The sequence below is a fragment of the Manis javanica genome, chromosome 8 (genome assembly GCF_040802235.1).
Source record: "Manis javanica isolate MJ-LG chromosome 8, MJ_LKY, whole genome shotgun sequence".
NCBI lineage: Eukaryota > Metazoa > Chordata > Mammalia > Pholidota > Manidae > Manis > Manis javanica.
Window position 1 is genome coordinate 118,760,023 of NC_133163.1, and position 288,358 is coordinate 119,048,380.

General features: G+C 44.0%; 2 protein-coding genes and 3 long non-coding RNA genes across 7 annotated transcripts in view; 2 read left to right on the top strand and 3 right to left on the bottom strand.

Moving 5' to 3' along the window:
- Positions 1-16,525: 16,525 nt before the first annotated feature.
- Positions 16,526-23,658, top strand: LOC140843199 (uncharacterized). Its single transcript, XR_012120773.1, has 2 exons — positions 16,526-17,010; positions 23,375-23,658. It is a non-coding gene; the product is annotated as an uncharacterized lncRNA (long non-coding RNA).
- Positions 17,742-63,490, bottom strand: LOC108397780 (uncharacterized). The gene is made up of 6 exons (XR_012120772.1): positions 63,150-63,490; positions 57,909-58,072; positions 52,249-52,480; positions 37,745-37,841; positions 20,795-20,986; positions 17,742-18,551 (listed from the first exon to the last, which is right to left on the bottom strand). It is a non-coding gene; the product is annotated as an uncharacterized lncRNA (long non-coding RNA).
- Positions 63,491-136,732: 73,242 nt separating this feature from the next.
- UACA (uveal autoantigen with coiled-coil domains and ankyrin repeats) lies at positions 136,733-233,477 on the bottom strand. 3 transcript variants are annotated; one of them, XM_073212095.1, is made up of 17 exons: positions 233,175-233,476; positions 178,688-178,821; positions 175,538-175,626; positions 172,393-172,457; positions 171,556-171,613; positions 166,487-166,557; positions 166,277-166,383; positions 163,945-164,126; positions 162,774-162,811; positions 159,948-160,016; positions 158,785-158,892; positions 158,218-158,250; positions 157,599-157,697; positions 144,611-147,346; positions 142,730-142,882; positions 140,805-140,870; positions 136,733-138,383 (listed from the first exon to the last, which is right to left on the bottom strand). In XM_073212095.1, the coding sequence occupies exons 1-17, from the start codon at positions 233,253-233,255 to the stop codon at positions 138,312-138,314; spliced, it is 4,161 nt and encodes a 1,386-aa protein (XP_073068196.1). In that variant the 5' UTR covers positions 233,256-233,476; the 3' UTR covers positions 136,733-138,311. The 3 variants fall into 3 exon arrangements, with proteins under 3 accessions (XP_073068196.1, XP_073068198.1, XP_073068197.1); XM_073212097.1 differs by lacking the exon at positions 233,175-233,476 and adding an exon at positions 181,008-181,073; XM_073212096.1 differs by lacking the exon at positions 140,805-140,870 and having other exon boundaries at positions 233,175-233,477.
- LOC140843200 (uncharacterized) lies at positions 181,042-206,820 on the top strand. Its single transcript, XR_012120774.1, has 2 exons — positions 181,042-181,324; positions 186,594-206,820. It is a non-coding gene; the product is annotated as an uncharacterized lncRNA (long non-coding RNA).
- Positions 233,478-280,333: 46,856 nt separating the features above from the next.
- LARP6 (La ribonucleoprotein 6, translational regulator) overlaps positions 280,334-288,358 on the bottom strand; it is an 18,116-nt gene continuing 10,091 nt past the window's right edge. Inside the window, exons 2-3 of the mRNA XM_037010228.2 lie at positions 286,394-286,613; positions 280,334-281,894 (exon numbers count right to left, since the gene is read on the bottom strand). Of these exons, the coding sequence (XP_036866123.2) occupies positions 280,824-281,894; positions 286,394-286,613 (1,291 nt within the window). The 3' untranslated portion in view covers positions 280,334-280,823. The remainder of the gene's footprint in view (positions 281,895-286,393; positions 286,614-288,358) is intronic.

A 288,358-nucleotide genomic window follows, 5' to 3' on the forward strand; every position in this document is an offset into this window, starting at 1 on the left:
TTGACACCAGCCATGAATCCATCTGGGAAATCCAAATGTGCGACAGCCAACCTTGGGGAGATTGTTTTTAATCATGGTGGCTTTGTTAGGGGCCACAGTGCCAGTGCAGGGGCTTTGACTCATGTCACGCTATCCCCCAGGACTTCATGCAAGATTTCCCATGAGCTCGCAGCCAGAAATCTTATCCTTTCAATGCCTCCACCTGACCTGGGATACAGACACAGTCAGTACCAGGCTCAAGACATTGCTTCCCCTCCTCACCCAGGGATCGGGTGCTGGTCAGGAAACGCTCTACTGCCTGGGCACCTGTGCCAACCACTCCAGGCCCTGATCTTTCTCTCTGATCCCCTGGAACTGGGATCTATAGGCCTGAGGGTCGGGCTGAGCATAGGAGAGATCTGAGGTGGGAATCAGGTGAATGAATTTGGAGAGTCACCCTTTCCACTTACAGTGGGGCCCCTGATGGTTTACTTAACCTCTCGAAGCCTTAACCTCTTAAAGGGGGTCGCCATCCTCCTGTACAGGGATGTGTGGGCTAAACAAGGTAAGGTCCAGACAGTCTGAAGCACAGCAGTGACTGGCCCCCCGGCAGAGCTCAGTACACTTTGGCTACAATTATTAGCTGTTATAAAGCACTTGGCATGGAGGAACTCTCCACAAATAAGCACCATTCAAGTGTAAATAATTATTAATTATTATGATGATTAATCATCATTATTGTTGATGATGAACGTGAGAACTGCTACCCAAACACCATCGCCCCCACTCAATCTGTCTGCAGATAGTTATCACTCCTCGGCCATGAAGAAACATCCCAGAACCCGGAAAGTCTGCTGGTCCCAAACAGGCAGGGAGCCCTGTCCTCACCCCGCCCACTGAGCAGCCCTGCCCGGCAGGCCTCACCCAGGAAGACGCCATTCGCCCAAACACACCCCAGCTCACTACTGGGACTGTTTATCGTCTGTGTGTTTGGATCCCCTGCCTCTGGGTCATTAAATATTTTGGATCTCACCTAAACAAGAGCACCTCTTGGTGGTTCCTTGAGTCCTGCCTTACAAGTCACAAGACAGACTTAGTTGTAGAGAGTGACCTGAGGAAATCCTGACCCAGCTCCTGGGACTCTGCCTCCTGCATGAGGGCAGACAGGGAAGGAGAGGCTCTTCTGAGCACGTGAGCCTCCCCGTGACCCTGGAAAATGAGCCACAGCAAGGCCCACAGGGTCCCCAGGGCCTGGGTCAGCACACCCGTGGTGGGTGGATGGGTGGGTGGGTGGATGGGTGGATGGGTGGGTGGATGGGTGGATGGGTGGGTGGATGGGTGGGTGGGTGGATGGGTGGGTGGGTGGATGGATGGATGGATGGATGGATGGGTGGATGGGTGGGTGGATGGGTGGATGGATGGATGGGTGGATGGATGGTTGGGTGGATGGGTGGATGGGTGGGTGGATGGATGGGTGGGTGGATGGGTGGATGGGTGGGTGGATGGGTGGATGGGTGGGTGGATGGGTGGGTGGGTGGATGGGTGGGTGGATGGATGGATGGATGGATGGATGGGAGGATGGGTGGGTGGGTGGATGGATGGATGGATGGATGGATGGGTGGATGGGTGGGTGGATGGGTGGATGGATGGATGGGTGGATGGATGGTTGGGTGGATGGGTGGATGGGTGGGTGGATGGATGGGTGGGTGGATGGGTGGATGGGTGGGTGGATGGGTGGATGGGTGGGTGGATGGGTGGGTGGGTGGATGGGTGGGTGGATGGATGGATGGATGGATGGATGGGTGGATGGGTGGGTTGATGGGTGGATGGATGGATGGGTGCGTGGATGTGTGCATGTATGGATGGGTGGATGGATGGGTGGGTTGATGGGTGGATGGATGGATGGGTGGGTGCATGGGTGGATGGGTGGGTGGATGGATGGGTGGGTGGATGGGTGGATGGGTGGGTGGATGGGTGGATGGGTGGGTGGATGGGTGGATGGGTGGGTGAGTGGGAGGATCGATGGGTAGATGGGTGGATGGGTGGATGGGTGGATGGGTGGATGGGTGGATGGATGGATGGATGGGAGTATATTAGTCATGCCTTTTTATTTTCAGTACTTCTGATGCTTTGACATCAGGGGCTTTGCTGACTCTGGAGAGAATACACCTCCCAGGGCTAGTCATTCCTAGAGATAATTAACTTGCCTGTGAGCAGAACTTGCATATGCAGACTAACCAATCCAGAGCCCAATACCCCTCCCAAGTGCCTCCCTGATTGAACTCTCACCCCGGGCCACGGCTCCCTTTCCCTAATCACCCCGGGGCCCAGTACCTCACAACTACGGACCATCCCTCTATCCTGGGAGCTGCTGAAACCATTCAGACCAGCTGACCCTGAACCTGCTTACCTGCCCCACCTGTCCTTTCCTCAGAAACCACTATTGTCCTTCACACAGACAAAGCTCTTGTCCACAATTCCCCTCCCTCCTTCCGCCAAATGACTGATGGCAGCGCCTCCCAGCGTGGCCCTGTGTGGTACGGGTGCCCCCTTCCTGGGAACCATGAGGAGGTTCCCGGCTCGTCCCAAGACACACTCTCTTTTCTACGGCAATCATCTCCTGACCTGTGGGCCTTGTCACGCCAGAATAATAAGGAAGGAAGGAAGGAAGGAATTAACCTAGGTCTCAAGTCTGGGTAGGGATGACCTGACCAGCAACTTCACTGCTCTGAATGGAGCAGCTTCCTCCCAGCAGATTCCGGCTGTGTCTGGGAGGACGTCCCTTCAGTGCCATAGGCCAGCAGCTAGCATGGTGCATTCTCAGCACCTCTGGGGGCAGGCAGGCTTGGCCTTGCTCTTCTCTGGCTGTGAGACCTTGGGCAACTGCCTTAACCTCTCTTGCCTTATTTCTTCAGTGATTGCATATGTATACTTACCTTCTAAGTTCTTTGACGCTCGAATGAGATGGTGCATGCAGTGTACAGTATTCAGCTCAGAGCATGCATCCTATAAATAATGGATATTATTCCTTGGCTATTCTGCAGTCCTATGCTCTGAGCGCCATCTGGTAGAAAGGCTGTGCTATTTGGTCTAAATATCTTCCTCACCCAGATGCTCCTATTTGGGCCTCTTGGCCTTGGCCTCCCAGAAAGCTGTCTTGACCTTCCTGCCAGGCCCTGTCCCAGAGCTGGGGGCTCAGCACGCAGAAGGCTTGTTGCTCTGTGTGAAGGACCAGAAGGGGCCCTCACAGTCCCCTCGTCTAGAGCCACACTGACCCCCTTCCTGCTAAGATGTTGCTTGGCCTGCCCTGCTGATTTTAACGGGAGGAGAGGATGGACGTACACTGGAATAGCATTTCCATGTCTCCATCTCCCCTGTACACCACCGCTCAGTAAAAATAGCTAATTTTAAAATGGCTGCTCTTATGATGGACGAGATTAATGGATCTTGAAGAGCAGCCAGTGTGCCAACTGCTTCTGCGGCCATGATGAAAGCTAATAATGTAGAAAATTCTGCCAATTCCTTTAATTCATGAATATTTAAGCCTGTGAAAAATCTGTCAGATTATATCATTTTTTTCTGGTGATTTTCTGCCTAAGTACATTCGTGGCGGCCTGCCAGTTGCCCAAGGAACTTCAGTGGGAGCAAAACCATTTTTGTTGTTGTCGCCATGGGCTACCGGCTTCTCGCTGGATTTATCCCCCATCCCAGGATAGAGTCAGGTTCACTAGAGACGGGCAGAGGCAATCCCCTGGGGTTTTACCTCAGCAGGCAGAGATTCTTTCCCAGTGTGAAGGCTGGCAGGGGCCTTGGAGAGCAGAGCCCATGGTTCTCAAATTGTGTTCCAAGGTACCCAAGGGTTCCTCTAGGGTCCCAGGGGTCACTGGGTGGGGGTTGGGCAGGAAATGCTGGGTGGATGGGGCTGTAGGGTACAGTCCTCACTTCCACCAAGCAGTTCTGCTTTGTGCATCGAAGCTCCATGCACACTTTCCTTGAAAAGAAGTGTTGCCCCAAATTTTAAAAAACGACAAAGGGGTGAGTATGGAAACCAGGGCTTTAGCCTTTTAGCCTGCCTCTCTCAAAGAACAGGCAGAGGAATGAAGCCTTCACAAGGGAAAGCAGTTCGTCCACGTCACAGAGAACATTAGAGGCAGCACCTGAACCGCAGCCAGGGTCCCCAGCTCCAAGCCAAGCACTCTCTTCTCTCCAGCACATTTGGGCCAACCTCTTGCCTGCCCAGCCCAGCCTGTCTGGGGGAAGCAGAAAGTGAGGCTCAGATGGCCACTGCTCCCCAGCCACTGTGGACGGAACTCTCTGAAGCTGAGATGTTTCCCTGCACAGACAAGAGAGAGACAGTGAGCGTGTTTAGTGACTTGGGAAGGAGGGGCGGCCAAGTTCAGAGATGATTATCATTTGAGGGCTTGGCTGGAGGAAGGCATGAGCTGCTTTTAATAGGAACTCCAGTTCCTCGTTTTATTCTCCTAGGGTTATTCTCAAGTCAGCTGGCAAGAGAGCCAGGTGCAGGTGGTGGGTCTGGTTCAGCACTTGCCCCCACTGGTCACGTCCTCACTGGGGCGGCCAGCCGGCCTCACACACTCTGCCAGGAGCTCAGGTCAGCCCCCGTCTCGCCAGGGCCAGACCCTGTCCAAAATCAACACGTCTTTTGTGCTTCTCCTTTAGACACTGTGTAATTACAGCAAACATGTATTGGCGGCGAGCAGCAGTGGTGAGGCAGTTGCTGAAGGATCTCAAATGCGCTTGGCATTCAGTCCTGGAGAGCAACGCGAGGAACCGCAGCTCCAGTCGGCTCGCGCTGGCCGAGAAAACAAGAGATCTGCAGAAGTCATGAGTGGTGTGTTGGCACAGCCTCCTCGGCATGCCGTTCATCAGCTATTTCCTTGATAGTGGGTTGCGTTTTACCACCGAGCCAACCGACTGACTCATGAGTCAGTTACTTAAAAATAAATAAATACTCGAGCTGACTGTGCCCACTGAGCAAAACCCATCAGGCTGCCGACAAAATGGAAAATGGGCCCCTGCCGCTTCCTGGGGGTTTCATTTTTCCTCTTTTTGTCTTCTTGTTTGAAAACTATGAAAACAAAACCTCACGGCTCCCCCCTCAAGCTGCTGTCCTCCCACAGGCCACCAGAGGAGACAGGCTTGGGGACCAGCCTCCAGGCAACACGGCCCCTCGGCAGGTTTGGGCATCCATCAGCTGGTGGGACCACGTACCCCGGGTGCCCAGCTCCGTGTGGGGCCCTGTGGAGGGGGTAGCCACGAGCTGACATTAGGTGACCATACGACATGGCCGGGAGCCCATCTTGTGTGGCTTGCTTCATCCTCGCAATAGCTTTATGAGGAAATTAGCCCTGTCCTCGATTTATAGATGAGGAAATAAAGACTTCTCAGTTAGAGATTCATACTCAGGTCCCAGGCTTAGTAAGGTGGGGTTCAAACCCAGATTTATCTGATTCCAATAATCTTCTCTTTCCCAGATGCATCATTCCATGAATATCTAACATGCTGCTTGCACCAAGGGAGGGACGTGGGCTTACAGGGTGATTAGCACTGATGAGGTCCTTGCCCACACAAGGCTGACATTTAAGCTTGGGAAGCAAAGCCAAGAATGAATTAGGTGATTGATCGTTTCACTGCAATTGTGGTAACACCCTCAAGGAGAAGTACAGGGCGGTTGTGGCATGGGACAGACGGCCTGGCCTGGCCTGAAGGGCCTGAGCGATGAGTAGAAATTAAGTGGGCAAAGCATTCCTAGCAGAGGGAATGGCAGGAGCAAAGAGCCCGAGGCCAGGAGGACGGTGCGCTGGGGAGGTCAGGAAGCCCCAAACACGCTGAGCTAGGAGGCCCAGGGTGAAAATGTGGCAGGGGCCTTGAAGGCCAAGAAAATAACTGGGGGCTTTATCCTAACAAAAAGGAGCAGCCGTTGATGGGATTTAAGCAGTGCATAATCAGATCTGGGTTTTTTCAAGGACCTCCTTGGTTACTTCATGAGCAGCGGACCTGAGGGGCGGAAGCAGGTGTGAGAGTCACCGAGAGATAGAGGTATGGGCTTTGCGTCCAGCCGAGGGCACAGGCTGCTCCTCTCCCATCACCTCTCCTTGCCTCAAGGATATTCCTAAGATCTATCAGCTAATGAAGGTTGTCCAGACTGGGGACTAATTTAATAGATGGGGCAGTAATGCTCAAAAGGGCAGAATGATTAGCTGCAAAGGAATGGCCCTTGGTTCTCAGTCCTGGGCTTCTGCTCATGAGTACCTCTGCTGGTGGGGGAAGAGCCCAGCTCCAGCTGAGGCCAGGGTTGGGGCAACTGCAAAAGCGGAGCCCCTTTCTTCTTCCCCCATCCCCCATTTCCACACTGCTGTTCTGTAAGTCACTCATCTGAGCATCCCCATGTGTCCCTCCTAACCAGATTTCATCACTACTGAAGGGGCACTCACCGTCATGCACCCCTCCCACCCTTCCACCCCCCCCCCCACTCCACCCCAGCCACCTTTGCACTTGCAAGTCCCTCCCAAGAAGTACCTCTTCTGGTCCCACTTTATCCACCTCATGATGTGTTGTTAGGTGGAGGTCCAGGGTCTGATCAGAGCTTGGGGAGCCCCCCCACAGCTCCCACCGCAGTCCCACTCCCCCTCGCCCCTTACTCCTTCCCAAGCACCAGTGAGTCAACGCCAGATGGAGCTGCCCCGAGTTCCGTGGGGCAGAGCTACTCCCCATCCTCTCACGGCCGCTGGGCCAGACCCTGGGTTCCAGCTGGCCAGGGCACTAGGTCTGGGTGCAAGTGCCCTCTCTTGCCCTCTGTCTAGCTCCCCTTCAACTGCTCCCACCCCTCCTTACAGGACAGAGCAAGACTCAGACCTGGGCCCTGGTTGGGGTTAAGGTGCAGAGATTCCCAGAGCACCCGAGCTTCCAACATGTTGCTTTGGCCATTCTGCTCCTCTGCCATGAAGAGCCCTCAGGGAACTCGTGGGGAAGGGTGGCGTCCAGAGATCCCTGTGGCATTTGACATGTCACAGTCTTGCCAGAATGTCTAACCCCCTTTCTGCTGATGAGGAATGGAGGTCCAGAGGGGCCAAGTAACTCCCTTGCAGCTGAGTGACAATAAACAGATGAAGCCAAGCCTGTTCCTTTTATTGCTTCATGGATCGGTGACGGGGAGGGAGAGAGGAACCCTGCAGGGCTCCGTCCGTCCCCATCGGCCAGCCCGTGGGCCTCATGCACACCAGCACTGCAGAGGCCTGGCACGTGGAGATGAGCCTCTGCCTGACACCACCTCCTACCAGCCAGATCGGGGCGGGGTCTGGAGAGGCACAGAGGCCCCGTGACAGCCCCTGCCAAGCCCTCAGCGCTGCGCCTCGCAGCCTGCCCAGGCTCCTCCGGCCCCAGTGCCTCTGGGAGCATTAGCTGGAGGAGATGATCAGCAATTAGGATGCAGCTACTCTGGCTCCCCTGGAAGGGTTTTGGGCATCTTTCCTGTCAGCTCCAAACAGGAGCATCCCTGGCCCTCCGCCCTGCTCCTCGGTCACCACCCCCACCCCCCACCCTGTACCTCACTGTCCAGAGCAGATCTCTCCCCACGTCCTGATTCAAAGGGCAAATTTATTTATCAGAGCATGGTGGGAGGGATGACAGTGGGATCAATGCACCAGCGGGCCCTCACAGGGCAGCCACCTTGCTCACCAAACGCACATTATGAAAACTTACTGCCCAGAAAACATGCTGAACTCCATTAATTCATAAATATTTAGTGCCCCCCCCCACCACCACCACAGACCAGTGGGGATTCCTGAGAGGCGGTTGATTGCCTCCAGGACAGAGGGGGCCAGCTCTCCTCAGGCCGGAGGCCTCTGCCTTCCCTTCCTCCCTGGGCCACCCCCCAACCCCCTCACACACACGTCACCAGCCCGCACTCGCCCAGGTGCTGAGCAGGTGGTTTCACTTCCGGCTCCACTGGCTGAGGAAGCCCCTCACTGCTCCCCGAGGTGTGTCTCCCTGAAGAGGCTGTGCTCAAGGTGGCTCCCAGGCCTGCCCAGTCAGCCCCCAGGCCTCGTCAGGAGGGAGAAGGAAGCTGGAGGAGGGGACAGAGTAGAGCTGGAGAGAAACCCAGGCCCACAGCCCACAGGCTGTCAACCCCAGGCCGAGGAAAGGAGAGAAACTGAGAGGAGGGCTAAGAAGCCGGCCCCAGGGAGAGGGCAGTGCATGAAGGAGTCCCAGTCCTGGCCCTGGGGCTCCCCCAGTGTGATGCAGGATTTTACCCCGGCCTTAGGGAGGCGCCAGTCAAGGAACAGACCCCGGAAGAGCCTGATGGAGGCAGTGGGGCAGCTCTGCCAGGCTTGGGGGAGAAGGCAGCTCAGCTGCCTGTCCCCTCCTGCTTGGGGAGACGGGCACCAAAGGAGGTACTGTGCACACGGACTCAGTCCTCCTCCTGTGCCCCCGTGGCCCCTCAGCTCCTCCCTGGGCAGGGTCTCTGTGGTGGCGAGTGTCTGTTTGTCACCCCCTTCGGTCCTATCCCCAGGAGGCTGGCCTCTGGGACTGTATCCTCCCCACCCCTTGCCAGCTGGTCTCTGCTGGGGTTCAGCCATGAGGAGACCAGCAGGAACTGAGAAGGCAGGAGGAGGCAGGTGGGGGTGTCACGGGCACTCATACCCAGAGCCTCCTCCCCCGTTCTCACCAGGCCCCCATACACGGTTCCCCATGTCCCTTCAGGCCGGGAGTGGTAACCACTTCCATCCCGGCTACTCTCTGGATGCCTCGGCTCCCCACATCCCTTCCCTCCATTCTGCCTACCACCCCCCTCTTGGGAGAATCCCCTACACTCGGCGCCCTCGCTTCAATCACTGGAGCAAATCCCTTTCCTGCCAGGCTCCCCCCTCCCCCACTTTCTCTTCCTCTTGGCACCTCAGAGACCAGGAAGAGCTACCATGCCCAGAGGGGCTGGTGTGGGACGGAGGACAGAGGGCGGCCTTCAGGGTCAGGCAGGTGCAGCCCCGAGCCTGGCTGTGCCGCGTAGCAGCCACGGGAACTTGGGTCAGTCCCTTAAATTCGCCAAGCTTTGGTCTCCTCATCTGTAAGCTGGGGAAAATGGGAGCAGCGGCTTCCTTGGGAGTTAAAATAAAATGAGACTCTCTGTACACTTGGAGCCCTACAGCTGGTGGGGAGTGGGCCAGGCTGCCACCCACCGGGGGCTCCCCAGCACCCTCCTGAATCCCCTGGGGCCCCACAGGCTGAACTCTCCACAGGCAGCTGCGGGGGTCTCAGGAGCCCACCCCCTGTGCCTCAGACCTCAAAGCCACAAAGAAAGAAATGACTGTCGTGGTTCCTGCTGACAGCCTCAGACCACAGGGAGATGGCTGACTCACCCCCAGCCCCAGATACAGAGATTGCCCCTGAGCCTACCCCGAGGGGACTCCCCACCCGAGCCCTGGTTGCTCACAGGATGAGAGAAGGTGACTGCGGAAAGCGTCTGTCTGTCTGCCCAGCTAGGAGCCTTTCTCCTCACTCCCGCGGTGCACTGTCCCCTGGCAGTCTGAGAATAAGACAAACAGCTGCCATGCTGATATTTCCTTGTGCCGGGAACAGTGAGTGGGCAAGCCGTACAGATATGAAGGGCCTGGTTCTCAGTGCTGCGTCCCGATACTGGACAGAGGGTGAAAGATTACCCCATCCAGCTCCAGGCTCCAGCACCAGTGCTCTGAACTCAGCAGTGACCCCATATCAATGCCCATCAGCCCTACTAAGGGCCCCTGAACCAGCCTCAGTGTCCAGGAAAGCCATCCCAGGCTATCTCTACTGTTTCTTAATGGTAAAAATAATCTAATTGCCATAGAACCAATTGCCAATTTTTCTTATACCGGGTGTTCATTCATTCAAAATATATTTGCCAAGTGCCTACTTTGTACTAGGCACGGTAATGAAAGTAAAATAAGAGTAGAAGCAAGCAGAAACTTGACCAAGCACACCATGTAGGTCTTGCACAAGAGTTCTATCTTCTTCCTAAGAACAATGGCCAGGCCGTTAAAGTGTTTTTCGCGGGGATAGGGATGTGTGGATCAAATCTGAACTTCGAAAGGATCCTCTGGTTGCGGCATGAAGAACACATGAGCGGAGCTAGAATGGGCATGGGGGCCGTTGTGGGACAGCAGTCAGATGGAATACGGTGACCACGTGGACTAGTAAGTGACGGAGATGGGAGAGGAGATGGAGATGGAGGTGGAGGCAGAGGAGCATGGATGGAGTGGAGCGATACTCAAGAAGGAAAACCGACAGGGCTCGGTAAGGGATTTAATATGACGGTGTGGGAAGAAGGGCCAAGGACAACTCTAGGGTTTCTCACTTGTGCAAGGGGGGTGGATGGTGTCGCCGTTTGGTGAGATGAGGAACCTTGGGCTTAAGACCAGCTTCAGGGCCCAGGGGTGGAGGGTGGAAGGTCAACATGTTAAGTTTGAGATGACGTTGAAATTTTCTTGAGAAGATAACAAGCAGACAGCAAGCTGCATGAGCATAGAGCTCTAAAGAAAGACGAGTCCGGTGGAAGTTGAGGGGATAGTTCAAGCCAAGAGGGTGGATGAGATCTGCTGAGAAAAGCGTTTAGTGAGGAGAAGGGAGGCCCATGCCTGGAGAAACTCCAAAATGTAAGTCCAGGTAGAGGAGGGGAAAATTGCCAAGGAGCGGGGGAGTTCTGACCTAGCAAGCTGGAAGGGAATCAGACCCTTCCCTGCTGAAGCCAAGGGACATGTAGTAAGAACGGAAGAGTGACCTTACACGCCAGGCCAAGGGAGATGAAGACTGAGAAGTGTCCACTGGCTAGAGCACCACAGAGGTCATCGGTGCCTCACTTAGCAAGAACTATTTTGGAAAGACTGGTTGGGCTGGAAACCATTTTGTCAAAACTTTGCTCATCATCTCCTCCCTCTGCGGCCTCACACTCGGCCCAGGGCACATTGTGGGGAGCAGCAGAGCCGCTCACCTGATCCTGTGGCTCCCTGCCTTCCAGGTACTGGACAGACTCCTGCTAGTTGATGAGTCAGCGCGTGACTAGCTCTGGCCAATGAGTCATGAGCGGAACTAATGGAAATTACATACAGGCTGAGCAGGTGTGAGACACCCCAGGGTTCTATTTTCCTTCTGGCGTGGGACTGACCGGGTTTACTGTAGTGGCTGCTCTCTCAGCCTGAGGTGTGAGTCGCCGTGAGGAGAGCCCGCCACCATCTTTCTTTGACATTGCCCTGGTATTCTGTCCCAGGGTCCCACATCGGCTCAATATTCTGTCAGAAGACACCCCTTTAATAGGTGCACAAAATCAACCAATAAATAAGTTTTACTCATTGATTGAGGTCTGACCTCACAGCTGAGAAGGGCTCTTGGCACACGGGCAAGCCGCAGCCCTCCAGCTGGGAGTCCTGCCTCCAGTAGGGCACAGCAGAGATGGTCTAGGCCTAAGAGGATGAGGACGTGCCCCAGGGAGGAACTGTTCCTAAGAGAAAGGAGATGAAAGCAAGAGGCGGTAAGAAGAAAGATCATTGACAAAACTAAACTGGAGCCTCCACACTGAAATGTGCTTTCTTTGGCCAAGAAAGGATTTGTTCTCTCAGAAGGCAGGGAAGTTTTAAGAATATAGGCTTTGTTGTCAGGCAAATCTGAGTCAAATTACATCTTCTATTTATTTGCTCTATGATGTCAGGCAAGATATGAATGCTCTGTCTATCTAATCTCATCTCCAAGCCCCACCACTTTCCTCCTCAAAACCCTCCCCTTGTTCCACAGCTCCTAAGTGAAGCTGGAAACAGATGACCTGCTCCTGTCATTCCCAGCAGTGAGGACTGTGCAGGCATTATCAATTGATCATAGCTTTCTTTCCTAAAAGACCAGATGCAGCCTCAGAATCCTTCTTAACACAGTGCTCCAAGCAGCCAGTTATCACAGTTGGCTTCCAGGATAAAATGTTCTTGCTATCTGTAGCCTTATAAATGCCTTTAAATATCATAATTTAAGCCCTATCTACTCTTCTTGCATCACCTCCCAGCAGTTTACTGTACTCATTTTATATTTCAGTCATATTGAGTTGCTCAAGTTGCCCAAATCCTTCCGCCACCCTTTGTCTTTTCACATGTTGTTCTCTCCATCCCTTCCCGCTTGTCACTCCACTCCCAACTTTGTCCACCTGGAGATAGTTCTCAAGTTCCAGCTCAAGGGCCCTCCACATGCCATTGCACCCTTATGCATATTTTTGGTAAAGCACCACAAGGATGGCCTCTGTCCACTGGCATGACAGCAACCCCAGCAGACCAAGGCTCCTTGAGGGCAGAACCATGCCTTGTCATATTTAGATGCATCCCATCTCTCTCTCTAGCACTGTCTGCTGGCCCCCAAGGGCACCCAGTACGGATGGGAAGAATGAAAGAAGGATACAAACAGAGGGGAAAGGGAACGACTCTAGGGCCCACACTTCTCATCTATAAAATGGGCTAAGTGCCTCTCTGTCTTGGTAAGTGTGAAAATGAGGTAACATGCAAAGCACAGTGCCCAGAACACAGCAGATATTTGTGGATGAAATTAAGGCATGAAGGAAGAAGTGAATGGTGTTCACAAAAAGCATAAATTGGAGAGGAGGGAATCTGGAGGTAGAAGGAGAGAGAACAAATTCTTAATGAGCACTGATCATGTACTAGGCACTGTCCTAGGCCCTGGGCATACTATGCAGTGAAAAAACAAAAAAAGGCAGATCGCTGCATTCATGAACTTACAATCTAGAGGGGAGACCGAGCACCCTCTTAACCTCAGCACGGGACAAGGGCGCTGCCATTCTAAGACCTCACTGACTTCCCATGGCCTTCAGGATCAAGGTCAATCTCCTTGCTGGGCATCTGTGTAGTTTGGACACATGGATTATGCTGCGCAGCTAACAGACCCCAACTTCATGGCTTCCACAGATATATCTGTGGTTCTGGGGACACTCAAGGCACGATTTCATCTATCTTTGGCCCAGTGTTTTGGGCTTTATAATATCACTGCCCATGTCCCTTCTGCTTGAGTTGCTGAGGTTCAAACCCCTGTCCTTCTCCGGAATGCCCGCTGGGCCACCTCTGAACGGTGGCACATGTCCCCGCCCCTGTGGAGAGGACACCGGTGCCTGCTCCTGTCCTTGGCCAGCTGGCGGCCGCTGATGGCTCCTGCAGTTCTGATGCGATGAGCTCAGCTGGGCTGCGGGGTGTGGGAAGAGAGGAGGGACGCAAGGTGCTCGCTGAGTTCCCGGCAGGTCTCATCCTATCTGCCCGAAACATGGGCAGGACAGTTCTTGCTGCCTTGGGAGGGGAGAAGGTTGTCTCTTTCTGCTTCTGCAGAGGATAATAAAAACCCTAACCAGTTGGATTTTTCACCTCTCCCTGAAGATGGTTCCCACGTAAGGGCAGCAATAGGCTCGGCCTGTGAGCAGAGAGAGGAAAGAAGCTGGTCTTGAGGTCGGATGCTCCCTGCCAGGGCCACGACCTGTCAGCTGAAGGGGAAGTAGGCCACGGAGTTCAAAACAGAGAAAGAGGAAGAAACAAAGCCAAGTCATCTCCCTGCAGCACATTAGAGGGTGAATCAGCTTCTCCTCATTCCTCGGCCTCTCCGTGGTAGTGGTAGGGCTGGGGGTAGTAAGCCACATGGTGCCCCGGTGTGGTCATGGTCAAGGTCGCTGGACACTTGATTCAGCCCCCTCCCCTGCCTGTGTGGATGACTTCCGCACCCTCTCACGCCTACCCCACCCCACCCCGGCATTCCCTTCCCTGGTTTTTGCTTCTTTCTCCCAAGTTCAGGTCAAAGCACAGTCAGCCCCAGCACCCATCCAGCCCCAAACGAGAGTACAGGGCACAGTCCTTAACCACATCTTGCAAAGTGATTCACCCCGTCTGTGGAAAGACTGATGCAATTGTGGGTGAGGAGTCATTTCTGCTGATGAGGAAACCGCAGCAACCCAGAGGGGGTGGGAAGCCGATCCATCAGGGCCATCAGGACCCACCCTGAGAGAGGGCACAGCGGAGAGCCCTCAGGCTTCCCAGAGCAACCCAGTGACAGCACAGCCAAAGGCCCGAGAACAGAGCCCAGTACACCCTGTCCACCCGCTGGGAGGCCTCAGGGCTGGGGCCAGGAGGAAGGCAGGGCTATGGGCAAGCGTGGGCCCAGCTCAAAGGCACTGCTCTTCTGGGAGCCTCAGGCCATCCACCTTTCTTCCTGCACATCACGGAGGTGGATGTGTGAGCTCGTGGGGGAAAGCTGGGCAACCGTGAGCAGGAATAGCCTCTTCTGAGTGCTGGTTCTCTTTTGGAGCGCCTGCACCAAAGATGGGAGTGACCTCGCAGCTCCCCACACTGCACTGGAAGTATCTGTGTCTGCTTCTGAGGGATAAGCTCCCAAGGCCAGGGCAGGTACCCAGGAAATATCCTGAACTGCACCTGAAATGCCAGGGAGCCAGCAGCCATATGCCCTGACCTAGCTCATCTGGCACACCTACATTGCACACTTGATCTACGACCCATTTCCAAGGGCCACAAAGCCAGGTCAGCCACCTGCTAGTGACCCTGAGCTCGTTCCCCTGCCTATGAGTGATCATGCCAGGTGCCAGGGAACTCCCCCTTTCTGCCTCCTCAGAGCTTTGCACTACCTCCCAGGACACAGCAAGGGACCACGTGGTGCCTCATGAGCCCTCGTACTGGGTTCTTCTCCTGTGTTTCTGTCATGTCTCCACCTTCAACATAAGCCACTCTACACAGGGGCTGGACTGGCCTAGAGACAATAGTCCTGTCCAATGGCCATGTGTCAGTTCTTGGGATCCTGACATACTCCTTGACAAGGGAAGCATTATTACCCCATTCCACTGAAGAAGAAACTGAGCCTTAGGAGCCATTACAAGCCGCAACAACACTAAGAAGAAGCTTCAATAGGGATCCAACCTCTCTTCAAACTCCCTGACCAGAATTCTCCCCAAACCCCAGCCACCTAATCCAGCTTCCTCTGTGGGGTCTCCTGGTGAGGGTCAAAGGGGAGACTTCCAGGAGGTACCGAGCAGAATGTAAATACGAGAATTAACAGTTCACCTTCAAGATCAATAGGTCACAGACCCACAGCTCCAAGAGCCACATAAAACGCGCGCCAGGCATTACGCTCACTGTCCCTCTAGCTGACAGACTGGCGGCCCCTGGAGCCCCATGAAAGGCACAGCTCAGTGATCCACGTGCAAGCCTGACCCCTGGTGACCTTAACCTTGAACTGCATGGCCTGCCAAATAGGAAGTCACGAGGCTTGACACTCACAGCCCAGTCACAGACCAGGCCAAGTTCTGAACCGAGCAGAGCTCATGGATTGGGGCGGGCCTCCCAGCCCTCCAATCGGGTGACTCTGCACCCCGACGCAACTCTGCACGACCGTAATAACTATACTATACTGTTCGCATGGGGTGTGCTCATGCATCAGGAATCCCACAGTTACCTGGAAGGCAAATAAGAGTCTTAGCTCCTACATACAGGTAAATTGAGGCCAGAGCAGTGAAAGAAACTCCCAGATCCAATCAGGGATGACAGATCCTATACTTGAACCCAGATTTTCTGACTTAAAAGGCCATCCCCTCCAGCTTTCCTAAAATCTCCACCCTCTGGGTCACTAAAGGCAAGAAAGCAATGGGGAGGCATGGCCTCTAGGACGCCCTATTCAAAACAAGTGGATTTATTTAAAATAAAATAAATGCATGCATTTAAAATAAACGTACTTGAATTTATTTAAAATTAAATAGCTGTAGTAACTTTCTACCATCTTCCAATAGCCCATAAGCACAGGACAATTGATCTGCTCAAGTCTAGAGTGGATGGACTAGATCAGGGCTGCCAGATGTAGCAAATAAAAATACAGGATGTGCAGTTACATTTGAATTTCAGATAAACAGTGAATGTTCTCTTTGGGATGTATTTATACTAAAAAATAATTTGTTGTTGATCTGAAATTCGAATTTTAACTAAGTGTCATCTATTTGATCTGGCACTCCTGACTCAATGCCATTTGGGAATGGGAGAGAGTGGCAGCTAGTTTGGGGGGGGGGGGTGGTCCCAGGAACAAGTCCTTGGAGTCCTGTTAACTAGAAGAGCAAGATGAAGCAGGGGACCCAGACAGGAAAGGGGGAGCCACTGCAGGCTCTGAGCAGGTGGGGGGTGATGTGGTGATGTGCTTCTTAAGGATAATTCTGACAAACGCGGAGAATAAGCTGAAGGGAGAAGCAGCTGCTTAGGAGGGTGGGCAAGGGGCAGCTGCGAGAACACGGCGGTTCGCCAGCGGTTGCGTGGCAGAGGTGGTGGGCAGTGGTGCTGGGAATGTGTTCTGGGTGTGGACGTGGCTGGAACTGCACGCTTGTTCTTCCCCGTCTGCCCCCTCAAAAGGTCACCCTCGGTTTCCACCCCAGGCCGGCTTCCGGTCTTTCCCTCCCCCTCCGTGTGTCCTCCTCAGCCCCCTGTCACCTGACTGGGCTGTCCTTGCTCTGCTCTGGCAGCCGGTCCACGGAGGTCACTTGGTTTTTTATCTCCCACCCCAAGCCTCCATCCCCCAGAAGGCACAGCCAAGTGGTGGGAGGGCAGCTTTCCCGAGAGAAGAGCGCCCTTGCTCACGGGGCTGAGCAGCAGAGCAGGAAGGGCCCCTGCCTGCAGAAGGGGCCTTTCCCCCTGGTCCCCGAGCAGAGGCCTGCAGGCCGCCCAAGAGGCTGTGGTTCACCCCTTGACTCCGAGTGGGCAAACAGCCGTTTCAGCCCCAGTTAGCAATCCAGAGCACAGCTGAACGCAGGCACCCTTGCTGACTGCCTTGCTGGCATTGGCTCGTCTAAGGAGGACGAAGACAACAGCACTCCAAGTCCTCCAGACACAGGGCCTAGCGACCCGACCCGCGGCCCGGAAACGCTCCCGGACCCCCACCTCGGGGCTCTTGCTGCATCCTGGGCTAACTTCCCCTGAGCTGCATCTCGGAAGGAGAAGGAAAAAGCTGATCTTCCTGCTCCAGGTCAGTGGTTTTCACTTGTTCCCGGCCGAGGCCACCAAGCAGGGGGGTGAGGAGGAGAGAGGAGCCTGGGCAACGCCGGGAGCCCATCCCCCACCTTGGCCGCACAGACTCCATTTATCCATATTTTATAAATGGGTGCTCCTTGCCAAATTCTTTTTATTTAGAGGTTTGCTTAGATACTCACCTATGTACAATCTGAACCCTTATATACATTTGAAGTGGGTGGGCCTGTGTGGTAACTCTGTTCTCTGGTATAAAGACCCCCCGAGTTCACCTTTCCCAGCCCATCATCGGACCCTTGCTCCATAAGCTTTTATTCCCCTTTTGTCATCCTCCTTGTGACTTTAATTCCTGGGGCCGAAAGACCCTCTCTCCGAAGTCCTCTTTATCAGAACCCCCACAGCAGCCACTTAACACGACGTTGGCTGTGGCTGACGTGGCTCCTTCCGCAGAGGAGACCGCCGAGATCAGAGCAGCAGACCTGGCCGGCTATGGGGACTCTGCCTCGGATGCCGGCCCTCGCTGAGTTCCCACGGCATCTCCAACCCCAGCAGCTTGCCGGGATCTCTGTCCGAGGCATGGGAGTTCCGGGCTGTGGCTGGTCTGACTTCTGCTACAAGAGTCTGCCTCAGAGCTGGGAGCTCCCTGGGCGCCATGCTCCAGTCAGTGTGCCCAGACGGCCCTGCAGGAAGAAGAATGAGGTTTCTGGGGTCTCAGCCCTGGAGACCAGTCCCGGGTGGACTCCTCCCGCAAGCATCCAGATGCCGGCCGCCTGGCACCTGTTACGTGGCAGGAGGGAGATGTCTGACCACGTGCGGAGACAGCTTCTGGCCGAGGGCGATGCGCAGTCAATGCTGTCGCTCACCCCCAGCATGCTAAGAGGTGCAGAGCTCAGCTCGCAGCGGTCCGTAGAGAACCCATACCCCGTGATTCAACCCCCAGGGACCCAAGAACCACCTAGGCCAGTGGTTCTCACCCTTCACTAGGCATCAGCATCAAAAATACAGATGCTCAAATGGCACCCACAGAAGTGTAGCTGACCCAGGGTGAGGTCTGGGCCTCCTAATTCTTTGACAACTGCCCCGGTGATTTTCTGAGTGGCCAAAGTTGAGGACCACCATCATCACCAGGTCCAACCCCTCCCTTTCACAGAGGAAGAAATCGAGGCCCAGGGGGAGGAGCTGGTGACACTTAGGATGAGGACCAGGGTCACTGGTCTGGAATCAGGGGTCTTTGTACACCCAAACTGGTGTACCCCAAAATATTCAGCCAGGGTTGTGAGAGGTGCAAAGAGGAAGGAACAACACATACTCTGCTTTCTGGCCTTGGAAGGAGACACTGGCCTTCCCTCCCGCTCTTGAGCCAAGTCTTGCCTCTTGGATTCTTCGCCATGAGTCAATGGAAGGCGATTCTGAGTAGGCCAACAGTTGTTCAGCCTGTTAGCAGTTTTGAACACCAATTGTACGCAGACACTCTTGTTAAATGCTTTGCTGGCATTGTCTCATCTAGAAGATCTGCTGTTTCTAGCCAGAACTGAGCCACTTTCCCCAAGAGAAAAATGCAAATTGGTATTCATTAACAGAGGAATGGCTAAGGAAAATGTGGTTACATATATAATGGAATATTATTAAGCCATAACCAAGAAAGAAATCCTGTCATTTGCAACAACATGGGTAGACTTTGAGGGCATTACACTAAATGCAATGAGTCAGGCAGAAAAAGACAAATACTGTATGATCTCACACACATGTGGAATCTAAAAACATCAAACACAGAAACTGAGAATACAGATGGTTGCCAGGGGCTGCAGGGTGGGGTACACAGGGAAAGGGTCAAAGGGTACAAACTTTCAGTTACAAAATGAATATGTTCCAGGGCTGTAATGTACAGCCTGGTGACAATAATTAACAATACTGTGTTGTGTATTTGAAAGTTGCTAAGAGAGTGGATCTTATATGTTCTCACCATAACAACAAAATGGTAACTATGTGAGGTGAAGGAGGTATTAACTAACCTGACTGTGGCAAACATTTCACAATCTATATTTGGATCAAGTCATCACATTGTACACCCTAAGTTTGCACAATATTATATGTCAATTATATCTCAATAAAACTGGAAAAATGGAAGCTGGGCTTTACCCTACTTTAGTAGCCATGCCCTGCTTAGTGGAATCCAAAAGTTCTTGCTTGCAGTTTCTAACAGCCAAGGATCTTCATCCTTGCTCAAGACAGGCAACTCCTGGTCCAACCCCAAGCCCAGCCATGCCTGACCAGAGCTCTGGAAGGTGCACAGCACAGACCTGTGAGTCAGGACCCCTGAGCTCTAGTCCCAGATCTACCGTCAAATGCCTGTGGGTCAGGTCATTTCCCTTCTCTGGGCCTCAGTTTCACCACCCATTAAATGGGAGGGTTGGACTCCTTCAGAGATATTCAAATTTGTTTTGTGCAGGACAACACTTTCTTCACAAAACACTGCATGCAGAACACACAGATGACCGTGGACCTGGCAGAAGCAACAGGCAGCCCTCAGAGCTGGGCATGTGCAGCCCTCCCGGCCCGCTGAGGATGCCCCCTGGAGCTGGCCAGAGCTTTACTCCATTTGGTCTATAAGGTGCCCCTGGGTTCTGTCACCCCGGGATCTGATGGGAGGAGCAGGGAGTCGGGGAGCGCCGGCAGTAAGGTGAGAGACAACTCAGAAAAGAGCAGAATATCTGTGCAGCAGGGTCCAGCACTCCTTTTTCCCAGAATAATTGGGGAAAGAAATTTCTTATCCATGTGTCATGACTCGAGTGGCTGAGGAGGCAGCATGGGAAGGAGGTGACAATGCAGACCAGCGGCACCAGGGTAAGGCAGGTCGGCAGGGTCATTGGGCAGGTGGCGTCTGGCAGCCCCTTGGTGCACTCCAGATTTCCCCTTGTCTGCGGTGTGTGGGCCAGGGGGCCCCACCCGTGGATCTCATGAACATTCCCGTCTGTTTCTGAATCTGTGGAATGCACTCATCAGGGCTGTTGGAGGGACCATAGAAATCCTGCAAAGGGCTCAGAGCAAGGCCTAGCACCTCGCCAGCAGCTCCTCCTTGTTAGCTGTGGTTTTCCGTGTTGTTATTTTGTTCCCTTGTGGTCTGCATGCTTCTTTGATTGGGTGGGGGCAGGGGAGAGTCATCTAACTCTCGGAGCTGGTGGAAACCTCATCTTAGAGATAAAGAAAGAAAGTGAGGCCCAGAGACAGAAAAGGCCCTGACCAAGTTCACGTGGTGAGTCAGAACCAAGCTGGGGCTCCGAGCAAGGCCTCCGGGGGAGCAGCCCCAGCCCCGCAGGCAGAGCACACGGCCTGTCTCCCCCTGCTGCTCTGCCTGCTCCAGCCTGCATGGACTCGCCTTTCCAAACACCCCCACCCAACCAGCCCACGGTGAGACCACTGACCCCTGGGGTGGCCTCAGGTTCCTGAGGCCGGTTCAGCCTCTCATCCCTGGCAGCCAGGGCCTGTGACTGCACTGACTGCCCCCTGGAGAAGGGGGAGCCTGGTGTTTGCCCACATGAGTCAGGTTTCCAGAGCAGAAGCCTCGGGCAGAGCCACATCGCACGGCCTCAGCCTGGTCTCACTCCCCACAAACCACTTCCTGCCCCATTCCTGGCACAGCCAGCCTGAGCCTCCAGACAGCTGCATGGCCCCGGCCTCTGCCGTCCCACAGGTCCCAGCGCACCCCCAGCGCGCTGCACATCCACCCCCGACCCACAGGTGGAGGCGAATCTGCCTGTCCAGTGTCCAATCTACCTGGGTACCTGAGGCAGTGGAAAACCCCTCCAGGAAAATCCAGTCCCTGTGGCTCAGGAGCCCTCTGTCACTGCCCGCGCCTGTAACTTTGATTGTCCCCAAGTCATCCGTGTCTGCCTGCAGCTGTGGGAAGAACAGAGCTGCCAGGCTGGCAGCCCCCTGCCCATTCACCGGGGCTGAGGTCCACTCTGTTCACCTTTCTGCAGAGAGAGAAAGAAAGAGAACTGGCTTTGGAGTAAGCCAGAGCTGAGCTGGAACCCCAGCTTCACTGCTGCCTTTCTATGGCTTGATTAAGTGACTTAACCTTCCTTACCCTGAGTTTTCCCACCTGTAAAATGGGGAGCATAATATGGCCCCTTCCTGATGTCTTGGGAGAAGTAACCCAGCTAATATGAAAGCCTACCCTGTGCCCGGCCATAGTAGATGCTCAGGAAATACTAGGGTCCTAGTCCTCCACCGCCCAGCTGTCAGTCACCTTGTCACTGACTGATACACTTAGACTCTGAGTGAGCAAACAAATAATGGGCCCTTATCCCCTCACACCCAGAAAGCTGGGGAGAGGCTGGGGTGACAGGGCTGGAGCCCATGCCCTCTGGGAGAGATGAGGGAACCTCATTCCTCCCTTCTTCCCAAACCAGTAAAGCAAAATACCAGTGTGATTCAGTTTTTGAAGACACAGAATAAACACGGCTGCAGAAGAGATTAGGTCTTTGTTTCCCTCAGCTTAAAGACAGTTGGAAAAGCAGCATTGAAAATGCTGAAAACCAGAATCAGCCAACAGAAAATTCGTGGCAGCTTAATTTCCTTATCTAATTGCAGAGTGGAATCCTGTACAGGAAGCATAAGATTAAAGGGAGATGAATTTCCTATTTCACCAGGCTAGAGGGAATTCACAGGAGCCCCATGCCTTTGGGGAGGAGAGAGGCCAGAGTCAGCGAGGAAAAGCAAGGTTTGTCCTGGGGGTGACATGGAGGCGGGACAGGCCACGGGGCCCCTGAGAGCTGAGGGGAAGCTTTACCTACTGCCAGGGTCAGTCCAGATGCACTTCTCCTTCTCACAAGCCTTTTGTGTGCACTTTCTGTCGTTCCTTCCTTCTAATAAATCATCTTTGTTTTGTGGTTACTAAGCACCAGTGCTTCCCTTAGACTCATCCAGTTAATCCTTGAAACAAACCCGTGAGTAGCTGCTACTATTATCCTCATGTCATGGATGAGAAAAGTGGAGCACAGAGAAGACAAGTGGTAGAGCCGGAAAGTAGCAGAGCCAGGATTTGAATCTACGCTCTCTGAAAGCCATCTGCCCTTCATTCTTTCCTCTCCAAATATAAGGTTTGCTAAAATGGACCATGGCTGTGCCATGCAGTGTCGGCTGGGTTATTCCCGGCCCCTGCTGCAGGGGCCCCTCTCAAGCAAGCCCCGCCCCGACCACATCCCTCACTTACACATGCCCCTTGAGGTTCTTCCCAAACTAGAAATATCTTGGGCAAGCTTTGAAAGTTGTCCGTGAGCCCAGTGTGGTGACCCTGGGCAACAGCTGCTGCAGGTGGAAAGAGAGCCAGACCCCGTGGAGAGACCCGCCCGCGCTCTCACAGGGAAGCCTGGCCAGGGTGGGCCGTACGCTGGGCTCTGCGGGGAGGGCTGGGCAGAACAGCCCCAGGCCAGCCAGACCTCCCTCGGCAGGCTGCTGCCGCTGCCTCCGAGGCCTGTGGGTGGAACATGGACCCAGCAAAGGCAGGCCTCACAGAAGGAAAGGCTATGGCTTGCCGGCCCACACCGCAATGTGGCAAAGACAGGAAAGGCCTGATAAGACTCCCAGCTGGGGCAGGGATGTGTGACTGGCTTCTGGGGGGACCAGCATCCAGACCTCTCTCAGGGACGACAAACAGACTTCAGCTGACAGGTCAATGACAATCAGTTGGTCGTGGCTGCCTAGAGATTCAATAAGGATGCCAAAGTCACTTCCTGGCTTCTGTGACTGATTAGCAATATCTGCTATGAGTGCAGCATCAGAAAACGGCAGCATGATTGCATCCCAGAAAGCTCCATCGATGACATGGCATTTAGCACCCTCCCCAACAGGACCATGGCTTCATCTCCACTCCTTTCCCATCCTTCTCACCTCTAGCCACTCCCAGGTGGTTACGGTTCTCTGACCATATCCTTGAAGACAATACATTGCTATCTGTTTCAGACAGTCCTTGTACAGCATGTTCCAACTGCCTGCGAAGCCCCTCCATCCTCACCTGCCTAATGAACTCATTTTCCCCCTTCAAAACTCTGTCCTGCCTTCACTACCTCTGATCCCCACCCTGACAGAGCTAATCACTTTCTCTGCATTATGTGCTAAAATGATCCCACTTTGCAGACCAGGGCCCAACACTGGGTGATGTTAGGAACTTGCCCCAGGTTCCCCAGCTGGGCCACAATGGCACTGAGATCACAGCCCAGATTTTAATCCCTATGCCATGCTCTCTCTGTATGTATCATACCCTGGTGTAGTTTCGTATTTACAAGTCCGTCTCCCTTTCTAAACAGTTACTTCTTAGACGGCACAGACCGCCTCTCTCTCTCTCTCTCTCGTGCCCTCAGCAGCTAGCCCTGGGCCAGCACACAGGAGGCACTCCTGGCTCAACTGGATTCGACAGAGTGGTGGAGAACGTGTCCTGCCCCCTGACGCCATCGTGCTCCTCCCAGGACTCCCCTCAGCCCTGCCTGCCCGATCTGGGCAGCGAATGTGGGACGTGCCTCAGCAGGGCGGGTCCGCTGTGGCTCCCAGGCTGCACAGACGTGAATCTTTTCCATGTGGATGGTTTGTCACCCCAGAGAGATAGTCTCATACAGAGAAGCACAAAGTATACATCTCTTTTCTTTTACTTTCTTTTGTTATATTTTATTTTATTTTATTTTCTCCATTGCTTTTGCGTCTTACTTATTGAGTGCCTCCATTGTATCAAGCATGGGCTGGGTTCAAGGAGAACATGTGCCCCTCCTAAAGCAGTGTCCTCAAACTGGGCTCTCAAACTGTGGACAAGCCACTGGTTTAAAACATGGATTCCCTGACTCCCCTAACCCTCCAGATTCCAATTCCAGAAGGGCTGAAGCTCTGTACTGCCCAGCTTTAATGAGACATTTCTGATTCAAATCCATCAACAGTCAGCACATGATAGAAATTCCCCAGTTGGCATCCTCGCCATCAGCAATGCTGGCGGCTCAGTGATTAACCAAAGGCCTGGTTGTATGGAGAAGGGGGTGCCCTGGGTGCTCTGGACCTCCTGCTGTGCACAGGGGCCTGGGGATCCTAATCCCAGCTCTTCCTTCTTCAAACCTCACTTAAACATCTCTTCCCAGGGCAGTTCTCTCTGATTCCTCAGGCTGGGTTCACTGCACCTTCACGTCTCCATCCACAGACATGTCCCACTGTGATGGCCTGGTCATTTGTCTCACACCAACCCTGAACTGTGAGCTCCTTGAGGGGAGAAGCCTCTAGTTAACTGAGACACTCTCTCTTGGCCACAGGCATGTTTGCTGAATTAAATAAAACATTTTAACCTGTCCAGTACAGCCAGGCTTGAAAGCACAGGAGGTGCCTATCTGTCTGGGTTCCAGGTCCAGGGGTCAGAGAGGAGGAGGGGAAGCAGCTGATACCAACTCTCCAGTGGGAGAGGACGGGGAAGCCTGGCAGAGCCCTTCAGGCGGGACAGGTGGATGTGAGCACGGATGAGCTATGGTCTAAAATACAGCCCCAAATTCTGCCCCAGAGACTCCTCAACTGCCCAGGCTAAAAGGGACCCCCAAGAAGTCAGCCCCGTGAGCCCCTGTCATGGCCTTCTCCCTGTGAGCCCCAGGTGCTGGCTGTCTCCTCCACCCAGAGCCTGTTCAGCTGTTGCTTGGCTTCTCTGGCCTGTTACTGAGAGCCGACACCAGCTGGTGATTCAGTGAGCAGGCACGTCCAGCACCACCACCCGAACTCCAAGGAGAAAGGCAATGCTGCAGGCCTTGGAGCCAGACAGATCTGGTTTCCCTGAGGCCGCTCCACTATCTGTGCGCCTTTAGATGTGAGACATACCTCTCTGGGCCTCACTTCTCTCCCTGATAACACAGAGGTTCCCACACCTACACCTCCCAGACTGTGGGGAGAAATACATGACAGAGCAACTCTTGAGGGCCGAGGACTTCTTCCCTGCCTCACTGTGACTGTGCCCCACCTCTTGTCCTGGGGCCTTCCCAATACTGCACACCTGTCTGAATGCCTTCTTTCAGCACAAGCTTCCTTCGTTAGGTCGGCCTGCCACTGCCATGCTCTGGTCAGAGCAGACTTCCTGTCCACGCTGCTGAGATGACTCATATTCCGTCAAGGCTCAGATACGTCTCTTCCAAGTTGTGGGAAGCCCCAGGAAGTTCTGAGATCCATGGGCATACACTGGGCATCATGACCCCTCTGTAACCTGGTCACATTCCCAGGGACACCCCCTCCCAACGGGCTTCAGGAGAAAGGCACCCTCTCTTCAGCATTCCCAGGGGAAGCACACAACCTTTATGCCAGGGAGCTCCCCAGGGCAGCTGGCACTCCAGGGTGGGACAGACCTTGCTGACACACACACATCTGATGAGCGGGCACAGCAAAGGCCCTCTCATGAGTGGTGGCCAAAGGGGACCCTGTCCCTCCACCAGCAAGGAAAGTGACAGACCCCTTTACTTCACAGAGCTGTGGTGGGCAGACAATACATCAAAGTGAGATCACAGAATGTAGAGGACTGTGGCTCCGGAAAGGATTCACAGAGAGGAGCCATGCACTGGGCTGAGGCAGCAGACATCATTGACTCATGGCCCCTCACGCCGCTCCTAAGAGAAAGACGCTGCTGCAAGCCCTGTTTTACACATGGGCACCCTGAGGGGTAGACCATGTGAGCTACCTGAACCTGGCATGCAAGATCAGGGGACATGCAAGATCAAGACCTGCCAGGTTCAACTCCAAAGCCTTCTTCCCCCAAAGCTCAAGCAAAGGGACAAGGTTCTTTTGGGGTGGATGCCATCTTCCAGCTTCCCCATCAGCAAGCTCCACCCCACCTGCCCCTGAATAGGTCTCACCCAGATCCAAGTGAGGAGAGTCTGAGTCCCCAAGCTAGCAGGCCAGGACCTGACCGGTCACCCCGAGGCTGTCAGCAACTGCCGCTCCTGCAGGAAGCTACATAACTCACAGCCCAGGCCTTAGCGGCACAGGGACTGAGGTTTGAGCCTCCAGCTGTGTGACTTGAAGTAAGTCACTTCACCTCTCTGAACATCAATTTCCCCACCTGTGAAATTGGGAAAGGAATCCTTTAGTTCACAGGATCATTGTACAAATTATATGAAATGACATTATATGAAGTATCTGGCACATACTGCTCAGTCAACGCTGGTTTTCCCATGAGTTCTCCACAAGATAACACTCCTCCCATCAAACACACCATCGCCCACCATCAGCTGTCTGTTGTCTTCCATAACCTTATCTCTCACCAGGAAGAGAGAGAATTATCTCTGGGCAGCAGAGAGGAAATAGCTAGGTAGGACCCGGCTGCCTATGTACATTAGTTTAAACTTTTATGAAATGAGGAAATTCTCTCTCCCACTTCCAAGTTCCTGGGATAAATGAAGCCAGGAGGAAAATACTCACTCCTCCTCTCAGGGGGGCCCATGGGCAGGAAAAGCAGGTAGTCTCTGATGCCCAGTGGTCCCAGGCTTGCCAGAGAAGAGGGGACCCTTTTTCCTCTAATGCCGGGGGTAAGAGGTGGAAATCGCTCTTATTTTCCTACAAGGGGGCTCACACCAAAATGTACTTCTAGACTCTAGGAACATCCAGGATTTGAAAAGCCAAATGTACAGAGCAATTCCATCATGAGACAGGGAGGCTCCAGCTCCCAATTCAAGGGAGAGGCCCCAAGAGCATGCATATAAATGCTTGGAGATCCTCCAGATGTCAGAGGCACTCACAGCCTCCTTGAAATATCCTTCTGATTATTCCATCAGGCCAAACGTCTTGATAATGTGCACCAGTGATCTTGAATCTCGTAGGCCCTGCCTGTACAGATGTGGCTTCCAAGATCAAACAAAACAGCCTTTTACAGAAACTTGCAAGAAATTATTCCTTGTCTGGGGGCGGCAGATGACTAGAGGCATCCACCTGAGAGGATAGCCAGGTGCTGCATTTCAGGCCCTCTTTGCCAAGATCCCTCTCATCCCCTGGACAGGCCCGAGTCAGCATGACCACGAGGTGTCCAGGGTGGGGAATATGGGCAGGGAAGACAAAGGGCCATGTCAGCTGCTGGTACGTCAAGAGCTCCAGGCTCCCGGACACATCCCAGAGCCACCAAACCCCTTCCAAGGGAGTGGTTGGGCCTGGCTCTGGAGCCACACTGGTTTCGGATCCCAGTACTGCCACTGGCTGTGAGACCTTGAGCATGGCAGTGAACTTCACAAAGCCTCAGTTTTGTTCTGGGGAAAGGAGGACAGTAAAACTCCCCCACTAGCTGTAGAATGGATTACACAGTGTGGCAGGGCCTGAGGTGCTCTTGGAGATGGATACCTGACGTCCATTTACCATAGCCCTTCTGGGCAAGGAGAAGGGGTTCTTTACCTCTACTTCCTGCTTCTCTTCTGACTCCCCCAAGACCACAGCGGGGGGTATCAACGTCCCCTCCGGGGGCTTCTTTGCCATGGCTGCCTTATCCTCAATATCCACTTGACCTGGATGCCACCTGGGTCCTCTGTCAACCCCTGGCTTCGACCCATATTCAGAGAGCACTGGAGATGCCCCAGCACAAGGCTCAGACCCGCGGGCAGAGACCGAAGCGAGCTTGATGGGAAGTTAGAGCCCAACGGGAGCAGACACAGGTCATCAGGGACAAAGACACCTTGCAACCCGGCTCCCGTCCCAGCTGTGCTCCCAAGCTGCTGAGTGACTTGGGCAAACCCCTCTCCACGCTGGGTCTGAAGACACCCCACACCCACCATGGGCCCAAGAGGCCAAGGCCAGGATAGCACAGCTCCCCCTGCTCCGCTTTATGTACTGAACTCCAGCAGTATTTTCACTTGAGGAAAACCAGCTCTTGCAAACCATTCCACCAAACATCCTGGGCATCTGCCCAGACCCCGGGCCCAGTAAGGAAGAGGTGGTCAATTAAGTCACTAAATGAATAAAAGGAAAGAGAGGACTGCTAAGGGGGGAAGAATGAGCCCCGACAGAGGGCAGAACAGAAGGAAAAAGAAGAAAAACTGGTAAGCCAGAAGCAGGTGAAGGGCAGGCCAGGAAGAGGAAAAGGGATTAAAAGAGGGGGTATGGGCTCCGGGGTACCCCTGCACCAGCCTGGGCATGACCTGGAGGCCAGGAGGGGCATCTTTCCCTGGTCTGGCAGCTCCGCGTCTTCTGCTCTGAATATCTGATGGCCCCGCAGGAAGGACCCCGCTTCCCTGTCGGGAGAGGGGAGTAGGGGAAGCAGAGCCAGTAATGAGCGCCCCCCCGGGTCTTCTCATGCACTAGCCATGCCTGCATCCGGGGACCAGCTGGGGCCTCCCTCCTCGACTCTACCTGCTCCACCCAAGTGCTGCTTGTTTATTCCAAGTGAAGCCCACAGCACAGGAGCCTCGGGCTTTGCATGGCTAATGGCCTGGGCTGGGGGGCTCCATCCCACCCGTGATCCTGCCAGACCCTCAGCCTACTACTCAGTCCACCCAGCATTTTTCTCCTGGCAGAAAAGCCTCTGGAGAGGTCTCAGTACTCAACTGTCACAGGCACTGGCACCTGCCCTCTCCGTGGTCTGGGAAACAGGCAGACCCATGCCACAGATAAGGACAGTAAGGTCCCGGGAGGGCAGCTTGCCAAGTCCACGTAGCTGCTTGGGTAGAAACAGCACTGGAGCCTGAGTCTTCTGATCCCAGAACCAGGGCTCTTTCCAACAAAAATGACCCCTTCATACCAGATAGTCTTTCTGTCATTCGTTTGCATCACAAGGTGAAAAAGGACAGCCAGAACAGATGGCCTGAGACAGTGATTCTCAGAGGGCCGATCAAAGGCCAGAAGGGGCCACTGGACCCCAAGTCATCAGCAAGGAGCCCTCACTCATTCCTCTCCCAACGCGGCCCCCAGGGCTTCACAGGGCGCCCCGGGGACGCTGCTGTGCTCTTTGCTGAGAAGACGTCAGAGGGGTGGACGCTGGGTTTCCTGACCTTGAGGAGCTGGCAGGGTCAAGGAGGGGGTAGAGTGATGTCACTTTCGGCAGGAAGGTTCCCTGACCCGCCAGCCCAGGCCAGGACTTAGGGGAACACTCTCCTGGTACCCTGTGCTTTTCCTTGGCATGAGTCGCAGGCCTCACTGTGTGTTGGTGGGATTATGCATTTGAAGTCTCTGTCCCTTTTCTAGAGTATGCTGGCACCAGGTTGGCTTGGCCCAGAACCGAGTCTGGCACATGGAGATGCCCATAAATACTTGTTCAGTGAATGAGTACATGGACGGTTGGATGGACAAATGGCTGTTGAAGAAGTCAGTAAAGCGGGAGGTCAGAGGATAGAGAAAGAGGAATATAAACTCAAAAGCCCAAGGGAGAGAGTAAAAGAGAAAGCTTCCGTGTACACGTAGGTGGGGGAAATTAGAAAACCAGTTGCTGGGGAACCTATTAGAGAGACAAGCCCAGGGCCACAGGGAGAGAACAGTCAGGAGACCAGGGTCAGTGTCCACCATGTCCCCAGTTTGCTGGGAGCCTTGCTCAGGGTCCTGAGCCATCTGAGCCTCAGTCATTTCTGCCACAAACTGGGGAGATGGGGTTGACTCTGTCTACCTTACAGCCCTTTTGATTCCTAAAACCCCACAACTAGGCCCAGCCAGCAGCTCTCAAGGCTCCCTCTCTCAGACCAAAAGCCCCAGCTCCCCCTGCCCTCAAGCCCTGAACCCCTGGCGGGCCTGACCTTGAAGTGTCCCACTGGCTGCAGAACCCTGCATGACTTCCCCTGAATTACCCCAAGCCCTCTTGGGGCCTCTGGGGCCAGCTGTGCCTTGCTCACAGCCACAAGGCCCGCCTCTGCTGAAGCTTGGCTCTGCAACTTCGGGCAAGTCACTGGGAGCCTCAGGTTCCCACGTGTGCCATGGAAAAGGAGCTGTGCACCCCCCCCCCCGCACCCTCCCACCCCAGAGTTACTGGGAACTCTAGTAGAATTGGGTTTGTGCAAGAACTTAGTGTCGGTGAAGTAAAGGGATTCGTCTTTTGGCCATCCTCTCCTCTCAAGCTCTCTCTCACTCCCATAAATGCTCTATGTCCTGGGGTCCCCTCCTCTTAAATAATCCTAGTGTCAGTGACAGCAGCGTAAGTGTTAATTCCTTCCCTGGGGGTGAAATCCTCTGAAAGCCAAATACAGAAGAGGTGGGAGAGGAGGGGTGGGGGTGGGGTTTCCTGCCAGTGATGGAAGGAGCAGGCCCGCCCAGGAGCCACCCATTCAGCCCGCTCCTCAGCAAGGGCCTGTGTCCAAACCCCGCACACGACCTACAGGAGTCATCCCCAAATGCCAGCACCTGAACCATGGTGGGGCTGCCCTGGGTGGCCAAAGAGGCAGAGCTACAAAGCTAGAATGTTCCACAGGGTACCTCTCATCCACCCCTCACCACACAGACAGGGTCTCAAGAGGGCTATGTGCTGCCCAGTAGCAACCCGTGAGTCAATCTCAGGTCCCTGACTCCTTTAACTGCACACCCTGCCGCCCAAGACACTTACCTGCTGCTCCCAGGCCATGTGATGAGGGATATGACTGCGACGGTGGTGAGCAGCCCAGCTGGGTTCACCTCAGCTGGAGCATCTGAGGGGCTGGGGGATGCAGAGCTGACTAGGCACCCCCCACCCTGGGAAGGGTTCCAGGTATCCCAGGCCTCCATTAGAAGGGCTCGGATTTGGAACCCAAATTTAAGGTTGGCTGTTATCTGGTAGCAAAAGAATTCCTGGCAAAAAGTGAACACCCTCATCCCTAACATCCCTAACAAAGTGCCAGCCCCTTTGCTTTCCAGCTCCAAGCTTCCCCCCAAACCCAGAATAACCCTCTAGTTTGGCCCCGGATGCCAAAACCTGTTGCTGATGACCACAGCTTTGCATCACCAGGCTCCGACATTCCCACATTCTGGGACCGTCTGGACAGCAAGATGAGCAGTGGGCACAGACCAGAGGTGACTGAATGACCCAGGCAGTCGAGTCCCCGAGGAGACCGCTTTGTTCCCAGTCTTCTGCAGCCCTGCGGGACTTCCCCAGACCTGCCGTCTGAGGCCAAGAGCAGTCCTCCTCTCATCCATTACCTCTGTTTGTGCAGACCCACACAAAGTGAGTAATTCTGAAAGGCAGAGTCAGCCCAGGGATACATAAGTAATTCAGGCGCTCCCTTGGGGATGTTAATGGGGAAAGCAATCTGAATAAAGAATCCACAGGTGTGGCTGACTAATACTACCCTGGTGGGGATGGGGGTAAGAAGAGGTAGGAAGGATTGCTTTTTACGCATCTTGCTAACCCCAAACAGAGGGAGAACTCTCAGACAGTTGACCAACCCATGACACCAGACCTGAAGGCAGTTACAGAGAAGAGCCAGGGGGCTGTCGGGGAGTTCCCTCCCAGCTCCCTCCCACCCCCACCGGCAGAAAGGACTTGCACAATCCATCATGCATTGGGAGGTTAAGCACATAACACAGCCCCCAGAGTCAGAAGGACTTTCCAGGCCAGGTGGCCCCTTGGGGTATGCAAATGCATGCAGATTGACCTGTGAGTGGGCATTCAGCCCTCGGTGGTCACCTGCTGAGGGACTTCTGTGGAACAGAGCTGTGCTGGCAGCCAGAGCCCATAGTAGCATCTAATGGTCTCCTGCTGGCAGTTCCCAGGGGGCCTTGAAGGAACTCCAGAGACTGCCGCGGGACTGGCCTACTGGACCCTGCCTTGGTAGGTGAGTGGTTTCACCTCAGCCGACAGAGAAATGCTAGGGAGAAGGGAGAGGCTGTGTGGAGCAAGGTCAGCCGGCAGAGCGCAGGCAGTTGCCCATGGCAGACTCCACGCCTGTGGGTTTTAGCAAAAGGGGAATTTGCAATAGGAAGCAAATTACAGAAAGAGGGCCAAAAACAAATCATCCCCAGTGTCCGCAAGGTAGCAGCCCTAGATCCCTAACAGAGGCCATGCAGAGCAGCAGGTCCTGGGTAGAGGGCTGGCATTCCCGCTGTGCCCAAGTGTCGGCTGCCATCATCCCCTCGGTCCGGCCAGGCACCTGTGCTGGGCATTGCAGGGCCCATCCATGCCTCGGGCAGGGTCTCTCTTCCAGCAGGCATTGTTGGAGGCACATGTACAACCTGGCCTTCAGATGCCAAGGACAGCACTCTCGATGTTGGTTATCCTCTGCTCTTTGTGCAGACAGCATGAAGCTGGGTATCAATCCTGCCAGGCTCTGAGTGGATTTCAGTGGAGGGACAGGGGTTTGATATTTAATCAGCATGTGATGTGAGTCGGGCACAGTAAACAAGGTGTCTCAGCTACTCACAGTGGCCTTAGGAGGTAGGAATGAGGAACTGAGATTCAGAAAGGATAAGTGACCTGCTGAAGCCTCACAGATAGGAATTAGAATGACCTACAAGCCAGTGGAGAGCAAGGGGACATGGGTGGGCGGAGGTTAGAGTGGGTGCCAGGGGTAGCATGCACTTCCAGCTGCCTGCCCCCGGACTCGTTCTTGCCCCTCCCACTCACAGCCTGCATGCTCTTACCCCCACCCCCACCACCAACACACAGACACAGGTTTCTAGTGCCGGGCATACCTAGGCCCAGCAGGCCCTTGGAAGAGGAGGGGAAGGGACCTCATCCTTCACAAGCGCCTCCCCAGCTCCTCCCTCCCTTCCCCTGCCCGCTGCAGCATCTGCTTCCCCAGCATCAGCATCAAAGATTCATCAAAGCTGAGGCCCAGCAAAGCGTGTGCTCCACATCTCTAAATGTGCACCTTCCCAATGAAAAATTCAGTGGAAAACGCAGGGAGTTCAAGTGCAGTGGGGGGTGTGGGGGAACAGGTTCAGGAAGGAAGGTAAAGAAAAGAGAGCTGACTCTGATTCTACTGAGTTTACCCACATTTATTGAGCATCTGCCTTACTGATCCAGGCACAGAGGCAGGGCCAAGGAATACAGTCACACAGGCTGTGCACTGCACAACTCCAGGGACTCCATCCCCAGAGACAGCAGAGGTGGTTCTGCAGAGGAAGCAAGCTGGCTCCTGTCCAAATGGTGTGGGAGTCAGAGGCCCAGGGACCCACGTCTGCTCCCAAACTCATACATTAGTTATCTAGCATCCTTGAGTCTTAGATTTCCTGTGTCCAAACTAGGTGGGGAGGGTGTTTACAATTCTCCCCCTTCTCATTTCCTCTTGTCCCAAGGGAAATGTGCACTTTGTGAACTGTTGTGGAAGAGAGAGAGAAAGCAGATACCTGGTCCTATAGAAAAGCCCCAAGAATGGGTTCAGGAATAGAGAGGAGAAAGGGACATTTCCAACAGGGGAGATAAGGGGAGGTTTCCTGGAGGAGGTGATGTTTGATCTAGGTTGTAAAGGATGAGAAGGAGCTGTAGGGCAAGCCAGTGGGGTGAGTGAGGAGCTGCTGCAGGGCCGGGGTGTAGAACAGGGGGACACAGGCCCGGAGGGAGGGATGACCAGCTTGGGTGGGAAAGGGAATGTCTGGTTTGGTCTGGGAGGAGCCAGGTTGGGAGTGGAAAGGGGGTGGGACATGGACTCGGTCTGCAGTAAGATGGGAAAAGGTGCCAGGGCAGCTGCAGGGCAGTTCGTGGGTGGCCACAGGTGTGCTGAGGAGTCAGGAGCCTGTGACCTCTGCCCCTCACTGGTCTGGTCACTTTAGAAGAGTCATGGCTCCGCTCAAGCCTCCGTTTCCTCATCCGTAAAATGAGGATATCAGGTGAAGTGATCTACAAGTCCCTCTTGGGGCTCACTTGGTGTGTGCTCTAGTACTAAGAGGTTGGTCCTGTTGCCCATGGGGCGTCGCAGGAAGCGTAGATTGACAAGACCTGCCCCGGACTTCCCCATTCCCCAGAGGGCACCCCCATCCCTACCCCAGGTGTCCATTGCAAAACAGTCTCCCAATACTGTGCTCCAGGGACAGGGAGCCTCGGGGCACGCACGCGGGCTCTCTGGAATGAAGCAGCACCTCCCTCCTTGCTGGAGAAATGACTCAGCACGACTCCCACCCCACCTTGCCGACCAGTGGGCAGCACCCACACCTGGAGTGACCCCTGGGCGAGCAAACAGCCCTCACAGCCCTGGTGTCACCAGCTCAGACGCGGGAGCCTCCAGGGTGAACAGCCCACACCACACCCTGCATGCCCGCATCTCCAGTCAGCTCTGCCCTGAAGGGGTGGCAGCTGCTACCTCCTGGTCAGGCCTGATGGCCCTCTGCAGACACCCGCGCAGCAGCCATGAATCAGCAGGTCCCTGCATGACTGGCACCTGGGCAGGACTTGTGGGCCTCCTGCTGCTGCGACAAGACTTCTCCTTGGTGGGAAATATGGTGCCTTCTCAGGCCAGCTCTGGGGGTCACAGCTCCCCTCCTTGCTAGCGGATGATCTTGAACTTGAAAGCCTTCCTCTGCTTTCTAAGTCTCAGCTTGCTTCCTTCTGTAAAGTAGGAAAATTAACACCTCTCTTCTAGGGCTCTTATGAAGGTTACACGTGACCATGTTTTTCAGGAGCCCTACCCAGGGGCCTTAAAGTCGTGCCATGATAAGCGTTCACCATTATGTTGGAACTTGCCTGTGGGGCACCCTCAGACCAAGCTGAGGGTCTGCAGCAGACCAAGAGGTCGTCGGAGGTGAATCATTCCAGGCGTGGCTGGTGGCCCTAAGTCACAATGCTTGGCACTTGGCTCCTCAGCACCTCTTCCTGCCGGGCCAGCCCACTGCCACTTGCAGGCACAGCCGGGAGACTTGAGCGACCCCTGGGGCTGCCCCTCTGCTCTCCTGGCAGCAGGAGAATGGCGCCACAGCTGGGCCCCCACAGCACTATGAAGGGTTTTCCTGGGCACAGCAGCAGGTGGCCCTCTGCCAGACCTCACAAAGATGAAGAGGTACAACTGCAATACCTGGCAGGCTCCTGCAAGCTTGGAGCCTCCCAGATTGAAAGGGGTCAAGTTCCTGCAGTGGGTCTATATTAGGTGAGTTAGAAAAAAAAGAAACAAGACAAATACTGATTTTTTTTTCAAACAAAATAAAGCATGATGAAAGTGTGCGTGTGTGTGTGTTGGCTGGGGAGTTGGTGTGGGAAAAAGAAAAAAGCCTATTTTCCACAAGCAGCATTGCAGGGCTGAAGTGAAGTGGTGAACGGGGAAACCATGGTTCCCAGAACCACTGCTATATACTTTGTCTAAAAAGTAAGGTTGACAGAACAAAGTCCGGCTGCAACAAGGGAGCGGCAAGCTGAGAGGGGATAGCTGCTTGCAGGCTCTTTGGTAAGCAAGTGGACCAGGTCACTGATTTCAATTTCATCTGTGTTCAGCTGTGTCAATTCCTCCCTGGCTCTTCCTCATTCATTCAGTATATGCAGAGGTTTGGGTCCTTGGCTCACTCTTTCTGCCCAGCAATCCTTTCCCCGTGCTGTGATTTCTCTCATGTGACTTAGAGGGAGAATTCAGGTCTCTCCAAAGTTGTTTGATGTATGAAATGGTAATGAAGAGTCCTCTTCTGTTCCATGGGTATGTTTTCTTCTAGGTTGGGTGCTTTCTTCTTTTGGCTACAGCACAGTTGTGCTGTATATTCTGCTTTCATTTAAATAGCTCTGGACTTCCTGTTTGCACTGATATCATGACGGGCCTTCTAGACTCTTTTGGCCACATTTGAGACCAGTTTGTTTGGGCTTTAAACTTCTACCTGAGGCCTGGAGAAAGCACTTTGTCCACTTCCCTTCAGCCTGAGGAAGGGGGGGTCCATGTGTGGTAGGAGGAGCTCAGCCTACGCATCAGCACCTTTGGGTAGTCATGGCCTCAGGTTGCGTGTTTGCCTACTTCTCAGTTTTCCAGCCGGACTTTGGGGCCTTAGAGGCACAGCAACAGTACAGCTTTGTCTTAGAGTGGCCCCAAAATCCAGCAGAGAGAGTGGAATCCTAAAGTCTATGGTCCCAGTGGCCCCACATCTAAACAAGACATACCCAGACTTTTCTGTGAAAGTAAGTCTTGGATAGAAATGAATGCATACTTTCATGGGCCGCTTCCCTGGCACTCTGCCTTTTGCACAAGGGTGAAAATTAAGTATCCTTCTCCACCACCATCCCAGCAACCATAGGTCTCCATGGTCTCTCAGCTCAGAATCGGAACAGAGATACTGGTCCTAGTCAATATGCAGAAGTACGTGGGGCGACGAGAGGTGGGGATGGGGGCTTGCCTACGACTTTCCTGGCTCGCCCACCCTGGCTCACTGCCTGGCTGCACAAGCCCAGCTGCACACGGGGGAGGCGGCCTTTTCTAAATGCATCCTCTCCCCACACCATCATCTCAGAGCAAACAGTTTTCACAGCACGGCCCTGCTCCCTGAGAGATGCTCACCACTCCTGGGGAACCAACAAAAGCCCCTGCCAGGCAGGGTGCCAGGGGCCCAGCCACGGGGCTTCCCAAGGCTCCGCAGCTACTCACGGTCCCCTCCAAAGCCCTCCGAGCTCCAGGATCGCACCCTCTAGTCCTGTCTTAAGGTCACTTCTCTCTACAGGTGTGAGGTGCTCTGAATTCATTACCTTCAATCTTCTTAACAGCCTTGCAAAACAAGAGTTTTGGTACCCATTTCACTGACTAAAAAATTGAAGTTAGGAGGCTTGTTTTCAGCCACACAGTAAGAGGCACAGTGAAGTTCAAATGCAGTTGAGCTGCATCTTGGAAGCCTTACCTCCTCCATGGGGATTCTGAACCCTGTGGGGCAGAGGTGGGGCTTTCCCCTCTCAGAGTCTGCACAGTGGACAGTGTGAGGCCCACTTACATACCTGCTCTGCTCTGAGACAGTCAGGGTCGTGCATATCCCTGCTTTTCCTTAGGGGAAGATCTTTGTCATGAGGCCCTTTGGGTCTTCATGCAAATAGACGTCCAATGGCCTGGGGCCGCAGCTCGGGCAGGGTGACCCTCCTCTTGTGGCCCTGCCCCAGACAGATGGGGACTCACTGGGCAGCAGGGCACTTTTCCATCGGTGCCCTGTAGGGGATTCCTGTCCCCTGGGCTCCTACAATCGCCTTACACGCCTACTCGCTGTGCTAATGCTACAAAAACTGCAAGTAAATGATGCGTCCCTGGAGCCCACACAGCACGGCTGTAGAGAACACACGCACACACACACACACACACACATTCACACACGCACACTGAGAAAAGCTGAACAATACAAGGGGTATCAATTCGCAGTTTGTGCTCAGAGCCGCGTGCATGATACGGGGAAAGAGAAATAGAGGAAAGAGAGAACTCTTAGTTGGAATGGTACTAATCAGAGAAGGCTTCAAGGAGGAGGTTAAGTTAGGATTGAGCATGAGAAGTCGTCGGGAGAAGTGGGTGAGCCAGAGTGCAGTGCTCTGAAGACGCCCGATGCTGTACCTTCTGGTTAGAGGACAGGAAGAGCGAGTGATGCTGGTCAAGGGAGGCCAGGCTCACATGTAGTGCCTCAGCTCCACTTATCCACACGTCCTGCTTCTCCTCACCCCTGCCCCATGCAGCCACAGAATAGTGGGCATGTGGGGCGACTGCTTCGGGACTCCCCATCTCAGGGAATTCCAAGACCCTGCCCGGGCAAAGAGAACAGTCCCCACCAAGCTGGGCCGGCTGGCCTCTCCCCAGTAGACTAATAAGGACCTGGGACACTCAGGGTGGTTAGGGGATGGGGGCACAGAGCAAAAGCTGACTAGCTGGAGGCCTCAGGGGCCCAGGAGCAGCCTGGTTCCTGCCCTTCTCAAGGTGATTCACCTTTGATTTCTGGAAAGCCCCAGAAGTCTTCTAGTGAAGTTTCTTATTTTGCTGGAATCCACTTAGACTGGTTTCTGCTGCTTGAAGTACAAATAACCTAGGAGATAGAGAAGGGAAGGTGAGCGATTTTCTCACTAAGCACGCATGTGCTAGGAAGATAAAACATGTCGTCTTTCTACATCTTCCCAATAAACATCTGGGGCTTTGGTAGTTTTATTCCCATCTTACAGATGCAGGAGGCAGAGGCGAGGCTTCTGCGGCCATGCATGACATGCCAGGTGTGCCCGCCAGGAAGGCACGGAGCCGATGATGACCTCCCCTGGTCTGTCCGGCTGTAAAAGCTCTTCTCTTCTCTTCCCACCCTTCCACCCCTTCTCGGTCTCCCCACATCCCGTCACCCTAGGCCTGATGTTGATACCATCTTGGGGTAAAACCCATTTCTCTTTGAAGAAACCAGTATAGTTTTTTCCTAGTTATTAGTTTTGGGGTAAGATGTACATAATAAAATCAGTCGCTGTTGACATTTAGCACATTCACAGAATTACGTGGCCATCTCCACTCTCTGTCCAGCCACCCAGAACATTCTCATCACCCCAGAAGGAAGCCCTGTACCCATTAAGCAGCCAATCACCATCTCCCCTCCCCACCCCCAACCCCCAGCAACCGCTGATCTACTTTCTGCCTCTGTGGATTTGCTGACTCTGGACATTTCAATTTCAAATAAATATAATCATACAATATGTGGCCTTCTGTGACTGGTTTCTTTCACTTAGGATTGTGTTTTTGGGGGGTCTATCCATATTGCAGCATGTTTCTGTATTTCATTCCCTTTTTGTGGCTGAGTAATATTTCATTGTGTGCACAGACCACATTTTGTGTATCCATGCATCCATTGGCAGACATCTGGGTTGTTTCAGCCTTTTGGCTATTGTGAATAATGCTGCTAGACCATTCATGTGTAGGCTTCTGTTTGAACACCTATTCTCAATTCTTTGGGGTATATAGCAGGAGAGAATTCTGGAACATATAGTAATTCTATGTTTAACTTAATGAGAAAACAATGTCATTTTATGTCTTTCTTCTCTTGAAAATTCCCACAGCTTTCTCCCAATATCAAGACACTATGGCAAAGGACAAAGAGAAACAATGCCCAGAGACAAGAAAGAAATCCCTTATACATTTGCAAAAGCAAATAAACAACTGTTTTTATGACTGGCAGAAGGGTTTCCCTGGACAGGCACAATAGTGATCACTTTATACAACTTTCTCGAGTGCCCGGAACAGTTGAGCAAACTGTCTTCCCCTCACCAGCCTGGGTACCTGGGAGAGGCTGGGGGGTGCCTCTGGCCAGGGACACGCCTACAGCAATAATAACCTGGCTCTCACCACCCCAGCAGCACATGAAGGGAAAAGAGCTTGGGTAATTGCAAATTTGCATTTCAATTCCCAAATACAAATTAAACCCAAAGTTGTCATCAAAGAAAAGATGATGAGGATCAAAGTGATTCCACACTCCCAGGAAAGGAGATTAAAGAAAGTGAATTGAACACAATTTTAAGGAGATTTTAAAAGGTGTTAATGCAGGCTAATGCAGTTAATGAAAGTTAAAAAAAAATAAGTGGCTGCTCAATTAGCATTTTCAGCTAGAAGGAGAGCTTTTTGCACCTTCCCTCATATCAAAGCCTGGATTCTTCGTCTTTTGAAAAGACAACCTTGAATATTTTAAAAGGAAGAGGAGATTAAAAATAGATTTATGATCATTTCTTCATCCATAATAGTAACTATTTCTCAACTCCCCAAAGTCAGCTTCATAACATATGATATATTTGTTTGCCCCCAAGCAACCTGTGAACCAACATGGTGGGTGTTGGGGGTGAGCTTTGTAAAACCAAAGATCAAGATCAAGGGTCTTTCTGCCAGATGCTCCTCCTCCCCATTATGGCGGAAAGGAAAGGGACCCCGGGTGGACCCAGAAAGTCCTGGATTTGGGTCTTTTGCCCAGTTTCCACTGCCAAATTTTAATATATATGCAATAAACAAGAAACAAACAATCAGCCCCCTGGCATTGCTGGTGGCCAAGCCTCTGCATGGCGATTGCCAGGAGAAAGCAAGGCAAGGCGGGGTGGCATCTGGGCAGTTCCCCCCAAGACAGATGCAGTTTGAGGACATCAAAGGCACAGTATGCACTGGGTGGGCAGTTTATCTGGGAGGCAGAGGCGGGGGCATGGGGGCCTGGTCTACCGGGAGTACCAGGTACTTAGGGATGGGAGCAGGTGCCGCTAACAAGGGCAGTGGGCCCGGCAGGTGCAGCCCTGGGTCAGGGAGGGCGCAGGAGACAGGGGCTGTGTCACACACACAGTGGGTCAGGGGGGTGCCAGGGCAGTGTCCTGCATACAGGGGCAATGGGCAGGTGGGAGGCTGAGATTCCAGAAGGCAGCACAGAGGAGGTGAGACAGCAGGTGTTGGGGCCCCAGGCAGGATGCCAGTCCCTGCAGGGGAGACCCCAGGAGCTGAGCAGGCCCTGGTCTCAGACGAACTCAAGAACCAAACAAGTTGACAGGGCACCAAAGAGTGCCACAGAATCCTTCTCTCCCTCATCTTCGCCCTCTCTCCATCACTTCCTCATCATAGTAGCTAGCACTTACTGGACATGTCTTATGTGCCACGCAGTATTTTAAGCACATTAGAAACATCTCATTTAATCCTCTCAGCAACCCAGTGAAGCTGGCATTGTTATCGTTCCCATTTTACATAGGAAAAGCTGAGGCTCAGAGAGATGCAGTAACTAACCCTCAGTCACCCAGCAAGGAGCTGGGGGTGTATTCCAAGCCACTGCATGTCAGCACTCCAAGTCCCAGGCACAAGGTCAGGGCAGACCCGAGTTACCATTTAAGGCGCCACCCCACCCTTCCAGCCTCAGGCAGGGGGCTTCTGGCCCTGGAGCCTGGAGCAAGCAAGTGAAGTCCCTTGTGGAGACTGGGGAGTCAGTGCCGGGGGGAGGAGGTCTTCTGAATTATCAAAGCCTCTTCAGCCTCCTTCACTCTGCGCACAGCTGTCCCATGCAGGACCCCCCCGGGGGTGGGGAGGGTCCAAGGAGGGATAAGAGATCTGTGGGCAGGAAAGCATACGAAGACCTTTGGGACATTTTAGCAGATCTACTCAATCCATGCTTATTGGCCTGTAACCTCAGATGATTCCATGTTCATTCATTCATTCAACAAACAGTCATCCAATGTCAATAAAACACGGTTCCTATCCTCAAAAGCTCTCAGTCAAGTAGGGGAGAGGAGACTGAAGCAGGGAAGGACAACATTTACAAACAATGGGAGAGGTGAGGTGGTGGAGGCTGTGCACACTTGCTCGGGCCACAGCACTGAGAAAGAGCACCAAACCCAACCAGGAAGGGGCATCCCAGGAAGGCTTCCAGAAGGAGGTGTTGCTGGGATAATGTTCACAGAAGGACTTACCATGGGACCCCCTAGCACCGCGAACAGGGTACGGATCTAAAGAGCTGCAGGTGCACTTTCCAGGTCCTTAAATGTGAGAACTTTCAAGGCCCAGGCCTGTCCACTGGGACCCAGTAAGGCAAGCACAATAATTCCACCCCGTATTGTGCCACAGTCAGGCCTCCCCTGGCCTGAGAGTTGGGCACACCAGTACCCACCTTCACGGCTTACAACCAGGAAACCTGGGTGATCCCTTACATATTAGGAAAGGGGGAGACTCAGAAATTGAGCAAATGATCTTAGGTAGAAACATTCCAGAAGTTTGGTTGAATTCCTTGGCTGAATCCACAGTGGTGATGGCCTTGGTCTGTCCTTACGAACAGCCAGCCCCTAAGGGCAGGCAGGTGGCGCTCAGTGCTGGTGACAACCTGGATGAGCTCTGGGACTTAGCTGGGGCAGTGGTTCTCAAGGCCTAATCCTGAGAATTATTAGCAATGCAAATTCCCCGTCCTCACGGAGACCTGCTGAACCAGAAACCCTGTGGGTGCGGCTGGCGGTCGGGGTTTTAGCTGGGCCCTTGGCTCTGCTGCCAGCTCAAGTTTGAGAAGTACGGAGCTGCAGAAAGGTGCACTCTGGCTGGGCCTTATGTCTTCTGGGGTGGGAGTCCAGGAGCCCACAAAGGGCACAGAAGACCTTGGGGCGAGGAGGACCCAGACATCCTCCTGTCAGGAGTCAAGAATGGTGGTGGTGATGATGTTGGTGGTAAAGGTGAAGTTGGAGATAGCAAGACGCTTCCGCTAACCACTGATGAAGCACTTATTATTTGCACTGCCCATTCATTCCTTACCTATGAGCTTAGCACTGTTGCGCTCATTCTATAGATGAGCAAACTAAGGCATGAAGAGATTATGTTTCTTGCCCAAGTTCACACAGCTAGCCAGGTGCACAGCTGGGATTTTCACACAAGTCTACTTCGCTCCACCGTCCATACTGTCATCAGATACCAAGTCATCCAGTCGTCTGCAGAGCAGAAACCATTGCCCAGTGCAACACTGTTGGTACTTCCCAAGTATCCACAGTGTGTAAGGTTCTAAGGGCTGGAGCCAGATGACAAGAAAATTCTCCTCTCCTCCTCTCCGAGGAACTTACTGCACAAGCAGAAGCAGCCTTGAGACAACTGACCCTTGTCATTTGCAGATTTACTATTCTTGAGTCTGGTTGTTTGCTAGCAACCCTCCAACCCGAAGTCTATAACCAGTTGCAGTTTGGCTGAGTCACACATTTCAATCCCAGGCCCCACAAGGCCAGTGGGGGCAAGAGAGCCCTGAGTGTGTGTGAGCAAGGGCCTGGTTTGGGGCCCTTCTCAGCTGCCATTCCCCCTTCTCTTCTGATCAGGTGCAAGGACTACTGGAAAGCGCACGACAGTTTCCTTCCTTCAGAAAATGACGCAGGAAAAAGCCCGCAGCTAGTGCCATGGCGATATTCATGACTCTGGGGCTTTGCACAGATCTCAGGACGCATCCCTCCCGTAGACAGGGTCTGCTGCATTCTACTAGTCTGTGCTTATGACAGTAACATGTTTGGGTTTATGTTTTTCTCCAACTGCCACCAGGCACGGAAAGCTGCCATGAATCACTGACTCCTCCCCCACTTCCACACCTGCCCCAAGTTCTCCAAGTCTTCCCTGATTCCTCTCCAGTGGATGTCACATGCCACACTGTCATCCTGGCACCCAGGCCTCCCACCGGAGACTGCCAGCCACTTGAGGGCAAGCCTGGTCCCAGTTGTCTTTGTTTGCCAGCATTTAGCACAGTGCCTGGCATCAGGTGCCATGGGAAAGTGTTTGTTGCATGGATACCTGAAATAATTAATTACTTAGTAACTTGCCTGATGAATTCATTTTACCACAGGTTCATGGAGGTGTACAGGTAAATATTATTCCCTTTTGACTTCTAAGGAACCTGAAGGTCAGAGAGGGTAAGTCACACAGTCACTGGAGCCCTAACTTCTAAGCCAGAGTTGTTAGGCAAAGCATCTAGTCTGATACCTGGAATAAGGTATAAACTCAACACACTGTATAATCTCCCCACCTCCACTCCTTTGTGTAGTTTGGCTACAGAGCTGAGGCTAATTTTCTCTTCATCAGTTACCCATACACTGGAGGAATTTGAGTTAAGAACCTGCCTTTTAGGGCATCCAGCCCACCTGCAAAGAGAAGTCAGCATGCAGTCCCTGTATTATCCAGTCTGTGCCTCTGGTGTCAATGAATGACAGGGGCCCAAAGACAAATCTGTGAAGGAATGAGTGTGTGCCTGTACACCTCCAGGGGAAGGAGACTCCATGCCATTTTTGGATAATGCCAGAGTTGAGGAGACTTCTCCCCAACTTATTGTGCCTGTGCCCTCCCCTCACAGGTCCCAGGAAGTCTCTGAGACCTCGGAGAACCAGCTCAGCTCCTCTGCCCACATCGCTACCCCCAGTTTGAAGACAACTGCTTTCACTGCGACCGTATTCTTACAGAATGCATTGTTCTTTCTGTGGTTGTTTTCAGTTAGACTCTGGCTTGAAATGCTTAGGATGGTGGAGGAAAGACATGTTTATGTTCTTTATTTGTCTCCCACGTTGGACTCGGAACCCTTACTTTATGTCAAGGCCATGTCTCTCCTTTCAGTTTCAGGCTCCCTGGGGTCAAGGTCTCTGCCTTCCCCTTAATGAAGTCCATATAGCATCCAGGTCTCCATGGGGCCCAGCACGGAACTGGCACCAGGCCCAGGGTACATGCAGGGGAGCGGAGGCACATACATCCCTGCGTAGGGGGTGGAGGGATGGGCAGGCCGCCTCGCTCTGTACCATCCAGGCTTTGCAAATCGCCCAAATAACTCTTTCCAGGAGCCACGTCTTTGCTGGGGCAAGGGAGGTTTAAATTGGTAGCTTCCAAACATAACAAGCTCAAGACCAGACAAAGGCTGCTGAACAGCCCCCGTGGGAACCAGCGGTTTTATGAGCCCGTCATATTTACTATTATCCAATGAGTCATCGGCGACATGTTTTCATTTTGAGGCTGCTGGACGAATAGGCTCTCATTGGAGCCACTCTGAATCCATTATTTATGCCCACTCTTTGTCCTCTCAATTGCACCTCTGCAGACAAGAACCTCGGTCTACATCCTCCGGCAGCATTTGCTGGACTAATGCACAGCCTGCGTTGCAAGCACAGCCTCGGGCGTTTAAAAATAGCTAACTGGGCAAACACTCTGATTATGACATTTCTAGCTGATATTTCCCTTGCCTTTCATTAGGGGGAAAGCTAGCATTAAGTGAAACCACAAGTCCAACGCACAGAGACCAAGAATGCTGTGTTTATGACTTCTGCTCAGACCTGCCTCCCAAGAAGCTTGTGTTGGTATTGTAGCAACTGGGAGCAACAATTTGAATCTGTCTGTTGTGCCGAAAGATCACTTTGCTAAGGCCATCGGAGGAAGAACAATTAGTAAATTGTCCTCAAGTTTGCACCTAGATTGTGAGAAAGAACCAGTGGCGAGGTTTCAGAACTGGCTTATCCATTTCACGCCACAGGAAAGAAAATATAAGGCTTGTGAAATTTAAAGTGACTCATTGAATCCAAATTTGCCTGATGTTATTGGCCACTAATGACCCGTAATCTTGGCTAAACAAGGAAATGGTTTCCTTTCTGCAATGATGGGTCAACGGGAGGACAATTCCCTCGGTGGCTACAGGCTCTGCTGCTGCTCAGAGGGCTGTGTCGTCAAGACTGGGCAAGAGTCTGCACCTCCTGGGAGGCAAATCTGGAAACACCTTGTGTGGTCGCCTGTGCAGCCCTGGGCGGGTCTCCGGGGATGGGCAGACTGGTAACCAGAGAAGTCAGGAGGCAGGACAGTGGACGTCCAAGTGGAAGCACAGTCTAGGTTCAGCTGGACTTTCCCTGGAGCTGAATCTGGAGCAGAGCCACGGAAAGACTTTACATGGTTGGCACTCACCTGGACCAGTAGAACAGCAGCATGGCAGCCCCTCACAAGTGTCTTTTCATCAGTAGCTCCCGTTTCTGAAACCCATGGCCCACCATGTATGTTCTGGCTACAGTCCCTCTGAGCTGGCTCTCCAGCACTGCCTTCAGCTCTGCGAGCTCTGAACATCTTTCCAGTAAACTCCCTTGTGCTGACATTAGTCAGAGTGGTCTCTGTTGCTTGCCGCCAAAGTACCCTAGCCAGTAAGAGCCAGAAAATGAAAATAGGAGAGGAACAAATGCCAAGACCAAAGACCCAGTGGTCAAGGGGAGGGTTGAATCAGAGAGAGAGAGAGAGAGACGGGTGGACCCAGGGCTCAGGGCATGCAAAGTCAGAGGACGCACTCAAGAACAATACATGCCTCGGGGCCCAGAACCATTCTCCCAGGCAGTGATATGTTGCCAGCATCTAAGCCCCATGTGAGGCGCCCTAATGTTGAATCTTCATGCTGTCAGATGTAATATGACAGCTCAGGTCTTAGTCCACCAAGTGTTTATTCTAATTTTGACAACAGTAGGACGTTCTTAGAAAGGTAAATACACTTTCTGCTTAGAATGATTCGAGTGTCATTGTAAGAAAGCAGGGCACTGGATTAGCATTATGTATTTCTCCATTGAACAAACATTGATTGAGCTCCTGTACCCTGCAAATGTCTGCTCTGGACAGTGGGGAGCCCAAGGTGACTAAGACACAGGCCCTGCTCATGAGCTGGAGGACAGGCAGTGTGCACACAGCACTACGCAGCAGTACAGGAGGGCCAGGACGCTGGGGGACAGGCAGTTCAGAAGCAGAGAAGTCCTCTGAGCAGAGAGAAGCAGGGCAGAGGACAGGGAGGGGCTGGCACTGGAGCTGCTCCTCCAAGGAGAGGGGCTGTCTCACTGACAGCAATTCCAGATGCAAGGAGGGGAATGGCAAGGGGGTCTGACTTGGCTGGTGCACCAGGCAGGATGGGGAAGGTAGGCTGATGGCAGATCGTGGAAGGCCAGACAGGGAAGTCCGGATTTTACCTCTACTGGAGCCAATAAAGATGTGGAGCCAGAGAGGGACTTGATCAAAGCAGCAACCTGCAGATAATCTCCTGGCAACAATCTGCAGAGCCAGTGGGAGATGAGAGAGACTGAGCATAGTTCCAACTGCTTGGAGGCTACTGCAACCGTCCAAGCAGCACTCTTCACCTGAAACCAACAGTAGGAATACAAAGGAAGACAGAGGTCAAAGCTCCTGAAAGTGGAAGGGTTGAGAGACCGAGTGCTGGTAAGTAGGTGGGTGTGGAGGGAGAGCATAAGCCAAGGGGACCTCCAGAGTTCGGGCCAAGATAGCTGCTCAGTTTTATTCAAGTAACACACATTTTCTGAGCACCTGCTTTGTGCACAGCATGGGTTAGCGGTGGAGAGACAGAGGGGTAGGGAGGAGGTGTTTCTGTGGTAAAAGAAAAGACGGTAAGGCCTAAGTTCTGGAGAGTCCAGGAAGCCTGCTAATGAGCTGGGGCTGTTGCCTTAACCCAGGGCTTATCAAAGTGTGCTCCATGCATCCAAATCTCCTATTTAGCATCACCAAGGGGGCATTGGGCCTCTCAACTCCTCCACTGCCAATTTACTTTGAGGTAAGAGAAGGAATTATAACCCAGTGGAAAATATGTGACCATTACTAGACATGGCTACTCCTTAAGCTCCATGGTATACACCCAACCCCAAGCCAAGGCCATCACTGGGGTGTTCCTGGTATGGCCTCCCGGCTGCCTCAGACTCCTATCCCAGGATTAAATTCATCCCAAGACAGCTGACAATGCCAGTCTATATTTGTTTCAGAGTGAAATGTGCACACCACAGGGGTATATCCCAGATAAGACACTCATAAGAGTGCAGGGTACAATAAGAAGAAAACAAATCCTACCATTTGCAACAACATGGATGGAGCTAGAGGGTATTATGCTCAGTGAAATAAGCCAGGTGGAGAAAGACAAGTACCAACTGATTTCACTCATCTGTGGAGCATAAGAACAAAGAAAAAACTGAAGGAGCAAAACAGCAGCAGACTCACAGAACCCAAGAATGGACTAACAGTTACCAAAGAGAAAGGGACTGGGGAGGATGGGTGGGAAGGGAGGGATAAGGGTGGGGAAAAAGAAAGAGGGCATTACGATTAGCATGTATAATGAGCCGGGGGCATGGGGAGGGCTGTGCAACACAGAGAAGATAAGTAGTGATTCTACAGTATCTTACTATGCTGATGGACAGAGACTGTAATGGGGTGTGTGGGGGGGACTTGGTGATGGGGGCAGTCTAGTAACCATAATGTTCCTCATGCAATTGTAGATCAATGGCACCAAAATTTTTTTAAAAATGTAAAAAAAAAGAGTACAGGGTACATTGTCCCAAACTGTGCCCACCTAACATCTCTCCCAGGAGGCAAGCAACCCAATCAAGGCTGAGCCGTGCCAACCAGGGTCACCCAGTTCGCCAATGCCAGAATGAAGGGCCAAAGCTAGGTTTGCATGTCCTCCTGCTTTGGTACAGGTTTCACTTCCCGTCTCCTGAGAACAACAGCTCAGACAAGAACACACACACGCGCGCGCGCGCGTGTGCGCACTCCATTTACAGAAACAATAATTTACAGGTAGGGAACACTGTCTCCGTCTCCAAATTTAGAGGGGAGCAGTTTTCTTTGACTCTGTGGGGAAACAGTTCTGTCCGTTGGGTTCAAAACAGAACATTTAATACCAGCTTGAAGCATCCTGTGATCAAGGCCCAGGAGAAGGCTCAGTGCCCTTGTCCTGGCCTTTCCGCAGTCACTGCCAAACTCGGCCCCAGGAAGCACAACTACTTCTAGTCTCTAATGTGGTCACTCTCCAGCTTAGAAGAGTTTCCATTCAGTCCCCACTGGCCACCTTGTGACTGAAAAGTTGAAGATACTGAGACTCAGAAAATGTGAATAATTAGCAAAAGGTCAAACATAGAAAGTAGAGCTGGGATTTGAACTCAGGTCCTCCCGCTCTCCCAACCACTGGCCTTCCCTGTGAGGCAGTGATTGCACATGGTGAGCTGTTTGACACTGAAGATGACCTTCACTTGGGAGAGATGTGTCTGATGTGGGATGTTCAGTTAGTAAGAAGATGAAACAGATGGAAATATTGTGCTTGCACTTGGGACTTGGTTTCTAAGTCTTTGAGATTCAATATGCGGTGAACCCTGGGTCTTGGAGCTGCTGGACTTGACTCCCTTGACCTTGTCTGACTGGCCCAATGAAATGGGCCACTGTATCCAGGCATGAGCACCGACACCACTGTGCTGACTGGGGTCAGAGACTCATATGAGCTCTCTCAACTCAAGCATATTTCCCTTCACTTCTATTGAGGGAAATTAAGAACCGAGATCTGGAGTAGAAATGTGATCCCCCTTCAAAAAATTGTGAGAAAGGCAGTGATTTTTGTTCTTATTTTTCTGATTATAATGAAGGTGAGAGCAGAGGAGTCTGTGTAAAAGAAAGGTCAGTTGAGTGGTAGGATGGCTTATTTTGTTTCCAAGCTGTAAACTCCCTAGGGCCCAGATGGCCAAGTGACTTGTCCAAGGTCACACAACTTATGGGACTGACATCCTGCCACCTGACACTCAGACATGACCCTGGCCTTCTTTCCACTGCCTGCATCATCACCTTGAAGACCACATTTGCGCACACACCCTCACACACACAGCACCCCAGAACTTGTCATGGCAGCAGTCAGAGCATCACAGGTGGGAGCCCTTGACAGGTTGTCAGCAGACTAATGAATTCTGTAATGGTGGCTCAGTCATTCCAGGGCTAAGGTGAGCTCCCAGGACTTGAAGAAGATTGAGCTAAAACCATGTGCTCACACACAAGCTTGCCCTTGACAAGCTGTGAGCACTGCCCTTTGCCCTGAGAACATTTGCACGGTGAGGAACCTGTGAGATGGAAGGCAGGGGCTACCTGGGGCAGTGGGCCGGAGGCAAACACAGTAAGCTCCGAGTACCCACTGTGTGCAGGGCTCAGTCCTGTGCACGGTGGCAGGAAACAAAGTTAGAAATATGGTGCCTGGACTCAAGAAGCTCCTGCTTTGGTTGGCAGATACTGCCCCTACTTTGGGGAAACTCCCAGGGAAGAGTGTTCCCTACCCTTTGGAATCTCCCAACGTCATTGAAGACGAATACTCTGCTGAAGCTCCCGGTGGGTGGGGAAGAGATGGACTGCGTCCTCGGGAAAGGCCAAGCCAACTGCCAGACAGAGGGAAGGGAGAAATGCAGTGCTTGCCCCAGGGGCCCTCCAGACTGCTGGGGACGACCAAGCTCCTGCTACCATCAGGGAAGGAAGTGGCCCTTGGCCTCCTGGGGAGACACCCCAGGGAATTGGATTCCAGAAAGTGGTGCCCACAGATGTGTACATCTTCCTGACAGCACCTTGCCTTCAATAATCCTTATACATGTTTTATTTTGATGATTTTCTAAAAATCCCTACCCCAGCTCAGAACATCACCTGTTGCCTTTAAATCTCCACCTGCACCTGACACCTGATTTAGCCCAGCCCCAAGAAGACTCCATCTACTGGTCCACAGAGAAGCCAGGGCAGGATGCTGACAGACTCTTCACAACTCTCTCATTCTGAGCCAGTGACCCTGGTGGGTGGCCAGTCCAAGAGAGGATAAGCACCATCAGTTTCCCAAAGGCAGTGAGGAGATGGCTGCCCAGACCTATTCTTGGGAGGCACAGAGCAGAGAGGGGAGAAGAACGGGGACAAAGGAAACCCACCTCCGTTTCTTCCCATCTCTCCTCTCACGTGTCTGCGGCTTCCTAGGCTCTACCAGCTTTAGACTTAAGTGATAACCACAGAGTTTTCCGGATGTGAGTCCCACCTATTTACCTGCCTGCGGCCCCAGTCCCAAGCCCTTCACTCTCTGTAGGCCCAGGGGCCTGTTGCCCCCCATGACACCAGAATTTTCTGTTCGTCCAGCCCCCAGTTCCCCCCAGCTCCTTGGCTGCTACTGTCCCAGGCAGGTAGACCTCTTTCCAGCCTCCCTGAACTCGTTGCTTCTGGTGACCACAGCATGTTCCCAGGGACCACGTTCAGTTTTTCAGCCCACTTTCCTTGGGAACCGAGAACAAGGACCTCAAGGTGGCTCAAAGGACCCTTAGACAAACACACTCACCGGCTAATGTCGATTCTGAACTGAGTACTCACTGAGAGAGTCGTAGACTTTGACTATCTCCTGCCTCAAGTTCAAGTCCCAGCCTTCTGGGGACCTGGTAACTTTCTTCCAGCCCCAAGGACATATTGGAACTGTCCTCTTTTGTTTCAAAGTCTCGCTTCTAGAATAGATAGAGCCGCTCCTAAGTTCCAGCATTTCTGAGAGTTGGTTTCTAGAGACCCTGAATGAACTATGACCACACTACTTTATTTACTTTATTAGGACTGCCTTGAAAAAAAATCAATAAACAATTTAATAAGTCAGACAATGTAGTCTAATCATCATTAGTTCAAGTTTACTGTGGGAAGAAAGTCATTCTGACCTGTTGAATAAGCCACATTCTGGAATAGTTTTAAATAAATGCAGATTTGTAAAGTATGCGAAAATCCTGGCCATCGCTGCTTCCACAGTAAGGCGGCAGTGTCTTCCTGGGCCAGCTCCCACCAAAAACACACAGTTTCATGGTGCCCTCTGCACCCAAATGCACACCAACTGCTGATGTGAACAAAGATTTCTGAACAGTGGAAGCAGATTAAAAGGTCCCTGAGATTTCAGAAAAGAGGAATAGCAAAACAGACTGAAGTTGGAGTCAAAGGACATGATTTCAAGCCATCCCCTACTGACTGTGCAACTCCAAGGAAGTCATTTCATCCCTCAGCGTCTTCACCCACAAAAAGAGGGAAATGGTATGCAACTTGTGGATCATACCATGGACCACAGAAAGACCCAGCCAACGGGATACCAGGTTGAGCACAGCCACGTCCTCCCCCAGCCAAAGTCCCTGTGATCACTGAAAGGATACCTTCTGAAGAAGGAGGGGTGGGGGAGCTGGGGCGGAAGAGGGGGAGGGAGATTTGGGGGGAGGAGGGGAGGAGGGGGCAGGCCTATGTGAACCAGGACTGAAAACTGGAAGGAAGGGAGGGAGAGAGGGAGAAAAGAAGGGAGGTAGGATGAGTGATGCTAGTAGACCAGAAATTTTGAGGAATTGCTGGCAGATGGAAAGCAGAAGGGACTGAGGTGACAGAGAAAGCAACACAGAGAAAAATCACCATCCAAGACGTGAGGAGCCCATGAGAGACACATGGAGACCCTCCGGCGCAAATGTGAACAGGCAGCCCAAGCCACTGGGCAGCCGAAGAAACGATGTGGAAGAGAGGCCCTAAGCCCGCGGGAAAAATCAGCACCCAGGGGACAGCACCGACAGGGGAAACGGAAGACACATTCAGAATAACAATATTCTCAGAAAGAGTCAAGATGCTCACACACATACACAGAATAATAAGTTGTGGTGAAAAGCGACAGTTCTTGGACATTCAAACCGTGATTATAAAAGTAAGAATCATAATACTGGACTAAATAAAGGCATGAACACATCAAATTTCCAATTATCAAGTCGGGAGCTCAAGAAGTTTCCCCGGACACCAAGGGAGAGGTCAGAGACAGTGAAGGGAGAGCAGTGCCCGCAGGAAATGGGAGTTGGGTCAGTGCAGGTGGCATCCAAAAGGCACTGAGGCACAGGCAGCTGGTGTGTTGGAAAGGATTCTTCCTTCATCACGCCGACACCAGTCATGAAGGAATCAAGCCCTTTCCGGTGTGATTTATGCAAGAGTAGGCTTCAGCCTAGTCCAAGTCAAAAAAAAAATTACACATTCAGAATCAATAAGGTCTGAAATAGCCGTGTATGAGAGCACAGAGCTCTCCAGAGTGTGCTGGACAGGAGGGTCTCTCTCGCGATCATAGACCCAAACTCTCTTTGCACAGATGAAGAAACTGAGGCCCGGAGGGGCAGAGCTGGCCTCTTCCTGGCTCCCTCCAAACCCTCCCGGCCTCAGGGTACCTTTCAGAAGGCCCGCCGGTTCCATGTGCCAGGCTGTGCACATCCGCATCCGTAGCTCCGGTGTCTGCCCTGCCACAGCCCCTCCTTCCTCTGGGCTGCGGGCCTCAGGCGGTGGTCTGGTCCAGGCAGCTGCCCTGGGGAGGAGACTGGTGCCCAAGAGCTGCCTCCAGATTGGTCTGAGCAGCAGAGGGAAGGGAAGCCCACTGCTCCCATTTCTGCTACGTGTCAGCTCCTGCACGGGCCCCAGACAGGGATTTTGTCGGGTGGCATTCTGGATCCAGCTTGTTCCTACCACCCCCTGCCACTGCCCCCCCATTTTTTTCATTAAGTATACTTTTCCTTCAGCTTTTGGTCCAGTTGTCTGTTTGCCCACCCTTACTCTATGGATTCTTCCAGAGGAAGGAAGGCAAAATTTATAAAGTCCCTCCTATGTGCCAGACCCTCTGTGGGCCATTTGACAGATTCGACTGCCTTTAACTCTTACAGCCGTTCTTTCATTCTTTTGCGTTTTGACAGATGGGAGCACTGAGTTCAGAGAGGTTAAGTAACTGGTGGAAGACCACACATCCAGTGAATGGAGAAGTGAGGACTAAGTTCAGGCCTCTGTGACTCCTCAATCCTTCAGTCCCCAGGCCACCTTCCAGCGAACCTAAAGAGTCTCCTAAGGCTTCTGGGAAAGGGCATTCTAATTAGGGCAGCAAAGCATACAAGTTTGGGCCTCAGATGATCTAACTCCAGGTAGTGGGTACGGGGTCTTATGGGACCTTGCCACAAGATGCCAAGCCACGTGATCAGGGAAGCTGCATGCAGGAAACAGACACGGAACTCATTCCTAAAGGCAGGCAGGCTGAATTTGAGGAGCCAGGGAGAAGGAAGGAAGACATTCCAGGCAGAGTCGGCAAGATATTAAATAGCTTTAAGAAATAAAAGACAGTAACTCTATCTGCATTTAAAGGGGGTCAGGGGTGTAGAATAATTTACATCAGGGAAAGATTACATCGTGGCCTGGATCCCTTTACTGACAGAGTCTGGTGGGGGCAGAGAGCCACGTGGGAAAATCGATCACAGTGAAGGGGAAATGATATGTCAGGGCCTTTGCTGGTTCCCGCTTGTGTTTTTGATTTACAGAAATAGGTCCCAGCCCAAGTTGTGGGTAAAGGGCTAAAAACTGCTTTTCTAAAAAAGACAAGGAATCCTGACTCTTGGTGTGTATGTGGTGGGTGGGGGCAGCCCAAGGGAGCCGGGTGAAAGGGCAGAGAAAGCAATGGGAGGGAGAAGTGTGAGAGCCCCAGGAGAGGAGGAGCCTGGGGGTCTGGGGAAGAGGACAGTGGGTGAGAATTTCCCCGGGAAGGAGTGGCCCAGGACCTTCAGAGCAGCCGTGAGTGACATTCCACTGAAGTTCACTCTGCTGTGCTGTGACACAAATATGCAGCCCATGACCCACGCAGACCTGCAGTATTTTTATTTAAATAGCAAAGGGTGACTCCATGCAAAGGGAGGGCTTGGTGACAGCTCAATGGCTGACAGAGAGGTTACAAAAGTGAGCGAATAGCGGAGACAGTCTGTGAATGAGGCTGATGGCTTTCATTCACCAGCAAATGCCTAATACCTCATCAAGCCACGCTGGCTATTTTCCCCTAGTTTCACTTAGTAGTTCTGTGACACCATTCCTGTGGCCTGGCAGCTATTACCATCCCTTTTTAATAGCAGCTGCCGGTCACACAGAGTACGAGCTGTGCACCAGTCCTGTTCTGAGCACGTCACAAGCATTAAGCCAGCTACTCCTCATCGCCACCCAAAGATACCGGTTACTGTGCTTATCTCCACTTGCAGATGAAGAAACTGAGGCACAGAGAGGTTAGATTACCTGCCACAGCCACACGATAAGGGGCTGTCTGGCTGGGAGTCTCACTTTTGGGCATCAGTGCACTGCCTCCCTCTATCGCGTGCACCAGCCACTGCCTCTCTCCTTGAGGCTACATGGAAGCACTAACTGCCTGGGGAATAACAGTGGAAAACCTACAAACCTCATGATTCCGTAAAGATGGAAATTTGTCCTAAATCAATCCAAGGGAGAAAATCAGCATCAGTGAGTGAAATAAACAAGGAAATACACTCCTGCTCAACAGAAGAAAGACTTGCTAGCACACTGAGCCGTTCACGTGAATTCACAGTCTCACGCGGTAGTGAGCGCCCTGTATCAGAGGGACGTACGCAGAGACTCCCCAACAGCTTGGCAGAGATGCACACAGCTCTGGGAGATTTTAAGTTTCTGTCCAACTTGAGATTCTATGAATCCAGGAAATTTTCTTGATCTAGAAGAAACCACTCAAAAGAATCAGACTCCAGGCATTGAAAGAATCCATGGACTTCGAGTTACCCTAAGTCAGTGTTACTGGCCGTTCCGGGCATCTTCCTCCATCCTTGTCCACTAGGTTAACTCCAGCTCATCCTTCAGGGCCCAACCTGCATAACATCTCCTCTAGGAAGCCTTCCCTCCTCACTGCATTCCTACTAGGCACAGAGGTCAACCAGGCCCTCCCCACTCTGATGGGTATTGATCACATCGTTCTGAGTACAGGTCAGTGTACCCCTAGGTTGTGCAAGGGCAGAAAGCAAGCCATGTTTATGTCTGAATCCCCAGCTCTCAGCATGGAGAAGGCAGGCTGTGGGATCAATTCAGTTCAGTGAATACGTCTCTACTACCAGTCTATTATGTTCCACTCTGATTATCTGTGTTTACAGACAAGCCGTCCCCCCTAGCATCATCTCCCTTCTCCCTTGAACACAAGCTCCTCATTCTCTCTCCTGCTGTCTGACCTTTGCACATTCTGTAAATGTTTCATGAATGAACAATGTCAAGGGCACCCAACTGGCTTAGTTCTCCAGGGTTTACACAAGCTGATATGACCTCATCCTGAGGTGGCCAGATTTCCAACAACTGAGTTCTTTGGCAAGTCACAGACACAGCCAAAGAGCGATGCCTGAGTCATCGGCCGCCTGTGGCCAGGCCTGGGTGCAGGCTCCCCGAGATGAGGCTCTTGCTGGGAGGGCTGAGGCACACAGGCATCTGGGGCTGCCTTCACTGCAGAGGGCAGCTTCACCCAAGATCTCACCTCAACCCCTGGAGGACCTCATCCAGTGACTGAGGTAGTGAAATGTGCAGAAGAATTAGAGCCGCTGAGACCGCTCTCCTTAGAAAGGCCTGCTCCCAAGGCTGGCCCATGGCTGACATCCAGGAACTTGGATTTTGGGGAAGGTTCACACCGTTCCATGGTAAGAGCAGCTCACTGGACTGAAACTGTCCAAACAATATGATTTATGCTGATCACGTGCTTCCCTCCTGGGAGTCTAGAATTTGGGTCCGAGGCAGGCAGAGGGTGCCTCTGTGCCAGCCCTCCCCCATCCCCATCTCCCAGAAAAATCCCTGGGTGCTGAGTCTCTAATGAGCCTCCCTGGGTGGCAGCATTTCACACACGTGGTTACAATTTATTGCTGGAGGAATTAAGTGCATTCTGGGTGACTCCACCAGGAAGGGCCTCTTGGAAGCTTGGTCCTGGACCCCTCTGGGCTTCTCCCATATGCCTTTCCCTGTGAATTCTGCTTCGCATCCTTTCACTGTAATGACTGTAAGTACTACTGTGGGCTAAGCCAGGGAGTCCTCCTAGCGAGCATTGAACCCATGGGCCTCCAGCACAGGATATAAAAGGCCATTTTGGCCTCAGAGCTCTGTGGGGGTCAGGAGATGTGCATTTGGGATCCCCTGCCCCCGCCTCACAGGCGGGCCTCTCCCGCTGCCCACTGCTGCTTTTTGCCCTTGCCTTCCATGGCTGTTGATACAAAGGGCACCCACTATTTAACAGCCTGAGTGCTGAACGCCGTCTCAGTTTGTGTCCTTGGGAACCCAGCCTTTGACAGATGCACATGCAGCATTTCATATGGCAAATCATAGGCATTTTGTTGTATGTGAATTTCATCATCGTAACAACCCTATCAGTTTTTACGGAGAAGGAAAGGGGAGCTAAGAGAAGTTAAGTGGCTTGCCCAAGGACCCACAGCAAGCACGTTTTAGAGCTCGATTGGACCTGGTCAGGGTGTTTCTAAAGTCTGTGGCCTCCCTCATGAACCAGGCTGCCTTTCACCTGTGGCTCTGAAGGCCTAGGATTTTTGCAGGCCTAAGGATGAGTGATTGGACATCCCCTAGCTAGGCATCTGGGGACCAGATCTAGGCAGCCCTGAGTGGAGAGGGTTCCAGTACCACGAAGGGAGGCAGAATGTTTTCTCTCTCCCTGAAGGATTCTGAGGAAAGGATGAGTAAATGGAACTCCTAAAGAAGGGTACTTGTAAGGCTCACACACCCCTGCACACACACCTTCATGCTCACATGCATGCTCACCTGCACACACATTGGCACTCTCTGTCTGGGACCCTGACCTCCCGGGCCTCACACCCTAGTTCTGGAGTCTGTGCAAAGGCCTGCCCCTCTGTGCAGAGGACAGGAGTTATCTGGGGTCTCATTAACCAGCGCTGCAGACACACAGACTCACCCAAGGAGTGATGGTGCTGAGAGGAACTTGGCTCAGCAGCAGAAGGGCTGCCACGCCACAGAGGCAGCCAGGCCAGCTGTCAGCTCCAAAATGGGGCTTCTGGAAGACGTGACAGACGGAGTCCCAGGGAGCTCGTGAACCCCATCTGTCCACAGGCGGGTGGGGAGAGAGATGCCCTCCCCCAGTAAGTATGGGTCACAAAGCTACTGTTAAAAAGGCCTCCTGCGGCCATGGTGGTCAAACTCTGCTCCACAGATGCTGCAGGTTCTGCAGAAGCTCTCTGAGGGCTGCAGGGTGTGCGGGGAGGCTGGGTGGGTGGCTCCCTCCTCCCCTTCATGCCCACCGCACCCAGTGAGCTCCACGTCCATGCACTCTGTATTGCTGACAGGCCAGCGGGGCGGCCTCGCCCATGACACCCAGTGGAGATGGCTCAGCTTCCCCCTGTCCCGGATCCTCTTGTCACCCATCCCAGGAAGCCAGGAGCTCTTCCCAGTTCTGGGGGATTCCCAGAGCTTTCCCCATGCAAAGGGTGGCTTCTCTGCTATGGGCTCCTGCCTCCAGGGCTCTGTCTCCATTCCAGTTAGTCAATGGGAACACCTGGAGTAGCCCTTTTCCCCTGTTCCACAAAAGTAAATAAGCAAACACACATGCCCAATCAGTCATCCACACAACAAAATATACTGAAGAGCTGGGGGGTCCTGAAAAGAGACCACATCTCATGCCTCACTGCCAGCAGCTTAAAAAAGCCCTCTGCTCTTTCCCGTTCCTTGGGGTCCATTCTGACCCCCTGACCCCTTAGCCCTCACCCACCCACATGGTGCTTCCCTCCTGACCTCCAGGGACCCTCACACTCCCTTCCCTTGCCCCTCCCTTCTCCCCACTCTCCCCTGCTCCCCCCAAGAGCAGCAGAGCTGTTTGTGATGGCTGTGCCTGAAGGAACCACCCAGGAGTTCTCCTTCCGGCCCAATCACTTTATCAATGTATTTGCCTCTGTGTACACATAAAAAAAAAAATGTCCGTGTGCCTAGGAATTTTACGTAAGATTTCATGTAAAGTTTGAAAGTCTCTTCTTGTAGCTGGCATAGGCAAAGCAGATCATAGATGTTTTCTTACCCAGTTCTAGAGATGAGGATCCAGAAGCTCAGAGAGGTCAAGTGCCTCTCCCTATGTTACACAGGTAATCTGTTGGTGGAGAAGCCAGGGCTGCCACCATACTGCTGGCATTGTAGTCTGAAATAGTGCCAGTGAGCCACTCCATCCTCTTCCCCTCACGACCCCTAAAAGAGAGTCAATCATTTATCTGGAACAGTTTGTTCTCTCAGAAATACCAGACATTTCTATCATGTCCAGCCTTTGACAACTAGGAGAAAGCAGAAACACCACACTGTTTATTGACATTCTTGTCCAGCCTCTAGGATTCCTTGGGGCTAAGCTGTGCACTGACCGAGTTAGAGACAAACAACACTGCTCTGAACCTAGAGTTTCAGATCAAGAATGGAGGCCTGAGGCCAGGGAAACCCACAGCTCCCAGCTGCTAGAGCTGAGCGGGTCCTCCAGAACCTCAAGCCCAGCTCTGTGCATTTTAGTGTTAAGGAAACTGAAGCCCAGTTGTAGCAACATAGTCTGGACTTGAGCTGAGAATTCCAGGAATTTGCAACCTCCTGTGTGTCCTGGCTTGCTCTGGTACTTTCTGGCCCTTTGCTCTCAGCACGTAGGTTGCAGAAGTATTGCCATATATGGGGTAATAAGGAAGGTTACCTTGCTCTCCAAACCTGGTAGAGATGCCTGATTGTCTGAAGCCTAAACAAGTCCCATCCAGTTCTCCCACAGCCTCCACAACCCCTAGCCAAGGCTTCCCTCTCAGGGAGGACTTTACAAGCATCCCTGATTGCCAATATTAATCTGGAGGTGACAGACAGAGGAAGATGCCCACATCAGTTTAACTTCAGTCTAAATTCCTATACAAAATGGGGATAATCAATAAACATAGCTGGGATCTGTCCATTCTTGAGGCTGGAATAAGATCGAACAGACTTTGACTCCAGTCTTTATCTGAGCATTAATCTGTGCACGCATGTGAGGACACTGCCTGAGGCTAGGAAAGGAGCATGTAAAGCCCCACCAGAGTTCACACAGAGCCTCGGATGGTCTATAATCCCAACTTCCAGAGTGGAAAGGCCTCCTGATACACAGGGCATCAGGGAAAATCTCAGAAAGGTATTGACTTAGAAGTGAGGCCAAATTAGCCCTAGTCCAAAGGCTGCCCTGCCAAGCTTATGAATATGTTTTAAAGGTATCAAAATGATTTGAAGTAAGTTAACTCTGATCCCAGGACAAAGTCCAACAATAAAAGAATGTGACAAAATCCAGCACCCAACAATATAAAATCCAAAATGTCCAGCATGCAGTCAGGAATTCCTAGGCACATCTGCTCTCTCCATTTCTATTTAACATACTAATGAAGGTTCTGACTAGGGAAATTAGGCAAGAAAAAGAAATAAAAGGCATCCATATTGGGAAGGAAGAAGTGAAATTATCTCCATTTGCAGATGACATATTATATATAGGAAGCCCTAAAGAATCTACAAAAAATACTATTAGAATGAATAAACGATCTTAGCAAAGTGGCAGGATATAACATCACTACACAAAAATCATAGAAATACACTAGCAAAGAACTCTCATAAAATGAAATTAAGAAAAAATTCGATTTGCAATATCATAAAAAAGAATAAAATACTTGGGAATAAATTTCATCAAGAAATACAAGACTTTCGACATTGAAAACTGTAAAACATTTTGAAAGAAATTAAAAAAGATTAATTAGAAAGACATCTTGTGTTCAAGGATTGGAAGACAATGTTGTTAATACGGCAATAGTCCTCAAATTAATCTGCAGATTTAATGAAATTCCTACAAAGTTCCAACTGCCCTTTTTGCAGAAATGGGCAAGCTGATCCTAAAATAAGTTCTGGGGAATCTAACATACCGCATGGTGACTATAGTCAGAATACCATATTGTGTATTTGAAAGTTGCTAAGATGTTAGATCTCAAATTTTCTCACCACACACACAAAATGGTAATTTTGTGAGATTGTGTTAATAATTTCACATGTATTGAATCATCCTTTCATACACTTTAAACTTACATAATGTTATATGTCAGTTATGTATCAATAAAGCTGGAAACTTTTTAACTTTTAAAAAACATATTACAAAACTACAGTAATCCGGACAGTTTTGTACTGGCATAAGGATGGATGTATAGATCAATGGAACAGAATTGAGAGCCCCAAAATAAACCCATACATCCATGATCAATTTGTTTTTAACAAGGATGCCAAGATGATTAGGTGAAGAAAGAATAGTCATTTCTATGTGTGGTACTAGAACACCCAGATACTCACATGTAAAAGAATGAATTTGTACCTTTACACCATGAAAACCAACTCAAACTGGATCAAAGATCTAAATGTAAGAGCTAAAACTGTAACTCCACAGGTGTAAACCTTGTGATCTTGAATTAGGCAGTAGTTTGTGAAGTGTGACACCCTAAAGCACAGGCAACAAGAGAAAACAGTCCAAAAAATGGGCTACGAATATGAATAAATATTTCTCTAGGGAAGATATACAAATGACCAATAAACAAATGGAAAGATACTTAACACCATGAGTCATTAGGGAAGTGTAAATTAAAACCACAGTGAGCTCTCCCCTTATGCCCACTAGGACAGCCCTATCAAAAAGACAGACAAGTGCTGATAAGGATTTGGAGAAACTGGAACCCTTGGCATTGCTGGTGAGAATCTGAACTGGTTCAGCCACTGTGAGAACTAGTTTGACACTTCCTCAAATACTGAGTTCTCCCATATTTACTGTTCCTTCACAAGCAGGGTGCTGGTTCCGCCACTGATCAGCTGTGTGACTTAGGGCATAAGCAGGGTGCTTATGAAAGAATAATCTTGGGATCAGCACCTGGGGATGAGATTGGGATAAAGAAGAACTGGGCAGAGGAAACCAGGAGGCCGTGAAGCCTGATGCGGGACCAGTGACAGCCCATGGCCAGCCCCCAGTCTCTGAGGGGGCTGTCCTGCATGGGACCGAAAGAGCAGATCTGTATGCTCCCGCACGGGTCAGTCATCAAACGCGTCATGCCCTTGAAGGGCGTGACCTTAGGCAAGGCAACCCTCTGTGGGTAAGGCAGAGAGACCAGCAGCTAAAGTAGGTCTGCCGTCCACCCTCCCAGCAGCTGAGGAAGGCCTTGCTTGACAGGAGTGTGGGTGGTGCCTCGGCATGTCCGCTCTGCTGGAAATGGAGGAAATCTGTTGTTCATGGCACAGAAGCACATGAGGCCCAGGGGAAGGGTGTGGAATTTGGGAGGTAGGAGAGGAGTGGGGGCTGGGCAAGGTACAAGAAGTAAGGGAACAAGACAATAGCAAGTGACAGATGCCTGGAGACAGGCCACATGGACGCAGTGCCAGGGGAAAAGGGAAGAGAGGCCTAGTGGGCCTTTGCAGAGAGCTGAAAGGCATGCATTCACCCTGGTTAGCTGTCGCAGGGCTGGGGAGAGTTACGTTTGGGGGCTGGAGCCCCCAGGGTCACAGCGTCATGCCTTTAGCGACCCTCATGCTGCAGTGAGGCACCCAGGGGCTCTGGCTGGCAGTGGAGTGGGTTTATCCATCCAGGAAAGCCCTGAGCTGCTTTGGAGTAAAGAACTCCTAGGCGTTACATGTCTAAAGGCAGTCCGGGTGCGGAGTGAACATGCTTCCCGAGCGCTGCAGAAGCACGGTCTCCCAGGGCCTGCAGGCAGAGCAAGGGGCAGCCCAGAGCACACCACGTGGGAACGCACAGGCTCTGGCAGCAGCCTGGTTCCGCCCCTGATTAGCTGTGTGACTTAGGGCAAGTCCTTTGACCTACCTGGCCTTAGCCTCCTCAGCTGTTAAATGGGAGGAAGAACCTAGATAATCCAGATGTAGTAAGAGCTCATCTACAGGATTCCACCAGCCCGGAAGGAAAGCACTTGGGTCAGGGAAGGTTCTGAGCTTTGTGCTTCCCTCCTCCCAAAAGGTCCCAAAGGCAATGCAGGGCTGGCTGGGACACTCCCCACCTCTGAGCTCCCCACACCCTGCTGTTCCCCCTCTCTCAGCCTCTAGCTGCAAATTGGTTCACATGATGAACACACACTGCCCGAATCACTCATTGGGCGGCTTGAGAAAAAGCAATTAAATGCTTTCTTAATTGTAGGATGGCAAGAGGTTAATGAGTTACTATAAAACCGGTCCATGCCATCTGGTGGCTGTCACCAAAGCCTGCACGCAGGGAGTGATCCCAATTTGTAAGACAGAACGACAGCCTCGCTCCAAGTCAGGAGAAAGGGTGGGGGTTCGAGATGCTGAGGCTGGGGACCTAGAGCTCTAGCACCCAGTGCCTACCCACCAGTCTCAGGACGCCCCAGGGCCGCAAGAGAGGTTCAAAAGCAACTTGGAGGAAAATCAGACAGGGAGCCAAAATCACTTTCAGTTCCAACGCGGTTTTTCTGTGGGATTCAGCTCTAGTGAGGGATGGCCCTGACAGCCACTTTGCTCAGCACAAGCCAGGAGGAGACGCCGGAAAAGCGACAGACTGCGAGAGAAGCCAGCCAAGGCGGCAGGAGGGACAGACAGGCAGAGACAGCAAAGAGTGCGAAGACAAGGAGAAGCAAAGCAGCCTGGATAGACAGAGAGACGAGAGAGGAGGCGACCGGCAATGCCCGGGGCTGAAAAATGTCTCTGACATAGTCAGCCTGTGATTGTGAGAAGAGATGAAGGGCAGATAATTTTCTAGGATTAAAGGCAGGACAGAATCTTTGATTGAATTCTGCTTTGTACTGAGAAAATGCATCTTCTCCAATATTCTGCAGTGCCCAGGAGTCCAGGGAAATGGCCTATCTCCCTCGGTGGATATGAAGAGGAGCCATTCAGCAGAGCCAGCCTCTGCTCTTCCCCAACCACCACACACACACACACACACACACACACAAACACAAGCACACACACACTCACATACGCGCATATATACACCGCCCAGCACGGCCACCTCCCATCAGCTAGGAGCCAGTGTTCCTCACGTCCAGGACGCCATGGGTTTCAGGCAATCTTTGTCCTCAGCTCTAGTCCCAGGTGTCAGAGCCCAGCCCTGTGCCTGGCAGAGGTAGGTCTGGTTTTGTGGTGCAAAGAGAAGGAACCCAGAAGGCCCATGTATTTCAAGGGCTACACAAGCCTTTTGAATTTGGTTTCCGTGAGGCTAAACTCACACTGCCAGACCTCTCTGTCATCTTCTAAGAACTGGCTGGGAAACACAAAGGCCACCCCTCACCTGTTCTTTTTGGTCGGACTTTTCTTTCAGGATGGGACCTTCAGACACTCACTTCTCAGGATCGGGAGGTTTCCCCTCGCACCGCAGGTTCTAACTGGCTGCAGCAGCAATACAGCCACCAGCTTGTGGGACAGGGAGGGGCCTCCTGTTCTCGGTGCCGCCCACTTCATCAGCGCTGCTCCCCAGCTTCGAGGACCACGGCAGCTCACTCCTGCCGGGCAAGGCCTCAGCTTAAACAGACACACATACACACTCTGGGCTAAAGGAGACAAACACCCAGGATCTACAGTATCTCCATTTGTCACATGATCTTGAGTCCTTGATCTTCCTTCTCTCCCCTTCTCCAGGGCCATCTGGCTGACGTGCTTTCCAGAAACTGCATGGGCAGAACTAGCGAGACAAGGGGATGCTCCACTCATCCACCCATCTTACTAGAGATTGAGGATGCCCCTACATCTCTAGGGCAAGTTAGGGAAGGGATTGGGGGTGTTCTAGGTAAAATTAGAGTTTGTAATCTTCATTTACGCTCTGTGCCCAACTAGCACAAAAGTGGACCATAATTGTCTCTTTCATTTCCAGTACTGAATCAGAATTCCAAGGCTGTATCCAGCAGATTCTCTGGCTCTCCTACCACCTCTAAGGCTCCCAGCAGAGGCACGCCAAGGCTCTGAGAAGCTTCCTGCCACTGGGGTGGGCGGCAGCAAGGCCCAGCAGCTGCATGGCCGCAGCGCCAGTGGGTGACCCCCAGGAGCCAGCAGGGCATCCTCAGTGGCACCCTCACAAGCCTGGTTCTGTGGCGTGAGTGTGCCTGTGGTTTGTTCCTGTGCCTTTGGAACATCTGAGTGTTTCTGTCCCTGCTGATTCTGTGAGCCACCCGATAGCTTTCCTGCTTCAAAGGTAAAAGAATGAGTAGGTGCATACAAGAGAGAGAGACAGAAACAGAGAAAAGACGAGAACACTCTAGCCCTTGGAATTAAGTCGTCGAATCATGGGCACTGGCCTCTTTCCCTCTTCTCTTTCCTCTGGACTGAGCCTTCTGCCTCCCACCCGCCTCCTGGAGGCCCCATGACTTTAGACCCACAGGTTTACCCCATGGCTTTAAACCTTACTTCTTAGGAAGGAACAAATACTCAGTCCCTGCTCATTATTAGCCCCCCTCCATCCGCCTGTTCCTCCACCTCTGTGACACAGATAGACTTATTTGCACATGTACACACACCACACACACTTCTGCTCATGTTCCACTCTACATTGTCCAAAAGCCATTTGTAGAAGTTGACACGTCCCTCCTCCGGCTCCTAGCCTGCCTGTGTGCTGTCTGTCTCCCCTGAGACTGTGCCTCCCCTGCAGCTGTCCTGCATAGGCACCTGGAAAAAGGGACAGAAATCCAGCCCACGCCCTCATTTACGTCCTGTCCAGGGGGCACATTTTTCTAAACCACTCAAAGAACCAAGACGTTAGTGACTCCCTGGTAAGACATTTAACCGTAGACCACTCACCCATCAACGGAAGGGTGATGCCCACCAGGGAGTCATGTGCTATTTCACAGGGGACATCCCATGTCTCCAGTCACAGAGCGCACAGTGACGAAGGGCACCTCTCAGCTCCTTGGAGCTGTTTCCACTCCTCCTCTGGTCCAGAGGCCCTGCAGATCCCCATCCTGGCAGCCTCCGCCCCACCTTGCTCACCCCCAGTTCCCCTCACTCTGTCTCCTCCAATCCCCAGAGAAGTGGTGCTCTGTCCAGTGGCTACCCACTCGGCCCAGCCTGAAGCTGCCCTGCTCAGTGACACAGGGACAGTCCCTCTAACCTGGGATTGAGCCCTCTGCGGCCCGAGGCTCTGCCAGTCTGCTCGTATTCACTCCACATTTGCTCTTGCTGAGTCCATGAATCCCCAGCAAGCCCCCCACACCCTTTCCAGGAGCTCAACTTTCTAGTTACATGAGCTCAGCTAAGTTAATTAACCTCTCTGAGCTTGAATCCTCCTCTGAAAAACAGATATGATCATAAACCCATCTCAGGGAGTTGTCCTGAGAAGCAAGTGAAAGGATGTGTATGAAGTGCCTGACACATGTATCCAGTCCATCTTTTGCATGTCTGGCATCCCTGATCAGCTCTCGCTGCCCACCCCTCGCTGCCCACCCTCCCTCCAAGCTTCTATTTATTGGGTGCATGAAATGCAAACTTCACGCATCTGACTTCATGGCATCCTAGCTCCAGCCAAGCTTGCCAACCTCAGTACACATGGCATGGGGAGAAAGAGTATGTTTAACTTGACATCTGCTGCAGAGGCCTCCTTCCCATAAGAGGAACCTGGCATAATCTGCAGGGTTTGAGTTGGAGTTATGATCAAAGGGAGAAAGGAGAGAGTTTTATGACAAGGAACTCATTCCACGGGAGAATGAGAAGCAGGTATAGCCTCCCCCGCCCCCCACACTGCCCATGACCCCAACACTATGGGGGAGTGCAGAGGACCCCAACCTGTACCGAACCAAGCCCAGAGGAAGCATTTTGTCACCTGTCAAGCACTGCATCAACGTTAGTAGTCATCATAACTTAATTCCTCCCAGCTCCTCAAAATGCAGCCCCTCGGGGAGCACTGGGCTGGCGCACTCTGCCGGCCTTGGAGAAATCTGCTTCTCTAGAATATGAGCACGCCAGCAAAGGAGCTTCCAGATGTGAGACCCTCAGCACGCTCTCCCCCTGCTGCGAGGCCTCCCAGAGGATCTAGCTCTGGGCAGGATTTGGATCCCAGCACTCCTGAGATTTGGGGCCAGCTAACTCTTCACCGGTGTTTGTGCAGGGTGTTCGGTGTATTCCGTGCCCACAGCTCACCAGATGGCTACAGTAGCACCACTCCCTGGGGTAACAGTGTCTCCAGACTTACCAATGTCCCCTGGAAAGCAAAATCACCCCCTCTTGAGAACTATTGGTCTGGACCTGCCAAAGCTGCTCGCCACGGCTCACCAGGCCCCCCGTGGCCAGCCACCCACTGCTCTCAGCCTCTGCTCCTTGCTCACAGAAAATAGTCTACAGAGCCCAAGTGCCCGCCGTGCCCAGAGCCCCCCTGAGTTAAGTGGCTAGAGGGCCTCTGGCCCTGCAACTCTGGCCAGCAGCAAACGGACAGGATCTCCATCCTGGACTAGACCTGTGGGGCACCACGTGCTGGGTCAGGTCACTGCACCTGCACAGCGGCTCGCTGCCCCTGACCAGGTTTGCGTTGGGTTTGGGGATCAGGGTAGGATGTGGTGGAAACAGGATACAAGAAGAAAGCAAAGAAAGACCCTAATGCAGCCCCGACCACGGGGCCGGAGGGAGGCCCCAGCTTCCCGGAACCGACTTGAGGACCGGGTCTCTCTACTGGCCCTACAGCTCCACATTTTCTGCTATGATGATATGCTACCTTTAAAGTCATTTTTAAAACATTTATTTAAAATCATTTATCCACTGATAAATGCTAAGTATTGAAAGATGTATTTCCAAACTGTTATTTTTATTTCTGGCATGAAGTGGATGTGTTATTTTTCAAGGAAGTATCTGTGTTAACATGATGGGGCCATTTGGGGCCAGATGGAGCCATTTCTATTTTATTAAAGTTCAAGTGGACATAGGTAATTTAAAAAATGAACTAAAAACAAATGGGAATTAGCAGCTGTTTTTTTTAATACACCACTTTTTCAGAGAAAATAAGAACTCAGCCTCCTCCCATTGTCCCTTCTGTCATTCCCACTGAATTAACCTTTCTATAATTACAGTAATGCAAGCATACATATGAATAATACATATTTGACAGAGTCACATACATTATAACCAAAATACAGTTATGCTGTATCTTTCTGCAAACTTGTTTTTATATCATTTAAGACTGAATTTTTGTTGGCGACCCCTTTCCTAGTGGGCACCCCAGGAACCTCACTGCCTGGTTCAAACAGCAGTTCTGACTTCTCACAGTTGTGTTGTCTTGTGGAAGTTAATAACCTCTCTGTGCCTCTTCTGTAACATATGGTTACAATATCATTTAATTCATAAAGTGTTGACATTAAATGGGGTCACCTACATAATGCACTCAGAACAGTGCCTACCCCAGGCAAATGCTCAGAAAAAAAATGTTAGCTCTTTGTTGTTTAATAGTTGAATAGAACTCCATTACATAGATATACCATACTCTGTGGTGGAAATTTTAACTTTTGCAAATTTTTGTTCTGATAAGCCACAGCACAATGAATGCCCTTGCAGGTCTTGACTCCTTCATGCTATGATTTTTGGAGGTTAGATTCCTAGAGGAGAAGTTGATGGATTACTCAATAAGCACATTCTAAACTTACATACCTATGACAAATTACCTTCAAAGAGGTCATAGGGATTTACATGCATGTGTGTTCATTTCTTTCAGTTCTCACTAATTCTGAAGATTATCAATCTGTTTAATTGGGCAGACAAAAATAAAAACAATGCCACACTGTCATTTTCATTTAAATTGTAGTTATTCGTGAGGCTGAATACTTTAAATTTTTTTCCTCTTTAATGGATCATTTGTATAGTGTGTATGTGTGTGTGTGTGTGTGTGTGTGTGTGTGTATGAATTGCCCGCTTGTCCATTTTTGTTGTTTCTCATTGATTTAGAAGATTACTTTCTATAGTATGGATATTGAGTTTTCCTGCTAGAATGTGTAACAAATACTTTCTCCCAGGCTGTCATTTATGTATTTGTTTGGTTTCTTTAAGGTACCTTTCACAATACAGTTACTTCGTTTGTTTGTGTTAAACTTCTAGGTGGTCCAGTTTGCCTAATTTTTCTCTTTTGGCTTCTGAGTTTGATGCCAGACTTAGGAAGCCCTTCCCTACCTGGGAAGAGAGAGAGAGAGAAAGGACATGCCCTCTATCTGGCCTTGGTATAGACAGATAGGCTTACATATAATCTTACATACATATAGTCCTACATTGTCTTTTAATTTGTATTTTATTTAATGCACAAATCTTGGCTCTGTCTGGAATTTGGTATTGCCTGTGGCGTGAGGTAGGTACCTGATTTTATCCTCTTGTATATGGATAGCAATTCATGCCCTGGCTTGAAGTGTCTTTAACCTCCCAGTGGCTCACCTGAAGGACTAAGAATCCCTGGGTTTGGGTCAGTCTAACCAAGGAAGAGCAGCCTGGTAAGGGAGCTGTCTTCCCTCCCCTCATCCGGCGCTGCTTTTCCATTGATTGTCAGTCGTATCCGGTGACAGCAGGTCAGTTAGGCAGTTCTACTCAGAGATGAGGACAAGGCGAACAGGCTGCCGAGGGGCCCTGAGCACTACATCACTTGAACACAGCACTACAGGAAAGGTCAGGGCCTGAGCTACAGTCACCGTGGGACCACAGTAACTCACGTGCCCAGAGAAACCATTTCCCTGGAAGATGCATTGCAGGCAGCATGGAGACTCAGGTGACCCTTTTCTCATCTGGCCCCAGCTTTCTGCGGATTTACACAGGCTGGCTTCTCACCAAAGAAGGAAATCTAATTACTGGTGGAATAACTTACAGGTAAAGGGACCTCTGGTGTGCATCCAACCTGGCTGTAAATCCTCCAAGCCAGATGCCAAGGAAAGTGAACCGGTGCTCAGACCAGGATGCCCTGAGCTTGGCAGGCAGGCATCCTGCCTAGCCCTGGCACGGGCAGGACACAGGGGTCTTCAGAGGGACCCTGGACATTCGGGGCCCGTAAGAGGGAAAGAACGTCGGACTGGGCATCAGACTGCCTGGGTCTTCGTTCTCCTACCAGCCACACGTGTGACGCTGGCCTATTGCTTAACATCTTTCCTCAAATTCCCTCTCCAAAAACATTGGTTAACTTATATTGAGCCCCAGGGACCATGCTGTGCTATGTATTTTAAATACAAATCTCCCATTTTCACAACAATGAGTATTCCCATTTTATATATGTTGAGACAAAATCAAAGAGCTTAAGGAAATTTGTTCAGTGACACTGCCAGAAAGTGGCCGAACTAAAATTCAGACGTCCAGCCGAGCCCAAACCCTGTGAGCCTCTCCCAGCATCTGCGTTTCCAGCACGGGGTGTGGAAGCCATAGGGTGTGCATGGAGGACGCTCTTTGGGGCTTCCTGCCTGAGGCCACTGGGGATGATCCCAGGGCTTTTTTCTCCCCTTTGGCCTGGGTCCTGGTGACACACACACTGTCGGCGGTTGCCAGTCTACACAGCTGCCTGGCCCTCTGCTGGCAAATGCTTGTGTCACGCCAGAAGCTGCCCCTATAGCTGTGGGTGAAAGAAGAAGGAAGCGGACCTACCAAATATTGGCAGGGCCAGGGCGAGAGGTACACCATGTCTACATACAAAAAAGTTACCAAACGTGATGTCCTATGCTCTAGCTTGTCAAAAATGTCTTCATAACAAGAAAATATACAAAATTTTAATAAAGTTGTGACTTTTTTATGACTGAAGGTGGAGGGCTGGAAGTAAGATCTCTTCTGGAAGTGGTATCACTGGAAATGAGAACAACAGAAGCCAGCGGGGAGATCACCGGATGTGAGATCAGCTGGAAAGTGACATCATGGTGGGTGGCTCACGGGATGTGAGCCGGTGTATATAAGCTGTGCTGTGAAATAAATCTGCGTCACTTGCCTGCCATCAGGGGCCAGGGAACCTCCTGTTGTCCCAACTTTGGTTTCTTTGTCTTTCTTGCTATCTGCGTGTTCTTCTTAATCTCTTCGTCCACTCGTCTCAGGTTCAGCTGGTTTGCGGAGCTGGCCTCTGCAACTGAAGGTCTTCCATCAAAGACAACTGACTTAGCAATTACTATACGGGTCTGAGTGTTCCATTACTGGGCTGGTGATATTTGCATGAGGATTAAAATACAATAGCTATAACTCATGTATTATTTTATTTCATTAAACTTCCTGCTTCCTCAGCAAAATCTCCATGTATGTTCATCTTTACCAAATTTTTTTCTATTGACAATCATCAACTAATGATTAAAAAATAAAATGTAATTGCATTTAAAGGGAATAACTCATAAATGTACTTCCAGTTTTATAATACCTTAAAATATATATAGTCATTGGAAAAGTTAAAAGTATATTTCAATATGAGCTTAGCAAAAGTTATTTCTCCTCTAAAATATTAAAAATTACTACAAAGATTAAAAGGCAAAATATAAATCATAATTAATACAAAATATTTTAATCAGAGGTACTTAAAGCTGAAAGTTTTAAGTACAATTTCTTTAAAAATTTGGATACTACTTTTATAAAAATAAAACAACTTGCAACTCTGTGATTCAGTGTCCATCTAGCTGCCAATATAAAGAATCCATGTCTTCACACATACTGTCTTAAGCTGTATACAAACTTAAGAGTAATATGAATTGTTTACTATTGTAAAATATGCTTCCCCATCCATAGGCAAGCCTTGTGAATACTATGTTATGCTTATCTTCAGAACCAGAAATTGGAACATGAAAAGCAGCAAGACAATGAATGTTTGGCACTGCTGAGAAATAATGATTTGTTATTCAAGAATCTATTGCATTCAAGCTGAGAGGAAGGGTTTGACAAGTTAATTAATCTGCCTTTTCTCTTACCCAAGCACTTCCGCTGCTCGGATCTTCCCTGCTCTCTGAAGTGGTGTCTGCCTCTGACATTCAGACATGCACAGCACACACCCTTCATGGTATTCGATCAACACCCTTAAGTTCCAGGACATAAGACAAGAGACGTGCCCAAGAGTTTCCCTAGGTCCTCATGGCAATTGCGATGAGAGCTGCTCTGTAGGGTTACAGATTGTGCTGGGCCAGCCCTGAGCTCCAGATCCCAAGTATCGGAGGTGAGTGTGTGTGTGTGTGTGTGTGTGTGTGTGTGTGTGTGTGTGTGTGTGAGATAGTCAGGGTCCCAAAGTGCAAGCCTCGGAGCAGAGGCTCCTCTATTCAGAGGCTCATGGTGGTGCAGGAAAACAGAGGGTCTGGAGGAGCTGAGGCCCTGGAGGCCACCCCAGGAGGGTATAGTCATACTATATACTGTATGGCTCTAATTTATTACAGCAAAAAGATACAAAGCAGAGTCCGCAAGAGAACGTCACACAGGGCAAAGTCCAGAGGAAGCCAGGCACAAGCTTCCCAGAGTCCTCGTCCAGAGGAGTCACACAGGACACGCTCCGTTCCCCCAGCAATGAGTTGTGACAACACGTGTGAAATACTGTCAACCAGGGAAGCTCATTAGAGACTCTACGCACATGGTTTTTTATTGGATGTGGGGGATGCTGGTCATGTAGGCACTTTCTGCCCGCCACATACCAAAATTCCAGACTTCCAGGGGGAAAGCAGGTGTTCAGCACACATCACATTGTTTGGACAGTCTGGGCACAGTGAGCCACTCTTATCAGAGAACAGGGGGAATCTTCCCAAAAGCCAAGTTTGAGGATGCCAGCCTAGGGCCAACCTTGCAGGCAGGTCTTTCTAAGGAGAGCTGTCTTGGTCGTATGGTACCTCTTTTCTCCATTGGAAGTAACTGGGGTGTGAGAGGTGGAGAAAGGGGAGTCCTTTTCCTTATTCCACCCAACTTTAAATTTCATTTAAGGTGAAAACTGGGACCAGCCAGAACAGGAGTTGGTGACCAGTCTCCCGCCTCAGGCAGATTAATCCATGTGGTCACGTGCAGTCTGAAGGCATCCGTTGCACACAGGCACCATAACTCAATGCCCAGTATCCTAGAAGATATTCTGAGTGTGACAGCATTTTTATAAAGCTCATATTCAAGCCTAAATATACTGTTCAGGAATGTCATAGGTGGTTAAAATATTTTTAAATACAAAGGAATTCAGGACAATTTTTATCTGCGTAGAGGAAGAGAGGGAGGCAGGGACTGGATTCAGGCACCTACAGTTTGTAGTAATGTTTCCAAGATGGGCTTACAGGGTCATTTTTAAACTATATTTACATAGTTATTTAGATTATATATATATATAATACTATCATAACTTCACATAAAGTAAGTTATGAATACATTTATTATTTTACATGTTCCAAAATATACAATTTTAGTTGTTTAACATTTACTATCTGGGCAACAGTAAGGTACACTTGCGGACGATGGACACATGGGAGATGGGGTTCTCAGTGCTGGTTACCCTCAAAATTAAAAAATGTAATAATTTAATTGACATGGAAACCCATGGTCATCTTATCCCAACTGGTGTCAAGCTTAACATTACTTTATTATTGGCTGGTCCTAAACTCTGTTTTTCTCACTGAGGGTCTCATTTTTATGAATCAGTTTGATTTTGTGAATCAGTTCAATTTTCATTATTGTTTATTTCAATTTTTAGGTGAATAACATTGTTTATATTTATTTTTACAGTTATATTCTATTCGTGATGAGTGACTGTAGGGAAGTAAACAGCTTTCCTTCTTCCCTGGTCTGATAATTAAATTGACATTAAGACAGGTGAACAGCAGAAAAACAAATCTAATTTCGTATGTCCAGGAGCCCCACAGAGACACGAGGGCTCCCCAGAAGTCAGGTAATGGAGGCTTATGTGTCATCCTGAGCAATGGGGAAGGTGGTAGGGCTCCAGGCTTCAAAGGGGAGGAAGACAACTACAGGAAGCTGGGAAGAGAATAGCTCTCTTTCTGGTACAGACCCTGAATCTAAATTCTCTCAGGCAGTTGAGGAGGTAAACAGCTCTTCCCACGAGTGTTGAGCCTTGATTGTTTTCAGCCTTGAAATGACCCATATACCAAACGGGCACATGCTGGGGTGGCCGGCCCTGAACCCCATCATGATGCTGGTTTTCTGTTTATGGAGACAGATGAAATGTTGGAATTACCCTGCCTTTTAAAAATGCTTCCTAGACGGTAAGCTACAGCCAAGCCCAGCACTTCCAAGGGCTGTGTACAGACCCAGGGGCTGCATACAAACCTGTAGGCCTCTACTGGCACCACTCCAGTTGGCGCCACGGCTTTATTGTACTACATGTGTTTTCCTAAGGCAGGGAAACTGGTATCAATTTTAAAATAATAAACCAATAGCATAAGCAGCATGTAATAGGGTCTGTCCCACTTCTGCGTTGTGTGTCAGGACTTGCCGAGGAAGGCCCTACTGAGAGCATCCATCCTATGTGCCTGTGGAAAGAAGGTACTGTTTTCCCACATCTGAACTGACTGTGCGGGACATCAGAGGTGGTGGGTGTGGAAGGGCCACACTAGGACACCACCAAGGGGCAAAGTCCCAATGAACTGTGACCCAGGAGGGGATGCAGACTGCAGTCTTCTAATGATAAAAGATTGTTATTGTTTCCCTTGCCCGCACCACCCACAAAGCCAACAGGCCGAAGAACTGGGTAATGGGAGGCATTAAATAAACAATAAGGTATGCCACTGCTGGGGACCAGGCCATCGGGGGGGTGGCAGGTGCCCACTATAGCTACACCCAAGTCATGAGACCCAAAGGGATGACCGACCACCAGGAAGGCCAGAATCTGGACATTTAGTTCTGAGGCAGAAGTGTATGATTAGAGCCAGCTTAGTATCCAAGCAGATTATAAATGTATTTAGGAAGAATGGAAAAGGGAAGCAATAAGAGGCTGGTTCATTGATTCAACAGACCCTCACTGAATCCTGTCCAGACATCCCACCCAGCACCAAGCACAGGTATATGTGAGTGAGCTTAACCTTCAAGGAGCTTACCTAGACGGAGGGGGACAGGCGTATGACAGTTAGCAACGTGGCACCATGTGAGGGCTGCGCTCTGTAACCTCTGCAACCATACCATGCTCCGGGGGGGAAGGCCCCAGATAAGGGGTAATTCACCCTGCAGGAGGCTGGCTCTGGGAAGGCTCATTAGTCTTAATGACTCTTATTGCCTAGAACAGAGCAGATGCTCAACAGACATTTGCTGAAGTGTTGAATGGATAATAATAATAGGATGAATAATGGTCTCCAGAGATATCCATCCATGTCTAATCCCTGGAATCTGTGAATGTCACCTTACATGGCAAAAGTGACTTTGCAGATGTGATGAAGTTCAGCATTTTGACATGGGGAGATTATCCTGGATTGCCCAGATGTGCCCTAAGTGCAATCACAAGCATCCTTATAAAAGGGGGATCTGACAGGCGGACAGAACAGGAGAAAGCAATGTGACCACAGAGGCAGAGGAATGACGTGGCTGCAAGCCAAGGAGTGTCAGCAGACAGCAGCAGCTGGAAGGGACAAGGGAACAGACCCTTCCCTGGAGCCTCCCAAGGAAGCACAGTCCTACTGACACCTTGATTTGGGTCCATTAAACTTAGTTCAGATTTCTGGCCTCCAGAACTACAAAAGGACAAGTTTCTGCTGTTTTAAGCCACCAAGTTTGTGGTTATTTGTTACAGCAGCCACAGGTAACTAATACAACCACTAGTCTAAGAAGAAATTACAGGGCGCCAGAGAAGCTGTCAGGGCAACACCAAACGCTCCAGAGAGAGAGGGTCTTGGAGCTGAGGCATCCGAGGACACAGACTGCTGGAGAAAGATGAGTCTAGCTTGGCTGTGCAGGATGGATTGAACACAGACCAGAGGCAGGGACTCTGCCAAGAGGCTCCTGAGGCAGCTCGGACATGCACAGGGCATGAGAGCCCGGGCCTCAGGGGGTTAGCAGCAGGAATGAGCGAGGGGCTGGTGCAAAAGGCATTTCAAAGGCAAAATTGATGGAGCTCAGTGAAAGATAGATTGAATATAGCAGATGAAGGAGAAATTTCTTCCAGCTGTTCGAGCTGAGAGCGGCAGAGAGGGAGACATTGGAGTAAAGCGGAGACATTTCTAAATGTTTCTAACAATAGCCAGTTAGTCTCGAAACTATCCCAGTGCCATGATTTGAGCTGCTCTGAGAGTCAAAGGAACAGCTAATGGGTCACCGCTTTCCGTGGCTGGCCACCGGTGGCTGACAGAAAGCGCTGTGCCAGGGCATCCTTGTTACAGAGCATGGAAGCATTCATTCCAGCCGCCTCCTCATCTCCCCCCACCCGGATGCCACCCAAGGCCTAGATTTTCAGAGTGGGGATGAGCAGAGGAAGATGGGGTAGAAGATAAGAAGGAAAGGGGAGAAGTGGGGGGTAGAAGGAAGAAGGGGTGGAGAAAACAAGAGCAGGGGCAAGCACACCATGGACCCTCCAGGGGCACCGAGCAGGGTCCAAAAGAGCCCAGGAGTACCAGATCGAAGCCCCACAACTCCATCAATGGGGCTCCATTTCTTGCTGCTGCTAATGCCATCCCTGCGGACACCGGGGGTAAACAACCTTCTCACCAGAAATGCAAGTGGATTCATACCTGTTGGGCAGGCTGCAGGGCATGGAAAAGTCAGTGGACTGAGCAAGACCTAGACTTGAGAACATCTGTTCGAAAATGTATTCTCAAGGCAAAAAGTAGACAGAGTGGGGAGCAGGCTCCCAAAAAAGACAGTAATCAACCCAACAGGCACATCTCAGATCTTGGCTGTGGCTTGGGAGAGTGTGAACAATAGCAGAGCTCTGCCCCGGGCACGCAGTCCCCAGGCCCACCTGTGGCTGCCCAGCCCCCGCTGGGGAGCTCCGGTGATGGGGCAACTAGGTGTGCTGAGCAATTCTCTATCTGAGGAGGCCACAGCTCAGAAGCGCCCCTCTGTACGGAAGCCACTGTACGTGGCTTTGTACGACTCATTGTTCACCTTGGCTTGGGGGATGGGGAGACAGAAAAAAATGAGAAAAGATTCCTGCATTTACTTACTATATACTGAGCATCTCCTGTGTTTCAGGCACCTGGTAGATGCTTAGGACACTCAGTGAATGAGACAGGCCTGTACACTGTCCCCATGATGTGTATAAATATTACCAAAAACAGTCTTCTACAAAAGCCTGAGCAGAGACTGGAATCAGAACCAAATCTCTGTGTTTTCCAAAAGGATTGAACTGGTGAACATCCAAATGTTCTCTGGACCAAACCAAAATTTTGTTCCATCTCTTTGGGGCCTCAAACAACCCGCTGAACAGAAATTCACATAGCCTGTCTCTTCAGACAAAGTCCCCAGAGAACTGTGCTGTGCTTACTGAGACATCCATGGAATGGGACCACCTCCCAGCAGTATTACCTTTTCGGTTGCCCAAGTCCATTCATGCATTCATTTGCTCATTTGACAATGACTGATTGGGTGCCCAGCATGTGCCGGGAGTGGGCAAAGGGCTGGCCGTCCAGCAGGGCCACAGCCCTGACCAGCTCTTCTTCCCAGTCTCCCTCGGCCGGTGGGCAGGGCAGGAATGACAGCCCTGATCAGAAAGGCAGAAAGCTGAGGATCAGCCACGGAAGGAACTGGCCCCCAAGTCCAGAGCTGGCAAGTGGCAGAGCTTGAATTAAAGCCCAAGGCCCCTGGATCCTTTTCTCACACCTTTCCCTACCCCTCTGCCCGGCTCGGTCCCTGAGAACCTTCCACATGCAGGGCCGTGGCAGGCCTTCGGCATCTACCCGGTGCACTCTCTCCCGTTACCTCACCTGAGTTCCTTGGCTATGCCGTATGGGTTTTCACCACCATTTTACAGACAACAAAATGGAAGCACAAGAAATGTTAGAATTTGTCCCAAGTTACACAGCTGGTAGGTTGCCAAATTGAGGCACGAGCCCAGATCTCGTGACGTCAGCGTCCTCTTTCCTCTTAATACGGTATTGCTTCTCTTTGTTCCTGTTATCTTGCCCCCAACCCACCCAAACATCACACACACACCCCGACCAAAAAGAAATCATAATTAAGCTAAATTAAAAACAGAAATGTCTTTTCTCCTCTCCAGTATCTGGCAGCCGGCAGCAGCCAAGCCTCCTGGGAACACTTAGTGATTTCCAGGGGAAATCTGACCACCTAACGTCCAAAGATACTGCAGTGTTTTCAGTTAGGGAGCAGAGCGCTCTGGCTTCGGAGGCGAGGTGACAACGGAGAGGAGAGGGGGTTTGACCTCGCGCACAAACCCCTGTGCCTGGCTAATATGTCAATAGCCTCTTAAACAGAACGTTATGTGTCTGGGATTTTTCTGTCAGACTCATCCTTTTTGGGTAGGGTTTAGGATTTTTTTTTTTTAATCTAAAGTTGATTGCCTCTCTCATTATCAAAGCCACCATCCATCTGTTTTCACTTTCGCAAGGGCTACAGCGAGGAGTAGAGCTGGCAACGTGTTTCTACTTGAGGTTTTAGGATTCCCCTCCTCCAGCCTTGTTGAGGGCTGTTCAAGTTTTAATGTTGTCACTGCAATATGATCTTCCAGTAGTGGGTGGCCTGGCTGCGCCATTTGAAACTAATTTACAGCTTCATCTGGGACTATCGTCACTTTAGATTAATTAACCAAAAAGCACCAAAAATTATATGATGGGGGAGGAGGCTAGGAATGAGATAGGGGACAGTTTTAGTCAGTAGGGAAGGACACCTCAAGCTTTGCTAGATACTGCCCTTGGGTACAAAGGGCACTCTTGCCTTCCCACCTACATTTTGAAACTAAGAAACACACAAACACCATAAAAAATTCAGTATGTTGTTTTCTGAAAGGTTTCTTTGGGAAGATAAGAACTCTATGTTGGCTTCCACGAAGCCAAGCCAAAGCTGGAAAAAGGGTGGGTAGACCCGGCACTGGCACATGGGAACTTCTGCAGCCCACAGATGCTAGGGATGAATGCTAGGCATGGCATGATGAGGGGTGCAGGGCAAGGAGGGGGCGGTCACCTCACCCCCATTAGGAAGCAGTTTCTTCCCAGACTGCTGAGGATCATGTGTGCCTCTCACATGCGAGAAGTATGTATTAACCACTTATTAGGTGGCAAGTACTGGAGGGGAAGGAAGAGCAGGCGTCATCAAAAAGACAACAGACATTTGTCCCACCCTTGGCAGCCTCATACATTCTCACTTAGGGAGGTCGAAAGACTTGCCCTTCACCACGCAGCTGTGAAGCGACAACCAGAATCCAAACCAAGGTCTGCCATTAAAACCTATAACGGGGATCATAAACACAAAAACAAGGACAACAGAGTCAGTAAGTCTTTGGGTGCCTCCACACAAATAGGACAGGGCACTTTATTTTTCTGCAGCAAAGTGTTCTAACCCCTACTCTCTTGAGACTCAAGCTAGTGATGTGGCCAAAACAGGTAGAGCCCTTTGACCAGCTCTGGGGAGTTCTGTGCCCTCAGCACAGCATCAATCTACTGGTGACAAAACCATGCACATCATCTCTGGGCTCAACTTGACTTTCTAAAGCTGAAACACGCAGTGTTTGGGCAGCAACAGATTATAATCTACTTGCTCTTACATGCCAGCAAGTATCTGAAAGTAGTTTGAGAGCCATTAACCAGTGCTTGCAAAATGTCTGGCTCATACTACATACTCAAAAAACACTGGCTATGATTGTTATTCCCCAAATCCTCTCTCTCCCACTTCCAACTCAGAGTTGGAAGAGACCTCAGATACGAAGGTTGTCCCTTGATCCAACCAAAACCATGGATATCTGTTATAGAATTATGTAATCTATAGTAGCTGCTTGAATATCTCAGTGACAGGGTGCTCACTACCTCCAGAGATAGCCTCCTGTTATTTGAGGGTTCTGTTTATAGAAAGTTCATCTTGATGTTGAGATGAAATTTCACTTGCTTCCATTTCAACCAATGGGTTCCTGATTCTGACTAGAGCCTCCCAGAATACCTTTAAATCCTTTCCTCAAACTTCAATAGGCACAGGGGATCCATTAAGGCACATTCTGTTTCTACAGATCTAGGACAGGGCCCAAGGTTCTGCATTTCTCACAAGCCCCCTCGTGATGCCTGCATGGCTGGTCCAAGCAGCACACTTTGAGGACTGAAGTTCTAGATCGGGAGTAGGGTCAGATCCAGCCTGCCACCTGTTTCTGTAAACAACATGTTATTGGAATATATCCATGCCATCTGTTTACGTGTTGCCTACGGCTCCCTCCATGCTACAGCAGAGTTGAGTAGTTGTGACAGAAACCAGAAGTCTACAATGCCTAAAATAGTTGGCTCTTTCCATAAAGAGCTTGCTGAACTCTGCTCTGGATAACTACCCTTCATATTCTGAAGGGCGCTCCCTGCCCTGCACCCAGGTCCTCTGAGCCATCTCATCTCAGGAGTTGCCACCTTTCCCGTCAGGTTGAGTCTCAAGTCCCCTGAGCATCCCAGTGTCTGACCCAGAACATGGTAAGGTTTGCCAGAAGCCCTCTTAAAGGAGGGGTATCTCCCCAGGTACTCAGCCGCAGGAATAGATGGATACCACTCATTCCTTATCCTGAGGTTTTAGTCTCTGTGTAGGAGGGTCAGCCCTTGAGCCTTCTGCCCTGAGCCTCTGTCTAGGCATCTTCATGTCCCCCCCTCCCACCCCATCTCCTCCCACACTCCCCACTGCCCACAGACTCTCCTTGGGCTTTCTGCTTAATAATTGATGCCAGTTGCTGCACACATTAGGATTCTGCTCCCGGGACACTGTGGAGCATACCTCCCCTACCTGGGACTGCGAGAGGCAGCTCTGCTCAGCTCTACCCTGTGAGTGAGCATCCCAGAGCCAGGGGGCAGGGACCCCGGCCTGGGAGTTGCCAGGGGCCTGTTTACTACCCTAAGACCACTCCTTCCGTGGCCCTAAGGCCCTTGCTCACCGGAGCACATCTCTAGTGACTGGGATGGCTCAGAGAGCTCTCCTTCAGCTCAGTAAGAAAGCCTTAAAGACTTGTCTCTTCTCTTAGGCAAAGCAAGAACCTCCTAAGTGGGGTAATTCAGGACGGAAGGAAGCTCCTGATATACTTCAGACCTGCTTTTAAAGAATGTCTTTCCTTCTCTCAGCATTGTCCAGCTGAACTTTCTGTGATGATGTAAGCATAGCTGTGCAGGCCAGTATGGTAGCCCATAGCCACATGTAGCTATTGAGCATTTGAAATGTGACTACTATAACTGAGGAGCTATATTTTTTATTTTAATTAATTTAAATACCCACACATGGCTAGTGGCTACTGTATTGGACAATATAAAGTCTAGCTCATGCATGAAATTCATGGATCGAATTCGTTAGAATTTGATCCTTTCAAAGTTTGGGGGGCCTAGTCAAAAATTTCCTCAGGGAGGATTCACATTTGGGGCTCTTCTAAGTCACTGGTTCCTCAGTACGAATCCAGGCACTGAGAAGAGGGATGGATTTGGGGGGCCAGAGAAGGAAAACTGGAGGAAGAGAATGGGCAAGATCAGGCCAGGTAAAGATGAAAAGGAAAACAGAAAACAAATGCAAAAAAACATCAATTTTGTCAACCTGGGACACAGACAGGCCCTTGGAGGGACCCGTCAGTGTGGAGGAAAGTCCTACCAGTTTTCTACTGGCAAATCAGACATTTGGGACATGGAAGGAAGGGAGGAAGAAGAGACGGTGGAAAGAGAACGATTCATCCTTGTCCTGACCTTGGAATTATAAACTAGTTTAAAAATCAGAATCACGGCTGGTCCTGACCTCTCAGGCCGCCTGCTCTCTCTTTGAGAGTAAACTTCAGCCTTATTAATTAAACTGTCTTCTAGCCCTTTCAAAAAAATAAAAAAAGAATCACAATAGCTGAAACAACTGAGTACAACGAGGTGCTGAATGATGGCAGCACTCCTGTATGAAACGGAAATTCCAAGAGTGGGGAGCTAGGTGGGGGCTGGAGAAATCCCGGAGGAAGTGAGAGTCAGAGTGGGACGGGCAATGGGCAGATTTAGTTTGGGCTAAAGGAATAGCAGAGGCACTTGGGGCAGGAGGATGGCTTGAGCAGATGTGCAAAGGCAGGTGCGTGGAGGCAGCCTAGCTCGGCGCTGGCTGGCCCCACGCACCTGGTCAGGGTGCCCGGCCAGCCGGAAAGCAGGAACTAAGGTGGGACGGCCGCCGGGGAGCCAGGCGCAAGGACCTGGACAGCTCAAAGGCAGGAGTTCGGGCTTCAGGAGTTTTCCTGATGTCTGAGAAAAGATGAGAAGAGATGCAGAGGCTGCCTGCAAAGCCACGGAGGCAATGTCAGGGGTCACGGGTCAGGAGGAGCTGGTGGCTGAGCACGGCAGGCAAGAGCACCATTCACGTGGGACGCCAGCTCGTCTAACAGGCAAACGGCCTGGCTGGAACTTTCTCAGCGGCACTGTGGCTGAGACAAGTCCCCGTCCTTCCCCTGCTTCCTTCCCCTGGTGGAAGACCCCTGCCTGCTCCCTGCCTGTGTCCTTCTCCGATGTCCCCCACTCTCCCCCCCGACCCCCACCCCCGGTAAATCTTTTGCACATCTAATTCTAACATGGGGTCAGCTTTTTGTAGGACCTGAAATAATATAGTAAGGGATAGAGAATTCTATTCTCTCCTAGGAATTATATGCTCCCCGAAGCCGAGACATCTCCCTAACCAGAACCCCGACAAGGTCTCTGGAGTGTGGGAAGTCCTCAGGGCACGTTTACAGCATGAATATGCATAGGCCACAGGGAAGGGGTCAGGGGCCCAGGAGCAGGGTCCCTGGAAAGGCAGGTTCCACCCTTGGCCTAGGCAAATCCAGATCAGGGTGGGGCCCATCCCACTGTAACCCCCCTTCTGGTGATGACCCCCAGAGTTCTGAGTAGTGTGAATGGTCCCAAGCAGTGTCCCCTGGAGAAAGTGAGCCAAATGTGCTCACATCTGACACCCACCTGCTGCACTTTTCTCAAATATGGCCACCAAATGTTTCAAACTTTTGATCCTGAAGTGATAACAGAACTGTGAGGAATGGAGAGGAAGGGAGGGAAACCGCAGAGGGTCCAAGTCCCTGGTGACGGTTTCCAGGGCCAGGGAAAGAACAGCGGAGCAGAGAGGGCCTCTGTCACGCCAGGCCCCGCCCGGCCCCGGCTGCGTCGGAGAGGCAAGGCCATCAGAGGGGACGCTTCCACAACCCCCACTTGCTCACGGGACTCCGCCACTCTTCTGGCTAAACCTGGGCGCCTCAGCCCCGGCGTCAGTGCCACGGGGGGCTGACGTACCTTTGTTGGGGTGAAGCTGCCCTGGGAGTTCTAGGGTGCTGAACAGCCTCCCTGGTCTCTACCTACCAGAGGCCAGTAGCTGCCCCACCCCCAGGCGTGACAGTCAAACACATCTCCAGGTATTGTCCCTTAAAGATCAAAATTACCCTGGCTGAGGACTAATTTAAATCATCAGCAGAAACCCCATTTGGGACAGAAGAAAATAAATTCAAGTCCTGTGGACTGTTCCTGTCCCATCGATCTCCTACAGAAAGTGCTGTTTCCGGTCTTCTCAGTTCTCCGCTGACCTGGACCTCCCAAGATGGCTCTTTCTTGACTTGGTCCTGGGACCCCAAGGACCCTCTCTGCCCCTGATACCAGGACTTTCTGTATGTCCAGCTCCATCTGATCAAATCCCGTTGGCCAAGCAGCCCAGCCAAGCCCAGCAGACAACCGCAATGATGCTGTCTGGCCATAGAGCGTTCAGATGGTCTTATTTATGTATGCCGGTGGTTTGCGGTGTGGATCACTAACGTAGCTCCGCTTCCCCTCACTGCATTTAGAGGGAACTGATCCAAGCAGGCATTACATTTGCTGCCCACTGCCGAACATCTCTTGATTTATTTATTCATTCAACAAATAGCTATTGAGTTCCTTCTAGATGGCAGGCACTTGTGTTAGGGGCTAGGGATATTATCGTGAATCAGACAGACACAGCCCTGCCCTTCCCAGCAAGGGGAGGGGCCCGCTCTGTCAGACTGCCAGGTTGGATCCTGGCTCCACCATTTACCAGCCACATGACTGTGGCAGTCCCGGCCTCTCCAAGGCTCAATTCCTCATCTGCAAGGCAGAGATAATGATGGCTCCCACCCCAAAAGGAGCTGAGAATTAGATGGTGGAAGGCCTAAAAAAAATATGCTTAGCACAGTGCCTGGCATATGTTAAGGTAAGAAAGAGCTTACCCTGTTGTGCAAATTGTCATTATTATTATTCAAGGCACTATATTCACAACATTATAGTCTGGTGGGTGAGACAGACAAATTTAACATGTGATTATATAAAGCATGGTAAGTGACCTGAGAGACAGATGCACAGGATTCCTTTGGGTGCAGGGATGGGAGAGTAAGGTTCAAGGATACTTCTGCCAGGAAGAAGTGCTGCCTAAAATAAGACCTGAAGCTTAAGTAGAAATTAGCCAGAAAAAAAATGAAGTTGCAGGGAGCATTGCAGGGAGCATTGCAGGCAGAGGGAAAAGCACATGTTAAGGCTCGGAGGACAGAGCATAGGGGTGGTGGAGGACCTGAGAGTGTTTTGCAGCTGAAGCAGGGATGCTGGAGAGGTAGGCGGGGGCCACACCAGTCAGTCCTGGAACCTGTATCGAGTCATTCAGCTCGACCCTAGAGCAATGGGAAGCCACTGAGGGTCTCAGTAAAGGATTTCAGTGATCAGATTTGATTTAGAAAGCTCACTCTGGCTGGAGAGAGGAGAAGCGATAGGAGGGGCAAAGCTGAAGGAGAGGCGACAGCGGTCTTGACTAAGGAATAACTGCAAGAACAGGAAGACGTCGATGGGCTCCAAGGCCACAGAGCAACAGACGTTGTCATTTGTACAGCTCCAAGCACGTGGCAGATGACCCGTAAATATCTGAAGAACAAGTGAATGGGGTATATCATCAGGTCTTTGGGGGATCCTTTAGAGCCTCAGAAGAGCTTCCAGAAAATTCCCGTAACATGCAGCCAGGGGCAGCTTCAGGAAGCTAGTTAGAAACAGAACAGAGAATGCCTTCTTCCCTACAGAGTCCTCACCCATTGGCAGCCAGGGCCAGTGCCGCCTGTGCCGATGGACAGAGACAGAGAGGGAGTGAGTGTCGGGGCAATCAAAGAACAACAGAACATGCTGGGGCTCGAGGGGCTGCTGTCTGCAGAGAGGCTAAAGAAATGAGGTCCAGTGCCTCACAAGCCATGAGCTGAGAAGGACCAGATCAAAGGCTCCACAGCCGTACTGCAGGCACCCGGGGCTGGCCGATGACAAATGAGCTCATGCGCGTAAGGCGCCTGCTGGGTAAGATGTTCCACACGTGTTTGGGGTTTCCAAGATGGATGGAGCACAAGAGAGCTCCCCAGGATGCAGGACACCAACTGGGAGCTTAAAACAGGTAGTCTGGGGCAACTACCAGGAAGAGAAAACTTTTTTAAATATTAATTTTTAATTAGACAACTAATTCTCATAAAAAATTAAAGCATTGCAGCTAAGTCTGAAATGCCTGTGCACCAACATCAGTTCTAACGCCTTCCTCCCCTCTCCCCAGGGCAGCCACTCCTCACGTTCCCCAGTAAGCTTCCCGGACTTTTTCTATTTCTTTCTGCATGTGTCCGAAGTGCACAGTGTTTTTTTGTGGGGAGTTTTTTTTTGCTCGCTTATCGTTGTGGCTGCGAAAAGCTGTGTCCTACATCTACAGTTCACTTTTCTCATTCACAGCATGGCTGGAGACCTGCCCATGCCCATGTGTGTCCACAGGGACCCGCCTCACCTTTCCTATCTGTAGTACAGTATACATGATTTTTATCATACATAATGTACATAAAACTATGGTAAATTTGGTTAATCCCCCCTAGTGGACACATTATACAATGGGTAGAAAATCCCAAATACCTTACCCCTTTAAGGATACTATGAGCTGAAAACATAGAAGTGTCTTCAAGAAGCTCAGGATAAGGTCCAGAACAGTAGAGTCAGAAGGGGTCTTGAAACATAGGGGGAACTGGGGCAAGTCTCCAACCTCAACAGTAAGGACCACGTTTGGGGAACAGCTCAAATGGATGACTGAAAAGAGTTGCAGTGGGTGAGAAGCCAGGCAGGGAAATTGCTTCCAGCCCTGTTCATGCTTGGCTTAACCACACACAGCTGTAGTGGTAAAAAAGGGACTCTAGGCCTTCCCTTGGGGAGGGAATTGCAATCCTGCCCTGGGGCCCAACCTGACTTCTGAGTTCAAGCTGAGAGATCGCCTTTTCACACGGCAGAAGGGAGGGTGGAGGTGGATAGGAGGAATCAATCATTTTTGTAAATGTCTTCATCAGGCCACGGCTGACCTGCGTCCTCACCCATAAGCGTGCATCCCACTCGCTTCTTGGAAAGAGAGGGTGCTTGTTTGCTGCGGCTTCTATATTGGGTCCCTTCATATCACACCTTGAGTTAGGATGACTCAGCCCAGACTAGATTCTATAAGACATATCAGGTCAGGAAACAAACCAACACAAGGCCAAGGCTGCCAGGGTGGGGCTGAGGGGCTCCTGACTGACCCTGTTGAGGCTGGGCGAGTGGGTGCCACACTCCCACCCCCGACAATGCCTGAAGCACCGCACGGTAGTTCCACCGCTTGCTCAAGGAAGTGAGGAAGCTTCCTTCTTCCTCTTTTTCAAAACTCAGCTACCTTCCAACCCACTAGCCTGACAGTCACCTGGTGGGAGTAAGTCACGCAACACCCAGCACTCCCACGTGGATAAGCTAGTTACTGCAGGGGCAAGGTGAGACCCACAGAGAGAGACCCAGGGAGATGCCTTGTCTGGGCTGCCGTTTCGTCTCCAGGTCAAGTCCTGGCTTTGATCCTTAAAGGAGCTTGCAGGCCAGTGACCGACCCTCTCAGGAGCACACTTTCTCCACTGCATAATTAGGAACCCAACAATGTCCTGCCTTCCTCCTAAGGCTGTGGCCAGCTCAGCACGAGCTCTGCGTGTGCTCTCGAATGGGCATGGTGCAGGGGCTCATAAGGTAACTCTATACTGAACTTCAGTTTTTCTTATCTATAAAATGGAATGATAACAGCCCCTACCGTGTAGATTGTTGCAAAGATTCATATAGATTGTGCAGGAAGCACCCAAGAAGAGGGAGGTGCTATTAATCACAATTGAAATAATTATTATTTATAATGAAGATTATGACCCTTAGAGTCTGTGATAGGTCCCTAGTGTCTCAATGAGAGCTTAAGACTCCAGCAGACCGAAGCTCAGTTGACCCTAACAAAGATTCCAGGTTCCTGGCTCAGCTTTTCCGGTACAAGGTACATCACCGCAGCATGCGCCCTTCCCACCACCACTGCTAAGCCTCCAGCCACCAATTTTGTCTCAGTCCTCCCAAAGTCCCCTGACCTTCTGTGACCTGGGTGCTACATGACCAAGCTCAGCCTCACTCATCACCTCCACCCTGGTCCTCAGCACACATTAGGCAGGGAGTGTGAGTGACAGACTGTCACCATCCCACAGGTCACCCCTCAGGTCAGTGCCCAACATTAGTTATAGCAGTGGGGGTGCCGGTCCAAGGTGGCTCAGGGGCTTGCATTGAGGGTTCCAAAGAAACCTCCGGATGGTGGGCGGAGCAAAAGGGGGGAGCTTTAGCCGCCTCTCCTTTGGATGTTTTTAAATCTGTTGGTCGGGAGCCAGCACCCACTGCACCATATTCCCCATTGCCTCTCTGTGAAGCCTCATACCATACCGGGTGTCTGGACTTCGTGTTGCCCCCACTAACACCTGGCGTCAGAGGCTTTTCTACCTCCCTTAGCTAGACAGGCAGGAATCACCAGAAAAACTCAGAAAAGGCACCTCCTGCTAAAACAACTGGCCTCAGCTCAGTAGTGTGAGGAGGAGGGTTGTGATCAAGTCACCCCCAGAATTTCAGAAGATTGGAGCTCAAAGGCCAAACCCCAGGCCCGTCCCTTCTTTTAACAGATGAGGAAGTTGACCCGCAAGACAGGGCAATGCGCCCAAGTCACAAGCTAGCAAGGGACCGCGAGCCACTTGGCCTGCTCTCGCAAGCAAAATAAACACCTGGTTCCCTGAGTCACGCGTTTCAGCAAAACATGGCAATAAACCGTTCGCAGTTGTTTCCTAAGTGATAGTCCGGGCGGCTGTGGCCTTTGAGAATCATCTGGGCAGACTGTGTGCAACTGGGGCTTGACTCAGGAGGTCTTGTCGGGCGACTGGGGCGGAGGGGGGACCCTGCCACAAGCCGGGGAAAGGGGGGAGACGCCCCTGCCGGTGTTCGCGGGGTCCCCGCGCTCCCACGCCGCAGGCGCCGGGCTGACTTTGCCCGCGGAGGCGCCCGCGTCTCCGCTCAGGCCGAGAAAGCGCGCCCGCTCAGGTCCTCGCCGCTCTTGAAATTCTGGGCATTGCCTTTGAAGTCGGGTAGCCCCTCTCATCCGGCGCCCTTTTCTCTTAATTCGGACCACAGCGCGGCGGCCTCGAGCGGCAGAGAGCGCCCCACCCCCGGGCCCTGCGGCCCGCGCCGCGCCTTTGCTGGGTGCGCAGCGCCACCTTCGGACCGACCCCGGGTCCCTGTCCGCCGAACCGGTTGCCGAGGACCCCGACGGCAGCAGGTCCAAGGAGCACAGGGCTCCAGGCCAGCCTGGACAAATTCAAGCTGCGCCACCTGTGAGCGCCACTCCATCCACAGATGGAGGACCCCCCACCCCCATCCCCACACCCCCCGTCTCCTGATCCGCCGTGAGGACCGCAAGCAATTGATGTTAAGATCTTTGGCAGTGCCTTACCCCCACCGCCAGCCTCTCCACACGTCCTCTGGTGCCCAGGTGGCCCCACACCTCCCCCTTCGGAGCCGTGTCTGTCGGACTCCCAGCCCGTCCCCCAAGCCTCACCTCCACAACCTTGAATGCCATCTCCCCGGGTCAGGACTCCCAAGGCGACAGTCAGACAACGCGACCCACAAGAAAGGCAGTCTGTGAGCGGAATGACCGAGCCCAGGTCTGGGAGTGTGGAGGCTGCCCTCCGGTGAGCCCAGCCACCAGTCCTGCGGCCTGGATGACTCCCTCATCCCTCTCGGGGCGTTTCCTCGACCTTAAGGAAGGAGAGGGTCTGCGTAAATCTGACACTGCTTGATTAAAGTGCTCTTTCCAAAATGAATACATAGTGAAAGGGGTTCATCTCGCAGCCCCCGCCCACTGCCTGCTCCATCCTGGCCTGAATTAGTAAAGAGCCACCAACACGAACTCCTCCCCCAGAGTACAGACAGGGAGGGGGCAGAACCCACCTGAGAGCCCGCAGAGACCGCCTCTTCTCTCCGTCCCTGCAGCCCTCACCCCACTCGTTCCTCCCTGCCTGTCCACCCACTGCTTGAGCAAAGCCCACCACCACCAAGTAGCTGCCAGAATGGCTGCCTGAACACCTTCTGACCAGGCCGCTCCCCTGCTTAACATCACCCTCATACTCTGTGCCTTCCCACTGTAGACTTGGGAGTCCCGTACACGATCCTGGTTGTGATTCCATGTACACATCCCTGCACTTCACTTCCAGGCCCCCTTGGCCAAGGAGGCCCCCCTCCCTCCCCACACCTGCAGACTCACTACCAGGGGGCTAACTTCTGCTCTGGTGCCGCTGGTTCTCCCCAGCCTGGTCTTGCTTCTGTGCTTCCGAGCCCCCCGTGTTTACTTCTGTCGCCAACCCTAACCACATTACATTAAAACGTATTTCAATTTTCTTGTTGCTCCAACTGGGTGTCTGTCTTCCCCTCTAAACTGTGAACTCCTCAAGGGCTGTCTTATTCATCTCCAAATAACCCAGCTGGCTCCTGGGCTCTCCCAGCCCACTTAGCTCTGGCTTAGATAAGCTTCCTGGAGAACGTGGCAAATCGCCTGTCCAATAGCCATTGTCCAAGTCTCCCTTAAGAAGAGAAGCTGGACCTTGTTCAGGGAGGCGATATACCCAGCGAAATACTCTGCTTCCCGGATCCTCTTGCCGCTAAGTATGACCAGACCTGCGTCTGGCAGTCACCGGATGGGGGCTTCTGGGAAAGCTTTTCAAAAGAGGACAGATTCATGCACTGGGACTTTTTTCCCCCTCTTTTACCTTTCCTGGAACATGGGCAAAATGCCCACAGGAGGAGCAGCCATCATGCAACCATGCGGACAGAAGGCACACATGGAGTTAGAGCAGCAAGATAGAAGGAGCCTGGGCCTCCCGTGACAACCATAAGACACTGCACCAAGTCCTTGTTTAAACTACTCTTTGAAGGTTTTCTCTTATTGGCAGTCAAATGCAGCCATAGCTGATACAAACACCACTTACTCGCCCAGGGCAAGTTCAAAGTCCTCCCCTACCCGATGTCTACCAGTTCCCAGGGGGCTCACATTCTCATGGTCACCACTGATATTAAGCAGCTACTCATTTTTCTTTCATCCTGGAGCCTGAAGTGACAAATCACCAGCCTTCCATTTTCACAACTTCACAGTGGGAAGCAGGCTAGCCGAAAACGTTTTACAGTACACGCAGAGATGCTACGTGACAACATCTCACATTTATTCAGACTACGGGAGAAGTAAGCTGCATTCTTAGAAGAACTTCCATCACTCCACCTCCTGGGGGGATATCTTCTGACCACATCTGTCCATGCTGTCCCCAGCCTCACAGCCTCTTGTCTCCCGCTCCTCTCTCCCTCCCCTCTGATCTCTCCCCAGCCCTCAAAGGAGCCCAAAACCAAATTCTTCCCATGTTCTCACCTACAGCAACTTAACCATCGCGTCTGTGGCTCGGACTTCAATGACCACCCTATCCTTCAGTCCCAGTGGCTTACCAAGCTATTATTCCGAAGCTATCATTCCTCTCTAAGAGGAATTCTGTTACTAGAGGTTAAGATCATTAATTTTTCACTATCACTACATTTATCTTTTCACTATGTTCCACATAATATAGGGGCTCCATGAGGGTGGGTTGAACTGAATAGATAGAAGATAACCCCAATACTCACCCACCTATTTTAAGAATTACCATGGCCTCTGATTCAAAGGAATAACTCTCCTTCAGGAAATGTCAGGCCGAGTAAAAGGAAAGATTGGTGCCAAGGGCATACAAGTGCCAGACAGTTGGCAGGCCTATCGGCTCTGTTCTGTGCAGGTCACATCCAGGCTCTGGGCTCAGGTTTCTTATGAAGAACTTAGACTGAAGTTAGAAGGAATTTAAAATCTCATCTTTAAGAACCAGAATGATACAAAATCACTTTGTAATAGGGATATTTTTGTATTCCTTGGACTGTGCCTTTTATTTCTTGATCAATCTTGGCAAATGTTTACTTTATTAATCTTCTCAAAACACTAACTTTAGGGTATTTTTTATTATCGCTTGTAGTTTTTTCTCTCTCTTTGCTTATCTTTAGTATACTTTCTCCCACTTTCTGCATTTATTCTTTCTTAAGTTTGATGCTTGGCTCAATTTTTAGGCTTTCTTCCTCTCTAATGTTAGTATTTAAGGCTGTAAGTTTCCCCATACTTACTACTTGAATGCATCATGTTCTGCTGTGCAATATTCTCACTAGGGTTTAGTTCTAAATATTTTCTCATATTATCATTGTTGAGAAGTTTTTTAACTTCCAAAGTAATGGGGGCTTGTAGTTTCTTACCATTATAGTTGTGATTTGGAACCTAATTGCACTGTGATTAGATAATGTAAGTCTGCATGACGATAATCCTGAAATTTTTTTGGCTTATTTCATGGCCTCTCTCATGATCAGTTTTCATAAATGGTCTGTATGTGCTTGAAAAGAATGTGTGTTTTCTGTTTGTGTATAAAATTCTGTAGATTTCTATTAGGGTCAAACTTGGTGTCATTCAAACACTCTACACCTTTGTTAATTTTTAATTCTAGAAATATCAGTTAATAAGAGGGGAATGTGAATCTACTTTGATCATGAATTTGTTGATTTCTCTTTATAGTTCTGTCAATTTTCGCTTTATATATTTTAGGGCTATTTTTTTACGTTCGTGTTGCTTAGAATTGTTACATCTCTCTGGTGAAGGCTGTTCTATCATTATGTAGTGATACTATGGCTTCTGTTATGCTTTTTCCTTAAATATTATTTTGTCTGATATTAGTATTACCATGCCATTTGCTCTCTTTGGCTTAATATTTGCCTGGCATATATTTTTCCATGCTTTTAGAGTCAGCTTTTGTGTATCCTTTTGTTTTAGGTATGTCTCTTATAAACAACATATAAAATCAAATTTTGCTTACTTAAAGAGCAATCAATTCTGAAAATCTTATAAGAGAGTTTTGCTACTTACTGCGATTATTAGCATATTTTGATTTATTTTTTGCTATATTATTTTGTACTCCATACTCTTCACACTTTTTGTCTGTCACTAATTTAGTTTTTCTTTACTTATTCTTTTTGGGGGGGGTTGATTTCTTCTCACTTTTTTAACCTCTGTTACTTCAATAATTAGAGAGTTGAATGAGCATTTTTAACAATGTCTAAAGCAAATCAATATTCTTACCCTTCTTCTGAACTGTCCTTGGTCTTTAAAATATTTAACTCTGATCAATCCTCTCTAGTTGCAAGTTTTGGGGGTCTATTTTTTTATCCTATTTTTTCTTTTATCAAAAACATAACATTATTCTTATTTTACATGGTGTTTATTTATATATACACATATATTTGCCACTTTCCTGGCTCTTAATTCCTTTTCTGTGTGTCATATCTGGGATCTGGGGGTCACATCTATGGTCACAGTCCTTCTGTAGAAGTACGTGATTTTTTAATTCCCTTTAATGAAGATCTATTGGTTTAACACCTCATTTTTGTTTGTCTAAAAGTGACTCTAATATGCCCTTCTATTTAAAATAGAGTTTTGCTGGGTATATAGTTTTAGGCTAACAGTATTTTTTCTCAGTACATTTTTCTACTATCTCTGGCTTCTATTCTATTCATAAGTATAATTACTTTGTAAGTAATCTGCTTTCTGGTGTCTTTGTCTTTGGCGTTCCGCATTTTCTATGTAGACTCTGATATATCTAGGGGTGAATTTCTTATCCTGCTTGAAATTCAGAGCATTTTAGATCTAAGGTTTAGCATCTTTCAACAATTCTAGAAAATTCTCATCCACAATTTGTCTGTCTTCTCATCCTGAAACTCTATCCTCCATATTGCTTAACTTTTCTCTCACGTTTTCCATTGCTTTTTCTCTGTTCTACATTCTAGCTCATTACTTCACACCTATCTTCTAGTTCATGATTCTCTCATCAGCTGCTTCTAATCTGCTGTATCTCCTTTCTACTGAGATTTTAAGTTTTCAATTGTTGTATTTCTTGATCCTAGACATTTTATTTGGTTCTTTTAAGTTCTCCTTGGTCTTTTCTTAATATTCTCTTTTTCTTTGCTTATTTTCAACTATCTGTTTCATTTCTGTAAAAGCATACAACATACTTATTTAATATTCTATACTCATTAATTCCAATATTAAAGTCTTTTCAGGTCTAATTCTACTATCTGGTTTTTTTCTTCTGCTGTTTCTTTCTCATGGTGCCTTCTTCATGTCTGTTTTGTGAGTTGACTATGAGCGCAAATTAGAATTTCATCTGTATGAATTCTTTGAGTCTTGGGATGAAGTTGTGTTTCTCCAGATAATTACATTTGCTTTTGCCAGTGTCTGAGTCACTACAAACCTAAAACTACTTTAAATTAAATTCTCTATTTTAAGTTTTTTCACACTAATAAGCAGAATGAATTTGGACTGGAAACCTACATTAGGGCCAGCCAGTAATTATGATTCCTCAAAGGACATGTTTTTCTCTCATTTCAGTGCCAAGTCTTGTCTGGCAAGGGTAGGTTTGTTTTTTTGTCCCGCTACACCACCACCTGGTGGGTTTATTTCCCAATAACCTTTACACTAGGGAGACAACCCTCTTGAGTCCCAGCTGTATGTGAGTCTACTAGATTCACCATCCTGGGTGGGCCTATGACTTTATCTCCCCACACCATATCCAGCTTTCAAAATCTGCAGCTCAAGATCATCGGTTCTTGGCAAAAACCTTCAGGGTGAACTGGCTTCTTTGCTAGCTCACCTACCTAGCTTCCTTGTTATATTATTGTTATTCTTCCTCCTTTTTTTATTCTTCTTTTGTTTTTGAATATTCCTTTTTTTTTTATGGTCAGCTCTTGTTTTAAATTTTTTTCAGAATAATTTTTCATTGTTTTCTTCTGCAACCTAATTCATGTTGTCCAGTCCATAAAACTCCCTGCAGCGAAGTCTAAAAACATTTTTGGATTGTGACACATGCCCCTAAATGAGTCTGTAACTCATATTGTCTTCACCACCAGAGACCCACAAATAGTTTAGTGATTTCATTGTTTTGTTTTCATGCCCCCTTCTCTTTACCAAAACCAGACCCTGTGGATGGTGACAAGTGACTTTTATCTTGTCTAAAGGGAGCTTAGAATAGTACTAAAATTGCAGAAATAATGGATGTTCTTCAGGTCATCTTCTAATAGTGCTAATAATGACAGCTAACTTCTAGTGGAACTACTACATGCCAGCCATTGTGCTAAATTGTGTACATTCTCCCATTTAATTTATTCCCTATAGGGTAACACAATTATTATCATACTCATTTTAAATATGAAGAAACTGAAGCCCAAGTGGTTAAGTAAATCATTCAAGATCACCAGCCAGGCATGGCTGAAGTTTGACCCCCCTCCCCCAGGTTGTGACTCACTCAGAACCAGAGCTCTGAACCACTGAGATATAGTCTATGGACAATGGTTCTCTGCTCATGATGACCAACAGCCACAAAGATCCTGAAAAATGGTACAGACAGGGAAGGGTGGCTGCAGGATCCCCAAAGTCTCTCCATCCCAGAGCACTTTCAGTCTCCAGAAGCCCTTAAAAACTAAAGATTCATCCCTGTAGGTGGAGGCTCTAGGAATGGCAGCACGCAATGGTTGAAAACGAAAGAAAGAGTAAAAGCTCTCACACATGTAGCATCTGTTATGTGCAAGACACTGAAACAGGTGCTTCCGTATCAGCCCCACAAAGTGACATTCCCCATTCCCACCACAGTTTGCAGATGGTGCAACTAAAGCTCTGAGACATTAGATGACTTGCCCTCAATGGGCCTAGGGCTCATACGCAGGACTGTCTGATTTCAAGTCCATGGTCTGTCGTCTACATAATACTGAAAGTGGTAAGGCAATGGGGTGAACAAGGCACTAGCCCTGATGTGTGGGAGAAAAGAGAATTAGAGAGACCAGGGAACCTACTCAGAGAAGGTCAGCTACTATCCCAGAGCAATGGGGAAAAGAAATAGTTTCCCTAAGACTGGCCTAATCTAGTCTAGCCTGCTTAGTCCTGCCATCCCTGCACTAAGATGATTGGCACTCAGACACCCAGAATGCAATTTGGAGCTGGATCCCTTGGTAGTCCTACAGCAATAAGGAAACGGTTCTGGTGCTGAGTGGGGGTTCATAACCCCTAGAAAGGAGATGTACCACAGAATAGCCAAATCAATATTGAAGGATTAAAACAAAATTGAAGGACTGACATTATCTGATTTTAAAACTCAATATAAAGCTATGATAATCAAGACAGTGTGGCATTGGCGAAAGGGTAGGTAGACCAATGGAACAGAATAGAGAGCCCAGAAATAGACCCACATAAATATAATCAAATGATCTTTGGCAAGGAGCATAGGAAATATAACGGAACAAAGACAGTCTTTTCAACAAATGGTGCTGAAACAATTGGACATCCACATAAAAAAAATTGAATCTAAATACAGACGTTCTACCTTTCACAAAAATTAATCCAAAGTGGACCACAGGCTTAAATGTAAAATCCAAAGCTAGAAGATAACATAGGAGAACGCGTGAATGACCGTGGGTACGGTGATAGCTTTTCAGATACAACACCAAAGGAATAATCCATGAAGGAAAGCATTGATCAGCTGGGTCTCATTAAAATTTCAAGTTTCTGTTCTGCAAAAGACATATCTGATAAAGCGCTATTTTTCCAAAATATACAAAGAACTCCAAAGACTTAACCATAAGAAAATGAATGACCCAATTAAAACATGAGCCAAAGACCTTAACAGGCACCGCACCAGAGAAGATGTACATATGCAAATAAGCCTGTGAAAAGATGCTCCACATCATATGTCATCAGGGAAACGCAAATTAAAACAACAATGAGATACCACTGTACATCTATTAAAGTAGTCAAAATCAGAACACTGACAACATCAAATGCTAGTGAGGATGTGGAGCAACAGGAACCCTCAGTCATTGTTGGTGGGCATGTAGAATGGTATGGCCACTTTGGAAGACAGTTTGTGGTTTCTTACTAAACTAAACATACTTTTGCCACAGTCTGTGAATCACACTCCTTGTTGTTTACCAAAAGGAGCTGAAAACTTCTGTCTACACAACAACTTGCACACAGACATACAGCAGCGATATGCATAATTGCCAAAACTTCAAAGCAACAAAGATGTCTTTCAGTAGGTGAATGGATAAACAAACTACGGAACATCCAGACAACGGAATATTATTCAGCATTAAAAAAAAAAAACTATTCAAGTGATGAAGACATGAGGGAAAGTTCTATGTGAATTACTAAATGAAAGAAGCCAATCTGAAAAGGCTACCTACCGTATGATCCCAACTATATGCCAGTCTGGAGAAGACAAAACTATGAGAACTGTAAAAAAGGTAAGTGGTTGCCAGGGATTAGGGAAAAGAGAGGGATGAATAGGCAGGCCAGAGATTTTTAGGTCAATGAAACTCTTCTGTGTGATATTAAAATGGCATCGTGCATTTGTCAAAACCCGTAGAATGTACAACAGCAAGAGTGAACACTAATGTAAACTATGGACTTTGGGGGACAATGATGGGTCAGTGTAGGCTCAGGGATTATAACCAATGTACCACCTAATGCAGGACATTCAGAGTTGAGGAGACTGCAGGGAGGGATAGAAGTGTAGAGGGCATTTGGGAACTCTCTGTACTTTCTCCTCAACTTTGCTGTGACTCTGAAACTGCTCTAAAAATTAAAAGAGCAGTTTTATTTTAAAAAAGAAGTGGAAAGAAAATGACAGGTCCAGAACAGGTAGCAATCAACTCAAGATTCACTATGAACACCAGAGGGCCTCAGTGGAAACACCCATCTCTTTTACTCTCAGGGAGTCCTGGGCTAAAACTCGGGTATCACATCTAATTGTAAAGGTGGCAGTGCTATTAAGAGGACAAGTCTTCCATATCAAAGTCAAAGCCTTCACAGGAAGAGTGGGACTATTAGATATGCATCAAGGACATTGGGTGAACAAGCCTGAGATTTTGAATCCCTGATCCCCTGAGTCCGCAGGGCCAGAAGGAGCTCTCTTCTCTTTGCTAGAGCAGAGTGGCCTCCCCGGGCCTGGAGACCATGCATAAACCTCACCTGAGACAGGGACCTCCCAGAATGAGTCTTGACCTTCTGAAGATCTTCCCCCATCATTGCTTGTTTCCTTAAACCAATAACCAGGCTCAGGATTCAGCACAGCCCAAGCAGAGAAACACTCCTCCTCTGGGAAGAAATGGCTGACACATCAGAGGAAGGGCAGCACCTGGCCGGCCAACGCTGCAAGAACCACGGGCACACGTGCAGGAGTGGGGCTTGAGAGTGCTTGGGCTCACCATGACTGGCTGGAGGTAAGGGTGAATAGCTGTGATATTGACACAGCAGCAGGTCATAACTCGGGGTTCAGTGTCCTGGCCAGGACCTTTTGAGTGAGCCCTAAGATGCTGCTGATGGGTTCTCCAAGGCTGGACTACATGACAGTGTCTTGCCTGAGGGTTTCAGCCCTGGGCAAGTTCTCTAGGGATTCAGTGAGACCAAGAAATGACATTGGAATGTTCCTCGGGTAAAAGGGTATATACCTGGCTTTATTCTCCCAGTGGTAAGTCAAGCACTAGAATCACATTTGTATCCAGCAGTCTGCAGGTCTGTAATCCTCCTTCAACTCTGCCTTCTGCCCTTCTGGGCAGAGCTCTTTATATAGTGACTCCTTCAGTAATAGCTTATCACCCAGGGTGTGGAAGCAGTAGCCTAGCAGTAGGCCAATTACATCATTAAGTAGTTTAGGGTCAGGTGAGGATGCTGGCCATCAGAAACTTCCATTTTTCCCCATACTCCACCCCTCCAGGATTCTCACCTCACAATCTACATGCTCTCAATCTTCCACAATGATCCCTGTACAAGAAAGCTGGAGCATTGTAACCAGATTCCACAATAGCAACAGAGAATAATAACAACATATAGATAATAACAAAAATTATGATACAGGCAATAGAATTATAATAATCTTCAAGCTTGAAGAGGTTATTCCAGCTGTATTCAAACCAGTTCTACTCAGAAGAGATCTTCCTATGGGAGAAATCAATCTTCTGCAATGGTCTCTGCCTCCACCCAGAACACTGGGCAGAGCTCTTTATACAGTGAGCTTATTGCCTGCAGGTGTGGAAGCAGTAGCCTAGCAGCAGGCCAGTTACATCACCACGTAGTTTAGGGTCCGGTGAGGATCCTGGCCAGAGAACTTCCATTTTCCCTACAGATGGCCTACGGCCCAAAGGTGAAGATGCTGTGATGTTTGGCATGAAATTGAGGAAGGGATGGAATCCTCTAGAAATTGGGAATGTTAGAATGGATGTATTATATGAAAGCACAGAACTGTTTCCCCAAAGCAACCAGTGCCTGCTGTCACTATAGGTGATAAAGATAGCACTGGAAAGGGGGCCACCAGCTTCTCTCGGAAGTCGGTGGTGGTGACAGCTCTTCTCTGTGGGACAGGGTTGAAAGTAGCAGATTCTGCCATGGAACTGGGATCCTCAGAATACTAGTGGGAAGGGCAAGAATTCCAGAAAGGCTGATGGACTTAATCAGTAGCAGCAGCCAGGTGGACATAATTACTATAATAAGCAGCAAGGCTGGAGTGGCAATCAGGCTGCCCTGACCTGAAGGGACCTGGGTGATTGCTAATTGATCGTGCCGCTCTGAGGGGTATAATAGACAGCTGACTGGAATGTTACTTGACTTGTGTAACCAAAATGAGAATCAAAAAATAAAACCCTGAGAGCTAGCAAGCAGAAGCCGCTGTCAGTTGCCACTCTAGAGTCTGCTGGTTCTGCATGCAGCTGTCCCTTCCCAAAGAGTCCTGCAGCCAGTTACTGTGGAAACCATGCCTGGGAAAGAACACCCAGACTTTGAGGGTGCTTTGGGCATGGGCTCTGAGCTGACAGCGACAGCAGGGGAGCTGCAATGCCACTGTGGCCGCCCAGGCAGAGCGGGGAGGTTGGCGGGTGGGCACCACAGAACGGTTTCAAGCCCCAGGTGTCCTCTGCAGAAGAGTGACCATGACAGCACCGTCTCAGAATTCTGAGAACTAACTGACATGCTCCTGAGAAAAGACCACATAATCATGTTGGCCAGTGATAAATGCCCACTTATTCTATAGCTTAGGAACAAGAAAGCTGGTCCCTAACCTAGTGCCTTGCCAATGGGTTTCAGCCCTGGGCAGTTTCATATTGGATTCGGTGAGACCCAAAAATGACAGTAGAACATTCCTGGGGTGAAAGGGTTATGCCCAACTTTATTCCCCCAGTGGCAGGTCAGTCAGTAGAATCCCATCCACTCAGAGGGAGTCTGCATGCAGCAAGCCAGTCTCTGCCTCTGGGCCCCTCTGTCTGCACAGCCTTCTCAGTCTCTGTCCTTGGCGCTGCCACCACTCCCATCTCTGTTCTCTGGCAGCCATGCAGCAGCCCAGAGCATTGGGCGAAGGTCTTTATATTGAGTCAACAGCCATGTACTGCCACACGTGTGTAGTGAGCTAGCCGACCAGGGCCAGGTGAGAATCCTGGCCACAGGAACCTTCACTTTATTCACATTCAGGAATTGAAAAGCCAGAGAAATTAAAGTTTTATCAAAAAGTAAAAATGCAGTCATCCCATCTGACCTGTCTTGGGCAGCCCCCACACCCTAAGTTCCCCTTGGGAAGGGGCATCCTTCTCCTCAGCCTCTCCCAGAATCTACCAGCTCTAGTCAGGCTCTGCACTCTGCTCGCCAGTCCAAGAGGTCATTTTCCTATCCCATCAGTGTGGAACGGAGCGCTCTTGACTAGGAGTCAAGAGCCAGGCCCTAACCCTGGTTCTTCAACCTAGGCAAAGTCCCTCACCCCATCCAGGTTCCCAGGGTAAAATAAGCAAGTAGATTGGATGCCCACCAAGCACTTTTTCATCTCCAGGACCCACAGGCTTACCAAGACCAAATCCCACTGATTCTTACATCTTTGGTGCCTCCGCAATTCAAAGAAACTAAGCCTAGTTATAACTGTCTTCTCACAAAGACCTTCAGAGTAACCGTATTTATCTAACACAAGTGACCAGCTTCTCTCTGCCCGGAAGTATCCTCCCAAGTTCCTAGAGACGCTCAGCGCAGAGCTAAGGGGCCCTATGTGACGTGTGCCTTGGGACAATCCATGAACAATCCACTTTCCCACTGGGGCATATGGTTTTTCTTCCATCCAGTCTCTGCTTTCAGCCATCTGTTAATTCTTCATGACCCCAAAAATGCCATTTATGTCCTCTTTGTGCTGCTATTTGTGCCCTGGGACAGAGGGGAAACAGGAAGGAAGCAGCCCTGCCCTCTGGCCAGCCGAGGGCTCCACTTAATCTGAGACAGGCCGGAGTCCTAGGAGCCCGGGGTTGCATGCCTCCGGCGGATGTCTGCTGCCCGCGGGAAACTCTGAGCAGCCGCTTTCTCCTCTCAGACTTTTGGCAGGACCCTCACCATTTTTTCTTGCTAATAATGAAAAAAAGAAAACCTCAATGAATGTGCAGTGAAACGAATCTGCAATTCATTTTAAATAAGCTTAAAATCCCATAGAAATGCCCTCCCTTGGTATTTTTATGGGAAATGGGTTTCACTAGATATGCACACCATAAAGATCCCGAAACATATGACAGACGAAATCCTCTTAGGCATGCTAAGGGATAATTTGGTTTTCCTCGAAGCTACATTAGAAAAAGAGGTGCTGGGCAGTGGGGGAGGGACAGATAAAAATAAGCCAGCTTTTAAGGAAATATTAACTGCTAACCTATAAACTATCCCAAAAAGGGGTCTCCTTGCTCAGGAATTTCAGCATGTGGTTCTCTGAGCTGAACCATTTTGCTTTTTCACATCTCTATGCATCTCTCACTTAAGCCAAATTGCTTAAAATCCCCTATCACAAGGGACCTAAGAAGGCCTTTTCTTATGGGCCTAACATCAGCTAAGACCCTAAGGCCAGAAGGTCCCCTTTCCATCCTCCACCTGGTTGGTCTGCCTGCAGGTCAGCCCCACACCAGGCAAGAGCCCGGCCATTCCTCAGCTCCACGGAGCCTCTCTCTGCCCCAGCCTCCGGGAAGGTCTCCAGATCTAGTTCCCTGCGTCCCCGGCCCCTTGTCTGGTCCCAGGCCAAAATCTGTCTCCAGTAATAACAAAGAGGCCCAGAAGATGAAAAGCGGCGGCCGCTCCCTTGCAGCTGAAACCAGGTGCGATGCCGGCCAGGAGAGGTTCCAAGCTCCAGCGAGCCAGATGAAGGGGCGCTGAAGTAATAACCCGAAAACGAGCCCCACGCGGGGCCAGATGCCCAGACCTTTCACTCATTTTGCTATAAATGAGTTTCCTGGGGAAAAATAATTTCTTCCTTCAAGAAAAATCACAGTCAAAAACCAAAGAAGAGAAGGATGGGGAGGAGGGCGGATGTGAAAGGGGGCAGGGAGGAGCCTGTTGGGGGGACTCCAGGGAGCCCCAGAGACCCCACCCAGGCCCAAGGGAACTTCCTGCCTTGGCGGTAGGACAGGAGCAGCCCTAGCAGCTTCCCCAGCCCTGGGGTGCTGCGGCTCCCCCCTCAACAGGGAGCCAGGCCACTGGGATGGTTGGCTGGCTGGCCAGAAGGCAGGGCCAGCTGCAGGCTGAATTAGAAGGCTGCTCCCACCTCCTTCTCCTTTAATGGCCACTCAGACGGGACCGCAGGCGGGGTCACTCCGAAGGCAGCCTTCAGCCCTGCCTGCGGGGAAACCTTTGATCTTCCTTCATAACCTCAGGGTCACATACAGCTGGAGTTTCTGGACGCGACCTCGAAATGAAAGCCAGACACCCGGCCAAGCTGCTTCCCACCTGGTCGTTTAGAATGGATGGCGCTGCCCGTGGAGCCAGAGCTAGTGGCCATCCGCCCGGAAAGGGGTATTTTCTGCAGTGACCAGAAATGGAGACATGGAGGATGGCAAAGAATCTTCTTCCTTTGACTTTGAACAGCTCATTCGGGTGCTGAAAGGCTAGTGGCGGCCACACCTCCCAAGGCCCTAGCAGTCTCCTGGAGGCCATCATCTGGAACCCAGCACACCTGACACAGCCGCTTATTCCCCTGGTCAGTCTTCCCTTTAACTGCAAATTGGAGAAGTCTGGATTCTCATTCCATCACATCCACCCTACCACGATGAAGGGAGGGGTTGAGGGAATCATTTATACATCAAGTATTTATTGAGCACCTATTGGGTACCTGTACTGTTGCGAGCACTGGAGATACAGCTGAGAAAGAAGAGGTTCTTTTCTCCAAGGAGCTGCTGCTTGAGGTCCCACAGCGTGAATCTGCAGTCTTCAGAAATCATCCACTGAAGAGCCCTTGGCCAAGGGGCTCTGAGGCCCAGGGTGCGGCAGGGCCTGCCAGAGCTGCCCAGGGCTGAACTGGGTCTCCTGCCCTGTGCACCGGTGTCCTTCCTGCCACCCCATCCTATCACTCTTCCATATCACAAGTCTTCATTGATGTTCTGCTGTGTACCCAACCTGGCGTACCCAGAAGATCCAAGGTAAGCGAAGGAGATGGGTTTCAGCATTTGAATCTTAGATCTGCCATTTACTGTGTAACCCTGAGTAAATCATTGAACCTCCTGAGCCTCCTCTGCCCGGTGGGACCCAATAGCAACTAGCCCGAACTAAAGAAATTGTCGTGAGACTCAGGGAGATTGTTCGTCTAGCTCCTTGCTCCGCAGCAGCTCTGTACATACTCGTGGCTATTACATTGTGGGGCTGCCGTGCCCTCAAGGACTAGGGGGTCTAGCTGAAAAGATAAGATATGGGCAAAGTGGTTAGAATTCTGGCACCCAAATATATGACATGTGTCAACTGATTGATACAGAGGAAGGAAAGGGCATCTTGTCCTTGTCTTCCTGAGAGTGACAGAGCCTTGGCCTGCACACTGATTAACAGGTAGGATTTGAATGATTCTGAACAGGATTAGAATTTCCGGTTGGAAGGGGCCTTAGTGATCGTGTAGTCATTCATCTATCCTTTCATTTGCTCATTTGACAAATACTTATTGGGTACCAGCTGTGGGCCAGGCCCTGCTCTAAGCATTAGAGAGACAATGGGGACCAAGACAGGTAATGTTCCTGCCTCCATGAAGTTTATATTCTAGAGGGGGAGACAGTCAAGGAGTTAGTAAACACCAATTAACAAGACTTTAAGGAGCAGATTGGTGTGACAGAGGAAGATGGATGGGGAAGGAAGCTTCCTTGGGTAGGGAGGCCAGGGGAAGTCTCTCTGGTGCAGGATACAATGACAGCACATGCTCAGGCTCAGCCATGGAGAGGAACAGAAAACAAGGGATTGGGACATCTCCTGGGTGTTTGGGTGGGGCCGGTGGGTGGCACCGCCATCTACAGAGATGGGGAAGGTTTGTGGTGAAATCGCAGGTTCTGTTTGGGGCCTGCTGTTTTGACGTGCTGCCTAGACAGGTGAGCAGTGGAACATACAAAGTAGAGTTCAAGAGAGAAACAAGGCCAGAGGCATAAGAATGGTACTCATTAAAATGGAAATTAGAGCCTCCGGACTGGGAGAGATCACTTGGGAGAGGATAGCAATATTTTGATATTTAGAAGTCAGTTGAGCAGAGGGACTGAGAAGAACCAGACTCTGAGCAAGAGTGAAAATCAGAAGGAGGTATTATCAGGCAGCTGTGGCTCACTCGGTTCCGTCCTCACCTCCTCCCAGTGGGCCTTGTTGCCCGCTAGAACCTGGGGAGCTAAATGTCTTGCCTACGCTCCCCTCCAGCTCCAGGTCTGCATGGCACCTAGCTTTCTCTGAGCAGTTGCACTAACTCAGAATTTGGAAGGTGGGAGATCGCATGCAGCTGTGTACCTCCTGGCACGTGTGGCCATAGAGGCATTTGGTTTTTTGGCAGCAGTTGTAGCAGAGGGTCCTAGGAGTCCCCAGTTTTGTGAGTATTGAGAGTCAGGCACAGAACATTCCTTCGGTTGGCATGGCGTGCCACAGGGGCAGTGTGGACCATGCAGCATCCTGCTCTGGCAGAGGCAGCAGCTCCTATGGCAGGCCAGTTGTTCCGTGTTGTTCTAGAAGGTGTTTCTGTGGAGTGGATGTGGGGGGTGACAGCCTCCAGCTGCTTCTCTAACCCTTCCAGTGCCCTGGACTCTCTTAAATCTCCTTGTCCCTAAGCTAGTCAGGTGGATTCTGTTATCTGCAGTTGATCCTCAGATGACTTAGAAGGGAAGGAAATAAAGTATTTAATCAGGAAGGGAGTAGTCTACTGTGTCAGGCACTGCAGATGGTTTAAGAGGGAGCAGGAAAGCATTTCAGTTTGTCAGTGTGGAAGTTACTGGTGACTTTGATGTGCGCATTTTCAGGAGAGGCAGGAGAGTGGATGGGAAGTTAGCAGATAAGACAGCCACCGGCGAGAACTCTTGAGAAGCCTGGCTGAGAGGAGGAGCAGAGACATGATGCAAAGGCCGGAGAGAACTGTGGGCTCATGGAGTTTTTCAAGATGGGAGACTTCAGAGCATTTCACCTGCAGAAGGGATGCTGGACAGAGAGAGAGAGAGAGAGATTAACCCCACAGGAACATAGAGGATAACTGTAGGAGAAAAGTCCTTCAAAGTAAGGAAATAGGATCCAGAGTGGGTGGAGGGTCTGGCCTTTGAAAGGTAAAGAAAACTTCCTCGATTATAACAACCTGTTAGCATCCAAAAAGGTGGAGGGCAGCCAGCCGGGCCACAGCCTAGTGTGGGGAACTGCAAGGGGTAATGTAAGAGGAAGCCAAACTGCACAGGGCTTTGAATGCCAACCCAGCTTCCTCCTGCAGGCACTGGTTTTGGGGCCAAATGCTTCCAACCAGAACAAATATCTGAAACAGACCTAAGTCAAGTCCTCAGGAAGGAAACCCTGCATAACTGGTACACTACCAGTTGTTGGGCTGGCACCATAACCGGGGTACAGTTTTGGGCTAAGGAAAGAACAGCATGCTGGATGAACCCCAGCCTTGGATTCAGAAGGATTTGGGGTTGAATCCTACTGCTTAGTGACTGTGAGGCTCGGGGGAATTTATGCAACTTTTCTGAGCCTCTTCTGTGAAGCGGGAAGAGTCATCGTTGCCCTTGGAGTAGATGCTGTAAAGATCGGATGAGATTATATACTCTGCCCCCTGCATTGCAAGCACTGCTTGAATAGTAGCTACTGAATCAGACTTCCTGGAAGAGAGGCTTGGGATCCACATTTCTAATAACTTCTGGGAGGTGATTCAAGCGTTGGCCTCTGGGGCCTCCATAAAGTTTGCCTTGGACTTCATCCATGACCTGGCAGATAGTAGGTGCTCAGTAAGTATTTGTTGATCGATGAGATGATTGATGATAGATAGGTAGATAGATAGATAGATAAAGAGGAAGGAGAGAAGAAGGAAAAGAAAGAGAAGATAGTACCCTAGTCCATTCAGGCTGACATAACAAAATACCATAGATTGGTAGCTTAGAAACAACAGAACTGTATTTCTCACAAGTCTGGAGGCTGGGACGTCCAAGATCAAGGCAGCAGCCCAATAGGATGAGGGCCCTCTTCCCAGTCCAGAGCTGGCGCCTTTTTACTGGGTCCTCACCTGCTGGAAGGCACCAGGATCTCTGATAAGGCTCCACCCTCATGACTAAGCACCTCCCAGAAGCCCCATCTCAACACCATCACCTTTAAGGGTTGGGTCTCAACAGATGTGAAAATTTACCATTTCACTTCGGGACATTGCAAGTGAGAACCCTCTATATGACACCTCTTCAACCTCCTGCAAATAACGACGCCATAGCGTGTGAGTCATTTGCCACTTCCGAGAAAAAACCCAAAGCAGGGCCCCATAGTCACACAGGATCCGACTTCATTGGCAAAGCCCCGTGAGCCACGGCCTAACTGCACGCAGACTTATTGTTTCCTGATAGGACAGTCGGGGTTTTCAGCAACATTCTTACAAAGCTGGTCTGTTTGAAACAAACATCTCCTCTGGAAGCAGAAGGATTCTGTTGGACCTGATTATACCGAATGCATTTTAAGATCAGATTTCACCTCTCCATCCCCAAAAGCTAGAACCCAGAGCACACAGAACCCAAGAGATTCCCCACCGTGATCTGCAACTCCACCAAAGCCTGTACTGACTCAGGCAGGAAGAATCGCTTTAAATTGGCCCCTTTCAGGTTTTCACCAATGTCTCATCACTCACCTAATTTATTAGTGTCTGAAAACCAAGGCTTTGGAACCATCCTAATTTCCTTTTTTTCCTGTCTGTTTGGTGACTCTCCTGAAGTTTCAATGAGCCAAAATGTAAGTGGGGGGGAGGGTGAGTCAGGGCCGGGGGCAGGTGGAGGGAATGAACAAAGAAAGCCCAAGAAAAATACTAGCCTGCCTGACATTTTCTTCCAGGAGAATAGCCTGTTATGCTATTTAAGCTCCCTCCCTCATCATTCTCCGTGAATGTCAGTTTGAATATTCAACTTTTCATCAACCTTGATCTCCAGTTGATGTCTCTTCCTCCCTGCAGAGCAGGAATTTTGAAAGGTTAGAGGCAAACAGACTCAAAATCACAGGCTCTTAAGGGCTTGGAAGCCAGACTGCATCTCCTCCTGCGTCATCTCTTTGAGGAATTGCTAAGTGTCCCTTGGCAGCCGAGCCTCACTCTGTGAGGGCCCCAGTGGCTACAGGGGACTTCCCCCGACCTTTGTCGGTAAACATGACATTTTGAACCTGAAGTTGGGGTATTAATAAAGTCTGCACATAAAATGAAGATCAAAATGACCTGAAATTGACAGACTCAATTTGGAACAGTAATTGTTCCTGCAGCTATTTTCTGCTGACTGCTTCAGGGTGCCAGAGCATCTTAAGAAGGATAGGGGACACCTTTAAGATGAGTTTAAATCCATTAGCTACAGCTCTATTGAGGCCTATGATAAAGCTTCCAAAGACTTTTCAGCTTTTATTTGAGTGTCTCAGCCCAGTGTGGTAGAAATTCCTGCTGGAGATGAAATCCTGGCATGCCTATGAACCAGCTGTGTGACCTTGGTCAAGCTGCTATAATCCCTCTGGACCTCAATTCTCTCATCTGTGAGCTGGGCGGGGGTCATGTTTGCTTCAAGAGGGGAAGTGTGAAAAAAAAAACAGACCATGTAGGATGCCTAGCCTGGCCCCCTGATACATGGTAGTCACTCAATCCCAAGTGTGTTCCTCCTTCCCACCCTGGCCTTCTTCCTAGGAGCCCAGAGGGGTCAGAACAGGTTATTCTCAAAAGATGCTTACTGCTCAGAAGAGTTTTCTTCCCAAAGTTTTGTCCCAGTATAAATTCAATAAGCAGAGACTCCTTCGATGCTCAAGAGTGAAAACTTCTTTAGTTATAGGAAGTTCAATGTCAGCCTCTTTACATCAAGAGGAACAAAAGCATTGGAATTTAGTTTCCTTTGAGGGCTAAAAGATAGCAACCCACACCTGCAACAAGAACTAACACATTAATCTTTAAAAATTTGAGGGATTTTTCTCTACACAGGAAATGAACACATATTTATTTTTCTTCCCTGGAAAGACCTCCACATATGCTGGGCCTTGCTAGCATCCATCAAAACAGTAGGTACTTATTTTTAGGACACAGTTATACTTTTCTCTTAAGAAAAAGAAGTTTCAGGATCTCTGGAAATCTTTTTTAGGTCATGCATAAAATCTCCTACGGGCAGCACCACTGGACTCCCCAGCACCCCTTCCCAATGTAAAAACCTCATTAGACTATCCTTCGCCTAAAATTCCTCTGCTATAGATCCAATCCTTTGGGATAAATCTTTCATTTGGTTCCTGGGGGGATAGGGAGCCCAATAGCTGTTAATGACAATGTAGCATGAAGAAATCTCTACTCATACATTTAAACATGCAATAAATTTATTTTCCTCAACTCAAACTAATTCCAGAGCCCTGATTCCTGAATCCTCCCAAAGGGTGCCTGTATTCTGCTCCGTGCCTATCTCTCTGCAGTCTTGCTGAAGTTCCATCTTCTTGTTCTAATAAGGCTTGAGTAGGAAGTGGACCCCCACTAGTAGGTATCTACCCCATTTGCCTGATCCAATCCCCTGGTGATAGGCTCTGGGCGACTTTGCGACCTCCCAAAGATGAGCAGTGCTGTGATGAACATCTTGGTATGTGTGTCCCAGTGAGGATCCCTGGCATCCAAGGGCAGACGGCTTGGTCCTAGGGTGCATGTATGCCCAGTTTCATTCTGCACTGCCAGATTGCTCGCTAAGACTGCTGTATTACCATAGTAATGGTTCCTGGTTCCCCATGGCCTCCCCAACATTTGGCATGATCTGGCTTTCCAATTTTGTCATCCCAATGGGTGTGATGTGTATCTCATTTCTGTTTTAATTTTTCCTTGTGGTGATTGCCAGTGAATTTGAGAATTTCTTCATGTACTTACTACAGTTATTTTTCTAAATTGTTCTTGATCTTTTTGATTGTTGATTTTCAAGAGTTCCATGTGTATTCCAAATATTACTTTATTGTCATTTTCTCCAACTCTTTATTTTGGAAAATTTCAAACTAACAAAAAAGTCACGTGACATAGTAGATGTACCAATTGTTAATATTATTGTTCCACATCTGCTTATTTCTTTCTTTCTATGATGTAAGTATAGAAACTGATGGATAAAAATATCTTGATGAAATATTTGCAGGTAAATTGCTGACATTCAGATACTTCAGCACTAAATATTTCAGTGTAAATTTCTTAAGACCAAGGACATTCTCCTACTTAAACCATAATACAATTCCCCCATTCAATAAATTTAACATTTATTTAACACCGATGTGTAATTTGGGGTTCATATAGCATGTTTCCCATTGTCCAAATAATTTTTGACATCGTAAAAGATACTTCCTGATCTATCGTCTATTTATTAATGTCATCTATGAAGCCCATTTAACAAAATCTTTAATTTTGATGTCATCAAATGCATTTATTTTTCTCCCTTACGAGAGAGATTTTGAGGCTCTCATTTAAGAAGTTCTTGTCTATCTCCAAATAGAAAAGGTATCTTTCAACAGTTTCTCCTATTAGCTTTATAGTTTCTTCACTTTTCAAATTTAGCTTCTAGATCTAAGTAAGGATCACATATGTACAGGGTAAAAAGTGAGGATCCAACATTTTTCATTAAGTGAGCAAGGTTTTCCAGGACTGTTTATTGAACAATCTGTTCTTTGCCCATTTGTCTGTTGCGCTGTTATACATCCTGCCTCCATGTGTAGGGGCCTGTTTTCAGCTCCCCTCTTCCTTCCATATGTCTAATCACCAATTTCTTCACAAGAACCATCAGTGGCTTTGAATTTTTATATGTTTTCATATCTTTCTGATAAATCAAGTTCTCCCTTTTGGCTCTTATTATTCAAACTTGAGAGCTCTTCAGGGAATTTTCTTCTACTCTATCAATTTTAGATTATGTTTTTTTAAGTTCTTCAAATATTCTGCCGCAAGCCAACCACTGTAATCACCTTGATGCACAGCCACCTTGACACTAAGTAGCAAAGTTACAAGTGAAGGTTCTATTCCTGAAAATTCATTTCCTATTATACCACAAAAATGCCAAAATTTGTCTTGAAAATAAACAAACAAAAGCAAATATTTGCAAATGGGTTGTGAACCCCAACTCACAAGTTCAGATGTGCAAGAAAGAACCCTTTTTCTAAATTCTCAAAACTGAAATGAATTTATTTTTGGAGTCCCTATTCTACAGTGGTAGCAGAAAAGTAATTTCCGTTAATTTGGGGACTTTTTCCAGTTTCTCTGAAGTGGTACTTGAGTCCCAAAGGACTTACAGAGAACCAAGTCTCTAAAGGGAGAGGGGGTCTATTAAGTCCTCAGTATCATTGAGGCAGGCATGCACCATCATTAGATGTCCACTGTCCCATCTTATCCTCTGAAGGTGATGGTCCCCAAAGGTTTATCCTCTACTCCTGTTCTTCTCTTGAGCTCTGGGCAATCATCCTGTGGCTGCAAGAAGGGGGCTGAGCATCCAGCTGCCTAGCTGCTCCACACAACCATCAGTTCTTTGGGCTGTTGCCACCTCACAAAGCTCCACAAGGGAAACCAGACTGAAGTGAGGTTCTCATATGCTCAGGTCCCAGAGATCTGTGGGGGCTCAGCAGGGCTCCTTCTCCTGGGACTCCCCACAGCCGCCTCTCTGTATTAGCATGTTCCAGAGAAACAGAAGCAAGGGAATGTGTATATATAGAAAAAGAGATTTATTGTAAGGAACTGGGTTACATGATTATGGAAGCTAGCAAGTCCAAAATCTGCAGGGTGGGCCAGTAAGCTGGAGACCCAAGAGAGCTGGTTCATGTCCAGTTCAAATGCAGTCTGCTGTGGAACCAAGAAAGAGAGGTTGCACTTGAAATCCAAAGGCAGTCTGCCGGAGAACTCTCTCTTGCTTGGGGACAAACTGGTCTTTTTATTCTATTCAGGTCTTCAACTGATTGGATAAGGCCCATTCACATTACGGAGGGCAATCTGCTTTACTCAAATTGCACCACTTTAAATGTCGATCCTGTCCAAAGCACCCTACAGGAACACTCAGAATAATGTTTGACCAAATATCTGGGTACTGTGGACAGCCAAGCTGAAACATAATATTAACCACCACACTCTCCTTGATTAATTCTATATTAATCAGGATTTAGTCAGGTAATTCAACTGACGGGACTTATTTTTTTAGTGGGATATAATCCACATATCATAAAATTCACCCTTTCAAAATGTACAGTTCAGTGGTTTTGAGTATATTTGCAAGGTGGTGCAACCATCACCACTAATTCCAGAGCATTTTCATGAACCCCCTCACAGACTGTCCACACCCACTAGCAGGCAACAAGGGGAACAGCCATCAAAGGACTGAAAAGGCAGACAAGAAATGCTGATATATGAATGTATAACTGCAGGAAACAGTTACCCTCAGGACAAGGGCAATAAAGGGAAGAAGTTGGATTATCAGAACCCAGGACCCTGGGACTCAGAGCTGGGATTCAGATGGCTGAGAAGGGGGCCACCAGCCTGCTGGTGCTGGCATCTCAGGACACTGGAGGAGGAGTTTCAGAGAGCTGGGACTTGGCTTCTCTGGAGAGGGGCGTGAGCTAAACACTATTGCACCTCAGGAGACCAGATGGAAGTCCTAAGTTACTTCTGATGGTGTGTGATGGGCTGATTGTGGGAACAAAAGCACTGACTGGGAACTGGAACCAGCTCTGCTCTGGTGACACCGTCAGGAACAACCAGCACGTGGAAGGACCATGTCTCTTCTCCCGCCTTATCTTCCTGGCTCCTTATAGCGCCCCCTATTGGTGGGACCTAACAGAGAGGAGCTGGCCAAAAGGAAATTAAGTTGCAAAGTTACACTGCCATTGTGGAGCAGAAGATAGAAGAGTTGTTAGGAGCTAAGAGATGATAGCTTTATAACACATCTCCCAAGTGTCTCTGCTTCACCCCAGTGCAGGGGAATAATTCTTACCTGGAAAGAGGAGAACAGGGATGGCAGAAGTCTTACTCTTCCCCAGGAAGTTTTCTTCCAAACAATTTATCTTTGTTGCAAGTACTTTTGTAACATGTCCTCTTTTTGGTCCTGGCACCTGTTAGCATGATTCCCAGAGACAACTGGGCTGCTATGGCATGAGGAGGCAAAGGATGGCAAAAAGGGACTGCATCTGTGCCTCCGTGGACTGAATTGTACTGTATGTCACGTTACATTTAGTGTAACCCCTGAGACTGATGACGTGGTACTTGGCACATCCTCACACTCACCCATAAGCAGAGCTGCACCGGTTTTAAACCTGGAAGTACCTTAGTCAGGTAGGTAGATGAAGACAGCAGTGCCAGTCTCAGTAGACTGAACTGCCCTCACCTTCCGTACAGACAGCTGACGTAAATGGAGCAGTCAGACTTCAGAAAGGTCTGATGTGACCCTTGCTAGACATTATCACCCAAAAGCGTGAGCCAGTTGTGTGGGCACGTTGACCTGTCCCAAATAACGTTGCTCATCTTTCCACTCTGTGTCCTGACTGCATGGCCTCCTTCCATTTACTCTAGATAAGTAAACACTATTTGATTTACCCAAGTGATGTCTGTGTCTGTGTTTCCCTCTAATCCAATTCCACTGTTGACATTTGTCTATGTGGTGTAGCAGTCGTGGAATTTTCCATTACCTGAAGGGCTCAAGTTTGCAAATGCAAAAAATTAGGGAGAAAATATCCTTTTTTTCCTCTGTATTTTTGCTATCTACTCCTCTCCAGAAAGAATCAGCACAGAATGGCCTAGTTGCTTCGAAGTGGAAGGTGGAGTAGGAAAGAGATATGTTCACAGGAGCTTTATTTTTTAAAAAAAATTCTCGGTTTTGCAATTTTACGTACGTTCAGTTCACAAAACATGATGTGCAGCTACAAAGTGAGAATCCATGTAGTCCCACCCCTCCACCCCCAGGACAAGAAATAGAATGTTGCCAGCCTCCCACAAATCCTCGAGTGCCCCTTCTACGTCACTAACATCAACCTGCCCTGCAGAAGTCACCGCCCTGCTGACTTTGGGTTCGGATTGTGCCAACTTGGCTAAATCAGAACTAGGCTTCCCAGGATCCCTGAGGTGCCTGTAGAATAACTCAGAGTAGTCTTCTTCCCCTACCCCCAAGTTTTATTTCTTGTGCAAGATTTGGAAGGTAGACGTGAAACAGCAGCCATGACTTTCTGAAGGTTGTCACGGTCAGAGGAGGTGGCAGGCAGGTGCAGAGGTCCCTGTGGATCCCTGCTTGTCCTCACATCCCAGCCTCCTGAACCCGCAGCAGCCCCAGCTCACTACCAGACATTCCGCTGCAAAACCCTCAACATGGCAGCTGCACAGAGGCACCGACCATCTATAGGCTTCTGCCCTCCGCCAGTCCCACCCCAGCAGCTGCGTATGCCTAGTTTCTGGCTCTCTGGAAAGCTGAGAGACTACCCCATGCCAAACACTGCTGCAGGGGCTTGTTAATAGCTTTCCTCTCCCCCGCAACTCCCCTTTCTGAACCTCTACTCCCCCAGCTTCTCCCACAACTACTAAAAGTCTAATTCCACTGGTTTATCTTGCACTCACGATATTCACAGGGTTGCATGTCCCCGTGGCATTTTGACCGCTACACAACCTTCTGTGGCAGTCACTTTTTTGCTTCGCTTGAAAGTGTTATCAACCCAGCATGCGCCCCTAAACACTGTAGTTTAGTGTTGCCTGTTTGTTTGTTTAACAGTGTTTAATGTGTTTTATTTTGTGTCCAGCTTTATTTACTTAGCATATGTCTGCAAGATTCATCCACACTGTTGTGTGAAGCTGTATCTTATTCATTGTCTTTGTGTGAGACGTTCTCTGCATGAACAGCTCATACTTCATGTATTCATTCCATTGTTGGTGAGCATTTGGGTTGTCCATTTGAACTAGTATAAATAATGCTGCTATAAACAATCTTGCATATGTCTCCTAGTGTACTTGTGTATATGCATTTCTGTCATATACATATTTAGGAGAACTGCCGAGTCATTGTGTATGTATGTCTGAAAGCTTCGCGATTGTATTAAATTGCTTTTCAAAGTAGCTTTACCAATTTACATTCTCACCAACATCACAATTAGTATTATCAGTCTTTTCATTTTAGCCATTCTAGTGAATAAATTGGGAAGCTCATGTGGTTTTAAACTGTTTTCCTGATAATGAGGTTGAGCACATTTGCATATATTTATTAACCATTTTTTAAGTGTCCTAATCTCATTCATTTTTCCACTAGATGTTGGTTTTATTTTTTTCATTGATTTGTAAGAATTTTTTATATGTGTTGAATATAAGAACCCATTTTAAACGTATAGTTGGGTGAGTGTTGACATATGTATACACCAGTTGTTGAAATGACTACTCTATTGAATTATCATAGCAGCTTTGTCAGAAAGCATACACTCATGTATGTAGGGGTGACTGTCTTCTGTTTGACTGATCTATGTATATATACCACAAGTAAGTCTTGAAGTCAAAGTTTAGTTTTAACTCCAAGTTTTTGAAACTCGTATTTGCTATCCATGGTTCTTTACAATTTCAAATTTTGAAAAAAGCAGTTTATCACTTTCTGGATTTGGATTGATCAATAGATTAAATATTCTCATCTGGAGAGAATTGACATCCCTAGTGTTGAATCTTATAATCCATGAACATAGCATATTTGTCTGTTTATTTAGATCTTTCTCTCAGCAATGTTCTTTAGTTTTCAGTGTACAAGTCTTTTATTATATTTAATCCTAAGTGTTTTATGTTTCTGCCATTGCATTAAATGAATCTTTTTATTATTTCATTTTCTAATAGTTTGCTGCTAGTATATAACATTATACTGAAGTTTTGCATATTATACTTGTATCTGTGACTGCTAAATTATTTTTAGTTCTAGTAGTTCTTTTGAAAAGTCCTTGGAATTTTCTACATAAGCAATCATGGCTTTCGTAAATAGAGACAATGTACCTCTTACTTTTCAATTTGTGTACCTTATATTTCTTTTTCTTGCCTTATTGCAATAGCTAGGAGTTCCCATAAAATATTGAATGCAATGACAGCTGCATCCTTACCTTGTTCCTGGTCTTAGAAGTAAAGCATTCACTATTTCACCATTTAGGATGGCCTGTAGGTTTTTCACTGATGCCGTAGAGTAGTTTGAGGAGGTTTACTTCTTTCCTATTTCTGAGAGATTTTACTATAAATGAATTTAAAATTTTTGAAATGTATTTCTTTATTTGAAATAAGCTACTGAAATTACCATATTGTCCTTCTCTTTTATTCTGTTAATATGATGAATTATATTGATTCTTGCATGTTAAATCAACTTTGAATTTCTAGGATAAACCCCATGTAGTCATAGTGTTATTATCTTTTTTATATTCTGCTGGACTCAATTTGCTAAAACATAGTTAAGAACTTTTGTGTCTATGTTCATAAAGGATATTGCTCTGTAGTTTTATCTTATTTTTGGAACACCTTGCACAGATTTTGGTATTAGGGTCATGCTGACTGCAGGAAATTAGGTGGCAATCTCATCTTTATTTTCTAAGGGATTTACTCTAAGATGATATTGTTCCATTTTGTCCTTGAGTTTTTTATAACATTTACCAATAAAGATATTAGAGGCTGGAGTTTTCGCTGTGGGAAGCTTTTTTTAAAACAACAAAGTAAATTTGTCTAATAGGTGTAATAGATCTAGGGCTATTCTCAGTTTCTGTTTCATTTTGTGACAGATCTTATAAATTATGTCTTTTAAGTTATGTGTCCATTTCATCTATCATATTGGATTTGTTGGTATAAAATTATTTATACATTGTCTTACTAAACTTGTTAATGCCTATAGCATCTGTAGTAATAATCCTTCACTGATTTTTAATATAGATCATTTGTCTTCTCTCTATATTTTCATGATCAGTCTAACCAGGTATTTACTAGTTTTGTTCACCTGTTTCACGTAAATAACTTTTGAACTTGTTCAATTTTTGTTTTATTTGATATTTTCTGTATTGATTTGTGCTTTTATCTCTGTTTTCTTGACTTACTTTGGTTAACTTTGTTCTTTCTTTTTGTATTTCCCCCTAGCTTTTAAAAGAGAAATTTTGGGCATTTAATTTGGACTTTTCATCTTGTCTATTATATGCATTTAAAGCTACATATTTCCCTCTAAACACTGCTTTAACTAAATCCACAAATTTAGATGTATTTTCATTTATGCAGTCTGAAACATTTTTTAAATTTCCTTGGTATTTCTTCTTTGACACATGACTATATAGAACTGTGTTGTTTAATTTCCAATATGTGGGCCTGTTCTACATGTCTTATCATTACTTATTTTTTTTTGGTATCATTAATCTACAATTACATGAGGAACATTATGTTTACTAGGCTCCCCCCTTCATAAGTACCTCCCACATCCCCCTTCACAGTCACTGTCCATCTGGGTAGTAAGATGCTATAAAATCACTACTTGTCTTCTCTGTGTTGCACAGCCCTCTCCGTGCTCCCCCCTCCACACTACACATGCTAACAGTAATGCCCCCTTTCTTCTTCCCCGCCCTTATCCCTCCCTTCCCACCCATCCTCCTCAGTCCCTTTCCCTTTGGTAACCGTTGGTCCATTCTTGGGTTCTGTGAGTCTGCTGCTGTTTTGTTCCTTCAGTTTTCCTTTGTTCTTATACTCCACATATGAGTGAAATCATTTGGTACTTGTCTTTCTCTGCCTGGCTTATTTCACTGAGCATAATACCCTCCAGCTCCATCCATGTTGTTGCAAATGGTAGGACTTGTTTTCTTCTTATGGCTGAATAATATTCCATTGTGTATATGTACCACATCTTCTTTAGCCACTCATCTACTGATGGACACTTAGGTTGCTTCCATTTCTTGGCTATTATAAATAGTGCTGCAATAAACATAGGGGTGCATATGTCTTTTTCAAACTGGGCTACTGCATTCTTAGGGTAAATTCCTAGAAGTGGAATTCCTGGGTCAAATGGTATTTCTATTTTGTTCATGTCAACCATTTTTCATGGCCTATTTAGTTTACAAGAATGTCTTTGACATTTATTAAGTAGTAATTTCTGAGGAAAAGAAATTTCATTTTTTCTTCTTCTATTCCTTGATCCCTGTTTTATCAACCTAAAAGACTCATTTGGACTTCCTCTTTAACCATTAAATATAATGCTTTCTAAAAAATTCTACAATCCCTTTGCCAGCCTTACCATTTTTCTCAAACCCCAAAATCACTGTTAGGAGGGAACAACTATGTCTCATTCTCCATGGAGGGGCACCATTCTCTGAATACTTTGGGCCTTACTCAGATGGGTGAGTTAGAAAGGAGAAAACTGGGCATGCACAATTTCTATTATGCTCCTCCTTGGGAATTGGCAAAAATTCCCTAACGAATACTTCTAGCTGGGTACATTTTTCAAAATCTGAAGTTTCGGATTAGAAAGCCCAAATATCAAGTTCACCATTCATAAAGGAGCTATTTTTGTGTTTCTCTGCCTAATTCTTTTGCCATGTTTCTCAGTACATTCAGAAACTAGGAAAGGTAGGAGGGTGCTACTTACTAGACCCCTTTGAGGCCAGTAGATATGCCAACCAGTTCTCTTCCTGAACTGACTGACCCGCCCTTCATCTGAAAAGGAAGCATTCTCCTATCCTCAGACATTCCAGAGAGAGGCTATGACTCGCTGAGCTGGGCCCCTGGTTCAGCGGCGCCTGAATGCAGTGTGATGCATCTGCGGGGAACTCTTTCCACCTGGTGAATCAGCTCACCATATTGTTTTGTCACCATAAACTGACTGGAGGGAATATCAACAACATCATAGGCCACTTGACTCCATAAATGAATTTCAACTAAAAGAGTCTTGCTTATAATAAGAAAGGTAAAACAATGGGGGAGGAGTGGTGAAAATATGGGTAAATTGAGAGCATCTCTAATGAAAGAAAAACAGTGGTCTTGCGTCTCTAGTGTGGTGTCATAGGACAGAACTGAACTCAAGCTCCAGCTCTGTGACTTTGAGCAGATACCTGTCCTCTCCATGCTCTAGTTTCCTCCCTTATAAAAACAGAGATAAATGACGCCTGCCTTAAAGGGCTGTTAAATGACGTCATATATTGGAAAGCTTGACATGTACTGAGTACTCGACAAAGGTAGCTTCTTTTTCCTTCCACAAGAGCCCAGTTGGCCCAAATTGTCTTGATTATTTCAGGAAGTCCTGAGGAAGATTCTCAATAATACTGAAAACCAGAGAAATAAGAGATTGACAAAAATAAAATACAACAAAACAACAGAGTTTAGAGACGGAATGATTTGGTAAAGCATCCTATATTTGTACAAGCTAATGCTTTGCCAAAGGGCTCCCCTGTTATTTGAGTTGAGCCTCACAATAGCTCTATGAAATGGATGGGGCAAATACTACTGGATTCATTCAAAACAGGAGGAAACTAAAGTTGAGAAACTGTGATTGCTCAGGGCCCTTCAGTGTTCATTCTAGCACCTCTCTCCCATGGTACCCTCTTCACATTATGGTTACTCTGAAATAATGAGTGTAATGATGCCACCCATGTGCATATATGGCACTTTTCAGTGTGCAAATCTCACATTCATCTTCTCACTTCTCACCACATAGATTTCTGGGCATTTCACAGATGGGCTGCCCAAGGCTTCAAAAGCCAAGCAGCCAGCCCGATATCACGCAGCGAATACAGAGGCTGGACCCGGCCTTCTGACAAATCTGGGCTCCCTGTGCTTATGGATTTTAATCACGCCAAGAATATCAAGGGCAATACCTTCAGCGGATCCAGGTCCAGGACAAGAGCAGGACACGTTCTTCAGCACTTGGAGGGGCCCACGCACGAGTGGCCCTGGTCCTCATCGCAGCGACCGGCACAGCCAGTACTCTGCGCAGGTCATTTAGTATAATCTGCAGCAATGATGTGATTTATTGATGGCTTTTATTCCCCACTGGGATGGCATGAAAATAATCAGATGAATAATGAGCTTGTGAAGATGGATGCGCTCTGAGCCAGCTCCAGCAGAAGGGAATTATACGCTGGGCTTCTGCCTGCAGCGGCACAGGACGATGGATGTTTCTGCAGAAGGCTGGGCCTCATTTGCTCCTTTGGCAGTGAGTCCTTCTCTCCACAGACACAGGGAGGCTTAAGAGGTAATAGCGCTGGCATCTCCCTGTTCCAGGAGTAGAGATGAGATGAGCATGGATGGGCTCAGGGATGACAAAACAGCATCTCATTTTGGGAGAAGAGCTGCATTTAACCCTGTGGTAGCTGGCAGAGAGGCCACCCTCTCTGAGGTTTTCCAATGCGTGAGACCCAGGCAGGGCAACCTGGAAGAACCAGAACTAATGCCTCGGGAAGCCGTCCACAATCACAGAAGGATGGGGGCTTGGTGGGAAGATAATAAAGTTCATATTTCTAGCCTCTATGATTCACCCTGCCTTATACAATACAGGGAATTTGGAGACTACGTTGTCTAACTACCTCCATTTGTATTTTAATTTATTTTGTGGGCCGCTGGGGCTGTGGTTTCAAGATCCATCCACATTTCTGTTGGACATCTGATTTATTGCTTTTAAACGCTTCTAACAGTGCATCTACCCCAGTTTACTGACCACTAATGCAGGGATGGACGCCCAGATTACAGCTGTTCCACAGCTACACTGCGGTCACCCACAGTCATGGCTCTGTTTTTAAAAGTAAGAAAACAGGGTCAAGGAGTGGGGAGAGGCTGGGGGCCATTTGTCCATCGTAAGGATCTCTAGTCTGCCCTTAGCAAGTGGGAAAGGTATTTGTCCCTCTCCTGACCTCTGCATGGCCATTCAGGAAAGAACTTCTGAGTGGCCTTGCTGGGGTGTGGCCCTAGTGAATAATCCCTGCGGCCAGGGCACTGTGATAGGCTGAGCAGGGTCATATGACTGAAAGTGGGTGGAGCCCTTCTTTACCTCCCTGTGGGGACAGATAGGATAGGGAAGGGACACTTAGTCCTTCAAGGAATGAAGGAGTCTTGGCAAAGAAAAGCAGCAGGTGTCCACGTAGAGATGCACCATCACTCCCAGAGGGGGACACCAGTGCTGGTCATGGGGTAGGCACCTTTGTTGGGGAGGTGAACAAGGGAACCCCTTTCAGGAGCAATGGGGTGAGTGCATGTGGCCCACAGCTGCCCGTCTGGAGGTGCCCATGTCCTGCAGTAGGATCCCTCACAGGGCACAGGAGCCCCCATTGCCTCTCTGGTCCCTCTGAAGAGCTGAGCAGAGAGCAGCGGGTCCCCTCCACTTCCTACGCACTCCTCTCTCCACTTCGCACCAGCCCAGAGTCTTTGCTGATAAGATCACCATGTTTGTGCAGAAGCAGAGGCAGGGGCTGTGCTGCAGAACCGTGATAACGGAGCTCCATTCTCCGTTCTGCTAAGTGAGCCATTCAATCCTTGGTTGACCATGTCATCTCTCAGAAAGTGGAAGAAGAAAAAAGCGGACAACAAAAAACTGGCTATTGAAATGGGCAGGAAAGGAAATTGAGAACAATCAACAACTCAGAACATGGATGTAGACCAGGTGTGTATCCATACCTGCCACACTCACCTGCTGTCACCTGGGAACACCCAAGCCTTTGCAGGAGGTCCAGGCAGGGCAACCTGGAGAGCCTGAGCTAATGCCTCGGGAAGCAGCCCACAGCACCTAGGATGGGGATTAGGTGAGTCAGCTCCCCAGTTTCCTTTCCCTTCTGTCCGGCAGCTCTGAGGGGCACTCTCCAGGGCTTCCCAGGGCTGCCCGCTGGGTCTGACCTTTTTTGCCCACAGTGGTAACTCGCATGATGACACACACTCTACGCACTTCATTCCCTCTTGCCTCACTTCGCTCCCCGGCCAATGTTTCCTGATCACTCTCCAAAACATGACTTTCACTCAAGTCCTTGTCTTAGGGTCTCCGTCTAGAAGGATTCAAACCAAGACAATGGGACAGCCAAGAAAGTAAATCTGGAAACCAGGAGACATAGTAGTAGAGTGGATAATTCTACAGGCTGTGGAGTCAGTCTGTGTTTGAATCTGCCTCTACTGGTATATAAATATTTAATATAAAAGTGAGTGTTATATATAAACTTTAGGAAGTAGATTTCAGGACAGACGGAGATAGAAACTCTAGGAACCAGAAGATGGTTCAAGGATGGGAGCCTTTTAAAAATTCTAATATACAAATAATTCATTCCTCAGAGGCAACCACAGAAACACTGTGACTTCCCAGGATGCTCTCTGGGGGATCAGGTGTTTAAAAAGTGAAGGTGCAGAAGGACTGGCCACAGCAAGGCAGAGAATAAAGACTCCCACCTCCAGCCTGTAAGACCAGTGTTTGGAGGCCAGACCCCAGAATGCACTGCAGCTTGCAACTATCGCAAGGACAACAGAAAGGGCTTTGTTAAAGTATGTTCCACATGAACTAGAGAAGGAGGAAGGGACAGGCCAGTGCTTGCTGCAGGGTGCGTTCTTCATGGGTGGCAGACAAAAAGCAGAACTGTTGAACTCCCATACTGCTCCCATCTCTCCTGTCAAGTCAGAAGTTGTAAAACATAAGAGGTGAAGACAGAGTCAAGAGAAATCAACATTCAACTAAAGTCCCAGCAGGTGTTGATGCTTGAAAGGGTTACTAGGCTGGTAGACATGAGCCAGTGAGGCTGGGCTTGGGCTTGGCAGTGGTGAGGGCGGATGGGCAAGTGGTAATGGGGAGTGGGCTGCAGGGCTCTGTCCTTTGTCCCAGGATGTTTTCCAAGAAAAAAGGAAGATCCTAAGCACAGTGCTTGTCACAGAGAAGACTCGAAACTAGTGTTCTCTCCCCAGGAAATTTGGGGAGGTCTGTAGACCGTATTTGGTTGTCACACCGTGGGGACGTGTGTGTGAGGTGTCTTGACATGTAGGGGGCAAAGTGATGCTGCTTAACTTCCTACAATTTACAGGACACAATAAATAATTACCTGTTCCAACCTGCCAACAGCACCAAGGTTGAGCAATCCAGTTCCAGATGGATGACGACTGAATGAATGGGTGAGCCACTGAGCACCCACTGTGTGCCCTGGGAATGCACAGATGAATAGGACGGTCCCACCCTCAAGAGCTCACACTCCAGTGCAAGAGACAGACAAGTAGCTGCGTTGTGTGAAATGCACTTTAATGGAGGGGTTATGAGAAGATGCAAGAACCACTAACCCCACTTAGCAAAGGTACCATGTGAGCTGGGCTTTGAGAGATAAATGGAAGTTTGGCTGGGACACAAGATGAAGATGAAGGTTGAATGAAGGCAGTCAGTGTGCCTCTGTGCTGGGGCTACTGCGAGCAATCCATTGTGACTGGAGTGCAGGGTTCTCAGGAGGAATGACTAGAGATAGGATGGAGGATGCCAAATGCCAAGGTAAGGCCCCCATTGACTTTGTTAGTCAAACACAGGATTCAAAAAAATTGTTGATCAGATATCATGAGCAGATCAATCTCTTTAAATTAAGAATATATTTAATGTCTTTTTAGTTAAAAAATTTCTTCCCTCATGTAAAGAATTAGTAGGACATTAATCTCATTCATAAATCCACCATGATGACCTCACACCACACACAGTGGAATATACTGGAATCTTCCAGAGCAATCAAAACACTCTGCCCCATCCACCTTCATCAACACCTTTCTTTGCCCTGAAATGTGCCAGACTTTTTTAAATGAATATTTTAATAATGTTTGGTAAGTTTCCAGAGTTGTATAACCATTACCATAATCCAGTTTTAGAACATTTCTATCACTTCAAGGAGTCCCATGTGTGTGTTCATATTCAATCCCCATTCCTACCCTCGGCCCCAGGCAGCCACTAATCTGCACCAACTTCAGACATTTCATATAAATGGAATCATACAATGTGTGGGCTTTTGCCCCTGGCCTCTTTCACTCGGCATCATGTTTTGAGGTTCATCCTGTAAGAGAAGGAATCAGCAGTCTGTTCCATTTTATTGCTGAATGATATTCCAGTCAGTTGTCTATTTAAAGATGATGCTGGTTCTAAAATGAAACATGGGTAAGGGGAGGAAACTAGAGTGAGGGGACCAGCTAGGGGACCACAGTAGGTTCAGTCAGAGACAAAGAATGTCTGAGCCAGTGGGGAGACAGTGGGCATGGAGGGGGTGGCGATAGGGCTGTAGGACTTGAAGGCAGCTCAGCACATGGGTCTGCATAGGGAAGGGGAGAAGCCTACTGTGGGGAGGGGTCTGGATTCCCACAGGGCTGGGGAAGGGGTGAAGTGAGGCTGTTAGCATCTCCAGGCAGATTTATACCAGCTGATGGGGCAGAGTCTTCACAGATCCCGTCAGCCCTGAAACACTCCTAGTGGCCTCTGAGAGGCTGGCTTCTTGGGCCACTGGGATGAAAGCAGTGACAACATGTCTGTCAACTATGCAGATGACACAAAGCTGTGAGGGACAGCAAAATTGGGGATGACAAAATTCAAAAGAATCTTGGCAGACTCAAATGATGAGCCATGACAGAATCTAGGCAGCTTTATGGTGGTAAGATCTAAAAATGCCAATGGATTATGGTTTTCAGAACACTTGTCTGCCTTCCTGGGATGCTGTGAGCTGTGTGAGAGCGAGGACAGTGTCCACAGGGGTCCCAGGAGGATTGTGGGACAGTGACCCCAGTATCTTGCTCCAGGTTGTCAGGGTTTCCTCTCTCAGCTTTCCGTGGGAACAGGCGCTCCTCTGCTCCAGCAAGAGGGTCTGTGCCTGCCTAAAACCCCCACAGGCTCCCAAGGTCCCCACATGTAAGGTGACTGTTTTCCCTGGACCACCCTTCGAGTGTCCTTCCTCAGATGACAAGCCCAGCATGCTTCTCCATGCGATGTTGACAAGATGGGGACTCATGTCTCTTCTTGCTAATCTTCATGTGTGTCTGTTCCTTAAGCGTTGCTATGTGTTGGCACGAATTTATCCCAAGCCCTGGTACACAACAGGTGGCCGTCCTAGTAGCACTAACAGCACAATGGCACTTTCTTCATCTTTGTATCCATCTGCGCCAACAGAGGGCCTGGCCTGTGCTGGGCAGCACATAGCTGGCTGTCGGATGGGTGCACCAACCACCTGGATGATGGGGGTCTGCCCAAAAAGGAGTCAGCTCAGATTCCCAAGTCAAGCAGGGACCCTATCACTGTACTCTATTCACTGTGGCCTAATTCTGGAAAACTGGAAATTCTAGTAACATTTACTGTAATTTCTAGTTATAGAAGTAGCATATGCTCTCTGAGGCAAATTTGGAAACTTTAAAGCAATGTTTTATTAATTTCTTTCTCTCTCAATGTATGCTCATAATATTCATTCATTCATACTTATACATAGTATACATACACACACACCACAAATCTTTACGGTAGCAGCAGGATTTTCAGTTACTTGAAACATGTTGCTGTCGCTAAACCCCTCTGGGAACACCTTCGCCATGAAGGCTGACTGTCCCATCAGACGCGGGCCCCACGGCTTGTTTGCCCATTCCCCTCCCGCCGCCCCTTGGGTTGTTCCACATGGGGCTCAGGAGTCCCTGCTCAGCTACCTGGTTCTGCTTCCCCCCCTCATCCACCTGCTGCCAGAAGCAGCAAGCTCCCCTCCACTGGTTCCCTTGCTCCAGACCCACGTGCCCCTCACCGCGACAGCCCGCTCTGCTCTGCTCCCTTTTTCCACCCCACCAGCCAGTTTCTAGGACTCCATGTCTTCCCGGTCCTGGCGGTCTCTGTGGTCATTCCTGGCTCTCTCCTGCCACCTCCTGCCCACTTGCAACATCTCTAGCACCCTGGCTTACAACGCTGGGACAACCCGGGAAAGGACAGACCCAACCCAAGGGCAGACAGCCTTCATAGGTTTAGTTTTGAAGCCCCATACCTGCCTGTTATCTGCATGTTAGCACTATGAGAGGCCCGATTCAATTGCATGTGAAATAGTCCTTCTGGATTTACATGGCAGTAAGCCCGACTATAATCCGTAAGGGAATGTGGATATCAAAAAAAAAAAAAAAGGAAAAAGAAAAAGCTCATGCCATTTCTGGCCGTCTTTGTGCACTATTCGTAGGCTCAAGAGCAAGGGGAAGTCATAGGTCGCAGATTTCAGATCATAATAAGGAAAAAGCTTCGTAGCAGGAATCATCCTGCATGAAGTGAGCGCCCGGCACAGGCAATTTCAAGAAAGACAGGATCACTTACGCCTCCAGGATTTCATCGCTCCCCACAAGCACTTCTTAGGACACTTCTGAACTGGCTGCAGAGAGGAACACCCAAACTATCTATGGGAAGTGTGAGCTCCGGCGGACATGTGACCTGTCCTGTGCGGCCCGTGCCCGGGCGCCACTAGCGCAGAGGCCTTCGGAGGCCACGTGAGCTGTGCAGTTGCTCCCTGGGGCAGGTCCTGACCAGGCCCCTGGCGGACTTTGCAGTCAGTGCCGGGCCTCAGCAGACGGGGGCGGTAGCCAGTCCCATTCGCTGGGACATTCCCGGGGGGCCCGGTGTCTTCCTCTCTCTCTGATGCCTGCAGGCAGAGCCCACAGGCCGTCTCACTTCCCGCTCAGCCCCGTGATGCTGCCAGTGCTCTGAGGTCCCAAATAAGCCACGGCAGCTCCGACACACACTTGCAATGCACATTTCCCTCCTCGGGGCCTGTTGTACGGAGCTGTCCACAGGGTGGTACACGGGTGCCTAAGGGAAGGGCTGCAGTTCCCTCGGAGCAAAGTGTTAAAGGGCCGAGGCGGAGGGCATGTGAAAAGATGTGTCTGCCAGACGAAAGGGAGGCAGGGGGCTCGGGACGGGGAGCTGGGGAAGAAGGCGCCAACATGGCGAGCGGCTCAGCCTGGCTGGGGCTGAGGGGCTGCACAAAGGGTGCGCAAGATGGGAGGCTGGAGAGGCAGACGGGCCCGAAGAGGAATGGCTTTACTAAGAACTCGGATTCCTTCCATCTGAAGGCACGGGGAGCCACGGCCAGAGAACAGCATGTGAGGTGCGTGGGTCCTTCCAAAAGCCAGGGGCCACCTGACAGAAAGAACGGAAAGTTCTTCTCTGGATTCTTGACGTCTCGGCCGCACCTTGCCAGCGGTGACCCACCGAGCCTCGTCCAGCCCACGTGGGGAGGGCGGGGCCTCGCTCTCATGGACACGCATGCGGATCGGCCTTCCATGCCCACGGGGCTTCTCCCAGCGTCACGGGGACTAGAGCCAGAGTATGAATTGCAGTGTTCGCCAGTTACCTTTTACGCAGACATGGTCTCAAAGACAACCTTGCCTCCAAGGAACCCACTTCTGTGCAAAATTGGAAAACTGGTTGATGATGTTCATTCATTAATTTTTACCATGTTCCAAATCACCCAGAGGCGGCTGGCTTTATAGAAGGGTGTCATCACCTATTGAAAACTCCGGTTACAGCGCCATTGGAGAGACAACACCTTTGATGTGAGGATGCTGATCTACTGCCTACGGTGTGTGCCTTGAACCGGCAACCAGTACCTGGGGCCAGGAACCAAGGGGTGGGCGAGGAAGTGCTTGCTGGTCACTGTCGCACCTAATGCTTCACTCACAAAATTTTTGCATCCCATCCCTTTAACTCAGGGCTCTATTGGTTTAAAGATTTTAGTCTTGGTAGAAGGTTGCTTCCACCATGGAGAAAAAATGGTTTTGAATGCTTGGCCATTTAACTCCCTTATGCTACTGTGGTGGTGGAATAGATACTACGAAATGCAGGAAGAGAAGGGCGTGGAAGGAACCCAGAAGATCCCCCAGGAATTCTCTTGACACTGCTACGTCGGTGGTGAAAACAAATGGGAACTACAACCAGTGGTACTGAATTGCAGTGCTTGCCAGTTTCCTCAGAGTAAAAACTCCTACTGTGGCCAATTTCAAGCTGCAGATACGACATTGCTGCGCTATGACTATGCAGCTGGGGTAAGGTGAAAAGTAGCTCACCATTACATGGTATTTCTACCATACATATGAAAAATGTAAATAACCTCATTGTCAAATTATTAGGAAATGATGAGTTTGGGGTATTTATTACACTACTTTTACTATAATTTATTTATTGTGAGTTTACATAATTTTTTAATCATAGCTGTTTTTTTTTTTTTAATGGCCCACAACACTGCTAAAAATTTACTACTCTACTCTCATAAACTAGTACAGGCCAGATCCAGCACACCACTGACAAGCAGTTCCATAGAGAAGGGACATCAAGGGCTCAGATCCCTCAGAAATGAAGACTTGGGTCATCCTTCCTGGTTGAGGGACTCTTAAATATTATGAAGGAGATAAGGCACAATAGGAGTTCTGGCTTTGGGTCCCATTGTAAACACTAAGACTAGAGTAGCTACCTATATTTTCTTCCATTCCATGAATTTATGGGTTTTACCTAATTTTTCTTGTCTTCCCTGTCAATAGCCCATTTTTTGGATAGTTAACTTTACAATCTAGTTTCTGGTCAAATCACAGAATGTGAGAGAGCATGTGATGGATTTGGAGGAGGAGGACCTCCTCAGAGGCCCTGGACTTTGACTTGAAACTGGTCATGGTTCTTATGAGACACTGGGTCGTCTCCCTTTGATAAACAGATGGCTGAATTTTTTATTCTATGAAAGGATGGAGGGAGTTAGTCTTTGTAATTCGTTCCGTATTTTGTAATTTGGTTTTGAAGGAAAAATATAGGAAGAAGAAATGTTATTGATATGGCAAAATCCCACAATAACACATTCCTCGTAATACAAAACTGGATGTAGCAAAATTAGTAATTACCTGTGGCCTCTGCCCAACCTCTGTTCTTGAATGTGGGCAGCTTCGTTTACCCCCTGCTTCTGCAGCAAGGCTGGGGAATATGGATGATGAAATGGACCAGGGAAACAGCAGGCAAACCTATTTGATAAAGTAGGGATGGAGGCTCCTAGATCACTGGTATTCTTCCCAGATTAGGACAATGAAACAGGCACTGGCCATGGAGGAGAGCCTTAGAATTGCTCCAACTGTCCTAGAATCCCTTCCTGCTACAGAATCCACTATCATTCTATTAATATTTAAGCTGGAGCTGACAACCGCTCCCAATGGCACCATATGGCTGCTGGGCCCTGGACCCAGTTGAGTCATGCCGTGGGTGTCAGCTCTGCCATGCAGCTAGCTGTGCCGCCTCCAGTTATTTGTTTCACAACAATGCATCTCCCATTTTACAAGACTTACATTTAGTTGAACTTACGTATAGCACCGCAACAGGGCTTTATGGTACTGGACACCAACGGGAAGCTAGTGAATATTTGTATTTTGTTCAATTGATTTTTGGCTTCCCAGAATTTGAGCCTATTTCTACAGTTGAGAAATTCCTACTGTCTGACTCAATATGAGGCGGTCCTGGTGGTACCCAATACTCAGTTCCCCAACCTCTCTCACAATTAGAGTAATTAGGTGCAGCCAGGATGCAAACCTGTCTGGGATCTGACACTGAGTGATAGTAACAGGGGCATTTTCACTGAACCAATTCTGCAACACGGTTTGGCTACTTTGTCTTCAAACTTTATCTTTCTATCTTTCCAGTGACTCCATGAGTTCCTCATTTTTTTTTTCAATAAATTTTCTTCTTGGACAACTGTTCTTGGTTGATGCTGAAACTAAAATCCTTGGTTGATACTATATAAATAATTTCTAAGGTGAATTTCTAACTTTATTTTTTTGACTAGTGACCCAGGAAGTAGGCCCACCCACTAACAGGGCTCTGGGCACGCAGTGGGTCAAAGTGAAATGATGAGCCGATTTGAGCAACTGTGCAATCCTTGAATCAGTCTGCTTCCAGCATCAATTTGCTATTTCCTTGGTGAGCTCTTTGAACTCTCTGCCTTTAATCTCTCCTTCTTTCCTATGGCTCGTCTTCCAGCCCCTACTGTAGGGACAGGAGAGGAGCCCTTATATCCATACAGCTTCATTCTCCTCCTGTATTCTTTCCTCTCTTCATTAGTGCACATAAGGAGTCAAGGACTGACTGCATACAGTGCTGAGGAGTTCATGGACATGCGTGCAAGCACACATATATTTCTTCCAAACTTAGTGTCAGAAAAAGTGACCTGAAATTCCTAATTCAGAGAAAACAACATGATTGGTCCAAACCCTAAGACAAAACAACAATCTTTCAGGGACAGAATCTCATAAAACTTTTATGGAAAGAAATACTTTTGTTGTAATCAAAGCATCTCTCTTTCCATTCTGGTCTTGATATTGGTGTTATTTTCCTAGGTCATACCAATAATCAGGAGCATAACCAGAAGTTCAGAACCAAGTCTTGCTTGCATTTGTACATTTCACAGAACTGTATAAATTCTCATCATTAAATGTCCTGGGAGGGTCCATAGATATTATCTGATGTGATTACACACACACACACACACACACACACACACACACACACACACACACAGTGTTCAGTAAGAGGAAGAGGCTTTCTATAAAAAGGCAAGTCTCAACTTCCAACTGAGCTCACTCATCTTTAAAGACCCTCCTCATTTGATTGAAAGTTAATTTCTCCACCCAAGATATCAACCTCTTCTCCCACACAGGCCCATTTTAGAAGGATCTCAGCAAGCTTTGCACTTTGGAAAGTCTACTGTGCTGGTTTTTCCACCATGGACCGTGGCTTTTCCTGCTGACCATGATACCCAAGGCATAAATTGAACAGACCAAGCTTGTGAATATACCCAGATCCAAATGCAGAAGATAAAGGATAGATATGGGCTGCTGCTCAATGTTTTCATTGTAACACAAAGTAACAGAAAAAACTCTGATTCACTGAGGTTCCAAAGGTGCTGTTCTCTGGGTTAGCAAAGCAGCTCAGGGGTAAACACAGAAAACTAACAGACTCAAGTTTTTCTTTGGCCTGTAGGAAGCTCAGACCTGACTTTGTAGCCCAAGTTTAGTTATGATATGAAGACTTTATCCCTACCTTATCTTAACCTTCAATTTCCTAATATAATTACTTTAACCTTGTCATAAATATTTCTGTAAGTCATTGTTTATTTTTCTGGAAAACAAGGTGAATTTATTTTTACCATTCTAAAATTTCAAAAGAATCGTAGTCTCCAAATGTTTTAAGGATATTACATATAGGTCCTGTGCACCATTTACCTGGTTTCCTCCAATGATTATGTTTTACACAATAAATATAACAAAATATCAAAACCAGGAGCTTGATATTGGTACAATGTGCGTTCTAGAGCCTATAGTGACACGATCTCCTGTGTGCTACCCCTGTAAAGTCACACCCACTCCCCTCCCCCACCACCCTTAACCCCTCATAACCACTAACCTGGTCTCCATCACTACAGTTTTGTCATTTTGAGAATGTTATATAAATAGGTTCATGTAGTATGTGAAGGTGAATGTATTTTTCAAGTATATTTATTTGCTCATTCATATTCTTTCCCTAGGTCATTTTCATTTGCGATTTTATTCATACATTCACATATTCAAGTGGCAAACTCTGGGCTAGGGCAGCCACTGCTGAAGAGATGTGACATTTTCTAAGCACCCCTGTTGTCCAGTATCTTATAATTTGTTTAGGAGATAAAATCCAGTGAACTGACTTTGGACTTCTGGGTTCCAGAATTGTGAGGGAATATATTTGTTGTTTGAAGCCACCGTGTTTGTGATAATGTTATAGCAGCTCTAAGAAATGAACACACTCCCTGACAACTAGGACAGTGTCTTTCTGATACATGACAAGTGTTCAAGAAATCTTTTAAGAAGTTCTTTGAATTCAGAATGAAGGGAAAAGCTCTTCCAAAAGGGAATTCCTGGAAGGCTTCATGGGTGTAGGATTTGGGCTGTTTCTTGAAGAATCAGGTGAGTGTAATAGAAAGAAAGAAATGGAGTGAGGCATCATTTCGAGCCCAGGAGTGCGAGGGCAGTGCACTGGCCCAGTGTGGGTAGGATAGAAAAGAGTCTGCACTGGGGACAAGTGAGGGAAGCACCGCAGTACAAATGTCATGGCGTCATTTGTCAGTCCATGGATGGGTTTTCACTGGCTTTCCTCCAATACAAGCAATCCTGCCCATGTGGGAAACTTTTACAGATTCTTCTTCTGAGATCTGAGAATGCACAGTGGAATTCTGTGGTGTGCTGTAGAAATCCAAGTGGGACTTCTTGGCTCCGCTGCCAGAATGCTATTTGGAGCCTAGTAGAATAGAAAGAACCCTTTCCTTCCTCTGAGAAATGACTCCGTGAATCACTGACCGTTTGTTTATCATCGTCTTAGATTCTGCAGCGGTTCTAATTCACAAAGCCCGCTCATCCGCTTAGTGGGGATATGGCAATTCACATAGCAAACCGATGGGCTTGTCATCTGTGTTCTAGAACCCTGATGCTTCATTCCCAGCATCCAAAAAGAAAATACAGCCAACTCTATTCTATCCGCCATTCTGCTCAGGCTCTGTTAATGAGCACATCGGTGGGTCTACAGCATAATGCAAATTAGTGTTGGTGGTGTTGCTGATGATTCTGATATAACAGGGTCTTGACAGGCCTTGTAAATTCTCAAAGGCAAAGTCAAATTACTTCAATACAGTTGCTTATTTACCAGAACTCTGTGCTAAATAGAACATTTTATTCCCTGCCCACATTAAAGAACAGTTATCCACAACAGCAATCCCCAATTGATAGGTTCCCCCAAATCTCTGCTCATTTTTCCAAGATACTCTCTGATTCCCAAAAACAATTGCAAAAAAGTTTGGAACTTGAGAAAATATATAGCTTTTGAATTGGAGGCAAGATATAGGTAGACCAACAGGACAGAATGAAAAGTCAAAAAATATCCTGATAGGAATTTAATATATCCTCAAGGTGGCATTACATATATGTGGAGAAAACAAAGATTTTTGACAATAAAAGGTAACTGAATAGACCAAACTGAATAGCAATGTGACAATAACTGAACTGAACCCATATGTCACATGATACCACAAAACAAATTCCAAATGGACTATTTATTTAATAGAAACAATAACACCTTAAAAGTACTATATAAAATATATACCCATATGATGGGAAAGAATGTTTAAGGTATGATGCCAGTGCCAGAAACCATATTAGACTAACAAATTTGTATGCAAAATTGAAACTTCTGAATGAGAGAAAAAACAAACGACAAATGACAAAACCATAAGAAAAAATTGCAACGACTATGGCAAAGACGTAACAGCCTCTTGTAAGTAATTCACAAATGAGCTACAGGGGTTAAAAGCAATTCTTGCCCACATAGTCCAATTCAGCTAAGCACTCTTAACACCAGGATCTTAACACAAGTATACGAAGTCTATTTATTGGAGTGCCTAGACAAAGAAGTCGCACAAATATCCTATTCTACAGGATATATCTTCCTTGAATGGATGCATACCATAATATGCAAAAAATACACCAAGGCATTAACAATGGTAACTTTTTGTTTTTCTTGTGTGTATTTTCTAAAAGTTTCTGACAGGGATATGCTTCACCCTGGAAGTGAGGGAAATTTTTTTGTATCAGCCCATGTTCTTAATTCAACAGCAACAGCAACCAATTCTGGATATTTTAAGCCAATAGGTGATTTATTAAGAGTTCAGGGCAGCTCACTGAATTACACAACAGGCAGAAAACCGGTTTGGGGCCCGAGCAGACAGAAAGTGCTTCCAGATGACACTTCAAGGTCAGTGTGGGCAGAACACATGAGCTGTCTCCTGAAGCGTTCAATGCTGATGCGGACCACCTCCATCTCTGCCCCGGGAGCTGCACCTGGGGGCAAACCCACTGTCCCTCCTGCCGGAGATCTGCACCACCTCTGCCTCTTCTTGCCACTTAGCTCCCTAGTCAAAGTCGGGGGCACGGCTGGCAAAATGACCTGGACTAGGTCACGTATTTGCATCCCAGGATGTCAGAGAAGAGCGGCATTTGGCATTTTCAGCTTTCACAGTGGGCAGATGTCTCTTCATGTCATTAGGACACGTAAGGCAGAGAACTCTCTAAACACAGGAAGGTGGTTCGTATGCTCAATGGCTAAAAGAACAGTAAATCTCCACTACATAATACACTATAAAAGTAAAGAGATTTTCATCAAAAATATAGAGGGAGGGAGGACTGTGAAAAGCAGCAGTAGTTTAGAGGGAATTACGAAGTTGGGCTGAACATAATTCAGGCAGGCATAATGCTTCCACTTACTGCAAATTATCTTTCTCTCTCCTTAAAATATTTTTCCCTTTATTATTCTCCCTAAGAGTCTCTGCTAATTGGTACATTATTGGGGGATTAACATGCTTTTCTAAAATGAAAATTCATTTTTATAATACTTGTTTTCAACTGATATGGATTAATTTGGTCATTCTGCATTTTAATTCCTGCTTCAGAAAGTGGCACCAATCCTATCTAGGAATGGATTAGAGGGAGATGAAGGAAAATGGGAGCCCTTAGGAGACCTGGATAAGGAGGTGCAAGATGGAGGGATTGGTGTATGGTGAGAGCACAAAGGAAAGCAAAAAATACAAGCATAAGACTTAAAAATTTGTTTGCAACATCTGTAGAACAGGAAAAAGATGAGAGAAAAAAAATGAATTCTTCCTTATGGACTCAAATGGACCCCAAATACGGACAATTATTACTGTGATCCAATTATCTTATAGGATACAAATTATTCCAAAATGTAAATGTTGTTTAGAAGTAGATTCTTACCATCAAGTCCCATGGAAGCACTTAGGTGGATGCTCCGTTCATCCCCAGGCGTGTGCCCCAGAGCGGCTGCAAACTCCAGGTTGGAGGCATTTACCGGCTGATGTGCTGGACACTTGCAGGAAGGCTGGCCAGCTTCGGAAACAGGAGTAACTGTGCCCCTCCTCGTGGACGCTGTGCCTCACCTGTGATGTTCACGTCCTTGCACTGGCGGCGAGGAAACTGAGTCAAATTAAGCCAGCTCCAGAAAACTAAGATAATAAGTGGTGTTTATGGCATGTTTTCTGGATCCCAACCCTGCTTATTTTTCCTATCGTTTTAGTATTTACCATTGCTCTTCTCCTCTCCCCTATTAAGGAGAAAAAAAGTGTAAGCCACATTAAAATCTGTTTTTATAAGGAGGCAGGGCAAAAGTAATAAATATGCACATCGGCATTTGCTTAGGAACCTAGAATATAAATTCAAGGCACTCGCTCTTTATTCTGGTAAGACATCAGATCACAATTAAATCTTCCTCAAATTCTCTGTTGTCCTGGTAACTGCTCTCTACTTAGAACATGAGGGTGAGATTGCCCAAAAGGGTCTGAAAGAAGAGCAAGAGCTTATTAAGGAATTCTTTCTGGTGTTCATAACCACGCAAGCTGTGCCAGAATGGCAGCAGAGTTGGAGAAAAGCCGTCCTTCAAGTTATCCCAATTGTTGCGATGTATTTGGGCTTTGCTGCCGTTAAGAGGCTATATGCATTGTAATAACAAGATTGGCTATGGCACACAAAAATATTGACAATGAATAGTACTTGGGATAATCACAGATTGCAAATTCTCTTAAATGCATTTGACTCTTAACAGATATATTTAGAACTAGATGAACAGTAGCTAGGGGGGTTTCTTAAAGTGTCAAATGGTGTGAATGAATAAAGATGGTTTTAAAGGAGCCATATTGCTTAGGGATTAAGGCCAACTGGAACAATTCACTTAAAAAAAAAAAAGCCTCCAAGCTCAAGAGAGCACCTCCCCTTAATTCGACTGAGGTATACAGCCTTCAATCTTTAGGACTCATGCTGGCAGCCGGTGATGGTTTGTATCTCTCCATTTGCCCAAAGAAGTTTTTAATTGTTCATTTAAGTGGGAACTTGCAACTCTTGTGAGATAATGTTTGTAGCAACAACAAAAGAGGGGAAAAAATTTAAATAGCAGTCATTTTTATTTTGGCTTAACAGATTTTAGCAGGAGGACTCTGAATATGAATCGGCTTCATTTTTAAACCCTTAAGAGAATTTCTGAAGCAGCCCATAAGGTGCCACTTTAGTCAGAGGCAATTAAAACGAGCCTAGAATAGCAAGAAAGAAAATCGAAGATTTGTTCGGACACTGTAGGAGAAATAAGTTAGAAATTATATGAATTTCATTCCTATACCCTCCCTAAGTCTGTGTGCGTTTATACTCGTGCATAAAACTCTTCCGTAGGTTTTGGAGGTGGGAATGGGACAGGAGGTATGGACTAAACACTAAGAAATGTATATTGTTATGTTTTAACTGCAACAGTGGAGTGTGTTACAAGCACTTACTAGAAAGGACAGTGCAGACTTTTCCCCATCGGGGAACAGCTCTTCTCAAGAGTTGAATTCTAGTCCTTCCTTGATAATTTGGGTGCATTAGAAAAAAATAAATGTGTATTAGAACTTTTCCTCTCTAGGTATTTTTTCTGCATGGTTCTTAAGGATAAAGTTATTTTTAAAGTCAAATTCTTTACAATACAGAGTGACTTGGACACTCTTAGAAACATGGCTTCTCAAAGTGAAATATCAACAGCGGATACCCATGGATTTCCTACAGGTACCATTTTTAAAGTAGCCTGCACCATATTCTTCTAGCCTGTGAAAAAGCTAGCTAATGATGAATAAAACTAATTAGTATAAAATAAGACCGTATCTGCATGGTAGCTGCTCACAATGTGGAAAATAACTTTTTCATGGCCTATTTTCTCTTAAAATGTATGCCCTTTCCCATCCCTAATGTGTTCTGTATATGTAAAATACTCTTCACAGCAGGACCCAGGCTTGGAGGCCTTAAAACCCAGTAAGAGAATCCTGTAGTTTAATGGTCCTTAAACGCTCAACATCTTTTTCACTTAATGTAAAATCCATCTGATCTAATAGCTGTGACTGAATTATAGATATCTAATTTTTTCTATTAAATGTTAATCTTCTGACTTGGCAGAGCAGTAGAAGCTCTAAATTATTAAAAAGGCAATAACCTCTCTAAACTCTTTCCTGAATTCTGAATATTCCCAGGGCTGCTATCTTGAAAAAAAAATTGCAAACCTGTTTAAAATATAAAAACCAGGTCCATTAAGTACAAGAATTTGATGCCATATATCAATTATAGGGGGCATTATTTCAGTGACGTCTCTTCTGTTATTTCCCCAAATGGTATGTACATACACACGTACACAAAATGGGGAGAGCAGCCCTCACAAACCTTGGCTCTTTTTCATTTACATGACATTTTTGTGACCTTCCCATTTTGACTGAGCTCCTTCATCCTCAGTGTTCGTTCATGCAGGCATAAATGATGAACATGCCCTCTAGCGTGTAAGCGATGGCACATGCACGATCATGCAAACGCACGTGCTCTCACTGCCTGGGAGTCTCACTGGAAACGCCATCTCCGCTGCAGCTTCAGCCTTCGCTTTTTTTCTACCTCTATAGTCATGGCTCTTATGAGCCAAGGGCCCATATATGTAGTAAGAAACAGAAGCCATGCTGAGAAGCAGGTTAAAATTTACCTGGAGAGGCTGTTCTAGACAGTCTAGTTTCAAATACCTAAGGCCAAAACAGGCGAAAGAATTTCCCACGGCAAAGTCACAGATCAGTTTAGTCAGGGACATCACTGAACACAACAGGAGCTGAAATAATCTATTTTCCATTTTCTGTTTTGTGCACATGACATATTTTTGGTGCTATTTGTTTTTTCCTCTTTCTGAAAATTACCACTTTTAGCAGCCAAGAGTAAGGTCCAGGTCATTGTTTTTTTTTCTGGCAGATATGTGCTACCATACATTGCATGCTCACCAAAGGTAATCTTTCAACCCTTATATTGGTGCCAGAGGCACCACCATTACTTTGATGCGATTTATAAGAAGAAAATAGATTGCAAGGTTGCAGAGCCCAATGATGAGGAAAATAAGAGTCGATAGGAAGGAGTTTTCTTCTACCATAGTTAAACAGATGTCAAGAAAAGCTTGTAACCAGTTGCTATCTAATGTCTGGCATTAGTGTAAGCAGGCATTGATATATTTAGTCATCATGGACACCAAAAATTAATTTGAGACTCTTTTCCCTTTTCTACTTTGCAACAAGTAAACCAAGAACATGAACCATTCAGCCAGGTAAGAGGCATGTGTATGAGAACAGTTTCCAGGTCCTGGAAGGAAGGAAACTGTTGGAAAAAAAGCTGGTAACCCCCGGTGGTTAAATGCTCATGTTTTCAAGCTGCAAGACTTTTAAAGCAGCAATGATCCAATGCACTTAAAATAAAAGAACATTTCAAACTATATAACATTTGTTTAGGGTCAAGAGAAAAGGTTTAAATAAAAAGCAAGCATTAGAAAGATGAAGCTAAATTTGTCTGGGATCTAGAACAGTGCAGAACAGCTAGCAATTATAGTCACTACAATATTAAAATTTAAGATGTTTATTGCATAAATATTTGACTTTAATAGTTCTTTATATCATTGATCTTCTGTCAAAAGGAATGAGCTTTTCTGATGAAGCAAGAGTGATAATAAAAAAACTAAACAATAGAAGAGTAATCCTTTTCAGCAAAGGACTGTACTCCCATCGTAATTCAGTAATTCTTTCAGAGCACTCACACGTTAGACAGAACTAATCTCCCTTCCTCCTGGCCGTAAATGCTGATCTCAGTTTACTTTCTGAACACAGAGTAGCAGAGAGACCAGCGTCTCCCATTATATATGGTCCACTTGTTTACTATCTAAAACGCTTTAGCCTTCAGTGCTATAAATGCAATCTCTGACTTTGATATCAAACGGTGAGTGGATAGGACGGTCCTCCACACAGCTGACTACAAGGTAATGTCATTTTTGTACTTTGGGCCCCATCGTTCTCTGTACCCAATTCTCCAAAGACAGCAAATGGACTAGTTTACCTTGTAAATCTTTTACAAGGATGTTCAAAACAGTATTCCACAGAAAACATTTTATTGATGGTTGAAAACAAAATAAAATATACATAAGGTTCCCTCCCCACCCTTAATAAGGAAAATATAACACTGAAATGTAAGTATTCAGTTAATAACTTTCTCTATTCTTCAACAGGTGACCTAAATAAAACTTATGAAACAGAATTCAGCATTAAATATAAAAATTAAGGAATCCAAATATTGCTTATGTAAACTCTGTGTATCTACCGAAAGAATTAAAAATATATCCAGTTCTGACTTTTTACTGTTGTTTTTACATGGAAGAAATACCATGGCTTATTGTTTGGTGGGTGAAGCTATTTTTGAGGGTCCTTTGTCCTTGTGATTATACAAAAATGGGATGAAAAATCTGATTCAGGATACTCAGATTATTGCTAAGTCACATTCTGCAATTTAAAAAAAAGGGCTGAAATAATTCATTTGTTCAGTTTATTTGCTAGCAAACTAATAATTTTCAATCTGAACGGTAAATAAAATATTAATAAAAATAACAAAACAAACTTTCCTTATGAGGTGTAGTTAATAAAAATGGTTGGTTAGAATATTTACTATATTTTACTATCTTCTTACTTTCCACATTCTTAGAGTTTACTATATTATTGCATTTTTGTTTAAAACCTTCAAGACACTTTCTAAAAACAATTCTGTAATGCTAACTTTGCAAGAAAACTGCATTTCACATTATTAACCTCATTAGTGCAACTTTCCTATAAATAAGTACAAAACATTTGGAGGATGCATGTATAATGAGTGCTTGGTTACTATAGAAGCAAATGTCAAAGTAATTGCTAAAAACGTCTAAAACTTTTGACACCAAAAACTCTAGTATACCATTTATCATACATTTCTCTAAATACTGTGGCAAGAACCATCACCACAAGTAAAAATTAAGATACTGTCGTAGAGATACGAGGCAATTTTTAAGATCAATTTTTGATATAGTCCAGCCTTGCCTTTTCTTAATCTAAATGTAATTTAGCACTGCAAACCATTTCTGAAGAGAAATTGATTTTAAAAAGCATAAAAATTACTAGTGTAAGAAGAAAAAAATATGTACCTCCAAAAGAAGTCAAAGGCACTCGTAAAGTTACTTCAACAAAAATGCAACTTGGCCAGCCAAGTTATAGTGCATTCCTTGAAACCGAATCAGGTCTCATGGCTGGACTGAAGATCTGAAAGGTCATTTGATCCACTTAACCAAATTAGTTTCTCCAAAAGAAATCTTTAAGCAGTTATTTTGACCTATCCCCTCTTCATAAGGACCAACTCAGATGGTTCATATTTTATTAGGGACTCAACAGTTTAAAAATACATAGCTAATCCAAGACAAGGGGTTTTGTTACTTGCCTAACTGTAAAATTAACATATATAGAACATAAGATTTGAACTGACACTGAAAAACTCCGTAACATATCATCTAATTAAAAGAATCTTCTGATGGAGCAAAATAATTTTATTTCCATTATTGTAGCACAGTAAGGTCCCGAAAGGCCAAGGAGCTGCCCGCAGAATGCTCAGCACCAGCAGGTAAAGCGGACACTGGCCAGTGGGTGCCGACCACTAGCACACAAGCCCTCGCCGCATCTGTATGATCTGCAGCAAGGCTGCCTGCACATCTTCATCCATGTGACCCTTGAGAGAAAGAAGAAAGGGGAGGAATATTTTATGTTATGTTCATTTACACAAGAATTCTAAAGACAAAGGCTTTATCATAAGCCTAACTGGTTGTGATTCACCAAATGCTAAATCCTCACCATCACGGTGATATTCTAAAGGATTTACTGGAAAAAGGAACAGAGCTCTATCATGGAAATAAAGAAAATCAATTTGGAAGTAGTACACAGCAATTGCTCTTAACATCTATATCAGAAAACAGACGGACAAACTTCTCTTTCACTTTTAGAAATTGCTTAGAATATAGGGGCAGCATAAGTTATAGATGAGCAAAGTAAACTACAATTATTTTCCCCTTATTAGTTTTTTGTAATAAGAAAATGAATGAAAAAAATCTCCATATTTGTATTTCTTATAAAAGGGATCATATATATTATTTTGCAACTTTCCTTTTTACCTAATGTCATAAAATATTTCCCAAGTTATTTTTCCAATTATTTTAAGTTATTATATAACATCCTACTGTATGGATGTATCATAATTTCTTTACTCAATCCCCCAGTAATGGATGATTAAGATGTTTCCAGTCTTCATGGGCAGATTCCTAGAGAAGTTGTTACAGGGTCAAAAACAGGCTCAATTTTCAATTTTGCTAAATTTACAAAATCTATAGACATTATAACAATTTACACTCCCACCAACAGGATATAAATGCCTATTTCCCACAATACCCTGGCCAACATTATAGATTATCATCTTGTTTATAAATTATCATCTTATTTATTAATATTTGCCAATCCCATGGGTGAAAATGGTACCTCCTTGTTTATTCACATTCCCTCCATTACTGGTGAGGTTGAGATCTTTCTACAGGAACGTTAGCCATTTACATTTAGAAAGAAACACTTTAAACTTAAAATGTTGGCAAGAGGTTGATTAAATGCAAGTCAATGCAACACCTCCTTCCCCTTTTCTTTGCTTGAGCACTGGAATAGGTTTCAGTGTAACACTCCCTATTAATATAGGTTTCAGTATAACACTCCCTATTAATATAGGTTTCAGTATAACACTCCCTATTAATATAAAGTTTTGCTTCCAAAATCTGTTTCTATAACAGCAAGATGTTTAAATTTCAAACATTAGCCATAGTTGACTAAACTGAATTTCTTAGTTCACTTTATGATGCCAGAAGGCAAGACTATTTCAAATGCCAGTTGGTTTTCTTCTGTTTCATTAGGAGTCAGAAGAAAATAATTCCAAATTTGGAGGCACACACTGTACAAAGCGGGAAAGCCTGTTACTTTGCAGTGTCTTTTGGCCAGAGCGTGCTCGTCTTCCCGGGCTAGTATCGGACCCGGCTGAGTTCCCCGCCTTCTCTAATACAGGCTTCCTACACTTCTCTATTTTCCTCTCCTGGAAGTCCCATTCCACTGTCCATCAATAGTCTCTAATAATTGCAATATACTTTCAAATCTCAGCTTATTTTCTATCTACTCAAAAGAATGTAGTCAAAGATATTTTCTTTCCTCGTACTATTCACTCTCTTCCATTGGTTTCCCCCTCTTCTCATACAGAAAAGGCAGGCTTTTTGATTTTAAGAACTCAATGTTATAAAGCTTCTTCCCTTTTGTTTTACCTAGTTTTTTAAAAAAAATGACCTTCTTTGAAGCTTTCTCTTAGCATCTGTCCTTTTTTTTTAACCGTGTGGCCAGAAACTTCAAAATCCTAAACAATTCCTATTTTATCTCACCTGCCATTCTAATATTTTCTCTTTCAGGACATCTTCCTAAAAAATCTATCTGAGAATTTCTGGGATGCTGATCATGGGTTTCTAGAATGCATTAAGTATAGTATCCTCCATATTAGTATGATTTTTAAAAAAATAGCTTTCTCACTACACCTCCAAAAAAGGGAATTCTTAAGCTTATGCTTCACTGAGAATAAGACTCAATAAGTAAATATGACTGATAATTTTCTAACAGAACCATTTTTTTCCTCAAATTATTACATTCCTGTATATACCTTGTCTTTTTTTGCACTTTTGTAGTATTCTCCACATTTCAAAGAAATACTCTTAAGCTCCGAAGAAACAAATTCTGCTCTCCTCTTTTAACTGACAACATGTGTGGATGGCAAGGCACTATCTCCAGCTAGCGACACCACTAACGTGTTCTGCCATCACATGTTGCCAAACTGTCTATAAAATGAGTGACAGGCAGATGGAGGGAACACTAAATTTAAGATGTTGTGTTGTCATATAGCTTTGTAAATTTCTCTGGGAGATATGCAAGCCATGATTAAAAGAAACACAATTATTTTTAAATAAGCATATGGGGTACAACTACTTTAAACATCAATGACTTTCACAGAAATTTACTTGAAAATTAAAAAAAATTTACTGCAAAATTACTCCTTTCCCAAGGAAAAATAGTTCTTTACCTGCGCAGCACTAAGAAGGTGTGTCCGATAAATGGCTATTACCTCTTGATGCCGTCTGTCAGCATCCTGGAGATGTGGGAAGATGGACAGACCAGAGAGTGAGCATTCATGCATTCAAACACACGGAAACTTAGGACGATGCTGTCTTCAGGGCTGATGCTAAGAACAGTGGTATTATTAAAGTGCCCCCACTACATCTTCTGACAGACTACCCTGGACTCACCAGATGCACAATTCTATAGCATTACAATAGTATAAATTTTTCTAATGAATGTGTGGGAGCATTCATAGCAAAAGCAATGCCACTTACCCTAGGTAACATGAAATTATTGCCTTAGTTCACCACCACATTATCTAGACACTCACTAACTTACACTTTGTATTACTGCTTCCCATCTTGTCTCCTGGCCTCTAGGCTTTACTCCCTTATAATGTTTCTAAGACTGAGACAGCTCTTTCCTCATATCACTTTTGGCTGAGAAACCTTGGGTGACAGACACGTCGTTATATGTAAGAGAGAATCTAAATTCATCAGCTTGATTCTCAACAGCCTCCACCATTTGGCTGCAAATACAACTCCTGTTACTGGCCAGGCTGATCAACACTTCGCTGCCCTGTGGGCGTGCCGCTTGCATGCTACCCCCTGCCGTTCTTCACAGTATTTCCTTTGCCTGGAAGATTCTCTATTTTCCTTTCACAACAAAAACAGGATCTAGCTGACAAGCTCAGACCAGGTACTCCCTTCCTCTTTGAAACTAACCCCCACCACACCAGTAATCTCCTCTTCCTGGAAATTCATATCACTTAGAATCTGGAACTGTAGTCTCAATTCTACGTTTAATTTTTTTTGTCATGTTATTTTACTCTCCATGGATCTATATTTTGCATCTTTAACTACTCAGAACTTCTTGGGAAAGAACTGTGTATTCTCTTTATCCCTAATGGTGCTTAGGTACAGTGTCCCAAATAAATAATATACAAATATTTCCAATTATTGAAGGGACTGCCATATTCTTTTGATGACTCTTATCATCATTAATTTGTAGGCCAATGGTATCATAAAATGAACTCTTAAAACAACTTTCTTCTATTCAAAAACAACTCATAGCCAATTCTTAACGAATACAAAAATATTAGTTACAATTTACATTTGCTTGGGCTACATGTTACTTAGCTTTTCCATGTATATTAGCTCATTCAATTAAAAAAGTAAACAAATAAGTAATCAGTCCTTATTATCCTATTCTATAGGTGAGGAAGCCGAGAGTTCAAAGGAATGTTCCATGTCACTTGCTTTTAAGTGACAAGGCTTAGAGCTGAGCTCCCCTTTTCAGCTTCTAAATCCAGATGCTTTTTTAAAACATACTTTGGAGATATATATATATATATATATATATATATATATATATATATACACATATATGTATCCTTATATACTCTTTTAAAATATAAGGATATAAGGCATAAAACCATAGGAATGCCTACCTTTATTCATAAGGATAAAAGTTTATTAAAAAAAAGCCTCCTTTAGTTTAGAAGGCCAGTATTTCAAGAGTATGCTGGGTTGAAAAGATACCAGATTGGGTGTCAGCAAGTCCCAGGGTCACATCCTACCTGTATGACCCCAGGCACCAAGTATTTTCATCTTTGTTTCCTTAAGAGTTAAATGGGAGGAATAAAACCTTGTGAGATTGTGATGAAGATAAAGTTTAAAGTATATATGAAGTGTCTAGTGTAGTACCTGGCATCAAGTAGGCACCAAATAAATGACATTATACCACTGGTATAAGTAACTTTAGCAAAAATGATTACATTCTTGGATTTGAACACAGCCATGAGTCAGGCTGGTTTCTAAATAACCTTTACGAACACACTCGCGTGAACCCGCCCAGAGGGGCACGAAGCCCGCGGGCCTGGGCGCTCACCGCCAGCTGCTGCTGCAGGGACCTGACTTGGCGCTGCAGCGTGTCCGTCCGCTGGCTCGGCCTCTGGCTGGGACTCCCGCTCGCGTCAGTCAGTTGCGAAAGGCCGCTGAGTGCCTGTTTCAGCCCCTCCACATCATTAAGCAGCTCAGTTATCTTATTAAAAAAAGGACAAAGTTGTGGGAGAAACAGATTATGCACTGATACAATTATAATGAACATCTTAAATGGAAATCATTCCTTGAGACACAAAATTTATCATCATATACTAGAAAATTAATGGATGAATATTATCAAGATTATTACCAACAGCATATAAATGGTAAAATTTCTTTAAATTCCTCAGTAAACTCTGTACTAAAGCATTACCAAACTAAAAATAAATAAATATCCTAAGATTTGAGTGAGACCTCCGTCTTCTTATTTTTAGGTAATATGTAAGTACCTACAAAGGTATTTACACTATTTTACAGGTCATCTGAAACATACAAAGGTAGGGAAGATTCTCAAAGTTTGAAAAAGAAAAGAGCACGGCTCATGTAAGTCTAGAATTAACTTACGTGCTTGTTTGTTTCAAGAACGTATGACTTTAGACTACACTGTCTCAAAGAGGCCAAAAAGCAGGAAGACTGTTCAACTAGCAAAAAGAACACAGGCTTTAAAGTCAGACAGAGCTGATGTTTAGCCTTAGTTTCCTTATCAGTGAAAGGGCTAAGAACATCAAATGCAATTATAAATACATACCTGGGATATAGCACATGCTTAATAAATGGCAACAATTACAAGTAGTTATTAATAACTTGCTACTATAATCATGTGTTATTACATTCATAAGCACCCTCCAAACATGAAGAGAGAGCATTTAAATTCTGGATGGTAAGAACAGACAAAATCAGAAGGCTACTTGCACCTTCCCACTGAAGGGGGCTGGGGATGTGTCTGCTTTCACTCATGCTGTATTCCCAGCACTAAGTATGGCCCCTGGCACACAGGGCATTTAATAATTATCTTTTGAATGGATAAAATTGTACTCAATCTCCTTGATGTCTCTTCTTCATAGTAGGTACTTCATGCAGCTACCAGTTTCAAAAGTTTGAAATCCTATTCTATAGTGTGCCATGAGAATGAATAAGAAGAAAAGATAAGTTACAAACCTGTTCTTAAAAACTGGTTGGGAAGATCAATCATGCAATTCTGACACAGTAACATATGTGTTTTAAATGGGTGGCAAAGCTAAAAGAAAACATGCATCTGGGAGAGGAACAGCTTGCTGGAGGTTAGATGGGACGATGAAGGCTTTAGGAAGGAAGGTAGGTGTTGAAGTGAGTATTACAGAATGCATTTAACTCAGTAGAAGGAGGATTTAACTCAGCAGAAAGGGGGGGCAGGACATACCATGTGAGGGGGCCCATCTGTAGAAAGACTGTACAGTGAATTGCAGGGCTTGGCCTAACTGGTGTGGGTGAGTGCCAAGATCAAGTGTGGGGTGCTCCTCAGTGTCCTTAGTTCTCGAAGCCCCGGAAACCTTTTTCCTCCTCTCTCTCACCATTCTTCAGGTACCCTAAAGCTCCCTGGATTTTGACTACTCACTTAGGGGGCAAGTAAAGCTTGAGCCTCCCCAACAGTCCTCAACTCTTGGCTATACCAGGTGAGGAAACGAAAGGAAAAATGCCTCTGATTTTTGTCTGAGTGAGTCCATTTTTTTTCAATTCCACATTTTTGTGCACATTGGCAGGCAAAGTGGAAAGGTGGAATTTAATGGCCACTTTGTCAATGCTTTTATCAACCAGATTTGTGTGACGCTCTGGTAGAAGAGCCCTGTTCTGCTCCGGTGCTTCTGTCCCAGGGCTCCACAGCAAGCCACGCAGACTGCGCGGTGCCTACCTTACTATCTTTTGCTTCGACCTGTTTAGCAGATTCCTGTATCCTTCTCTGTAGCTCTGCGACTGTCGCTAAGGACTGATCGCATCGCTCCTGCTGATCCTTGATTTCCTGTTCGATGCTGAAATGTAGTGATTCCTTCCCGTCTTTTGCAGACAGTTCCTTCTTTCTGGCATGCAAAACTTCCTCACATACTTCTTCGTACTTTCTATTCAGATTGGCCAGTTTTTCATTTAAATTGGAAATCTGTGTCTCCAAATCACTTTTTGTTGCTTTGTATTTTGACAAATCAACCACCTCTCTAGTCTCTAGCTTTCGTAGCGCTTGTTTAGTATCCTGAACTTCAGACTGGAGTTTGGAGACTTCTTCCGCTTTGTTTTGGCTTTCTTCTTCCTTTTCTCTCAGACTAGCTTTTATGATTCCAACTTCTTCCTCGAATGCTTCCTTGATCTGCAAATGCTGTGCCAGTGGCACAGAAGAGTTCTTCTGATTCTCCAACATCTGATGCAGTTTGGTCACTGTCTGCTGCTCCCTCTCATAACACCTTTGCTTATTCTTCAGTTCTTCCTTCAGATTCTCAATTGTGCCATTAAGAGACTTTTTTAGGGTCTCAACTTGTTCCAGAGGAACATGCTGTTTCTGCAAAAGAGTCTCTGCTGCAAGCATCTCAGAAGCCTGTTTGGCATTCTCTTCAACTAGCTTCTCTTTCTCGTTCCTTACCTCTGTGTATTTCTGTAATAGTTCTTTCAACTGTTTGTTGAGCTCTTCTGTTTTTCGGCTCAACACTCTTTCCATTTCATGAGACTTCTCAATGAGAACACTCTTATCCTTTAGATCCCCCTGCAGAGTGAAAATCTCCACCTTCAACCTGTCATTCTCTTGCTTGCACTTCTTGGCCTCTTCTTCCCTGATATTGTATTTTTGGGTCTGCTCTGATAACCGTGCTTTGAGTTCTTTCTCTGTTGCTTTGTATTTTCTCTCACACTCTTCCAAGCTGGCAATCGGAGCATATTTCAGCTTAATGCATTCTTGTATTGTGTCAAGTTCCTTCTTCTGGGCTTCGATCTCGGTCTGCAGTGCCACGATCTCTTCTTGGCCTCTCCTGTGCGCAGCCAGTATTTCAGCGCTGTCGTCCTGGACTTTTTTCAGGCTCTTACTTACAGCACCCATCTTGTCCCTGTGCTCTCTTAGGCTGATGTACTCAGCTTTGATTTGGGTATGAGTGTTTTCCAAGTTTCTTTTTAATATTCTGTTTTCATCCTTTACTTTCATGCATTCTTGATTTATAGCTTCAAATTTTTTCCTCACCTCTAGTAATTCGCTGTTCGTTTTCTCTAACGTGCCACTCAGTGCAGTTCTAATCTCTTCATGGGCTTTAACTGGCACATACTGATTACTCATAGTCTTTTTCAAGTTAGTGTTTTCAGACATGAGTGAATAGATCTTTTCTTGTTCTTCACCCCATTTTTTATTAAGTTCAGATAGCTGTTTTTCAAGTTCAACAATATTAGATTTCATAGCCATTACCTCTTTTTCATGCTTCTCAGGAGGCACGAACACAGTTTCCAGGCGGCTAACATTCTTATTTAAACTGTCATTTTCCATCAGCAACTTCTCCATTTCCAACTTCTTCTCTGTATATTTTTGTGTTACATCTGAAAGCTTTTTATTCAAATCATTCACAATTACATCATGTGATTTTTTCATTTCTTCATTCACTTTTAAAGGAACATGATTTTTCATTTCAGTTGTTAGGTTATGTACCTGCTGGTTGAGGAGCTTATTATTCAGATAAACCCTTTCAATTTCCTTTTGTAATGCCTGATTTTTTGATGTTAATTCAGTGATCTTCTTCTCAAGTTCTCCTGATTTTTGTTCTAATCTGTTCTTGAGCTGTTCGTGTTCCTCTGGTTTGATATGCTGAGTAAGTTTGGCCCGATGATTCTCAAGTTCTCTCTTTAACTGTCTAATTTCACTAAGTGATTTTTCATATTCTCTTTCTATCTCTACTAATTTTTTTGCCTTCTCATTTACTTCACTTGATAATAAGCTCTTCATGTTTTCAAATTTTTCTGTTGGAATGGAAAGGGCCAACTTTGCTAACAACTCCTTTAACTGGCCTTCCATCTCGGTGACTTTTCTCCCTTTCTTCTCTCGCTCCACTTCACACATTCCGAATTCTTTCTGCAATCGCTTATTTTCTTCTATCAGCTTGCCTTCATCCCTCTTAAACTCTTCTACTAACATCTCATTTTGTTTGATTTGGTTTCTTAATTTTCCCACTTCTGCTGAAGCACCTTCATATTTTGCTTTCATGTCTTTCAACTGATCCTTCAATTCCTCTGTTAGTCTGTGATTCCCTGTAGCTGCTTCACTTGTTAGGTGCTCTTTAAGGGCAAGAAAATGAGTCTGCATCTGTTTAACTTTACCTTCTGACTCATACATTCTCTTCTGCACATCTTTCAGCGCATCTTCTAATTGCTTAATCTGTTCATCTGAATCCTCCTTGATCCTCTCACACTCTAATGCTAAAGCTTTGCACTCTGCCACCTTGTGAGCCAGCTCATTTTGGAGCTTGAGTCGGTCTTGTTTTGCTGAATCACAGAAAGTTCTCATTGCTTCTAACTCTTTCTTTAAAATTTCATCTTCAGAATATGAGGTTTGGTTGGGTAAGGAGAGCTCCAGTGGCCTTAACATAGATCTGCTTTGCATATGCGCTGGCATACCTGTGGAAGTACACTGAAAAGAAAAAAGTAGGTATTAATCACAAAAGCCTAAAGAAGACACTTATTTGCCAATTTCCACATCATCAGTAGCCAAAGGGTCTTCAGACTAGTATATCAGAAAAATATGGTACTGATTTTTGAGGTAAGAAAAACAGTTCTGGGTATGATTTCTTCAATAAACTCTCAAGCAGTGCTATTTTAGAAGTCTGTTGACTTTAAGTGTATCTCTGGCAGATCAAAGAAGGAATATAGTTGTGGTCTCTGGGGACTATTTCCTCTTCCCTTCCCCATTTATAATACCTTCCCACACATGAATTTCAACTTTATCAAAACACGTTCGCTATTTCTATGTTTTATGGCACATAATGTACTTAGAACTTCAAATTCTGAAGAAAATCATCCGAATGCTTGAATAGAAACAAGTGTCACAATTTTAAGTCTGCAAGTAATTTCACAGAATTATATATTATTTAATTGCTAAGACAGATGACTTCTGAGTATCTTCATTCCCTCGAGTGTAATTGTTCTTTAAATTATAAAAAATAACACCAAAATAAACTCAACTAGTATGAGAGTTGTCAAGAGAATGTTAGTCAACTCAGAAAAAAGAAACAAGTTTTCTTCTCTCAAACAGAAAGATGAAGTAGAACTTAGCACATGATCTTAGTAAAAAATCTGATTAATACCTTGTCCCCTCTAATAAGTGCTGACAAAAAGTAAAATGAAACTTTTCAAGAAACAGTTCACAAACATCAGAACATATAATCACAAAAGACTATATTTAACTATTTTTATTTTTTGCCGTACAGTACTAATTCATTGATAAAAGTTATGTGGCATGAGTACATCCCACTATTTTAATAGGCAGGTGTTACTGTGGTTCACTTAAATCTACATTGCCTTCCCCTGGATCAAGAAAAAAATTTGTGACATGGAATAATCAACCTCAGTCTGCTTCTAAATTATCTTTCAATTTACCAAGTATCTTTAGACTACTATAATGTAATTACTTACACAGCTTTACAATTTCCATATTTGTTTTATTATAATCAAATATTTATCTAATCTTCCTATTGTTCAGATGATCCATAATAAATGCATCAGTGCATCACTTAGGAAAAGGAGAATAATAGAGAAACTTTGGATATACTGAATCAAAATATATTTGGATTTCTCCTTTTATCAAGTAAGCCAACTACAAAGAACCTGTCATATAAATTAAAGTATTATACATTTAAGAGTAAAGGCATGCACTCGTAGTTCATATTTGTGGTTCTGTGTGTATCAGTACTAACAGCTATGATTCAAACTGCAATACAGGTGACCATGGTAAAAATGGTCCATAGTTCTATAACTAAATTAACGCCACCTTCAGTAATCCTTAGTGCTCCAAGGATATGGAAAAATGTCTGTAAACTTAATTAAGCCCTTTGTTCTACGTAATATTTAATACCAGAGTTTGCAATCGTTACTAATGGGCTTAAACATGTATAGGTTGGGGGAGTCCTATGCACAAAAAGAATTTTAAAAAGTTTGGGTTTATTGACTTTCTTTGATTACTCAAATGAAAATGAATGCATGAATTTTAACATAAAATTATTCTTGTTCTAAAATATCCATATTTTTCCATGTTTTTCCCCTACAAGTGTAAGGGAAATATTTATATATTAAGTTTTACATGTAACACAGCAATTTGTTGGCAATTACTAAAGATTTTTAAGCATGTGAGATGATACTATAATGGATATTCAATATTTGTAAATGAATTCTTAGTTTCTAATGGCTGCTTTCATAAACAGTGAGTCACATACAAAGTGGGGCCTGTAATTTTCACCATGAAAGTAAAAAATCATTCCTAATATAAAAATTCATCAGAAAAAAGATGGTGGTGTGAGAACTGAAGCAGAAATCTCTTCCCAAAACCATATATAATACAAAAATACAGCAAATACAACTATTCTTAAAAGAGTGACCAGAATTAAGATTGCACAGGCCAGTCTACATCTGGGATAAAAGAACATAAAATGTACATCACGGACAAGGGAAAAGTAACAAAGCCACGACCACACAGGACCAAGCCCTTCCCACTGCCCCAGCTCACTGGTGGGAGAAAGGGAAACCAAGCAGGGAAGGAGTAGAAGCCCAGGACTGCTAAATACCCAGCCTAGAAACCTACTCCAGGAGCACAAACCCACATTGCATGGTGCTCTGGAGATCAGAGGCGTTGAAAAGCAAAGACAAAGACAGATTCTAGCCATTTGTGGAGAAAAGGTTCCCACAACCGGCTGGCTCTGGGACAAAAGAAAGGCGGGCACTTTGAAAGACTTCCCAACAGTGAGAGGGCTGCTAAAGGGGCAAGGATTACACAGAGCTTGCCACTCAGGAGAAGGAACAGGTGGACAAAATTGTCCTGCCACACTCACCCAGCAGGTTGGAAACTTTCAGGAGCTTCAGGTGCTCCATCCCCCTGACTGGCAATGCAGCCCTGAGGCACCCCACCACAATAAACAGCCTGCCATTCCTTCCTCCCCTCTGGCACCTGCGTGCAAACCTGCACCCCCACCATTGTGCCAGACCAGCCGGAGGGCAGCCCCACCTATAGCAACTACAGTGGCTTAACGCAGAGACTGCCCCTTGCGTGCACAGCTAACTGGCTCTGAGACAGCAAAGGTAGGAACTGCAGCCAGGAAGCAGGAAAGGGCTCTGTCCTCCCAGAAGGCACTAGTGCCACTCGCCTGCAACACCACCATTGCTTCAGGCCAGCCAGAGGGAAGCCCCACTACAGCAGCCTGGGGCCTTAACGCAGAGGCCCTGAGAGAAGAGACTGGGTCTGCGGCAGGGAAGCAGAAAAGAGCTCTCTCTTTAGGGTAGGCACTGGCACCGCTTGCCTGCAACCACTACCATTGCTACAGGTGCTGGGTAACTCCAAAGAGCAGAGCTTCTGAGCACTAGAGGGTGCCGCCTACACAAACCTGATATTTCTCACTATACAATAGGATTATGAAAAGGCAGAAGAACTTTGTTCAATCCCAAATCCCTCAAACACAAGAAAGAGGGCCCAGTGAAACTGAAATCACAAATCAAAAGAATTCAAAACAAAAGTCATAAGCATGCTAATGAAGCTACAGAAAAATATCCAAGGGCTAAGAAACAAATTCAGGAGGGAGGTAGACACCTTGAAAAATACAGTAGCTGAAATGAAACACACAATGGAGGGACTTAAAAGCAGATTAGATGAGGTAGAGGAGATGGTAAATGGAATAGAAATTAGAGAACAAGAATACAAAGAAGCTGGGGGAGAGAGACAAAAAAGGATCTCTAGAAATGAAAGAATATTAAGAGAACTGTGTGACCAATCGAAATGGAATAATATTTGCTTTACAAGGGTACCAGAAGAAGAGGAGAGAGAAAAAGTGATAGAAAGTGTCTTTGAAAAAATAATTGCTGAAAACTTCCCCATTCTGGGGAAGGAAATAGTCTCTCAGGTCATGGAAGTACACAGATCTCCCAATATAAGGGACCCAAGGAAGACAACACCAATTCACATAATAATTAAAATGGCAAAGATCAAGGACAAGGACAGAGTATTAAAAGCAGCCAGGGAGAGAAAAAAGATCACCTACAAAGGAAAACCCATCAGGATATCATCAGACTTCTCAGCAGAAACCTTACAGGCCAGAAGGGAGTGGCATGAATGCAATGCAATGAAACAGAAGGGCCTCAAACCAAGAATACTCTATGCAAAACTATCATTTAAATTTGAGGAGGGGATTAAACAATTTCCAGATAAGCAAAAGCTGAGGGAATTTACCTCCCCCAAACCATCTCTATTTTAAAGGGACTGCTCTAGATGGAAGTGTTCCTAAGGCTAAACAGCAGTCACAGAGAAAATAAAACCACAGTAAAGAAAGTAGACCAATTAATTACTGAACAAATGAAAAATTAAGTCAGCTAACCACAAAGTCAGTAGAGGGATACACAAAGAGTACAGACTATGACACCCAATATATAGAGTGGAGAAGGAAGACAAAGAAGGGAGAAAAAAAAGAATGTTCAGCTTGTGTTTATAATAGCATAATAAGTGAGTTAAGTTAGACTGCTAGATAGAAAGAAGCTATGTTTGAATCTTTGGTAACCACAAATCCAAATCCTGCAATGGAAATACGTACATATCTATTGATTATCACCCTAAATGTCAATGGTCTGAATGCACCAATCAAAAGACACAGAGTTAGAGAATGGATAAAAAAGCAAGACCTATATGCTGCTGACAAGAGACTCACTTCAAACTCAAAGACATACATAGACTAAAAGTGAAGGGATGGACAAAGATATTTCATGTAAACAATAGGGAGAAAAAAGCAGGAGTTGCAGTACTTGCATCAGATAAAATGACTTCAAAACAAAGAAAGTAACAAGAGACAAGGAAGGACACTATATAATGATAAAGTCCAAAAAGAGGATATAACCATTATAAATATCTATGCACCCAACATAGGAGCACCCAAATATGTGCAACAAATACTAACAGAATTAAAGGGGGAAATAGAATGCAATGCATGCATTTTAGGAGATTTTATCACACCACTTGCTCCAAAAGACAGATCAACCAGACAGAAAATAAATAAGGAGACAGAGGCACTGAAAAACACATTAGAACAGATGGACCTAACAGACATCTACAGAACACTCCACCCAAAAACAACAGGATACACATTCTTCTCAAGTGCACGTGGAACATTTTCCAGAATAGATCACATACAAGGCCACAAAAGGAGCCTCTGTAAATTCAAAAAGGTTGAAATTGTACCAACCAACTTCTCAGATCACAATGGTATGAAACTAAAAATGAATTAAGCAAAGAAAACAAAAAGGGTCACAAACACATAGAGGCTTAACAACATGGTCCTAAATAATCAATGGATCAATGACCAAATTAAAAGAGATCTAGCAATATATGGAGACAAATGAAAACAACAGTTCAGCACCCCTACTTCTGTGAAACAAAGCAAAGGCAGTTCTAAGAGGAAAGTATATAGCAATTCAGGCCTATTTAAAGAAGGAAGAACAATCCCAAATGAATAGTTTAAATTTACAATTAATGAAGCTGGAAAAAGAAGAACAAATGAGGCCCAAAGTCAGCAGAAAGAGGGACATAATAAAGATCAGAGAAGAAATAAATAAAATTGGGAAGAATAAAACAATAGAAAGAATCAATGAAACCAAGAGCTGGTTCCTCGAGAAAATAAACAAAATACATAAGCCCCTAGCCAGACTTATCAAGAAAAAAAGAGTCTACACACATAAACAGAATCAGAAATGACAAAGGAAAAATCACTATGGACACCACAGAAATACAAAGAATTTTTAGAGAATACTATGAAAAATTATATGCTAGCAAATTGGATAGTCTAGAAGAAATGGACAACTTTCTAGAAAAATACAACCATCCAAGGCTGACCCAGGAAGAAACAGAAACTCTGAATGGACCAAGTACCAGCAATAAAATTGAATTGGTAATCAAAAAACTACCCAAGAACAAAATTCCAGGACCAGATGGCTTCACCGCTGAATTTTATCACACATTTAGTGAAGACCTAATACCCATCCTCCTTAAAGTTTTCCAAAAATTAAAAGAGGAGGGAATACTTCCAAACTCATTCTATGAAGCCAGCATCACTCTAATACCAAAACCAGGCAAAAACACCACAAAAAAAGAAAATGACAGACCAATATCCCTGATGAACATAGATGCAAAAATATTCAGCAAAACATTAGCAAACCAAATTCAAAAATACATCAAAAAGATCAAACATCATGATCAAGTGGGATTTATTCCAGGAATGCAAGGATTGTATAATATTCGAAAATCCATCAACATCATCCACCACATCAACAAAAAAGGACAAAAATCACATGATCATCTCCATAGATGCTGAAAAAGCACTTGACAAAATTCAACATCCATTCATGATAAAAACTCTCAAAATGTGTATAGAGGGTAAGTACCTCAACATAATGAAGGCCATATATGACAAACCCACAGCCAACATCATACTTAACAGTGAAAAGTTGAAAGCTTTTCCTTTAAGATTGGGAACAAGACAAGGATGCCCACTCTCTCTACTTTTAATCAACACAGTACTGGAGTTCCTAGGCACAGCAATCAGACAAAACAAAGAAATAAAAGGCATCCAGATTGGTGAATTCACTACAAAACTACTAGAACTAGTATCTGAATTCAGCAAAGTTGCAAGATACAATGTTAATGCACAGAAATCTGTTGCATTCCTATATATCAATGATGAACTAGCAGAAAGGGAAATCAGGAAAACAATTCCATTCACAATTGCACCAAAAAAATAAAATACCTAGAAATAAACCTAATAAAGGAAGTGAAAGACCTATACCCTGAAGACTACAAGACACTCTTGAGATAAATTAAAAGAACACACCAATAAATGGAAATACATCCCATGCTCATGAGTAGGAAGAATTAATATTGTCAAAATGGCCATCCTCCCTAAAGCAATCTACAGATTCAATGCAATCCCTATCAAAATACCAATGGCATTCTTCAGCAAATTAGAACAAATAGTTCTAAAATTCATATGGAACCAGAAAAGACCCTGAATAGCCAAAACAGTCCTAAGAAGTAAGAATAAAGTGAGGAGCTGGGGGAGGTTATGGTCTCCAACTTCAAGCTCTATTACAAAGCCACAGTAATCGAGACAATTTGTTACTGGCACAAGAACAGACCCATAGACCAATGGACTAGAACAGAGAGTCCATATATAAACCCACACATATATGGCCAATTAATACATGATAAAGGAACCATGGATATACAATGGAGAAAGGACAGCCTCTTCAACAAGTGGTGTTGGCCAAACTGGAGAGCTATATGTAAGAGAATGAAATTGTACTACCATCTAACTCCATATATAAAAGTAAACTCGAAATGGATCAAAGACATGAATGTAAGTCATGAAACCATAAAACTCTCAGAAGAAAACATAGGCAAAACTCTCCTGAATATAAACATGAGCAACTTTTTCATGAACATATCTCCTTGGGCAAGGGAAACAAAAGCAAAAATGAACAAGTGGGACTACATCTAACTAAAAACCTTTTGTACAGCAAAGGGCACCATCAGTAGAACAAAATGGCATCCTACAGTATGGGAGAATATATTCATAAATGACATATCTGATAAGGCGTTAACATCCAAAATATATAAAGAGCTCACATGCCTCAACACCCAAAAAGCAAATAACCCAATTAAAAAATGTGCATAGGAGCTGAACAGACACTTCTCCAAAGAAGAAATTCAGATGGCCAACAGGCACATGAAAAGATGCTTCACATAGCTATTTATCAGGGAAATGCAAATTAAAACCACAATGAGGTATCACCCTCATACCAGTCAGGATGGCCAACATCCAAAAAGCAAGCAATACCAAATGCTGGCAAGGATGCAGAGAAAGAGGAACCCTCCTACACTGCTGGTGTGAATGTAAATTAGTTCAACCATTGTTGAAAGCAATACAGAGATACCTCAAAAAACTAAAAACAGAAATACCATTTGACCCAGAAATTGCATTTCTAGGAATTAACCCAAAGAAAGCAAGATCCCAGATTCAAAAAGATATATGCACCCCTATGTTTATCAGAGCACTAGTTACAGTAGCCAAGACATGGAAGCAACCTAAGTGTCCATCAGTAGATGAATGGATAAAGAAGATGTGGTACATATACACAATGGAATATTATTCAGCCATAAGAAAAAAACAGATCCTACCATTTGCAACAACATGGATGGAGCTAGAGGGTATCATGCTCAGTGAAATAAGCCAGGCAGAGAAAGACAAGCACCAAAGGATTTCACTCATATGTGGAGTATAAGAACAAAGCAAAACTGAAGGAACAAAACAGCAGCAGACTCACAGAACCCATGACTAGACTAGTGGTTACCAAAGGGAAACGGACTGGGGAGAGTGGGTAAGAAGGGAGAAGGGGAATAAGGGGCATTATAATTAGCACACATAATACAGGGGGGCCACGGGGAACACAGTTAGCACAGAGAAGACAAGTAGTGAGTCTATTCTTACTATGCTGATGGACAGTGACTGCAGTGGGGTGTGTGTGAGGGACTTGATAATATGGGTGAATGTAGTAACCATAATATTGCTCATGTGAAACCTGGGCATAAGATTCTATATCAATGATACTTTAATAAAAAAAGAAAAAGTTGTCATACTAGATATATGCTGACTGGGGAAAATGTCCACATTTATTGAGTGGAAAACAAAGAAAACAGGATATACAATATTCCCACCTGCTAAATGTGTATGTAACAGAAGTTATGCATAAAGAAGGGTCTGAAAGGTTTTCAGTCAGGTACTAAGAGTGCTGGGTGCATTTATTTTCTGCCTTCAGTTTAAGTAACCTTTCTAATTTTTCTAAAATAAATATGTATTGTTTCTATGACAAGAAAAAAAAGTTATTTTCTTATAGTTTATTACCTCACTGAAAGTTATAGACTCACTTCTGAGTTTGTCTAAAGCTACAGAAAAATCCTATTCTTTGGACATCTTAAAACAAAATATATAAATAGCACCCAATTATAGTTTTTATAGATACCTCAAAGTGCCCATACACATATCTGTATTTTCTCTTTCAAGCTATCCTGAACATTAACACTAACTAGTACTGTAGTTAAGAGCACAAAGGAGCCAGACTGCCTGGGTTCGAGTTCTGGTTCAGTGGTTAACTAATTATAAAACCCCCGACCATGGGTAAATTGCTCTGTGCCTCAGTGTCTTCACTTATAAAGTGGAAATTATAATAAAACCTACCACATAGAGTTGATGTGCTTGTTGAATGCATGTAAAGTACACAGAGCGGTTTTTGGCACATGGTTGTTGCTGTGAAAATGTTAGCTATTAGTACTTTCACTACTAACCTTGAAAAACTCTACAAATATTAAAAAGACAGAAGCTTCAATACGAGATCATTCCTTAGCTTATAAGACTGTGTTTCTGAATGTTTTTGCTTTATTTTTAAAAATGCATCAAAGCATAACTCACATGCAGTAAAGCACTCAAATATGAAGTGTGCAGTACAATGAATTTCTGCATACATATATTTTGTGTAATCACACCCAGATCAAGACACAGAACATTTCCAGCACCCTCGGAAGTTTCTTCATGCTCCATCCTAGTCAGAAACTTCTTATCAAAGGGTGGCTTCTATTCTGAGCTTTATCACCACTGATTAGTTTTGTCTGATTCTGAACTTCAAAAAAATGGAATCATGCAGACTCTTTGTGTGATTTTATGCGATATTATGTCTGTGAGATTCACCCATGTCTTGATATTTTTTCATAGATGTACACATATATTTCTATTTACAAAGAAAAAAATTCCTTTTCATATATATATTGTCGTTAAATTCCCCAGTAAAGATAAAAGATTCACATTGAACCAGCCACCCTCCTCAGTGGCCCCAGATGATGAACGTTTACGAAATACATACCATGGCCCTGTAAAACAAATCTCTGCAGTTAAAAGCCAAGAGAGTAGGCACTGCTCATGTAGGGAGCATGGGACTGTGACAGGAAGCAAGGAGGCGGAGGCCTCTGGGAGCTGGTACATTCTGGTTCTTGATCTGGGTGTGTTTAATTTGTGAAAATTCTTCAACTTATACACTTTAACATGTGTTCTTTTTAAAATGTATGTTGTATTTCAATTAAAAGTTTTAAAAAATCATGCCCTTGGAAAAACTAAGAGTTAATTGATCCAATCAAAGCAGAGTATATGAGCTGAGCCTTATTACCACACTACTCACACCAAGCAAAGTGTTTTAATTAATCCATAAATGCACAAATCCTTTCTGAGATAATCCTGGAAATGTCACTATTCATTTATATGACTTATTATCATAATCATTGCAAATTTATAGGTGAAGTATGAAGTTCTGAAAAGGTAAAGATGGAAAAACAGGAAAGGTGGGGAAGAGAAACTGGAACTAAAATAAGTGTCAGTCTCATACTAGTTAATTTCAATGATCTCATTTAACCTTTGTAACAACTCTATGGAGAAAAGGACAATCACCCCAATTTTGGTGACAAGCTCAGAGACTTTAAATAAATTGCATGGGTCATACTATAAAGAAAATAGTGATAACTCAAATTCAAGCCTGACTCCAAGCTCCTTGCCACTGCCCATTATGAGTTATATAAAGTAATTTAAAGTTTTCTATACCTCAAAATATTTAAATCTATTTTTCAGAGCCTCAATAGTTCTTAGGCTTTCTTCATGTTGCTTTTCTTTAGCTGCCAAAAGAGACTTCAGCTTTTCTTTCTGAAATAGAAAAGAACAAATACAGAGAAAAATAGCCATGTGCTTGAAACTGAGTTTAAAAAGTGTTTTAGAAAGTGTGAATTGGAATTACTTTGAGGGCTGCACTTAATGAATTCTCTAACCTGGATTTTTAACTATTAGTAGAGTTCAAAATTTCTACAAATAAATAAAATACACAATACATACAAAGAGTATTATAAAAAGTTCAAATTTCTGTTTGCTTTAAAACTTTATACTTTCAGATATTTTCATTCTAATGTTTAGAATTTTACATTTTTTCATGAAAAATTTTACAGAAAATGAGACATTCAGAGGCAATAACAACAAAATGCTTATGATAACCCATACCACTATACTCAAAATATTTTCACCGTCACTTGTAGTTTTGTTTTTCCCTTTAAGCAATAACGAGAAATAGAATCCTGGTCTCCATCTCAATTGAGGACATAAACCTCTAGTGCAATACCATATTCGATTTACAAAACATTTTACAACCTTAAGGTAAAATTTATCATCTTACCTCACTTTCCAGATCATCAGCAACCATCACTTCCTAAATTTAAAAATAAGAAGAAATACATTTTCATTTCTGAAAGTTTATTTTAGAAGGCATGAGCTTGGCAAATGTCTTTTAAAAAGACTGGCACATGACTTTAAGACTAGGGTCAAGGATGTGTGAAGAAAATGTCTGTGTACTACCGGTTCTGTTGTCTGAGTTGTCGCTCATTCTTCTCACCAGGTCAGGACACACTTTGCATTCTTCTGGGAGCCCACCAATCATCAACTCTTACTCGCTCTTCCTCCTCGCATCTGCTTCTACTCCTCCCCAATCCCAGAGCGCCAACTATAGTTCGGTGCTTTGCTATCACCACATACCAACAGTATTCTCTATTCCTGCATCTGACATTAAAAGTTTCATGTAAAGGTCCTAGTAAGATGGCTTTCCTCAAGGGTAATGACCTGATTGTACCTCCTTCACCACCTAGCACCGAGATTTGATGTGACACATAATAATTCACACTTTGCTATCAATGATAACTGGTAGTAAAATCATTTTGAACTTTTTTGTGTGATGAGGATTATTTACCTCATTCAGCTGTAGTTGTAAATCATTGACTTTATCCAATAATATTCTCTGCTCTTGTTGAATTTTTCTCAACCTCTCTTTCAAATCTTCATTTTCAATCTCGAGATCCTTAAATAGTAAAGACAGACTAACTTTAAAAGAACAATTCTTAAGGAAGAAATTTGTAAAAGCAGTTAGCTATTATATGTAGGTATATGCAGTTAGCTATTATATATAGGTATATACATATGTAAAACAGGTTTAAGTATAAAGAAACAATAATTTCAATAACATTCAAATGATTTAAAATCTACAGATCAGAAAAATACAGAAAATGACAGTCCTATGGCATCTAATGAATATAAGTACATAAAAGACAGTAAACTATAATGTCTAATAAATAAAAAATAAAAGCATTCTCTGGAAATAGGTAATAGTAGAAGAATATGCCATTTTAACTTTTGCTTAACTCCTCTCAAGGTAATGAAACTATTCTAATGCTTCGGTTAAACTCATCACCATTTCACTGCTCTAATAAAACATGTAAGGTTCCATTTAAGGCTTTGGTTCACTTTCTTAACACTACACAGTAATCTATAAGAACCCAAACAAAATGCTTTAGTTTTATCATACAGAAAACAGCTGTTCAGTTTACATTTTAATGGTATTTCAGTCACATAATAAACCATTTAATTATGGATCTTCCTTCAACATAACCCACATAATAATTTTTTTAATATCTTGATGAACATAAAAGGTAAAAAGGGCTGTGTGGTTAACAAAATTATTTTTCTAATCAAAACTTTAAAAACTTTAAGAAAAAGTTTAAATTTTATTGTATTTATACTAATAATCATTTTTATCACTGTAATTTTCTAAAATGAATACAAATTTATGATTTATGACCAAAACCAGATATATTCAAATTACCAAAGTTGTTAAATTATTTACTTAATATATTAAGGCAATATTTTCTGTAAGATAGTAATGGCCCAAACATTCTTATTAGAAAGAAGTTAGTCCTTTTAAATGGGATTGGATGAGAAAATAAATTCACAAAATGTAACAAGCTACCCTTGCTTCTCCCCAAGTTTTTGCTCCCTCTCTTTTCCCTCCACCAACTACAAAGTACAACACTAGAATTCTTTGCAAATGAAGATAACAAAATTCTTTTTTCTTCTTACCTGAGTATTTTGATGCTCTCTCTGATTTGACTTCATATTGACTTCATCCATCATGTACGTCAAACTTCGCTTTGGTAAAACGTAAGAAAACACAGGTTAGCAAGTATAATTATATAGAAAAATACATTTTCCTCAATAGGCAATACACCCAATTAGTGATTTCCAGCTTACCCAACAATAACTTTTGCTGTATGTAACACAAGGTGGCAGTGTTTTCATTTAAAATTCCAAATGGAAAACATCTTCAAGAACATAGGTTTTAAATAAATGGAAATAATTTAAAATACCAAAATAACTAAATTTAAAATTCTTATCCTTAAGGATTGATTTTAATTAAAGTCACAAGTTCTAAAAAGGAGAACTTGTACTACACACAAAGCTAATGTTGCTCTATAAAGCACTACCTACCATTCCCAAAAGAATTTAGTTTTTTAAAAAAAGGAAGTGGGCAGTGACATTAATATTCAAAGAAAATATAGAAATTATTTATATCTTTGAGCACTGACAAAGTGAAATATCAAGGCTTGTGGTAAGAGACAGATAACCCTCTGGCCAGAACTATGCAAGATCTCTAAATGATTTGGTTCACTGCATGTTCTGTTTTTGTACACTTACTACGCTGAAACCTTATTCCAGCTTAGAGATTTGCTTTAATTAAAAACATGACACAATTATTAAACAACAGAGCAAATCACTTTCTTTTGCCCAAATGGACCTACACAGTCATACAGAAAGCTATTTCTTTCTTCCTTTAGGAGACCTTAAAAAAACAAAGCTAATGCTTTTATTCTCCAAGGTAATTTTTTATGTTCTGTATTACTTGTTGAGTTTTGTTGAAACTATCGTTTTAATGAGTGTAGATTAGAACTAGAGGGACAAGGTCCTATTAAGAAGATACTCTGTATTCACAATTTCACCCAAATGACTTTTCCAGCTTCCCTCCTTCTACCGAAGGACTCTTCACACAGAATCTGAGCAGTGTCATCATACCACTCTCATCCCCTACCTTCCCTTCGGAGGGTCCTTCATGATTTGACACCGGGTCACCTTACCCAGCTCTCTCCTGCTCCACCATACATCCACCACTCCTGTCACTCTGGCCCTCTGCCACCTCATGGGTGTGTTAAACACAGTCCCTCGTCAAGGACTTGGCACTCGCCCTTCTTCTGCCCATGAAGCTTCTCCTGCAGAGCCCGCGGCCCCGCCTCACTTCCTTCAGACCTCCGCTCAGATGTCCCTTCCTGAGAAAGATCTTGCAGCCACACAATCTAAAATAGCTTCCCACTCTGCCTCCCCATCCCCTAGTCCTGTTCTGCTTTTCTTCAAAGCTCCTGTATGACACTGAATACTCATCTGCTTATGGTTCATCTCTGACTAGGCTGGGAGGTCCACAGGCAGGGACCCCATACACTACGATATCCCCTCGCCCAGCACAGTAACTGGAACACAGGAGGGTCTCTACGGTTCACTGTTAAGCAAACAACTGCGTAAGTCTCATTTTTTAAACTACACTGTAGTCTTCTTGATAACAGGGATAAAAGGGATTATGCCCCTTGGTACAAAAACAAGTTCTATTTTACAGCTGACATTTTAAAGTGTATTCAACAAATAATGGAAACAAATGAGTTTTACTATTCCTAGCAGAATATTAACTCCAGGTATTAATTTAGACAACTAGTGGAGCACTACACAGACTATTATTCCATATGAATATCTGCATATTTCAGAAATAATTTTTCTGGTCTATGTGAGATAGCTGGTACAGATACAACAGATATATGTCCATTTTACTTCACACTACGCCCACTTAGGTTATCTGAGGAATGGGAGAGAAGGTGGAAACAGCTGCTCCAGACAGAAAAAAAAAAGTGACAGCCGACGTGACCCATGCACGAATGTTAATACTTCATTCCAATGGATTAAAAATGAGAACATGCTTTAGTATAGCTTTTAGATTCAGGTGAGAGGTAGAGAAATAATGCAGAATGATGATCAGAATTGCTCAGAAGGTACCTGGTTGCTCTCCTCAGGGTTTGGAAGCACTCAGGTTCCTCTCACTAGAGAGCTGAAAGCCTGGAAGGGAACAGCGCACAGAAGAGGAAAGCCGCCTACGCTAGATTTGCAGCAAACGGTAAGAGCACAGCAAACCAATCCCACTCACTAGAACTTGAAGAGATTAGGGGAAAACAATACGACCTATACAGAGCCTGCGACATTAAACCAGGGTTAAATAGTGATTTCATAATAAAATTAGTGCAAGGCTTGAATTACTTCATGCATTGTGTTTTTTAAAGTAAAGTCCTCATTAGATACACTACACAGCAATAGTTTAAAAAGAGAAAAGTCAAAAGGTTAATAGTGGTACTGAAATCATAATATGTTATTAGTTTTGAATTCTCTTTCTTCATTTTATATTGCACTGGAAGAATTTTCCCATAACATAAATACATGGCTCTGTTATTAAGAGAGAATAAAGAAAACTGTCAATGATCTGCCAGGCTAAAATTCATCATTTAAGAATCTCAACAAGATGTGGTATCTCATACTTCAGAGGGCTGGATGTCCCAGGCCCCGAATCAGGGCTGTTTACTTCCCACTGGATACACTCTTTGTAATTAAAATCCATTGTCTCAAGTTGAGGGACACTATCTAGATAAAGCCCCAGGATCTTAATACCTAGGTTCAAAATGGGCATGACTAACTGAGGAGAGAGAAAAGCATGCATTTAAATTCAAAACAGTTATTTATAATCTTTAAACAGTTTTAACAAGCACTTAACTTGAACTGCACAATGTATATATATATATATATATAATGAGGACCTACCTGTTGTAAAGATGGTCTTTTCTTCCAAAGTTCTCTTCCTGAGGGTTTAAAGAGAAAGAAAAAGAAGAGAAAAAGAAACAGTGAAACAGAAGGTTGGTTACCTTGGGTAGAAATGTATTCACAAACTATACAATTGAGTTGATATTAAAGAAATACATTTTAAAGTTTTCTCTAAAGCTTACTACTTTATAGTTAAAACAATATGAAATCATTTTTTCTAGGACTACATCCCAGTAGATAATATCCAGTGCCAGGAAGTGGAGGCAGGTAAAAAATGTGGAATTCAAAACACTCCCAAATTGGAAGGCTAATTTGTCAGCACATACCAGAAGTGCAAAGGAATGTACATACCCTGAAACCCCATGATTCGATTTCTATGGCTCAAATAATTCTAAGGGTATAATAAAAATATGCTAAAATATTTATACATAATGACAGTCACTAAATTGTTATGATTAGTAAAATCTGTAAAACAACATAACACCTATAAAAACTGCTTAATTAAAATTAAATAAATGGAATTTTATGCATCAATAAAAATCATACTGTAGAAAAAAATGTGTATTTATGAGAGAAAACCCTTCAAACTACATTACACAAAAAAGACCTCAATTTTATATACAAAGCAAGACTGGATGGATATTCCTCAAAATGCTAATAGATGCTCCTCGGTAGTAGGGTAAGTGACTAATTTTATTTGTTATGCTTTTCTCTATTTTCCAATTTCTCTTTAATGAACATAGAAAAATACTTGGAACAGATATTCAGTAAAATTGGTTGGCTTTTTACATACATGTTTAAATGATGACTTTTTTCTTTAGAATTTTGTCAGCATAAAAGTTAAGAGCTTTTGTAACCCCTTCTCATTAAAAAGAAAACTATGTTAGTGAAACGCATGATTTGACTTTTTTCCCTTAGTTCTTCAACTACTCCATAGTCTAGTAGGGTTTACCAGATAAACTAGGCAATATATGCAACACACACTGCCTCAAAACGAGTGACTACAATGTAAATGTCCAAAGCCACGGTACAGAGGGAGATGAACCAATCAATACTGTTTATCATTAGTAAGGAATGTTTGGCTTCTTAAAAAACTATAGTTCTATCACCTAAATCTTTACAAGCTCCTCTTTATTAACCTGGACTTTTTAGTTACACAAAACGCCAGTACCTTTGTTAATATTTTCTGATGCAGTCTTCAATAAGGTTAGAATGTCCAGATTGTCACCAATTCTTGCATAGTAAGAACTGTCGTGGCCAAGGGCATCCAGCAAGCTCACATCCGCACCATTTTTAATTAAGACTTCTACGGCATCTGTGCAACCATACTCGCAACCTAGCATGAGAGCAGTTCTAAAAAGGAAGACGGGAGAAGACCTTGAGAAAGATCTAAGAAAGTATTTCAGAAATCTTCTTGCAAAGGCCTCCTTCTTAAAATAAAAGAACACATATTACTTCAAAAAGTCATACTTGTAACAGATATAGATTTTCATATTTTATCTTATATTTTAACTTCATATCACATTTATAAAAACTTCTGCTTTGTGTCTTAGTTTGCAGAGCTAAAATCTTGTATCACCTACCGAACTAAACTCCTTTATTCCAGTCATTCTAAAATCCTACAATATACCACAAAAATCTTCTACAACTGATACTGTCACTGCTCAAAACCTACAATAACCCTAAACTATTAAGTCTCCTAATGAACTGAACCACATCATGCAAACCTCCCCAGTGACTCCCTCCTATTCTAAAATGATCGGATTCCTGTTTCTGATTTCTCTCCTTAGAAGAGGCTTCCCTCTGCCACCCGGAGGCCTTCACGTCTTCACTCTCGGTTTTAAAACCTGCCTCCTCAAATACATTTTCCTCGATTAACCCCATTAATCATGGACCACTGGTTTACTCTGCCATGATAAAATCATCAACCCTTAAACATTAACAGTATATAATAGTAAATAGTATTAATGCAACAAACAATTAGACCCTCATGAAAATTTAGAACAACCCTAGAATTAATTCTCTTCTCCAATTCTGTTTTTACAGCTGGAGAAGCCAACACCTAATGAAATGAAATGACTTACCCTATATCTAACTCTTGTCTTCAATTGTGAATATTGGACTTCGTCAGGAAACTTTATTCTTGCCTTTACTCTGCTATGTATGTTCTATTTCTCTTTTATACCCCAATAGTTGTTGGAATACAATTTTTTATACAATGAGTATTAACAAAGGTTTTGTTATTAGTAGAAAATGCTATAGATAGGACAGGAAAAAGAGAAAGCTGATACAGGGTGTCAGAAACTAAGATTTTTATTTTTTTTTAAATCATCTGCTATCTAATCTATATAATTTACATTGCCCTACCTCATTGGTTTTTTGGTAAAGTTCCAATGAAAAAAACAGAGACACAAAGTGCTTGGAAAAACCTAAGATCTATAAAAAAATAATATTAATAAGGCATTATACATGGATCAACCAGATCATCCCTTTCTGATCCTAAAATTTATTTTTAAATCAATTTTTCTTAGTTATGCTTGGAACCAGATTATAGTATTGACAAAAACAAAGTAATACAAAAAAGCCACTTTCTTAATCATCACATTAATTACTTAAGAATTTCCTCCTCTAAGATGCTTGAACAATGAAAACAATTAGAGCTATAAACTCTGACATTTAAAGACTATTTTATTATATCTATTTCCAATGAAGTACAAGCAGTAGGACATATGTTTAGAAAAATAAAATTAAGTTAAAAGAAACCAACAATTTTACTAGTAATCACATATAAAATCCCAGAAATTTGTTATAAATTATTGTAATGCTTCAACTAGTGGAGGGGGTGTATTCTAGACCTTTGTTGTCAGAAACTTTGTGATGATAGTAAACATCAGTCATAACACAGCAAGCACCATGATACACTAGACTTAAGAGAAGGGAAAAGGGATAATTACACGTAAAAATGATTAGTGCACACCAGCTAAACTTAACTAAAATACAGAAGCAAAAGTAAGCTAAGGAAATCTTAGGGTACAGCTTCAGAGAAGGAGGTGGCACTGTGCCAGGGCAGGGTAAGGAGAGAACACATCTTGAGAAAATTCATACTGAAACATGTCAAGCTCCAGGACACTCAAGGACCACTTACTCTCAAAAGATTCACTGATAAAAGAAGTAGACTGGAGATGTAATTTTTTATTCTTCTCTCTTACATCTTTTTTGAGTCCATTTTTCATTATTTTTTAAGCTTAAAACACTGAGGATATATTCCTCTTTCTTCATTTTTTTGACCGAGACATAGGCCCTGATCACGACTGTATTCTGCATTCACCCTGCCACCTTCTCCTATCCTCTTCTCCAGCAGACTGGGGGAGAACAAGGCGAGGGTGCTGACCCCACAGACAGGGAGAACCACAGCGGGCAGAGAGGCCAACTCACAGCAGTGGAGTTTCAGGGTCACCTGTGCATCAAGCTGTTTGTCTGGAAAGCCATGATAAAAGAATTACCGGTTTTGTTTGTCTCTGGAATTGATATCTGCTCCTCTATCCATCAGCAGTTGACATATTGTTGGCCTACACATCTGAGTAGCTAGAACAAGTGGTGTCCGCCCATCCTAAGTGACAAGAAAAATAAAATGGCATTAAGACAACAAACCTCCCAAAACATAAAAGTCGGAATATGTGAGTTGAAATGCAGATAAATGTGAACTGACTTACTACGTCTTTAGCATTCACTGAGGCCCCATGGTCACAAAGCAGCTGTATGCTAGAAGGGCAGTCTGCCATAGCTTTAAGGAACAAAGGGAAATGACAAATGATGAACATCTGCTGATAAGACATGTAGTGTTATGCTAGGTCCATATAAGGACAAGTTCTTCCATTACTAAACTACCAAGTTTCATACGTTTCACTCTCAGTTTATTATAAGCATCAATTTTCTATCCGAAGATGGATTAGACAAGATCATTTTATAAATGTTATGTGATTTATTAGGACCAAGGAATACTGTCATTCTTGTAAAAGACAAGAATATACTGCTATTCTAAGGGTAAAACACAGATAATAAAAATCAAACTTAAATTTTCAATTTTTAAACATGGCTATAACTGATTTGATCCTTGAAGTGTTACCCCAATTATTTCAAAGAATCATATTAATTTTCTTATAGAAGAGCCACAGTAAATAAAGTATGACTCATACAATTCATACTTCCTTTCAAAAGCAGAAATTGCAATGTCTATCCTTAATGATGCAAAGCAGGGTCACTTTGCTAAAACTTATATAAATATTCATATATGTAAAATTACATGATCCTTCTTCTCTGACCAACACTAGAATTCATATTTGTATTAGGAAAAAATATGTTAAATTCATAAAGTAGGATTGTGTTAATACTCCCCCTGAGTTTGTTTTTAAAGTCTTGTGAATTGGTAACAAGACTACTAGCACAAAAAGTATCAACAAAGTCAGCATTCTTTTTTATGTGTGAAATTCAATAAAACCAAATACACATAAGAAAATCAAGTAAATTTTCATTTCTGATGTCTTTAATCCAGTGACTCTTTTACATAAAATACATAACCAATCTTTTTTAATAAGCTGCAACTAAACACATTAGCTCAGGAATCATGAAATAAACTAGTCAGGCCCAATTAAAAATAAGAATGACAAGTGTAACGCATAATAAATGCCAGGGTTACAATATATCGAACAAGTAAAATCTGTATTAAAGGTGCTATGATGAAGAATGCCAGCTCTTCACCAGCCTCTTCCACGGTAATAAAGCTGTGCTGGGCGCATGGTAACTCACCTAGCGACCAGTTCCCAGTCTCCTTTGCATCAGGCATGACCACATGAGTTAGATCATGCCGACAGGAATCTGACAGGAGAGACGTGTGCTACTTCCCGAGTCTAGGGCTTTAAAGAGCAGTTACGCATTCCTGCATAAGTGTCCCCCTTCCTATTAGCAGGGAAAAAGAGGCACCTGCTATTAGCTACAGTCTTAAAGATGAGGACAACGCCCGAGGCAAAGGTAGACTACAAAACGGAAGAAATCTAGGCTCCTGAACGACTATATGGAACATCAGAACTATGAGATGAAAGGATTAAGTTCTGTGGTTGTTTTTTAAGCCAATATTGTCTTATAGTGTCTTTGTCATAGCAGCTTAGCCTTTTCCCTAAGACAAAAATTTCTATTAGGGGTAGAGTACTGCTAGAACAAATGCGTAATTATATGGCACTGGTTTAGTAGTTTGGGTATGAAATGGGGAGTAAACATATTTCAGGCTAGAAACCTAGTGATTTTTCTCATGCTGTGGCAAAACATTTGAAAGAGCTGTCATCTGTGATCATCCAGAAGGTATACCATGTGACTACGGAGGCTTCCTAGGTGAAGCAATAGAAAACAGCCAAAATTTTATTGCATATTGGCAGTTGTTTACTGCTGTTATGAAGTATTATAAGAAATAGATGAGGACAAGCATGAATTAGCCAATTTATGGACACAGAGGAAGGGAACAGACAATGTTCAGAATATTTGGTGTTAGAGAAACTAAATTGTTTTTCTAAATCAAACAGCAAGATATAAAACTACTGTTGGTAATGACTTTGCTCAAAGACCTCCCAATAGGACAAAACAGGAAAAAAAGACGCAGTCCTGGAATAAACATCAAATTACAGATAGTCTATTCCCACTCAAGACTATTATTTCAGATGGCTTTTAGGTAGCAGCCATTAAATGAGGTAGAGAATCATAAGCCTTCAAATAAAGACAAGAAATAAAGGAGGGTTAAGAACTTTATGTCCAGACAATAACTTCAGAGGTGGTTCCTGACATGTGGAAGTGGCAGGCAACAGCAGCCTACCAGAGTTTTGAGGGAATGGTACCGCTCAGAACCCAGAAACCCAGCTGCTCAGGCCCACAACTGCTCTAGGCCTTAAGCTGTCTCTAGAGAGGGAATACTCCCCACCATCCAATTTATCTGTGACCATGGAGGATAATGGACAAGTTAGAACCCCCCAGAAGGCAGAGCTAGGACCTACAGGACCTACAAAGGATACCGAATAAGGGATTTATCCCAGGAAACAGAACCAGAGGCTCTAACCAAGAAATTCACTGTTAAGACCTCAGTAGGAAGTCTTTGGAAGTTTTGCTTGGAAGCATTTGATGCCTACTGACTAGCGACTTCTGTATGGTTCCCCATCTACATTGTTCCAAAAGGAACTCTTTATTTCATTTATCCCGCTCTTGCTCTATCACTATATAATCTGAGAAGCAGACCTCTTCTCTTTGAGTGTACAGATTGCTGGAACAATAAAGAGCTACATCAGAGCCAAAAAGAGAAAACTGTTCATTGCCCAGAAATCCTAGATTTTGAGCCAGCTGCAATAACTGGATTAATTTATGTATCCTCTGCCTCGGGATGGAGGTAAAGGACTCTATGCATAGGAAGCAGGAGCTTCAGGCATATCTGGGAAAGCAGGGGGTTAGACTAAGGCAGAAAATGTAATTTGTTAACAAAATCTGTTTTCCCCTTCTTCTACAGTGTAGCAACTTGGCCATGACTGGTCATCTAGAAACTAAATTTCTGAGCCTCCCTTACAGATAAATAAAGCCCATTAACTTTGCCCTTATTGATGGAATAGAAGTAGAGGGCTATGTGTTGCTTCCAAATGTGGGACTTACTCTTTGGGAAAGTGCTCCATGCCCTTTTCCCTCTTCTTGCTAGCTAGAACACAGATATAACTGCAGCCCTGCGTCAGCCACACAGGTGAAGAAGATACCCAGAGGCATGAGAAGCAACAAGATGGAGAGAACTGTGCTCATGCATGACCCTGACCCTGAGGCATTTGCTATCCTCCACCACACAATTTTTTATGAGCAGCTGAGCTGGAGTTACTTTATTACATCAACTTAGTCTTCATTCTAATCCATACACCCACTGAACAAATAGTAAGATTTCAATCAGTTACATTGTATTAGTTTTAAATACAGGGATAATAAAATCTATAGCATATCAAAAACTGCATATATTTAATTAATGCATACACCATGATACCATCACCACAATCAAGGTACTAAATATTTGCATCACCTTCAAAAATTTGTGTGTATGTGTGTGGGTGTGGGTGTGTTTTGTTTTTGGTTGTATCCTGTGTGTGTGGAGAACACTTAACATGAGATTTTATACTCTTAAAATATTTTAAAGTACACAATACCATCCATATTAACTATGTGTAATTTTTTGTAACCAACTACACCTCAATAAAGCATAAAAAAATAGGAACAACAGGGAGAAACTGAACATGAATAGACAAAATTGAAAATATTTTCAAATGCAGTTAAGTGTGATAATAATAATATACTTAGGTTATAAAACAAGCATCTTTTAGAGATACACATTGAATTGTTTATGGATAAAATGATTGTCTTGCACTTGATTTAAAATACGTCTATGGTATAGGAGAATGGGTGGTGGTATAGATGAATTTATGTATGTTTGAAACTTCCCACAATAAAAAATTAAAAATAATTTTAAAAGGTGATCATTAATAACATTGGATTAATAAAAAACAAGTAGGAAAAGGTAGCACAAAAATAGAAATATCACATGACACATTCATACTTCAGCAAGCAGTAAAATCATTTTTTAAATTTCATCAAGCACAGCAAATTAGCATTACAAAAATGAATTGTAGTTTTTTGTGATCTTAAATTTAATTTGTAAATTTGTCTTGATGATTCCATAACTGTACAAGCTTGACAAGAACATTACTTTAGTACTAAAACAAAATTATCATAAATAATAAAATCTACAGCGACTCACAGGGGTCACTGTGAGACTCAAGTAATAGTGTACATGAAATACTTTACAAATAATAACATTCTATACAAAAGTAAAAGGAAAAAATAGACTGTAAAAAATTAAACCATCATAAAAGCAAATAAAATGTAAAAAGAAAAAATCTGAGGTATAAAAGTTTGAAGCTTTGAATTATATTTTTAATGCAGACCACTTTCATCTTCCACAAGTATTAGTATTCTATATAAATTTTAAAAAGGGCAGGTCGGTATTTTTTCTTTCTTTTGGCCTTCTAGGAAACTGTAGGAATGTCAGCCTTGGAAGAGTCAGACCAGAAGTCAGACTATTTTACATTCCCAATATATTTAATGTCTAACTTTTTAAAATGTATTTTCTCTAAGATATCTAAAGAATAATGCAGATAAATTTAGATAACACAAGTAGGATTAATAAAATCTGTGAAATAACGAGTATAAATCTTTTTTAAAATACAGCATACTACAGTGACATGAAATTTATCAGTGACAGCTCTAAACCAAACAGCTTCTACCACTATTAAGAAATTACTCTATGCCAGGAACTATTTATGATTTAACTATGACCACTTATTGCAGTGGTGTTAATTTCATTTTGCAGATGAGAAAAAATGAGTTTCAGGTTTGTTGATTTTTAAGAAGTCTTCCTCCTTTCCTTTTCTCCTATCGATTTCTAAACATAAACACAGAGTGCTTGGAGCTCCTTGGGAGCGGGATGATAGTTTATTCATCTGGACTTTTAGTATCTAGCAAACGGGACTGTAAATATTGGCTGAACAAATCTTTTTAAGCTGTACAACTAATAAATTTCACATTTAAATATACAAAAAATTTGTAATATTCCATTTCTCCTTGAATTACATAAATATATGCATGTTAAAACTTTATAATTAAAGTATGTATCCATTTAGCAAATATTTGTTTATGACCAAGTGAAATCTTTGCTTACCTGCATCATGAAGTGCGGTTCTTCCCTGCAGGTCTACAAGTTCAGTGGGACAATTGTACTGTTAAAACATGGAAACTTAGTAATCTAAGAGTTTTACTTTAAAATTAAGTATCCAGACTCAAATGAACAGCTGTTATTTAATCTTAAAATATTCTATTTATTAAAAAAATTAAAAACCAATAGACAAGCCACTAAATATTCTGGCATAAAACAAATATAATAATGTACTATAAATTCAACAGTATTTCAACAAACAGGAAAACATTACAATAGCATGGGACACAGAAAGTATGTTATTGTTCTGTTTTGTTTTTTTTCACCAAGAGTTAAAACATTAACAACTGAATCCGGAAAACAAATGAGTTCTGTTGTGAAACTCAGTGGCAAAATGTTTATGGAAATGTCTGACTGGACCACCTAACTGAAAATTTAGGTATTGATAAAAACATGTGGCTGCCTGATTACAAGTTTAATGGTGTTAATATTATATAATCTAAGTTACTGATGTTTATATAGAAATACATAGACCCTATGCTGTATCATTTCTTATGTTGTGCATCAGGCAACAGAAAATTCCAATCTCAAGCTAATGTCAACAGGAAGGTCAAGTCTTTGTTACTTATTTTTAATTTACTGAGTTATGCGATTCACTTCCCTCAGAGTTTCTGCTCTTTATTGTTCACATTCTTTCACAAACGATGGAAAAAATATTATGTAAACTATTAGTCAAAGTTAGCCTAGTATTTTCTTTGATCTCAAATTCCAAAAGCACATTAAAAACACATTAACTCCTTGCAGTCAAAATAACAAAGCCGAAGTCTTCACCACTTTTACTACCTGTAGGAGTTTTTGTAGGCACAATGCATGTCCATACTTAGCAGCCAGGTGAAGAGCATTTCTTCCTACAAAAGATATAATTTAAGATGAATGTGAAGGGTTGTTTCTCAACATATGAATTCTTCATAGAAATATGACTCATTTTTTGAAAAGTAGTTGACAGGATACTTAATTTCTAAGGTTGATTTCAGTTTCTGAGATGTTTCACCCAGGTTGATTTTTTAATGAGATAATGAACACACCAAAACAATGACAGTGGGAAGAAAAATTAAACATACAGTTCCATAAAGAGTAAGAACTTTGTCTTACCACTGTCTCTCCAACACCTACAGCAGTGCCTGAAACACAGTAATTAAATACTAGCATAGGAAAGAAAGGAGGGAGGGAGAGAGAGAAAAAGAGAATGGGGAAGGAGGAAAGAAAGATACCTGGATTTCTCATAACATTTCCAAATAGACAGTGTGGGCACTAAAATGGAGGAAGTTAAGAGATGTGAGTCAAAGAAAATTATTCTCTAACTTTAATGATTCAACTAAAATTCAAAATTTGTTGAGACTGTGACTCTGAAATTAGACAACTTGTTTAAACAATGTATCACAATGCACAATTTTTAAAGGAAAAGATGGGGTGAGGGGGACAGGAAAAAGGTTACCGTATAATCTGAAAGGTTAACTCTGAATACTGAAAAAGGTAAATTTGCAGAGAATATTTCTACCTCCAAACACTATTTCTCCTAATTACATTTCTTTACACAAACATCTCTCCTGGGTGGTGAAAGACACAAGTTTCACCAGGCTATCCCAGAGTCCAATCTTTAATGCTCTTAATTTCCCTCTAACTTCACAAACTTCCTAAAGATAATTTGACTTCATAAGCAGACTTAACTGCTAAAAAAGAAGTAATTTATGTTCTGTTCAACCTGGGTGAATGAATAAACTGACTTTCAACTCTCATACAGTTTTATATGAGTTTAGATACATCAATAAGTTTTCCTGGGTCTGATCATTCTGTGTGACAGACCAACTAGGTTCTAGAACAAAAAGCTGTTGAGCCCTGTTCTCTAAACAAGTACAGATACAATACATTCATCCATACCTAAATATCCCTTAATCATAAATGAAGTCAGATGTGATGATTAAAAATTCAATTTGCTACTGTTCACGGATAAGTTTCCTAAAGACATTTTACATTGTGAAAAGGGATTAGAATAACTCATTTACATGGCAAGTAAGAGAGAACACGGATTGGATGGTGGGGGTAGGCACAGTGGCGACAGTTCCTGGTATTCAACAAAATACCACAGAATCTTGGTCACATATAACAGTATAAAGTTAGGTCATTTCCTCGGCCAAATCTACATCCAGCCAGTTGAGACAGGGCAGCAAAAACATCAAGAACATTTGAGATATGAAGCCTACCACTAAGAGTTCCTCCAAGAGTAATTCCTGGTAAGGCTTGGATCACAAATACCTTAAAACCACACTAACTTGAAATCTGTTTTTTTTTTTCCAATATATTTTCATATTGCTAGCAAATAAAGGAGTTAAGATAAAATACATAAAGTTTTTTTTAAATCAGAACATCTACATTTTAATTATAAGACATTGAAACAGCAAATGAGACAAGGTCTTTGTTGTCAAGAAAGTACAACTCTAAGGACAAACATAATAAAACAAAGCAAATAAAAATATGACTAAACAACAGTGAAAACCAAAAGCAAAGAGTTAAAGCAGGGTATGCCAGATGCAGCCTATGAAATAATGTCTGCTGAGCTTGGGAAACACTGAAGGACAGAGGGCAAAAGTTACTAGATTGGCCACTAGGCAAAAATATCAGAAGCAGAAAGAACTCAGTCAGAAATAAGGAATATGTACATTTAAATTAGAATCAGCACAATAAAGTCTTATGAATTCTAAGGATGTATGGTTAGTCTAAAATTACTGAAAATAAATATTCTTCTACCTCAATGGAATGCATATATAAGTAATAAACACATTCTTTTGTTTGTTCAAAGGTGGCAGATAAATAGAATTTGGTCTTCAATTTAGAATTTGTTATATCTTTAGGTTAAGATTTTCCTCACTAATTCAATTATGATCTCTCTCCCTCTATTCCCTTCCCTCCCCATTCCGTTTCTAAGCACAATGTTGGTTAACAGTAATACATTTACAATAATATATTTATCTGTCCATTCCTGAATTGGATAAAATACTAAAATTATGAAGGAAATTCTCTGTTCTAGGTCATCTCTTATGTTTAATAGAATAACGAAGTAGAACTGCAGAGAAGCGAGCTGTCAAGAGTCCCAAAGAACTGAGAATGGTTATCCTGATGAACAGAAAATTAGCACACTTAGTGAAGAAAAGCAATAGCCATATTCAAATACTTAAAGATGTATCTTGTGATGTGCAAACTTATGCTGTAAGATGTTAAAAGACAGACATAGGTATGACTACGTTTAAGCAGAAGACTCAGCAAGAGACAGACTTTGTCTACAAGAAATAATTTTCATAAATATAGCTAACCAAACACACAGTTTCCTTGTAAGGCATAATGGTGAAAAATACAGACTCTGACCACAGCTCATCTACTGCAGGACCCTGGGCAAGTTACTTACCAGCTCAGTGCCTCACAGCCTCACCGTGCTGAGTTAGTACACGTAAAGTGCTTATCAAAGTAGCTATACACATGTTACCTAAGTGTCAGCTATTCTTGTTATGATAATTATTGGTAATGTTGCCATTATTATGAGGCAGTTAATGCCCCTTCACAAGAAATGGCCAACCAAATGCCAAATGACCTCACAATACCAAGGATTCATATACTGAAAAGTATAAGAGTATAGGCTAAATGACCCCTAAAAGTTCTTCAAAATCTGAGATTTTAGATCCTGTAACACCATCAAGACCAGCACTCGACTTGAGGTCTCCAAATGCTTATCAGTTCGGCGATCCTTTCTCCTAAATTCCCTACATTTTACCTATCCCTGACAACAATACCTCAGAAGTAAACCTTCCCTCAACTATTTAAGAACAGAAAATTAAGGACTTCTCTTCTTAAATCACATTTAGGTCTGATTAAGAACGTCAGCAGTGGACATGGCTTGTCCCTTCTGTTTTGTAATTGACTGTGGAGGCCAACATACCTGCAGTGTCACTGGCTGTAATATCAACTCCATGTATAAGAATGGCATTCAAACACTCAAGACTCCCCTTTGAGGCCACAACATGGAAGCTAAACAAACAGAAAATATTTGTCATGCCATGGAAGGTCAACTTAAACGTTACAGTAATGTCACCTTTTACTCAACACACACACTCACACACACACATTTGAAAGGTTACATTACAACACCTATACATTTAATGCAAGCAAAAAAAACCTACCCTGTATTACAGAAAAACTCATTTTAACCCAAATTTACATAAGGGGCCAATACTCTCTAGAAACACCTCCTTAGAAATAACAGAATATTCCCATGTTCAATAGCCTTAATAATAAAATTTATACTACAGCATCATTACCTCTATTGTTTATTATTTCAGTAGGAAAGGAACTGGTCTTAGAGCTCACTCAATGCACTGAAAAATTTCTCAGATGATTTTGCTGACTTTTCAAATGTACTGAAACTGCTGAAACAATTGAAGTTATAGCAGACGGCCAAAGACAGATCAAAACACTTCCCTTCTCTTTAGAATTATCAAATTAAACCTGACACAGAAAAGCCTACAGAACAACAAGCTAAGCTTACTTGAAAGCCATAAAAGAACTGGCATCTAGTATTATAATGGATATAAATGCAAATTAGAGACCTAGTACTACTAAGTAAACTAAGGCAGGTTTGGTGTACAGTCTGAATTAGGAAGAGATGATTCTGATTAAAGGAATACAGTGTTCTGTATTTTTATTTTTTGTTTGCTTATTTTCATATTTTAGCGCCCAAAATCTGGACGACTTCTTTCTTCAAAATAAACAAACATACTGATTAAGTACTGAAGGGCAGAAATCACAACAAATCTACAAAGCATTATTAATGTCAACGTGCTATAAATAGTAGGTGTGCTTCAGAAAGAAGATATGTATCAGTCATTGAACTGTATGCAAAGAATTATAAAGGAAATTTGAAAAATTGCTTTGTAGAAACATTCTTTCGCAACTAAAAAAGTCAACTTAAAAGTTTTTTCTAAATAACACATGTACTTCTGCTTGCATAACAGGAAATCCAGGTAATTTGGTCAATTCCCATCTCTGAGCATGAGAAAAGCTGCATAAAATACAAGACAAATGCTTGAAGGCATCAGAGAGCTAACAAGGTAGGCCAAGATGTGGGGAAGGCCAGAGGTCCAAAGAGGTGAGTCTGGTATTTGAGGATACTTTTTGCCTAAGAGCAGTTGCTGGTTCCAGAAAAAAGCAGGAGATTGAGCAATTCTTATGACAGCCTGAGGGGATGAGGAGACAGGAATTGGAATCCAATCCGTGGCTCTCCGTGTGGCAGTGGGGTTTCTTGGTGAATCTGTACCATTTTGTGTTGGCAAAGGACTGCACTTTAGGAAAGGGGTGAACAGAAAGAAAACGGATCCTTGCAGTGACTACAGCTAGGCTTCAAACATTTCATTTTTGAAACTAGACTGAAGGCAAGAAGCACAGTTATTTTTATTCTAAATTTGAAAATTAAAAACAAAAAAAACATTCAAAATAAAATTTCTCATAATTACAGGTAATATGGAAAATATACTTGTAACATGTCCTATAGTTCACTAAATAGAAAATGCTTTAAGGAAGAATAGAGTTTGTGTGAGCACAAAAGGAAAATATTTTTTCCTATGAATCCCAGACAGAATACCACTTTATACAGTGAAAAGCATCAAAGACTACTACTACTCAAATATTTCACAGAGTTCATAGTTCAGCAAATTACACCAGATGTTTATAACTCTGACCATTAACACAAATAGTTTCACTCAAAATTGAACCTTAGGTTCAAAAAAAATCTGAATAAAACTCAAGCAACCATTTATTTACAACATCGAAAGTATGGACAAACAGAACTGAAGAAATAAGGTTTCACTGAGGATTTTCATCCCAAAGAAGATTGATTCCCTTCATCTTTTAATATCTTGGCATTTGGGGAAAAAACATGAAAAAGAAAGTCATTTTTTATCTTAAATTTTCACTGTTTTTACTGTAAGCCTTAAAAATAGCTTAAAATTTAGCAAAAATAGAAGGATTCAAAATAGCCATCAAATTCCTATTTGATAAACTTCAAATATAAAAAAATTTTAACTTTTCAGTTTACTGCTCTCAAAAACTACTTAGTTTTTAAGTCATGTTTTATTATTTTGACTATCCTTAAGTACCTAAGCATTCTAAGGTAGTAACCCACGTCAAACATTAACTATTTGCTTCCTAATAGTCATTTCTATATTTGGTATCTGGTTTCTAGTTGTAATTTTCTAAATAAACTCATAAAAGTATAAGACGGAAAGGAATCTTAGGAAATGAGACCTTTCACTTCCAACTTTTTGGAAGGTTTCCCAGTAAGGCTTTAACTGCTGTAATCACAGAGGGTAGTGACAGAACCTAGATCTACTCTTTAACTTAACTGCTTCCCATCACCAACAGGAAGGAAAGTGGTGAGACTGGAGACGGGTGGGAGAAAAGATAAGCATATTACCAAGCCAGTAAGTAGTCCTCCTCAGTCAATACAAAACAAAAGGGGAGGATGCCTACTTGAGCCTCCCTAAGTCACACCAGGTATTCTGCCTCCCTTTCTGCTCTAAACATTCTCATTTAAAGTAATTACCCAAATGGAGAAATGGATTAAGGGTGGAGAGGAAAATACAGTGTAGTTTACAGAACTCCTCCAAGACAGAAAAGTTGGGTTCACATCCCAGCTCTGTAACTTTTCATGAGATTAGACCAAGTAATTTAAACTCTGTAAACGTTTTCCTATTCTTTTAGAGGGCCACTGCAAGAATTAAATATGATAAGAAATATGAAAAAGCTTATAAACAAAAATGCACCAAATAACCCTGGCTATGGTCGCCATAGAGCCTAAACAACTGGGCCACCGGGTGGTATTTCAGTATTCTCTCTCTAGCTTTGAAATCTTTCAAATCGTGAACAGTTATTAGTCTGTAATGTTTTAAGAGTGATGTTTGAAAGATTTCATAGTGTGGGTTTTGGTAAAGACTTCTTCAATTAAAAAGTTGATAGGCACAATTCACATATTTCACTGCAACCCAAGGATCTACCCAAAATTCCCCTCTAGGGAATCATCATCAGTAATACTTACACGGATCTGCCTTCCACATCTAGTTTGCCTGGATTGACCCCCTTTTTAGCAAGGATTGAGGACACTTTTTCTACATCTCCCCTTTCTGCTGCTTTCATCAATCGGTCATCATATTTGTTCCAATCTGATGCATGCTGCAAAAAGGAAAAAAAAGTAAATATGGCAAACTATAAATAATATATTAGTAAGACTTTCTAAAGAAAGAAGGAAAAGGGAAAGCAGTACTTTGAGTGATCATACATTATTCATTTTCCAACTGCACCCCAAGTTTCTTTCTCTGTGCTATCTTCTATGCTATCTTCATGAGAAGGACCTTTCCAAAACACAAGATATACAAAAAACACTTTAAATAATACTTCCGAGAAAAAGTATGTTTCTCATGTTCTCTGTTGTTTTCTTTGCCTTCAGAGCAAAGAAGGAAAACTAATCATTGCTGAACACCTACCCTGTGCCAGGCATGAATGATTCAAACAGCCCTAGTAAACTAAAATTATCAACCCCATTTAACAGATCACACAAGTCAAGTCCCCAGAGACATTAAATGACTTAAGTGGCCAAGCCCAACCAGGACTTCTCATGACCTCCAAAATCAATGTGCTTTCCCTATTCTCTAATTCATGCTTGCAGATTTGGCTCTGGTTACATATCTCCCAAGACTCTTAGATGTACATGTATACATTTTGAGAAGACACCCCTAATTTAAAAAGTACTGTTGGAAACATATTAAAGGAAGCAAATTACACACACACACACACACACACACACACACACACACACACACACCCTCTCTCAATTAAAAAAAAAGCAATACATTATGGTATATATTAGAATAAAAAGAAACTTCTACACAGAAACAAACTAAAAAAAAAAACCTCTAAAGTAATTAACTACTTAAAGATCCTAAAATAACAGGATTATATGTGACTTTCATTTTCTTCCTTCTTTTTTTGCATTAAACACATACTGCTTTTGCTAAAAAGAGATTTTTAATTTTAACAAAAACTCAGGGTACTTGTATTTAAAAGGAAGATTAAAGGCAATTTTTTAAATAGGAGGATGTATCACATAATAAACATTTTAACTGTATCAAGGTTATCTTTAGCTTTAATTGGAGAAAATACATTCAAGATATTCTGAAGCCAATAATAATTTGGTGCTTTTCTTAGTAAGCAGAAATATAGAACCCAGATACATTATTTAAACAAGGTTTTAGCCTTTTAAATTATTATATAATGAACTTATTGCTAAACCCTGTGCTAAGTCCAGTATTATTTGTAGAACAAAAAAAGATGTACAGATTTTTCACTTATCTTACAAAGCAATTCCTATGTCCACAAATACCGTAACAAATCCCTAGGGGAAATAATGAGCCACTTCTATGGAAGTATATCCTCTAAATGTTTGATCAGTATGATTTTATCTACTACCCTTTCAAATCCCCCCCCAAAAATCACTGATTTTGTGGCTAAATAAACAATACATTCATTAAATACTTCAATTGAAAATTATATGAAAATTGAATATGAAAAAAGATACTTATATTAAAATTTTAACCTACTTCTAAAAAGTATTATTTCAATGAAATGTGGTTTAAGTACCTACACAGACTTCAGAATTGTTGTCTGTAAATTGGTCAAATTTGAGGATGAACTCACTTCCTTCTAACCTCAAAAGTTCAAACTGCCAACTATGATTAGTGACTAAACCTTACTTAGTGGCTCAAAGTCTAAACTGTATTTTAAGCATCTTCTTTCTTTAGCTTTAAAACAGTTTACACACTCTAAATTGGGGAGCAGTAGTAGATGTAGGCTTAACAAACTTTGTGTTTCCAAATGCCTAAGGGATTAAGCCATGTTTAGCACACAAACACTGGCCCTAAATTGTTTAGTTTATCCTTGCAGTTAAAACAATGTCAACTTTCATTTCCAAGTACACTTATTGGCAGAGAAAACAGCTGTTTGAAACACTAAAAAATTATAAAATTTCAAAAGTAAGGCTTTTTAAAAGATATTAAACATGATTAAAGTTTCTTATTATCATGTGATTTCTACTTCACCAAGTACTGTTTTCCACTTCGGTCCACTGTCAGTTAACAAAAATACTATTCAATTGTTAAGATTCTATTATGTGTTTTTTAAACCAAGAAAAAGAATTTTTGTTTTCTATCACTAACCCCAATCTGCTAATCGAATAAATCAGAAAGAACATAATATGGCAAAGAACCAAAATTAATAAAACAGCAGTACATTTTAAAAGAATACAGTTTAGAAAGCCTAACCAAGAATCTTTCGTTGCACAGGACTAATTAAGGGATACCTACTCTGTTCTTAGGAGCACAAGAAAACCAACACTTCATCATAGACAGGATTTAGTTCCTTGGTGCTAAAATCAAACCACTTCGAGTTAAGTCACAAATCTCCGTAGCTCACAAAGCAGGCCCTCAGACAAACCCCTAGCAAGTTGCGCCGCCCCTCTCTTTCACCACTCGTGCTGCTCTACAAACTTCATGCTGGGCTACACTTGGCTTCGATCTCTAACGATATTTTCTTCATCTTCAGGATCCTTCTCGACCTTCATTACGCTTGAAAATTATCTTCCTTGCTGTGCAGCATTTGGTTAAGAGCAGCCCCAAATCAGGTACTGTAACTCCTCCTATTTCTTATTCTTTATTAGCTGTCTTTCAAAGCGGTCCCTTTCAAGGACTCCACTGGAAAAGCAGAACCACGCTCTGCATCCGGCTGCCTCAAGCACTGCAACACAGAGTTGTGATGCATGATAAAACCATACACATGCAAATCATCCAGTGAACAGTGTGTGGACTGTTCTCCGATTGGTCAGGGTCTATTTTAGATTCCATAGGACCTGACAGCTGAGTGACAGAAAGGAGCAGCTAAGAATATACTGTAAATGCATGCTTCTCCTCTGAGTAATAATTTCATGTCTGTGGGGACAAATGACTCAAACCTATTGTAAAACATACTTACTATATAAAAACAACTTGGTGACATTATGACAATATTGTTAAGAGACAGATTTGGTTATTCCACAAGACAGTATTAAAAACCAGTTTCAGTCCAGGATCACCTATTGTGAAGTTTTAAAAGCCTTGAAAACAAAATATAAAATTCTATTTTAAGCAAATGTGCCACAGTTTAAGTACACACACACACACACACACACACACACAGTAACACTTTCCAATTTTCTTTATTTTTCCTCTATCCCTATCAGCCTCATTCTGCATACAACCAGGTTTCAGTTTACAACTGTTGCCAGTCTGTCTCCTAACATGTTAAATGAGAAGAGCTAGAGGCACTGCCAAGACATTAAATAGACTGCATTATGATGAATACTTTTCATCATAAATTTAACTCAGTACTCTTAAATTCCAAGTTTAGCACCCTGCCTGATATGAAAAGTAAATATTTTATCAGTGGAAAATCAAATTATCTGGATTCAGGGATTCAAAAAACAACTAAGCTGATTAAATACTAAAAGAGACAAATGCATAATAAACACTAAGCTAGAGTGCACACAAAACTCTACTTGGGGACAAGCAGACACCCTCTCCACATTCTCAGTGATGCTTCACATACATACGTGCACCAACATTCCTTACCTTATCAAGGACCGGAACAAACATCTGCAAGCTCCGGGGTGTTTTTTACCCTTTAGTTACCACAATAGCATGGATTTATACTTCCTCCAAAAAGATAGATTTAGGCAAACCATTTCATGGGAATGTAAAACATCCCAACACAAGTGTATATAGGAAGGAGGTAACTACTAGACAATATAGGTCATTCAGCCAGTTAAAAATTCTGTTATGAATTTCATCACGAAATCTGTTTCCTACTATTTAAATTTAAAATATTAGACACATATTCTAATTATAAAACATGTAAGGTAATATACCACAATGTATTATTTTTGAAACAATTTTTTTTCCAAGTTACATTATAGATCACAATGGATTCTTGGCTGGATCAAGAGACTCCACCCACTCTAGTTCACCCTTCTTCAAAGGAAATCTGGGATAAGACTCAGGCCCTGTTCTTTGGTTAAACAAAGCAAGCTCATTCTTTCTAGAGATAGGACAGCAAAGGCAAAGAAAATTTTTAAAAAGGGGTAACCTGCAACAAGTAATAAAAGCCATATAAGGAGCTGCCCGTGCTAACTAAGGCTCTCAGACACTGCTCTACCCTGAGCCTCCCCAGCCTCTGTGACTTAATCTCCTGTTCCTACTCTTACAACCTATTCCCAGCTATTTCCCCAGAGCTCTAAATAAATTCTCACCTTTACTGTCCCACGTGCCCGGAAGGTTCTTCCCTCACCTTCATTTAGGTTCTTCCCAAATGTCACTTCCTCAGAGGGCTTCTCAAACCTCTATATCGAAACAGCCCCAGCCCCAATACCCCCACCACTCTTTATCTCCCTGCTCCACTTCACTTTTCTTCATAATACTTATATTATCTGCCATTTTATCAAATGCTGACCTGCTTATTAGCTTACTATGTCTGGTATTTGCTTCAAAAATAATGTGAATAATCAGGGGGCCAGACTGAATTCAACACATTAAAGGATTATATACCATGACCAAGTGGGACTTATTTCTGGAATGTGAGAATAGTTCAACATTTGAAAATTGATCAATGTAATACACCACATTATTAGAATTAAGGGTAAAAAAGCATATGATTATCTCAACTGATACAGAAAAAGCATTAGACAAAATTCAACATCTTTTATGATAAAACACTCAACAACCTGGAAACAGAAAACCACCTAAACATAATAAAGGCCATATATGAAATACACACAGATAACATCATACTCAATGGTGAAACACTGAAAACGTTTCCTCTAAGACCAAGAACAAGATAAGGGTGCCTGCTCTTGCACTTTTATTCAACATAGCATTAGAAATCCTACCCAGAGGAATTAGGCAACAAAAGGAAATAGAAGGTATCCAAATTAGAAAGGAATTAATAAATTATCTCTGCAGATGACATGATCTTATATGTAGAAAACCCTAAAAATTCCACAAGAAAAGAAAACTTGTTGGAACTAATAAGCAAATTCAACAAAGTTGCAGGATACAAAATCAACAAGCAAAAATCAGTTGTGTTTCTATACACTAACAATAAACAACCCAAAAATGAAATTAAGGAAACAATTCTACTTATAATAACATCAAAAAGGATAATTAGGAATAAATTAACTAAGATTAAAGACTTATATACAAAAAACTATAAAATATTGCTGAAGGAAATTAGAGAAGACACAAATAAATGGAAAGACATCCCATATTTATTCACAGATTAGAAGACTTAGTATTTTAAGATGTCGATATTACCCAAAGTGGTCTACAGATTCAACACAATCCCTATCAAAATTCTAGTAGAATTTTTTAGAGAAATTGAAAAATCTGTCCTAAGATTTATATTGAATCTCAAGGGAACCTAAATAGCCAAATAATCTTCAAAATGAAAAACAAAATTAGAGGTCTCATACTTCCTGATTTCAAACATAATTCAAAGCTACAATAGTAAAAACAGTGTGGCACTGGCATAAAAACAGATACACAGACCAATGAAATAGAATATAAAACCCAGAAATAAACCCTAATATATATGGCCAAATGATTTAAGTAGAGTGCTAAGACGACCCAGTGGGGAAAGGACAGTGTTTTCAACAAATGGTGCTGGGAAAACTAGATATCCACATGGAAAAGAATGAAGTTGGACCATTATCCTATATCATACACAAAAATTAATTCTCAATGATTAAAGACCTAATTACGATGCAACTATAAAACTCCTAAGAGAACATACAGGGGAGAGCGTCATGACACTAGACTTGACAATCATTTCTCAGCTATGATACCAAAAGCACAGGTAACAAAACCAAAAATAAGATAAATGGGACTACATCAAACCTAAAAGTACACAATCAACAGAGTGAAAAGGCAACCTATGGAATGGGAGGAAATACTTGCATATTATATATCTGACAAAGGGCTAGTATTCAGATTATATATAGAACTACAACTCAGTAACAAAGAAATAACTGGATTAAGAAATACACAAAGGACTTATATAGACATTTCTCCACATATAATATACAAATGACCAACAATCACATAAGATTCTCAGTATCATTAATCATTAGAGATATGCTAATCAAAATAATGAGATATCACTTGGCACCCATTAAGATGGCTATTATCTCTCTCACACACACACACACACACACACACACACACAAGCAGTAAGTATTGGTAAGATGTGGAAGAATTGGAACCCTTGTATACAATGAAAAATGGTGCAACCACTATGGAAAACAGGATGGTAGCTCTGCAAAACACTAGAGAACTACCATAGGATCCAGCAATCCCTCTCCTCCCTTCCTCCCTCTTTCTCTCTCTCTCTCTCTCTGTGTGTGTGTGTGTATATATATATATACACACACACACACATATATATATATGTATATAATATATAGATAATTTTATATACAATAACTATATATATGTATGTCTTTGTTCACCCATGTTCACAGAAGCATAATTCACAATAGCCAAGAGGTGGAAGCAACCCAAATGTCCACTGATAGATGAATGGATACATAAAATGTGGTATATACATGCAATGGAGAATTAGTCAGCCATAAAAAGAAGGAAATTTTGTCATATGCTACAAACATGGATAAATCTTGAGACATTATTCTAAACAAAATAAACCAATTCCAAAAAAAGACAAATACTGTATGATTCCACTTAGATGAGGTATCTAAATTAGTCAAATTCATAGAAACAGAAAGTAGAATGGTGATTACCAGGGACTGGGTGAAGAGGAAAATGTGGAATTATTGTTTAATAGGTACAGTGTCTCAGATTGACAAGATGAAAAATTCTCACCATCAATTGCACAACAATGTGAATACACTTAACACTATTGAACTGTACACTTAAAATAAAAATAATAAAACAAAAGAAACAAAATCTCTCACAGCATTAGCATGATTAATAAATTTTTTTTAAATACAATCAAGCAGGGAAGGGTACAGATGAAATAAGACTGTCCTGTTAAAGCTGAGTTATAGTTCTCTCAGCTTCTGTATATATTTCATACACTTGTGATACAATGGTCCAGTAAGTCTTGTTGATGTGTAAATTAAAATTTTAAACTACCTTATATGCATACTACCAAGGCCCTCACTAACTCAGTGTGGCAGGAAATGCAGCACACATCCTTTCCACTCAATCCTCTCTGGATTAAAATGAAGCTATTAACATTTCAATGCATCTTGCTGAGTACATCATCATAGACTTGTAAAATAGGCCCTGTAATGGCAAATGAAAGCATTCTAAGAAACAGTAAGTTTTTTAAGATGCATTAATGTTTACCATATATTATAACAAATACATTTCTATACTTGGGTACTGCACTGGTTTAAAACTCAGAAATTCATCAAACTCAGAATGCAGCAAGCTAAAGCGTCTATGGTAAAAGCCAAAATATAGCTCTTTCTAAAGAATAATATTCTAACACGAAGAAGTCATTTCACTAGGTTCCTACCTGGATGATAACTTTAAACTCCAAATCAACATAAAGAAAATAAATCATAATTTTGATAGTGACTCCATTATATTAAGATCAGTTGCAAATTCATAACTTTTTCAGTAATTACATGAAATGTAAAAAATGTTTCATGGATACATAAAATGTGGTATATACATGCAATGGATATACCACATTTTTCAAGTAATGCACATTCAGTGTAGAAAATCTACAATACAGTAAGTTTATAAATGAAAATTGAGATGATATATAATTCTACCATGCAGAAATAACCATAATTAAAAACCTTATATATTAATCTCTAATCTTTTTTCTGGTAAAAGGTCTAATCTATAGCTAAAGCAATAGTGAGAAGGAAGAATAAAGTGGGGGGATCTCACTTCCCAACTTCAAGCTCTACTACAAAGCCACAGTAATCAAGACAACTTGGTACTGGCACAAGAACAGACCCACAGACCAGTGGAACAGAATAGAGAGTCCAGATATTAACCAAACATATATGGTCAATTAATATACGATAAAGGAGTCATGGACATACAATGGGGAAATGACAGCCCCTTCAACAGTTGGTGTTGGCAAAAATGGACAGCTACATGGAAGAGAATGAAACTGGATCGTTGTCTAACCCCAAACACAAAACTAAATTCGAAATGCCTCAAAGACCTGAATATAAGTCAAGAAACCATAAAACTCTTAGAAAAAAACATAGGCAAAAATCTCTTGGACGTAAACATGAGTGACTTCTTCATGAACATATCTCCCCAGGCAAGGGAAACAAAAGCAAAAATGAACAAGTGGGACTACATCAAGCTGAAAAACTTCTGTACAGCAAAGGACAACATCAATAGAACAAAAAGGCATCCTACAGTATGGGAGAATATATTCATAAATGACAGATCCAATAAAGGATTGACATCCAAAATATATAAACAGCTCATGCACCTCAACAAACAAAAAGCAAATAATCCAATTAAAAAATGGGCAGAGGAGCTGAACAGACAGTTCTTCAAAGAAATTCAGATAGACACATGAAAAGATGCTCCACATCACTAATCATCAGAGAAATGCAAATTAAAACCACTATGAGATATCACCTCACACCAGTAAGGATGGCCACCATCCAAAAGACAAAAAACAACAAATGTTGGCAAGGTTGTGGAGAAAGGGGAACCCTCCTACACTGCTGGTGGGAATGTAAGTTAGTTCAACCATTGTGGAAAGCAGTATGGAGGTTCCTCTAAAAACTCAAAGTAGAAATACCATTTGACCCAGGAATTCCACTCCTAGGAATTTACTCTAAGAATGCAGCAACCCAGTTTGAAAAAGACATATGCACCCCTATGTTTATCGCAGTACTATCTACAATAGCCAAGAAATGGAAGCAACCTAAGTGTCCATCAGTAGATGAATGGATAAAGAAGAGATTGTACATATACACAATGGAATATTATTTAGCCATAAGAAGAAAACAAATCCTACCACTTGCAACAACATGGATGGAGGTAGAGGGTATTATGCTCAGTGAAATAAGCCAGGTGGAGAAAGACAAGTATTTCGCACATCTGTGGAGTATACGAACAAAGAAAAAAACTAAAGGAACAAAACGGCAGCAGACTCACAGAACCCAAAAATGAACTAAGAGTTACCAAAGGGAAAGGGATTGGGGAGGATGGGTGGGAAGGGAGGGATAAGGGGGAAAAAGGGGCATTACGATTAGCACATATAATGTAGGGGGTGGGGGGCACAGGGAGGGCTGTACAACACAGAGAAGACAAGTAGTGACTGTATAGCATCTTACTACGCTGATGGACAGTGATTATAATGGGGTATGTGGGGGGCACTTGGTGATTCAGGGAGTCTAGTAAACACAATGTTCCTCATGTATTTGTAGATTAATGATAACAAAATAAAAAATAATAAAAAAATAATAATAAATTAAAAAGCAAAAAAAAAAAGGTCTAATCTTTTTTTGAACCTGAGTGAGTCCAACAGTTGCTTCATTCATTCAATATTTAGGACAGAAGGTCTCCTGAAAAGAAATTTATAGATGCAAATAAACAAGGAACTTTAAAATATACATAAATCCATACAAAAAACTTATACTTAAGGGATGGACTCAACAGATCACAGCTAAAATGATTTTACGACCAATTTTAATCTAAAGACAGTTTTGATACACTATCCAAAACAGAAATATATATAAGATGACATCAAAACTTGCATAAGAAAACTGCTTAAAACCATAAGAAGTAAAGCTAAACAAAAATACCTTGTTCACAAATAATAATTTTGGTATCATGGCCCCCTTTTAAGAGTCTGAGGAAAGCAATGGACCCCGTTTTAAAAATTACATATAAGCACCTATTCAAAAGAGTTTACATTTATTTTCAGGTGGTCACTGATGTCCTCTCTACAAATATGGAATCCATGAACCCTAAGATAAAAACCCCTAATATAGATAAAGAGAGGCAGCAAGAGTGTTTTGTCTTTTATATAAGTTACAATGCTTTATATTTATAAACTAGGTACTATAAAACTGCCAGAAGATTGAATAATTTATTTGTTCAAGAAAAATCTACTGAGCATCTATGTGTAAAGGGATATAAATACTTCACTCAACTTTCAAACATGTATGACCATTTCATATGTGCCATCCTATGTGTTGGGGGGCTGGATATATCACAGGGAACATAACAAACATGAGACCTGGCCTCAGGAAGTTCAAAGGAATAAAACTGAATCACTTTCTTCAACTGTTCTCACAGTATAAAAGACAGACAGATGAGTACAAAAGAGGGAATATCATAAAATTTTTGAAGAAAAAAATGACTGAGCCATCTACTAAAAGGTAAGTAGAAAATCACCGGGTTTTGAGACAGCACCACAAATTAACAAACTACAAACACAACTTACCACCTTTTACAGTTTATAAAGCACTTCATATTCACGATACATCAGTTGAAATCTATACACGAAAGATTCACATAACACATCTGTAACCCAGACTTCTCTAAACTCCAGGCCCATGTACTCAAACATCTTGACAATTCTTCTTCAGTGTCCTGAAAGCACCTCCATGTTCCAAACTGAAATCATGTTCTTCCTCCTGAAATCTGATCCCATTCCAAATCTCACTAACACAGCAAATGATACCATGATCTGTTCAACTGTGCAAGACAGAAACCTAGATAGAAATCAGTCTTGGCGCTGTCGTCTCCTTGGTCCTCTATCCCCACATTCTAATGATTTAAGCTCTCCATCATACTCAAATCCACTCACTCATCCATGGACATCAACAATACCCTGCTTTAAGTTACTTAGCACCATTCCTCACCAGAATGTGGCACTAAACTCCTCAACAGTGTGTCCATATTCATTCCAGCCCCTTCCTTTTTATTCTCCACACTGCAGCTACATTGATTTTTCCAAATGTAAACCTAATCGTACCTCCCACCATTACCACTCCCTGCTTTATACCCGGTCCCACCTCACTTAAAATTCTTCACTAGTTTTCTATTTTATATTCTATCCTTTTCAATTCTTATACGATAATGACAAAATTCCTTAAAGAATCTACAAATCCTTGAACAGTGTTGACCCTACTACCTCCTGAGCCTAACAAACATGAAATATTAACAGTTTCTCATGCTATATATGCAGAAATTGAGTCAGTAGGAGATTACAGGATTCTGTCCATTATAAGGAAACTGCAGTTAGTTGTAGAATGATTAGTGAATCATATTGTTCTGACTTCTTGTCTAGCATAACCCACTAATTATTTCCATTTCTCTAACCATGTGAAAATAAATCTTTGATGTAATAATGCAAGTACCTTCTAAAAATTTAAACATCACAAACTTCGTATATCTTTTACAGCAAAAATGGATGACAGCTTCCACATTTGCACATGCAAACTTTTATGAAGCACCTACCACATGTCATGCATAGCACTGGGGATAAAGCAGTAAGGCGGCTAAAGTCTCTCTCTTTTTAAAACACTTTATTGAGGTATCATTGACATGTAAAGAGATGTACATATTTAATGTACACAGTTCCATGAGTATACACCTGTGAAACGATCATTACCATCACAGCTGTAAATATATCAAAGTCTCTCTTCTAATGGAATTTGATGGTTCTAATGAGAAAAGATAGGGTAAACAACTAAGGAAAATAATAAACTATCAGGCAGAATAGGGAAGGAGTGTGACAGGAATGGTGGGGTAGACTGTCAGGTTAGGGAACCTGGAAAGTTCTGAGAGGTGATATTGATGGGATCTGAATGAAAGGAAGGAACAGATTGCGAGAATTTACATCTCAGACAGAGAGAACAACTAGTGAAAGCAGCTTGGCCAGTTTGAAAAAAGGCCAGCAAAACTGACACCTAATAGGGTAAGAGAGACTACAGAATCAGATAGGAGACAGCGCGGGGCAGGCACCACCACATCCAAAACGTGGCATTCCCCAATTTGTCATAAACATTTTTCAAAAGGGACCTCAGGAACTAAGAACTCTTTTTCAGAAGATTCTTTTGGCTGCTTTAGAATCAAGTCTAAAAAAATAATTCATCCTAACTACCTAGCACCTTTTTTCACTTCCAAGAATTTATATTGAACAATAAACCAGCTAAATCCTAATTTGCCTTGAAATTTTATAAGATCAATTATCTTAACAAAGATATCATAATCTACCTCACCCACCTGAGACCTAGAAACCTAAACAAACTTTGCAACAAACTACACTAAAAAATCCACCTGAAAGAAAAATAACACCACCAAAATAGAATTTTACAATCAGATCCTAAAGATAAGGCTCTTCAATTAAAAGAACAGAGGCAACTAAATAAAGTCTTTACTGAGGGAAAAAAGAATTCTAAATAAAAACTAAGCAACATGTACACTTAGGCAAATTCCCCTAAATATCTAATTGAAACAAAATATAACAGGCTCTTACAGTGCCCTGCATCACCCACATTCCCTGTTACTAAACCCAAGACAAGCTCCACCGCAACTGAAAACTGAGCAAACAGCAGAAAGCAAAGCTCATGAAGCATGAACATTCCTTGGCAATTAGGCTGCACAATTAAGAACTATTCTACAGTTCACTGGATTGATGAGAGAAATTCCCCCATTCCACTTAGTCCAAAGGTGATTTATTCCTTCGTCTTATACAAAAGCAAATTAGAACTTACATAACAGAAAAGGAAAGAAAAGTGTTAAAGTAAACCAAAAAAATCCAGCGTGCTTTTCCCTGACCCTGACTCTCTTCCCTTTTTTATTTTTCCTTATCCTTATTTAATTATGCCCCATCCACTTCTCTCATCACTCCCACTGTATGATTTGAAAGTATGTAGTTAGGACTCAATGGAACAAAGAGAGGAAAAGGAAAATTATGTCCTACCAATCATTTTTCTGACCAAGACAATAACAAGCTTAATCCTGCTTTACTTGACTTCTCTACATAAAAATACCAAGGACAAAAAGATAATAATAATAAATAATCATCTAACATCTTCAGGACTAAGATGGTTATAAAATATAAAAATAAAGCTTTAAAGAACTGAAGTTGGAAGGACTCAGAAAGTGCTGCTTTGATAAGATTTTCTAACCACTAGTTTGATCATATTCTAGTCAGTTATATAAATACCATACTGCCAACCCCTCCCTATTACAGGTATTTGTTCCTTTATTAGAACTGTCTAGGCACCAAGAGTTTATTAATAGACAGGAAATTGCCCTTCCAATTTTAATAAGTGTCACTTGTTTAATAATATTATTTATTTCACCTTTCCTTACTAGAGGAAGCATTAACTTCCAAAATAAGTATATATGTAAATCTAAATACAACAAATTATAGTGTATATCATGCAAGTATAGAGCTCTCAGGCTGGATAAGTATGATTTTGTTTAATATCCTTTCTGAAATGTTAATCAATTGAATATTTAGAAAAAAATAAACATAAACTTCACCCCTAGAAAATTTATAGAAAAACAAATTCAAATTAAGAGTTCTTAAAATGCCTAAATGCCATGACTGAAATTTTTGAAACATAGAGGTAAAAAACACGAAGGATCTGTTATGCCTCCCAATTCATCCTACACACACCAATGAACACAGTAATACCTCTGGGGAGTTTTAATAAACATTTCTGTCATTGTCTGATATATATATCTCACAACAGGACAGATTTAGGAAGCATTCTGTGTTATTCCTGACAAACTAAAAAGCCAAACAGATATACTTTTAAAAGAGCTTGTGATCGAGTTTAACCACAGTGAAAAATAAGAGTTATTTTTGGTCCTTTGGCCTTCTATTTTTTCTTGGCTTTGCAAAGAAACATTAGCTAAACAAAAATATGTTTGCTGGAACTCAAAACATGCTTTCAGAATTAAGTGATAACAAACCTTACACTACTAGTCAATATTTTTAAATTTTTAAATGGTGAATATAAAGATATATATATATGAAAACAGGATATTGGAAAATATGTGTTTTTATAAACACATTAGAAGTTAACTGCTTTTTTTTTATTAAAAATTCTACACAAATTCATAACAGCTATTTTACACAGGATTTCCTTCCAGGGAATCTTATGTCTCCCATATTTAAAAAACATGGCCAAATATAATGAAGTATCCTAAGGATATTTAAGTCTACAATTCAAAAAAACAGCATTTGAAGTAAGGATCCAATTTCAAAATTGTTTTAAGAAATAGTTGTAAGAGCTTTATATACATAATTGTTAAACTTTAAGAAGAGCTTTTCAAGTCATGCTGTTATTTCTACTCTCCAAACAGGGCATATAAAGAAACTAAGTGATTTATGGTGGTGTACTGCGCAGCCACTATTAATTCCTTTCACTTCTGTAAGCCCAGCCCTTTGCAATGTGACTTTGCCATGCTTCCTATCCAGATATGGCATTTATTTTCTTATCCCTTAGTTCTGGTCTGGACTTGTAACTTCTTTTAACAAATGGAATGCAGCAGAAGTAACCTTGTAGGACTTCTGTATCTAGGTCTCAAGAAACTTTACAGCTTCCCCTCTTGGGATGCTGCTGGCACAGAATGAACAAGTTAGCATCCTGGAGCATGAGAGATCTTCAGAGAGAAAGAACTAAACCACCCATCTGTGCCAGGTATCATAAAGTGCCAGACGTATCAGTGTGGCCATCTTAGACCATTCAGCCCTAGAGGGGCTATGAGATGACAGCAGCCACCTGAGCAAACCCAGACACGACTACAGGAACAACCAGGCAACAGAGCCCAGCCAAAATTGCTGCCCTATGGAGTCAGCAGCAATAAAACAGCTCTTGTTTTCAGTCACTAAATTTAAGCCGAGGACTGTCTGAATCCAGGGCCTAGACTCTACTCTCTCCAGGAACTAAAGCTGTAATTTACTCTTTGGTTTGGAAACAAATACATCTTGTATTCTAATTCACTTTACAGATATTAATAGTTTGTTTTAGCCATTACCTAAAATAAGGGAATGAGTTAGGCACAAAAATATTCTTTTTACTGTCTTAAAAGAAGGAAAATAGATACATATATTGAAATCTATAATTGTGAAAATATGATGATGAAACTGTACAGAAAGAGGTTTCTCTTTGTTCCCAGATACATAAGTATTTATTTAAAACTAATAGACTTCATATACATTTTATCCACAAAAACTGAACTCAGTATGTGATCTAAAAGAAAATCTGAATAGCTGTGTTTGCAACGAAAAGATTAAGAAATTATTAATTTTTATGAATCTAATAAAACTGATGGCTTTAAACAATAAAACATTGCTACTGGAATTCATACTTGAAGGGAAACACTGAATTAGAAGTAGACCTGACAGAGCAGGAATCATAGCACCTTTTCTATCTATTCTTTAAGAGTTAACAAACATTTTTTGTAAAGGGTTAGATGGTTCATATTTTAGGATTTGCAGGCATGTGGTCTCTGTTGCAACTACTCAATTCTGCCATTTAGAATGAAAACAGCCAGATTAAACAAAGAGTAAGTTTGGGTGAGTTCCAATAAAGCTTTATTTATAAAAACAGACAGTGGGCCATAATTTGCCAACCTACTTTAGGTGCTCAATCATCTTCAGCCAAAATACATCTAGTTTATTAGCTGTGATAAAGCTAATTTGTTTGCTGCCTTACCATGAGACCCATTAGAGAATGCTCTGTATTCATATTCTACTATGTGCAAAATAGTGCTATATGTATATGATGGTAAATATTATGTGTCAGCTTGGCTAGGCCTTGGTGCCCAGTTGTTTGGTTAAACATGAGTCCAGATGTGCTATGAAGGTACTCTGTAGATATGATTAACATAGAAAAATCAGTTGACTTGAGGTAAAGGAGATCACCCTTGATAATTTGGGTTGGCCCCATCCAAAAACTTGAAGACCTTAAGAGCAAAAACCTTCTCAGTAAATAAGCAACTCTACTTCATGACCGTAACATAAAAATCCTGCCTACATTCCTAGTCTGTCAACCTGTCTTACGAATTTCAGATTTTCTAGCCCCCATAATCACATAAGCCAATTCCTTGAAGTAAGTGAATCTCTCTCTTATGGAGTTCTATTTCTGTATAGATATATATCTATCTCCTTTTCTGTTTCTCTGGAAAACCCTGATTGATACAGTATATTAAGGTAATATGCTCTCAAATTTAAGAAAGGATATACTGATTTTTTTTGTATATTACACAAAACTATGTGAGAAAGGTATTGTAAAAAACCCATATGTGGGAGAGGAGCCAAGATGGCAGCATGAGTAGGGGAGCGGAAATCTCCAAAAACCATACATATTTTTGAAAATACAACAAATACAAATATTTCTAAAAGAGAGACCAGTGGACACAGTACAACAGCCAGGATACATCTACATCTGTGAGAACTCAGCATCTCGTGAAGGGGATAAGATACAGGCCACAGCCTGGCGGAACCCAAGCGCTCCCCCCACCCCAGCTCCTCGGTGGGAGGAAAGAAGTCGGAGGAGGAGGGAGTGAAAGCCCAAGACTGCTAAACACCCAGGTTTAGTAATCCGCACTGGGAGTGCAGACACACAGTGCATGGTGTGCTGGACATTAGAAACGGAAAAGCAAAACCTGCAGGCAGGTACCCGCAACCAGCTCCCCTGGAACAAAAGAAAAACGAGTGCTTTTTGAAAGTCTTAAAGGGACAGGGAACTCACAGCTGGACGGAATCATCCCGGCACACTCAGCCCAGCTTCTTGGAATCCTGAGGAAGTCCAGCACCCTAACCCCCTGAGCAGCAGTGCAGCTCTGAAACCCCTCATGGCGATAAGCAGCCTGCCAGTCATTCCCCCAGCCAGCACAGCCCCCAACAGTGGCCCAGTAGCTGGAGAGCAGTGGCAGCGGAGCCAGCGGCCAAGTGGCCAGAGGGCAGGCGCACACACCAACAGTGGCAGAGGCAGCCAAGTGGCTGGGGAGCAGACACGCACACCTGCAGCAGCAGTCGAGGGGCCAGGGAGCGGCCGTGGAGGCCCAAGGCAGCAGTAGAGTGGCCCGGGAGCACCGTGCATGCAGCAGCTGCCCAGAATCTCCTCTCGGCGTGCAGCTGCCCAAGCCAGACCCAAAGGCCGTCACCAGCACACGGCTGCCTGGCGCAGGCAGAAGAAACTGGGGCAAGGCGCGAAGGGGTGCTGCTCTTGCGAGAGCACACATGGCATGCCTACCACTCCCCGCAGGGCTCTGGGCTACACTGATGGCGACCCCACGCACGGCAGCTTAGGGGATAAATCCAGAGGCTACTTCAGGAGTGCAGGTAACCAACACAGGCAGCGGAGAAGGGCAAGGTGACCAGCAAACAGGAAAGAACTTTGCTCTTCCAGCTGACACACGCACTACCTGCCTACAGCTAACTTTCTCACTATCAAAAGGCAGAAGAATTTCGCCCAGTCCAGAATTACCCAGACTATCCCCGAGAGAGGGCCTGGGGAGATGGATTTAATCAATCTTCCTGAAAAAGAATTCAAAATAAAGGTAATAACCATACTGATGAACCTGCAGAGTAATATGTAAGAGCTAAAGGAGCAAGTAGGGAGGGAGAATACAGAAACAAAACAATCTCTGGAAGGATTTAAGTGCAGACTGGATGAGATGTAAGAGGCCATTAATGGAATAGAAATCAGAGAACAGGAAGACAGAGAAGCTGAGGCACAGAAAGATTAAAGGGTCTCCAGGAATGAAAGAATATTAAGAGAACTGTGTGACCAATCCAAACGGAACAATATTCGCATTATAGGAGTACCAGAAGAAGAAGAGAGAGAAAAAGGGATAGAAAGTGTCTTTGAAGAAATAATTGCTAATAACTTTCCCACACTGGGGGAGGAAATAGTCTCATCTCTCAGACCACAGAAGCCCACAAAACTCCCAATGCAAGGGACCCAAGGAGGACAACACCAAGACACTTAATAATTAAAATGGCAAAGATCAAGGACAACGACAGAGTATTAAACATTAAAGGCAGCCAGAGAGAGAAAAAGGTCACCTGCAAAGGAAAACCCATCAAGCTATCATCAGACTTCTTAACAGAAACCTTACAGGCCAGAAGAGAATGGCATGATATTTAATGCAATGAAAGAGAAGGGCCTTGAACCAAGAGTACTGTATCCAGCACGATTATCATTTAAATATGAAGGAGGGATTAAACAATTCCCAGACAAGCAAAAGTTGTGGGAACTTGCCTCCCACAAACCACCTCTACAGGGTATTCTAGAGGGACTGCTCTAGATGGAAGCACTCCTAAGGCTAAATAGATGTCACCAGAGAAAAATAAAATCACAGCAAAGAAAGCAGAACAGCCAAATACTAACAAAAGGCAAAAAATAAAATCAACTACCCACAAAAGCAGTAAAAGGAAATGCAAAAGAGGACAAAATAAAACACTTAACATGTAAAGTATGGAGGAAAAGGAATAAGAAGGGAGAGAAATAAAGGATCATCAGACAGTGTTTATAATAGCTCAATAAACGAGTTAAGTTAGACAGTAAGATAGTAAAGAAGCTAACCTTGAACCTTTGATAATCATGAATCTAAAGCCTGCAATGGCAATAAGTACATATCTTTCAATAATCACCCTAAATGTAAATGGACTGAATGCACCAATCAAAGGACACAGAGTAATAGAATGGATAAAAAAGCAAGACCCATCTATAAGCTGCTTACAAGAGACTCACCTCAAACCCAAAGACATACACAGACTAAAAGTCAAGGGATGGAAAAAGATATTTCATGCAAAGAACAAGGAGAAAAATGCAGGTGTTGCAGTACTAGTATCAGACAACATAGACTTTAAAACAAAGAAAGTAACAAGAGATAAAGAAGGACATTACATAATGATCAAGGGCTCAGTCCAGCAAGAGGATATAACCATTTATAAATATATATGCACCCAACACAGGAGCACCAACATATGTGAAACAAATACTAAGAGAACAAAAGGGGGAAACAGAATGCGATGCACTCATTTTAGGAGACTTCAACACATCACGCACTCCAAAGGACAGATCCAGCAGACAGAAAATAAGTAAGAACACAGAGGCACAGAACAACACACTAGAACAGATGGACCTAATAGACATCTATAGAACTCTACACCCAAAAGCAACAGGATATACATTCTTCTCAAGTGCGCATGGAACATTCTCTAGAAGAGACCACACACTGGGCCACAAAAAGAGCCTCAGTAAATTCAAAAAGACTGAAATTCTACCAAACAACTTCTCAGACCACAAAGGTATAAAACTAGAAATAAATTGTACAAAGAAAGCAAAAAGGCTCACAAACACATGGAGGCTTAACAACATGCTCCTAAATAATCAACTGATCAATAATCAAATTAAAATAGCGATCAAGCAATATATGGAAACAAATGACAACAACACAAAGCCGCCACTTCTGTGGGACACAACGAAAGCCATTTTAAGAGGAAAGTATATAGCAATCCAGGCATATTTAAAGAAGGAAGAACAATTCTAAATACATAGTCTGAAGTCACAATTATCGAAATTGGAAAAAGAAGAACAAATGAGGCCTAAGGTCAGCAGAAGGAGGGATATAATAAAGATCAGAGAAGAAATAAATAAAATTGAGAAGAATAAAACAATAGAAAAAATCAATGAAATCAAGAGCTGGTTCTTTGAGAAAATAAACAAAATAGATAAGCCTCTAGACAGACTTATTAAGAGAAAAAGAAAATCAACACACATCAACAGAATCAGAAACAAGAAAGTAAAAATCACGACGGACTCCACAGAAATACAAAGAATTATCAGAGAATACTATGAAAACCTATATGCTAACAAGCTGGAAAACCTAGAAGAAATGGACATCTTCGTAGAAAAATACAACCTTCCAAGACTGACCAAGGAAGAAACAGAAAATCTAAACAGACCAATCACTAACAACAAAATTGAAGCAGTAATTAAAAAACTATCCAAGATCAAAACCCCCAGGCCAGATGGATTTACCTCGGAATTTTATCAGACATACAGAGAAGACATAATACCATTCTCCTTAAAGTTTTCCAAAAAATAGAAGAGGAGGAAATAACTCCCAAACTCATTCAATGGAGCCAGCATCACTCTAATACCAAAAGCAGGCAAAGACTCCCACCAAAAAAGAAAATTACAGACCAATATCGCTGATGAACATAGATGCAAAAATACTCAACAAAATATTCGCAAACCAAATTTTCAAGAGGATCATACACCATGACCAAGTGGGATTCATCTCAGGGAAGCAAGGATGGTCCAACATTCGAAAATCCAGCAACATCATCCACCACATAAACAAAAAGAAGGACAAAAATCACACGATCATGTCCATAGATGCTGAAAAAGCATTCGACAAAATTCAACATTCATTCATGATAAAAACTCTCAACAAAATGGATATAGAGGACAAGTACCTCAACATAAGAAAGGCCATATATGATAAACCCACAGCCAACATCATACTGAACAGCGAGAAGCTGAAAGCTTTTTCTCTAAGATGAGGAACAAGACAGGGATGCCCACTCTCCCCACTGTTATTCAACAAAGTACTGGAGGTCCTAGCCACGGCAATTAGACAAAACAAAGAAATACAAGGAATCCAGATTGGTAAAGAAGAAGTCAAACTGTCACTATTTGCAAATGACATGATATTGCACATAAAAAATCCTAAAGACTCCACTCCAAAACTACTAGAACTAATATCTGAATTCAGCAAAGTTGCAGGATACAAAATTAATACACAGAAATCTGTGGCTTTCCTATACACTAACAATAAACTAATAGAAAGAGAAATCAGGAAGACAATTCCATTCACAATTGCATGAGAAAGAATAAAATACCTAGGAAAAAACCTAACCAAGGAAGTGAAAAACCTATACCCTGAAAACTACAAGACACTCTTAAGAGAAATTAAAGAGGACACCAACAAATGGAAACTCATCCCATGCTCTTGGCTAGGAAAAATTAATATTGTCAAAATGGCCATCCTGCCCAAAGCAATCTACAGATTCAATGCAATCCCTATCAAATTACCAACAGCATTCTTCAATGAACTGGAACAAATAGTCCAAAAATTCATACAGAACCACCTAAGACCCCGAATAGCCAAAGCAATCCTGAGAAGGAAAAGTAAAGCAGGGGGGATCTCGCTCCCCAGCTTCAAGCTCTACTACAAAGCCACAGTAATCAAGAGAATTTGGTACTGGCACAAGAACAGACCCACAGACGAGTGGAACAGAATAGAGACTCCAGACATTAACCCAAACATATAAGGTCAATTAATATATGATAAAGGAGCCATGGACATACAATGGGGAAATGACAGCGCCTTCAACAGTTGGTGTTGGCAAAACTGGACAAATACATGTAAGAGAATGAAACTGGATCGTTGTCTAACCCCATACACAAAAGTAAATTCGAAATGGATCAAAGACCTGAACGTAAGTCATGAAACCATAAAACTCTTTGAAGAAAACATAGGCAAAAATCTCTTGGACATAAACATGAGCAACTTCTTCATGAACATATCTCTCTGGGTAAGGGAAACAAAATAAAAAATGAACAAGTGGAACTATATCAAGCTGAAAGGCTTCTGTACACCAAAGGACACAATCAATAGAAGAAAAAGGCATCCTACAGTATGGGAGAATATATTCATAAATGACAGATACAATAAAGGGTTGACGTCCAAAATATATAAACAGCTCACGTACCTCAACAAACAAAAAGCAAATAATCCAATTAAAAAATGGGCAGAGTAGCTGAATAGACAGTTCTCCTAAGAAGAAATTCAGATGGCCAACAGACACATGAAAAGATGCTCCACATCACTAGTCATCAGAGAAATGCAAATTAAAACCACAATGAGATATCACCTCACACCAGTAAGGATCGCCACCATCCAAGACAAACAACAACAAATGTTGGTGAGGATGTGGAGAAAGGGGAACCCTGCTACACTGCTGGTGGGAATGTAAACTAGTTCAACCATTATGGAAAGCAGTATGGAGTTTCCTCAAAAAGCTCAAAATAGAAATACCATTTGACCCAGGAATTCCACTCCTAGGAATTTACCCTAAGAATGCAGCAGCCCAGTTTGAAAAAGACATATGCACCCCTATGTTTATCGCAGCACTGTTTACAATAGCCAAGAAATGGAAGCAACCTAAGTGTCCACCAGTAGATGAATGGATAAAGAAGATGTGGTGCATATACACAATGGAATATTATTCAGCCATAAAAAGAAAAGAAATCCTACCATTTGCAACAACATGGATGGAGGTAGATGGTATTATGCTCAGTGAGATAAGCCAGGTGGAGAAAGACAAATACCAAATGATTTCACTCATCTGTGGAGTATAAGAACAAAGGAAAAACTGAAGGAACAAAACAGCAGCAGAATCACAGAACCCAAGAATGGACTAACAGTTACCAAAGGGAAAGGGACTGGGGAGGGCGGGTGGGAAGAGAGGGGACTTTACGATTAGCATGTATAATGGGGGGGCACGCGGAGGGCTGTACAATACAGAGAAGACAAGTAGTGACTCTATAGCATCTTACTACGCTGATGGACAGTGACTGTAATGTTGTTTGTGGGGGGAACTTGATGATTGGGGGAGTCTAGTAAACATAATGTTCCTCATGTAATTGTAGATTAATGATACCAAAAAAAAAGTAATCACACACACAAAAAAACAACAACAACAAAAAACCCATATGCACTTGGAGTACAGAAATATTCAATGAGTACTGAGTAAAGGAAGCAAGTGTTTTCCTTTCACCCAATGAACTCTTTCAGTGGAACAAAATGGCTCATAGGGGCACTCCCCCCAGGAAGAGACTAAGGATATGGTCCCACAGAAGCTCAATAAGCTCAAGATAACCATACTGAAGTTGAGAGAAAAATGCATATATCAAAAAACTGAGGATATAGTATTAGCACATGGATAAGACTCAAGTTAAATAAAGACCAAAGACAACTTCGAAAACAACCCCCAGCCTGAGTTAAGAGTCTGTTACTGTTCTAAATCATCTTTGGGCCCCACGATTTCTACAGGCAAGCAGCAGGCTCGCAAAACTGCACAACCCTTACCACATTCCCTGGCCAAGAAGGGTATACCCTCCAATACATGGATCAAATATGGACAAGAATGGTATATTAAAGAAAATACTTCAATGAAGGGCCCAGCATAGAGCCATGGAAAACAATGGAGTGGGGAGCTACACACAGGAGTAAAACTAGGGCTCAATCATGGAACATCCTCTAGTTTCAAGAAAAGGAGACCTCACTACATTTACCCAACAGAAATTTTACAATTGCCCGGGGCCAGTGATTGCTATGTGCCTCCACTCTTCCCCTTTCTTAATGGACTGTTTGCATGGATGGATAGTCTATCCCTGTTCTATCACTCTATGTTGGAGAGACAGAAGGTAGAAGATAACTAGACTCTGGATCAAGAAAAATCTATATCCATATATGATGTAGAAATTCTAACAAGATTCTAGACTTCAAGACTAACATGATGGAAAGAAGTTCTTGATGTATTTTCCTTGAGGAAGGGACAAATATATTTTGTATGAAGGAAGTTAATATTTGTGTTCAAGAGAACAGATTGTGGTGATTATATTATTGTTCACTATTTACGACCACCGTCCTTGAAGGAGGCTTGTAACTTGCCTATACCTCCAGAGGGAAGAACATTTGTATCTGTGCCTTACTGACTTTGAGCCTAGCCATGTGGCATAATTTGGCAGTCATGAAGCACTCCATACCTGAGCAGAAGCTGTAAGAGGCATCACAAATTTCATTATAAACTATTTAATAGCAATTACACTGCTCATAAATACTACAAATAAGAGCTATTTTTATTTCAGAATACATATTTATGGTAGAAAAATTAGGACGAATATGTATTCAAAAAAGGGGGGGAGGAAAAGAAGATAGCAGCCTAGTAAAATGACCAATAAGAGATAATATAACTTAATATTTTGTTACATGTCTTTCCAGACTTCTTTTCAATACCTAAATACACATTTGCTTTTAACTTAAAATAACAACATACTACATAAATATTTCATTTAACAATTATTCCTATATGAGTTCAACAGAATTGCTTATGATCCTAACTTGAAGAATTCCAAAGCTTATTAAAATATCAATCTTTCTGGCTCCCTCTGCAGGCAGCTAAGAGCAGCTTTTTTTTTTTTCCAATTCAAGTAGGTTTGAAAAATCAAACTCAGAGAAGTACCTATTTATCATTATAAAAAAACATCTCTAAGAACCTGTCTGCATGTACAGTTTGGCCAGAAAATGTAAAATTGACAATTTTCAAGTGAATTCCTATTAGCCAACAGGGATTTGGCATCAGAAAAGCCTGGACTGAGTTCCCAGCTTGATCACTTATTTACTGAACAAACTTGATCAAATTACTTAATCCTACTGTGCCTCAGTTTCCTCATTTTAAAATATCAACTATCTCATTAGGTATAAGAATTAGAGTTAATATATTTATACTCTGGGTATGCTCTAAAGTACTGACACAGAATAAGTGCAAAATAAATGGCAATTAAGTATCACTGCTACAGCCACCACCACTATCACCACCAAGATGCTGAGCTGCACAACTACTTAAAAATTACTATACAGCTACCAAATTCAAGTCGATTTTTAAATGTAAACTCACTATGCTCACACTTGCTGAATAACATCCTACTGCTCTCCAGATCAAAATCCTTAACATGACCTCTAAGGTTCCTCATGGTTTGGCCCCTATTGACCTCCAAAGTATAATCTTGAAGTTGGATACTCTACCCCCAACTCTCCAATCTCTTTTCAGAGTGAAATTCTTCGAATGTTCCAAGTTCCCTCACAAGACACCTGGGAACAGTATTCCTTTCCCTTACACTATTTAACAATAACTTATTTATTTTAGATCTCAGCTCAACTTTTTCAGAAAACTTTCTCTGACTTCCCACACCAAGTCAGGCCTTCTCTATGATATATTCTGTTAAACCTCTCCTTCACATAACTTATTACATAGAGCTGTAGCTTTACACTTAAATGTGTGAGTGGTGTAATACTGTCACCCCCATTTGTCTACAAGTTTCTCAAGAGCCAGGAGTACACTGTGTCCTCACAACCTAGCCACTTGACTGCATAAGGAAGGGACTTAAGGACTGCTGAGCAACTGAATAAACAAATTACATGTACTGAAATTAAAGAGTTCTTTCTAAACCTTGAGACAGGGACCATGGGCTTAGGCAGAGTAGGGTGAGGGCCTCCAGAGAAAAAGCAGAGCAAGATAATTACAGTCAGAACAATGTAACAATGTGCAAAGAAGTCCCTATCAAAACTCTGTGTTAAACATTACGCAGTCAGAATCACACTAATTTTCTAGGGTAAAGATGCCAGACTAGGAACACAGACATTTTCAGTGAGATCGGTTAAAGCTCAACAGGCCAGGAGCAACTCAGCCTGGAATGTTGAGAGTTCTGCAGATAAAGAGAAGTGTCTCAGCATAACCCGTGACTTCACTGTATCAATTAGATCATGACACTGTAAAATTTACCTTAGCCTGCAAAAAGGCCTAGCTTATTTTTAACTGTACCTATATGCTGTTTCCTTCTCTGATCCTAATCAAGTAATCCATAACCTGAGCAAAAGATTAATTTAGTAAACAAGCCCAGCTATAAACATCCCCCAAAATTAAGAAGTAAGATTCCTAACACACTCTAGCAAACAGGCAATAGCCCAGCCCACCTTAAGGGCAGGGCAGGGGGTCTTAATTGATATGCTCCCAGAGGGAAACTGCTATCCTGAGAAAGAATCAGAGCAGCAAATTTCTACTGATACTCATCAAAAATAAGCATTCTGGGACCACTCAACAAGTCTGCACCCCTACCCCTTTACCCCCATTCCTGAAAATCCTCAACCACACATAAAACCCCTAGACAACGAGCCAACCACGGACTCTCTTGTCCCCTCCTGGCATAAGCCAGCTCTGTCCTTTCACTTTATCTCTAAATAAAAGCCTCTACCTTGCTCTCCTACCTTGAGTGTTTGCGAAGTTCATTCTTTGACTCCGTGAACAAGAACCTCAGCAACAACCTGACTACTTCAGATAAAAAATGGCTATATAAATGTAAAATAACATGATGAATATTTTGCTTTCCATTGCTTCTCAGGCTAGCTGGTATTCATAAAGTCTAACAGAAAATGATACACAGAAATATCTTTAACACATATGCTCACAAAAAATGTACGCTTCAGAGGGAAGATTCTTTAAGAGCAAGGAAACCTAAATATAGGGTAGTCTTTTAACACCTCTGATTTAAAAAAATTTTAATGTGTGTGGGGTAACAAATATTCAACTGAAAATTTTACACTGAGTGTTTTATACTATACTAGGGAGCATCATTTTTCAAAGAAATCTGTGGTACCACAGAGCTAACAATAACAAGCTAAAAGGCATGCTTCAGTTTCTTTGGGAAGTATGTATACTGCACTATTTTAAACCAAGGCATGCTTAGAATTGTCTTAAAGAGTATGACCCTTTTATAGATTTAATTTTTTTATATACAGTAAGCATTCCCAAGAATACAGTAAATTTTGGCCCCAAGTGGCTTTTCCCTCTATTCATTTAGACCATGCCAGGAAATGAGATCTGAAGAGCCACAATCAAAGAAAGCACAGGTCTGCAATACATGTCTCAGATTGAAATCTTCATTTCACAGAATATCTGATATATTTTTGATAGATTTTTAGAAAATCCTATGACTCCAAAATAGTAATTGTTGTGTATTCCCCCACAAGTTGCACTATGACATATAGAAACATCTAAAAATTAATTTCTTCCCTTGTTACATTAAAGAATATTACATTTACCACTAATTTACAGTAGACTCAAGTACTTAGGGAATTATCTGGTCCAGGAAAGGTAAATACTTGTCACTATGTGCGACCACCCCATGGCTAGTACGGATAAATGGACCAAGCACTCTTTCCTTTTGACCAAGGATGTCCAAGCCTCCCTGGTTCCTGAGGATAAGGCAGTACAGTCCATACTGTACAAAAAGCACAGTTATTTGAGTTGTCACAGGAAACATTTGCTGCTAGCAGAGAAGTAGTAGGCAACTTCAGATAAACCTTCCTCCTCCCTGTTTGAAAGAAAATCTTTCAACTTTCACTATGTGCTTCCAACCATAAGGGGCACCTCTCAAGACAGGTGTCTTAATTCTCCACAGGGTCCACAGAGGTAGATGGAAGGTGATCTGACTCAACTATATACTTCCTACATCATCATTTAAACAAGAAATAGAAACCAGGAGTGGGGGCACAACTGAAGTACCAATGAATGTACCCGAATGACAGCACAGGTATAAGAAGGAAGATTTTCAGGAGCTCTGGCACTGACCACAAAGCAACAGTCTAAAACGAACACACCGAATCATCAGAACACCATGTTTTAAACATCTAAATCCAATCATTAATCCCCATTGTTCTAAATCTACTTTCACCAAGCAAGCTTCTAATAAACTGCTTCTATTAGAGAAAAACCTTATGGAAGTAACTAGTCCAGTAGTAAACTATTTAATTCTCATTATACATTAATAAGATGACATTTAATACCACAGGGAACCTTCAGTGTAACTCAGCATCTTCAAATCCAATCAAGATTGAGTTTCTGCTTAAACAAGGCTACGGCGAATTTATTAAGGTGACAAAAGGCCTTCCCCTGGAAACAGGGAACTGTGTCTCCCCTACAAAACCTTTAATTCAACTCTTACAAGAGAATATATTAGCAGCAGAGAGGAAATTGCAAAAACTGTTAACAGCATTCATTTTCTCATTATTTGTTTACAAACTTCTTTGCTGTTCTTTTCATAATGAAACTAAATCTCTCCAAAATTCAGGTTTCATAAATACATGTTCCCTAAATAGTTTCTCCAATTATTCTCATTTCATTTGACTTTAATTTTCTTCTGAACTATAAATAAGATCACAGAGCACACTACATTGAAAAGACATGCAAATATTAATCATGGTTGTAAAATCACAATTTTAAGAAATAAACCAAAAAGAAAAAAAAAGTTAGAAATAAGCAGTCAACAGTTACAGAGCATGCAATTAAAGACTTGTTTTCTTTCTATATGCTGTATTTTCTAAATTTTCTACAAGGATATTGTTCTGTTCAAGCTTCTTTCCTTGCAAGAAACAAACAGCCACACAGCTGCCTTAAGAAAAACAGGATTTGTCATACAGACATACAAAAAGCCACAATGGAAATCTCACAGAAAACAAATAATGGGAACCACAACTGTACTGAGCCCACAGTCTGGAGCTGGAGGGTGGGTGGCCTGGGGGTCAATTCTGCTCTAGGAACCTCATGAAGAAGAGTAAGGGAAGGTACCCCCCAAAGCCTGCCATATGCATTGCTCAGCTCTGTCCTCGTGATCTTTCCACACTCACTATCAGCCAGGATCATTCTTTCTTTGTGTATATTTTAAACTCCAAATTTCTTTCATTTTAAGTATAAGGCTGTGGTTGAGATACAAGAAGTTTAGCAAAACAGCTTTAGCTTAAGGATTAAACTTGACTTTTTAGATTCTGAATTATGAACATAGTTTTTACAAAGATCCAACAGTATAGTGATGGGTATATAAAAAGGAAAAGTCTCCTTCCTGTTCCCTGGCATTTTTTGGAGGAAGGGGGTAATCTATTAAAAGAAAATTTACATTCATGTTTCTAAAAATCATAAAGATATTACTTAAAGCACATTATAAAGCTTTTCCTCATTTTATTAATCAATTATTGATTAACTAGAAAATGCACATCACCAAAACAAACAGGTTACTTTAAAATCACTTGATATCATATCACATAGAAATAATATGAAGCACTCTAAAACTGATTGGTTCTATTTTAAATAGGTATTTTTCTTAATGTTATGGTCCATAAAGCAGATAAACTTGTATTGGTGACCTATTCATAAGTTATGTGAAATACTGTATCATTATAGAAATATTTTAATTCCTATTAACACTTTTCATTTGTTCTGCTCAGGTTTAACTGGCTAAAATTAAAATAATTATGAAAGTGTTCTCAAAAATTAAAACACCAAATTCATAAGCATTATTGAGTATGCTCAAACTGTCCTAGAACTATTTGATATGAACATTTATCTCAGATGGTGATTTCCAAAACTTCTTAATTTCAGAAATTTTCTTCAGAGAAGTCCTAAAATGAACAAAGAAAAAGAAGTTTGTCTGTTTGAAGGCAGGGTCCCTTTTGCCTGTATTTTTTCCTTTGTCCCAACACCCCCTAAGATACTTTATAGGGCAGCTTGGACAGGATACAGCAAGCAAACCATTTGCACCAAAATAGACTGGTGCATGTGTTTATTCAACACACTAAGAGAGACACCATGCTAAATCTTCTAAATTCATCTCTTGAACTATGGTTCAGGAATATGTATGAGAACCCCATATTCCTGTGCTCCTTAAATACAGGAAACTATTTTTATGAGTTTGGTGAAGAACCTGGTAAAATTTTTCCAATTAAAAAAAAATTCTCCACTAACCAAACTGGGGCTTATGCTAATAGACTGTCCTCCAAAAACTTGCTTTTTTCTTATAATAAATACATCTTAGATGTCTTCACATGTCACATATATTGTAACTGTGGAGAATCTTCACACTCTAAATGATCATTTCTAAAGATTTACAGTTTTCTATAATTAGAGAAAATGAAGTTTTTAAAAGGAATGAGTATCAAATGTTTTAATTTTACTATTTTTATTATTTCAGGTACTTTGAATTGATTTTATAATTTCATGTTGGTCATTATAGTATTAATGCTGTACTGGCAAATACCCTTATGGGAAGCACCTGTAGTTTGGGGTTTGAAAGTTAATTGCCAGATTTCTAAATATGCTAATTAGTTTTCATATTTTGGAAATATTAGGTAACTATTAAAAGCAGTTCTGAATATTTCAAATTATACTTTATGTCAATCAAGTAGCTATATATGAATAAAAATTTGAATTTGGCATGGAGTAATAAGCAGTTTCTTTGTTAATTAGTATGCTTTAAGTATTTTCTTTGTATAGACAAACTATTACTTATATCAAACTACTCGGGAAATTTTATTATACAATTGTAATTAAAATATTTTGCATTGATTTTAATAGAATGCTGACAGTCATCTGCTTTCAAATAATATTATAATTTCTGTACTTGTGAAATTATGGAGCTTAAAATTTAGCGACATTATCACCTTAACAGAGGATTGCACCTATTTATATTAAGGTGATTATTTTAATCACAGTTAATAGATGCTTATATTTGTAATCTCTTGGCTGACAACGACAGAGTTAATGACCTTTGCTAATGGCATGGGGTGCGATTTGCAAAGGGGTGAGAATTTTGTGTAACCAAGTTTCAGCTCACTGTTTCTCAAATTTTGATGAGTATTACTTACAGGTATTGTGAGAGGTATGGGGTGTCTTATATGCATATTATTTATTTTTCTGAATTTCAAGGATGTGGAAAGTGTTTAATAATGAGAGGATATGAGATCCAGAACAGCTGTGGTGCTTTAAAATCATTACTGTTCTGAGCTGGTAGCTTAATTTGAAAAGGTGGTTATCAGGGCTCAAGTGTTTGAGGCAGAATGTCTTGGAAGATTTTCTGCCCCTTTTGAATGTACTGGTATCCTATTTGGGAAACATTCCTGTATTGTGAACAATTAAGAGCAGGTTATTTCATCCAAAGTCTTATAAATGTGTACTTTAAAGGATAAAAAACTTATTTTTCTGGAGGTAAAAATCTTAAATTTTATGCTAGACTCTGGTAAGTTTTACTCAGTTTTTAATTTACACAGTATTTTTTTTGTATTTAGAAACACTTGTTAGTCTATTTGCATATATGTGTTTATAAAATATAATTACTTTGTTACATATAAGATGCTCACAATTTTTTTTAAGGATATCCTCTTTTGTTAAGGAGTTTTTTTTTTAGGAAATATGTCATCCACAGCCTGTTACTTAAAATGAAAGAAATTTTTTAAAAAAGGAATAGCCTCAACCACTGTACTTATACAGAAATCAAGCCACGTTTAGAAGCCCACTCCTACAAATTAATAATTTGCTTAGACTTTTCTAGTAATAGCTCAGATATAATACAGCCTCACATGTTTTGTGATTTGTTACTCCCTTCTCACCTCTCTCCTGGACTTATCATTTATGCTTTGGGAAAAGATGAGTTTTTAAACAGACCCATGATCCTATGATTCTAATTGGCCAATTTTAAATAATTTAATTATTTCTCAAGTGAGAGTGTGTGGAAATGCAAAAGAAAGTTTTAAAAATAGCTAGGGTAATAATATTAATTTAGGTTAACCAATGACAGAAAGAACTATTATGGCTTATATTGTTTTCTAGTTTCTGCATCCTAGAGTTTTATGATAATCTACGAATTGGTCTCCCACTTCCACCCTTGTGCCCCCAACCCAGTTTATTCTCCACACAGCAGTCAGAATATTTTTTTAAAACATAAATCAGGTCATGTCCTTCCTTGGCTTAAATCCCTCTAGTATGTCGTAGTCTTGCCACAAATATTTAACCTAAAAGTAGTAATTAGGAAGAAATCAAACAAACCCAAATTGTGGATGTTCTGTAACAAAAAAACACAACAAAAAACAAAAAAACTGGCCTGCTGGACTATTTAGATGGGGACTGTCTTGCTAATGGGTTTCAATCCCGGTCAAGTTCACTACAGATTCAGTGAGACGAAGGAATGATAACGGCATGTTCTTAGGGTAAAAGTGTCTATCACCGGGGCTTGTCCTCCCGTCAACAGGTCCAGCACTAGAATCCGTTCTATGATCCTCCTTGTCTCTGCCCCCACCCAGAACACTGGGCAGGGCTATGTAGTGACTCAGTCAGTTGCCTACAGGTGTGGAAGCAGTAACCTAGCAGCAGGCCAATTACATCTTCAAGGAGTTTAGGGTCTGGTGAGGATCCCGGCCAGAGGAACTTCAGTTTTCCCCACAGGGCCCCAAACACGATCCAAATCCTTACGCATACATGACCCAGACTGCCAAGAGATCGCTGATATGATCTTCCACTTTCTTCCCTTTGCTCACTTCATTCCAATCTTAATGGCTTCCCTGTTTTTAAAATAAGAAAACAAAATATACAATCCTATAGCAAGCCCTCTGCCTGGAATAGTAATTAAAGGAAAAAGCAGAAATGCCCATTTCCTCCCAAAAAGCATTACCATACCATAATATATCAGTTTTTTACTCTGGCAAACTAAAATACAGTGATTTAAAATAGCTCCCATTTATTATTGCTTATGAGTCTGTAGGTTAACTGGGCAGTTCTGTGCTGGGCCAGACTGAGTAATCTCAAACTAGGCTCATGCATGTGCCTAGTCAACTGGCCAATTTATTCGAGTACTGGCTAGTCTAGAATGGCCTCTTTTCCATGTCTGGTGATTTGCTAGCTGACAGTTGGGCAACAGGAGTAACTGGTAACCAGTAGGCTATGCTCTGGGAAAAAAATTAGTTTCCCCTTCAGAGAAAAGTAAAGGTAAAAATGGAGTAAACTGCTAACCCAATAATGCCAATGAGCAGGTCTGGTACCAGGACTAGGGGAGCAAGGTGTTTAAAGGGCCAAATTTAAGGATGGACTGATTCTCAGGGCTGGAAAATGAGCCAAAATATTACGTAAGGGCCTGCTGTTTTAATCTCAGCCCCAGTCCAGCAGGAACTGCACTTAACAGTAGAAAACAACACCCTGATTTCCACATCCTAAGATCTGTCCTGGACTAAACCTTCACACTTACATTCTCTTCAGTGTCCCCCAAAGAACGACAGGGCCTGCCTAACCTTGCTATAGAGATGGTACCAAACATGGACAGGGAAGCCCAACAGAAAGTTACCTACAAGCATACAATTGTTAAAGTTTTCAAATTGTAAAGGTGGATAAGAGGAACACTCCAGAAAGTTTCCAAAACTCTGTCCTTTATAAAGCTGACCTTGTTTAAAGTGCTTTATAATTTTTAAGGATGTGTATTCACACTTTCAATGGAAATGGTATCATTTTTACTCATTTTTTCTAATTATTATTTAACTCAATCAATGTTATCACCCAGGAACACTGAAAAGCAAGAGTATACTATGTAGTTAGTAATGTTAGTTTCAATAAATCTGTTTCACACAAAAGTAACTACAGGATAGAGTTTCATCTGCCCAATGCAATAATATTCCTTCCCTAGTTATCATCCTATTTAAGGAGTATCCTCAATGCTAAGAAGTCAGGTGGAGACAGAGGTTGTTTATCTTACAGGTGAGAATCAATTTTAAAAACTCTACACAATAGCCTTACTAGCCACACCGAATTAAGGGAGACACCTCATTTGTCTAGGAGTACACCCAAACATACCACCACACCCAGAAGTATTTATAATGGGCCCTAAGTGTAGTTCCTTCCTCCTTTGTGATTCACCCTTTCCCACACTATCAAAACAGTTCCACAACAGGAATGTAATCAGATCTAAGTAATTAGGAAAACTGCTGTTCTAATTTCCTCAATGTGTGTATAGAAAAAGCTCCGACTAATAAAGCTTAACTTACAGGACCCCTTGCAATAAAGCTCTTTAATAAGGCTAAATGACTTAAAGTTATTTAAAGCTTGAAGACAAGAGAGAATAGGTATAAGTCCTCTCACATCTTTACTTTAAAGGCCATGCATAAGCAACTTTTCATCTACCATTCCAACAGCCATTCCCAGACCTCTATACAGAATCTCTATTCAAAAAATGGGTAGACCTGTGCATGCTCATCAGCACAAGACAGCAAAAGCTATTTCCTCAGCAAATTAGTGATGTGGTCAATGATAAGGAATATCAGGGTTTTCGTTTATTACCTACATGTTCTTACTACCAATTATTTTAACAATATATTCAGTAATTAAGCAAAAAAATTCAAAGTTTCTAACATGTAACACTTGCCAGCAAGTCTTTCACGTCCAAAAATTTGCATGTTCCCAGAAATAAATTCCCAAAATTAAGTTTAGTAATGAATAAATTCATTATAAAGTATATTAATATACTTTAATTATAAAAAGTATAACAAAGAAATGGGAAATAAAAATTTCATAATTCATAACTACAATCATCTTTGTATATACTCTACTAGCTTTTTTCCATGTGAGTAATTTGTATTATTGCTATGAGGTTGTACCTGTATTTTTTTATTATTTTCTCACAAGATTTCCTTTTCTTCCACTGAATTTCCTCATACGGTTTCAAAATAGTCATGCATATTAGTTTTGTATTACTATGTAAAAAATTACTATAAACTTAGAGGCTTAAAAACAACCTTTATTAGTACACAGTTCTGTAATTCAGAAGTTGCTGGGTTCGCTGGGTTTAGGAGGCCAAAATCAAGGTGCCAGCCATGCTGGGATCTAATCTGGGGGAGATTTCACTTCCAGGTTCATTCAGGTTGGTGGCAGAATTCAGTTCCTGCAGCTGTGGACTGAGGCCCATGTCCTTGGGAACTGTCAGGTCAGAGCCTCTCTCTCAGCTTACATGGCTCTGTCCATCAGCAAAGGAGCAACCACATATGACAAGTCCCTCTTACCCTTCAAATCTCCCTGGCTTCCAGTTCTGCAGCAAGCCAAAGAAAAATCTATTTTTAAAGGGCTCATGTGATTAGAAATAGGTCCACCTGGATAATCTCCTTTTTGGCTAAAGTCAGGTGATTAGTAACCTTTAACTACATCTACAAAATCTTGTTTTCCATGTAACAACATGTTCATGGGCATATTATCTCATCATATTCTAAATCCTAGGGATTAGGGTGAGAAATGAGGGGGACCATTTATAGAATTCTGCCTCCCACACTTCTGCATCACAACCGAAAATATATTTCTAGCTGTGAATTGTAGTTGAAAAGCTTGAAATTCATCTAACCACTGAACTTAAAAAAATTTAAGGTCCTTTCCAATCCTAAAATGCTAAAATAAAAATCTAATATCTAAACACATTAAAGAAATAAATGTAAGGTGTGGATAAAATGAAAGTTCCTGTGGCCAGGATTCTCACCTGGCTGTGGCTGACTAGCTCACTGCACACCTGTGGGCAATACATGGCTGTTGACTCTATAAAAAGACCTCCGCCCAGTGCTCTGGGCACCTCAGGGTGACAGGGCTGCTGGGCTGCAGGAAAGCAGAGCAGAGGCTGGAGAGTGGCAGAGCCAAGGACAGAGGCCCGGAGGACGGCTGTGCGGGACGACTGTGCAGAGGCCCGGAGGACGGCTGTGTGGGACAACTGTGCAGAGAGGCCCAGAGGATGTCTGTGTGGGATGGCTGTGTGGACAGAGGGACCCAGGGAACAGCTGTGAGGACAGAGGGGCCCAGAGGCAGAGACCAGCTTGCTGCATGCAGACTCACTCTGAGTGAATGGGATTCTAGTGACTGATCTGCCATCTGGAAATAAAGTTGGGTATAACCTTTCACCCCCAAGAACGTTTTGCTGTCATTTGCTTTGGTCACACTGAATCCATAGCAAAGTTGCCCAGGGCTGAAACCCATTGGCAAGATAAAGGTTATTTTAAAATTGAGCATGAAAATAAAATTACATGAGTTTTAAAAATAGTTCAATCAAAAAAGGAGCTGAAGTTTCTCCTTTTTTTTTAAGAAAAAAAGACATGTTTTTGCAAGATTGTGTCACCTCTTTGGGGGGCCAATTTTCAAGTCATGCACGAACTTGGACATTTAAGAAAGAATGAAGCATGAAAATAAAGGTGCCATTTTAGTGCCAAATCATAACACCTGGGGAAACAAGAAGCAAAGAACTCTAAAACCAGTGACAATTTCCATAATACAAAGTCCCGTTTGATTCTAGGTATAAAGATTAGAGGAGGTAAATGGGCCAAATGAAAAACAAGCTCATATACAGATTTTTCCATACAAAATTAATTAAGGAAAACTAGGATTAAGAATACAACGCTGGTACCAGGCTGGCAGGGCCTCTTAGAAGGATTCTCCCCAACTACACACACCTAGCAAGAAAAAAAGAGAAGGAAAAGGAGAAAGGGAGGTAGAGGAGGAGGGGAAGAGAGAAGGAAAAAAGGCACATAGTAGGTACTACACAAATACTTGTTGAAATGAAAGTACAATGTAATAGACCATAAACATGTTTGTTAGCCTTCAGGAACTTCACCACCCTAGACAGAGGAGAGAAATCTTTCTCTAAACCTCGGCTACTAACGGGCTATAAACTACCAAAAGCCTGCAATAGGCTTACACTGGATCTGAGGAGGGGCAACCTGCAAGGGGGCTGGAAACGAATTTCTAGGAGTGACAAAAAAAATGACAAAGGCAATATAAGAGTTAAGACCAAAAAAGAAATCTTCCAAATATTAGTGGAACTGAGTTCTGCTGAAATTTTTAGTCTCAAAGTAATTGTAACTTACACAATGGTAAATATGCAAGTAGGTAAGCTGTCCCTCAACAGAATTCCAAAAAACTTTTTCTCAGCACGATCAGCCAATATTCTAACTATTGCTATTAACCAGCAGAAAGAGCACACTGACAGCTACAAATGGTACCATGGGATGAGAAGCTCAGTCACAACAGTCATAAAAATAAATACTCCAAGTCTAGGGTTCTCATCATGTGCTCCTCTATAACGAAAATTTACTGCGGAAAAATACGTATCTTGTAAACTTTCAAGGGATCTTTCAATCTCAGCTGTGCTTTTAATTCAGCCGACCAACTCAAAACTCCTTTGTACAAAAAGAAAAATCGTGCTCTTCTTATTGTCTGCTCATGCAATCAATACAAAAGGCAACTCAAATTAGAATCCAGAGGATCTTGTCATTCTACATATAAACAATAAGCTTTACTCTTCACCTAATAAAGTTGTGAGCCAACATTTTCTATATTTTCAGAACTCAATCAGTACAATTTTAGGCACAAGTAACAAAAACTAATGTGATGTTTTAACTGATAGGTAACAACAATTGTTTAAATTTCTATTTATATTGTTCTACAGCTTCCAAAATGCTGTACCTAAAATCTCTCATAGGGTAGAAAGGCAAGTGATTTTATCCCCATTTTACAAGAAGAAAATTGAAACTTATTGAGATAAAGTGATCTGTCCAAGGTCACAGAGCTTTCTGACAGCACTGCCTGAACTCAAATCAAGATTTTCTGACCTCTTGTCATTCCTGATCTTTTGCCTACAGAATATCTCCACTTAAATGGTAATGACCCCAAAATGAAAGAAGTTTTTAAAATTGCTTCACATTTTTCCTTCTGTTCATTACAAAGAAAGAATAAAATAACAGAATAATTTATGTTAAAGGAAAACATTGACTTGCATAAAAATCCTGATGTAATAAACCAATACAAGTAAGCAAAAACAATAATATAATACAAGAAAACATGGCCATGTATCTAATATTCTAAACTATAATAAATATTTAGTAATCAAATAAAATATTGAGCACATTAATAATTTCATTTACATGTTCCCATAAGCTATTTTGACTATTTTAATAACTGTAAGACATTCAAAAATTGTATTGTTATGTTATTATATATAATTCCAGGTGATTTTTAAGTTCAGGAAAAAAACTACAATAAGAAAAATAAACTTCAAATAATACTGAATATACACTGAATTTTTTGTTACATTCCCTCGGCAGCACAGAGAGCCTGGTATACAGTAAGTACTTAAAGGATGTGTGCTGACTTACAAAAATGTGCATTCTCCAATTTAAATGACTGAATAATAATAATTCAATCATAACTTCAGTAAATTATCATTCTTAGCCATAAAGGCAAGTGAAGAAAAAAATGAATCCACAAACAGGGAAGTATTTACTTAGCATCAGAATCTGAAATGACTCATCTCTTGAAGTGTGGTCAATTCACCACTATTCAGGTACACGGGCCTCACCAGCACAAGGACAAATGTGGGCAACAGTCTACAGGCAGCTCCTTGTAAGGTCCCAGATCATTCCATATCAGCCTGCAGCAGGGACAGGTCAAACAGTAAGGCCTGGGGCATGAAGTGAGACTTAAAAAAAGGCCCAAGAGAATGAGCCAGCACCAAAGTCCTGGTCCCTGACTCAACCTAGAGGCACCTTCCCTAGAGATGCTCATCTTTTAAGAATTTCCACAGCTCAAAGGACCATGAGGACCCCTCTTTCTTGCTGTTCTTTATGTAATTTCCTTTCTAAATAAATCTATGGATATTTAAGTGTTTTTTAAGTAATTTTAAAAGAATATTAGCAATTAGCACAAGTGTTTCATGGTGTGACAAAAATCATCAAAATAATGCATTAATATTACCGAAGTTTGAGGGGTAGTATTATCATGTACAATGTGAGACAATGTGGGGAACTGGAAAACATGATTTCTTCCAATTCTGCTTCATCCTCGTAAGTAATATTACGCATAAGATTCCTCACCTATAAATAAAAGCTACAGTTTAAAATACCACTATTATATTGTAGATAAGTAAGAAGATATTTTATTCTTAAGGATGCTATAGTATTTAAAGGTAAACTGTATCTGCAACTTACTTGCATAAGGTTCAGGGAAAAATGTGTGTATATTATACACACACATAGAGCAAATATAACAATGTAAACTAGTTCATTGTGCTAGCCTATGTTTCAATTGGAGAAACAAATTAGACATCTGCTAAAAATGTGTGCTTATAATGATAATCACCACAGAAAGTTAAACTTTCAAAAGTATTTTACAAATAGCATCATGGGAACATTTGAGCTATTCACCCAAATTAACTATAAATTATAAATGAGCACTTTAAAAAGCTCTAAGTTGCTAGCATACAGGAAGATGCAGACAGTGTTCCCCCTCCTTGTAGAAAGCAGTGACCCCGAGCCCCCGAGTCAGGGACTACACCTGCATGCCTCATCAAGCCCCAGGGGCTCAGTGGGACTCTCTTGGAGCTGGCAGTCAGGAGCTCTGACCACTTGTCTGTTGACTGCATGTAATTTTGACAAGTCACAGCTTCTCCGGGTCACAGATACCCATTTTGTGTTACCGTGTGCCCTCCTCTCCACCTCTTCCAGCACTGTAATGACGCAGGCCTTCACTAATTCTTGCCTATACTATTGCAACAGCCTCATAAACAGTCGACCTGCCTCCAAGCTTGATCCTGAACAGAGCTACGAAAGTAATCCATTTGATCATGTGATTCTCTGCTTCTGAATACACAGAACAAAGTCCAATGTTCTTCAAAGATGACACATTTTAAGGCTTTCCAAGATTTAGCACCAACTTCCCCTCCTGCCTATCTGCACTCAATCCCCTTTGCTTATTATTCTAGGAGCCACTAAAGGCGAGCTGACAACCCACTGCCTTTTCCTCCAACTACATTTATACTTCATTCCAAGCCTTTGCTCTTGCTCTTCCCTGAAAGGAATTCCTTCCCTTCCTGGATCACTCCTATCCACTTATTTTAAGCCTCAGATTAAGAAACTCATCCTGCAGACAGGTGGTTGCTAGGAACTAGGGGAAGAGGAAGATATTCTCTTGATGGGTAACAGGGTTTCCTTCTGGGGAGATGAAAATGTTTTGGAACTAGATGGAGATAGTGGTTACACAACACTATGAATATTGCCACTGAATGTTCACTTTAAAATGATTAATTTTGTTACATGACTCTCACTTCAACTCCTTTTTAAAAAAGCATCAGCTCATCCTGCAAAAACATCTTTATTGACTCCTCCGCTCCAGACTGGATCACCACTGTGTCCATGACTCAGCAGTTACTACTTTTTATGATTAGTTTACGGACCTTCCCACAACACTTTGAACTTCTTTGATTCCTCCTCTCATCTCCCAGTGCTTTCTCTACCTAGGCCATCAGGAAATATTTTTTCTAATAAATGAAAACCAGAAACACCAGTATCTCCCTTGGGACAGGAGGCTAGGGCAGATGATCTTTTGAAGATGTAGATCTAAAAGTCTACAAGGGCATGTATTACTTACAAAGTAAAAGATCGAGAAAGACTGCTGCTCATCTGGCTATAAAGGACAAAAATGGAATGACCCCTGGTGACATTTTTTCAGTTAGTAAAAAGAACTTTTGTTGAGTCCCTAACTACAATTACTAGACCCATTTTCCTAATGAGAAAATAAAATGTGTTTGTTAATTGCCTAAGGTCACAATGCTGTTGGTTACTGGGAGCAGCAAGATTCAACCCGAAGTCACCCAAACTGCAGGGTGGGAGCCTGTGACACTGACACAATACCCTGCCACTTCATACTGCTCCAGGCACGGCTACAAGAGCTATGAGTGGGCATTCTTTGACCCACAATTTGCCCTTTCTAAGGCTGAGAAACACTCCATTTTCTACATTTATCTACTTATCTATTGCCATGAATGCTGTTTATACTTCATAAAGTGCTTTTTTCTTAAATATAAAGTGTTAATATTTAAAAAGAATCTAATGGTAAAAACGAAAATAGAGAGGAATCATAAAAAAGATCTCTCATTAGAAAGACCTCTCACATGTAAGTCAGAAAGCATTTGTGAGCTATTCCTCACGTACACAACTGAGAAGATCAGAGTGTGCTGACCTCACCAGAACCACACCCACAAGGCTTCTGCACTGGAGACTCATTTTCAAAGTACCCCAACCTCTGAACAGGGTTTAAGTACCCTGCAATGAGAAAACCATGGACTAACAAAAACCAGCTAGAAAAAAAATTATACATTCACTTTTCTGGGTTAGAAAACATGATGTGTCTGTCCTTGTCCCCTTCCCTCTCTCTCTTTAACAATGTCACAACCTGGTAGGAAAAAGTTTAACCTAAAGTCACTGAGATCTTTTTTTTAATTTTCTTTTGTGCATTTGAAGGGGAAAGCTTTATTACAGAGGCAATGTCATACCTTGACACTGTAACAATAAGGTCAATATTAAAAACATAATGTCCCCCAAAATGGAGACAGACAGTTTTTAGACACAAACACACCCACATACCAGTAAGCCAATAATTTTTAGTACAATTAGATTCTCAAGACTACTTCATCCATATGTCCTCTAAAATATTTAAAACCAAGGATATGATAAAATATTGGGTGAATACATACACATACACACACATACACACACACACACACACACACACAGCAAAAAGGCAAAAGGGGATAACATACTTTGACAATGTACAATTCAAGACAAAAGTTAAAATGGGACAATTTAGAAAATTTTATACCACTACAATGGTATAATAATATAAAGACTTTTGTCCTCTACAATGAATATAAAATAGTCAATAACTTTACATTATCAATTATCAAAATTAAGTACATACAACAAAAACTGTTTGAAATATAAGGGAAGGTAACAGAAATGTAACTATAGTGAGACAAACACTACTCTCAAAGCTACAATCAGCCAAGTAGCAAAAATAAAGATGTAAAGCTCTTAAACATCAATGAACAAGGACATCAAATCAAAAATGGTTAAGGAACGTGAACAGGCAATTCCTAATACAAGTGAAGGTGGTAATAAGCATAGGAATATGTTCACACTGCCTAGAAATAAAAAACACAGAATAAAGCAGTAATTCTTTTTCTATCAGATTAAAAAATGTTTTAAATAATAGTATCCATTATTGAAGGATAATGGATATTATATACCCATATAAAGAATGTAACAATTTTATATACTGCTAGAAGGAACACAAATTGGTTTTGAGATTTACCATAAAAAGCCTAACCGTCCCCCTACACAACCCTCTCCCCAGTTTTCCTACTTTATGGCTAAAGGTTCAAATGCCATAGTTTAAAATTCAAAATTTTATCAGTTCACAATGGTTAAGCCCATAGGTTCCAGAGACAGGCAACCTGGACCTCCATTTATTAGCTATGACACCTTGGGCAGGTAAATTATTTAATTTCATTTATGAAACAATGACACTAGTACTCCTTAGATTGCTGTAAGGATTGAGTTAATGTAAAGCACTTAGAACAATGCTCAATAAATGAACAATGTTCAATAATTATTGGCCCCTGGCACTTGGATTTCTTATGACTAATTCCTTTTCAACTAATTCACTAGCATTTACTGAATATTCTTTAATGGGACATTTGTATCTACTCAAATCACTTCGAATTACTTAAAATTTTATGTATGAAGTTTATTAGAACAGCAAAAAATTATACACGTATCATTACTTTGGCATCATGGTAATTAAACACTGACTGAATGACAAAGAGGCAGTGTGGACTCCTTGAAAAGAGCATAACCGGTGACTGATGACATAGTAAATAGCATTGTGGATGACTTGTTTTATTCTTTATCTTCAAATATTTTGCTTTCTACAATGAACATGTCTGACTTTTATGAGGGGAAAATAGATTTTTAAAACAACAGCCACTTATCTTACTAAGTTCAGTCATATACCTACTCCCTCTCAAGTCACTTGCCAAGTATGACTTAATTATGTAATTACAGCTCATCACATCCCATCCTTCGCCAGGGTATACCACTAAAGGGACACTCAAGTGCCTTTAAAGAGTCACTCAACTATGTAAGTTCATCTTTCGCGTATCATGTTGAAGACTATTCCATTTGGAAATAAATTGGTTAATGTCAGTAATAGTCAAGATTTCTGAGGATAGAAGTCCAACAGACAAAACTATTTTTGTGACTATAAACAGGTGAAATTATTCTTCCGTTTTTGTGTTATATTATTAAACCAAAAAGAAAAAAGCTATTAAGGCTTTTAATTGTTTTATGATTTAGGAAAATCATCAATATGCATATACTATCCTATCATTCTGTTTATAAATTCAGAAAGTGCATTTCCAACATCCATTTTTAGGCAAATTCCCTACAGAAATCAATTTGACTTCCCTTGCATGAATAAGCTCATGCAAATGGAAACTTTCAACAATTTGTTTTGTCCCTTAAATGTGAGGATGGACAATGTTTGTGTATTCTGTAACAGAATGGTAAACACTTCCATATGATAGAGATAAAGAATACAAAAGTTAAGATGTTTATTATTCTTAGATCTAGATTCCTTCACCATAACTGTAAGTTAAACAGGACTAATAAGAACAAAATTTTGCTGGTTACTAGCTAATTCTAAGGAGAAAGGGAAAAGAAGGATAAACTTGTGAATTCACTAACAGGAAAATTTCTGAAGATGAAGTTTTACCGATTCCAATCAAAGATGTCTCTGAACAGTAATTTAAACCTGTCAAAGAATTCAAATTTTTAAATCAAATTAAAAAACAAAAAAACAAGAAAAGCCTTTCATGGGTAAATGGAAGTTTTCAACCAGAATGGCAAAATTTCCAGAATCTCCTGCCTAGCCTTAGTCCGTTTACAAACCAAGGGATGTGTCAGAGCCTCCTAGTCAATCAGGGCAAGGGGTGGAGAGAAAATGGCCATTCTCTCCTCCCCTCCATTCCTGGTATTTGGTAATTGGTCTGGCATTTGCCAGTCACCAAGGACCTGCTCAGTGAAGTTCCTCCTGGAAGGGGCAGGTGGGGAAGGAGAGCGCACACTGCAGCCAGAGGGGATGGGTGGATGGGAGCCTGCCTCGCAACTATAAGAAATAAAAGCATTTCTCCCAACCTGCCCTTTTCTGTGACTTACTTCAGCTTCACCAGTTCATAGGAAACTCACCTCCGGCTGGGAACATTCCCCCACTACCCGAGCTATATCTGGCATAGAATCAGTAGGATCTGGTAAACTCAAAATCTATCCTCATGTGTGCAGTGTTTGGGCAGGCTGCTCCTATAGATGGTGGGGAAATAACCTTGAACCCCCCTTGGGGTGGTGAAGATTCACCCATGGATGGTGGAGATTCACCTAGAGTTTCCCCAGTGGAAATTTGGTCTGGGGTAAAGTGCCTCCTAAAGGAGTGTGCCCCTCCCCAGAATTGGGGAAGAATGGCGATGCTGAAGGCAGTGGATTTGGCCCTCTGCAAAATCGGGGACTCCTTAGGGGAACTGAGTGGCCATGAGGCAGCAGGAAAAGTGGGTGGTTGTTTCTCGTGGCATTAGAAAGGGTTACTAAGGAGAGAGATGCCCTTTGGTGGCAAGTCTATAGGGACACGAGTTGTGGGTTCTCTGAAAAGGGAACAAAAGCTATTGAAAACTGAGGTCACACTGCTGAGAGACATGCTAGTGGCAGGGAAGGGGGCAGCAGAAAAATGCAAGCTGCTAGAAGCCATGGGGGAGGTGAAGGAAGGGGTAGTGCTTCAGCTCCAGAAATGGTAGTGAGGACGTCAGGGGAGTAGAAGCCAAGGGATGATGAGGGGGTGGGACAGAGGACAGAGCTGTTGCTGAGGCCGCCACCTGAGGCACCAGCCCTTCCCATACTGAGAGCCAGCCCAGCTGTAGTTAAGAAAATAAAGACACAGCAACCACGGGTTCCTCAGGGAGAGGAGCAGCCCCCTCCCACGGTTGTGGAGCACTCCATCCTCGGCCCCTATACCCAGGCCGAGCTAGTGGATTTGAACACCCAGGTTCGGCAGAAGCCCTTGGGGCCTCTGCCCATGTGGCTTTTGTGTTTTGGGGACTTAGGAGTAGAGGGCATTGTTCTGTCTGGGTCAGAAATGGGTAAACTGGCATCCCGGATGACTCACCCCTCTCTAGCAGAATTTACAAAATGGCCATCAGAACCCAGGGAATCACGTGCTTTTGGATTGACTGACAGCAGCCCTCAAGGCAGTTTGGCCTAATCAGAGTGATTAACCATACTTCCCCACTAGCTGTCAAATGAATGCAGAACTCCAGCAGGTTTTACAGGAGTTGGGCATGAAAAATATCACGTGTAATATGGACGCTCAGGGCTCTGATGAGTTGTTCACCAAGAGGATGAGAAATCTGGTGCTCTGTATGGCTCCCGCATCCCTCTTTGGGTCCCTAGTGACTATTCTTGCCCCCCCCCCATGTAGGGTAACCCAATAGTGAGGTGTAGATCGGGGTGGGGCAGGGGGATAAAACAATAGGAGCACAGAAGATATGATCTGTTCCTGAGAGGAGAGGTTCAAAGGGCCCCGTGAAGATCTTGGTTTCTTCACGAGATGTGGGTTTATTTGATGAAGGCGAGGGCAGTGAAAGAAAAACTTAATGGACAGCCCAATAGAATCTTGCTACAGTTGTGCTATCAATTAAAGCCAGAGAAGAAGTTCCAGCCACTGAGGTCCAAGACACAGAAGTCAGAGGCAAAGCCCCATGTCTGGCCCATGTGCCTACAAGACTTGCTGGGGAGGAGTACCCACACCCCACCTAAGCCCTCACCCCCACAGGAGGATGACTGGGCATCATGGTTTGACTGAGGGGGAAGTCAAGGTTCCCACCTTGGGGAACACAGAGGGGACCAGAGGCCACATGTAGAATTAGCAGTTAATCAGTCCCCTAATGTACAATGTGTCCTGGCACTAGTGGACACAGAAGCTGAATGTTCTCTAATTTATGGCAACCATGAACACTTTCCTGGGACCCCCGCACTGTGATAGATGGTTATGAGGGTAAGGCAATTACAGTCAAGAAAGCCCAAATCCCATGGGGGATAGGGCATTTAACCCTAAAGGAGTATACTGGGTGTATTTCTCCCATCCCTGAATGCATTTTGGGGGTGGACATCCTGCAGGGCCTGTGGTTACAAACCACTGCAGAGAAGTTCAGACTGAGAGTACATGTGGTAAAGGCAGCTCTGAGGGGACATGCTAAGCACCCGCCTATAGTTCTGCCTGTTACCTCAGCAGGTGACAAATACTAAGCAATATAAATTGCGTGGGGGGACACAAAGAAATTGGAGAACTCTACAGGAGCTGGAGAAGGTGGGCATCATAAGGCCCACTCATAGTCCTTTTAATTCCCCGGTGTGGCCAGTGAAAAACCTGGATGTTTCCTGGCATATGATCATGGATTACAGAGAACTGAATAAAGTCACACCCCCTCTACATGCTGCTGTCCTTTCTATTACAGCCCTTACAGACACCCTCAGTCATGAACGAGGGACATATCATTATGTTGTGGACCTTGCTAATGCTTTCTTCTCTATTGATATAGCACAGGAAACTCAGGAACAGTTTGCCTTCGTGTGGGAAGGCCAGCAGTAGACGTTCACTGTACTTCCACAGGGATACCTCCGCAGTCCCACCATCCGTCATGGACTTGTAGCCCAGGACTGGCAGCATGGGATAAACTGCCAATGGTCAGCTGTATCACTATTGATGACATTATGCTCGTGTCTGATTGTCTTCCAGATCTAGAAGGTGCAGCACCTAGACTGCTGCAACATCTACAGGAAAAAGGATGGGCTGTGAACAGCACCAAGGTTCAGGAACCTGGTTTGTCAGTCAAATTCCTGGGCATCATCTGGTTGGGTAAAACCAAAGTCATCCCAGAAGCAGTCACAGGTAAAGTCCAGGCTTTCCCTATCCCTACAACCATTGCAGTACTACAAGAGCTTTGGGGTCTTCTGGGCTACTGGAGAGTGTTTATCCTACACTTGGCACAATTCTGAGGCTCTTATTTTGGTTGGTGTGAAAGGGCATCAGGTGTGACTGGGAGGAAACATGTGCATCTGCCTATACCACTAACTGAGCAGTCAAGGCCATGCAGGCCTTGAGTGTAATGGAGCCATCAAGGCCCTGTGAGACAGATGTTCATGGAACTGAAGATGGTTATGGATGGGGCCTCTGGCAGCAGCTTGAAAAGACTCAGAAACCTACTGGATTCTGGTCACAATTCTGGAAAGGACCAGAGGTCCAGTACACCTTGACAGAGAAGCAATTGGCTGCTGTGTACCATGCCTTCCTGGCTACAGAGCCCATCGCCAGAATATCTCTATCCAAGGTAATAACCACCTATTCCATCATAGGGTGGGTGTGAGACTAGACCCAAAGACCACAGAGTGGCGTGATACAGATACCTACACTGGCAAAATGGGGTGCATAATTACAGCAGCATAGCACCCTCTCCACTAGGCCCTTATGTGGAGAACTCCAACTCTTACTGAGGCTAGTGACATACACCAGTGGGAAGCAGGAAGAACTTGCTTTGGAGCCAAACAAACAGTCCTTATCAGGAAGGAAGAGCCCCTATCCCAAAGGATGTTTGGTACACAGCTGGCTCCAGACGGGGCAGCCCCCGAAGTGGAAGGCTGTGGCTTTCCATCCTAAGATTGAGACAATATGGAGGATGTGGAAGGGAAGAGCAGTCAATGAGCAGAGTTGTGGGCAGTATGGCTCATGATCACCAGGAGCCATCCCCAGTAATTGTCTGCATGGACAGCTGGGGCATCTATCAGGGCTTGACCCTGTGGCTACCAATATGGTACCATGCCAACTGGTTGGGTAGTCACCAGCCCCTTTGGGGTCAAAAGTTGTGGTAAGACCTATGGGCCTCTGATCAGACTAAAACAGTTAGCATATACCATGTGACCAGCCATTTGCCTTTGGCATCCTCAGGGAATGATGAAGCAGACACATTGGCCCAGGTGCATTCGCTACAAGAAAAGCCTGCCTCTGATGTGGCCCAATGGTTACATCAGCGTTTGTTGCACACAGGGCAAAAGACAATGTGGGCTGTAGCCCATTGGTGGGGCTTGCCTTTGACCTTTGAAGAAGTCAGCAGAGCCCAACGGGAGTGCCTTGTGTGCTCTAAGAGGGACTTACACCAAGTCCCACAGCAACATGGGAAAATAGTAAAGGGGCCAATACCCCTTGTCAGGTGGCAGATAGATTATGTTGGGCCTCTGCCCATACCAGGAGGGTATCAGTATGCCATGACTTGTGTGGACACAGCTACTGAACCATTGGTTGTTTTTCGGGCACATCGTGCAGATCAGCAAATGACCAAAAGGGGCCCAGAGCATCTCTCTGCAGCCTATGGCTGACCACAGGTGACTGACAGCAATCAAGGCACACACTTTACTAGATGAATGGGTGCAAAAGTTTGGGATAATGTGGAAGTTTCATGTACCATATAAATCTACGAGAGCAGGCATGACAGAGAGGTACAATGGTTTGTTAAAATCTGGCCTTAAGTCAGACACCAACAGTCTACAAGGCTGGTCAGTCCACTTGTGGACAGTGCTATGGCATTTGAATGAGAAGCCCCATAAGGGGGCGTTGAGCCCTGTGGACATGCTAACACACATTGCTGCCTCTCCTATAAAACTGCACGTGCAAAACAAGAAGGAATTACTGAAGTGGGATCTGGCCAACAGAACATCCTGCTGCCAGCACCAACCACACTCAACCCCAGGGACTCTGCTGAATGGACATGGCCCTGGACATTTCAGCACATAGACCAGTGATCGCTGGCCCTTCTGGAGCCTTGAGGACAAGGTCTGGAAACTGGCCTCCTGTGTGTTCCTGGAGTAACAGCAGAGTGGCCCACAAAGATCACATAGCATAACCAAAATGACCAGAAGGTAAGAACATCTTACGGGGGAGTTGTTTGGTTGTTATGGCCAATGCATGTGCCTCCCATAGCCTAACATATTGACTCATCCATAACCCCCACAGGGAGAGGGGTGAAGGCTGGTATGCTAGACCAGGATGGGACCCCATTCCTGCCACTGTCCTATCACAGAAATACTCTCTTGCATGCATCCTATCCTGATGGACCAGATCTGCCTATGTTGATGACATTAAGGTTATTTTCTTGAACAGTCTTTGTAGATTGGGCATGCCCCCTAGCCATAGCTGCTGCTTCCTGAGTATGCCCAGAGCCCCCTGCTGGTTCAGCTGCTGGCCTCCTGTGGAATGGGCGAGCTATGGGCTTAATCTAAGAAGGACCTTGAACCCAGATGGATCACATTATCAATGGATGTTTCAGAGCCTTCCAGTCAAGCCAGGGCAAGAGGTGGAGAGAAAATGGGCCATTCTCTCCTCTCCTCCATTCATGGTACACAGTTGGCCTGGCACTTGCCAGTCACCAAGGGCCTGCCCATGAAGCTCCTCCCAGAAAGAGTGGGCAGGGAAAGACAGAAGGCACCACAGCCAGAGGGGATGGACAACTGGGAGCCTAGCCAGCAACTGTAAGAACTAAAAGCCTTTCTCCCAACCTGTCCTTTACCTTGACTTACTTTCATTCAGCAGATTCATAGGGAACTTACCCCAGGCTGGGAATAACCTTCCCCCACCCCCCACCCAGAGCTACACCTTCCTTCGACAATTCCTCCCTAGATGCCATCCTCTAACTCCTTACTCTCACTGAAATACTTGTCTATGCCTTATCTGTGCCATCCCTACCATTAACACCAAAGTTCCTTTCCAAACCTGATGCTCCCTCACTGGATACATGATTTCACAGCTTCACACCATTGCATTTGCTGTTCTTTTGCCTGGAAAGCCCTTCAGTCTGTCTGGTCCAGACTCAAACTTCATCTTTCTATCTCTCCCCTGACCCCATCCTACTCATCTGTGCTCCTATAGCAATTTACACACACCTCTATTCATGGCTCTTAATATACTATATTGTTATCATTTTATGTCTTATCTAACTCTCTTAAAATTCTTGAAGGCTGTACCTAGATATTTACTACAGAAATTTTAAAACATATATACAAAACACAATAGTATCACAAGTAAATACAATAGTATCATGAACCTCCCCGCTATAACAATAAACTCAGACCAATTCTACTTCAACTGTACCCTCTATTCACTTCTCCCACCCACCACCCACCAATTATTTTGAACCAAATCCCAGGCTTCATATCATTTCATCTGTAAATAGTATACCTTTTAAATGTTTCTCTGAAAGATAAGACTCTTTACAAACATAACCATATTACTACCATTGTCATATTTAAATCTTTTAAGTCATAATTCCATATCATGACATATCCATTTCATCAATTGTCTTACAAACTTTAACTTTTCATTATTATTTAATCAAGGTCTAAATGAAGTCTATCATTATGACTGGTTAATACGTCTCCTAAATGTTTTAATCTCTAGATTTCCCCTCCATTTTTTTCCTACAATTTATTTTTTAAGAAACCAGGCCATTTGTCCTAAGAGTTTCGCACCACGAGAATTATGCTCATTGCATACCTTTGTTCCGCTGTCCCTGTATTTTCCATTAAATAGTGGTTAGACCTAAAGGCCTACCATATTCCAGTTTGGTTCTTTTTGGAAAAACTATTAATAGACTATTAATGGATATTTCCATCAGGAGATAAATTATGTCTGGTTGTCTTTCTTTTTGAGACATTAATAGCCCCTGATAATCAGTCTAGACTATAGATCCATTGATTCATTAGAAGCTGCAAAATTGTGATATGCTAATTCTATCACCCCTTCTTCATCTATTAGCTGAGATAAAATACCTTTTATAAAAGAGAAATTTCCACTGATCAAATATTTGGTTACCTTGAGGAAAACATGATGTTTCATTCTTTCTCTTTATTTGTGGTTCTTAAAAGAATATGTCAATTCCCTACCATCCTTCCAAAATAACAGGTTTCTTTTTTTTTTTTTTGTATCATTATTGTGAACTCATGGATTTAAAGATTTTAGTCCATTGCCATATTATCCTTATTGGTAACTGGAATGTCTCATTGGTCAAGGGGGAGCCTCTTGTCTCCCTAGTCCTAATCTTTGATAGCCTTTTTAGTGTGACAAAGAATTCCGGGCTCATCTTGTACATTTTCTGCTTCCAACTTGGAATTAAATTCATGTCTTCAAAGAGGACCTAATTATTAATTATTCTTTAGCCTAACTTACATGTTCTATAAATGTTTTCCAAACTAAATAAGGCAAATTCTGAACAAAGTTCAATTCCTGAACTAATTATTTTAAATTTGAAAAATGTGTATCATACATGACAAATATACACGATCGTTATTCCACTCTTATTAAAAGGAATAATTAAACTCCTTAACTACTCATCATTTAAGTTCTTGAATTCATTATGTACCAAAAGATGTATCAAAGCAACTCAACCATTCTGCTTTGGTATTCTAATAATAAAACTCTGCAATTCAAATCAGCTTGATGACATAGTCAAAACTGCTGCTGGGCTGAATTCCAAAAGCATAAAGACAGGGTGGGCTTCTTTACTGTGATCTTCCTTCACCACAAGAAATACAATTCAGGGATAACTCTAGGAAACTGTCTGAATAAAGCTTTAGTTGAGGTAAGCACTTTTAATTAAAGGTTGACATCTTTAATAAAAATGAGTGAACAGTGCTTGATTAAGTATCATGAATTTAAGTTAAACATTAACAATTTGTGACCTTAACTATTCATACTACCCAAAAGTCACTATTATAATAATAACAACATTGACATCTTTTCAAACAACACCCAAATCCGTGAGTGGAAAACACAAAACCCTCAACCTCAAAAATCACAACTAAAACAAAAATCACATTTAATCCTTTAGGCTTCCTAAGAATTTCCAAATTTCTGTTCTTAGTGGGAACCAAAAGAAGGTTTTCAAAGATATTTTTCAGTTGCTCTATTTGTAACTTTAAATTTTTTAGAAATACCAATACTTACTCAGGGTAATGCAACATAAGCAATCAGCAAGATGCTGTAGAACATATTTGACTGCTGAATTACAAAATTAATTGTTCGTTTGGGGTTTTTTTTTGTTTATTGTACAGTACAAAGGTCAAGATATAATGTAAACCTATCACAAAAGGTTATATAAATTCAGTTGTATAAAAATAACCACTTTCCGCACAGCAAAAGTCACTATAAAGTCATAAGACAAGAAACCAGTTTAAAAAATATATTATTCTTATTAAGAGGCTAATTTCCCTGATATAAAGTAAATTCAAATGAAAAGGAACAAGTCAACAACCCAAAAGAAAAACGGAAAGGATAAACTCTTCACAGAAAAGAACATGCAAAGTGTTCTTAAAAATATGAAAAGATGCTCAACTTCACTCATAAGAAGAAAAATACAAATTTAAACTCCCCTGAGATACCATATTTACTTATCAGGAGAGCAAAGATCAAACTATCTGAACAGACTTTAAATAAAAGCATGGAAAAAATGATTTTTATACATTGGGTACATGATGCATAGATGGAAATTAAACATTCTTCAAAATTAGGAATGCACGTATCTTTTAACCAAGCAATTCCACTTTTAGGAACTGATTCTACAAGTGTGTACACACATACACACACACACACACACACACATTTGAAATATACATATATATGCTTAATCATCACAGCATTGTATATTACAGCAAAGATTGGAATGGGGATGTTCTGAATGGACCTAGATATTTACAGTTGAAGAAAAAGATGTGGAACGTCAAGTACAGTGTGCTACCACTTCTATAAAGAATATTTATATTAATATTTGCTTGTATATGCTAAACTGGAGGAACTAGCAAGCACCGATAACACCAGTGGCCTCTAAGGAGGGTGGGGTAGGGTAGCTGAAGGACACGGGTAGGAGAGGGCCCTTCGCTATAAATATTTTTGTTCCTTTCAAATATTAAGCCATGTGCTATGTTATCTATTCATAAGCAAATAATTAAGTTCTAAATATTTTTAAAGGCAAGAAGAAAAAAAAAAGATAGTCAATCATAATAGTGTGTACACACATGACCAAATCTGACATTAGGGATTATGGTTTATAGGTTGAAAAGCAGAAGGAAGCTGTCTCTCCTGTACATTAATTTTATTCGACCAATGCTTGGTTGGTTTTATTAGTCATGACACTCATTACTTCATTTAAATATTGTACAGAATTCATTCTTATCCTTAACTTAAACTGAGACATGTTCACTTTTCTAAGCCTATTAGGTTCTTTTTTTTTTTAAATACCATGTATTTCTCTTTATTTTTTACTATTATTTTAAGAAAAATAGAATGCTCAGTTTAGTGAGTGCTAAAGGCTTAAGGTCAGAGATGCCCTTCATGTTCCAAATGTGTAAAATGAAAATTGGCATGCTGATAATACCAATAACAATTAAGGACTCCGCATTTCTAAAAAGAGAAAAACAGGATAAAACTAAGGTTATAAACCTCCAAGTGGCATGTGAATCCTTTACACAAGCCAAAGAAAAGGGGAAAATACAGCGAATAAACCTAGAAAAGTATATCCTTTTAAAGCTGAAAACACAACTAGCACTACAAAAAGCTGCATCTTTAATTCAGCTATGACTTCAGATATCACTAAATGATATTTCTGCTGATTATTTTTTAAAGTAATGCAAAATCAAATAACCTGTCCTATGTGCTTATAAAACAACTTCATTCTTACCAAACAACATCAAATCGTCAAATATCACAGCATCTGAAACTATCTTTTTTTTTAAATTGGCAATTAGAGCCTAGTTCCACAATTACCTTTTAAGTCCAACAAAATTATCCTAGAAATAATCAGGTGGAGAGTTCTGAGTGAACTCAAAAGCAAACACAGATGAATGAGTATTGTCATAAAACACATATAATCAATCATTTGGTAAAATTTGTGCAAAATTATAAAGGTCCGTTTTAATTACTCCGAATGGGCAACTGGACAGTTCGAGTATTACATCTAAGTTTGACTCAGGGACTTTTTAAATAACGTTCACTTTGTAATATGGAATTCTGATGATCCTGTCATTCTTCTAACTTGCCAAATTATCTAAATCCCAACATCTGTAGTCAGACCGTTCCTCAAGGTTTCTGTTCTCCTGCCAACGAGACTTAAGCACACACACTGGGAGAGACCAGGCTGCAGAGCAACACCATGCCTGCGCCTCACAGGTGACACTTAGAGACCCACATGACAGCCCCCTTCCCAACTTCACCACCGACTCCAGGGTCACTAGCCATCGGGAGCTTTGTCTACAACTACCCCGGATTTCATCTACCTCCTTGGAAAACTTCCCCAGTGGCACAGCGACGTCCACCAGCCTCCGGGTCCCGGACCCACAGAAGGTCCGGAGTCCAGGCGGGGTGGCGCCGGGTCCACTGCCCCGTCCACCTAGACTGCGGGGCGCGAGTGCCTCGCCCGGCCCGCAGCCCCGGGGGTGCCCCCGGAGCCAGGCCCGACGGTGCCCGCGTGGGGAGCGGGGAGCTAGCCCCGGGAGGGGGGACGGATGGGGGTCTCCGCGGAAGGGCCTGGCGAGGCGGGTAAAACGCAGACACCCCGGACGGAGGAGGCGCCGGGGTTTCTTCCAGGGGTCCGGACACCTGAGGGTGAGGGGCGGAGCAGGGCCCAGTCGAGGCCCGGGAGAGGCGCCGGGGCAGCGGCGGGGAGGGTCCCCAGGGTCTCCGGGCCGGCGCGGAGCCCCGGCCTGAGGCAGGAGAAGTCGCCGGGGTCGGCCGAGGGAAAGCAGAGGGCAGAACTGCACTCCGCGGCTCGCGGGACGCTCCCGGGCCACGGGACTCACCGCGCTGGCGGCAGCCCCGGAGCCGGACGGCGCGGGGCCGGGCGCGTCCTGCCTCCTCAGGCGGGACTTGAGGCTCTTCATGACCACGCTCCGCAGTCCCGCTCCCGCCGGGCGCCGCGCGCCACCCCCGCGCGCGAACCTTAAAGGTGTGCGAGCTGCGGGCGCCAGAGGAGGTGGAGGGGGCGGTGCGAGCTCCGCGGGCCCCACCTGCCACCTGGGGGCTCCGGAGGACCCCGGGCCTGCCGCGGGGCTCTCCTGCCGCGGGGCTCCCCTCCCGCAGCCAATCCGCCGGCGGCCCTGGAGGCGGTGGGGCCGACGCAGGCCAATCGGAATCCGGGAAGGGGGAGGGACTTCCCTTTCAAACTTAATAACACCCTTCCTTTTCCCAGCGCGAGGAAAAACTGGGGCTTCAGCTGGCGCAGCGGCCACGCGGAGCGCAGCGAGAGCCTGGCTTCCCGCACGGGCGCCCGCCTGCCTGAGTGGTGGAGCCTCGGGTCTAGAAAGAGCATGGGAACCAGCATATGCCAGCCCTTGTCTTCCCGGACTCCTCGCCTCTTCCCACCCACGTGCTCTTTCGCCTGCTTCCAGAAAGGACTCCTGGTTACCTGCACGGACGCTGGCTTTTTAGGGCAACTTCTTTCCATCTGTCGATGTTTTCCTACACAAATCCCAGTACCGGGAAACCACTACACGCATCAAAACCGGCAGAAACAAACAACAGCCTCTAAGAAATAACGGTGCTGTTTGTACAGAAGAGAATACCGTGAAGAACAGACTTTGAACAGACAGTAAATCAAAGCACGTGTTACGTGCTCAACTATTACTTGTTGAGTGAAGAACCCACTGCTTTGGAGAGAAAGAGATGGAATGGGGAGAGTAGGGGGTGCCGTCAATAAAAGATAGTGACAAAGATAGTGGTAAAAAAGAAGAGCTACACCCCAAGCCGGCCCTTTGTGCTGTGCCAGAGACAAAAGACGAAATAAGGTCTAATTCTTTCTATATGGTCACATTCTGTTAAACGTTTTTGCTTTTGTACTTGATATGGATGTAGTATTTCAATGTAATTTACTTTATTTATACTCCCGCCCCGCCCCCTCAAAAAAAGAAAGAAAAAGACACCTATTCTTTACCAAAAACGTTTGCTCTTGAGTTGAAATCCAGACTTTCAGTAATACTGTTTCACCTAAAAGTTTTTAAATTAATTTAGGTAGTAATGTATTTCTTGGTTCTCAGCTGTAATTGTCCCCCACACACAAATTGTTTCTTAACTATCATCTGTTAGATGTCTTTAACAGCAGTCATTGTTTACTTATCACAACTCTGAAATAGATAATCCAAGCCATTCATTCATTCATTCATTCAATCTATACATATTTTAAAGCAGTACTAGCCACTGCTAGTTATCAGGAACAATGATAAACACCGTATGTTCCCTTGCTTTCAAGAAGCTTACAATCTAGTGAATGAGATAAACAAGGAAACAGTAATACCACTAGAATACACAGAATTTGCTTCCGTTGCTAGGAGACCACATAGCCAAATACTTCAGTCTGAGGGGTTCCAAGAAGACCTGCTGGGAGGAGCGAAGTCTAATTTGATACTTTTCCTTACCAAAAAAAAAAAAAATGACCCAAATAGCCAAAGTGATATGAGAAGTTGTCAAAGAAAAAATATCACGGCCTTTAAAAAAAAAAATTGTTTCCTTGGAGATACACATTACAGGTGAAAAATATAGGATAAAATTAATTAGTTCATCCTACCCAGAAATCTGGATTAATGACATCACTTAAAGGAAAAATGAAAAAACAGGTAGGTGTGCAACACCCAATAATTTGCTGTTAACATGGTATCTTCAAAAGTCTTCCTCAGAGTCAGTATTTCCCAGCAAAATGTTTATTCTAGCATGCACCCATTTGAAAAGACAAACAGTTCATATTTCTGACTAACAAAAGATTCTTTCTATCTGAAATGTCAGTTGCTTTCTTTGGAGTTCCCTTAGAGTTATTCAGGGTTTTATTCTAATACTGTAAGAAAGTTTCCAGAATTCTCTTGAAAACACAGCATTCAAAGATTATATTAACCCTTAACAAAAAAGTAAATGACAATAAACTACCTGAGAAAATTATTAAATTTTCTCTTGATTAGTTCTGTGGAAGGCAATTTTCTTTGACGACTCCTTCCTCAAGACCCACAGCCATTCGGTTTCTGTTTCCTCTTTATATGAATTGTTAGCTGCCCTCTGTCCGCTCCTGCCCGGGCAGAATCAATATCTCAGACCTTGATATTATAGCTCTCCAACCGGTCACCTGACCTCCAATCTCACCTTCTATCACTAGTAAATTATCAACCATCATCAAAAGTCTTACAAAATATCCTTCCCTTGCTCCAAAACCTTCAGAAGCTAATGAATAAAATTTAATTCCTTTACTTGGTATTTAAGGCTCTCCAACAAGGACCCAACTCTGTTCTCCAGCAGGCACTCCAGGCAAATTACTCTGCAGCCCATTCCTCAAGCATGGGTCACGGCTTCCATTTTCCCTGTCTTCACACATGGTGATTCCCCCCTCCAGTAATTCCTGTCTACATTCATCTGATAAAATCCTAGCACCCCCAAGAATGACTGGAAGAAGGCACAGGGGGCTTGTGGAGTACTGTAGTGTTCTATCTGGCTATATAGCTAGTGTGTTCAGTCCGGGGAATTTCAGTTAGCCCCTAGTCTTTGCGATATGTACACCTTAATGTGTGTTATACTTAAGTAAAAAGTTTCATACATCCATTCCAAGTGCCCTCCTCTCTAACAGAGGCTGCTCTGATCACTCATCTGAAAGTTATCTATCTTTCCATCCTCCAAATTGTTAAATTGTACCTCTCAGGTGATACTAATACATATGTTATGAACAAGCATTGTTGCACTACTACTAGACTTCAAGCTCCTTAAAACCAGGGAGTAACTGATATGTTCGAATTCCCTAGAATGCTTAGCATGTCTTAGGTCCTCAATAAAAATTTTTGAATAGATTGATGCCTTCTTTTTGTTTATTAGAGTGAATTATGATTGTTTGTTCTGTATATATTCATGTAATACAGAATTGGTACTTCCCCTGTTGTGAATACTGGGTGTAACTTTTAGCATTCAAGTTCTCATAGCCCTGGTAACTGGCCTCTATTCATTTGTTACTGGGTAAAGCAAAGGAAACAGACAGAGCCACAAGTACAGCTTGCATCAGTTTCCAAAAATGTTGGGCAAGTTATTTTTATGAGCTGTCTGCATGATGTCCCCATGATGTCTGTGTACAGTGGCCTTTATGGATTTTTCCAGGCTAGAAACTTGATAGCCTATGTCTGCTTATTCCCATTTGAGAGCAGCTAAGTAAACAGCACTGGTTTGGGTATGCACTAAGGCTTTTTTATATTAATCTGGAAGCCCCCAACATGAAGTAAAGTCACTATTATTAGCATTTAGCCAGACAGGTTTTATTTTGTTAAATATTATCACTGTTATTTATTTTTATCTTCCCTTCAGAGCAAAAGGCACTTAACAAACCTATATGGAATTTTATTTGTTACCATACTGAATCTGTATCATTTTGTTTCATTTGTTTTGCTTCTGTTTTATGATATATAATACCAGGAAGGGAAATGTATTAAAAATTATTTGATTAGGCTGTACATGCACAATGTAAAGAAATCTCAAAAAATACAAAATGTAAGTCTCCTTATCACCTCTATCCCTAGGCCCCTGCTGTCAAGGAACTTGTGTTCTGTGCTGGGGAATTAAGATAACATATACAACTGCTTACCAAGCTGTATAGTAGGATCGCAGATTTGGGTGATACTCGGGGAGGGAAAAGATCAGTCAATAAGTGTGCAAAACCAAAGGGTACTGGAGGCTGAGCAGAGCTTCAGTGAGTGCACAAAGGTGAAAAGGAATACCAGGGAGACAGAGGGTACCCCGGGGGCCGCCGGAGCAGGGCAGAGAGCACAGCTGGGAGGTGCTCACTGATAATGGTGGCATGATAACGGCAACAAGATGACAGGGACAATTCCTTAGAGAGAGAAGAATGAATCAACAGACAAAATCAAAACTTTATACATTAAACAATCTCTTTTCAAGAAGGAAGATCTCCTTCCAGGCAAACTTTCATTATGAATTCCAAGTCCAATGACTTCCTTCTTCATTTTCAGAGCTTCCTGAGTAGCCCCAGGGAATCTGGACAACAACGCCAGTCAATAATTCCATGGAGGGGCCCAGAACATCAATCATTCTCTCCCAGCTCAGAGCCCAGAGCCACGTGTGACCACCGCGGTGGCAAGGAAGGGCCCTCAAAGGGCCCTCCCACCTCTCCCACCCCTCCTACCCGCGATTCACACAGCAGCCCCAGGAATGAGAACCCTGGGGCAGTTCTCACACCCTGTTCTCTTGCCACATTCAAAAGTAAAATACATTGCATAGAGAGCTTTTAAAAATAAATGTCATCTTTGGCACTCATTTTGAGACCATCTGCATTTCTAGTAAGCTCTCCATTGATGCCAACCTGGAACACTAGAGTGAGAAGGAGAGAAGTGGGAAGAACAAGGTAGCTTCTGCTCTGTACAACCAGACACTTGTGCAATGTTTCTTAGTTATTCAACACCAAAACTTTTAGGAATGCAAATTCCCTCTTACAGAAACTTCCTTAATCACTGGCACCGAGGGTTGCTTTCACTCTGCTATAGCCGTCTTAAGTCTGTCATTTTCTCCTGAAGGAGGCTTCTTTCCACCTCTCTCTCTGTCCTTGGCATATACAGACTGTCATGCACCTATGACACACCAAGTGTGCGATTAGCTTCGATTCTGAAAAAGGGAGCGAAAGAGCAGGGAGGGGCAGGCTAAGGAGCAAAACTAGATTCCCTGGCACAGCTGAGCTTACACCTAAAAGAAACGGAGATACCCGCAGTGATTTCTTTGAATTCAGACTTAAGGTCAAGAAGACCCAGTTTGTTTCATTTGAAAATTTGCAGATTAGCTTTTGTTATCAAGTCTTGATTATACAAAGCTCCAGAAATACCACTGGCTTCATTTTAATGAGATTAATGGCTCTGAGAGTGCATGGTTCAAAGGTAGAAGCTCTTCATTGCCTTTCAAAACAGGCTACTCATCCTGGAGCCCAGATAAATGCAAGGAATTTGATTCAGGGATCAGTAACCAACTGACACCATAGTAAATTTTCCTGGGCCTTGGAGTTTTCTTCTCTTGGCCAGGAAACCAGAATATGCACAATGATACAAAAGACTTTCAAGACCTCAGCACTGTTGAATAAGTTGAATAGAAAAACGTTTCTTACTTTTGAATTGAAAATATGGCATTTAGGGACTGTAAATTTTACTTTTCCTCCTTATAAATTTTCCCTTCTGGATCTCCTGGGAGCTTTTAGAGTTCTGGGAAGGTATTAGCAAATATTCTTGATTGAATAATTAAATTACTCATAAATTATGTGACTGGTATACCACAAGTTACTTCATGAGTCTTTGTTACTCATCTTAATGAAAGAATATTGCAGACAGAATAAATCAAGGCAAATCTTATTTTCAAATGTATTTGGTAAATGACCCAAACTTTATGATGCATGCTTAACAGTGACCTCACAGCCACTTAAATTAAAATTACAAGTGACTGTAGTGGTTTAAGTTATGCCACATTAAAGAAGAAAAGTCATGGGCCATATACTGGATATAGTAGATGTTTGAATTTTGTTTTTGTAAATATCGTTTATTATGTATTTTATTTTACATTATATAATTTTGTGTTTTATATAATTTTCAACTGTACTATTTGAAATTATTTCATGAAATATCTTTTACAAGTTAATACATCTCTATGTACATCATGATTTTTATATAAAACTTGAGCCCATGTAAGTGTGGGTAAAATGTGTATTGTAAAAAGTGAATCTTAAAAATTAACTCCTTGCCTGATATCATACAGGATTTATGTATGTATGTACGTGTGTATGTTTGGGTTTAATTACTAAAAGACTTTTGCTTCCGGGAAGAGAACAGTTTGTGAAAAAATTTTCCTGCATATCCTTTCTTCAGAAAATTTTTCTTGCACCAATGTTTGCATTATCACTTAAAATTACAATATAATTTTGTATCAAATTGCTAAGTAATACTTAAATACAATAGTTATTTAAGAGAGAATTGTAAACCAAGGTATAATTCTTGGATATAATGGCATCATTTCACTCTGCCTATAAGCCATCAGGCTATTTTAAAAGCATACTTTAACTATTCAAAGAGATTTGTTCACAATTATGCCCTCATGGCTAAGCCATATATATTTTTTTACATCATCTATATCCATTTAGTACAAATATCAATGATACTGAATAATAAAGGATCCATGTATGCTTTCCCTATTGCTATTTTATGTATGAATGCTATTGCCAAAAGCAACATATATAAAATTACTAATAAATTTAAAAAGCAACACATTTTGGACTGCAAAAGTTACATTTTAATTTTGCCATGCTAAAGGAGAAGCATGTATGTATTATGCACCATAAACTTCAAAACCATCCCTAAACCTCAACAACAATTAAAAACAATTCTTTAGAACCCTGGAGGGGTGTAGTCCATGAATTTGCCTAAGATCGAGGCATAGCATTTTAAAGCTAAACTAAAAGACATGTTTCTTCCACTACTGAGATATGGAGTTCGGAGTGAACAGTATACTCTCAAGATACCAACTTTTTGTCTCAGAACTCTAAAGTGACACCCATCAAGGTAACAAACGCAAATAAGACTAAAACCCCAACACCCAAAGGGTTGGGCTTTTATTAGGCAAATAAACCCTAATTAAAGTAACCTTGGGGGAATCCCCAAATATGAATCACAGCTAAACACCCAACAACCATAAACGCTGCTGAGCCAACCGCATAAACACTTGGAGCCAGCAAGCTCCCATTCAGTCTCACACTGTACAAGATATTATACAGCCTAGGAAGGAATGATAGCAATTTAAATCACACACTTCACTCCAAAAAGAAACTGAGGTTAGTGATAACAAATTTCACTTCCCTACTTTCTATAGCTAAAGTAAAGGAAACCAGAGGAAGGGGATTTTATGTCTACTAATGGAACAATACTTACTGCTGTCCTTGAGTTGGAATGTTGGCTTTCAGTTTCCTAACAGCCGCGGCAGAATGGAAACGGTCAGGGACAGCTTTCATACTGGAAAAGGAAAAGGCATGGCGAGTTGTTAATAGGGGTAAAGTTTTCCTGATGCTGCATTCTACAATAAATTTCTCATATGGGTGAGGCTTTACATATACAGTGAGCAGCATAATAGACAATCTTTTTGACTACACTTACTGTCAGCGTGTTTAGAAATATCTCTGTTCAGAACATTCATTCATTCACACGCCCGTTGTCGATCAGTCACAGACTATGTGTGACACAGCACTGGGGAAACAGAAGGGAACACGGTAGACAGAGGACCTGCTCTTAAGGAGCTTAATTCTAGCAAGAGTGGTGGGAGGGAGTAACCAAATAAGAGGCACAGAGACTCAGATAGTGGCAATGAGGAAAATAAAACGAGTAATTGCTAGAGAACAAGGGAGGAGGGGACTACTGTAAACTGGGTGGTCAAGGAAGGTCTTTCTGGAGAAGGGACTTTGAACTAAGGTCTGAATGACAGAAGGAGACTGCCAAGTTTAATGAGGAGGCAGAATACAGTCCAGGAAGAGGAAAGACTAAATGCAAAGGCCCTAAGGGGAGGTCAGCTTGGCATAATGCAAGGGCCCATCCAAGGCCAGTATTGCTGGGGCATAGTGGGAAAAGAATTCAAGCAAGATGATTTGGGGGAGGCAGGCTGGGACCAACACAAGGGGCCCTTACAGACCAAAGCAAGGATTTGGGACTGTTTTTAATAGAAGGTAATTAAAGTTTTCTAATAGGAAATTAAGCAGAAAATTATGAGATCTTACTTATATAATAAAAAGATCTTTCTACTTCTAGTGAGAGAACTGATTTCAAATGGCCAAGAAGGAAAGCAGGAAGGCATGAAAAGGGTTGAGATAATCTAGAAATAGAGCTGACTTGATGGTTGATTGGATATGGAGAGTGAGACATTAAGCAACTAAGTGGATGTTGGTGCCGTTTACTGAATCCGGATGCCATTTACTGATGGCATGGGAGCTACTTTGAAGGGAAAGTCAGGAGTCCTGTTATGGCCATGCTGGTCTGAGCTGCCCATTGAGCATCCAGATGTATTAGGCAGACCACCTAAATAACAAGAGTGAAGCTCACTGGAGAGGTGGAGCTATTCACTGATTTGGGAATTACGGGCAAATAAATGGAACTTAAAGCCATGGAACCAGATAACATCCATTATGGAAGAAGAGGGCCAAGGGTCAAGATGTGGGTACCGCAACATTTAGAAAACAAGCAGGGGCAAAAACCCTGACAGAGGAGATGAGAGGGAATGGCTAGAGCGCAGGCAGAAAGGCAGAGGGTGTTGACACAGCAGCCAAGAGAGGGTGGTTTCTCAAAGGCCAGCCCTGCCAAATACGGCTGAAAGATGGAGAAGCATGAAGGTAGATGGGTGACCACTGAGTTTGGCATCATGGATGCTACTAATAGTCTTTATGAAACTGACTGTGTCCACCAGTTTTGCGGGGAGAGGCTGGCTAAACTAGGTTCAAGAGAGAATGGAAGGTAATGGTGTAGACACTATGACCTATGTGCTGTGAAAGGGAGTCGAGAGATGGGGACAACAAAAGATAAATAGAAGGTTTTTTATTTTAAGGTGCGAGATACTGAAACTTTTCATTAGCCTGGGAGGAGAATGATCCAGTGGAGGGGAAGGACTAAGGAAATAGAGAAGGAGGACAGCTGTAGGGGTTACGTCCTTGAGAAAGTGAAAAGGGATGCAATCCTTTAGCTGGGAGCTTGCACATGTCATCTACAACAGGAGTGAAGGCGAACTACAGTATGGATACATACAGGCTGATACATTTAGTGGAAGGAAAAGAAGGTCTCAACTGGATCGCTTCTATTTTCTCATTAATTATGATCACCAGTCAAAAGGAAGATGGGCAGTGAGAGCTTTTGGATGTTTGAGGAGAAATAAGAAGGTATGAGATAGCCAATATTTTTCAGTCTTACAACTCCAAAATATCAAATTGGTCTGCCTGATCTAAGAAATCTCGATGTTATTCTGAAAGTATGAAAATAATTTCTCCATTGACATCTTTCTACCAGCAAAGGGATCAGCCTGGACAGAGACCACCAATATCTAAACCACCAAGAAGCAAATCTTGGTTAATTTATGTTCCTAAGCTACGCAGAGGTTGGTAACAATATTTGTTCAAGAAAGTACTACATCTCATCATTTTGTTTATGTGTACCCCAGACACAAAGCACTACTATTACTACAATTTCTATGTAATAACTAAAATTTGTTGAGATATTATCATGTGCCAAGCATGGTGCTAAGTTCTTTACATGTGTCACTTCTTTTAATACACCCAGCAACTAAATGAGCAGTATGTATTATATTAACCCAGTTTTAGAGATGATGAAGCTGAAGCTTAAATAGGTTAAATTATATCAGTATTAGAGACCAAGAGGTTGTCCCTGAGATGGTCAGGACAGAGAGTCAGCAATTATGAATCATGCCATGTAGTTATGAATAGAGTTGTGCAAATAGTAAACCAAAACCTAATACGGTATTCGTGCTTGTAAATAATTTGCCCATGGAGAAAAAAAAACTATAAAGCAAAAACTTAAATAAAATGAGCTCCACCTGTAAATGACTCTCTATAGAAGGTTAAAACACTTTAGACAGAAAGTCCAAAACTGAAAAATGGGAGTTTAGCAATCCCAGTTGATGCAACAGTCTGTTGAAGAAGAAACCCGTTGTAGTTTGCTAAAACATTTAACAGCTGACTTTTCAGGAGGGGTGGACGGAGGCCCTGGTTTGTAGAAACTGCCGATTTCCTGGGTGTAAACGCTCCCACCACGGAGGTCAAGCTAACAACATGACATCAACCAGTTCACAAAAACTCTTTTAAATTTATCAGTCAGCTTTTGTGAGTTAGCTCCAGCACGCCACTGGAAGAATTTGGTATGAATCATCATTCTGGTGTCACCAAAACCTCGTGTTTCCTTGGATATGTCTAGCAACAACGATTTTGAGACTCAAAATTTCAGTTGGTCGAGATTGTAGCTCCCCCTCCCATGAGCCAAGTAAATGAAATAAAAAGGGACATCTAGCCATTATACTAATTACACTGATTTCTGATGTAGTTTTGATATTAGGATTGGGAATAGGTGTACTTATTTCAGTTCTTTCAGTCTTTGCATTTTGTTTGTGTTTGTATTTTCTTTTTTCTAAAATATTGAATAGATTAGGTGAATAAGATATAATCACATATACAGATTCAGAGGGGTCCCTTCTTGTGTGTCAACATGTCTAAGTAATTCTAGGTCTATGTTCTTCAGCAGTAGTTATATGACTTCCTCAAGTGCCTGAGAAGTTGGTGTTGATTTATTGGATAATGTAAGTGACTGAGTTCTCCACTGAAAACAATTCACAACGAGATTGAGCTTAATGCCATCTTAAACAAAGGATTCATTGACCTTCTAGTTTCAGGTTTAAGAATATGAATACTCTGCAAAGTAGTGCATTTATAAAGTCATGGGTGATTGTTATGTGAACTTTCAGAATTATGTCTTCCCAGTTTCACTCCTGATTCATGTCAGAACAAGCATGGTTTAGAGTCCAGGGTTGAAAGAAGACTCTAAGGTGGAATCAGGTTTTCTTTCAGACATTTTCCCCAGATTATCTTTTTTAATGCCAATGTTCCTGGTATTATAGGAGCACTGCATTCTTTTGTCCACTTTAAACAAAAATCTAGTCAGTGTTATCCAAAATTGAGATTCTAGATAAATATCTCAAAAAAAAACAAGTGAAATAATAAACAGTATCATTAAAAATGGAGTATTAAGCTACATGAAAGCTTGTGAATAAGAAAATTCATTCAATCATTCACTCATTAAATATTTACTGAGTACATATTAAGTGCCAGGCACTGTTCAGTCTCTTTGAGATTAATCATTGTTCCTAAAGAACAAAGATCAGGAAATGATAAATACCAGTGCAACTGAACAGAATGAAGAGAGCTAGAGAGGGATGAGATGACCTGAGAGATGTAAGGTGGAGTGGAGATCTAGACCATGTGGCGCCTGGTAGGATAGGGTAAGACTTCCCTGAGGGACATGGGAAACCAGAACATGGGTTTGCAGTAATCCACATGAGAGACAATGGTGACCAGATCAGGGGAAAAGCCATAGGGAAGTAGTCAGATTCTGGATGTATCTTGAAGGTGGAACCAGTAACAATTCTTGCTGGATTGATGTGAAGTGTGAGATAGAGTCAATTACAAATTCAAGCACCTGGAAGTTGTCATCCACTGAGACTGGGATGTTTGTGGGTGGAGCAGGTTGTGGGGAAGGTGAGGACATGTTTAATATGAGATGTCTATTACATATCCGAGTGGAGATGACAGGTAGGAGGCTGGGTATATGAATCTGGAGTCAAAGGGAGAGGTGCAGCTGGAGAGAGAAACTTGGGGGTCATCAGCAAATGGTTGGTATGAGACGGTATAAGGTCACCAAAGGAGGAGATACAAAGAAAAGTGGACCTAGGACTGAGCTCTGGGACACTAACAGGTTTGAGAAGACAAAGAACCTGCAAAGGAGACAGAGACGGGGCATTCAGGGAAGGAGGAAAACCAAAAGAACGTGGAGTCCTGGAAACCAAAAAAAAAGGACATGTATCAAGGAGGAGGGCATGGCCAGTTGGCATTGCTACCAATCAGTTGTACCCAGTGAGGACTGAAAATTGCCATTGGGTTTAGCAGGTAGTTGATACGGTAGTGAGTACAACAACCTGGCTGCTCTGGCTTTAGGAGGAAATGGGAAGAGAAGAATTGGAGACTACAATGACAGACAATTCCTTCAAGGAGCTTTGGTGCAAAGGGGAGTGAGAAGATGGGGCAGCAACTGGTGGAGAAAATAAGATGAAGATATTATGCCAGATGGGGAGATTAACAGAAAGTCTCCCCGTAAATTTTGTATACATAGCTCCAGGTTCACACTCCTGTCTCAGCACCTTTGTTCTACTGTTCACCTGTCTCCCACTGTGCCCCAATGAACTGTGAGTTTCTTGAGGACAAGAACCTTGTTTTATTCAACTTTATAGGTCTATAGGCTAAACCAGAATATTGTTTTTCTACCGCTGCTGTAACAAATTACCACACATTTAGTGGCTTAAAACAACCCAGCTCTACAAATTAACACTCTAACACAGGTCTTACTGGGCTAAAATCGAGATGTAGACAGAGCGTTTGTTTCTTTGCTTTTTCCAGCTTCCGGAGGCTGCCTACATTCCTTGGCTCATTCGTATCCCCTTCCTGCATCTTCAAGGCCAGCACTCCAGCATCGCCCTGACCATTCGTTCATTGCCACGTCTCCCTGTGACTCTGAGATCAGCTAGAAAAGGTTCTTTGATTTTAAGGAGACATGTAATTAGATTGGGTCCACCCAGATTATCCAGGATAACATCTCCATTTCAAGGTCCTTAATTTAATCACAGCTGCAAAGACCCCTTTACTATGTAAGGGAACACGTTCCCAGACCCTGGGAATTAAGAAGTGCACACCTTTAGCTGTCAGTATTCTGCCTAACACACCCGGTGACTGACACGCAGATAAACAAACCTTTGGAATACAGACCTTATGCATTTTTCCTTTTCACATTTCTCATACTACATTCATTATAAAGGCTTGCTTCCTGAAAAGACTACTCTCTATGACAGCAGAAACTGTTTCTCTTTTGTTCTTCACTATATTCCCTGCGCTTAACAAAGGGCATGAAGTAGATGCGATTAATACTTGCTGAATGACTGAATGAATAAATCAGTAAACCTGTCCTTTCATGTGAGCTACAATAGGGAAAATTTCTTCTGTGGGTCTAGCAGATAACATCTGACCCTTTCAAGGAAAACGGGGCTCCCTCTCTGGGAGCAAGATCAGTTTATCTTCCTTGTCCTCTGCAACATCTAATCTAACAGGATTATGCTAATCTAATTCTATGCATATATAACTTTTTAATATAAAAATGTAAGCATCCTAAAATGAACTTTTCTACTCCTTGCTTTTTCATGTGACAACGTCAATCTTTCTAACTGCCTGTAAGGCCATTAAATCGAGATGCAGGACTTAGTAAACCTCTGTTAATGGGGCCCAAAAGAGGTGACTTGAACGTGGTAGAATTTCAGACACCTAAAGCAGAGAGAATGCGACTGGCCCTGTGTATGCGATGAAAATGGAGGCAGCTATAGTGTAGGTGGGGTGCCTGGAAGCCCAGACGTCTATCCCAAGCAAATCTGGAGGAAAGCAAATGTAGAGAGGGTTGCAACCATGAGAAGGCAGCCAAAGAAATTCGGAGGCCAGAAGAGGGAAGGCCAAGAGAACAGAAGGAATGGGCCTTCTGGGCTCTTCACAATCCACGCAGCCCATCCAGGTTCAGCTTCTCTTCTCCCCTCAGGGCCTCTGCCCTCACAGCAGGTGCGTGTCCCGCAGGTCTGGCTCCAGCCCGTCAGCATGTACATTCCTCTACCTTCTCTCACATCCTCCTTCCTGAGTTCTCACTTGCCCAGGTTGCTAGGTCACCTCGCCCTGCTGTACTTGTGCCACCTCTCCGAACTTTCTTCCGTCAGTCTCTGGACCCCCTTTTGTATTAGCTTCCTGGAGCTGCTTTAACAAGTACCGCAAACCTTGTGGCTGAAAACAACAGAAATGTATTGTCACACAGTTCTGGAAGCTAGAGGTTCAAAATCAAGGCGTCAGCAGGGCCAAGCTCCTCTGAAACCTGCAGGGGAGAGCATTGCTTTGCCTCTTCTAACTTCTAGTGTTTGCTGGCAATTCTTGGCTTACACGTGCATCCCTCCAGTCTCTGCATCCCTCGTCATCTGGCCATCTGCCTGAGTGTCTCTACATTGTCGTTTTTTCTGAGCAACTTCCCCTCTTTTCATAAGGGCAACAGACATACTGGATAAAGGGCCCAGGCTACTCTAGTTTGACCTCATCTTTAACCAACTACATCTACAGTGACCCTGTTTCCAAACAAGGTCACATTACAAACACCAGTGATGACTTGAACATATTTTTAGGGGGACACATTTGAACTCCTCACATCCTTCTCTGAAAGTGGTCTATAAAGAACCCTTTAGGGGTACAAGATAATCCTTTGAAGAAAGGGAAGACAAGATTAAAATTTCTATTTGTACTTAATTTTTCCCTACAAAAAAATTAATTAAGCCTTACTAAGATTTAATATGTGGACTGATGCTGGTGACTGCCCTTTGTGTTCTGTTTGTCGGAGAGCCATGTGTGCACAGCAAGTGCTGAAACCTGAGGGAACAGAAGCTTCTTCTAAGTGCAGAGGGGTTGATGGACCTGCCCCTGCTTCCTGCTTGATTTCAGGATATCACCACATATTGCAATTTGTGTGAGTCCAGATATCATCAATGGGATTACTTTTATAAAAATAAGACCTTTAAAAAGTAGAATCTTTACAATACTTTGTGTTGCAAAAAGCATGACTGTGGAAGGCTAAAACCCAACTAGAAGACAAAGTTACACTTTATTTTTAAGAAGTTACAAGTTTTCCAATTTCGCTAGCCTTTTCCATGATGACAAATAACGGTAACTAGTATGCTACCTGGCAAATACTTCTGGAAAAAGCAGAAGTCTGGAAGCTGGAACTTGGAAAATCAGAAAGCTGGGTCTTCTCTGAAAGGAGGCCCTGGAAAATATCCATCCACCAGCAAAGAGATGCATGGGGAAATATGGGAGAGAGTCGGCCTGGCCTTCTGGTGGGGAAAAGGAAATCTCTAGTAAGGATTGTTAACTCCATGCCTGATCCCACACCATTTGGGGGCTTGAAACTACACAGTTACATGAACAGGCTCCTTGAAGCCAAGAAATTGGTGTTAAGAATTCCTACACCCCGGCAGAAGCAAACTAAAAGCAACTCCCAGGGACACTCCCTCAACCTAGGTTTGATACACTTCTTTTTAATACAGTTTTTTAATAGGTGAAATATTTGAACGGTTCAAAACCAGTTAAGAGGCTGTAGTAGTCCAGATAAAAGGTTCTGTAACATGGACCATAGTAGGGTGGAAGCTAGGAGATGGATTTAAGAGGCTTTGGAGTGGTAATCGGTAGGCTTTGATGACTGATATAGATGTGGCGAGTGAAAAAGCAGAAAGTTAAGGATGACATTCTGGTTCTTAACTTGCACATCTGCATGAAATGATACTGGCTTTCACTGAGAGGGCACCCGGGAACAGCGACAGATGTGTGGGGTAAGAAAGTTTGTTCAGCTTGGGATATGTTAAGTTAGAGTTGCCTAGAATGCAGGCACATTCCACAGCAACAAGGAAACTCCAGTCTGAAGCTGAAGATAAAAACTTGAATGTTTGTACACATATATCAATGGTAATCCAAGCCACAGGAATGAATAAGAATATGCAGGAACTGTGGAAGTGTGTAGAGTAATTCAAGCCTAGGACAGAGCCTGAGCAATGGCAGCTTTCAGAGAATGGGGGAGAAGCACAGGCCAGCAAAGAGAACTAGAAGGAAAGTCAGCAAACTCTAGGGTCACAGAGGCCAAATGTCAGCAATTATTAAGTGCAAGTCATATTGACAGAAGGCAACAGCTACTTTCTTTCTGTCAGCCTCACACAGAGCAGAGCTTGTCCAAACACTTGGGACACTTCTGAGCCACACCTCCACCCAAACTTCATTCAGGAGAGAGCAAATAAACCTGAGGCACCCAAGACAGCAATGTTGTATTTGCACAGTTGATCACAATTATTTGAGACATTTATTTGCTCTTCTTTCTCCGTATTTCATTATTTCAATTAAACAATGTGCAGAGCCGAAGCTGATTGTTATAGCAGTAAATCTTCCTTGCTGGCAAATGCTCGACCCACTGCTATGAGAACCACAGGTTTATCTAAACGATGGGAAGGTCTGCACAGCGATGTTTCCTCAGACAAGGCTGTACGGGATCCAGGGACTCAGGGAGGGCCTGCAGGCCGGTCTCATTGGCTGCTGTCTAGTGGGCGTTATATCTGTTGGCAACTAACTGGCTCAGGTCAAACCGTGGGGTAGCAAATTTGGAGGCAGGGGCCCAGTTAGTCTGTTTCTCATTCTGGGGCCACATCTTGGCCAATTCCCTTTGTACTTTATGCACAACTTCTGTCCGTTGTACATCCTCAAATCTGACTACCACCACGAAGCTTTCCTGGACCATTTCAGCCTATGGATCCTTTTTCTTCCTTTGAACGTTCATCACATTTTCAGCTACTCACCTGATTCTTGATAATATTTGGTTTGTGATTAACTTTTCTCTTGCTCTTATTTCTCCTCAGAGTTATTTGCTGTCATTAGGAAGGATACTGAAGGCCTTGACATCTTTTACTCATTCCCCTGGAAGCTCAGATCCACCTCTGTCCTTGGTACAGATATTACTAATAACTAATTATATAAAAAATATAGACATTTATAATCACACATAAACATTATTATGGCATGTTTAACACTTTAAGGTCAAAGGCCATCCTACTCAGGACTGGTTTCATTCTGACCTTGCCCATTACTTCACAATGGAACATTAAACCAAGAGCTTGACTTCAGCCCACAGATGGCCAGAGGGTTTGGGGGTAATTTCTTGAAAGCAATTCCCCTTCTAGGTTCCTGAGCCTTGAGCATCCTTGACCACAAGGCATGTCTGTGTAGCTCAGTGCCCACCCACTGACTTTTCAGATCACCTGGGCTGCCCAAATACCAGATTGTGGCAGCTTCCCTAGAAGAGTGCCAACCTAATTGGTTTGCGGGATCCTAGAAGGGGCAGCTCTCTATTGTGGGTGTAAACTAATGACAGTGGGCCAGGCCACTCCAGAACCACTCCCACCTCCCACCCAAGCTCATGAGGTCCCCACAATCCACAAAACAATGGTTTGGATTTTGTAATGAACAGTCTGTCTTAACAAAGATGGTTTTGACATAGTGGGTGCAAATACACAGTCTCTTTGAAGCTTTGGCCTGGCATAGGGATTACTTCTAATTTCTAATTAGGACATGTTTGGATACCAAGAGAAGAAAGGCCCATCTAGCACTGTGATTAAGATAAGAAGGTAGTGGGAAGGAGAAGCCTCAGGCAAATTTATTTTAGAGAAAAGTTTGGTTTTTTTGACAAGTTCAGTAAAAGAGGGGATTGTAGGGGCAGCAAGATGGCATGGAAGAACACTAACCTTGGAGTCCATCTGCCAGAGTTCAAGTCCCAGCTCTGCTACTAACTTGTTGCGTGATTCTGCACAAGCCACTTCAACATTGGAGCCTCAACACTCTAACTTAAGAAAGGTTGACCTAAATGATTTCTGGACCCCAGCAGTAACATTCTAAGAGATTATGGAACTCAGGGTCTCCTAAAAGGAAATAGGAAAGTATCTCTCCTGTTCATCCAGGGCTCCCTTCAAGAAATTGTCCCCTGTGAGTTTCAGAAGAAGTGTTATACTTTAAAAGAATGAGGGTTTCGCTTTGTACCTCTCTAGAAACAAGTGATGCAAAGTGCTTTCTTATGCATTCCTTCATTCAGTTATTCTCTAAGCACCGTCCTGGACTGGAGGAAGCAGCCAAGTCCTAGTCATCTGAGATTTGCAAAGTTCTCCTCTACAAAGCTTTCCTGCTCACTCTAAGCCCTTCTTTTCTGTACTCACAGAATTTAGTGTCTGTTCAGCTCTGTAATTAATTCTATAACCTGTAGAGTCTAGCCATTATATTGTTACTTTATGTCTCAAGTCTTGCTCTCAGATCCTTCATTCATTAATTCATCAATCCATCTGTAGATGCATTTGCCAAGACTCTGTAACTAGACTGTGAGATCTCAAGGGTAGGAACTGAATCTGACACTTTGTATTTCTTAGAGTCAAGTTCAATATCCTACACATGGTTAGTGCCCAATTAAGGATTCTTAATATATGTCTATTAGCACTGTGGATTGACAAAGGCATGTCAGGGGAGTTTCTTCTCCTCAGGAAGGATTTAGTCTAACTAAGGGATATAGTCCAACGTGAAGAATAAAGAGACAATACAAGCAAAGTCCCTTGGCCTGGTGATTCATTGTAAATAAATGCAATTAGCCAGTGGCTCCCAAACTTTGGACCTTGGGTTGCTTGTAATCTATGGGATATACTAAGCATTACAAATCCTTATACTTATAAGATGACTCAGACTCATCTTGGAAATTACATTTACTTATTTTTCAAATGTATATTGTGATTGGCAAAGTATATAGCCGCATAAAATCCCAGGAGTTCATGCTACCTTTGGACATCAAGAACTTTAAAAATAGGTTCTAAAAGAACAATTACTGTCACTTTTTGAAGTTATAAAGGAGGAACTGTCATACCCAAATAGGTCTTAAACCACTGACATAGACAGCCAAAATTTAGAAATAAAAGTGAACAACTTTAGCCTAGATGGATTAAAGGATTTTTTTTTTTCCCCTGAAAGAGATGAGATTTGAATTCAGCACTGAATGATGATTAAGTTTTTAACAGTCAGGCCATATCTGAGGTTCAACCCATTTAGGGTGTTCCAATGTATACGAAAGGACAAAGGTCACAAGAGTCATACATATGTGCTAAAATTCTGTCCATGATAGGCCATGATACTTCAAGAGCAGAAGGTACACAGGTGAACTGGAGCACAGGTAGACATAGACTAAGGTTAATTCTCTTACTTTAAGAGCACCCAGGAAATTAGCAAAGATGTGAGAATGTAAACAAATCAGTCAGGAAAGTCTGAAATTTACTTTATTAGATTTTTTTAAAGTGCACCTTCTAAGAACTGTATACAACTGTGCAACATCAGTCCCACCCTCAAAAACTAATTAGGGACACATGTACAAGGAATCATGTATACAAGGATTGTGCTGAGGTACAGAGGGTTTTTATTTGACATCAACGGTACATGGAGATAAAAGTATTGGTCCCAGGTTTGCCATCAAACTAGCTGTGAATCACTCTTTTGGCAAGTGACTTCAGTTTCCTAGGCTTTGATCTGATAAAGTGAAGAGCTGGACCGAAGCATCTTTGAAGTCTTTTCCTTTTGGCACATTTCTGCCTTTTGGGTGGCGACTCTGATGGGCAGAGCCATCTGTCCTGAGGGAGCTGGTTGGTACCACTGCTCTAGCCCTCTGTCCTGGGAAAAGTGGGCAAGGAGTTGCCCAGGGTGGACAGGGAGTTGTCCAGGAAGGTGAGAGAAAAAGCAGATGGCTTCTCCACATGATCTGGAGAAACTAGGGATAGAATCTCAATCCTAAACCTTTCTGTAAAAGTCGTTCTCTCTGCCTGTCTAAAGAGGAGACACTTTACTCTCTTCCTTTAGGCTAATATTTGCTAGTGACTCCAATTTCTTCTTTCTTTCTTTGAGCCTGGTTTCACCCACATCAAAATGCTGTCTACTCACTCCCCTGCACTGCTGGGAGGAAATCATGTAAGATGATCCAGCTCTTTTGGAAAACATTTTGGCATGAAGGATTACGACACTGAAAAACATTCACAGCCTTTTATCTTATAATCCTGCTCAGGAAATCAATCTTAAGGAAGATACTCCAAATGTCACTAAAGATTCAGGCACAAAGATGCTCATCATCAAGTTGTATAATTTATAATTGCAAAAAATTAGAAACAACCTCAGAGTAGTGGAGTGATGATGTAGGTCATGGTTTATTGAAACAATGAAATGTTGTATTAACAAATGGTCTTCAGGAATTGAAATAAAAACAGAGGCTGCTTATTTTGCAAAATGATGAGTGGAGAAAGTCAAATACAAAATTGATTATATGGGGTCATTTCAACTACAGAATGTGACTACAATAAAGAATGAATAGAAAAATATTGAAAAGAAATGCACCAACAGGTTAACAGTGGTGCTTCTGGAGGCTGGGATTCTTTCTTGCTCATATTCATCTTTTTTTTTAAATCAATAAACTCTTATTATTATCAGAGTAAAAATATGACTCAAATATAAAAAAGCAAGCCTGGATGAATATTAACAATGAAACCTCTTAGTGAAGGAAATACAAATGCTATTTATTTTCTTCTTTATACCTTTCCACATTTTTTCCAAATTATTATTATTTATATAATCACAGAAAAATATTTAAGAAGCCCATAGTTCAGGAGCCCCTACCAAGAGGATTACTGTGGGGCTCCCATATCAACTCCACACTGCTTAGGTGGCCATGACGAGATGGTTCCCGCTCATTAACAGTTCAGTGGCCAAAGTGCCCACGTGGAAGGTGCTCTACTGCATTTGTCACTAAATTTAGACCACAAGTGGCAGGAAGGACACAGCAGGAAGGATAAAGACCCAAAGGGATGGCTGCTTCGGAAGTCTCAGAAACCTAAATCTGGGTTGTGCTGTTGAGTGCAAACACCACTCCCAAACATCTCGGCCAGCCATTGCCGCATGGTTTATCCTGGGAAATGGACGTGGACACACTTGTCCACACAAATGCTTAGCCCATGTGCCACCCGCAGGAGCCAGTCAAGACCAGGAGCCAACTGGACAGGTGACCCTATTAGCACTCTGCCACTCCTCTCTGCTGCTCCAAAGTCTGGCAGACTCCAAATGCTGGGATGGCGGGGGGTTCCTATGCCCAGCAGATTCCAGGCTGGAAAAAAACCAGGAAACACCGAGTTCTTCCCTTCATCTCAGGCAGCTGGCATCCAGGGGAAGAGTGACTGTTCTGGAGTGAGTCACAGTTGTCTTCCAGCTCTTCCACTAACTAGCTGGGGGACCTTGAACAAGCTGCTTGACCTGTGCCTCACTTTCCCCATTTAGCTTCATGCATGGGATCTGGTATGCATAGGACCATGGCATATAGTCCATGTTTGATCAATGGTGTTGAATGAATGAAGGAGTCAGATAACATGAACCTCACTAAGCAGGCCCCTGGGGAAGACTCACAAGGGAAGACTCACAGAGGGTTCCCCCTTTTGCAGAGACCACCGCAAGAAAAGCATAGGCGTCAGGGACAGAGGAAATCTCCCAGAAATAAGCCCTGGGATTCTTGAGAAATCGCAGGGAGATCATCGTCATCACAGGCAGATGGGTGGTCTTGAGCTAAGCTGCAGGGAGCATGCCTAGTGGCAGGGTTGGGCTGGGGTGGTGGGAGCCGCTTTTCTCCATCTGTCTCACGATCTGACTTCCTCTAACGTAATTCCATCTTAGTCTTAACCATGATATTATTGTATTATCTTTAAAAATGTGAACAAGCCCCCACCCCCATTTCCCATCACCCCTACCCTGCTACACTGCCTCTGGTCACACACAGTGGAGACCAGGCTCGAGCCAAGTATAACCAGCCCACAAGGGTCAAGGGGGTCCCCAGGGACCTTCACCATAAAAGGAAAGCTAATAGCACATCAAGGCCTTCCCAAGGGACCCACCAGGGGAATGTTGAAGCCCACGCAAAGTTCTCTAAGGGTTGAGAGGGTGGGAGAGCTTCCCTTGGGTGGGCCTGCGAGGAAGCTAAGCAGAAGGAAAATCAGTGTTCAGAGGAGAGAGTGGAGGCCACCCCCAAAGGCGGTGACAATACCCGAGAACAGATCACCCACAGCTGTCAGTTACATTGACTCTCTCTGTGGCCTCCAGATCTACAAGAGTCCCTGGGGCTGCAGCGGTTTCCGTTCAGCAACTGGAGTAGAGACAGTGGCACATCGGGAGCCAGCCCGGCCACCAGTCCACCCCGGAAATCAGGCAGAGGGGACACAGGGGGCCAGTGGGTGCCTGGGCTTTGTGGATGAAGGGGTGTGTGTGTGTATGTGTGTGTTTGATCACTGAAGGTCATTTAAATTATCTGTCTGCTAAAACTTAGTTAAAATGAAGTTTTAGTAGGATTCTTCATGTGGGCATTGTCGCTAAACAGAAATTCCTTTTAAATGATGACTGAAGAGTGATTCAAAATAAGGCCAGAAAGCTGGGGACGAGTTACTCCAGGACGGAGCGCGAGCTGGGTGGAGAGGGCATTTATGCAGAGCCTGGTTCAAAGTCAAAGGGAGGCGCTTGCTTCCGCTGCTCTCACGCAGGGCGCAGGGCGTAGCCTCCTGGTCTCATCCAATCCTACGCACTTCCCCTCCTTGCAGAATTCTTAAGCGAGATGGAACTTCAGTAATCATAATGCAGTCCCCCTTTGAGTCAAAATAAAGTTTCTTTCATTGCTTTTTCTTTTTAAAAAGCACTGCTGCTCATCATAGAAAAGTTAGAAAATATAGACAAGTAAAAGGAATAGTAAGATACCCATAACCTTACCTCTTTTAAACAATCATAACATGGTATCAGATAATTAAAATATCCCCATTAGGTGAATATAAATATTTTTAAAAATCTGTACAATATTTTATATCATCGACACCATGTTGGATAATTAGAATACCCTCCTAGATTATTACACATACTATATATTATGTATGATATATTATATGTAGTATGATATATATTATGCACATATATTTTATACACATACACAAATATGCCTTTTCAAACAAAAATGGGTTCATCGCTGTTTCTATGATTTTTCCCCCTTTTACCTAACATGTTCTGTGCTGTAGATAAATTTCTCAACATCATTTTAATGCCTGCCTACTATCCTCTCACCTGAACTAATGATTTTATTTAACCAGCCCCCTGCTGCCTTTTCTCTGTTAACTGTATTACAACAAACATCTGGGCAGCTAAATATTTACATAAATTCTTAATGCATTTTTTTTTATACATTCCCAGACGTCAAATTGCTTGCAGCTTCTTGATTTTCAGAAAATGTTAGGAAAAATGAAATCCAGAGATTGGCCTAAAATGTGACAAAAACAATCTAAGTGGGCAGGGGAATGAACAAGCCAGCAGCAAAGCCCAGGCCTATCGGTTCCAGGCACCGTGTTATTTGCACGGTCCAGGATGAGGAAGGTACTTACCAGGTTCCTCTGACAGCTGGAAACACCAACTGTAAGAATCGGAGCCACAATTATAATACTTCTTGTAAAAGCAAGGGCTCTTAATTCGGTCATCTAGGGGACTTACTCATCCTCCAGAGCCTCGGGTCTGGGATACTCTTGGCATGCGTGCCACACACATCAGACTGTGTGAATATTTACCTGCCTTTTGCATGCATGGACATGGCATTCTATACCTTCTTTGTCTCCTGCTGGTCACAGGTGAATTGGAATATAAGTGTTTTTTGAAGTTGTATAGGAATTTCCTGACCCATTATTACACAGTGCCTACTTCTTATTTATCTCTGCCTGGAGGGCATTTGGAGAACAATCCAAAGGTCTCAGAAAAAAAATACAAATTGTCCTATTTATTAGAAATCCAGGTATAATTTCTCCCACCTACCATACCCCGTCCATCCTTAGTAGTACAATTTAAATTGAGCCACCTGTGGCTGAATCTGTACGCTAATACCCTTCCCCCAAGTCAGGAAGTGACTGGATGGAGAAGGTGCTGAGGCAGGCAACATATTTATAAGGCAATACAAGTGGGAATGTAGAAGAAAGCGGAGGGTATGCAGTGAAATTGAAAGAGTGTTGGCCTGGGAGCCAGGAGAGTGGGCTCCAGCTTGGCCAATGTGCTGTGTGGTTTTGAGGAAGCTGCTTTGCTCCTCTGGTCCCATTTCTTCATCAGTTAACCAGGGGCAGCAGACCAGAGGAGCTCTAGTGTCCCTTTCTGCTTCAGCTGCTCTGATGTTTTCCTCACTCGTTTGATGAGTCTGTTTAGTGACGTCGTTCAGGGCGCTCCTTTTGTGGCATCCTTTGCTTGTTTGTTTTCTGAATCATATACCTGAGTTACCAGGAACTGATCCTGTGTTAATGCCATGGACAAACTCCAAAGCCAGCCTTGGCGCTGTGATGCCAGTGTCAAAGCCCTTCAGTCACCTCTCCCACAGCAGCAAGCTCTTGTTTACAGCTGCCCACGCCCCTGGTGTTTAAAGCCTAGAACACGGAGCGCCCAGGAGCTAGGAATGGCTACCTCATGCACACCTGGGTCATTCCCCACGTGCCTCCCTTCTGCCAGGCCTTTGGGTCACCAGGGACTACAGAGCTGGCAGAGAGCGCAGCCAGCAGGCCAGCCTAAGTGAGCGGTTGTGGCTGCCTCGGGGGCTATACTGAAGAGGGCCCTACGCCACTTCCATTCCCACCCAGGAAGACTGCCGTGTCGCCCCGAGCAAGGAACGTGGGGAGGCAGTGGCACCGCCATTCTCACTCTCCCTGACCTGCTCTATGAGAATCGGATATTTGCTCCAGTCCCAACTTTCCAATGGGTTCCTGTGCTCCATTCCGGTAACACAGAAAATCAACGCTCTCGAGGAAGATGAGGCTGGGGAGAAGGAGGTGACTGGTGCTGTAGAAGCAGCACCCAGAACCTTCTAGCAGCACGGAGGCAAGGTGTCTCCTGTCACTGGTACACCAGACTTCCTGAGATTACATTCTCCTCTTAGATGGTGACTTATCCTCCCCAAGCCTTCTTTTGATGTTAATTTGAAGTCTTCTCCTGTCTCACATTTTGTTTTGAAGAGGTAGGGTGGGTACTCCCAGGGAAACTATCTTTGGGTGTCTGTTTTCCATCATGAGATGCCGGGGGATCACTTATGGCTGGAAGTGGGAACTTCAAAGGGAACCTACTATCTACTCCAGGCAATGGAAGATTAGAAGCCAGCACCTGGGGAAATGTTTGATGTTTCCCCCTCATCCTTTCCATGTGAATGCAAAGGAAAATAAAAATGGCTATTAGTGGAACTGTAAGGGGTGGGGTAGAAAATCCCAGGAGGTCTGTAAAAGCTGATATCCTAGAACTGGAGAGAGCATGCAGCTCTGCTATGGCAGTGTGGTCCGCTGGACAAGCCGAGATCAGAACTCAGGAAGCTGAAGCTCTACTTTCAGCTGTGTCCCTGAGGAAGTCACTTTGCCTCTCTGGGCCTCAGTTTCCCCATCTGTGACCTGCCCTACTCACCTCAAAGGGTTTGGAGATGATCTGATAAGAATAAGGTTGTGAACATGCTTTGAAAAGAAGGCTCAAGAGCTATGTAAAGGGATGATTGCTTGTTTTCGTAAGTGGAGCTGTCTCTTTGCCATCACTGCTGAAGAGGCTATTTGGACCGTAAGCATCTGGCCTCTGAACTTTCACTCTGGACTGGAGTAGCTGTGGGTGGCAGGAATGTGGGGAGGGAGGAAGTATCAGGATTGCCAAGCGTGGGCCTCAGTCTCCGAGCTGGCTGGCTTTCTAGTTGGAAAAAAATCTCAAGTAGCTCTTTGTGGTCAGGAACAGTACACTTATGCGATTGTTTTGGATGTTTTAGAGTCTGAAGAAAAGCTTTAAGAACCATCACAATGATCAACAAGAGAGTTACTCTCTCAACCTAGGCTGTACAAATCCACATGAAATGGAGACTAGAAGAAATTATCGAAATAATAATAACACCCCTCTTCCTTCTAGCATGTGCCCACATATACACACATGATTATTTCATCCACAGTGATTCAGATCATGGTTTCAAGTCTTCTCTCTATACACCTAGTCAGCGCTTTTCCCATCTTCAAAGTTCTTCCCAATTCCTTTGTCATTTAATACTCAGTGCCAACCACAATATGTGGCTCAAAGTAGACACTCATTAACTTTCTGATCAATAAAACACTGCTTGATTAGGGGTAGTAACTGCTGTAGAAATGGCCCCCAGTGAATTCATGCCTGTCAGAATCCATGTCCATGTGTCCTTCCACATACACTCTGGGCTTGGTCACATGATTTGCTTTTGCTGATGGGACCTTAGCAAGTATAAACAGGGGCTTGAAAAGCACATCAGAGCATGCACACCACATGAAGAAGCCTGGGCCAGCCTGCTGGAGACATGTGGCCCAATCAGTGGTCAGCTCCAACTACCTGTCCTGTGAGGGAGGCCATTTTGGACCTTCCAGTCCCCATCAAGCCACCAGAGGATGACAGACCAAGTCAGCAGAAGGACTGGCCAGCTGAGCTCAGCCCAGCCCAAGTTGCTGACCCATAGAATTGTGAGAAAGTGTAATTGTAGTTTTTTATTTTTTGGTATCATTAATCTGCAATTACATGAGGAACATTATGTTTACTAGGCTCCCCCCTTCACCAAGTTCCCCCCACAAACCCCATTTCAGTCACTGTCCATCAGTGTAGTAAGATGCTGTAAAATCACTACTTGTCTTCTCTGTGTTGCACAGACCTCCCCATGCCTCCCCCCACATTATGCATGCTAATCGTAATCCCCCTTTCTTTTTCCTTGCCCTTATCCCTCCCTTACCACCCATCCTCCCCAGTCCCTTTCCCTTTGGTAACTATTAGTCCATTCTTGGATTCCGTGATTCTGCTTCTGTTTTGTTCCTTCAGTTTTTTCTTTGTTCTTATACTCCACATATGAGTGAAATCATTTGGTACTTGTCTTTCTCTGCCTGGCTTATTTCACTGAGCATAATACCCTCTAGCTCCATCCATGTTGTTGCGAATGGTAGGATCTGTTTTTTTCTTATGGCTGCGTAATATTCCATTGTGTACATGTACCACATCTTCTTTATCCATTCATCTACTGATGGACATTTAGGTTGCTTCCATAACTTGGCTATTGTGAACAGTGCAGCGATAAACAGGGGTGCATCTGTCTTTTTCAAACTGGAGTGCTGCATTCTTAGGGTAAATTCCTAGAAGCGGAATTCCTGGGTCAAATGGTATTTCTATTTTGAGCATTCTGAGGATCCTCCATATTGCTTTCCACAATGGTTGAACTAGTTTACATTCCCACCAGCAGTGTAGGAGGGTTCCCCTTTCTCCACAACCTCACCAACATTTGTTGTTGTTTGTCTTTTGGATGGTGGCGATCCTTACCGGTGTGAGGTGATATCTCTTTGTGATTTTAATTTGCATTTCTCTGATGACTGGCGATGTGAAGCATCTTTTCATGTGTCTGTTGGCCATCTGAATTTCTTCTTTGGAGAAGTGTCTATTCAGCTACTCTGCCCATTTTTTAATTGGATTATTTGCTTTCTGTTTGTTGAGGTGTGTGAGCTCTTTATATATTTTGGATATCAACCCTTTATCAGATCTGTCATTTATGAATATATTCTCCCATTACTGTAGGATGCCTTTGTAATTGTAGTTTTAAGTCACTGAATTTTCTGTTGGTTTGTTATGTAGTAATAGATAATTGAGATACTACTTCTTTTTTAAAATATGTATAGACACCTTAAACCAGGAATGGAAAATATGTTACATCTTGTCCATCAACTTTAATTTTCTGGTAATGTCTTCCTGGAAATCTGTGTTGAGAAGAATTTGAAAGCCAAGTTAATCAAAAGAGAGCCATGATTCATTAGTAGTATGTGCAAAAAACACAGACGAGAACAGTGGCAGTATGTGTGCTTGACACTTGTCGTCCTTGTTCCATAGTACCGATCAGAGGTCAGTGAGTAAGGAAAGCAGCGGCATCAGAGTTCAGTGTTAACCAGCCAGTTGGCAAGAGGGTTTTCCCTTCAGTTAGGTAACTGTGTTTCCCAGGAACACGGATGGTGAAGGCAGAATTTCTTGAGTGAACTCAACCAGACATTATTTATGTCACTGGAGAACACAATTACTGTGTCTGCAGAAACCCCCAGTTTGGGAGTTTCACTGGCTACCCAGCTTTGCCTGGGGCAGTGCCCAAGTGGCTTTCCTGTGATCATGGGTCTGGTCATCAGCTTCATAGGTCCAGAAACTCAGTGCTGGTGCACCCAGAGCCGACTGGGCTCTTGGGAACAGACCTACAAGAACCACAATCATGAGATACTGGCAGTAAAATTAAATGTGAGGACTTTCCAAGGATACAGCAATTCTTATCTGCTCCCCAGACTAAATTAGTCATCAGAAAGGCTCAGTCCCATGAAGGGGATGGAATGAGAAGGAAGTAGAAAGATGCAGAGGGAATATTTCACACAAGTTGGGAAAGGTAGGAAATACCTGTCTGACCACAGTGCCCTCTGTCCAGCATGGGAGAATCCCTGACCTCAGGGCCAGTGCTTCTCACCCTTGAGAAGAAGTGGAGGCACACTGACCATTTGTAGACATCGATTCCTCTTCTAACATCTCTGCAGAGCCCCCATTCCTTCTGGGAAACATACTTCCTCAAATATGTTAATATGCTGATTAAGCCATTGCTGCTGTTCTGTTCAAGAGCTCCTACTGAGGATTCCACCTTACTTAGGGTTTGCTTTCCCATGCTCCCGACTATATCCATTACCAACTTGCTTTTAGGCATCACACACTTTCAAATATTTCTACATAATGCATTGATTTTGTCCATCCATCCATCATGTCACTTAATTATTCTGTAAATACTTAATATGCACTCAGTTGGTGCTGGGAGACACGAAGAAGAATAAAGCATAGGTCTTGCCCTCAGGGAGTCTCAAACATGAGAAACGAGACAGGAGTCTAAGTGAGAGACCAGTCCTAGAAAGTTCAAGGGAAAAATAAGAATATTCTGACTAAGATGGAGCAGAGATGATAGGGAAGAAGGAGCAGATAACAGAGAAAGAGAATATTAAAGAGAAAAAATGTATTATAGCTGCCTTGTGGGTACTTGAAGGTGTGAGAGAGGAGACCATGATATGAAAAATGCCTATTAACTACTAAGTATTTATTAGTGTCATATCATCATTATCAATAACTGGTGTTTTGTTGAGCACTTCCACCATGCCAGATACTATTCTAAACCCTTCATATGCATGAATTCATTTAATCATCTCATCACAACCCAGCCAGGTAGGCACTGTCATTATGTCCATATCTCAGGTGAGTAAGGGGAGACATAAAGAGACAATCGCTTGTTCAAGGTGACAAAGCTAGGAAGTGGCAGGGATGCAATGACCTCACGCATCTAGTTCAGTGTCTAAGTGGTTTCTTCCCACAAAGACAGGAAATATAGGAGGAAGATACACAGAACAGTTTCAGAAATGTGCAATTTGGGATGCCCAAGGTCATCCCCGTGCAGAGTTCCCGAAGGGAGGTTGTATGCACAGGATGGAGGCCGGGGAAAGCGTCTGTGCTAGAGCATCAGCATCGGCTTGCGGAGGTGGAAGCCATAGGTCTGCTGTGGAATGTCAAGGACAGGCCAAGGTCAGGACCTGGGAGAAGACCCAAGAGTGAGGGGGGTTTTGGAGGAAGAGGAACCATGCAGGAAGTACGGCGATGAATGACTGAAGAGTTAAGGCAGGAACCAGGGACATGGGGTGTCACAGAAGGTCGGGGAGGGGAGAGTTTTGAAAAGGAAGCAATGTTCCAGTGAGTCAAATACCACCCAAGAGAGCACACAGGTGAGGCCTGGAAATCAGCCGCTAAATTAGACATTCAGGAGGTTTGACAGCTGAACGTGACAAGCCCAGTTTCAGTGCATGAACTCCAGCTCCCAAAGCACCTGAATCAGTGGTGCAGAAGAATCTCCTGATAGTTTATTAAAATGCAGATTCCTGGGACTACCTCCAAATACATGGATTCACAAGGACTGAACTGGGGCCCACAAACCTGAATTTTTAAAAAGCCCCATGACCCCAGGTGCTTCTGATTTGGTAGGTTCATAGCCTATATTTTGATAAGCATGGCCCTGAAGATACAAGCATTTCTTTTCCCATCTGTCCCAGGCTGTGGTTTCCTGTTAAATATAAACAGCCTTCCTGTGGGAGATCGGCACTATGAGTGGCTAACCTTTTCTGTTCCTTCCCACAGGGGCCTTGCCCCACAGGCCCTGGTGGTGAAATCATATTTCAGTCCGACAGTTAGCAAAATATTCATACATACCACATACACATACACACGGTACATACACAGAGTGAGAGAGAAATCCATTTATCCTAGTGATAAACACATATAAGCAAATAAATATAAGTACGTGTGACAAATCCAGTGAGGGCGATGAAGGCGGCCAAAATAAGACACAGGAAGCAAGGCTCACGAGAGCCCAATACCACCAAGGAGAGCATGGCAAAGAGGTTTTTAACTATTAAGAGTAAATATAAACACATCTTATTTACGCAAAGGAAAAAAGTGCCAAAGGAACACAGGGGTGGGAGTAACAAATTCAGCCTGGAGGGGTTGGTGGAGGCATTTCCGAGAGGATGACATTTGAGTTATTTACCAAGAAGAGTTCCCCTGGCAGAGAAAGGGAAAAGGATCCCAGGCTGAGGAGCAGCAAGTGTAAAAGTTGATGGTCACCCAAGAGCACAGTGCTCCGGGGGAGAGAAGAATGCGGTGTGGCTAGAACGGAGGAAGGGAGAGAAAGGAGGGAGACGCAGACGGAATAGCAGTGACTTGGGTTGCAAAGCTACATCGGGCCACTCTTTGGAGGGTCTTTTATGCACGCTAAGGAATTTGGACTTGATGTGAAAAGAAATGGAGCCCCCACTTGGTTTTTAAGTAGGGACTGTGTCTTTTGTTTTAGGGAGCTAAGGGCGTCACAATGGGGAGGCTGACAGGCCTTGCTTCACTACGTCTGTATTGCATCCAGGAGAAGGGACACCTCTAGGGGAGGCCGAATCCTGAATTCACATGGCACTTGCAGACCCAGTTTGTTTCTTCTAAGCTGTGGAACAGGAATACTATCGTTTGGGAAATGAATCATAGGGAGGGAGGAGGGAGAGACAGAAGAGGGGAAATAACACTGTACTCCCGTTCCTCAAATGGGAAAAAGAGGGATAACGTCTCCTTGTCTAAACATGGATTTAAAATAATCACAAAAAATAAAGTCTAGTTTTTGCAGGGTGGGCCAGGGGAGGGGAACCAAAAATGACCAAAGAACAACAAAGTAGAAAAAACAAGCCCAGGAGGAAAGAATACAAAAACAGGAAATGGGCAGGCAGCAGTGCCCCAGGAGGTCACGAGGAAGGCCCCAGGGGAGGATTCTCTGCAGCCATTGGCTGGCAGGGAGCAAGGGCAGGGGAAGCCGGGGCTCAGGCCTTTTCTCGTAGCCTTGAGCACTGGAACAGACTTGAGCACAAGGCCTGACACACCTGGAAAATTTCCAGAACTTATTCTACATGGGATGGGGGAGGGGTGGTCTGGAGGCTGCCCAGTGGGGTCCTGGGGGTGAGGTTGGTGGCAGCAACGAAGTCCAAGTGAGGAACTGAGACCTGTGTGTGGGTCTCTGTGCCTCTGGGCAAGGGCCTCTGCCTCTCTGGGCCTGCTTCCTCATCTGGGATTTAGTGTAGTTGGCCAGGCCTCTGTTGGTGGGTGACCAGGAGGCATCCTGAAATCCAGCTGTGCACTCTGGCATGAACTATGACCAGGAAGAAAGAGGGTTTTACTTTTCTAATTTACACCAAAACATTGTTCTGCCAGCCAAACCCAGAGCCCACAGCACTATGACCACTCAGAGAGGTGCCTTCTTCTCACTCATGGATAGGAGCTTCAGGGGCTAGTGGTGGCTGTGAAGGGAGGGAGCGTGTAGGTGCAGCTCACGGGGTTGGAAAAATAGGCTGAGGCCTCCCAGTGGAAAGTCTTGGATGCCATGCTAAGGAACTTGGACTTGATGTTGAAAGAAACGGAAAGCCCGATTTTCTTGAGCCCTCTTGCCTTCCCCACGCTCCCCTCCTGGCCTTGCTCAGTGGAGAGCCCCCACTGCCCCTGGCATCCACCTGCACAGCAGGCTGTCTCAGCCACCATGGGGGTGAGCACTGGGTTTTGGCATGACCTTTATTATGTCCACTCGGACAGGAGGAGCAGAAATAGCTCCAGCATCCATATCCACTGGACCAACTGAGGCTGATCCCATAGCTGCCCAGAAGGTCCAGGTACACAGCCTAGAATGTGCGAGTCAATGCCCAGGAGCTGAATTTAGACCAGTTACAGATCTGAAACAGAGAGGAAGCAACAGAGACACTCTTGACTCTTGTCCCCGACATACTGTTCTCAGGTGCGTGCCAGGTGGTTTCACGGGGTCTCCCCAGAGACATGCAGTATAACTGAATGGCCCTTTCCATTTCTGGTGAGGCCACAGGCAGCTCAGAAATGGGCCACGGTGTATTTGCTTTTGCTCTTTCTCTGCCTCACCTCCCCTTTCTCAGACTGTCTCTGCCCTGGGATTAACTCCCCCTCCCCATAAAACTTTGACATACAAGCTTTGCCTCTCGTTTTTAAGGGAAGGCGGGCTAACACACAGGGCTCCCAGCGTTGACTGACACTGGCCATCTTGCTGTCCCTGGCCAGTGAGGGCTTGCCGCATTAGTGAAATGACTGCTCTTGCTCCTGAGTGCGTGGGAACAGGCTCAGATTTGTTACACATTTTTGGGCAGTAGAATCCAGAGGGCTTGGCATTAAACAGGCAATGGCTCAGATCCTGGCTCCATTGCTAACTAGCCATGCACATAAACCTGCGTGATGGCTTCTCTAAATTTTGATTTCCTCTTGTGTGAGCCAGAGGTAAAACTTACTTCATGGAGTCAGCAATGACTCAGTGCCCTGAAACGATGCATACTGCGGGACAGGTAGGGTGAGCTCAGACAATGGTGGTCTTGTTGCAATGATTAGGAAAGTTAAAGAGAGGCATGCCGGAGGCCTGTGAGTCAGGGCCGTGCAACACGGACTGCAGAAAGGAACGTCCCCAGCCTGTGGGAGGGGTGGGACTGTGGGGGGGAGGCCAGTCTGGAAGATTTCCCAGATCAGATTCTGCATGTGGGGATTCTCTGCTGTTTGAACATGGAGAGCGTCCTGAACATCAATCCGGGTTCCCCTTGTAACCCATTTCATGTAAAGGCTGCACAAGCCCATCAGCCTGCCACTCAAGCCTCTGCCTGGAGTATGGCCACCCCTCACTCTAAGGGTATTTGCACTGCAATTCCTGCCCCAATTTTGCCCTCCGAAAGGACAGGCTTCTTGCCTGGCTCATTTCCACGCTGGCCTTGGTCTTGGAGACTGAAGGCGCAGTTTGGCAGGAGGTGAGGTCCAGGGCACCCTACGCTAGAGGTTCTTGCTGCCCACAGCCTCAGCAGCCTACGGAAGCCTCTGATGCCAGCTCGGCTGTCAGGGTCATGGCTGCATGCTTACAGCAGTGCTGCTGCTGGGGCTCCGTGTTCAGTTTCACTGTTCCACTCTGAATGGTGGCAAACCAACTGCAGGGCAGGGTGCAGACAAAAGGGGAGAGGCTCCTATCTCTTCCTGACCATCTCCCCTCAGCTACACACCTTCCCCGCATTTGAGGCTGAGCATTCAGGTCGGAGGGAGCTGAGGCAGGCGGAGAACATGCCACTATAGGTTGCGCATGCTTGGGGAAGGTTTGATTTTGTTACGCTTTTTTGATGATGGGGCAGCTTGCACATGGAAGGAGCCAGAAAGAGAGAGGAAGTCGGTGGAGCAAAGACCCAGAGGAAACCCTGGGGGGTGGGGGGTGGGGTGGGGGGGGAACACCCGGAATCCAGGGCACAGGGAAAGAGATTCTGGTCTCTGTAAGGATGGGACACGGTTCTCTGACATTGGCGGGAGGATGGAGGGGAGGTAGATATAAATAGGTTTGTATGAGGGAGGCTGGAAATTGAGGGATTTCATGCCACGTGGTCTCAATTTTCTCTGGAAACTAGGAGGAAAAGCCATCTGCTGAGAAGGGAATTGAGGTAAGGATGGAGTTAAGAGAGCGGTGGTGATGATCCAGAATAGCCATCAGGGGAAAGGGAGGGGATACTTTCTAGAGATACATCAGTGAGTGCCTCGGACGCACAGAAGCCTGTGAATGTATGACTTCCTCTTCAGCAGCACCCGCAGTACAGACCCAGGGTCCGAGAGAGTGGAGGGCGGGGTCAGGCCGGGGCTTGCTACATATGACTGGATCTAAAGGGCATAATTATGGGAAGCATCTTGCCCAACTCCTGGGCTCCAAGCAGTAATTAAGTCCAGACCTTCCCTCATCCCTCTCCTAAGAGCAGTCAAAAGGTCGGTGACCCAGATTTTAGCCATATCAGACCATTGCAGCCCCATCCCATGCGCCCCTTATCTGCCCTCCCCTCAGGGTCAAGTGACTGGCCTTATGGAAGCTCAGGCGCTGCAGGAGCAGATTGCCGGGTAGCTGCCCCTGCCTCTCTGGCAGTGATTGCTCTCTCTGTGCTCCAGCTCCCAGAGGCAGCACGGAGCCAAGACGGGCCTCTGATGACCTCAGATGTACAGGCTCTTTAAACCCTGGGACTATAAGCCTCTATGCAGCCATGCCTGGATTTCAGCCTGTCAATCAAACACTGCTCACGAGATGTCACTCTCCCTCCTCTTCTAAGACCCAACACTGGACACGAAATCCCACCACACTTGCCTGATGGCCAAGGACAGCTTTATTAAAAGGGGCTTGTTCTCCGTGGTTTTAGTATAACTGGCTCTGTGTTTCCGTAGACTTGTTTCCCAAAGCTCCCCACATGGGTGGGGAGAGCTAGGGACCAGTATGACTTGGAAATGTGTTTCCCAGTAGAGGATTTCTTGGCAGAGCGACTGAATTGGGGCCACTGGCTGTACTTATATATAAAATAGTTGGTTCTCGGCCCTGGCCTACCTTCCTGAGATGCCCGGGGATCACTCAGATGTCAGCCAAGTGGCTGAGTCTCCTAGGAGAGAGGAGCCCTGTGTCTCACTTTTTTTTTAAAGTACTTTGAATTTTGTTGATCCACTTATATAAAAGGATAAAGGGTCAAAAACCAAAAACAAAACTCCCACCTATACTACACATTTGATCTCCAGATTCAATTATCCCTCTTTTCATTTTGTCAAAGAGTTGAGACTTTGTTCTGTCGTGATGCTTGGTATGTCACCATCTCGTGGTGGAAGAGGGTAATTGCCTATTCATGCTCGGAGGTCATACGCATTATTCCAACCAGCACTGTGTGTGTTCCAAGTCCACTCGGTATCAAGCACAGTATGGTAATTGCAGTCATCTCTTTACATTAAAAGTAAGAGTCTGCCTGTATGGGAGGAACCTGACCCTTGGGTTGCTGCTAACTGCCATGCCAGACCTTGCCTTGGAGCCACAGCCACTCTATTTGAAATTTCACCCAGAACCTTGGATGCTGAAAGGAGCCTGAAAAGGCTGCCTGGGGCTGCAGAATTCATTCCAGGCGCAACAAAATGTGACCCTTCCAGCTGTGACAATTTCCCAGCCCTACGTATGAGCAGTTCTTGGCCTGCCTATACATTAGAACGACCCACAGGCTTTTAAAAACAGTGATGCCCAGATTTCAACCCCAGAGATTCTGATTTAATAGTTCAGAGGTGAGGAATTGGTATTTTAAAGGCTCTCCAGGAGATTCTAATGTGCAGTCAGGGTGGAGGAATGCTGTGAAAGTGGGTAAGCATGGGTCAGCACCTCCCTCTTTATTGCTGTTGTAACTGAGAGAATCACTCCCCACGCACACATGCCATGCCCCTCCCCTCTCCTCACACTCAGATAGAAACTGGGAGCACCATGGCCTCATCATCTAAGCATGTCATCTGTCCCTCACATTACAAGGAACATTTCCCAAGTTTCCATGGGGGTCTTTGAAAAGCTTCTCAAGCTACTATTAAAAGGTATACAACCAATAGGTCCCTTTTCTTATTCTTGGCCAGACTAAAGGAATACAGTTTGAAAAGAGAATGGGTAGGGGAAATGTTGAGCATAGGAGCATATTCTGGTCACTAAAAGAATGTAAGTAAAACTCTAAAAGGTGTCCTTGCAAAGTATGGAAGTTAGGGGGGGACGTCTGTCTTGTTTTCTCTTTAAGGGTCTAAAGCTAGTCTGTGCCATCTCTGGGAATTAATGTTTGTCCTTGGGAGGGATGTGTGTGCGCACCAAATGTTAGTCCATGGATAGTTGGAAGAGGTCCATTTTCAGTGCACATTGCGGGGAGACCCTAAAGAGGACCAGACATGGGGTCCCAACATACCCCGCAACTTACGTGGCTAAGACCTGGAGAGCCCAAGTTCATCTTGGACCATTTTGCTGAGCCATTCAGAAAGGAATAACTACTATTCAGCTACATGAACTTCTGGGGAGTTGCCTGGGGGTGGGAGATCCTTGTGTGACTGACCAGTCTCTACAGGTGGGAGGTGGAGGGGATGCCCACCCCAGAGTGGGGAGGTTTGAAGAGGGAGGCTAGCTCTCCAAAAGGAAGAGAGACAGAAAGTCAAGGGAACAAGAGGAGTCTGAGAGGGGCAAGGAACCAAAAGGGGTGCCTGACACCCCTGAGCCTGCAGAGACCTGGGGCTTGACGCTACCTCTTCTGATTCCCAGCTCAGCTCCTGTTTCTGTTTTCTATTTTCCAGGGTGTCATCTCGATCCTGGTAATCTGAACATCGACGACTGTGGTGAACACACAAAGAGCAATGTGTGGGGCTTCTGGGGAACTCACCACCAATACTCTTTCATTGGGTTTTCTGGTGCTGATTAAAGGTAAGTTTTCTTTTCAGTTTTTTAAAAAGTCTACTTGTGTTTTGTTGTCAGCAGAGTCATTGCCCATGTTTGTGTAGGCAGACAGTTCGGTCTTTGAGTCAGAACTCTCCGCTTCGTTGTCAGGATACTCAAAGACTTTAGGGCTGCAGGGGCAAAGTGTACCAAATGCTTTCCATTTAAAAGGGAACTTGAAATTGAGCCACGGAGCTTGGCTGCAGTCCTCACACTTAGTGATTCCAACAGGGGCAGGCCAGACCCTTCCCTTGAGGAGACATTTGCCCATGACCCCGGTGACCGGGGCTGTGGAGGGGAGGAACGAAGCAGGGAGAAGGTGCTGAAACAAAGAGTCCGGGAGCCAAATGAAATGCCTCCTTTGAATGGGAATTGGCTACCCTGGGACAAGAGCACGGGAGGGGTCAATGATTCCTAGTGCTCAGGCTTGAATCTCTCTCTGTCTCTCTTCTTTACAGGATTAATGTCTGTATAACCAATTTGTCAACCCAGACTTACGGGATAACTAATATTCAGCTTAAGCATCTGGGCTGGCATTTTCACTGCCAGCCAGAGGGTCCGGCAAACAGACACCTCTATCAGCGTTCTAGAATCATCTCTTTTCTGTGTAAAATGAGAAGCCACCTCAAGTGGTGGCTCACGGGGCTCCCAGTGGCATTGACCACACTTGTTTTCCAGTGTTTTCTGAGGTCAGAGGTGCTAGCCCTTCCCAGGATGCTCTGTTCTCCATGGTTAAGTTTCATTTGTCCGTGAGGAGCTGGGATGGCATAGAAACCGGCTCGGGGAGGTGTTCAAACTTGCCTGAGCCTCCTCAGTGGTGTGTTTATAGCAACAGGGCCCACGCTGTGAGCTAGGGGAAGCTGGCAATAAAGCTTCTGTGGTCTGAATTGGGCTACCCTGTACCAGAAGCTGTCTGCAAGCTGGGAGTCACCACACTTGTTTATCTGAAACAGAAGGCCACAAGAACACTTTGCAAGAAGCCCTGACCGGGCATCATCACAGTTAGCCAGACAAGGAAATTCTCTCTAACCATAAGACAAAACCGCATTTTAATAACAAACGGTTTTCTTCTCCCTCCCAGTCTTCAGTCCAAGTTACATGTTCAAATGATTTGGACCTCTCCTCTCAAGGCATGATTACTTTTCTCTTTAATTAATCATTTTTAAAAAATGAAAAGGCCCTTTTTCCATAGTTCACTATCATACATCTATTCTCCAGTGGCAGCCAGAATGATCTTTGAGGAAGTGTGGACCCCTTGCCAGGTGTCTTTAAGGCTCTGCATGGTCTGATCTTGCCCATCTCTCTGTCCTCATTGGCCTCACTGTTTAAGCACGTCCCCTGCCCCACCCCCACAGATCTCTGAGCTTCGTCCACACTGGTCTTTGATTTATTCACCAAGCAATTCAGGTTTGGGGGACATATAAGGATGGATCAGGCTGCACACCCACCTGAAACCACCCATCAGTCATTTTTATGACTTAAAATTTACATGCAATAATCTTTGTTTTTGTTTTTGTGTAGTTCTATGAGGTTTGACACATGCATAGATTTTTGTAATCATCACCGTAAACAGGATACAAAATAATTCCAACACCCCAAAGAACTCCCTCATGTCGCCCCCCTGTAGTCAGCTCCGGTCCCTACCTCCTGGCAACCACTGATCTGTCTCTGTAGTTCAGCCTTTTCCAGACAGTCATATGGAGGCAATCAGACAATACGGTTTTTTGAGATAGGCTTCTTTCACTTAGCACAATGCATTTACATTCATATTGTTGTGTGTAGCAATAACTGCTTCCTTTTTTTTTAAATCCATTATTTACTCATTGAAGGATATCTGAGTAGTTTCCAACTTGGGACAATTATGAAAAATGCTGCTATTAAACCTTAGTGTACAGGTTTTTGAGTGAGTAGAGGTTTTCACTTCTCTGGGGTAAATACCTACAGAAAGATTTCTGGGTCAAAAGCTAAGTATGTTTCACTTTGTAAGAAAATGTCTAACTGTCCTCCAGCACGCCTGTCCTGTACCACACTGCATCCCACTTGCCCTTTGTGAGAGTTCCAGTTACTCCAAATCCTTGTCAGTACTTCATACTGTCAGACTTTTAATAGTTGCCATTCTAAGAGATATGGCTCTAAGAGTATGGTATCTCATTGTGGTTTTTAATTTGCATTTCCCTAATGACTAATGATGTAAACAGCTCTTAATAGGTATTTGCCATTTGTATATTTTCTTTGGTGAGGTACACTGTCAGATCTGCCCATTTAAAAAAAATGGATTGTTTGCTTTCTTATCACTGTTTTTGGAGTTCTTTATATATACTGCATACAAGTCATTTGTGGGATATGTGATTTGTGAATATTTTCTACCAGTCTATGGCTTATCTTTTCATTTTCTTAACAGCCTTTCATAGAGCAAAATTTTTTAATTCAATGAATTCTGATTTATCAATATTTTAAAGATATTGTTTTGTGATCCAGGTGTACAAAGATTTTCTCTAAGAAAATAAAAACTCTAAGAGTTACAGTCCTTTAATTTTCCATTTCGTTCTGTAATTCCTTTTCAGTTAATTTTTGTATATGATGTGAAATATAAATAGAAGCTCAAACTTCACATATGACTATCCAATTGTTCCAGCACCATCTGCTGAAAAGACAATCTGTTGAATTGCTTTCATACCTTTATCAAAACTTTGAACAGACACTTAGAAAGGGAAGATGTACAGATGGCAAATAAGCTTGTGAAAAAAATCTCCCAACATTAGGAAAATATCTTCAATGTTAGGAAAATGAAAATTAAAACCACAATGATTTATCAACACATACCTTTTAGACCAGCTAAAATGCCGTGTTGACAAGGTGTGAAAGAGCTGGAACTCTCACATGCTGCTGTGGGAATGTAAAACAGTACAACCACTTTGGAAAACAGTTTGTCGGTTTTTTTAAAAGTTAAACACACAGTTACCATACAATCCAGCCATTCTACGCCTAGGTATTTACCCAAGAGAAAGGAAAGCATATGTCTATACAAAGGCTTATTCACAAATGTTCCTGGCAGCTTTACTGAAATAGCCCAAACCAGATACAACCCAAATGCTCATCAGAAGTGAATGGATAAGCAAGTGTGGTACGTGGATATAGCAGAACACTGCACGGCAGTGAAAAAGAACGTGCCACGGATATGTGCTACGACAAGGGGGACTCTCAAAATAATGATGTTCAGTTCAAGAAGCGAGACAAAAAGGTACATTCTGTATGATTCCATTCATGTAAAATTTCAAGGAATGCAAACTCACATAAATGACAGGAGCAGATTCGTGATGGCCAGGAGACATGGTGGGGAGGTGGAGAGGGGTAGGGAGAAAGGGTTATGAAGACACGGGGAACTTCCGGGAATAATAGATATGTTCAGTATCTTGATTGAGGTGATGGTTTTATATATGCCACGTATGACAAAATTTACCAAACAGAATCCTTTAAGTATGTGTGGTTTGTTGTAAGTCAGTTATACTTCAATAAAACTTCAAAATTAACCATACTTTATGGATCTATTTCTGGATTTTCAAATTTATAATTTTATAACTGCATGTTACATAACATATAGCTATAATTACTATTAAAATGTCTAATTATATTGTTATATAATTTATAATTTATACAATATAATTTTTATGAATTACAATTTATTTAAAAAATTTTAGAAAACCTTATTTGGTCCTTAACTGTCAGTTGCATATTGAAGTATGTAATGGTGAATTGAATGAAGTCTAGGATTTATTTTTAAATGTTTCAACAGTTAAATCCAGAAACTTTTCCCTAAAAAAAACTTAAAAAAAGGAAAGAAAGAAGATAGGAAAAGGCCAAATGAAGTAAATATGGGACAAATAGATCATTGTTTATTCTGGGGAACATACTAGAGTTTCTTACATTCTCTATTTTATACTTGCTTGAAAGTTTTTCATTATAAAATTAAAAATAAATAAAATAGCCTTTAGTCCCTACCTGCTGTCATTTTCTACCCCATTGCCTTGTCTTATCATTTCTAAACTGTTTATTACCTGAAATCATCTTGTTTATTGGTATTTTGGCTGTCTCCTCCCAGAAGAATATAAGTGCCATGAACACGGAGTGTACCTGAATATTGTTCACACTTGTATTCCCAGCAACTAAAATAATAAAAAACAATGAACTTTCTCAGCATCTGACATATGGTTTCTCAAGCAGGTATGCGTTGAACTTAATGGGTATTTTATTTTTGGTATTATTTAAAGAATAAGAACTTGGTACAGGCTCATTTTTTGTCTCAAAAGGTTCCAAGCTCTTCAAATAAATGTCTCAGCTCTTTCTGTCTTGGATGGTAGGCAAGATTTTCATGGATTCAGAGACTAAATCTGCTCCAGGCATTGTTCATAACCATTCATGGGCCTACGAAGTTGTAAATTTCGAAGAACTTTACAGACTCCATCTTCCTTAAATTGTTTCAAGGCTGTACTAAACAAAGAACAGATGTTGCACTCTATAAATCTGCAATTACCAGCTTCTAACCAGTTCTCAATGTCAAAGTCAGCTCCTCCATCTCACGAAGACACTACACCTCTTGAACAAGTTTCTGTTCCAAAATTTAGCTCTTTGTAAGTAAAAACACCATTGAAATTTCTCATATATTTCTTGTGTTTAAAGACAGAAGAAATCAACTTATTTGTCTCATTTATTTTCTTTTCTTGGTTGTGGGTCTGTGGACTTGTTATAAGAAGAATCACTCTTGAATAAAGAAAATATTCATGTTTGTAACTGTTGCTATCTGTTTTTTCTCTGAAGTCTGTCCTATAGCCACATTAGTTGACATATTAGAACCTCAAGTACATTTGAAAAATTGAATTCATCTAGGCACTTGTTAATTGGGTTGTCTTTTCAGAGTGTATTGCAGATGCTTTAGGATGGGACCCATTCTCATTGGACACACCAGAGGCGGGTTCCGTGGTCTTTAGGTCCTGACTTCAAATATTGCTCCTGGCTCTTGACCTCCAATCCTAAGCTCCCCCCCATCCATCCAAGGTACTCATGATCCTTTCTAGATTCCTGAGGGCTTCAGAGCTCAGGAATCCCCATCCCAGACTTAATCATACAGAATGTGATTTTCCTTACTTATAATGGTACATACAGACACTCCAAAGTATATTGCAGGGCCAGAGTTTTGGGACAAGGTGGAATTGTCAAACAATGCTGAATCGTAGAGCTCTTGGAATCTATATGGCCTGTAAGATGGTTTGCTTGGATATTTGGAAACACTGTATATATATATATATATGACATTGTACAATATTTTTAAGGTTGGGGAAAATAAGTCTTTATTCAGTATTCATTCAACAAATATTTCCTGAGCTCCAACCAAGGGCCAGACACTGTGATTTGAAATACGTGACTCTTACGTCATGGTTCATAATCCAGCAAAGAAATGGTCCAAAAACAACTGACCGAAATGCGAAATGATTAGTGCTCTAGGTAAGTCTTTCCCATCCTTCTTACTGAGGATGGGCTTACGGCTGAGAGTTTTAGTGGTGATGTATCTTTTGCAGCAATTTTTTTATTCTATGATGGTATGAAGTGCTGCCCATATATTATTCCTTTTAATCCTCAAAAGAACATTAATGTCATAGTTTCACAGATGAGGAAACTGAAGCTTACAGAGGTGAGACAAGCCTCATAGCTTGGCAGGTAGCCCCAACCATGGGAGTGTAAACTGGGTTCTGTGGTGCTGTGTTACGAGCCCTGTAGGTAGGGCTATCTTCCAGTTTGGACACTAGAGGGCAATGAGAGAGCAAAGCAATGGAAGGAATTTGCCTTGGGGTCAGCACTCAATAGCCACAACAAATGGACCTTCCCAAACTCATCTTTAAAAGGTGTATTGACTGAAAGCACAGTGCTGAGAAGTCAGGACTGAACCTACTGCACACTATGATTACAGATAAGGGCAAAGATTACTTAGGATCCATCTTTAGTCCAAAGCACATCAGCCTACCGTTTCTTCTACCCATAGTATGCAACATTTATGGGTGTTTGTCTATACAAGACACATGTTTCACTTGCTTCCACTTTTCTGGTAGCTGATTCCAAGTCAGGGGTGTTGTACAAACAGCTGCTCAGCTAGACATGGGTCCAAGTTAAAGTAGCTCAGTTCACCCAAGGGCTGCAAACACACCCCAGACACATGCCCCACCACCCCATTTGCTCCAGCACTCAGAGCAGTGTGTGGCTGGTATGGCCCTGGCTCCACTGGCAGCACCGCCAAAGGACTGCCCCGTCGTGCCTGTCATCCTGAGGGATGTTGCATGAGGATGAAGTCCTCAGGCTGTGGCCTACAGGGTTACCTTTTTCCTTTAAGAGAATGGGCGCTCACCAGCATTCAAGGCACTGTTGGGAATAAGAAGTCAACATTCCATGTTGTTTCAACCCTTTCCTCCTTAGACTTGTGCTGTTAGTTTCTACGTAGCTTTTCCATCATGTTTACAACTCACAAAGAGTAGAATATGTCACTGAAAACTATGGAAAAAAGCTAGTTCACATTTTGGGGAAAGTATCTTAAAATAATCAATGTGTCTTCAAAAAGTACTTTCTCATCTGTCTCAGTCCTGTGTGGCAGAGACCAAACAGAGCCTTTTTCAACCCAGCCACATCCCGGAGTGATGCAGCAGTAAATGAGACGCAGGCATGGACACATTTCTGGAAGCGACGCTGGCCTGCCAGCCCGGGAGGTTACCCTCCAGTCTGATGGGTGGTGGTGGATTGCCTGAGTTAATGCTCAGAGAGCCTTCTCAACATGCACGGTACAGAAGGGGATTTGAGGCAGTTCTCTATCTTTAAAAGGGAAGGGGCACCAGCAATGTTTTTTGTTAGAAGTGGGAAGTTTTTGCAAACAGAACTCTAGTTAAGATGGACTTGGTGGCCTTGTAGAGGACAGGTTAAAGAGGAGGATTGGAGACAGGGAGGAGGTGTATGGATGCAAGTACTCAGGGCAGGAGGGAGCATGAAAGGTACACTTCAGGGATAGAACTAACAGCTCCAAGCTGTTGACTGAGTGTGGGAAATGGAGAAAGGGAAAGTATAAATACGACAGCCTTTTCTTTGAGCATCAATCATATGCAAGTTGCTAAGCGTTTTATAGGTATGTAATTCTGACAAATCAGATGAGGTAGGAATTACTGTCACCCACCTTTCATGGGAGAAGAAACTGAGTCACCAAAGGCCGTCATTTATCAAAATCACTAGGATTTGAACCCAGGCCAGGGAGTTCCAAACCTTCATTCTTCAGATATGCCACAGAGTCTCTTCTCCTGTCTGGGGGACATGGATGACAGTGACTTTACTGGCTGAGATGAGAAGTCTGGAAGAGCAGGTGTGCGTGTGTGGGGAGTGAGGGTGGTGGGCAGACAAGGGGGTGTTTCGGACACATGTGGAGTGTACTTGTTCTGCCAGCGCATCAAGTCCGGCAGGCCTCAGGTCCCAGTGTGGAAAGGGAGTGGGTTTTCATTAAAAATAATGAAACATCTTAACTTTACATCTCCCTGTACGGCCCCGGAAGGTGACTGGTTAGCCAGAGGCGGGTAAGATTCCTCAAGGGAGGAACAGCCTAAGACAGGCACAGTCGCAGGGGGGCCATCAGGTGAGAAATTGGGGATCAACAGAGGTGAGGCTTAGAACCTCACTCCCCCTGTTTTGAGAGAAATCTTCTGCATCCGTGGATGTTTTATTGCCCTTGTCTAGCTTGGATTAACACATAGTCTACAAGCACACACCTGATCATCTACATTCACTCTCTTACAACACTAAACTATGTTTTCTACCTTTATATTGCGTCTACCTACCAATTCAGCATTTTATTAAAAATAAAAATAATAATAATAATAAAGGGAGAAATGTGGGATCCACATATAAATCAAGTATAAAAATCAAACAAATATTCATATTTGACCTCATTGTTTATAGTTCATAATGCATGATCAAAACCGAAAGTTTCTGTGATGACTGCCCTTGTACTGTTCACCATGTAAGAACTTATTCACTATGTAAGAATTCGTTCACCATGTAAGAACTTGTTCGTTATGCTTCAGAAGATTGGAGACTGACGAGAATTAGGCTTGAGGTGGATTAATGATTGTGCATTGAGCATTGACCCCCCTATACAGAATTTTATTGTTGTTAACAACCATTTGATCAATAAATAGGAGAGATGCCCTCTCAAAAAAAAAAAAAATGAAATATCTGTAAAAATACTATTGGCTGAATTTCCCAGTCAAGCTGTTCAAGAAAGGCCTGCTATGTGGACAAAAGGAAGTACATGTCTCAGCTGAAGGCTTAGCCAGAGATGCACAGATCAGGTTCGTCAGCAAGGTGCTCAGGGACTCTAGGCCGTTGTGAGTGGGGAAAGGGCTGGGTACCACACGGAAGCCTACAAATGAGACCACTCCTTGAACAAGGAGAGGCTCCCTTAATTTATTCCAAGTCCCCTCTTCATTCCAATGGATAGTGCCTCTCAGCACTGCCTGCCCGTTAGAATCACTCATAAAAACCACAGATGCCCGAGCCTCACCCCAGGGCCAATTAAATCAGACGGTTGCAGGCTGGCACACGCAGTTTTGAAAAGCTCCCTGAGTGATTCTAATGTGAGGCTGGGGTTAAGGCCTGGAGCAATAGTAGCAGGTTTGTTTTTGGAGATGATCAGAGGGCAGGGAAACGACTAACATCTACAAAGTACCTTTCAGTTCATAGAGCACTTTCACATACTCGCCCTTATTTAAGGAGCATCCTGGTATTCACTGGTTGGATGGGGAAACCGTGAATCAAAACAAGAAATGACTTGCTGAAGGTAAGTTATTGACTGGAAAAGCTGTAACTTCAACCCAGATCTGCTGACCCCAAATTCGGTTTTTTCATAAGGCCACACAGGGCAACAGTACAGACAGAAGGCCAAGTTCATCTGTATTCACATAGAAAGGTGAGGGTGTAGATATTTTTAAAAGTAATTATGGTCCACAGGAGTGAATCTAAAAATAGAGCTGCAGCTTGTATGCCATAGCATTAGGGGAGGAATAACCTAAGCGGAACCAGGCCAAGAGTTGCTGATGAAGTCCAGATGGCCCCGTGGCTGTGGGGAAGGATCAGGCAGGGGTGACAGGGAGAACAGTCAAGGAACCAAGCACAGGGAGAGCCCTGGGGCTGGGCCATGCACTGCCTGCTGGCCTAGTGTCCAGACCCAGGCTTCTGGGCCACCTACAGCTGGTAGTGGTGGAAATGGCAAATCCCAGTCATTCCTGGAGGTGTTTACCAGATACTAGGAATTCTGGGACTTAAGGGACACACTATTTTTCCAGAAAATAATCACCTGCTAATTTTTGTAGAGCTATATAATTAAAAGTACACTCTTCTTCTGTTTTCACAGTGGCTTGAGGTATTTTCCTACCTCAGCAGCTTCATGGATAAAACTGATACAATACCTTCTAGGGACACCGAGAGGATCAGTGAAAGAATGTGTCTAGCAAATGCCTAGCACACAGGAGGTGCTTTTGATTGTGGACGGTGAGGGTCAGAGATGCTGTGTACCACCTGGGGGTTAGGAGTGCAGGCTCCGCCGCCAGACTGCTAGGTTCAAGCCAGTTCCACCAATCTACCCATTAAACCTTGTACTAGTTACCCACATAGTCTCTGTTTCTCCTGGTGTAAAATGCAGATGATGCCTGAGTCTTTCCTTTGTGGTTGTTGGGAGGATTGAATGAAATAATACATGGAAAACCCATAGAATGGTTTCTGGCATCTAATCACTATTCGATAATCATTAACAAGTTCTATTAAACATGACTTCCCTAAAATCCCCCAAATAGCAAGCAGATAAGCCCACACCAGACTCCAGGCCAGCACTTTTCCTTCTACACCAAGGCAGCTTCCGACGGTAATGGCATGGACATTAACCCAAAGAAAAGGAACTAACATTTACAGAGGGCCAACGGCATTCCAGACATCAAGACAAAGTACTTCTCAGGTACAAGGAGGCTGGGGGTTGGGGGTCGGGTGGGGGTGGTTAGTCACTTTCCTAAGTTCACAGAACTAATAACTAGGGGATGTGGACATCGAACTCTCTGACCCCAAGTATCATGATCTTCATCTGTATCAGTAGTTCTCAAAAACTCTTATATGCACCCAAACCACCTGGAGGGCTTGTTAAAAACCAGCTTCCAGGCCTCTCTCCCAGAATTTTGACTCATTAGGCCTGGGGTAAGGCCTTGGAATATGCATTTCTAAGAAGTTCCCAGGTGCTGGTCTGAGGACCACAAGGAGAGACCTTGGTCTATACTAAGCTGCCTTTCCCCAGGATGACTCACTGTGTCGACAGACTTGGTACTCACAACATCTGCACAAACTCTGCCAAACTCTCAGGCTGAGCCCCAGAGGAGAGCCCCAGGGCTACCCCACCCCACATTCATGAAATATGTCTTTGTTAAGCTCCTCAGGTCCCCCTGACACACTACCTAAGGTCTTGTCAGAGCGACACAGACTTCTGTCAGGCACAGTCTATGATTTCAGAGCCAGAAGTGTCAGTTGGTGTTTTAGTATTTATTCATTTGACAGGAAACATACATTTGATCCTATGAACACACCATGCTGCTGGCTTACCTAGTTGCTGTTGCACAACAGAACTCTCTGGAAGATGTTGCCTGGTCAACCAGGGACAGCCCAGCCACTGCAGGGAAGAACCCTTCCCCAAAGAAGAGACGTGCTGCCAGGCCTTCCCTGGGGTGCTTGTGCCCCCACAGTCTTGCAGAAACAGAACATTCACACTCGTCGGGCATCGTCAAAACAATGGCCGTGCTGGGAGGAGAGGGTGTTCTGAACTAAAGGACAGTCTTAAAACCATAGCGTACCAGACAATCTATATACATTACAAATATATAAATTAAGAGGACTACATGTATACAAAATCTTTCAAAGGGGACTTAATTTCATTCTATGTCATGCCAAGTATTTGTCAGAATCTTGAAAACAAAGGTTGTTTTCAGTGGAGCTGATATTAAAAATAGGAGATATTTATACACAGGCCCGGCCTCTCTCGTGTCTGCTGTGGAATCCTCTGGTGTTGTCGGGGCCTCTGGGCAGCCTCAGCACCCGCACAGGGAACCCGTCTGCAGCCTGCACCTTCCGAGAGAGCAGGGGACTCGCGCCGGGGCTCTTCTCCTGTGGCCCCATCTCGGCTCGGCGGCGCCGCCGAACCCAGGGGCTGCCGGAGGGGGTGGTGGCGCTGCTGTCCGAGGAATAATCTGTGCACTTGCGGAGGATCTCAGGGCTGGTCCCAGAGTTCAACCTACCTTCCTCAGCCAGTGGGGATTTTCTGGAAACGCCTCTGCGTTGAGCCAAGGGGCTGCTCCAAGGACTCGAGCATGGGGAGGCATTTGGGCTCAGAAAGAGATTCTGGTGGCCAGAAGGGCTGAGCTTGTGGGTGACCGCATGCCGCCGGCCAGCCATTGGGGATGTGGGGTTGCTCTCAGGGTCGGAGGAGCTGTTGGCGGAAGACTCATCACCCATGTATTGAAGCTCCTCAACTCTCTTGTTCAGGGACTTGCTCGGGTGGATGCTCGCAGTGGGCTCCTCATCTTGGTTCTTGTCTTTGGGAGGTTTCTTTTTGGGTGGCTTCATCCCAATCAGGACAGCTTTCATGCTCTCCCTGCCCTGAGATTCTGTGATCATGAACTCATGGGCTCTGATGGCCGCCTCCACCTCCTCAAACTCCACGATGGCGCACTCTTGGGTCCCCACCTGGCTGTACCGGCTGCTGATCCTCCGGATATCAGGGGGCAGCTCTCTCCCAGGCTTGAGGATCCGCACTGAGGAGATGACGCCAAAGGTGCCAAAGAGCTTAAGCAGGTGTTCCATCACCTTCTCCTGCACCCTTCCATTCTTCTGGGGGGCAGCCAGGGCCCACAGCTTAGGGGACAGGTAGAGGTCATAGACCAGAAGCATCTTGCTGGGGAGGTTCTCATTGGGGAAGAGTGGGACAGGGGTGGTCCTCCTCACCTTCCGGTGGTCCTCATTCAGCTCGAGGATCCCTGAGTACTTCAAGGCATGTGCTGTGGTTCTCCAGTCCCGTGTGAGGTGCTTCACCTGAAGAACACAAAGGAAACCTGGAATGGTGCCTGTTGCACCTGTTGGCCTGTGTCCTCTACACCTCCCTCCCTGCCTCCCTTCCCTGTGACACTGGTACCCAGAATCACACCTGCTGTGTGCAGGCACTCAAAAGTCTACTGAATGAACAAACACACTTTCTACAGCCAGGCCACAGAGCTTATAGAAGCTTTCTCATTAGAACTTTCTGGGGCTAAGGAAATATTCTATTCTGGGCCAGTTTAGAAGTTAAACTGCAGGCTCTGGAACATGGCCGATGGGCACCCAGATCCAAGGCCCACCTCCAACTACATGAGAAGTTATTCAACCTGTCAGTGCCTCAACGTCGTCATCTGTAAAATGGAGATGTTAACAGGGCCCACCTCAGACAGTTGTGGGGATTGAATGAGTAAATATATACAAATCTACATCCAGACACACAGTGTCTATCTAAAAAACTTAGAATAGTGTCTGCTCAGAGTGAGTACTCAGTAAGCATTATATGCTATCATTTCCAAGGTTGCATGCTGTCATTTTCATAGGAGTCAGAGATTTTAACATTCAAATGCTTCTCTGAATTGTATTTCTGCATTTGGTACACAGAAGGTTTCCAAAAGAGCTTTCATATTTCACTGCAGCATCTCCTGAAAATGATGTGGACTGCTTCAACTTGGAATTAAGCCCAGCTGGGGCCTCACGGAGAGTGATGGAAGGCCCTCCCTCCTCCTGCCTTACTGGAAATTATGCGTATCAATGTTGCAGTATATGAAAGCTATTATTTATATTGTAAAACAGTAATTTTCAAGCGGCCTAGTTCCAGTGAAGGGAATGCCAGGGAGAATGAGTCACCCCAGAGAAGTGGTGGTGGTGGAGGTGGGGGTGGGTGGGGTGGGGAATGTCAGCCAGGAATGGCGAGATCACTCTGAGTCAACTCTCTGACTCCAGGCCAATGCAGAGGAAGCCACTTGCTCCACAGAGGAACTCGGAGACCAAAACAGGAACTTCCCGGGACTCAGGAAGGGAGGGCTCACTAACAGGCGGCAGGGGCAACCTCCGCAGAACCACTAGTAGGACAGGCAGGCTCCCGGACAGACGGCACCGGACACAGACAGGCCTCGGGGCCATATGGCCCCGACTTGGGCTTAGGGTGCAGGATCCATGAATCACCTACACCCCGAATGAATGAGTTGATTACCATGACATAGGCCAAGGGTACAGAAAAGCAGGTCCAGGCAAAGGTCAGACTTCAAGTGGACAGAGTCCATTAGGGATGCAGGAAGGGTGAAGCTGCTGACTGTAGGTCAGTGCCAGCTTGTGTGAGATTCAAGCAGTGGCTCTCTGGGGGTGACAAATGGGGCTCCTTTTCCAAAACCAGTCATGCAGGGAGTTCAGGAGAGGAAGAAGAGCTACTGCCCAAGCCCGAAGCCTGAGCGAGCAGTGCTCAGGGACGGGCCAGGGCTGCCTTACTCGGAAGGCTAGAGAAGCGGATGGCAGACCGCGTCCAGTCGAGGGAGAGGCAGGCTCTGCAAGGACCCAGCACCCCTCCAGAGCCAGGAGCAAGGTCCCCCGGGAAATCTCGGTTATCACTGAGCATCCTAGGCCTGTGTCTGGGGTCTTCAGGAGTACGCAGGTGCAGTCTTTGTGTGATTACTGGACGAACTCTGTAAGATTTTCAGAAACTGTAATTTCCCTGTTTGTTACCTTTGTCATATATGTTCCCTATTATGATGAGCCGGAAACCCTTTAGAATGAAATGGGCTTTTGTTCTCATTTCGGATGTGTTGGGGAGTCTATGTCCCCTCTACAGCCAGTTTTCAACAGAGAAAAACTCTCCTATACACAAGCAAACTTCAGAGATATTGCGGATTTGGCTCCAGACCACCACAATAAGGCGAGTATCACTGTAAGTGAGTCAAATGAATTTTTGGGTTTCCCAGCTTATATAATAAAAGATATGTTAGCACTATACTGGGTCTATTAAGTGTGCAATGGCATTATGTCTAAAGAAAATGCACATGACTTCAATAAGACATACTTGATTCCTAAAAGATGCTGGTCATCATCTGAGTTTTCAGTGAGTCACAATCCCTGATCACAGATCACCATAACAAGTATAATAATAATGAAAACGCTTGAAATATTCCGAGAATGACCAAACTGTGACTGACAAACATAAGTGAGCAAATGCTGTTGGAAAATGGCGCTGCTGTGTTTGCTCAACCCAGGATTGTCGTAAACCTTCAATTTGTAAAAAATGCAATAGCTGCAAAGTATGATAGAGTGAAGTGCAATAAAACAAAGTAAGCCCACAGATCCACAAGTGGCAGTTGAAAAGGAAAGGAAATTGGGCTGACTTATAAGAGACCCTGAGGAGGAATAACGGACTGTACAGGAACACTCCACTGGCTGCTTCATTTGCGGTTCTCCACAAACACTTTCCGTGTGAGGGCTTGCCCACTGTTTTCTGGACATGTGTGGTAGTTATTTATAATAAGAAATATATATATTTGGTATTTGTCCCCATTCCTGGCCTTGAACTCCCAAATTTATTCTTGTAAATTCCTAAATGAGAAGACCATTAGGAGCCTCTTTTGTTCTGATGAGATGACTCTGGAGGGGCTCCCAGATGGCTCCTGCTGGGGGCTGGTCACCAGGAAGACCATGCCATGATCAGAAGCTTGTAATTTTTAGCCCTGCCCCTTACTTTCCAGAGAGGGGAGACAGGCAGGAGATGGAGTTAACAACTGATCACACCTACATGGGTGTGATCGCCCACAAACCACCTACATGGGGAGGCCTCTGTAAAAATCCCAGCTCTGTGGGGTTCAAAGAGCTTCCAGGTTGGCAAACACAACCACAAACTGGGAGAGGGATGCACCCAGACTCCATGGGGATGGAAGCTCCTGCGCTCGGGACCCTCCCAGACCTCATCCTGTGTATCTCTGCATCTGGCCGTCCATCTCTGTCCTTTATCATATCCTGTATTAAACTGGTAAATGTAAGTGTTTCCCTGAGTTCTGTGAGCTGTTCTAGAAAATAACAGAGTCTAAGAGAGAGGAGGTCATGGGAACCTGATTTACAGCCAAGTCAGGCAGAGCCTAGTGGTTTGGGGGTAACCTGGGGACCTAGTACTTTGTGATTGGCATCTGAAGTGGAGGCAGTCTTGCGGGACTGAGCCCTTCACCTATGGGGTCTGATTCTATCTCCAGGTAAACCGTATCATAATTGAGCTACATTGTAGGACACCCATGTGGTGTCTCAGAATTTCATGCTGTGGGAACCACCCCCACACACAGATCTGGTGTCAGAAGTGTTGTGAGTATGGCGTGAGGGTGAAGGAGGAACACAGAAGGAAGAGTGGGTTTTCCCTTTACAATATGAAATGCCCCTTCTCTTCTCCTGTACCTTGAAAATTCCTACTCATCCTCTAAGATCCTATTTCAATGTTCCCACTTCTGCAAGACTTTCAACTATCCAGGCAGGGTTAGTTGCTCTGATCCACTAGCTCCCAACAGCACTTTGTTCTTTCTGGTAGTACCGTCCGGGGTTATATCATAATCCTTCACTGAAGCCTCTCCTGTACTGGCCTTTTCAAGGACAGGGGGTATGCCGCTTTCATTCCGCATATCCTGTGCTGACACAGCCCTCAGCACAGAATGAGTATGTTTGATGAATGAACAAAGGCGAGAACAAGAAAAGAGGGCCCATTATATCAGCAGGTGAGGAAGAGAAGAGCTCCAGGAAGAAAAGCTCTCTCCAGTTCTCTCCGACAAAGTGCACAGGCACCTCGGCTGGGACCCACTCATTACACATCCCGTTACGTAACAGGCTGTGTGGTGCTTTTCCGTCCTAGTAAATATGCTCCCCCCAAGGAAGTCACAGAGTTCTTACTCCAACTGGTGTCAGCTCTTCGAGAGGTAGGGAATTCACAGTCCAGTTGCTGGATCCATACCTTACGGGGACACGCAGTCAGCTGCCTGGACAGTGGCAATCATTTGAAATCCCACATCTCCATCCGGTAGGAGAGGATGTTGGGGTTACACAGCAAAGGCTGATAGAATCTTCGAGAAGGCTCATCTCCCAGAGTTCTGGGCACTCCTTCTTCTTACTTATTCAACTTGACAAATGAAAAGCCTGGATTCCACACAACACTAGGCCTGGTAGGTGTATCTTAAGGCCACTGGTGCCTTGTCCTGGCCCTGCATCCTCCTGGCCACTTACCTGCCTGACAAGAGTGCCTGAACCTTACTAAGAGCAAACAGCGTCATTTCATAAATGCCACCAGCTGAGAAGTGTCCCGATACCCAGGACCTTTTAAAAGTGTGGGAGGATATTCTTAGTTATGATTCTGAATCCCAGAACTTGACCGTTTTTCTCTTTATCAGGCCTTGGAGGAAATAAAAAAAAATCGCTAGTCATCGGGTTCCATCAAGTGGGTAAGAAATATTTAGAACTACAACCCCAAACACACAAACATACTTCTGAGCATGAAGCCTCACCTTTTTGAAGGACGTGAGTAGTTTAACACTCACGTATCCCAGCTTGTTCCTCCTCACGTGCTTCAGCAGGAAGGCGTCCCTCTCCAGGTTTTCATCAGAAAAGTAGAATTCAATCTGATCCACGAGTTTCCTGATTAACTCCTCGTCTGGGGGCTTCCAGTCCTGCTCTGCGTCCTCCTGCTCTGCGTCCTCGTGCTCGTTCTCACTTGCCGTCAGGCCACTGAGAGCAGAAGGAGACGCTGCCTGTTACGGGCTGACGTGCTTTGCCCTCAGATTTCCTCTGTCGCAGCCCCAGCACCCCTGCCCCCGACCTCGGAATGTGACCTGATTTGGAAATAGGGTCTTGCAGATGTAATTAGCTAAAGATGAGGTCATACTAGCGTCCCGTGGGCCCCAATCCACCATGACTGTTGAAAGGGGAGATCTGGAGGCACACTTACAGGGAGACGCTGTGTGGAGATGAAGACAGAGACCAGGGGGATGCAGCAGAGGTGAAGGAGCGTCAGAGATCGCCCACAAACCACCAGCAAGCAGTTCGGGGAGAGGCCTGGGACACAGCTTTCCCAAGCACTCTGAGAGGCAGTGTGGCCCTGCTGATACTCTGATTTTAGACTTCCTGCCTCCAGGACTGTGAGGCGATACATTTATGTTGTTCTAAGCCACCGGTTTGCGGTCCTTTGTTACAGCAGCCCTAGGAAACTGCACTGGGTCACATGAGCACTGCTCAGAGGTGGTGACCACTGGCCACAAGGGGTAAGTGCTGTGGCCAAACAGCTAGAAATCAAGCTCTTGTGCAGATTATTATTGCAACGCCCTCTACTAACATTTATGTGCTACTCTGATATTGACAGGATGCTTTTTACATATAGTTCTTGTTCTTCCCTTCCCATCCCATCCCCCATATCCCAATTTCCGGAAGACAGTTTAGAGGAATAACTACTCTCAATTCTAGAGTTAGACTCCACTGACTGAAGAACGGATAAGCAACATGTGCTATATACCTACAATGGACAAGTATTCAGCCTCAAAAAGGAAATTCTGACATGTTACAACATGGATGATCCTTGAGGACATTATGCAGAGAGAAATAAGCTGGTCACGGAAGACACATACTGTATGATTCCACTTGTATAAGGTACCTAGAGTAGAAAAAATCAGGGAGAAAGCAGAATGGTGGCTGCCAAGGGCTGAGGGAAGGGTGAATGGGGGCTTAGTGTTTACTGGGTACACGATTTCAGGTGGAAAAGGTGAAGAAGTTCTGGAGACAGATGGTGATGGCTGCACAGCAATGTGAAGGTGCTGAATGCAGCTGAACTGTACACTTAACAACGGTTAAGCTGATACAGTCTATGTTACGTGTATCCTGCCATAATTGTAAGTTTTTTTAAAAAGGAGCCCTTCAGTACAAAAAAGTATGCATGTTTACACATATTCTATGTTTCCTTTATAAAGAAGCAAACAGTTAACATTTCCCTCAGCTCAGAATTAAGCTCTTAAATAAAATAACCAACCAATAAAAAAGGGAGGGTCTCAGAAAGTAAAAGTAAACCGTTACTGTGACAGTTTAAAGCTGGAAAAGGCGCATATATATAGGACCTCCAATCTAGGAGGATGTTCACTGGTTCTCAATCCCAGCCTTCCTCTGAAAAAAAGCAATTGTGGAAGAATCAAAATGAGAATCCAGATGGAATATTCTGGCAGGAGAGAAAAAACTAAATCTATTTCACAATATTTTAAGTTCAGAAATTGCAATTAGCACAAAATAGAGGCATTGGCCAAGATTTAAAAAATGAAGAGTTTTAGTTATTTGTCTGTAGACAGTCTGGAAATGGTTTCTAAAATATATTCCTGATGTCCCAAGACAACTGTGTACTGAAGAATAAAAATGGCCTAAGGGACTAACATTGAAGAGTCTTTTTAAAATGGGATGATAAACTAAGGAAATATATTAAGGAGCCCATAAGA

Excerpts from the sequence above, each read along its gene's own strand:
- UACA (XM_073212095.1), bottom strand. The coding sequence starts at position 233,255 with ATGAAGAGCCTCAAGTCCCGCCTGAGGAGGCAGGACGCGCCCGGCCCC. Across the intron at positions 172,458-175,537 it reads TACAGCCAGTGACACTGCAG|GAAGAAATGCTCTTCACCTG; the intron begins GTATGTTGGCCT and ends TATCTTTTGTAG. Across the intron at positions 158,893-159,947 it reads GAGAGCATCAAAATACTCAG|GATCTCGAGATTGAAAATGA; the intron begins GTAAGAAGAAAA and ends TTACTATTTAAG.